The following is a 288358-nucleotide window of genomic DNA, read 5'->3' on the forward strand; positions in this document are numbered from 1 at the left end:
GGAACCGTGTAAGAGGCCCTCTACTGTGAGGTCACTGTAGCAAGTAACCCTGGAGACCACAGCCTTCATGTCCTTGCGGGGCCACTAATCAGCTGCAGAGCCCTGATTAGGCCACTCCACACCCCTGAGCCTCAGTGTTTTCCTCCTGTGATGATAAAACCATATTGGACTAGATGAAGGCTTGCAGCTGTTTAGGGCTGGAACATACAGGGACAAGTGTACTGGGATCAAGGACATGTGTGAGCTTTGGAGGACAATGGCTGGTGTCATTGTGAGCATGTTATTCTGCTGTCCACAGGATATGTAGTACCACTACAGTTATACAATTAGGGTAGAAAAAATGGAAAAAATAAGACCAGCACTTGGGAGGCTAAGGCAGGACAATTTAGAGTTCAAGATCAGTCTAGAATCTATATATAGTTGTTCACACACGCACATGCACACACACACATGCACAAACTCAAACAAACTCTCTCTCTCTCTCAACACACACACACACACACATGCACAAACTCAAACAAACTCTCTCTCTCTCTCAACACACACACACACACACACACACACACACACACACACACACACACACACACATATGCATGTATGTACCAAACACCAGAAAATGATGACAGTATGGGAAGAAAGTGGATAAATTATCTTCTTATGCTAAAAGTTTACAGAGCATGGTGTACGATGATTATAATCTCAACACTCAAGAAACCGAGGCAGTAAGTTCAAGGCCAGCCGGGTTTACATAGCAAGACTCTTTCTTGAAAACAAAAACAAAAACAAAATAAAAACAAAAAATCCAAAACAATAACAACAAAAAACCCATAAAAAAGGTAAAAATATATAAGAAAGAAAGAGAAAAATCAGAAAATCTTAGCTGAATTCCTTCTCGTGGCGATTACCCTGGACAGTATGAATAACCACTCATTTCATCTTACAAATGTTTTCCTATTAGAAAGGAAACCCACGACTGCATTTTTTATTCAAAGCAAAGGCAGGCTCTGGACTCCACAGGCTTCTGAATGCTGTGCAACCTTAAAAGCTGAGAGAGGAGGACCTGCTGCTTTCCCAGGGAGCTCTGGAGGGAGAGAGTCTGTCATTATTTCCAGCACTTTCCAAGGGCCGGTTCTATGTAAACACAAGGTAGTAGTCCACTTGCTGCCCATAATTAGAAAGAAAACATATTATGAAACCTTAAAATAATAGGACTCTGAATCCTGGGTAATCAGTGCCACAGACATTCGCCAGAGTGCAGGGGACGTGTGTGAATAGCCACCTGCTTCCCTTTTCCTTGACAAAAAGCCTAAATTGTAAATCTATGCACTGGTCGGTCCCTGGCAGTGGAGTAGCAGTGAGGACACCATTCTCCGTTAGAACACCCCCGTTTCTAAAACCCTCCATGGAAAGTTTCACTGAGTGCAAGATCTAACAAAGGAAACGCGGTGGAGTAGAGTCTCAGAAGACTTGGATTTTCTCCATGGGTCTTCCTGGAAGCTTTACTTGTCAAGCCATCTGGTGGAGCTGCATATCACCTTGTCTGCGGGTCCTGGGGTTGGTGAGCTTTTTTCCATAGCTCTCTGAGGACTACAGATGGCTTCAGAGACTTCAGTTGTGTGGCACTCAATTACCTGTGAGAGCTCTTTTGCCCAGGTAAGCAAGTGTCAAGGAAACATTGTCTTGCTTTTATTTTACATAAACATTTCCTGCCTCCATGGATGCGAAGGAGAATTATGGGAGGTGGGGGAAAGAACAGAAGCAGTGTGCTGGAGAGAGAAGACCCACATAGCAGGATGCTTTTTGGTCCCCAAAGATGATAGAATGGAGCCACACCATCTTCACCACCCTTCCTGGAAATTTCCAGCCTGGAACTTAGTGGGCACACTGGTTAATAACTGTGATCACACCAGTGATAATAACACGCACACTGAAGATGAAATGACCTTCAAGCGTTTAACACCAGCAAGCATTCTAAGCACTCTGCTTCATTTAATCCACATGATAACTTAAGAGAAAAATTATATTTATTATTTCCAGGTTGTAAATATGAAGACTTAGGCTTAAAGTTCAAATACAAAGGATGTAGCCCTTGGCGAGATGTTCGTGTTCCTGTAAATAACCCCTCACCTACCCTCTTTTAAGCAACTCAGTGAAACTCCTTGGGTTACACATGGATACACGGAAGACATGGAAGTTTAATGACTGCTTGGTAAGGAGGAGGGACGAGTGGAAGTAAGAGAGGCACGAGAAAGCATAAGAGATGGGTTAAATATAATCAATATATACATGGACAATCTCATAGTGGATTCTGTTATTTATAATTAATAAATACTGTGCTGGATTGAATATGTTTGGTCCAGGGAATGGCACTAGGAGGTGTGGCCTTATTAGAGTAGGTGTGGTCTTGTTGGAGGAAGTGTGTCTCTGTGGGGATGGGCCATGAGACCTCCTCCTAACCAAGTGGGAGCCAGTTCTTCTAGCAGCCTTCAGATGAAGATGTAGAACCCTCAGCTCCTCCAGCACCATGCCTGCCTGGATGCCGCCATGCTCCCACCTCGATGATGATGGACTGAACCTCTAAGCCTACTGTAAACCAGACTCCAATTAAATGTTGTCCTTTATAAGGGTTGCCTTGGTCACATGTCTGTTCACAGAAGTGAAATTCTAAAGCAAATGCAAACAAATATTTTAAGATGACCAAACATCACATTTACCACATGGCACTGCTAGGATTTGAACTTGAGTCGGTTAGAATGGAGTTCAAGCTTTTAGTCACTACCCTGTGCTACCTTGATGATCCCCTCGAGGTGACTTTGAAAGATGATTTCTTCTATTGTTGGTGCCTTTGGTTTGAAGAAAGAACTCTCTCTGTACGATCTAGGGTGCTGGTTCTGAAATACCACGAACGCCTCCCTTTTGTCAGTTTATAGTGCCCCCTCACTGGCCACCTCCAACCCCCCCTTCTTCTGGAAATAAATTCTCTTTGCCTAGCAACATGATGTAACCAAGGTCCAGGTGCCGTGGTTGGCTCAGACGTCAGCAAGTGATTCAACTGAGCCAATCACAGCTCTCCAGCTTTGCAGCTGAAGGTGGCAGGGAAGACTACATGAGCAATACATCACTTTTTAAATGTGATTTATATATTTTATTTATTTTTTTCAATTTTTAGGTGCATGCATTGGCTTCAGTTATTTCAGGCTGGGTTTCAAGAAGAATCCGGGCTGATGCAAATGCATCTCTCAATTCTCTGTTTCTGTCCCATTGTAGTCCCCAGTGATGAGCTAGGGGGGGGCACTTGATTGTCTACCTATGAAGACCGGGAAGGTCATTTCAGAGCAAATGAAAGAGTGAGATGGAGGTGGGAAGGGTGCCCACAAGGCAACACCCTCATTCAATGTTTGGGAGCGGTTGAGAAAAGCTATAGTCTTCTTACTCCAAATATTTGTTTAAATATGGTAAGAGATTTTCCCAGGCAGGAAGACACTGCCCTGCCCAAATGGAGGAAAGGCCAGAGGATTAAGGAGTCTTACTTTAGACTTTACAAAATGTTATCCACATGGGTATTTCTGTCTGCATATATTTTCCATATTGGTATGCATATTTTTTGAGAGAAAGCTTTTTTTGTTGTTGTTGTTGTGAACACCCCACCACTACCCTAGGGACCTATAATAAAAACATCAGCTTGTTTTTCTAAGTGGGGGCTTGTGTTCAACACAAAAATTGAGCTACAAGTAAAGTGTGCTCTGATCTTGAAGGATAAAATAAACATCGAGCAAATGCAAAGCTATGTTTCGTCGGAGCCAAATAGAACATGATGTTCAGAAGTTTCCAATGCGTTCCAAAATTAGGAGAAATCTTAGCCAAATGCATACTCCAGTCTCATTAGGAGTCTTATCGTTTGAACTCCCTTCTGTCTATTTCCCTGCCTTAACTGGTTCCAGTAGCTCCCAGGAGGCCACAGGGCCTTTCTCCATGTGCTTTGGAGCTGCCCCAGGACCAATTAGTTTTCTTCTGCTATTGGCAAACTGTGTCCTAGTTAGGATGGAAATAGAGCATCAAGAGCTCAGTCTGTGATCTCAGACTTGAAGGCCCACTTCCAGCCACATTTCTTCTAGGAAGCCCAGCTGTTGCCACTGCGTTTGTGCCGCAGGAAGTCGGCACAGCCCGGCTTCACGGTTACCCTCCAGAAGCATTTGGATAGGTAGGTACCAGATCCAGTGCATTTTGGTTAATCTTCGAAGGTGGCAGGAAAGGCTCTCTGGATTCAGCCTTCCATAAAATGCTGTTTCTGATTTAGAAGCCGTCTTTGACAGGTACTTTGGTTCAAGTTTGCATACGGGCTTCTACCAGGAAGCTGTTAAAGGCACCGCATAGATGGTGGTCAGCCATTCAGTGTCGAGCAAGGATAGGCGGGTACTTGCTGAGTTACCTTGTCTGTCAAGGGTACCAAGCTCAAAATAATGTGGATTCGAATTTCCTTCCCTCCATTCCTCCTCCCTCATTCCCCCCTCCTTCCCTAGTTCCTCCCTCTTCCCTTCTTCTTCCCTCCCTCCTTCCCTCTTTCCTTTGACCTTTCCTCCACTCCTCCCTTTTAGTTTCCCTTTCTTTTCTCTGTGCCTCTCTCAGCATAAGCCTATCTGTCTCTACTCCTAAATGAGAATGTAGACGCTAAAGCTAGCCAGTGCCATCTTTAAGGACTGCACATATTCTGACTTCGCCATTTATCTCAATCCAGGTCTTCCCTTTGGCATGCTTCCCCACTCTCCAAATGCAGTTCATTCCATTTCTCAAGCCCACCTCAAATCTCGGGCCCTCTGTGAAGCATCGCCCAGCGTCGCCCTGTCAAGGATTTCTGCCCACTTTGGCTGCTCGTCTCTCTAATCTTGAACTCTGCCATCCCAGAGTGAATGCTACATGAATATTAATTCTTTCACTCCTTTCATCTATAATCCATGATCCCACCAAAGCATCTTGCAGCCAGGAAACATACTTAGATTCTTTCTCTTATTTCTCTCTCTCCTGGGATCTGAGTGACAGATACTTGACATTGACTCAACGTTTACTATAATTTAATAAACGATGTACAAAATTTATATACTAATAATTAGAGAATCTTATTGAGGTAACTTGAATAAGACTGGAATAGATCCTAAGTATTCTTATCGCCCATAAAAAGTAACAATGGATATGTTAATTAGCTTGACTACAGCAGTGGTTTCAACCGTGTGTATGCATCAAAACATCTCATTGCACCACCTGAGTATATATTGCTTATTTCTTTTTCTTTGTTTTGTGTGTGTGTGTATGTGTGTGTGTGTGTGTGTGTGTGTATGTGTGTGTGTGTGTGTATGTGTGTGTGTGTGTGTGTGTGTGTGTGTGTGTGTGTATGTGTGTTTATAGACACTTATGCCTGTGGAGACCAAATGTGAAGGTCATTGAGTGTCTTCCTCTATGTTCCTTACAAACTTGGTCTCTTATTGAACCTGGCACTCACCGATTGGCTAGACTGTCTGCCAGTGATCCTGCCATGTCCACCTCCCAGTGCTTGGATGAGAGCCACATGTTGCCACTCCTGGCTTTTTATAAGGGTGCTCAAGGTTCAAACTTAGGTTCTTATGCTTACACAGCACTATTTACTCACCAAGCCATCTCTTCAGCTGCTAATGTATACAATTTTTGTTTGTTGTTTATAACTCAGTATATCTGGAAGAAAGACCTGAGTAGATGAAAGGGGAGCTCAGGCTCACAGATTTGACAACCATGTATTAGGATAGCAAAGTGGGAAAGATTTCATAAGCACATGTAATTACTGAACACTATTGTAGCCAATATCTAATGTCAATTCAACTAGACTGAGATGTGTCCAGGAAATTTGTGAAGGGCGCTCCTGGATGTGTCTGGGAGAGGCATTCTAGAGAAGGCGAACCAAGGGGTCAGCACCTGTCTTGAATGTGGTGGCGCCATGCTGTGAGCGCATCAGAAGTAGTAGTAGTAGGATGTCTGTCAGAGCAGGCATCCCCCTGTCTTGCCCTTCCACAGTTTGGATCTGCCTCACCACAGGCCTAACAACATCCAGCCAACCAGGAATTGGAAACCAAAAAGAAAACCTTTTTGCCTTGAGTTGATTATCTCAAACTAACACAAACATAAACATGAAAAGTTAGGCCATTAAAAAGGAAAATCACAGGGCTGGAAAAATGGCTCAGTAGTGAGGGTCACCAACTATTCTTCCTAGAGGATCCGGGTTCAAATCCTGCCACCAACATGGCAGCTTACAACTGTCTACGACACTCTCACACAGTCATATGTGCAGGCAAAACATCTGAGACACATAAGATAAAAATATTGTTTTAATAAGAATCCCTATCAAAAGGAAACATCAAAGTTTGAAGAAGTAGAGTTGTGGATTATGCAAAGTCGTTGAAAATCATACATCACTAAAAGGGTGTGCAGCAATTTTACAAAGATGTCCTAGAAACTAATAAGAAAAAGATCATGCATGAGAAGAAAATGTGAAAGGACTTGTAGAGGTAGTTTCCAAAGAACTCTGGCTGTCCAGTAAACACAGGAAATGTTGCCCTTGCCTTTTTCCTCATCGGGAAAATGCAAATTCCCTTGAGTGTATAACATCCAGCAAACAGAGCGCCTAAGAGGCAAACCACAGTCAGGACCAAGTGGGCACTGCAGAAGACAGAGCATGTGGAGGTCTTGGGTGTTAGAGGTGCAGTGGTGTTCTTGCACTTGAGCAGTGCAGCATATAACAGGCTGTGTGAACTAGTATCTGGTGCTGGGTTTATGCAAATGTGGATGTTTACCCAAAGGCGCAGAGGAGAAGCATCCATACAAAACTATACCCAGTCACTGTGAAGTGAAAATGATCTGGATGCCCAGCCATGATCCGTTCACTGCAACTAAGTGAGCAAAATGTTTCATGCAACAGCCTGGAGAAATGGTAAAGATTTATCAAGTGAAGGAAGCTGGACCCACAGGCTGTGTATTCGTGGGTTCTTTAAAAATCAAACAAAAGCAAAATGAATCTGTGGTAGCCTGTGAGAACCATGGAGGCTAGAGGGTCACCAGGGGAGGGGTTCAGAGATGCGGAAACTGTCCTTAACCTGCGTGGCAGTCACAGAAGTTTGCTGTTTTTGTGACAGCGCATTGAATTTTACACAGCATAGTCAATACGGCTTTTAGGTAAATCTAAAGCTTTGTGCTTAAGAAATGGAGGTGCCATCCCAGGGAGATGAAAGAGTCTCTGGTGATCATTAGCTCAGGAGTCTGATTGAAACTAGGGAAGTCTGGTGAGCATGCGACTCATAAATTAGATTCGAAACCTCATCTTGACCTTGGGAACATAAAGCCCTGGTATTGCCTTTTCAGCAAACTGACTCAGAAAACCGCTTTGTAGAGGCCACTTCGCTTCGAACAAAGAGCCCATCTTTGTCAGCAACGTTCTCTTTGCTATCTCCAAACCGTAGCTCATCTCCCGCCTTAGGTACTTCTGGTCGGAAGTGTCTGGGTGATGGTCTTACCAGAACTTGCATTTTAATCATGTTCTCGGTCTATTCCACAGTTACCACCTTCTAATTACCACATGGCAAAGCAGCCTGGGATGCTAATTGAGTACACAAGAGGGGCTTGAAGCTAATTAATTAATTAATTAATTAATCATATTGGATTAATTACAAGACTCAGGAAAATACGAGTAGCTGGATAGGTCTTTGATTATCCCTTCTGTGAGTGGAGAAGACCACCCTATTAACCCAAACCCATCATAATGCCACAGTTTCCACAAATGTGTCTTAATGCCCCCATTCCCATCAAAATCAAAACCCTAATACCACCATTCCCACGAGATCCAGGTGCTGCTGAGGCAGCCTTTCTTTGGCCTGTGAGATCCCTGGCTTTGACTTGCCTGGGATTTGATTTGTTCTTAGATAATCAAATTGGCTTAGGACAGTCCAGCAAGAACATCCTAGAACACTAAATATGAGCCGGAAAGCATACCCTCTTGTTTTTGTGTAAATTCTTCCTAAGAAGGTGAGGCAGTACGGAACTTGGAATCTGAGGGTCTGAAATAGAGTGTTTAAGAGCTAATTATTCCTGGGGCTTGGATGGTATTGGAGGCAGGCGGGCATTCCACACCTGCCTGCTTATCCCAGAATTATTAAGAAGATTCATTCATGCCTGTGTTCATCCAGCTTTCAGCATGAAAATGTCTCTAGAAAGTACTTTAGGCATGGGTCGCTCTATTGACTCGGGATGAACAAAAGCCTCACAGTCGGTTGTGAGGAAGATGCTCACGTGTCTGCTGTATTCTTCAGTCTTTTTCTCACTAGACTTCCATGGAGCCTTTTCGGACAATTTTCTTTATTTAGGTGCTTGTTCGTTTTTGAGACAGGACCGTAATCTAGGCTGGCCTCAAATTCACCGAGTGCCCAAGGCTGACCTTGAAGTTGGAACTCTTCCTACCTCTACCTCTGGAATGCTGGCATTCCAGGCATGAATTATGATACCTGGTTTATCCAGTGCGGGGAATCAAATCCAGGGCTTCGTGCATGGTAGGCAAGCATTTTTACTGAGTTACATGTGCAGTCACTGGACATTTCTCATCATCTCCTTCTCCAGATCATGTACATTTTAAAAGGGTTTCATTTTAAATTATGTGTATGTGCCTGTCTGTGCCATGGGTGTGCTCATGTGAATGTGTGGAGGCTGGAAACTATGGTCCCCTTGGAGCTGGAGTTACAGGCGATCATGAGCTACCCCAGTGTGTGTGGTGGGAACTAGGCTCTGGTCATTGGAAGGAAAGAGCTGCAAGTGGTCTTGACTGTTGACCCTTCTCCCCTGCCTGTCATTCATGAAATTTTAATAATACAGATATGCTTTGTTTATATACCGATTGCACATCTGTATTTTGTAATAAAAAGAACAGAACCCCTGTTTGCCAAGAACCATTTTTGGCTCACTTGGGGGAGCGAGCTATCCTCCACTGAGAATGAACACACGTCAAGACAGAAAACAGCACTGAGGACCGGAGAGAAAGAGTTTCAGAGGGGCCAGGTTGTCTCACTGTGGGCCCAGGAAAGCTTGTGTGAGAGGGAAGGGAAGGAAGGACTCAGGAGAAAAGCTGTGGTCACTCAGGGCGAATCAGAGCTGTGAGAGCCACAGAAAGAAGCACAGAGACGCAAGCCTGCACTGGGGGAGGGAGGTGCACAAGGAGGGGCAACCGGGGACGCTCATCCAGGGCTCTGGGTGCTAAGCCCAAGAGAATAGATTTAACCTTAAAGACACGGAGGAAACCTCAAAGTCTGAAGGAGGCTGACTCACTCACATGATAAATCTTTGAGTTCCTGCGAACCATCTGAGCTCCAGAGGTCATGACTGGACTGAGCATGAGAGAAGATGAGTTTGGAAAAGGACTGGGGAAATGGTGCCAGTGCTAGCCCCTGGCATGCTGGAGGTAATTGATCATGGAGTTTCTCACTGAGGTTTGGGCAGTGGTAACATTTAGCGACTTGCCAGTGCAGAACCTTCCCAGAGGACCCAGAACCCAATCTGCTTAAGGGTCTCAGAAGCCTGAGTTTTGCTACTTTTAAGTCCATGTTTTTCTTTGAGGTTAAACTGAATGGATCAGGGGTGATCAGCGAGCTGCAAGGACTGAGCTGTGCCCTCACTCTAAGTGGACCGACTACAAATGATGGGGAAAAATAGCACACATATTCTCAGTCCAAGCTTCAAACACTTTTGCCTCAGGTCCAGCAAAATGGGAACGTGCAGATATCCAGGACCGTGCTTGTTTCTTTTACCCAGCCCTTCCCCCTCCAGGAAGTGCCCTTTTTGTCACCAAGACCCTCCCTGGAAGACCACATTCCCCTCTTTCACTTCATCCCTTAATGATGAGCTGGCACCAAGAATTCATTGCTTGATGGTGGCCTTAGACATACGAGACATACGAAAGCCGCAGCATACGTTACAGGGATAAAAGTAGACACGTGAATGGTTTTTCTAGGTCATGCCTGGTGGGGTCAGTGGTCTTTTTGCAATGGGAGAGGCTGCCTGCCTGTCCTGAATGGAAGAAGGATTCAGGAAATAGAGCTCACAGGGTGACTGTTGCTGGTGATTTCTCTTCTCCATGCTGGGGCTGGCAGTGGCTACTCAAAGGCATCTGTCCCCTGCTTGGGCCTCTGTGACATATGCCAACACCTTCCGTTTGCTTAGGTAAGAGCACACTCGCTGTCTTTGATGTAAAGGTGAAAGCTTTTGTTTTTCTTGCCCAATTTGAACTGAATCCTTCTGCAGGAGCTCCCTACCCCAGCGCCCATTACAGTATTTCCCTTTCAAAGCATCTAGGGCCTCTCAGCAGCAGCCTCATTGGCAGCAGGCAACAAGAACCAAGGAGACTCAACTCTAACATAGTCTTTGAACTCCCTTCTCCATGGATGCCCTAGCTTCAGCCAGCTTACCCAGCTGTTTGCTTTGCCTAACCCAAGTTGGAGTGCCACCAGTTGGGTCCCAGACTGTTGACCTTGGCTCTGATATGGGATTTTAAAACACAGCTCTTTTGAAATTTCCTTTCATGGATTTGCAGTGATACCCGGTCACAGAATTCTGGCTCAGTGCCTGCCTCGGGTGTGGGAGTTGGATTCAGACAGGGCCATGGAACCTTCCACATCTCTCTTATCTGTTAGGAGAAGGTGGGAGTAACTGAGCTGAAAATGGAAGATCATTAACAAGCTTGCAAAGGCACCGCCAGACATTCCCATGAAGCCCCAGCTTCTGACCTGGCTCTAATGCCACACTATGCAGGGGTTACTTAACTACTAAAAGGTTAAAGGTGCTGACTCATGAATTCAGTGTTTGGCAGGAGACCTCCAGTGCTGCACCACAGCTCCGACTGATGTGGTGTCTAAAAATTAACTGAAGGAAGAGCTTGGGGGTTGTTCCAGAAGAACACCAAAGAATGTAAACCTGGTGGTAGAGACCAGTCCTCTCGGCACTCAGGGCTTAAGAGCACAAACAGTGTGCACTGTGTAGCTTTCAGAGAAGTGTGAACCCGCTAGTGAAGTGTGAACCTGCTAGTGAAGTGTGAGGGATTTGTTGGTGGTGGTTTTTTCTTTTGTTTCCGTTTTGTTTTTGTCTACTTGGGTAAGGTAAGAAAGAGTTGCTGCAGTGTGCCTTCATGACCTGGAGGGGTTTCCCACACTTCAGGTGACGGTGAGATGAAGTTCATGAGCACAAGATCCAGCACCACACCTTTGCACACACATCCCAGTCCTAAGATTTGCACACCCACATCAGTCCTAACATCTCCTGATTAGAGTTATTAGTCTTTCAGGATTTTATATTGTATGGTCACGACCTGGCCAACTCTTTAATGTTTGGTATATGATCAGTTGGCCATTCATTCTCTCACTGAATATTTTCTGATCATATTGGAAGTGCCATACACCATGGCATGAGGCATAGCAGTAACAACACCAACGCTCTTCGCCCAGTCAGAGCCATGCTGTCCAGAGCTCTGGTACATACCATTCCGAAGGATAATATTCAGAAGCTTAGTGAAAGTATAGGGTTTTAGAAAACAGAGTAGAGTGACCAGGCCTGGTTGCGGGAGAAATGTTCCTTGAGACAGTGACTTTGGCATTCATGAAAGAATATTTGGCTGTGCTCTTAGGTAGGGTAACTACCCACTCACGTCAGCTGTGATCCAGCCACTTGCAAGCAGCCTCCAAATTTGGAGGTGCCCATCACGCCAGGGTTCCCGTTAGGGCAGAACTGGATTTAATGAGCTGGGGAAGACACACAGGAGGGGAAGGAGACATTGTGAGCAAAATCAAAACCTCTCTAAATTGAGCAATCTTTGATTTGGTTTTGATTTTGCTCACAATGTCTCCTATGACTTCTGTGAGTTTCTAGAATCCACACCTTTAACTCTGTACTGAGAATGTTACATACACTATTTTCAGAAACATTTCTCTTCTGCCACCCTCTTTGCTTTGCCTAGTTTAAATATCTTATCTAAGAAGACTTCCCTCAATCCCTCAGTGTAGGCCAGCTTAGTTTTCCCTGCCATTAGTGAGTATCTAAGTGGGTGTCTTAGGATTTTACTGTTGTGAACAGACACCGTGACCAAGACAGTTTTTATGAGGACAACATTTAATTGGGGGTGGGTTATAGGTTCAGAGGTTTAGTCGATTATCAAGGCAAGAGTATGGCAGCCTCCAGGCAGGCATGGTGTAGGAGGAGCTAAGAGTTTTACATCTTGCTCCCAAGGTAAACAGGAGAAGACTGGCTCCCACCAGGCTAGGAGGGGAGTCTCAATGTTCACCCCCACTGTGACACACTTACTCCAACAAGGCTACACCTACTCTAACAAGACCACACCTCCTAATAGTGCCACTCCCTGAGTTAGGCATATTCAAACCACCACATTCCACTCCCTGGCCCCCATAGGCTTGTTCAAACACATGAGTCTATGGGAGCCATACCTAGCCATAGCAAAATAACAATTTATAAATAACATTTAATCCAACTTCAAAAATCCCATAGTCTATAACAGCCTCGACAATGTTAAAAATCAAAGTTCAAAGTCTCTTCTGAGATTCATGCAGTCTCTTAACTATAATCCTATATAAAGTTAAAAATACTGGACCAAAGTGAACCAGCTGGACAAACTCCAAACTCCTTGTCTCCATGTCTGATGTCAAAGCACTCTTCACATCTCCAACTCCTTTCACCCTTGTTGACTGCTGTTGGCACTCAGCAGCACTAAACTTCATTCTTTTGGGCTGTTTCCACTCCGTTAGCAGCTTTCATTGGCAAGGTGTTCCATGGCTCTGACGTCTCTAACATCTTGAGGTATCTAGAGCAACTTTACCTTCACAGCTTTTTGTTCCAATGTCTGGGATCCACACACAATCTTCTGGGCTCCTCCAAAGGACATGGGTCCCATCTTCAGCTCTGCCCTCTGTAGTACTCTAGGCTCTGGTTGAATTCACTCCACTGCTGCTGCTGCTGTTCTTGGTGGTCATCCCATGGTACTCACATCTCCAATACCCTGGGGTCTTCTGCTGCGACTGGGCTTCACCAATAGCCTCTCACAGGCTCCTTTCATGGTGCCAAGTCTCAGCTTCTTTGTATGATCCCTTAAGTCCTGGGCTATCAACTGCAGCTGAGGGTGCACCTTCACCAGTTGCATTTCTTGCCCTCTCACAGTGCCAAAGCCTCAGCTGCTCTCCATGACCTCTTAATGTGACTTCTACATTACCAAGTCCGGCTGCAGCATGAGGTACAACCTTGGCTATCTCTGGAACACAGCTTCTTTGTGCTCTCAGAAAACACTTTCCAGGAGATTTCATTTCAGTGATGCTGGTCTTTTCTTAATCACCGCTAATTTCTTAGCTCCAGTTAACCAGCATCAATTGTCCCAGTAGTCCCTTCTTGCTTTGACTCTAAAGCCAGAGCCACATGGCTGAAGCTGCCGAGTACTGCTGCTTGCTGGAACTGGAGCATGACCCCTTTGCTCTATTATATTATCACCAGCTTTCTGTTTTCCAACTCCTTTAGTGCCTAAACTTGACTGTCCTGAACCTTGCTCTGTAGATTAACTTTGAACTAACCACCATGCCTGGACCTACACTTAGCTGGGTGAGATCTTGCCCCAAGGTCACCACCCCTTTGTAAGCTTGCTATGCTTGTTCAAAAATGCTCTTCATGAGACTTAACCAGAGAACTAAGTCTATACTGGATTTTCTGAGACTTCCTTCTCTTCACCTTAGCCTCAGGCAGATTCTTCAGACAAGGGCAAAAAGTAGCCACGCTCTTCACAAAAATATCACAAGATCTCTAGGCCACATACTAACATTCTTCTCCTTTGAAACCCCTCAGGCCAGGTCTGCATAGTTCAAATCACTCTCAGCAACAAACTTTCCCATAGTCCTACTAGGATAACTCATTAAGCCCCACTTAAAGGATTCCACTGCTTTCAAAATCCAAAGCCCCCAAATCTACATTCTTTCAAACAAAAGCATGGTTAGGCCTATCACAGAAATACCCCAGTCTCTGGTACCAGCTTCTGTCTTAGGGTTTTACTGCTGTGAAGAGACACCATGACCAAGGCAGTTCTTATAAGGACAACATTTAATTGGGGCTGGCTTGTAGGTCCAGAGGTTCAGTTCATTATCACCTAGGCAGGAGCATGGCAGTGCCCAGGCAGGCATGGTGCAGGGGGAGCGGAGAGTTCTACATCCTCATCTGAAGGCATTTAGAATAATATTGGCTTCCAGGCAGCTAAGATGAGGGTCTCAAATACCACACCCGCAGTGACACATCTACTCAAACCAGTTCATACCTCCTAGTAGTGCTACTCTCTGGGGCAAGCATGTATTAAACCATCACAGGAGATAAAGACGAAGACGGTAGAACTACCATGACCACCAGAAGTCAGCAGAGCAAGCATAGCTCCTTCCCAAAAGCCAGAAGGAGTGTGGTCCTGTTAAAATCATGGTTTTGGAATTCTGTTCCTCAAAATTGTTAGAGGACAAATTTCTGCTCTTATCTGTCACCATGCTTTTGGTAATCTGTCATACTTAGTACTCTTCTTTAAACTCTATGACACCTCTCTCATAGCCTCTTTAAGGTCCTCGTGATTGCACTATGAACTTCAGCAAGTACCAGAAGTTGGAGGTATACATGCTTCTTACAGTTTTGTCCCTACACTGGCTCCATGTCCAGTGTACCATGTACACTGGTACAGACTAAACAATAGTTACTTGGTGATAGAATGAAGTACTTTTGCTGAAATGGGGTTGGGGGCAACTTTCGTGGAAGAGCTGGACTTGAGCAGGCCTGATAAAGTAGGCAGGGTTGGCTAACATTAAGGGGAAGTAACTGTTCCCAGCTGCAGGAGAACACCCAGTGAAGACTGCTAATGAAAATAGGGATGATCTGTGAGGTCAGCATGACTTCAGAAGGCTCTAGAATAGAGCTGTGGTGTAGGCTTGTCGTGTTATCTCCAGCAGGCCAGATCTCCCCACTTGGCTGCACTCAGCAACTGTGGGCTCTGCTTCCTCATGAATCCACTTCCTGAGCATGGATGGCCTCTGGAGAAGCCACTAGAGAACGTAAACAAAATCCTGCTGACGTTAGGAGCTATTAAAACTTCTTGAATTAGAACATGAGTAAGATCCATTACATATTTCCCAGCCCCGCTGAAAAAGAAAAAACAGGTTCTTGCTTCAAAAATAATTAGAGATTTTAAAGATGCAGTATAAGAGCACTGACCCAAATGAGGGAACCTTTGAAGCAGGGGTCCTGTGTAACTACATGGATCTCACACTGGAAGCTGCCATTGACCATGGAGAAAGGTTTAGTGAGAATGACTATGAAGTTGTGTAAAAAGTGTTGGGCAGTCGTGGACACATTAGAGAGACAAGGTGGGAGCTAACCTCAATCATCCTTGGGGGCAGAGCTGAGGTAAAATGGAGAGTGGGGGACAGTCATGGGAACATAGCATAAGATAGAGCAAGCCTAACAGATAACAGTCTCAGATTCAGGGATGTTTCTGGGGCTTTCCAGAGTTCCCAGCACAGGGGAAGCATCAGAGCCCTGGAGGAATCCCACAGAGTTGGTCTGGTCTGTCATTAATTGCTGCTGAGAGTTGCCGCAGGCAGAAATGTGTAGAATTCAAGAGATGGAGTGGTAAACAAGAGATTTTGCTCAACACAGGAAGCGTATCTGGATATCAGGTCATTGCCCAACAATCGCATAACCTCAGTGAGGGAGATGGATGGGAAGACAATGGGAGACAACGTCCCAGGCCTGTGGCTCCCCATGGAGACAAGAGTGACTAGGAGGATTGACAGGGACCACCTCAAACTCCAGTCTGTCCAAAGGTGTCAGCCATGGCTAGCTGCAGTCATCATGGCCATGTGAGGACACAGAGGTACCCATAATATCAGATTTGTACATATAAACCAAAAGTTCAGCATTGTGAAATCTCTCAATTTCAAAACGATGAGCACTAGGTAGAAAGGTTTAAGAATTCTACTCACTTCAAACTTCCATCTAACACACAGAGGGCAACACAGAAGCCAGATTCAAAGCCTGTCCCTGCTTCTAGTAGCTGTTGTCCTCAGGTTGAACCATATAAGGCTCAGACTTCCAATACTGGTGTGGATGTAGCAGACTCAGTAATGTTATTTAGATAACAAACTGTGGCCACTGCCTGCCATAGAGAAGCTAAATACTACTGGTTATTTCTATCCTAAGAGATCCAACAGCAGCCGGGCTCTTTGTGTATTTCTCTTTTGTTTGTACTCACAATCATTTTGGGAAGTAGGCACTTACCAAGCCATTTCCCAAAGGTTGGGTGGATAGGAGGGTTCAGCCTTGTAGAGCCACTTGCTTCAAATGAGTCTCCAAGAACGTGCAGCAATTCAAAATCTCAGTTCTGCCTTTCAAGGTGTTGCTTTTTATATAATTTCTGTTCTCTGTTATGGGCTTGAGTGTTTTCTTTTGGCGGTTTCTAGACAGATGTTCTAGCAAAAGATGTTTTTCAGAGAAAAATAACAATGAAACAAATTTCAAAAAGGAAAAAAAAAAGATTCCTCTAATGTCATCAAGCTCGCATGCACAGGTCACATGTATGTGTATGTGCACATCTACGTCTGCTCAAGACAAATGGAGAAAAGGTACCAGCACCTTCTCTGCATCCTGTGGACTGTTAAAGAATGCTGTTTACCCATGTTCCTCTGTTTCTGTCAACTTCACATGACAGTTATCACATTCCTACTCTGCATCCAAGTGGAGAAGTAAAAACATCACAGTAAGGCACACAGGCACAGGCCCTAAGGCAAGGGATTGATAGGAAAGACCCAACACATTCCCTGAGTAGACCGCCTCGCCTGGGTCCATGCAACAATGGTGACAGGTGTCAGAGCCAAGCATGGGGCTCCAGGGCCTCTGGGCCCCGAGAAGCAAGTAGAGGCTTGCTCAGTGGCTGAGTTTCATGAATCCATCTTCTTTGTTCTTCCAAACCGACCATTCCTCTCTTCTGCTTGAGGGTGTCAGACAAGGCTGTTTGCTTAAGCTCTTCCAACAATCAGACTTTTCTTTGAGAAAAACAGTGACAAGGAAGGCTGGAGAGATGGCTTAGTGGGCAATGTACTTGACATGCAAACGTGAGGACTTGAGTTCACGTGCATTCTCCATGAACTCAACTAGCAGCCTGGAGTGGTAGCATATGTATAATTCTAGCATTCCTAATAGAGAGATGGGAGGCAGAAACAGGAGAATCCACAAAGTTAGCTAGTCTAGAATGGGACAACCTGTCTCTGACGATGTGAGGACGGATACCAAGGTTTTCTGTGATCTTCATATTCTCACCATGACACACACACACACACACACACACACACACACACACACACACACAGAGAGAGAGAGAGAGAGAGAGAGAGAGAGAGAGAGAGAGAGAGAGAGATTTAATAAAAAGGAAATGTAAACACTTGAATCACAGTTTGTCCTGGAACAAATTCTGCAGCACTCCAATAGTGAGTGGAACTGGGGGCGAGGAGGATGTGAGGGACCCAGCTGGGCAGGCCAGAAGGATGGGATTCATGGTCGGCAGCTCTGTTAGACTCTTTTGACACTGGCCAAGCCAGTGAGGCTGAGAGCGCGATGTTCTCAGGCCCAGCCTTGACAATGGTGTGCTTTATTTCTCTTCCAAAGCTGGAAATGGCTTCTCAGTTGTGAACCTGAGAGATGGGAGGGCGATCTCGTCCCCCAGTGTTCAGCAGAACAGACTCAAACGGAAATGGCACCTGGCAAGGACATTCGCCTAAACAATCCACATTCTATTTGAGAGGAGTGCTTGTCTCCCCAGGAGTACGCCTTCAGGCTCAGATGTCCCTCCTTCCCAATCACCATAATGAAACCGAAGCGATCCTCTATCCAAGAGCCATAGGACCAGAGGAATTTCTTGGAAACTAAAGCTCCACCCAAGCCAGCTGATATTTTTAGGCCCTAGGCTCTTCCTTATGATTTTCTGGATCCTCTCAGCTCGGTAGCTGTAATGATTGCAAGTGACTGCAAAACTCCCTTGCACAAAAATAAATGATTCAGACAACCAGGGTTCCCTGGGTCAGCTTCCGGGAGTGGCAAGAAGCTTTAGCAGGCTCAGCTCAAGTGCTACAGGAAACGGGAGTCAACAAAAGGAGAGACGCCTGCCACGGTCAACGTGGGGTCTCGAGCAAGACACAGGGGCACAGAGCCAGACTCATGAGCTTAAAGATAGGCACAGCCTCCAAGGTGTGAATCATGCAAGTCCATTCCCAAGCCAATGGGTTGAACTCAAATTACATCTGCCAATATAAATTGTACTACAAGGCTGAGCAGGTTTCTCTGCTGGCAAAAACACCACTCTTTTGCCTCTCAGAAAGTGAGGGATTTATTTATCTTATAGTATAGTATATCATGTTGTTTCTACAGACAAATGTGTCAATCCCCGTGGTTGTCAGCAAGTCCAAGCGGCTCCCTGGCACCATTCTGCTGGAGAGACTGGCCTCACCTCTCTCTTTTATTATGATCCACTTTCTTAAGAGTTCCTGTGGAGATGAGAAGATGACCATGGGTGGGAGGAGAGACAGGAAGTAGTCTTTGATGAAGATGGTGCAAGGCAGGGGGCCCTCCAAGGCATTCTGGGAATGGTTCATGTTTAGGAAGGAACTTCTTAATTGTCATTAGTTATAGGGTCTTGGCGATTGTCTTTGGTGAGTTTCTTAGTCAGTGGGGAGTTCTTGAAGTTTAGTTTCTTCGTCTGGGACGTTGGTATTTTACAACAATAGTAAATGACATTCCCTCAGAGGATTGCTGTTGCAGATACGGACTTAGGACACAGGGTTCTCAGTCAAGTTACAGGCACTTAGTAAATTGGAATCTGGATCAGTTGGAGACAGCGGCATGTACAAGAGCATTGGAGGCAAACTGTGTATATGTAAAGAGGATTGTAGAGTTGGTTGCAGTTGGTTGTATATGGGGAAATTTGGGGGCTACACATATGGCAATCCAGGTCAGCTCTGGGAAATTTCCTTGTGGATGAAACATCTTCTCAGGGGATGCCCTTGGCACAGCTGGGTTCCGAGGGGCTTCCTGATGGGTTGATTTGCGTCAGGGATTCCTTGCAGGGCCCATGGTTCTGCTTCTGTTCCTGTTGGTAAGCGTGTGCTCAGTTCCACTTGTCTAGGAGTCCAAGATGTAGCAAGGACAGATACAGGATGCTCAGTTACCTTCCCCGTCTCAAATGAGCAATGAATCACTTGGTTGTGTGTATCAACCCGCTGGTATATGAAATTACGTTTAAATTGGTGCCCTGAATTGTATGTCACAAGCCTCCTCCTGCCCTGCCAGTGTCTATGAGGATTAAAGGGAGAACTCAGCAGGATGATTCCCACTGCCATCTTGGGAAAGAGGAGTTAGCTATTGTTATGGTTTGTATGTGCTTGGCCCAGGGAGGGGCACTACTAGAAGGTGTGGCCTTGTTGGAGTAGGTGTGTCACTGTGGGTGTGGGCTATAAAACCCTCATCCTAGCTGCCTGGAAGTCAATATTCTGCTAGCAGCCTTCAGATGAAGATGTAGAGCTCTCAGCTCTGCCTGTACCATGCCTTTCTTGATGCTGCCATGTTCCCACTTTGATGATTATGGACTGAACTTCTGAACCTGTAAGCCAGTCCCAATTAAATGTTGTCCTTGTAAGAGTTGTCTTGGTCATGGTGTCTGTTCACAGCAGTAAAATAAGACAGCTAAAACACTAAAATAAGACAGCTGTGTTCTGCACAGCTGGATCAACTCAGACAAACCAGCGAAAACCACACAAGGATCCCGTTTACTTTCAGGTCTACTCCTTAATCGCCTCTTGGTATCAAGGACATCAGGATTGTTACCCTGGACTGAGCCTCAAGGGAAGGAAAAGAGAAACCTGAAGATGTAAAAATAACGGTGACACTGCGACAGTTTGGGTGGAGATGACACTGGAAAAAACTTAAGTAACTTATTTCTTAATCATATGTAGTAGAAAAAAATCAGTACTGGCTAAAATAATGGAAACCAACCTAAATATATAAGTTGGCATTAGGCACAGAGCCAATAAAAATAACTTAAAAAGAATTAGTTTCTAAACTTAAGAAATGGCTGGTAGTATAAGAAAGTGTAAGGGATATGGGTTATTCTTTACCCCTTAGAATAGGAAGGAAAGAAAATAGGGCTGGCAAGATGGCTCAGAGGGCGAAGGAGCTTGTTGCCAAGCCTGACAAATTGAGTTGGGTCCTGGAACACAAACATATGCTAAGAAAATAAACACTTTAAAAGATGGATACTTTATGGATGCTTAGAAAAAGGAATGCTTACAAACCAAACAAAACTTATAAAGATATATAATATATCAATTATGTGTTTTTTGATAGGTTATTTTGATAACCAAGGCTAGAAGCTATTAAAGTAATATATATTATATCTGACATCAGTGGCTGTGTTAGTCAACATCCAGGCCGGCTTCTCTGACCTTTAGCTTTTGGCATTTGAATGCTGTGCTGTCCCCTCCCATCTGATGTCAGAGCTTGTCTGAATGGCCATTGTAGTCTTACAGTAATGAAATATGTCACTTCTGAGTTTTAGGTCATAAATGACACTGTGGTGGTTGGAGGGATGCTTCACAGTAACAAGTGCTTACTGTTCTCCCAGAGGACCCAGCTTCGGTTCCTAGCCTCCATGTTAGGTGTCTTACAGCTTCCTGTAACTCCAGCTTTAGAGATCCAGTGCTCTCTCTTGTCTCTGTGGGCACTGCAGTTACACACATAGACTCACAAAACACACACACACACACACACACACACACACACACACACACACACACACACACACACAGAGTTTTAAGATAAATTAAAAAGAAGATACCACAGCTTCTATTTTGGGCCCATGGTGTCTCTGTCTCTGTTTACAAAACACACGTCTGAAAAATGATTGATATCTGAAGTCTCAAAACTGAACTGTATAGAACTCAAATGTTGTGTCAAAAAACAGGAGGACATTGCCCCCAGAAAACACACAAAGAACAGCAAACACATATGAAGGTGTCCGCATTAGCAGCCACTGGAGAAATGAAATTCAGAGCCACGCTGAGACATCATCACACACCTCTCCATGTAGCAAAATAAACAAAGTCTCATGGCAATATCCACGGGTGAATATCCACGGGCAAACAAAACTACACCTGGGACACAGAACTGTGTTCAGTAATAAGCAGATGAAGCCAAAGATTCAGGAGGCAACCTGCATCTGTCGCCAGGACTACACAGAGTAGGGGGGAAAATCAGAGCGAAATGAAACATCAAACCCCAAATTACATACCCCACAATTTCATTTCTACAACATTGTTTTGAAATGACAAATGTACGGGAATTGAGGCTGGATTAGTGGTTTCCATGGTCACGGATTTTGAGGAGAGACATAATAAGAGAGTGTAGCCATGGATGAAGAGCAACACCAGGAATCGCATCAGTAGCTTGGCTGTGACGTGCTGTGACACAGTTTCAAAGGATGCAGTCATCAGAGGAAACTGAGTAAAGGGTCTGTATTATTTCTTACAACTGCATGTAAATACAACAATGGCTCCTTAAAGTTTAATCAAGGTAGCCTAAATACAGCTTTAAAATGGGTCATTATAATTTTTACATTTACTTGTGTGTTTTCTGTGGGGATGGACTGTGCTGGGAAGGGTGGAGGTGTGCTCCCGTAATACTGTGTACTTGTGGCTATTGGAGGACAACTTGCAGGAGTTGTTTCTGCCCTTCCACAATGGTGATCCTGGGGATGGAAATCAGAGCAGATCTTCACACTTGGTGGCCAATGTCTTTACCTGTTTGGTCCATCTAAATTAAAAGGTGGACCTGATAGCATATATGTGCAATCTTGGCACTTGGGTGGTTGAAGGCAGGAGGATTGCTAGTTCTAGATTAGCCTGGGCTACATGCATAATAAACCCCTAACCTTGGGAAAAATCTATTTAATATATATTACAAAGGATAAGCTATGGTATAATCATGGAGAAAAGAACAGACAACTCAGTTGACAAATGAATAAAAACTACTTATAAGTCAGACTTATAAGAAATGCAAATATCAATGTAGTAATGCAAATAGGAGTATGACTGTGACTCAGTTTTACCCTTGGTTTATCATCTTACAAACTACAGACATTCAAAACATGTCTGCTCATCAGTTGGATAAATCTATCTTTCTCAAGGCGTCTTTTATGAGAAGTGGTTGAGTTGGAGGGGCAATGAAGAAAACTCACGTTTATTAGGCACCTTCCATATACCAGACATGAACTACATACTTTACATGACAGTAAATAAACAAATGGAAGGCTCCTCCCATGCCTCTTTCTTCCCCTTCCTTTTTTACATTCCCCAGGAATTGAACCTTACACAAGTAAGGGTTCCACCAATGGCAGATCCTCAGGCTTCATTTTGACTTTCTGAGACAGGGTCTTACTGGCCATTCAGAACAGGTTGGAACTCATGCTGAAGCCAGGGCAGGTCTCCAGCTTGTGGTTGTCCCTGCTTCTACCTCTAAAGAAGCTGGGATTTACACGTTTGTCCCAATAGGGTTGGCTCACAGTGTTTCTTACATTATGGGTTATTTTATTTCTTAAGAGCAAAGTAACAATCATAGGCAAAGCACACTAGGCTGAAGTAACTTAACAGGGCTGACCTGGAACACAAAAGTTGTTCTATGAAATCATCCAGAATCCTGTAAACGAAGAGACAGCATCTTAGAGTGGATCACCAGCACAGAAAGTTCTCAGTTGTGCAACCTCTGCAGAGGGGTGTCTAGCATTATTGTCTTATCCATGAGATCATTTTTCTTCTTTTAAAAGATGAAGTATGGAGAATGCAGGAGGGCTAGGAATAGACTCTGAGTGTGATATCTTCCCCAGCTCAAGTCTTTGATATACGAGCTGCTCTAGAGCCAGACCACCTGGGCCAAGGTGTGTCCACCCTGAAGTGTGGGTCAAATTCAATGCCTGTTTTCAGTGCTTCTGTGCTAATACATGTCTATATATATGATGGTCAGTTTAATTTTTTTTTAAGTACAGGGGAAGGGGGGTTACTAATTCCTCATTTGACTCCATTCTCACCAGAAGAACCTGATAGTCTGATATTTTCTGGATGCCCTTATGTGGTTAAGATACAGTGCTTTCTTTTTCCCTCAGACTAGAATCATCTTCAGAGAATTTTTTGTCCTTTTTGGCCTCTGTCAGTTGCTTAGTACAGCACTGGTACACAAGTAAATAGAGGAAACACACGTGGAGTAACTCCATACAGATAAAAGTAGTGATGTTTAAGTCTTGGCTCTTGCATTCCTGGGAGACCAGAGAAACTATACTTCATATTTTCCCTCTGCAAAATGGGAATAGAAACAACGCCTCCCACTGCATGGGGCTCTGGTGCAGAGGAAGTTGGTAGGCGAGGTGAGCTGAGACCAGGCAGTATTTGACTTGTCTCATTTACTCCCCGTGACTTGGCTTCCTGGTGAAGGGTTAGTGTGACCTCACCTCTCCATCAACACCATTTAGGAGACTGATAAAAAGAAAATTGCTAGGAAGGTTTCTGGAAAGTTCTATTTATAGAGACATACCTAAATGGACAAAGACAGTAACTATGAATAGCATCTTTTGCATGAGAAGGTGAAACCTGTGCTGGTGCCACTGTGGCCTTTACTCCTCTGGAGGGACTTCATACTCCTGTTTGTTCTGTAACAATGCAAGTCATGCCCCATGTGAAGTATTTGATACAAACTGAATCTGAGAGCTTCCTGCTCAGCTGGGCCATGAATCTACTGTCGTCTCCCATCACTGGGTGTTAGTTACTCCAGTTGAGTAGGCATAAAATACATGCTATGTAAATTAATAGCAGTAGGTACAACAGTCTGGGAGTTGCACAAGACCTCAGTTTGGGAGAGCTAATATTGTGCAATCATTTCCCATAAATCTTTCTCTCTCACTCCAAGTTTACGTCTGTCAATGAATCAGCATGCTCTCCATGCTAAGCCAGGTCTGGCAGGGCAGAGGCAGCCACATGGCTAGTCTCTGTCTCTGAATTTGGCACCATGACACCATCTGGCTGGATCCTGAATCCTATGAGGAGGCTGCCTGAGATGCATCTCCAGTCATTCCTTATGGCCCTGCTTTCTTCCCACTTTCTTGCCACCAGGAGAGTTTTGGTGATTGGTAGGCATTCTTCTTTGTTCCATTATGCCTCTTCCTCACTGCCTCAACCCCCTCGATTTTATAAGCTCTGCTCAGTGAGTTCCAAGGGCTAAAGCTGGCAAGAAAACAGCCTACATCTCAACTTGTGGAAAATAGCAGCCTTTCCTTCCAGACCCGTGTTTGGCAGTTGTTCTGTGGTTAGGCTAACATGTAATACTTCTGTGGTTTGCTATACTACATGGGTTTCTACACACATGACAGAGGTCCTAGCATTCGCAGCCAGATCCTTATGGGTGTGGTACACTCATCATTCACATGTATCTTCTATGTCCCAGAGTTTCCAAACATCCTAGAAAGACCCAGCTCAGGGAGGTGGCAGGAGGTGGCCCACTTTGTTCTCCCATATTTGCTTCTCACTTGTTTTGAAGAATTGGGGTTCTTACACTGGTATTTTCTCCATGCCCCAATTGGGCTCCTGTCCTCCTGCCCCTAAGAAGGCTCTTCCAAGAAGATATATAGGTTGAGTGTGGGCGTGTGTATCCACTGTGATGACTCCCTTGCTCAAAAAGCAGTCTTAGGGGCCACACTGGGAGTCTACTCAGTCAGCCTTGGAAGACAAAGATGATGAAAGTCATAGACAAAGAACATTCTAGACTGAGCTCTGAGAGCTTGTCATGTTCTCTTGATTGGATTCCTTCATTTGCTGCTTCTCTCTAGAGACATTACCTCTCAGACTCTTAAGTGTTAGAGACCGAGCTTCCAGTTATTTTTGACAAGTTCCGATAATCAAGTGGCTCCCTGGACATGATTTGCATCAAACACTTTGTGCCTGGCATGGCCTGTATTGTCACGGAACAAGCAGGAATGCAAAGTCCCTTGGGGGATGGTGGGAGAGGGCTGCAGTGGTGACTACGAAGGTCTTGCCTGCATATGCAGAAGAGGCAACTTATAATTACTGTGTTTGCCCATTTAAATGTGTCATCATAAATAGAGCTTTCCAGAAAAACCTTGCAAAAAATATATTTTTTAATCAGTCTCCTAAAAGGCATTGACTGACAGAAAGTTGAGTTTGTATTAACCTTTTACCAGAAGTCAAGGCAATGGCTGACAGATCAGACAAGTGAGGTGTTAATGAGGTTGGGAGACAGAGATAAATGCTATTATGTGGACTCTTTCACCAAACACCTGTCTCCTCCCCCACTCACAGTGAGCGGCTTTGGCAAAGAGACTGGATAATTCAGGTAAGACGTGTTTGTATTCTGGTTGCTAAGGAGATGGTGAACCTGTTTGCTTAGCTCAAAGCATAGGCGTGTTAGGTAAGCGCACTGCCCTTTAGATCTGGGACCATTACCGAATCTCTGCATTCCTGTTCTAAAGGCACGCTGAGTCTATTTGTGGCATGTTCCATTCTCTCAGATTTCCCTCATCTCTGTCGGTTTTTACACCTGCAAAAAATGCTGGCACAAAAAAACTGAAATCCAAGGGAGACTTTCCTGTGTTCGCTAGTCACTGAATATCAGACAGCGCCAAGCAAGGAGAGAATTCACAGCTCACTCTGCTCCTAGTACTGAACTGTGAGATGGGCAGAGACTTCCTCATCCAGGGGATCAGCTGGTCCAAAGGACTAGTGACCAAAGCAGAGGAAAGCGGCTGCAGAAGGGTTAAGTGAAAGGAGATTGGGAGCCCAGGAAGAATGTGCTTGCCCTGACAGTAAAGAAAACCCTTAGCATAGATGTTGGTTTCCTAAGAGGCCTGTTGGATGGTGGCTACTTATGTCCAAGAGTAACAAATACAAGAGCTGGGCCTGGGGGGGGGAGAGTAAGCAAGAAGTGATTAAAAACACATCACTAAGGTTTTATTTAAAACCACTCGCTGGACAGAAGATGCATCTGGCAGGATGGAAGGAAGCTGTGGGACTCTCTGCTCTGTTTTTCCTGGGAGTATTCTTTATGTAGCCTGTTTGCTCCTGTCAACTAATAAGTCATTATAGAGTCACAATTACGTGACTGGGGGTCCAAACTCCAGTCCTGATATCTGCATGGCAAGCCCTTTACCAATTCTACGTGAACGTTCTCTTCAGCTTTAGACACAAGTGAGGCAGACAGCGCAGGACCAGGTTCTGTTTCCTCAGCTTTGTCCCTTACCCATGGGGCTTCAGTCCTCTTCCAATCATCTGGGCCACACTCCTGTATTTGAAAATTCCTAGGCTACATTCCCCTCAAGTTCTGTGGCCAGTTCGATTGTTCAGCTGTGGGACACAGTACCGATGTCAGCCCTCTGTTCTCTTAGGGGCTCACAGAGGTGGTTAGATGAGGAGACGTTAGTAAATCAGGTTGTAAGCAACACAGAACGGTTTCTCTTTAGATTACATATCAACCCCCAAAATGAATAGGGAGGAGTCCACAAAAACCACACCAGGATCTGTTGTCATATTGTCCTTGGTTTTAGACTACCATCTCCTGGAGAAGACTCACTATCTTATTGTGTGCACACGTGTGTGTGTGTGTGTGTGTGTGTGTGTGTGTGTGTTCCTCTGACTGTGTGCATGTATGTATGCATCCAGCGGTCGATGCTGTTTTCCTAATGTTATTTTCACCTCATGAGTTGAGACAGGATCTCTCACTGAACTTTAAGCTCACTGAGTGTCTAGAGTGACTGGCCAGTAAACTCCAGGTCTCTTCCTGTCTCCATTCTCCAGGACTGGGAATGCAAGCATGTGCCATCACACCCAATGACTTACATGGGTGCTGTGGGTCCAAGCTCAGGTCCTCACATTTACCTGGCAAACATTTCCTCAATGGAACCACCTCCCTCGCCTCTTTGTCCGCCATCTTTAATCCTGTTGCCCCTTATGCTTCAGCAGGTGAGGAGAAAATGCTCAAGAAAATGATATTTGGCAGATGAATGGACAAGAAGGAGAGATAGATGTAGAACATTCTGATTGCATAAATCGGGAGGTGCTGCCTACAAATGCAGTTGAAGGGGCAGGCATGTCAGTTCTCCTGAGAGAGATAAATTAGGCTAGAAAAGGAGAAAGCCCAGGGGTGAGGCTATCAAAAATTTAGATAGCCCTAGGTGTATCTCAAGGGGGTACTACACACACAGTAAGGCCACACATCAGTGGTCCCTATCCCTGATTCCAGCTCTGTCTTCTGTAGATCACATGTAGCCTGAACCAGAAAATGAAAGCATATTTCAAAAAAAAAAAACATAAGGGGAAGAGAAATCGGGGTTCCTGAGGACCTGATGTTTCAGACATGGGTGATGAGTAAAGGAAGAGAGCAGAGCAAGTGCCTACCAGAGGCCTGGGAGGGTCACATGGGGTGAGAGGGGCAGAGACAAGAGGGTTCCTGTCACATACACCGAGGAAGGAAAGACTCAAGAATGAGTTTGGTCAGTTCAATCAAATATAACAAAAGCCTCCCACCATAATGGGAGAAGAGTGACAACTATGCATCCTCCTCAGAGGTGCCCAAGGTGACAGTGGTGGCTGCTGGGCAAGGCCTGGAAACCTCATGTCTGCCAAAGTTCAGACCATGTATTTTCTTCTCATTGCCTCTCCATGTGCCACCTGGAAGTTAGCACATCCATGAGATAGCAGATCCTAGAGAGTGGGAGGGCACAAACGCTTCCAAGCTCAAACCACCATATATTCTAATCCGAACACTTTGTGCTCCATCTGGTGGGTCCCAGATTCACTCAGGAGAACCCCACTGTTGCAAGGTTGTCCACCTCAGAATCAGCCTCAGGGAGAAACTTGGCAAAGCATAAAGAAGGCAAAAACCGTCTCTTCAAAGATGACCTTAAATGATTCTGGGTTCAAATACTTACAGTATTTGGATATCTACTGGATATTGTTGTATTATATCCAGGCAAATAGGCTTGGATTTTAGGGTAAAAACCTGTGAGACCAGGCCATTTACAAAAGCACAGGTATGTATCAGGAACACATGAAAGCTCTACATAATTCATCTATTCCATTGCCTGAAATGTTACAGCATACAGTCTTAGACATGCCGAGTGCTAGGCCAGCCTTTGATTTCTTCCACTGCTCACACCTTTGTATACAGGCACTCTCTCTCTATGCTTTGTAACCAAGCCATGAAGAGAGATGTTCCACTTGAAAGATCAACGGTCTGGAGGAGGAGACAGACACAGAAGGCATTTCTTGTTCTCTTTTTGTGCCTCTTATGTACTTCCTAACTTGCAAATTTTCCAAAATCAAAAATTGAGATGATGACTGGAACCTGAAGAACTACCCCAGCCAACAATGTAATCTGGCACACTAACATCCTTGCACCCTTTGAGTGGATCAGCAGACACTGTGGGGCTTTGCACAAAATGTACTTACACATGCAAGATGGTCGCAATATAATTTTGGTGGGAGCAGTAGAAGCAAAAGCCAGTGCTTGGAGGAGGAGGAAGAGGAGGAGGAGGAGGAAGAGGAGGAAGAGGAGGAAGAGGAGGAAAAGGAGGAAGAGGAGGAGGAGGAAGAGGAGGAAGAGGAGGAAGAGGAGGAAGAGGAGGAGGGAGATGAGAAAGGCAGGTTGAAAGAAAAGACAAATTGCAGCTAACACAGCGCAGAGTCAGGAAGAGCTTCAGTTTATGCGTTGATGAGAGAATTGCTTGTCTTTGTTTGTCCGCTTGTTTTAATCAGGACCTGGGCCGGATTCTTCATCTCTTGCTATATAAAACCTTCTGGTTGACCATCACATGCCAGTTTGGCACCAGCTAACCGCAGAGCAGAACATTTCACCTATTACACTTAAACAACAAAATCCTACTGTAAAATCCCCTTCATGGTCACCATCTTCAGATACTCTTTTTGGACTCGCAAGTTAAGGGAAGCTATCATCCTGGGCTTAAACAGCATCTCATGTGTCCCTTTCTCCATAGACACCACGTTCTGTTTGTTGGGTAAATATGTCAACCTCCATCCCCAACCCCCATTTTCCCCTGTCCCCTGCTCCAAGAGAGCGGTGGCTATTGGTGAGTTCATTCCCTGCACCCAGAGCATGTCAAACAATTTCATCCCTGTCTCAGAGAGTAGTAGGTCTTTAGTACACAGCAAGTAAAGGAATGCAGGCATGAGTCAAGGAACAGATGATAAAAAACAAAAAACAAAACAAAGCAAACAACAACAACAACAAAAATCCCAAATTCTTCCTAGCCACTGAGGTTATGGGATAATCACAGAACAGCAAATACCACTTCACGCCGCACTCTTCCCTCGCCCTTCCTTTTTGCTTCTTTTCTGGCCACATGCGTCTCTACTCATTCCTCCTCCCTCTCCCTTGGGTATTATGCTAACATCATCAACAGCAGCCTCACACACACTGTATGTCCTCACAGCACAGGCAGCGGTCTCTGTGGGCTGCACTGCAACAGCCCATGCTCCCTGCAGCATGTCGATTGGCAGGGTCTCAACTTGGAAAGCAAAGCCCTGCCTTGTTGTGTCTTCAAATTCAGACCAATTTTTCATCTGCATTGAAGATAACAAGACCTATAAGTGAAGCCAGTCAAAGGGAGCCGGAATGCTTCAGGCCGGCTCCACCAGAGGCTGTTTAGGAAAGAGCCTCTGTAATTGCTCTACTGGAGAGCCACATTTGCACAACCCAATTGTGTGGTGTCCGACTGAGCAAGTTAGCAAAATAAAGACAGATGGCAGATTAACTCCAATCCGCCCACCAGATGACAGCAGCCAATATGGAGGACTCAGGAAAAGTTTCCTGCAGTGTCTTTGCTAGACGCCACCTAGTGACTGTCCCAAGCACTGCATTCTGCTTGCAGCATCCACTCAGGACCCGGGTAAGGAGACTATCAAGGATCGCCTGTTCTTGTTTGGAGAGAGAGAGAGGGGGGGGGGGAGGGGGAGGGGAGGGGAGGGGGAGGGGGAGGGAGAGGGAGAGGGAGGGGGAGGGGGAGGGAGAGGGAGGAGAGGGAGAGAGAGGAGAGGGAGAGGGAGGAGAGAGGGAGGGAGGAGAGAAGAGAGGGAGGGAGAGAGGGAGAGAGAAGAGAAGAAAGACAGAGAGAGACAGACAGAGAGAGAGAAAGAGAGAGAGAGAGAGAGAGAGAGAGAGAGAGAGAGAGAGAGAGAGAGACAGAGACACAGAGACACAGAGACAGACAGACAGAGACCAGGTTGGAGAAGTGGAAATTTACTTAGAAATGAGAATTAAACCCTGTCTCTGTGTTGTAGACTTAGAAGAAAAGGATTGTGGTGTGTGTGTGTGTGTGTGTGTGTGTGTGTGTGTGTGTGTGTGTGTGTGTAATGCTAGAATTTAATCTAGGCCCTTACACATTTTAAAAGTAAGGGAGTATGGAAGAAAGAAAGTTAATCTTAAGAGACACCTTTCTCTTGGGAATACATGACTGAGACGACTTCAGACAGCTTACACAACCTAACCCTAGGACGGCAAATATTGTCCTCTCAAAGTCACCTCTGAAAGACTGTCAGAGAGTCTCTGCACAGTGAGGGATTGTGAAATAGGCTCCAAGACTCAGAACTGGGATCCTGTGGTCACTGAAAGTCGATGGCTATTGTGTCAGAAGGAGAGAGAGGTGGTGTTTGGGTTGTTATTGAACATCATACATTAGGTTGTGAAATCTGTTAATTCTAAGTTTAATATCAAATACGTAGTGAAAGGGGTTTCTGTACCCCTAACAGATCTAAGCTGAAATGTATATAAAATATATAGAAGAAATGGTGTTTTTCTACCCAAAGGAGAGGGTCAGAGTTAACTGTTGGTTTGCTGTGATCTGCTGAGCTATGGCGTCCTTGTGTTTGTATTCCCGTGGGAGACACTGTATGACTGGACATTCACAATGCTGTCATAGTCATTCAGGGGTTGGAATTCTGGAATATGTTGGAAGAACTTGGTGATAAGCCCATGACTAGCCCTAACTACAGAATGGTTAAAGTATTGTTATTTTCCTTTTCCTCATTTGGAAATAGTATTTTGAGTTCTCTATAATATGTCAGAAGCTAATCCTGTTCACTGAATGAGACAGAGCTCCAATCTCCCTGGGCTCATAGTCTCCTGGGGGGACGACACATGGTGCTAAACAATACACAGAGAATCACATGCATCGGGCAAGAAGGGCCATTAGAAGACATTGGCAAAGGAAGGGTAGGGGAAGAAGGACCTGGCACAGTGGAGCTCGGAGCTGTGTGGGACTGGAGAGGGCTTTACAGAGACAGGTGCCACATGGTGGCTCTGAGTAGAGAGCGGACTTAACATGCTTGAGAATAAGCAGAAGCACGACTTGGAAGTTCATCCATCACTGTGTGTGCCCGACAGATTTAAGAAGCCTAGACAATCCTAAGGAAACTACAGTTGGTGATGTCTCCTGGAGGCCAGGCTCTGGCCTCGGATCAGTGGTTAGTGACAGCAGTTAGTGACTAATTTTGGTCACAAGCTGATTGGGTTTAGATGGACCTGGGATATTAGTCAAGTACACCTCTGAGTGTGTCTATGGGGTGTTTACAAGAAGGATTAAGTAAGGGGGAAGACCCTCCCTGAATAGTGACCGTATCCAGACCTGGGACCTTAAAGAACCAGTTGAGGGAGGGCATTCTCTTTCTGTGCTTCCTGACCATCATGCAGTGAACTATGCTGCCAGACCCAAGCTCTTTACCCAAGTAATGAACTGACACTTCTGAAACCATGAGCCCAGACCACTCTAGATTCTTGATATGTAGAAGATCTCCAGTTAGAACAGTGCTTCAGGCATTAAGAAACAGAAGGCTTGGGTCATTAACAAAAGGAGTCACTCAGAGCAGACTGAAGAGTATAGAATGGACCCTCTAATTGGTTCAGAGAGAGGGACTGGGGACTTGGGACTTGGGAATGTGCAGAGAGATGGAGCTGGCATTGGGATCTATGAACAGTCTGGGCTTAAATTCCCTCAGGTCTAAAGGACTGAGGTGTCAGGGTTAGGTCTTTGGCCCTAAGACAGCAGAGGTGAGCTGGGGAGGGAGGCAGGGTCAGGTGTGCAGAAGCTTTTTATCCCCTGGGGCCACAGGTATACCAGTCTCTGGTCATCTCTTCCTTTCTGACGTAATAACCTGCACCACCCACTTCCTAACCAAGAAAACACCAAGCCTATGTCACAGACATGAAAGACAGGAACTCCATGGTTAGGGCAGAACCTGGATGGGAGCTTTGGACCCTCACAGCCACCTTGGCTCCACTGCCTGTGCCTTCATATTCAGTGCCTGGGTTAGAGGGCACTGAACACTATCCTTTGCACAATGGCTATTGAGGGGGATTCCTTCTCTTGGACACACTTCCTCTCACCAGGTTCTTGGTTTCTTCTGGAGTCTTCCCAATTGTCCCTACTGACCTTTTTGTACCATTTGTACCAACCATGGCTACCACCTTAAGCATCCTGGTGGTATTACAGCCAAAAGTGCCCCATCCTCTCTGCCTATTACTTGTTTTGGAAGTCTCCCATTGGACCGTAACTCATCTTTAAGCAGATCACACCTTCTTAGCTTCTGGAAAGTAGGGGAGTAGATATTACCTGACTTCCCTTAATGAAGGAGGCTGTACTCTTCAAAATCACCACCCAGCGTGTTGTATAGTACCACCCTCCAAGCCAAACACCTCACACCTTGATAAGAACAGTTTGTGTCTGCTTGTAGAAGATCATCACAGTTAGTTTTATTGATTGTTGAGGATCCTGTTGTTGTAAAAATATAAAAAAATAAAAAAAAGTACTGTTGTCTTTTATTCTGCTAGGTCTGGCACTGCAGTGCCCCAAGATATCTCCTAGATATCTTGGTGGAAACACATCCTAACTCTGGGTGGCCCAGACCAGTCGCCCCACACTCCATTACACTTAAATCGACACATTGAAGAACACACAACACAATAACCTTAGATTCAATTAGTAAGATATAATTGCCCACCCAAACATACAAAGCCCAGTACCATCCATCCCTTAGGAACATTAATAACAACCTGTAAATACACAGAGCGGAATCTTAACATCAGCCTCCATTGTCCTGCCACGGCTTCTCCCTCTCCCTCTCCTGTCTCTTCCTCCTTTCCATTCCAGTCTCTCCCCCTCCTTCAAACTTCTCTCCCGCCCATCCTTCCTTCTCCTCCAATGACAGGCCCCCTTCTATCCTGTATTTTACAAATTCAATGGGGAGAAGGTTCTGGTGAAGTCATCTGAGTCCTGAGTAGCTGTCCTTGGGGCAGTGGAATTAGCATCAAAATACAAATAATTCCAGGGCAAACCACAACAGGATCCCTCATAGAAGGAGGGGTGTGGACCATCACCTGAGTATCCAGTTACTCCTCCCAATCAGTTATATATGTGACTCCCTAATTGTACTGTCCTAGGGAACTCTAGAGGGCCCACAGCAGTGGTTCTCAACCTGTGGGTCCTGACCCCATATGTGGGGTGTGTGGGGTGGAGGAGGGTGTTAAATGACTCTTTCACAGGAGTCATATATCAGATATTCACAATACTATTCATAACTGCTTCAAAAAAAACCAGTTATGAAGCAGTAACAAAATAATTTTATGTTAGGGTGAGGACTGTATTGAAGAGTCCCAGCATTAGAAAGGTTGATAGCCACTGGCATAGAGTCTATAGGCTGGGGGACTAGCGAAACTTTGGTGTAATTGGACTCCGGCTCGTCAGTGGTTCTTAGAGAGACAGGGCTTGACATTGCCTCGTCCTCCCCAAGGAGAACATTCTAGTGACATCCGTGAGCATCAGAAACTTGAGCATCAAGTCAATTACGTTCACCACGCAGTGGATTTCTGTTAGCAGGGTCTGCATGATAGATTATCTTGGAATTTTGTGAAGGCAATTAAGAATAAATAATGCGAAAGAACTGAGACCACACCCCAGACATACACTGTGTATTTTCCTCAAAGTCTATTTTGCCTTCTCCCCATGGTGAATAACACCTGCTTATATCTACAGCATGGGACCGCTATGGTGAATCGTAGACAAGAGCAGGCTTGAGTGTCAGGGAAGACTTCACTCCGGGAGTCTAACTCTGCCACTCAGAGCATCTCACAGGGCTTTATCATCCTTGTCCACAGGCCACAGGTTGTCAGAGGCAAGTGGCAGCTGTTATAATATTGACCTGCGTCACGCACAGCATCTGGTGCAGGGCCCACAAGGAGAGACACTTGGTCCTAGTATCCAGCACTGTGCTGGCACTTGCCCTCTCTTTTGATGTGTGGCGCCATAACCTGAAGTGTTCCCAATGTCCATCCCATCTAGTCACATTCATGTGTCACCATTCTGATTTTGTGACATTCACCAGCCCTTAACTGTGCCTCCCTAAGGGAGAAAAGGGCTTAGTGGTTTTACTCTTGCACGCAATCCTGACCTACCAGACAGGACGTGCTCACGGGTGGAAGAGTGCCACAACTGTCATGGGTTAGCGAATAGTTTTCTGGTTGAATTGAGGCCTGCTGTACAGGAATGAATTTCTTGCTTGTTTGTCCTTCCCAGTCCCATGGCTGAGGAGGTCACAGGCCCCAGGGTAGAACTTGCTATTGTTATTTTGCTAAATGTTCATGCTGTCAAATCACCTTCTATATCTTTACGTTTTTAGCCATAAAAACTTATCCGTAAAACTTCTCGGTCAGAGAAGTTTGTTTTTGTAGTGGAGTAGGCAACAGACAGTCTCATGATAGGTTGGAGTGTTGAGAATCAGAGATTGAATGCTCAGCCATAAACATGTATATTAACCCTTTCTGCTGTTGCCAAGGCTCAGGAAACACCACAGAAGGGGAGGAGAGATGGTAAGAGCTGGAGGCTGGGGAGGAGTGCTTTGAAAATGCTGTCTTCCGGACAAGACATGCCTGTTGCTCTCTCATAGTCACCATAGCTGTGCTCACCAGCACAAGACCCACAGAAGTCAAGCCAGCACAGACCTGACCTCTGGCTGAGATGGACAGAAGACGTGTAGGACCTACCCCTTACTGAGGAGCAGTTGATACAGTTGTGGGAGGAGGAAGAATCACCCCTTTCTGAGGATGTAAGGGAGGCACAGGTAAGATTCCCACGCACCAGTGGGTGGCCCCCACTCCAAGCATGTATGAGCAGCACTGGTGAGAATTAGTAGGTTATTAAAGAAGAAAGAGAAGACAAAGCCAGTAGGGGGATGACCTGTGGAAGGGGGGATAGAGATGGTCATATTTTGCTGTAGACATGTATGGGATTCTCAAGAAAATTTAAAAGCAATGTCGAACCCTTAAGTGCAGGCTGCAAGCGCTTTTGTGAACACAGTCTGAGTTGCTTTAGCTTCCATTTACTGCTCTCTGAGACCTCATAAATATGGGGGGTGGGGGGAGAGGAAGAGGTGCTTGCAGTTCCCCGCCGGGGCTCACTGGGACTCCTGTGTCACAAAGCAGAGTCAGCTGATGTTCCTTCTCCCAACATTCGAGCCTCCCTGCCGGTCATCGGGAGACACATTTTCAGTGTGGAGATTGTCTGCTCACAGATAAACTGATGGAAGGCCCTGACTTAGCATTGGTTATTGATGCTAGCTGCAAATGCTGGGGTTAGACATGATCAGGATGCCCTGCTTCACGTCTGCTACTCAACCATTCCTTTCCCATTTATAGCCATGGCGGTGGTGAATACAGGACTGTGTGCGATGGGCAGTACTTCCATTTCTGTGAACATACGTCGTATGTTCACTGAAATGTTCAAAGATGCTTTTCGTAACCTTTCAAGGCGAGGATCTGTAAGACTGTACTAATCAGGCTGGAAGATGGAGTAGTTAGTAAAATATTTGCTTTGCAAGCATGAGAAACGGAGTTCTGACCCTCAGTGTCCATGTAAGAAGCCAGGCATGGCTATATGTGCCTTAGAATGCAGGCACTGGAAGGCAGGATCCTTTGGTGGGGCCCTCACTGCCCAGTCACGGGGTCCTATTTGTAAGCTTTAAATTTGGTGAGAGACCCTGCCTCAAAAAATAAGATAGAGACCTACAGTAACCCAATGTTAACCTCTGTCCTCTACACCTATACAGGTACACATGCACGCACACACACATGCACACACACAGATATAGAGACATATGCGCACACACACACACATACATGCACATACACACACAAACACACACACACATACACACCAGCACACGAGATATACCACAAATAAAAACAAAATAGAGAAAGATGTGTCTTAACCCAAAGAAACAAAGGAAACCACCAAACAACATGCTTTCTACTGTTCCTAAGCACAATAATGTTACAGCCTTAGGGTCTCTTAGCATGTTGATTTCCTTCTTCTTACATAGGCGCAGTCAAGAAGGTTACCGAGATGATGCAGAGGTAACCATGGTGAAGAAGACACAGAAACACCCGTCATGGTAGAGGCAGTTTTCTTGGTGGGTGACTGCAATAGGAAAGGGCCTGTGTGGAGAAGGGGGGTGGGGGAGGTGTGCTTATGGTATCTGGATTGTGCCCCTCTTTCCTATTTTGAATCCTAACCCAAAATATCTCAGAATGTGATCGCATTTGGTGACAAAGCTTTACAGGGGTAACTGGGCTAAAAGTAAGGTGGTTTCTAATCTAGGAAGACTGGCGTCCTTACAGGATTCCATTAGGGTGCAGACCCACAGCAGGAAGGCAGGCAGGAGTCAGGGAGAAGGGAGGTCTGTGAAAGACAACAGGCTTTCTTCTAGCTATTCTTGGTTGCAGATGTCAGTCTCCAGTACAGTGGGAGAGCGTGAGGTTCACAGCCACCCTCCTTGTGCTTTGCTACTGAAGCACACGCCTATCGGTAGAGAGTCGTGAGCGAGCATTTCAGGAACAAAATCTCTACATCGCAGAGAAAATTGTTACCTATCTCCAAGACATTGTGTACATTTACGTCGGCACTTTATATAATTGTTAAGCGCTCTATGGTGCCTGTGTCACTCAGAATCACACTTTGGAACCTTTCTCTCAGAAGGAAGAGGCATAATATGGGGGGAACTCAAGTTTGTCTTCCCAGGCATTCCTGACAGCAGGTAAACACAAAAACCAAAAACAAATCAGGAAGCCCCATGAATTTGCCTGGAGAGGGAGTCAGAAAAACCCGATTTTCCTTAAAACGTACGGAGACAGGATTATCTGAAGTGAAATTCATGCTTTTTGCTTGCACAGTCGGTTGCATCTGTGCAAGTGTGCTCAGTCATGCAGACACCATGCAATCAGGGGACAGACATTCCTTACTTCCCACATTTCTTTGCAGTTAATTCCCCTCTTCCACCCAACCCTTGGCAAGCACCGATCCGGTGCTTAATCCCCATGGTCAGAACACAAATGGATTCAGACAACCTTTCATGTCTGGTGGCTTTCATGGTTTTGAGGTCTGTGTTTTGATTCTAAGGCCTCTGAATGTTTATATTCAGTGCTGACATATATGCTATACACACCGAATGCTGACCAGTATATCCACGCTTGCTTTATTACTAGGATATGCTTAAAGCTTATGTGTGAATTTATCCAGTTGAATTACTTGAACGTAACCTGATAATTGGATAAAATTAATAATAATAAAGATGGATTGTTTTTCCAAACTCAAATATGTTGCTACTTGTTACGAAGGTACTGGTTGGAAGACACATCAAAAAACAAAAAAAAGTTATTTGTAGGGTTGGGGACATGGCTCAGCTGTTAAAAGCTTAGGTGACTCCTGCAGAGGACCCTAGTCTGGTTCCTAGCATGCAAGTCATACCATCACAACTGCTGGTAATTGCATCTCCAGGAGCCTGGCGCTCACTTCTGGACTCTTTGGGTACCTGCATATATGTTGGCAGCCATGCCAAATAATTAAAAAAAAAGTCAAAAAGAGACATTTACTATTGTCTGAGTCAGGGTTTCTAGTGCTGTGAGGAAACACCATGACCACAGCAATTTTTTTTTAAGATTTTTATTTATTTTACGTATGTGAGTACACTGCAGAGTGAGTCCACTGTAGCTGTCTTCAGACACACCAGAAGAGGGCATCAGATCCCATTACAGATGGTTGTGAGCCAGCATGTGGTTGCTGGGAATTGAACTCAGGACCTCTGGAAGAGCAGTCAGAGCTCTTAACCACTGAGCCATCTCTCCAGCCCGACCACAGCAGTTCTTATAAAGGGAAACATTTAACTGGGGTCATCATGACAGGAAGCATGGTGGCACGCAGACAGACATGGTGCTGGAGAAGGAGCTGAGAGCTCTACGTCTTGATCCGAAGACTGGAGGAAAAGAACTGTGAGCTCCTGAGGCTGAGCTTGAGCATCTGAGACCTCAAAGCCCGCCTCCACAGTGACGCACTTCCTCCTGTGAAGCCACACCCACTCCAACCAGACCACGCCCCCTTGTGGCCTCCTTGTATGGGCCAAGCATTCAAACACATGTGTCTATGGGGGCTGTATCTATTCAAAACGCCACAACTGTGAAATATGGAACAGGAACCGATGAGTAGAAACTTTGTCACCCCAACAGAGATTGAGGATTGCTTTCTTGGCGACTAAGACATAGCAACATTACATGCAAAGTCAGTAGAAAACATTTGTTTGTGCGTGGGTGTGCATGCACAGGAGTGTGTGTGTGAGTGAAACCAGAGGATAGCCTTGGGTTTTGTTTCTCAGGATCTGTCTACCTTGTATTTTTAAGCAGGTCCCTCAACTGGTCTTGGGGCTTGCCAGTTAGGCTGGGCTGATGATCAGTGTGCCCTAGAGATCCACATTTCTCTGCCTCCCCAGTGTTGAGATTGCAGACATGAGCTGCTAAACTGATTGGGTTTGGTTTTTATTACACCGAGTACTGAGCTCAGGACCGCATGCTTGTGCTGAAAGAGCGTTACCAAGCTCTCACCCAAGCCCCCAGAAAGCATTTTTAATGACAAGTGTATCCAAATAGGTCCTGTGTTGTGCTCACTTGAGATGGATCATTGACATGTGCTGACCTCTAAGGTTTAGCACATTAAGGAGCAGAGCGCTGTGAGTAATGGATGCACTAGTGACTGGCCACCGACACCGGGCTCCTATCCCAACCAATCATTTTCAAGTGGAGTTATTTCTAGTTGGTCCTTTCCCTGGGCCGTGACTCATTTTAGAATAGGTTCTACATGGAATAGGTTTGCTGCTCTTCTGCTAACCAGAAAAAAAATGTTCTGCATTTTCCACTAAGGCCAGAGTATGAGGAGATGATTGGATGAGGAAGAGACCTCCCTGGCCCCTCCCTCCTTACTTCTGGGTCCTTTAATGTTTTGCTTAACTGTGACCTCTTCTGGGCTCCTATCCTGACGCATCCCTTATCACTTCGCCTGAGACTGATCCAGTCATTCCTGTCTTGGTCTTTGGCCCCTCCTCTAACATTGCTCATATAATTATCACTTTGTGACATTGTTTTTTTTTAAAATATGTATATGACCTTTGCTACATTTTCTTCTACATGAAGGTAAACATGTCTTATCTCTGTATCCCTACATCCTGGTATAAAGCAAACCATCAAGAAAGATGTAAATGTAGCTAAATGTAGTTGACTCCTGCAAGTTACAATGTGCCACATGTCACAGAGCTACCCAATCAGAAGAGCCAAGACCTGGCCTGTGCAGGCAAAGCTGGCCCGTTTTCACTGGTGTACCAGGCCTCATGTTCCTATCAGCCTGCCAAGCTTGCAACCCAGATTCCCTCTGAGCCTATTTGCTTGGCCTGACTGTAAACACCGCTCCCGCTCTGACCCAGATCCGCTGCCTCTTCTTGTTTCAGCTTTAGCAGGGTCTCCAGGTTGGCCTCATCTATGAAACATGATGTGTGCCCAAGGTAACCCTGGTGAAGAGCCAGGTGGGGCATGCCGGCACTGCCAAGTCCCAAGGTGACATCCAATTCTCGCTATTCTGCTGGGCTACTGGGAGGAGCAAGAAGAACAGGCACTCAGATGAGTGCCGGGTTGAGTATCAAAAGCATGGCTCCCAGCAAGCCTTGCAAGGAAGCAGGTGCAGATGTGGTGCAGAAGGAAGCCCAGGAAGGAGCACATAGTCTAGTTATGATGGCTGGCTGCCCCTATAGCTGTGTCCACCCATTTTGGTGGCATGGACAAGACTGGAAGCTGTGTTCAAGGAAATGAAAAAATAGGAAAGGTACTGTCTTAGGTAGGGTCTTATTGCTGTGAACAGACACCATGACCAATGTAAGTTTTATAAAGGACAACATTTAATTGGGGCTGGCTTACAGGTTCAGAGGTTCAGTCCATTATCATCAAGGTGGGAACATGGCAGCATCCAGGCAGGCATGGTGCAGGAGGAGCTGAGTTCTACATCTTCATCCGAAGGAAGCCAGGAACAGACTGAGCATCCTCAGGCAGCTAGGAGGAGGGTCTCCAAGCCCACCCCATAGTGACACACTTCCTCCAACAAGGCCACACCTTCTAATGGTGCCACTCCCTGGACCAAGCATATGCAAACCATCACAGGTACATATAGGTAGGTTCTAAAAAGTTAAGAAGATTTTGTGTGTGTGTGTGTGTGTGTGTGTGTGTGTGTGTGTGTGTGTGTTGTGTCACCAATGAGGATCCTATTGCCTCCTGCGAATGGATTGAATAGTTGACCCCAAATGATCTGGCCATGCCTTAATCCCTGGCACCTGTGCGTGTAAACTTACTTGTAACCAGTGTCTTTGATGGAGTAATAAAATCAAAGACATCTAAAGTATCTAGAATTTGCAATGAATTTTAAACCCAGGGACAGGTGTTCTTGTAAGAAAAAGGCAAGAAGGGATTTTGGACAGCCATGCAGAGACAAGAGGCCATGGGAAGAGAACACTGGAGTGAGGTTGACACTGCCAAAAGTCACAGAGTGCCTGCGGCCACCATGTTTGTGGTACTTTGTCATGGTAATTCCAGAAAAGTAAAGTAACCACCCCACAATAAATTTTCAGAGAAGTGGGCATGTAATGGACTATTTGGGCTCCTACCAAAGGTCATCAGAACCTTAGGGAATGCCAGTAATGTTACCAGGGTTGGTAGAATCAGTAGAGCCCTGGAAACCCTAATAAGGAAGACTTGCTAATGCAAGAGACGGAAAATTGGAAAATCAGAGAAAGGGCATTTGATATTTGATATAGCCACATTAGAAAGTGAAATAAATAAATAAATAGGGCCAGTGACCTCAAGTCTATCCTCATGGTCTTCACACAGGTTCAGGCTTAAATGGAGGGCCAGAGGTATGCATAATCAAACAATCTTGGTCAAGGTGTAGTCCTGCACTGTCTTGGCTTTTGTCTCTCTTAAGAAGCGATCTGATATGTAGTCAGCACTGTGTAACAGTTTTCTGGGAGACAGTCCTCCCCTCCATCCCTGGACCTCACACACTCACACTGAGCCCAACCTATCGGGCTCTAGGGCCTTTGCATTTTCCAGCATGAGGCTCCAGGAAAATTTCAGTTCCTTAGGGTCCATTGTTGCAGTATTCTGATAGCTGAAGTGGGGGTGGGCACAAGCGTCTCTCTTCAGATCTCTCCATTCTTGCCAGTGCCATTACAATGAAGATATAAGGGAAGAGCTCCAGCGTCATGTAGAAACAGCTCTTGTTCTTCCAAAATTGTCAACAGAAACAAGTATTTCAGAGGAAGATGTCTGTTATTCAAGTTACTTCACCCCAAGGACGTATCTTCCACTTCTGGAGAAGAAAGCATATGAAAAATGACAAGAATAGTCAAATTGACGGAGCATCTCGCATGCAATGAAATGTGCACATGTGGACCTGTTTCTCCATAGGAGGCCCAGGGTGATTCAGGGAACCTACATGTAGTGCTTACTGTAGACCAGGCTCTGTTCATTAAACTTTGTAGCAGCCCAGGGATCATAGCACCGAGGCTGACTTAAAGTCACCTAGTCAGGAAAATATCCGCCTTCAACGTCGCCATGGTTTTAGACTAAAGAATGTGAGTTTGAGTGATGCTCAAATCCCACGCTCACTCCATAAGCTAGACTCAAACATCGGGCAGCATTGCATTATGAACAGCAGGGATCCTGTGACAACCGTAGCCAGTCCTAGCTCTTCTGTTTCTTGCTGCCATGATGCCCCACCAGCAGACTTGATTCCTCTACATTGGATGCCCCTTTGACAACAGTCAACAGTGAGGTTTAGCCTCTTCCTTACCAATCTCATGTCTGGATATTGCCAGGCAGCCCCGGCCACCCTCCCCCTCGCCCTCTTCCCCAGGGTGTCCCACCTGTGTTTGCTTGGTTATAGAACTGGTTTTATTATATCAATAAATATTTGCCAAGCACTTACAGTATGCTTTACAGTGTGCCGCGTCAGACCACACATGGTGTCTAGTTGAAAATGATAGGTGTACTTACGAAGTAATAGCATGATAATAGCCCTCTTTTTAAAGATTTTTTTTGGTGTGCTTTGTATATGGTATAGATTATGAAACGTCAAGTTAAAGATTGATTCCAAATGTAACAATGCTGAAAAGGTAATGGATTCTCAGAGAGGTAAGTTAGGTCTTGGGAACGTCGACCTCATAAATGGGTGAATGTCTGTTTTGAGGAGCTGTTTTGAAAGTAGATTAGGTTTCTCCAGAGTAGTTTCACAGGACTCGAGCAAGTTGGCATAAAGCAAGATAGCCTCTGGGTTTTCTACCTCTTGCGTGCACTTGCTTCCCCTCTGCTGTGTCAGTGGCGCATGAGGTCCACAGCAGAAGCAGACATAGATGTTTGGCTCCTATATTTTATGGTCCAGAACTGTGATCCAATAGACACACTACTTGCCACTGGTGTTCTCTGGGTAGGGCTTTCTCAATAGTACAATGGCAAAATGCAGAGGCTTTGAAAACACGTAAAGTTTGGGTTTGAACATAGGTTGTATTGCTAAGAGCAACCTGTGGTCTTGAGATAGTTACTGAGCTTTCCTATGCCTCAGTTTGCCCACTTATAAGACAGACATGAAAACCTCTCTCCTGCATAGGATGTCACTGGAAATTAGAAAATGTGTGCAAAGAATTTGACACATGTAGTAAGAAGACGAGAGAAGATGCTGGGGAAGACATTGAACTCCCCTTTGGGTCTCAGACATTCATGTTCATGGTGTCAGAGAAGTTCATAATAAAGATGGCTTGCTAGGAAGAGGAACACAAAGTCTAAATGAGCTTAGACATTTGCTGCCACAACACGAGGCTCATCTTCCAAGAGACTGTTCTCTACAGTAACCGCCAATAAGCCCACGGTATGCACCTCTCAGCATGGCCACGACTCAAGCTGTAATGATCACAAGGAAGATGCTGGGTTATACCTCAGACCACCCCTGAGTGGACGTTGATAGGAATCTTCAACGAGCAACCATTAATTATGTCACATTTACTGTTTGTTTTCAAATATGCTATTTCTCTATATTGGTGGCAGTTCTCTATGGTTCTTAGCAAGCCATAAGTCTGGGTCAAAAAGTGAATTGTTTTTAAATACCACAACTGCAAACTGAATGACTACTTTGTGAATTATAGAAACTATCATTAATGTTTTATCTCAAATTACAAATATATAAATATATCTCATCTATAATCATATCTATTATATAATTGTAGTTAGAATATAGGATTATTGAGTCAAATAAATATTCTGTCAAGTAGTTATAGAATTTCTATATATATTTTTATCATTTTTTAATGACTGAAATAAAAATCTGTTTAGCATTGAATGGACTTGGCATGTATCTTAATGATACAGCATTTTCTTAATATGAACAAATCCTTGGGCTCAGTCTGGCATTAACAAGAAGTCTGATGCACAAACATTTACTTTCATTTTTGGTAATTCCAAGACACTTGGCATTTAAGAGGTTCTCCATGCATTACAAATGTGCAGAAATGACAGTTACCAGAGAGTGACATATGAAGATGTTTTTAATCTGCATGTATCTGTGATTATATGGTATGATGAACGTGAATATATCCATATTTTCATTCATTAATCTTATTGAATATAAATGAGAGAACTGTTAGAAAATATCACTGAGTAGAGCTGCTCATGGGCATGTCATGGAACTCATTGATTAGATCTGGATTGGACAGTAAAATAATAAAATTCAGATAAAATTATATATATTAAGCAGAGATATGATGGATATTGAAAACGGCATCTACTCTGATGAATGAAATTATTAAACTGACTTATTATATTCATAGAGGGATGCATTTCTCAGCTCCCACCAGAGAAGGTTCTATGTACAGTAGATAGACGGTGATTAATACAGAGGACCACGACTAGCCAAGGTCCAGAGAATAAAAACCTATGGAATGGAACAACTACACTGCAGTTCCTCCTCTCAAGGCTCAGGGATCACTGTTACTGTGGAAGAGAGGTACAAAGACTCTAAGGACCAGAGGAGGCAGAGGGATACAAGGAAACAGCGTCTGGTGGACACTGCAAGACAGCTGCACATAGGAACGCACAGAGGTAATGACACCATGCACAAACGCCGTACAAGGTCAAGCCGGCCCAAATCTCAGCAAGGACAGACTATGGACATGGACATGAACTAGCCAAGGAGCTGTTGGTAGCTGGCAGCTGTTAGAAGAGGGAGGGAGAACTGATTTTCTTAATGAGTGTTGCCACTGGTAGGTGGACTGCTCCTGTGGATGGCCACCCACATCCACCAATATATGATGATCACAAATTGGACTGGATTGGGTGGGGGGGCACACAAAAACCAGTCACAGTGTTGAGTGATTAGGGAGAAGGTGGATCTGGGAGGAGTTTGGGGAGAGGGTAAATATGATCAAAATATAAAATACAAAATACAAAATACGATACAATAAAAAAGAAAGAAAACTGTATATTATTGTGTGGCTGACACATTGTTCATGGCACAGACCATTTACAAAGCAGAGATTATATGGGACAAGGTCTTTGTACAAATTTTGGCCTGTGGGAACTATGCTCGGCCCCTGAGCTCTAGGCTGCTGGGTCTTAGGGCAGTGGCACCCTCTCCTCATTCTTCCTTTCTTCTTCCCTGGCTTCTCATTGCTCCTTGCCTCGGCTGATCCCACTATACACAGCTTTCATCAGATTTCACTGCTTTTGATCTTGCTTGCTTCGAGGTGCTAGATATCCAAGTTAAGGCCTTGCACACGCCGGGCAAGTGCTCTACCACAGAGCTACCACAGAACGACAATGGCGCCATGGGATCTGGAAGGAGGAGATTTCTTGAGGAGTCTTCATCATTTCCTTCTCAGGAATCATTGTTGGCTTTCCAGTTTCAAGAAAGCCTTCCTTGGTGAACATACTTCTCTACTTCAGTGCTCAGACTTCTCTACTCTCACCAGAAACCCTCTAGAAACTTCTGCCCATCTGTCTCTCCATGTTTCCCTGGTCAAGAGCAGAGGGCAAGGCATGCACATTGCATTTATGGATGGAAATGTTGAAGCAACTCCAAGTAGGGGTTTCCTGGCCATCAACACAAAATTATATCTTTCCTTCTTTCCTTCTGCTGGAAGGAAGACTACAATGGACTGGGGGAGAGAGTTGTGTTCAATCATGCTACTGGTTTACTTGAACACTCATTTGCTTTTGGTGAGGTGGGTATTATTCCTGTAGCCCATCCAGGCTGGCCTTGAGCTTGAAATTCTCTTGTCTCAGCCTGTGAATGATGAAGATTTTGTTTCCTTGTGGTCTTAGAGACTCAACTCAGGACCTCACATGGTTAGCAAGCTCTCCACTGAGTTACATTTCCAGGCTGTGAGTTGTCATAGATTCTCTCTCTCTCTCTGTCTCTCTCTCTGTCTCTCTCTCTGCCTCTGTCTCTCTCTCTGTCTCTCTCTCTCTTTCTCTCTCTCTCTCTCTCTCTCTCTCTCTCTCTCTGTGTGTGTGTGTGTGTGTGTGTGTGTGTGTAAGCCACAGGGATAGAGCTGAACCATCTGTGTTGCCCTGTGTTGGCATTTTAACCTCTTTTTTTTCCAGTATAAAAAACGATGGTGATGCAGACTATAAAGAAGACATGGAATATTATTGAAAGTCTCCCTCCTCCCTCAAAAGTTGCTTTGTTGAAAACACCACTTTTATTTATTAGAGGAAATACATAGTTTGAGATTTAGGAAATTACACCAAAGGGTTTTCCATCCTTTCATCAATGGGCGGCAGGGCTCAGTGTGTTAAATCTGGTGTAAGGGATTGTGGAGTTGACTTCATCCCTGCCCTGCCTCCCCAGACAAGCAGGAGACAAGGACCATTGGAAATGGCCTCGCTCTCCGGCTTTTCCCATTGGCTGGTTCATCGTTCACCTCATCTCCTTAGCAGAATGACTGTGCCGTGGGACCTGACAGTTGCAACATCTAATACGCCTCACAAGCTCTTTCTTCCTTCTGGGGAGTTCCACTCTTTCTTCCTTAGTTTGGTGTCCGATCTTACCACAACTTTAATTACTAGTCTTCTACGGTGAACCAGGGACATGGTTTCTCACTCCATGACTCCATCCATTCAGTGATGAATGAACAATCCGGCTCTTCAGAGCCAACTCCCCAAACAAGCATCAAACCTCAAAGCATGAGCAAAATGTGGCGTGTCTCCCCTGTTTTGCTCTACATGCAATATTGTTCCTTTACCTGAAGCCTGAGAAAACTCTCCGATGCCTTCTTCTGACTCACAAGGCATTTACTTACTCACCTACAGACAGATGATACTTGTGGAAGAGGCATCAATCAGGGTTGCTTGGCAACAAAATATGTTTTATTAGGAACAAGTTTGTGCGGGAATAGTACCCTTCTTTGTTCCCTTAAGGATCTGGGGCTTTGGGTTGATTGACTTACTAGCTTAGTTACAACACAAGATTTTCTTTTTATACTTGTTGGAAGATTGGGAGGGAAAGAGAAGGAATGGAAAGAAAGGGAAGGAACGGGAGAAGAGGGAAGAGAAGGACTCAAGACTTGTTGACAAGTATAGATAAGTCAGTTATATACATCCAGGGGATCCCATTTCTTCTGTCACAAATCCTCTAATTAGGAAACCCGAGGCTTAGCTTGGCCCTGCAAAAGTTTCATTATGCTCTCAATCAGGACATAGGAAATGCCCAGAGAGAGAGGAGAGGAGAAGGCCCAGTCATGTAAAGTGCTTGCTACATAAGCATGAGGAATGAGGTTCATTCCTAGTACCCACATAAAAAACTAGGCATAGCAGCACACACTTATAATTACAGCACTGGGGAGGCAGAGGCCGCTGGATCCTTGGGCCTATTGGTCAGCCAACTTCAGTGAACACCATCACTCAAACACTGAGATGGAAAAGCAACTTAGAAAGACACCTGATGTTGACCTCTGTTTTCTACATACAGCACATGAACTTCCACATGTGAACACATATACACACATAATAAAGGATGTAGACTTGATCTGTTAGCTAAGGACTTGGCATCTCACACAGGCTAAGCAACTCAGGAAGATGTGTATTTGAATTACTACCTCGTGACTAAAGGCATTAAAGATTCCACAGTCATTTAGTTAAAGCCTCTAGACTAGTATTTATGCTCATAAAATTATGAAGACCAATAGCAAAGCTACCTGTGTAAGGGGGAAAGAGATTTTGACATTTATTAAATGGTTGTTATGTGGTAGTCACCATTTCAAAGCATTTTGCACGCAAAAATAACTTTGATTGCTTTAACTATCCATAAAGATGAGAAGCCAAGACGGATTCAGAAATAATGCTATCTAAAAATAGCAGGGAGTGCATTTGAATCTTGGCATCTAACACACACAATCTGCTATACTATCTAGGTTCTCAGTCCCACATGACCATGACCATGACCATGACCATGAAGGAATGATGGCCCCCAAGAATACCCTTTTGCAAAGGGAGAAAGCTTAGCTAACATTTGTAATGAAACATTTCTGCGTTTTAAGTTAGTGCCCATAGACAAAGGGTTTTGTTGTTGTTGTTGCTATTATTGTTGTTGTTTAAAGAATTCAATAATTGCATGTGGGAAGAATGCAGTGGAGGATGGATTTCTTTTAAACCAAAGTGCTTAAGTCATTGTTTAACATGTGACTTGGTTCACAGGGGATAAACCTGCACATTGGAAGTGAAAATGTAAATAGGACATCAGTTCCGCTTTGGGAAATGCCACTTAAGGAAACTTTTTGATATTGCCTTCTAGACTTTACCGATTTTGTCAAAAGCCTAAGAATAATGTGTAATGGCGTCTAGACTGGCAAACTCAGGCCAGAGTACCACAATCCTAAAGATTCTCAGCCAGCTATGCTGTAGTACGTGGTCTCCTTGGAGCTGTGGTGTTCAACCTCTCAGTTCTTAGTGAACCAAGTAGTGTTTTGACCCAGAGAAGCATCTTCCTTTGGATAAACTCATGTGGTCTATTTTTATGAAATGTGGAACATTGTGATGTAATCTTTCTTCTTTTGCTTCAACAATAGTGGCTTTAACTACTTTTAGTGTGTGTGTGTGTGTGTGTGTATGTGTGTGTGTGTGTCTGTGTGTTCAAGAGCATGGTGTGATACAAATGTGGTAGTCTGAGCACAAGTTGTGGGAGTCAGTTTAGCCCCATTGGTTCTAGAGATCAAACGCAGGCCGTCTGGTTGGGTGGTATGTCTTTACATGCCTTTGATAGACAGGTTATTTTTCCTCATTGATCACCTGGTTTTGTCATGGATCTTTTTATTTAAGAGAATTGATTAATTTCATTCATCCATTCTAGTTATCTTCCCAATCTTATTGATTTGATGCTATTTTGGTTCCAATTCATGTGCTCTATGACTTGTTATTTGTCCTTAGGAAAGGGGCATGAACCCACCAGGGTGATCAACTTGCCTGCCTGCCTAGGAAATTTCTAGTTATGGCATCTACAGTCCTGTTTCCCTGTAATCCTGTAGGGCCTGGTTGAAGCAGGATGGTTGTCACAAAAGGTTTAGTATAGGCAGGATTAATCCTTATCACAAAATGAAAAACTCTTCCTCATATGAATAGGTTATATGGAGAATAATGGAATAGGAGAGACCTTTGGCTTCATATGGGTGGGTAGATATGAAGGCAAGGAAGGGGTGGGTTTCCACATAAAATGATTTGGATGTTTTTACTAAGTGAGAAAAATCTACTGAAAAGAGGCGAATGGCTGGGAGAAGACCTATCACTCCGAAAAAATAAAAATTCCCAGTTCCCCTTTGAGCATGTTCCTCTAACAAACAACAACAGCTTCTACTAGGTACATCTATACTTTGCATGACTGAAATCTGTCATTTTGGGGAAGAATAAAAATTAATACAGACAATACAAGGATAATTACATATTTGTTTCTTAAGACTTAAGAGAAAATTCCAAAATTATAATTCACTAAGTTGTGACACCATGATCACATGGGACTCTTTGTTCCTTATCTGCATTTCCTTAACAACCACACTTTCCTCTACTGTCTGCCATTATTCAGTTTTCCACAACCACATCCTGAATAGCGCACCTCGCTTAGATAACAGTGAGGGAATGTGGCTATAACTGAGGGGGGGTTTGTATTAGTCAGGATTCTCCTGACAAAGAGAACCCTATCTATCAGCTATATATCTATCATCAATCAATCTATCGATCTATCATCAATCTATCTATCAAGCAATCATCTATCTATCATCTATTTGTAATCCATCTCTCCAATTATTTGTCCATTTATCACTTCTCTGCCTGCCAATCAATTAGTTAATCAGCTGATTGGAATAGTTAAGGCATGGTGGGTGAAACTAAGCAGATGCCCTTGGACAAAGTACCTGGCCCTTCCTGCCATCCTCAAAGAGAATGGTTGAGACTACAGGACCCTGAAGGTTCCTCATGAATTCTAGAATTCCAGACCTTTCTAGGGTTTAGATAGGAAGAGAAATATTTACAGAAACCAGTGTTGGAAGTCTTTGGCAAACAAAGCTATAGAACTGGTCAGAGGTCACCACACAATTTAGGCTTATGATTCTGATGGACCAAACACTAAAGCACTGATAGTCAGAAACTATCCTCAAAGGTTTCATCAAAGAAGTCCCACTTCTCACACTAGAAGCTTTTATAATTACAAGACATAGTCATATAGAAAGAGTTCAGAGACGGGGAAGAGCATCTTAGTGTTAGTTGGATCCTCATACAGTACAGATGTGGAAGCATAGTTTTGAGAGTTCCTGTTTGAGAAGGTCAGTTCTGAGTTTGTAAGAAGGTAAGGTCACAGAGCTGAGTGTCTAGGGCTGACCAATAAGGGTTATATAATCTTTCAGGAGTCTATTAACTGGTGTAAGTTTGATGGGTTTTTTCCTTATTTTTTATTTATTTTTTATTTACTTTTTATTGGATATTTTATGTATTTACATTTCAGATGTTATCCCCTTTCCCCCCCTCCCATCCTCCCGCCCATCTCCCCCTGGTTCTATGAAGATGCTACCACTCCCACCCACCCATTCCCACCTCAACACCCTGGCATTCCCCTACACTGGCACACTGAGCCTTCACAGGACCAAGGTCCTCTCCTCCCATTGATGCCAGACAATGTCATCCTCTGCTACATATACAGATGGAGCCATGGGTCACTCCATGTGTACTCTTTGGTTGGTGATTTAGTCCCCAGGAATTCTGGTGGGTCCAGTTGGATGATGTTGTTGTTCTTCCTATGGGGTTGCAAACCCCTTCAGCTCCTTCAATCCTTTCTCTAACTCATCCATTGGGGTTCCTGAACTGCAAGCATCCTCATCTGTATCTGTAAGGCTCTGGCAGAGCCTCTCAGGAGACTTCCATATCAGGCTCCTGTCAGCATGCACTTCTTGGCATCCACAATAGTGTCTGGGTTTGGTGTCTGTATATGCGATGGATCCCCAGGTGGGGCAATCTCTGGATGGCCACACAACTTCTCAGTGGGGTCCTATTACAGAGCAGCCATGTCAGACATGGGTGGCCTGGGTTGGAAGGGCTAGCAACCCATCCTGGGCTCACCAGGTTGGAATGTAGCCTGCAGAGTTGCTGCTGTGGTTTGCCTGCTCTAGAGAGGCATCCCTTAGCACCATTAGGGAGCCATCACTATAGTCACTATAGATTAGGGGTAGCTGTTCAGTTCGTATGATAATTCTCCTAGGGCTGAATCCTAATCACATTTATCCCCCTAAGAATCCTAATGCCAAGCTTTGGTAGTCTGGGTGGCTGAGATGGGAATAGTCACAGAATCTATGAAAATTACCACACACTGTTAGATGGAGCTGGGTACTATTGTAGTATTTTTTATTGCTATTTAGTTTTTCTCACATGCATATTATTATTCCAAAAACAAACCTGTTAGATAATATATTCTTACATGTTTGGTTTTATCAAAAACTTTATTACAGACATGGATGTGATTTCATTATTTCTTGCTAAGCCAGGTTAGGAGAAGACCATCTTTTGAAGAGCAGTCTAGACCAATTTCCTTGATCTGTTTAGTTTTGTAATGGAGGCACCCAACTCTGAACTCATTTTAACATGCTACCTTGGGCATTCTCTGGTTACTAGGGAGTATATAGAATCTCCCAGTGCTTCTGGAAGTCAAAGTGAAGCCCCGTCATTCTGATCCTAGCAACTCAGAATGGATGGTCACTAGTCCTTGGATCATTCTCACTTGACATATCATTTCAAAACTTGAGATTGCTGATGCCAGGAACAAATCCTTCATACCACGCTGCCATATTCCTGATTTTCCTGCTGAATCTCCTGGGGGCTTTGTGGGCTCTACTTCTAAGTATCGGAGCAAGACAAAGATCAAAAGCACATCCATGATTTTCTCTTCAAGCCTTCAAGCAGAACTCATCACTGGAGGTGCTGTTGACATAAGACAGAGAGAAGGTTTGGGGATGATAAGTTATTACTGACAGTGTACCCCATGTACTCCTCCCTCCCGGCTGTGACAGAAACATCACCGGCACCTGGGTAGGAAGAACCAGCATCTAGTAATCTCTCGTAGGTGCTCCCTCTGTGGGATGGTGTGAAGATCTAGCACAGGGCATTGCCTCTTTAGTGGGGGGACTTCGCTCACTTTTGCCTCTGGTGTGTTAGCTGTTGCCAAGAGCCTGAAGGTGCTCAGGGGGCCTCATTATATTTGGGAGGCTCTGGATTCCCCCTGCCCTTGGAGCCTGCTCATAGATTGGCCCTGAATGAAGAGCAAGGGCCCTCCAAGGGTCATGTCAGCACCCACCAGATGACTACTACACATGGGAGGAGTCAGGGTGTGGGGTCCTGTTCTGACTCCGTCATCCTGGGCCCCAGCCCCAGCGGTTTCGTAACAGGAGAAAGCTAAGCTGTGAGCGCGTTGCTAGGCTGTGGATATTTATTTTTATAAATGAACCCAGGCTTAATTTAGAAAGCCGGTTTTGCTTTTGCTTTCTTCTTCCCAGCATTGGCTGGCCGTCTGGCACTGTCAAAGAATCTCATTTCTGACCCAACAAGTGCTCGTGGGTGGATGAGGACAGCAAAGAGGTTGGCAGAAGGCCGAGGCCAGCCAGGCTGCATCACAGGGAGACAGAGACACGTGGCCGTGCCACTAGTGTCCTATTCTCCTTCTGTGTGAGCTTCATTTGTGACACCTACGTAGCCCTTGCTTGGAATAGCAGGGTAAAAAGCAGCCCTGAAGCTCGCGTCTCCTTCGACGAGCTACACACCAGCACTCAGCAGAACAGAAGGCCTGGGAAAGAGGGTCCAGTCAGGCGCCAGAACAGGTGACACCAGCCACCTCCAGTCTTTGGAGGCAACCATTTTAACAGAGCTTATTGACAGTGGCTACTTAGATGTATTTAGATGCAAGTATTTTGATTTGGGCCAAACATTTAGCAGATAAATGTCTTTTTTTTTTTAAAAAAAGTAAATGAATAGAATGGACATTTTACACTCCATTTGTGACTCTTATGAAGCTTGATCTCCACTAGTTGTCAGCCCCTATGCTCAGGAGTCAAGGGTATATATAGTTCAGGGACAGGGGGGGAAATGAGCAGTAGAACCCCCAAATCAGAGAATATCAAGAACTGGTAATGGTTAAAACGATGTAAGCACAAGGGATAACGTGCCTGTCAGATCAGAGCGTGTCCGGCCCACAGGAAAGCAGGAGCCTATAAAGTAAAAGAAACAGAGCCAGTCAGGGGGAAGAGATGGGAAAAAAAATGGTGAGAAGTTGGTTACACCAGAGGCAGTGAGTATATGTTTTGTCTTCACCTGTTCTGAGTTTGCTGCATCAAAACACCTCGTCATAAACGCTTTATAAAGTTAACCAAGAAAGTAGACCATCCAGGAGTCAGAACTTGTTTCGGCTCTTCTAGTGTGTCTGACTCAGCCATGTCTACACACTTCACTTTAGGGCTTATTGGAGCCTCAGTTTCCCCACTTAAAAAACCAGCCTTCCTGTTTTTTAGCCTTTTGTTCTCCTTCCAAGTGACGTGACAGGGGATGAGCCATCGGCTTGTAAAGCGCCCCAGGCCTCCTGGAGAAAGACGCTTGCGTGAATGACGGACATTAGAGTAGATGAGTCCTCTGTGACTCAGGGATGGCAACTTTGAGGCAGCGTAGCCAAGCCTGTCTTGTGATTCATACAGTGTTACCGTTGGCTGGAGCGGTGGTAACTCTGACTTTGCTCTAACAACTGTGGAGCCTATATCTTTACGCAAGTTCTGTGGATCAAAGAGCTCGAGGGGATTAGGTTTGAAGAGCGGAGGAAACCTGGTGTTTCAAACTGATCTGGAGTTTTACCCTGCAAGGAACAGTGGTGGCCTGGTTGGGGACAAGTATTGATGTCCTTGGCCAGGAAAAAGACTCTAATTATTCTGCCGTTTGTCAAACTTGATGCCAGAGTACCCTGGAGGCAGGTGGAGTTAAGAGAATATTCTTTTTAGCCCATTTCTGGACGTCTACACTAGGCTGTTCAAAGGAAAAGCCCTTGCCTTGCAAAGTGAAGCCCCGCTGACCTGAGTGAATCCTTCAAGGTTCAAGCAAGGTGGCAGAAAGCTGGGGCCTCCAGAAGCCACTCTGGTTCCCACTGGGCGGGGACTATCTCCTCAGTCCTGGAATGCTGCCAAAGACCCAGCCCCACTTGGGACGTCGACTGGTCCCTATTTTTAAGAATGAAGGTTCCACATCCCCAGTACATTTAGTCTGTGTTCTTGGCCCTGTTCCCTTTCTTTGTTGTTACCATGTCTTCGCCTTTGAAGTTCTTCTGGATTCTTTCCTCGGGCATCCTGTTTGGATCCCCCTCCCCCGTGTTGACTTGTAAGAGCCAAGAACAGCCTTGTTTCCGCAGGAGGCTAGCATTTGGCTCAGAGGAGAGAGAGTGAGTGAGCAGGAAGTGGCTTCTCTCCCTCTTTAGATTTTCGTGGGGATTTACTCTGAGAGCAGTTTGGCATCTCCCTCAAGCCCCTCCCCTACCAACAATGGTTTATGTCCACTTTGCCCTTATTTATCTAACTATGTGATGAGAAGGGATCTTCTTTCTGTTTTCTGTGCAGACAGCGCTCGGCATCCCCCAAGGGTCTCGCCTGGGCCTACAGAGCACACCACAATGGCTGTTGTTACCACTGTGATGAACTTGAGTATCATCTCCTGTGTCTGATTATTCTAGAAACCTCGAGTCCTCTCCAGATCAGGCAGTTTTCGAAGCCTTGGGCACTTTCTTCATCCTTCAGTCCTCCCTAGTCACAAGAGCGCACGCCTGGTTTAGCTGGAGAAGGATGGCTAACCTTGCTTGCATCTCTGAAGACACCAGTGACACACACTAACCACATGGCTGGTACCCTTCTCATTCCCCACTAATGTTTTAGGGAAGGTGTGTTGCTCTTGTCACTACTGTGTGTGGCAAGTCCAGAAACACTAGGAAGTAGGAAAGCCTGCTCTGTGAGCAAATGAAATTGTGTGTCCTTCAGAGTGATCTGGTCCCCCACACTCATTCTATTGTTAACAAAGGCCTAGTGTCCTTTAGAATAGAGGATGTTCGGAGGACAGAGTGATAGGGTAACCCAACTTCTTCCAAATATCAACAAGAGCCAGGGAGGGAGAGAAAGCAAAGCTTTGAAAAGTGACCAGAAAGATGACCCGTCTTAGGTCCTGAAGCTAATGCCTGAGACCATGGGAGAGCAGGACAAGGCTCTGTAAGGAACATCCCTTAGGGGTGCATGTGCTTCTGGGTATACAGTCTTGGAGAGAAAGTAAATTTCTGGAAGGTTTGTTAACTTTCTTAGTGTCATCTAAGCAAACTGCTTCAACTTGACACCAGAGACTTCTGAATTCCTGAATTCTGCGGTTAGGTACCCTGAGGCTCTTTCTACTTGTTCCTGTGGCAAAGCAAAGTTGCCTTGCCCAGTCTGGCTAAAATCACCTGCGGACTCAAGGTTTAAGGCTGTAGTTGGGGAGTACAAATGAGAGAAGTGTCTGGATTGTGCACCTGTGCCAGTGTTCTCTCTCTCTCTCTCTCTCTCTCTCTCTCTCTCTCTCTCTCTCTCTCTCACACACACACACACACACACACACACACACACACACACACACACACACAGGAGTGAGGAGAAGCTGTCACAGCCATGATGGCTGGGACAGATGGATCGTCGGAGCATACCCCTCTGTACCTCATGAGCAGCTTCATGGGCACTTCTGCATCCAGTCAGGCAGCGTTCTGGCCTGTACAGGTGTTTGCCGAGCCCCTTTAAGGCAGGACGCACCCGGGTTAATGATGTGCCACTGAGGGATAGCACAGGTGAAATGTATTCCTCCTTCCTGGTGATTAATCCTTAAAGATGTGTTTGATGGGATCTTCTCGGGGTTTCTTGTGGGAGTGAGCTGCAGTTGCTTTCACTGACAAACGGTTTCTTAGCTTTGCTGTCTTCTGTCTTGCTTTCTTTCCTCTTCCCTTGCCATGCTTCTTGAGATCATTCCCTAACCAACACCCCCCTCCCCCCCCCCACACACATCCAGTCACATTTTAGAATCGAAACTAAGAGAATGGCCTGGTTCCTGCTCTCCCGAGCACTTCACAGTGCCATGTAGCCCTTTAGCCAGATCCTTGAGCTCTCGCTTGGCACTGGGTGTGTCCGATGTTCTAACTGGCTTCTTGAGGCAGCAGCGGGAGATTCCTCCGGAGCCCGGGAAGGTGGAGGCAGAGCTCCGTGGGGTGGGACCAGGCTCCCGTGTTCCCTAGCTCCCAGCAGCCTGCCGATTGGACTTGTAACAGGCACACACGAGAATGCGAACTTGTGTTTCTAGCATTTTGAAAACTGCCTCCCACAAACCAAAAGGCACCCTCCCCCTCCCCTTTCCTCCGTGTCTTGCTCTTGACATTTTAAACACAGCGAGTATTCAGCTGATTTCGCACTTCCGACACCCCCCTCTTGTGCTGGCTCCCTGTCCCTCTAGATCTGAGAATCCCAGTCATCTGTTCCACTCCAAGACCACTGGAACTTCCTTTCTGACCAGGCCGCACTTGCTGCCCTGACTTGGAGCACTTCTGCCTTTTTTTCCCCATGCTGAGGTCCTCAGCAGCCACCACTGCTGGGCAGGGCTCGGGGTGGGGAGCTGGGCTGGGGTTTTTCCCTAGGCAAACAAAACAAACCCCTCAAAACAGTGCTGTCTTTTTTTTTCCATTCCGCTCTGAGATAGTGCGCAAGAAGCCCGGTCACCATTCTCAGTCCTGTGGGATCTGGCCAAAGCTGAATGTCTTGTTCGCTTTTCTGCTTAAAGTATAAAAAGCAACAATAATCTCTCTCTGCTGGTCCTGTCTTGATTATGGCCCACAACTGAAGTGCTGGTGCGGCTCCTTGACTTCAGAGAGTCTGTGTGGAAGGCAGCAGTCCACACTCAGAGAAACACAGAGGATGAGCCAGTCTGCCCACACCGGAGGCTGAGTTCCAGCCAGCCAGGGAGCAGAGGGGAAGCAAAGCTTTCTAGAGCCAGAGTGGCAGATGCTAAGCGGTGCCTGGAACTGTTTGCAGGGAGAGAAAAAGTCAACAGGAGGGAGAGGAAGGGAGGAAGAAACAAAGAGGGGTGGGGGATGGAGTGGGAGAGAAGAAAAAGACGTGCATAGAGGGTAATTACACAGAGGAGTGGCCATTGCCACCTATAAATCTTTGAGAGACACCCAAGCCACTTGTCACTCAATCCAGTTTGAATTGGAGGCAGCTTTAGTGGACGGATTTGCTGGCTGAAACCCTACGTGCAAACTGGGGAATGTGTGGGTGATGCCTCCACTCCTTAAGGCTCCTGACTAAGGGAGAGGGAAGTGATCTTTTATCTTCGAAGCACTTGCCTGGTTTCTAGTCTTTGTTCTCTGCTGTGTGCTAGCTTGAGGCAAAACCTTCTGTTTCTTTGAGCAGAGCCAGTACAAGAGAATGTTGCAGGATGGTCAAAGTCCTACTGGAAGCCCTTAAGCCTCACGGTTCTTGCCTAAGGAGTGGGGGGTTCGCTTTTATGATGCATTTAAATTGTTTATGTCACTTTTAAGTAATACACTGGAGAGAGCCTGGGGTGGGGGTGAGGGTGGGAGATAAACAGAATGTAAACAATCGAGGTTAGAACTCTGTAAGAATTTTGGGAGAATGCCAACCAGAGCTGTATGGGGAGATCAGACACCCTAGACCCAGGCCAGCATTTGCCTCGTGATGCAGCAGGCCAGAAGGGGTTCAGGTCCTCTTTTTAGTATGAACCATTCCACAGTGAGATGCTCTCACGGTCAAGGAGTTTGGAAAAGTTTGAACCAGAGGAGATAAAAGATAACCCGGTCCCTGGATCCTGTAGTTCCCAGAGGATGTGCTTGTGGCGTCTGTATGTTTCCCTCACAAAAGTCTGAACACAGAAAACAGTCACTTGGCATCTAATAAATTATCAGCTCGACCACCCATCCTTTCATAAGGGACTCCAGCCTGCGGAGGTGGGAACAGACCTGCTTTGGGTCCGGAAAGGCTGGTGAGATTTAGGAAGTTCGCTGTGTGTATTTCAGGCTTGAGGTAGGAAGGACACATGTAAAAAGGTTCTATCTGACTAAAAAACACACAGAGGGTAATGAGGGAAGGGCTGTGACTAGAGAAAGGCAGGACTGTGACTAGGGAGAGGCAGGTCTGTGACTAAAGAGGGGCGGGGCTAGTACTGTGAGGTTCTGAGTATCCTTTAAAACACTTAGAATTTTATATCAAAGGGCTTGGGTGAAGAGAAGTGAAGAGTGGCCAGGGGATCTTCTGTGAGACTGGAGAAGATTCCAGAGGGTTTTGTTTGTTTAAGTTCTTGACTTCTCTCTCATTGGTGAGTTTCAGGTTCTACTAAGAAATTTACTTCTTTGACCTTCTTATTCTAAGCCTCCTTGTCTGGTCACATAGCCTCTGTGTCATTAAATGGGTTGAGGGTCAACTGGTTAAATCCAGTTGGAAGTTTTGCATTACAGGCTGGAGACAACCTGAAACTTCCTTTTTTGTGCTCTTAACATCCCCGCTATGTTTTCCATTTTTGAGTTGCTAGATTCTCATGTGAAGCTGGAGTGGTTTGACGAGGACCGGAACCACCTCCTTGTTTCTCCATCAAAGGTGTTAAAGCCCCAGGGACTGAGGATTGGCCTACTCATGAACTCATCTGCTAGATTCCTACTGTTTTCCAAGTCTCATAACAGTTACAACTTGTGCTCAAGAAAGTCTAGACTCTGAGAGTCAGCAAACATCCTACTCTTAGCAATTGCTTGGGGAGCAGCCTGCCTACATGTTACAGTAAGAATGAATCTCTCTCCAGCCACCTGCAAGGCCTGGTGCACATCAGTCATCTGCACTCCCAGCAACCTACAGAGGGACAAACAAGAAAAGGACTTGTCTCTGGAATGCTTTCCAGCTAAGAAATCTCTAGCCACCCTGAGGAAGCAGCCTGTCCCTTGGAGGTGGTAAATGCATTTGCTAAAATCAAGCAAGCCTGCATTTCTCTAAGAACGTTTCTCATTTCTCCAAGATGACATATTCTAGATTTAAAAAAAAAATATAGAAAGATCAATTGTGCACCATCGGCAGATGAGCTCATTTGAGTGCCAAACTGTGTAGCCTACTGTGTCCTTGGGTGGGAACATGAGGCAGCAGTCCTCACACTGACTACTAGAGAGTCCTGGGGACCAAGACATGGCCTTTATGCTGCTTAGTTTTCTTCAACCTGACATAATGTAACTAGAGTCATCTGGTGAGAGGGAATCTCAACTGAGGAGTTATCTCCATCAGATTGGCCTGTGGACATGTCTGTGGCTGGTGTTCTCTCCCTCTCCCCCTCCCCTCCCTCTCCCCTGCCCCTCCCCCTCCATCCCTCCCTTCCTTCCTTCCTTCCTTCCTTCCTAATCGAGAGTCTCCCTATGTAATCCTCACTGGTCTCGAACTCACTTTATAAAATAGGCTGGCCTTGAACTCACAGAGATAGGCCTGTTTCTGTCTCTCTCCTGGGTGCTGGGATTAAAAGTTTGCACCACCATGTCCGGCTTATTTTCTTAGCTGCTAATTCATGTAGAAGGGTCCAGCCTACTTTGGGTGGTGTCATCTCTAGGCACATGGATCCAGGATGCATACAAAGAGCAGCTGAGCAGCCAAGCCAGTAAAGATTGTCCATCATGGCCTCTGCTTTAGTTCCCATGCCCAGGTTCCTGCCTTGCGTCCCTGCCCTGATCTCCCTGGATGATGGACTACGGAGAATAAGCCCTTTCCTCTTCATGTTCTTAGTTATGCTGTTTTATCACAACAGCAGGGAAAGTAGGACAACCTCTGACTTAAAGTGACCTTGTACATTCTGCAGCAGGTTGATGAAAGCCAGATTAGTTCCCATAGAAACTAGAATTTGGGATTAGAGTCCTTCAGGCCCACACACAGATTAAAAAAAATCCAAACAAACAAACAAACAAACAAAAAACAAAGCACTTTAAATGAATATATATTTCCTGATTGCAAACTTCTGGATGCATTTGTTGAGGAGATGAACTTTTGTTTTAGTTGGTGCTGTAAGTACCAGCTTCATCTACCTGCTTGCATTCTAGATAGGTCTAAGAACACTGAGGACAATGCACGAAGAAAATTTCACAGTGGGTCCCTTTCTCTCAGGGTCTCCCAGATACACAGAACTAAGAAGTGACAGACATAGCTATGGCTCTGTCTATATATATATGTATATACATATATATATATACATTATATATATGTATGTATATATGTGTGTGTAAATGTATATATAGATATTTATACATATAAATATATATATGAACCAAGAGATAGACATGTCTATCTATTCTATATATTGATATCTTTACATATGTGTGCATATCTATATCTATTTATCTATCTTAAGAAAGAAGGGAGGTTTATTTCGAGAACTAGCTTGACTGACTGTGGGGGTGGCTAGCAAGTCTGAAATGAGGCAGGCGGGCTGTAAAGTCTGGAGCTGGAGCCACATGATGGGGTGGATGCTTTGCTTCCCCGTGGGAACGTCAGTGCTGCTCCTAAAGCTTTGTTTCTCTGATTGAGTGAGGTCCACCCGGGTAATGGAGGATAATCTCACCTCAAGTGATAAAAGGTGTCTCCAAGGTGAAACCTGGATGGCTGGCAGAAGCAGCAGCCACAATAGCTTATCTGGGCTGACACCCAAAGCTGATAGCCATAGTTCTGACAGGGTCTGTCCATGAGCCCTGTGGGGGCACAGTCTGGGCTGGGAATCCTAAGATGCGAGCTTGACAGGGACTTTAGCTGAGTCCATCTTTCCCCAGCAAAGAGGGGCCTGAGGGCTGGGTCTGTGGCCTCAGCTCTGCGGCATATTCTGTATGTGATTGATAGGGATAGAGAGTCTAGATTCTTTATTGATCAGGGACTAATGATCAGACTGTACCCTTGTCATGGCATAGATGCTCAAAAACACCAGGAGACTTCATTGAACAAATGCATGGGACTCTGGCCAAATATATAGTGTCCTGATTGTGTCTTAGGACTGTAGCTATAGAAACAAGATGTCCTCGGTACAAAATATTGTGATCTATGAGTTCTTTTTCACCATCCAAAGGAAGAAGGAAGCAATAACATATCACCTCTCTCTCAGAGTGTCCTAAGGAGTCGATGAACAAATGCACTTGCGCAGACAACATTGAGCAGAGAACTTGGCATAGGTTGTGCATTTAATAGCTAGAAATTGTTCTAATAAACATTCCGCACTCTCGAACTCAGGATATGCTGTAGTTGCCATGCCCAAGAAACTTATTTTGCACTTCATTTAGTATATGTATGTATGTGTGCATGTGTGTGTGCACTCGTGCCGAGTGCAGACTTCTTGCTCCCCAACTTTCACAGAGATTCTCCACCACTCGGAAGGTACGGTTTTTGCCTCAGGAGATAGCTCATAGCTACAAACCCCCCCACACGGGGAGACAAAGGACCAGCTTCCCTCCCTTAATTTGAAATACTAATACAGTTCATGGTGGTGGTCTGCAGCTGTCTCCAACTGGGCTCCCTTCTGGCCTCTACACTGACTGCTCTTTTTCCTGGGAGCGATCATCCTCCATAATCATTTGAGAGAGAGTCTTTATCTCAGTTAGACACCATTGCTTGGAGAGAGCTCTTCTTCCTTGCCTGAGGAATAACGAGTCCTTTTGTTCAGTGTGTTTCTGCTGCTCTGTCACTGAGCATATCTGCCACATGCCATCTCTGGCTCCAGCGAGAAAATAGCTTCAGATCTGTAGCTGTTACTGTACACCTGGTTCATCCAAAACAAACCTCTTCCATCTTGTCTAACCCCTCCCGTCTCTGTCCATTCAGCCTGGCTGGCCTATTCTTTAAACTAAATAACCATACTTTTAACAACCAAGGCTTGAATTGCAGGGACGCATTCTCTCACTCATTCATCCCGCAGTTAGAGATCTCGGAACCTCTAGCCTCTGCTGGATCCACAGGATATGGTTACGCACAGACAAGGTGCAGCACCTACTCTCCAGAAACAGTCTAGGGGGCCAAAGGAGCAAGAAAATGGGTGATTGAAGTGGGATTTGTGTTCTGCGCTGCAATATGATGCTATGGGAACATGGAAGAGAAGCCCTCGAATCATAATAGAGGTCAAAATGACTTGTTCTTCATTGTGACTGACCTAAAGCAGGAATATACAGAATAGACATCCCCCTCAGCACACTATCAAATAGAGCTGTTGATTCAAGTAACCAAGGGTTACAATGCACAAAGATGTGTAGGCTTGAGCACAAAGAATGGTTGCTTAGTGATGGGCAAAAGAGAGAGAGAGGGAGGCAAAGGACGATGCTGGGCTGTAGCTTTTCTCCCACTCGTGTGCTCGCTTCCTGGGGCCTAAAGAAGAAACAGCTGAATTCAGTGGTGTTTGGCTTGAGACTAGCCAGCTCAGCGGTGATCAAAACTGAGTTCTCCCCCTAGCTGCCTCACACAAATGCATGGCTCAAAAACATGACCAGGATGGATTGGGCTCCCCGCATAGTTGTTGCTTATTCCTGTGGGGCCGTGCATCCATCTACTCCTGCAAGACATGCAGAGGTTATATCGAAGCGTGAGTTTAGGGATGCTAATTGTCCTCTGATGCTATTAGTGTAGTTCGTGCTAATGGGAAAGTAATTACCACCCTGTGCCTCTCTGAGCATGTTCATTGCCCTCTTGTGGTTATGGAGCTACTTGGCTATGGATCATAATGACTTAAGATAGGAGGGCTGTTATTACTCTGGCTACGCAATGGGGGAGGGGGTCAGAAAGGAGAAGGTGTTTGAGGGAGGATAGGGACTGAGGAGCACTTGATTTATTTTTCTGTGGTAGAGGTAGCTTCTCAGGTATCAGACTGGGACATCCTAAAGCATTAGTGGCTTGGTGACTCAAGGTGGCTCTTAGGTATCGGTGCGTTCTGTTGGCGATTGTGCAGTGCGTACTGAGCACTAAAGACAGGTGTATGTTCTGTGACACCACCCCCTTCCTTGAATTTGAATCCCTGGGGTCAGTCCAGATTTCTCCATCCCATATATTCTCCAGGGCTCTGCCTCCATCGCTCTCAAAGCCCAGCAACCGCATCTCCAGGCGTCTCTCTTGTGTTGCCTCCTCTCTGGCACTGACCGTGTTCTGTGCATGCATCTCGTCTCTCACTATGGACTACTGATCTGAATCACAACTTGGCTAGCTTCCACTACCCTATTCTCGGAGCATTCTGAGCCACTGATCGTGAGGGTTCCCGGGACAAACTTCTTCACGCAGGTATCACTGGACAAATATATAAAGTTCCTAAGACACACTCAGCCACACAGTTAGAAAGGCTCCAGCCATACATCTCTCTACTTTGTTCTCCTTGCTGTCTTCCGTGTGTATTGGCTGAAGAACCACGAAGCATTGCATGGTCTCTGACTTTGAGACCCTCAGAAACCTTTGACCGATGGCTTTTGTCAAAGCTTTCTGCAGCCTTAACACACATACAATCGCACTAAAACACCTTGACTTGTTAGGTCACCTCTTTCTAATTCTGTCTGGCTTTTCTTCCTGCAGTCACCCACCCTTTGGTAAATTGTTATTTGTCTTTCCAACATCAAACCTTTCACCAACTAAGACTGTATGTGTCCTTTGTCATCCTCCCAACAGCCCTCTCTGTGCCTTCTCTGTGCCTCTGTACCGTCCTCCTAAGGCCCTTCCCATAGCCGCCCGCAGCACCATCTTTTTCAGTCTTACCCTGTGATGTAGAGAGGCATGGTTTCTTCCAGTCTCTACCTCTAGCCCAGTTGAGGACATGTGAGAGATGGTTTTTTATTCAGTGGCTTCCTGCTGTTTCTGTCTCAGCATGCTCTTTCATGCAATAAATGGTTCCTACAGGCCGGCTGCAGATATCTCTCTGTACCGGAACCTGTCTTTCCTCTGGGCACTCATCCTAGCTGTTGACTGAGCACTTGGGTCTGTCCTCCAGTTCCAGTCTCGTTTGGCTAAGGTTTGTCTTTGCTGCCTACCAGCTCCAGGGGCACAGAAAGATGTAGTGGGTTCTAAGGAGGGGAGTAAGGGATGAGATCCCAGGACTGCTCACACAGACCTGCTTTTACTGCCATTTAAACACCGTGATTAGTCAACTCAGCCCCCACTCAGCTCCCTGTGCACGTTCCATAGTTCTCAAGGCTACATGGAAAGGCAGGAAAAAAGTAGAAGGCAGAGGGAGAGATGGGGAACTATCTTTCCCCCCTCAGGCCACTGTGAGAACTCGTTATTACACATAGAAGTTATGTATCAGGGCCACTAGGGATATCGAGGCATGCTACCTTACGTGGCACCCAGGGAGAGTCCCTTACAGCTCCCCCCAGTATCTATTATCCCTCTCCTCCTTTGTGGGAAAGAAACCCCTGACCTTTAAGCTTCAGTTAAATCCCTGGTCTCTTCCAGTAAATCAGCAGCCTCCTCTCCCTTCCTCTTGTTTTGTGACACCTGTTGACTGAGGGACACAAGGTCGGCATTCCCGCACCCTTGTGGTTGTGAGGTAATTGGATATTATCACTTTCTCAGAATGTCTTTACAGTCATGAGGAGCTGAGCCACGCTGCCTCCTGGGAGCTGACTGTGTGGTGAGATAAGATGACCACCACATTCCGTTCCAGGCCCATCATCCAATCACTCTTCCAAAGAGGACAGCTTTGTGGAGTCTCTGAAGGGAGTAACAGTCTAAAGCACTCAGCTCAAACAGAATTCCATGCATAACACCCATAACCCGTGCTTCCAATAATCTGTCTGGGTATGTGGTGTGTCAACAATTTCGGGTCTCACTTCCTGCTTCTGTTTTCATCACCAGCCTCCTTTGGAACTTAAAAAAAGGCATAGGCATCTTGTAGGTGACGGTACAAACCCCATTACCAAAGATCTTTCTCGCACACTGTTTGCTATGTAGAAAGCATATATTGACGTGTGCCTCTCTGTATTAGTAAGGTTGCCTGGTGTGACAACTCCTCTCACACATTTTTATCTGTTTAAATCTTAGGTAGATTACTCAACTTTTCTGTGCCTGAGAAACGGGGGTAACATGCTGGGATGTGCCACACAGGTTTTGTGAAGATTGAATGACTCATTTAGAATAATTTCTATCAAATTATTAACACTATTGTTTATAGGTCACCGTAGAGGGGTATTTTTGCCTTTCTTTATTTTTGCCGTTGCTATGGACTCCATGATCTTTCTTCTATGTAAGAACTCACAGAACCCTTGAATATGTCCTTTGACTCCCTTAAGTATCTATAACTCTGAGAATCTCTAGTTTTGCAGAGTTCCACACCAGAAGACGAAAGACTCTGGGGAATCTGCAGTTGTGGATAGACTCCCCTGAGAGAGGGGTAATGACTGAGTGGGGCCGATGGTCCAATAGCTAGGGTGGGCAGTTCCTGAAGAAGCTCGCGGTTGGTGGGGATTGGTGGGGTAGTGCGGTAGTTGGCTGAGTGGCAGACACATTAGCCAACAGGCAGTGGGGCAGACTGTGATAAAGATACCAGGCCCTGAGCTAGGGAAGGAGAGGAAAGGTTTGCCTGCATTGAACAGGCACAGACAAGTTTCCCGGGAGAAATCAGAAGGTGGGGGACTCGGAAGAATGACCGCGATTTTCAGGGCCAATGAGAATTCTGGCACCTTGTTTTCCCTGGTCGTTGTTGTTGTTTTTTGAGACTTTATTCCTGAGCTGCTCTGAGCCCAGTCTGGGGGATTGCTGCAAAGGCTTATCACCACATTCTTCTTAAAGCACTTGGAGAATTTCCTACCACCACGGGACAATGACCACATTAAACTTGACCTTCAAGACACAGCGGATAGGGGACTCTGGCCTTTCTGATCGCTGGTTCAGCGCTATCTCTGGCCACTGCCACCTTCTAAAATCTTCAGTTAGTGTGGTTAACATTAATATGTGAACTGGATGAGGGCGAATTATTTCTAGAATTATCAGCAATATTCTAGACTATAAGAAGCCCTTCCTATCTAAAGGGCAATTAAAAACAACCCTTTTCTTCCTCGATTAGTAATCTACCTCGGATGGAAAAAGCTAGTGTGAGCACCCTGGAGTCCGAGATACCTTTGAACTACCATATACTGCCTCTGGTCCTTTCATTTATGGAACAGCTCCTGTTGTCTCACATCTTTACCTTTTCCAGGTACTTCTAAGAAACATCCAACATTACATGGCAAAACATTTACAAATCAAAAACATTATCAACATTCCTATGCCGATGTGCCCACGGTGAATTAACTGTAAAATAATATCCCGGGCCATGTAGAACCTCTATTTTATATGCAGTGAGTAACATCTGAGGTTAATCTTATCAGGCATGGTTTTAAAGTACTTCATATGCGCGTGTGATTGTGCGTGTGTGTGTGCTGTGTATGTATGTGTCTCTGTTTATGTGTGTGTATATGTGTGTGGTGTGCTGTGTGCATATGAATGTTTGTGTCTGTGTGTGCTGTATACGTGTGTGTGTATGTATTGTGTGTCTGTGTGTCTGTATGTTTCTCTATATGTGTCTGTGTTATATGCAGTGAGTAATATCTGAGGTTAACCTTATCAGGCATGTTTTTTTTGTGTCAGTATGTGTATATATTTGTGCATATCTCTTTCTGTGCATCTGTGTATTGTGTCTCTGATTTTATATTTGTATGTGTACACTTTTTGCAGCTAACTTTAGATGAAACAATGTTCATTAATGAGTGAATTGTGGATTTACAGATGGCCACCAAGGATATGAAACTAGAACAGAGCAAAATATGCAAGTTGTCAAATCAGTAGGGCAACAAAGAACCTCCCCAATCCACAAATGTCAAGAGCAAGGCTCAGAAAGCTAAGCTATTTGAGTTGAAGACATTGTTACAGAGTGGCAGAAGCAGCTTTTAGTGTTAAGGGTGTTTCTCCTAATAACATAATTCTTGAAGCAAGAAGATTTAATTACCGTGCTTTCGACCGAGAACAAGCCTAGAGAGAAAAGAACTCTTGCACTCGCTCTCCTTCGCCTCCTCCTCCCCCAGGCAGTGATCTCTGAGGCAGGCTGTTCGTATGCACAGGCTAATTTTACCAACAACTCTGGAAAGCTGCACTTGTTAGGAACATAGTCAGAAAGCAGTTGACGTTGTGAGACTTGAGTTCATGTTTGCAGGCATCTAATGGAACAGTGAACTCAGCGCCCGGCTTAGGGAAGCAATCTGTCTCCATGGCAGGGGAGACACTGGGGAAAGACATCCTAGACCATGCCTCTGTAGAGCCAATTCTCCAGTCGCACTAGTCAGTTCAAAGGTGATCAGCATTCAGCTGTGGATGAGCTCTGGGGGCCAGGATACCCGAGAAAGGTGCACAGGCAAACACCCTTACATTCCGGAGCCTGACCCCGCTCCCGTCTTCTGACTTGCATCTCTCTGTGTAAGCAGTGAAGCTAGACTTCCCAGGTTCCTTCTTCTGGGATCTGCAACTTGTTGTGTAATGGTCTTTAGTCTGTGTGTCTAACCCCATTTCACTAACTGGGGATAACACCTGACACAACCCTTGTAGGATGATGTAAAAATGAAATGAACTCCTTTAGGTGAATACCCTTGGGCCGGCGTTCTGACGTGTTATATGTCCTCTTGTTACTATTATTGTTACCTATTGTTTCTTGGTCATAGAAGGAGGGTGTATATTTTAATTTTTTCAATTGTGTTCTTATAGGAGAGGGAAGAATATCCAAATTATCTGAGGTACTCAATAAAATATGATTTCCTCTCCATCTTCTGTCACCAGCTTTCTGGAAATCAAGGTACTATAGGTCCAGGGTGATATACATACATACACACATACACACATACATACATACATATATACATACACACATACACATCATACATACATACACACATACACATATACATACATGTGTGCACACATACACATCATACATGCATACACACACACACACACACACACACACACACACACACACATTTTTATCCTGACTCTTGACCTTACTGTTCATAGGAACCCTAACTTTTAGAGATTTTTCTGCAGTCTAAAGGGTATTTTTGTGCTGGGAAGATTACCAGGGTAGTGGATGGTTGGGTTGGGCAGAGCACATGTTTATTTTACTTTTTTATTGCTGTGATAAGATACTATGACCAAAGCAGCTTCTAAAAGGAAGAGTTTGTTTTGGACTTACAGTTTCAGAGGTTGAGAGACCACGAGGGTGCAGAGGAGGCAGTGGGCAGCAAGAAGCTTGAACAGTGTCAGAGAGCTTATGGAGAGCTATGTCTCAAACCAGGCAGAGAGGGTTAACTAGAAATGGGCAGGTCTTTTGGAACCTCAGAGTCCCTCCAGTCCCCCCTTGTAGTGGCACACTTTATCCATCAGGGTCATCCCTCTTAGCCCTCCCCAAACCCAAACAGCAACCAACTGGACACTATGTATTCAATTCCTGAGCCTATGGGGAACATCTCATTCAAGCAACCACAATATGATGTAAACTTCATCTCCTGTCGAGAGAGAGAGAGAGAGAGAGAGAAAGAGAGAGAGAGAGAGAGAGAGAGAGAAAGAGAGAGAGAGAGAGAGAGAGAGAGAGAGAGAGAGAGAGAGATTGAAACCAACCCAGTGTACAGTCCCGACATCCTTCCACTTTATACTCTAGATCTGCAGATGAGCCCCTTAAAGCCACCGATGATATTATAAAGACTGTATGTATTTGGGGCCACTAAGACCTTGCAACTTCAATTTTAATTGCACAGTGTTGCATGTATTTATGGGCAGCTGCCTTTCAATAATAATCTGTGAGGCTGTGTTTCCAGGTCGGTGCACAGAAGTGCAACTCATTTTTATAGCTGTGTTCTTAAAAAACACTTTTTGTTACTGGGTATGCAAATGTCTTCCTGAGAGCTTTTGTTAATTCTGAGGCACTGTATAACAATGGAGACCTTTTACACAGGTCGCTTAGCCTGGTTTTCTTAGGATACAGTCCTCCTAGTATAATGGTTTGGTTGTAAGCTGGACTTCTTGGTAATTTCAAGGTGCATTTCTGAAGCCCTTGAAAGAGTTCATCACTGCCTGTTCCCCAATTTCCCCCGGCATAACATGTGTACTCTTAGAAGGAGGAAAGCTGACCTAGACCATCTTTCCAAGTGAATGCAACTCTGAGCACAAGATGATAATTTGTGGTTGGTGAAGTAGTTTCGATTTTACAAGTGAACTGAACCTTCCTTGTTAGACAATGTGTGACCGCCTCTTTCCTGACACCACTGTGCTCTTAATGTTGAATTAAGTATTCAACACTGGACATCATCAGCATCGACCCACCTTCTACACCTGCTTCTTCTCAATGATTCCTGCTCTAGGATTGTAAAGAAGTCCTTGGACCTGCAAGGGTGGGTCAAGGTAAGTGTGGATGTGGGGACTCATGAAATCAGAAGAAAAGTCCACAAGAGAGAGGTCGGTCGGTCAGGGAGCAGGACAGAGCCTCTTCCCACATTTCTCTGCTCTTTGCTCACAGTCATTAGCAGCATAATGTAACAGCCTACTCCCCCTCCCACCCTCCTATAATCTCCTGCAATTCCATCTATGCCTGTGTTTTCATACTGTGTTGTCTCACTTCATTGGCTGTGTTATAACTCCCAATAAGTGGCACACAATGGATGTCCCATCCCCCAAAAGCTGGCCCCAAGTAAATGGCTTTAGGGGGCTTAACAACAAATCTGAGGCATTCCAAATGGATTCTGCAAGGATTCTAAATTCCCAGAACCCAGCGTGACTGTTCATCGCTAGATCTATCTCTTGGATGCAGGAGGCAGATATCCAGCGATGTGATGATGCAGACCATTGGCTTTTGTGACCTAATGGTTCCCATGAAGAGAGGAATGCATGTCTTTAGAACAGGAGGTGCAGACCAACCAGCAGCAGTGGAATTATAGGCTTCGTCTTCTGCAGGCATCACTTACCAGTTTATTACCATGGAGACAAAACCCTGTCTGTCCTCTGCATTTTCAAGTGGTTTATTAACCTTTGACTGTGCACATCTTCTCCACAACTAAAAGCCACTTAAAGGAAGAAAGCAAGAAAGCAAGCAAGCAAGCCATCAGGCTTTTCTTACTGATTGAGACCAAGATTATTTACAGCAGGAAGTGGTAAAATATGGTTTCTTGTGGTAAAATATGGTCTGAGGGGTGTTTCCCAACAAGTGATTTCACTGCTTTGTGCCTCAGTTTCATCTTCTGTGAAATGAGTTGTTTGTACAGCATTTTTAAAAATAGCTCAAAAAAAAAAAAACCCCAAGAGATAACCAAATGGGAGAGGCTGTTATGGGCAGAAAGGGAAAGCTGAATAAATACAGCTGGTCTTAACAATAATTAAGAACTGTTTGATAACATTAATCTAAATGGAGAGAAGCTCAAAGCATTTCCACTAAAACCAAGAACAAGACAAGGTCGCCTACTGTCTCCACACATATAGTACTAGAAGTCTTAGAACAATAAGACAATTGAAGGTCAAAGGGATGCAGAGAGGAAGGGACCAAATTCTCTTTATCTGAAGAATATATAACAGCGTATATAAGTAAATCTAAAAATTCCACCAGGAAACTCCTACAGCTGATAAACACTTTCATCAAAGTAGCAGTATACAAAACGAATACAGAAAATCAGTAGCTTTCCATATACAAATAGCAGACTGAGAAAGAAATCAGGGCAACAATACCTTTTACAGTTGCCTCAAAAAATAATTTAGGAGAACTAACCAATCATAGGGAAAACATGTATGATAAATGTTTTAAGACACAAAAGAAAGAAATTGAATAAGATGGAGAAATCTTCCATGCTCATGGATTGATAGTATTAATATAGCAAGAATGACCATCCTACCAAAAGCAATCTACAGATTCAATGCAACCACTATCAAAATTTCCACACAATTATTCACAGAATTTGAAAGATGATTTTCACTTTCATATGAAAACACAAAAAAATAGTGAAAACAATCCCGAATGATTAAAAAAAATTTGCTAGGAGCATCACCAGCCCCAATCACAACTTGTCCTGCAATATTTTCAAAAATGAAGTCATGAAATTTGCAGGTAAATGGATGGAAAATATCATCCTGAGGTAACCCAGACCCAGGATGACAAATGTGCTTACGTGTGATATCAGGTGTTAAGTCTTTAATAAGTAAGCTGTAAGCTATATAACAACCAAAGTTAGCTATAGAGTAAGGGACTTGGAGGAAAGGTAGAGCTCTCTAGCAAGGAGAAATTGAATAGCTGTGGCTGGATGAAGGAGGGGATTATATCAAATAGCTAGGAGAAGAAGGGGGGGAGGAGCCACTTCAGGGACATCTAAAATTAAGGGACATTTGAGGGGCTGTATGGAAATCTAATACAGTATATACTTCCTATGACATATACATATATGAACGTGATCTAAATGAAACTACCTAATATCAGGGTGGCAGAGCCTCAACTGATTTTCTGTTGTCACCAAATGGAGCTTCCATTGCCAGGATTGGGACACATCTAGTTGACATGTTGGCCGGAGGGGCCCTATGAGAACTCTCAAACAACCCAGGCTATTGGCTGTTCTCTACAAACTGATGGTAAGGTCCCATTGCTGAAGACGACACTTACACGACTCATTGAGAATGGAGGAGTTAAGTTGTTGGTGTCTGCCCAGAGCTGTCACAGTACTGGAAGGCACTCTGTATGCTACTAAAGGAGAAAGGCAAACATCAACCCAGGTACCCGCCTACAAGACGCCCAGGTGCAATCGGGGCAGAAAATTTGTGGTAGTAACCAAGCAGCATCAGTTTGGATTTAAGGCTCACTCCCAGACATTGACTGGAGGGCCAAGAACCTGAGACTATACACACTAGGGACCTCAGTGAAAACCAAATACTAGTGTTCGGCTAAAGGAAGACAGGCATATAATGACTCTTAATGACATTCTGATATACTCATAGATCATTGCCTTGCCCAGACATCATCAGAACAGCAGATGGGACAAAAACAGAGACTCATGCCTAGACAATGTACTGTGAGAGACCTGGGGACATTCAGTTCTAAATGGGATGACTCCATCTAATTCCCCCACCCTCCCCCCAATCTTGCCTCCAGCCAAGCCCTACCCAACTCCCACCCAGGGCTCTCAGGACTCTGTGGCAGAAAAGATTGTAAAAGCCAGAAGGGATGGAGGAGACCAGGGAAACACAGCAGCACCGATGCACATATGAACTCACAGAGACTGCAGCACATAGAGGGCCTGTGTGGGTCTGCATCAGATGCGGTCCCAGCTCTGAGAGAAGAGGACATGTCACCATCCATAAGCTGGATACTATCTCCAGTTGATCACCACTCACAAACAAAAAATTAGTTCTCTCCAATGGAGTTTCACTGGGAAGACAGTATTCTTTAGCCTGGGCCCATCCTCAGCAGTAGATGGCCAACACGAAACAAACTTTACACATCCATGGAAGTCCTTTGTCTCATAAGATTTTGTCTCTGTTCATTTTGGTCTATTCTGACTTATCATTTCTGTTTATTTTTATTTCGTTCTTTGGGTGCCTGCTTTCTGTGGGGAGACAGGAGGAGTGTGGATTAGATGGGAGGAGATGTTGGTAGGATCTAGATGGGATTGGGGAAGGGGAAACCTTAATCAGAATATATCGGATGAAAAAAATAGATTTTTCAGTAAAAGAAAAATAGAAGAAAAACCTGTTGTGTGGTGAAACATAGGTACTGAAACCTTCCTCCTGTGGTTCAGGGATCCTTGAGGAAGAAGGGACAGGAGGAGTTTCAGAGCCAGAGGTGGTGAATGACTCCAAGGAAACACTGTCTTCTGGACATAGCAGGGCAGCTGAGCCTATGCACTCACAGTGGTTGAGACAATGTGCATAAGGCCTCTGCAAGCCAAAGCAGAATCAAATTCCAGCATGGGGAGAGATGGGCCACACCATCCCACTGCTAGCAGAGGAGAGGTAGCTTCGGGAGAAGGAAAGTTGGTTTTCTATAAGGCTATGTAGCCAGCCCCTAGTAAGTTGATCACACTTCAGGCCACGCATCCAAGAATACTTGGGCACTACAAATTGGCCTGAATTCAGTGGTGTGAGAGATTGGCCTTTGATCCAAGCAAGTGCTATCTTGAGGAGTTCCCTTGGATCATCCCATCTGGGCTGGTTGAAGGTTTAAACCTGCACAGTGGGGTGGAGTAGGTCATGAGATTTTTAACCTGAGGGGAGGAGATAGAGTACACGGAGGCTAGAGAGCACTAGAGAAGGGCCTTCATCTATGTGTCTAAAGGGAAGCCCTCAGACCTGATGCTAAGGCTTTCCAGGAGCAGTCAGTTGAGGGAGGAGGACCCACAGCCTTGCAAGCCCTCACTAATGCTCTGTAAGGAGGCCCAGTTAGCTCCTTGGTTCCGCAGAGGAAGCTCTGGTGGAATCGTGTGTCAGTTTTGTTTAGGACTTTAGGAGAAGGGATAGATGCTGTTATGTTTCCTCCTGAGAAGAGATTTTTAGCAACATGGGGTATAAGATGGTGAATATGATCAAACCATACATAAAATTCTCCAAGAACTACTACAAATATTTAAAATGAACTGCTGGGTTGGCTGTCATTTTAGGTTAACATATCTTGATATAAAACAGTACTGTGAGTACCATGTGATATTTCTTTTGCTGGCTATGGGGTTAGACAGATCTGAGATTACGTGCTTTCCCCACCTACTAGGCCACCCTGTGTATTCCTGGTACATTGCAATGGTACAATACACGAAAGCTAGCAGTACTTATTCTAGACCTAAACTATGGGCTTCTCAGCATTAACCAGTGGATTTGTCCTTAACAAACTGCCACAACCTTGACACCTGAGAACAACAGAAATGTCCCACATTTCCAGAGACCAAATTCCTTACAAATGTCACGCATTTCCGGAGACCACACTCCCTACAGAGGCTGGGGAAGAATCATCTCCCACCTAGCTTCTGGAATCTTCTGGAAGCTGCCAGGATTCCTTGGTGATTTTTGTCTTGTGTCTGCAGTCCTTCCACGGTCTGCCTCTGCCCTCACAGTGATGTCTTCTCTGGGGGGGTGTCATGTTCTTGCACCATTCTTTCAAGGTGTTTAGAGCCCACCCAGGTAACTCCAAACTCCATTTATCTCAAGATCCTTAATGTAGCCAAATCCTCAGACATTATTCTACTGTATAAACCAACAGTCATGGGTTCTAGAGCTTTTCAACGGATTTCTTCGAGGGCAATTCAGTCTAGCATGACCTCTTAAGAGGTGACAGACTATCCTGGCTTTTCAGGAATACTTCTTTCTTTCCTAGTTAGAAAAGAGAAAGCAAAGGCAAATTACTATGGTTTTATTTACTAGAATGTCAAGAGCCATGTTGATGAGGACACTTATGGATTGAGATTGTCTACATAATTACATACCAAAAAAACCTCATATGAATCCAACTGTGAAGGGTGAAATGAATACAATATAAGGGGCTTCTTGGTAAGAGGAACATAAAATAACCGGTTCAAATCATGTAGTGTGTTAGTCTTTTTTATTGCAGTACCAAAATACCTGATGCCGGGTCATTTGTAAAGAAGAAGGGTTTATTTGGCTCACGGTTTTGGAGCTTGGCAGCAGCCTCTGCTTGACTATGGTGAGGTGCCCATGGGAAATGGCATCCTGAAGGTGGGAACACATGGCAACTAGGGGACAGACAGCAGGGAGGGGCTGGCCCAACTTTTATAACAACTGCTCTCTCCAGAACTAACTGGAGTCTCAGGAGAAATTAATCCCTTTTGGTGACAATGTTCCTAGGAATCTAATCTCCACCCTTATGATTCACCTCTTAAAGGTTCCATTGTTCTCCAATATCACCACCCTGAGGCCCAGGCTCCCAGTATATGAGCTGACAAGGGACAAGGGACAAGCTGTATCCAATAATAGCAGATAGGAAAGTGAAGATCTCCTTAGAAAAGACAACACAGTAAGTCATCTGTCCAAGATGGCCATAAACAGTAATGCAGATGAAAATCCCACGGAGCCCCCTGTCCACGGACTAAGTAGTTAGGAACAGCAACGCCTCAAGTGCTTTTAACAGGATGGACCGTGCTATCCTGGATCAGGGTCAGTCAAGTTACCCTCTAACTAATAAAGATTTAGTCCATGTTAACCAACACAACATAATTTATTTCTCTTTTGAAAAAGATGTCATATAGAAGCACACCCACGTATCTGAGTCTCCATTCTAATTCAGGATCAAGAAAATAAAGTCCTGTGTTACCTTTGAAGTTCTCAGCCTTCAACTTGAGACAGGTTTTTCCTCAGATCCTAGGTCCTGCCCAGACAGAGAAGGCAGTGTGACTAAGAGCCTGGTGACATCTGGCTGAGACGCAGCATATCCCTTGTCTGTGACCTAATTCTCTTGAATCTCTCGTGTACTCTTGTGTGGCTAGTGAGAAAGTGTGTTTACGGACTGAATAGTGGAGTTGGAAGGATGGCGTAGTAGTCAAGAGAACTTCCCGTTCTTGTAGGGGGCCAGGGTTCAGTTCCCAGCACCCACATCTGGTGGCTCACAAGTCCCCGTAACTCTAGTTCCAGGGGATCTGAGAGCTTCCTGTTGCCTCCTCTCACACCTGCACTGTAGGCACATAGACATACACAAAAATCAAACTCTGGGAGTCCAATCCCTGCGTTCCCAATGCTGCCTGAGTAGTTTGGAAGGACTAAAGGGATTCGTTCTAGAAAGTGCTATTCTGAATGAGAAAGTATAAAACCTGTCTGTATTCTCTACCGTTTTCCTGTGTCTCTGCCCTCCTCACCTACAGCTGCTCTCATCTCGGAAGCTTATAGAGATAACAAACTAAAAGTTAATCATTAACTGAGATTCACGAAAGACTCAGTATGAATAACCAAATATGGAAGAATCTTGGGTGCTGTGACAGGAAACAGGAAGCTCAGTGCGGGGGCTGCGGGGTCCGTCCTTAAGCTCCGAGGCGCTTGCCCAGTGACTCAGAGACCACACCTGCCCACTCCACCTACTCACACGGCCACCACTGGGTGTGCTGCCCGGCTCTGCCAGACCCATGCCGGCCTGCATATACTTTCCCTTAGCTGGAAGCTACAGGCCAAAGAGGACATCCTGTCTTAATGGCTAGGAGGTGCAGACAGGGAGGGACAAACCCATCCAGCTTGGGGGCTGGAGAGATGGCTCAGCGCTTCAGAGCATTTCTTACTGTGGCAGAGGACCTGGGTTCAGTTGCCAGCACCTATTCCAGCTCCAGGCATCACTTTCTTCTGGACTCTGAGTATGTACGTGTTCATATGTGTGCACTCACATATACAGAATAAGAAGTAAAAGTAATGTCTTAAATGACCCGGCATCAGCTAACTCACTCTGCTGATTCAGACTCCGTCCTGTCTCCTGTAAGTGAAGAATCCCTTTATTAAAAAATGAGTTAGTGGGGACAAGGTGGCTCTGCAGGAAAAGGAGCTTGACACCACGCCTGACAACGTGAGTTCAATCCCTGGGGCTCACATGGTAAAAACAGACTCCTTTTGTCTGGCCTCCACATGTGGCTATGGAGCGCACGTGCACACACACACACACACACACACACACACACAAACACACACCACACACACACACCACCACACGCACACGTGCGCACACAGAGGAGACTACATACACAGGATACTACACACACTCATACACAACACTACACACAGATTCATGTACACACACAACATGCACACACACAACACACACACAACACACACACACACACACACACACCACACATACCACACGCACACACATACAAATAGAGGAGACTACATACACAGGACACTACACACACTCATACACAACAATACACACAGATTCATATACACACACAATAAAGTATAAAGTGTAGAAACAATTCAAGTATAATTAAAATAAAAAAATTTTATTGCATGTCCTTTACTTTATACAAAAATACCAAGAAAAAGATGACAGGCATAATTCTAATAACATGTCAAAAATAACCGCAGTGTAAGGTGATCATGCTGCAATGGAAGATAGGAAGACAAAACGCTAGGTTCTCGGAATGACGGCGTGCTTGCCCATAGCTAGTCTAGGAGCCATGTTTGAGGCATCCAAAAGGAAAGAGCATTCTGGGGTCCTCTGAGTTGAGATGGGGGAAGGGTGGCGTATATACGCTTTTACTAACTTTCAGTAGAAAATTTCAAGTTTTCCACTACGGATATATATTCCCAGTAGACCACAGAAGTATTAACAGTGTCCTTGACTGCCACCAGCAGAAAGAAGAATATGCAAACACTGTATTCTTGCAGGATTAAGCACACATGCTCCTACCATAACGTGAATCTGTGTAGTGCTCTCAGTCTTTATGTTAAACCTATGTGTTTTATCTGGCACATTTGAACACAATATTCTGAGAAGGAATCCACAGGGTTCAGCAGACAGCTCAGAAGGCTAAGGGCTCCTAGAGTGGAAGCAGCCTGTCTTTGGTGATACCCAGAAAGCCTTATTGCTGAGCCGGTATGTGACATTTAGAGGCAAAAACATGCTCTCTGATTAACTCAACAGTTTCTTGAACATAACAACCACAGATGAGCCCACTGGATGGAGCCCCGGAAACTGAACATGAAGGCCCCATCGTCTCCAAAGTGACTTTTCTCTGCATGCCAGCATGAGTCAGAGAGGATGCTTAAAGTACTCCAGAGACAGGGGACTGGAAGCACAGAAGGTATTAATAGAATCCCTCCCACCCCAGGGCTCCAGTTCCTCCCACAGCCTTCCTGGTCACATGCTGGGCATCCCAAGAGGCTGAACCTGACTGTGAGGAAGGCTATTGGAGACACTCAGCTGAGTCAGGGGCCCCACATGTTCTGTAGCCGTGACAGGGTCACAGTCCTGAATCCGGCATGAGGGAGTGGAAGGGATCTGACTGAATTATTTCTGGAAAAAAAGAGAGCTCTGCTACTTGCCACCTGTCCCACAGTTTGAAGTCCCCGCCCCAGCAGAGTTTACGCTAATCCCAGGAGTATTGTCTTTTTGTTTCACAAGAAAACTTAGCAAGCTTTGCAAATGGCACAGGGACAAATCAACCGGCTGTTTTAGGAGTCACATGGACCCGTATTCTTCTCTCACACCCCATTTCTCACTGATGAGTGAGTTACTTTCAGTCACAGACTGCACGTAGTTTCCCGCAGCGGTATGTCACCAGATTACATGGCGTCTTCACATTCTCAGAGCAGGAGAAAGAATGTCAGTTTTGCTTCTCACGGGCCATGAAAATTTATTAGCCCTTGAATTCCACATTCATATTTGGTATGACTTGTGGTAAGAGTATGTTAAGAACGATCAAGCAACTCGACAGCTATTCACGTAACCCAAATGGAAATGACCCAAATGTCTACCAACAGAAGACAGAATAGGGTGATTTGTAGTTCTACATTCTACAAGGGTCTCCTGAACAGAAATGAGTCTGAACTATTGCTACCTGCAAGAACTCGGACCAATCTCACGAGTAGAAGACTGATAAGAACCAGAGAGGAGAGAGTATCCACTCAAAGGTTCCATTTATGCAAAGTTCAGCCGAAGGCAAAGCAGGCCTCACAATTAGAAGGCAGAACTGGGACTACTTGGGAACAGTGGCTGGAACAAGACAGGAGGAAATTTGGAGTCCAAACAATAATTCTAGTTCTTGACTTGGTTAGATATGTGTGTGTGTGTGTGTGTGTGTGTGTGTGTGTGTGTGTGTCTGCTATATTTCAAACAAAAGTCGATGATTAAACCTTAGGCTGTGGACATGGTAGGTAGTTCAGTCAGCCACCTGCTTACTTTTGAAGCAAGGGGACCTGAGTTTGACTCCCAGAGCAGACATTTTATAAAAAGTTGAGTGCAATGATTTGCATTTGCAATGCCTGCATTGGGGTGGGGATGGGGGTGGCAGTTGGGTTACAGAGCAAGGAGGAACCCCTCAGGTTCTCCGGCCAGCAAGCCCAGCTGAGGTGCGTGACAGGCCAGTGAGAGACCCTGTGTCAAAAGATGAAAGAAAAGGAAAAAGGAAAGGAAATGGATGATGTCTGAGGAATTAAATGCAAGGTTGTCAGCTGACCCAGACAAACAGATGGACAGATGGACGGACAGACGCATGCACACATGCACACACGCACAAACACCATGAGCACAAGACAGAAATGCATGTGGCCTTTGTGTTTGGTTTTTAATACAGCCTTCTCCAGAGTGCACGTGTTCCTTGGAGACTGGTAATATCTGAACTTGTGTCATGACATCAGAAGTTCTTAATTGGGATTTTTCCCCTAATAAGGGTCACCAGGAAATAACCTGTCCTGTCTTCTTTCTGTGACTGGATTATAGCGCTGCTTGACTGACGTTTTTTGTTCATTTAAATGACAGCTATCCTCAAACCAACTAGAACCCGTTCTAATGAGTTGATTAAATGGCCTTAACCAGAGAGCTATGCTGAGGCCTGCCCTACAGAGAGCTTCTCCCCAGCATGCAGGCTGACCAAGGTGGCTCTGCTTTGACAAGGGCACCAGCTAATCCTGTACCACAGCGCTAAACTTGTTCCCCCCATTGGTCTGCAATGTGTGCTTAGCATGAGGTCAAGTCAGTGGACCCTCCTTTTAATTGGTCAGACCCTAGAGAACCCTCTCCCCCTAACTGGTAGCTCCAAGTGGGAGCCATTTTCTAAGCAGGGCTAAGCCAAGCTGTGCAGTCACTTCCAGGGCCCTCCTTCTGTTCCTGGAATCCTCTGCTGGGTCTGTTAAAGGGCTTGCTGTCCTCCGCCTTCTCTCTCCCCATCTTTGCATAGGAAGCTTCTGGGATCATTTTTGCTCGTGCTTCTGCCTCCCTGCCCACCCACTGTACTGCACAGCACTGCAGATAGCTCTTTGTTGGTGGTGTAAAAGGCAGGAAGCTTGTTAAAGAGTCTCTGAAGCTCAGCTCCTATTGCAAGGCCCCGTGTCCAGAAGAACAATAAAGGGACCTCCCATTTTCCAAAGCTCGCTTGGTCTTTCCCGTTTTTGGCTCTCTCTGGTGTAGGGTCCTCATTCTACTTATTCGAGTGGAACACTAGAGAAACAGCAGGTTCTGGGTTTAGATAGAGCCTATGCCTGAATCTGGCAGGCTGCCTTCTAAGCCCTTTTGGCAAGTTATTTCCCTCTGGTTTCAGCAAACTCTTAACCGTAAAATGGGACCGATACCATCTTCCTTGCAAGGGACAAGGGAGGGTTATATAAACAGAACGTATGTTGCTCGGAGAACAGTGTTTGTAGATGGTACTTCAAGTGCATTTACTCATTCAGTAAATACCCCATTAGCTTGGAATAGATACCAGGAACCAGGATGGCTGCAGTGACGCACAAAAGGAGTCCTGTTGTTAGTGCAGACTCCTGTGGGAGAGGCTCTCATGACCACTAAGTGCAAAAATGCTGTGATTGTTATTTAAAGAGAAAAACGTGCAGGATTCTGCACACTCCCACCATCCGCCTATTTCGGCAACCATTTCCCTCTATATGTGTGTGTAAGTCTTACCAGCATCTATACATACCAACCACAGTGCGTTGCTGTTCAACTTTATGCTCTTATAATTCCCTATGCGAAGAGAAGTCTTATATAAAATTATAACTGTATCTGAGCACGGAGACAGTTTCTTCTGAAACACAGGGTTTGAGATGGCCCTTCTAACTTTCTGCTCTGCAGTTGTCTGCGGTGTTTGGGGTCTCTAGCGCTCGGGATCATGTAAGGTGCACTAACGCAGTCAGACTTTGTGAACTCACAACTGCGGAGGTGCAGACAAAATGCCAAAATGGAGGATGCCAGGGTTGGCATGAGAGGTAGAGAGACTGCAAAGTGCAGTGAATCTTCAAGTGGTTAAAACCTAACGATCCTCCCCTCCCACTTGCAAAGTCAGTACAGGCCCAAGTGGGTTTAGGGGTGAGGGCTTAGAACTCTAGAGGAAGAACAGATTCCTGGCTGTGCTCTAAGTTATCCCAAGAAGATGAAGGGGAAAAGCTGCCATGCCCGTTTTACAGTGTCGCTACAATCAGAAGCCCTCAGTGTTGAAAGGGAACGAAAAGTCTAAGCAACTTCCCCCTACTCAATGTGGAAAAGGCTTTTAAAGAATTAGCTAATTAAATCTAACCCTCTAATGACTGAGTCATCATTAGAGGTTCTGCCAACACAATTGGGAGCATTAGTAAGTTAACTTTTTAAACGCATGTTAATTTCAATTAACGTAGAAAAGGGTTTTGATGTATTCTTTGCTTATTTGTGACTTTATAAAAAATAAAGAAAGCAAACTGAGCAGTGAGTTCAAAGCATTGGTTCCCTAATCTCCTTCAATGGAAGGCGTTCTTTTCCATTTCCCCCTGCAAACATCCTTGGTGCAGAAACCTGGAGTGCATTCTTAAGATGGAGAACAAGCAGGGATTCTCACCTCCATGCGCCGCTGACAATCACAAGCTCTGAAGTGTCAGGTGCACAGAGAAGGAGCTAAGGTGCTCAGCTGTCAGCTTTGGTCCACGTATGGCCAAGGACCCAGAGTAAACAGTTAATGAACACACGTAAGAGGACTCTGAACATCAAATAGCTGGAAAGCATACAAAAGCAAGATACTGCCCTTGATGGCAAGGTCAGGTTAAAATGTCTGGCATTTAACTCGGACAAGAGCACAGAGAAGCTGGGTACACCTGTAATCTTAGCACTCCAGTGACAGAGGCAGGAGGCTCTGGAATGGAAGAACAGTTAGGCTGTGATAGCCAAACACTGTCCAAACACAAACCCACATGGTCATTCATTTAAAATGGGGATCTCTAGTTTCATTCATTATTTCTTTTTAAAGCTAAAGTAATGATTTGGGGGCTGGGCTATGGCTCAGTGGGAAAAACCTGCCTGTCTGCTAGCCTGAGTCTGACCCCAGGAACCCTCAGGAAGGAGGAAACTGACTGTTTTTGTCCTCCTGACTACATGCATGTGGTGTGGTGTGTACCCACCCTAATAAACATCTCTCTCTCTCTCTCTCTCTCTCTCTCTCTCTCTCTCTCTTTCTCTCTCTCTCTCTCTCTCTCTCTCTCACACACACACACACACACATGGACACATACATGCACTTGTGCACACACATGCACATACATACAGAGAGAAACAACAAAAAATAAAGTGAATTTTAAGTGAAATGACTCGGTTCCACTGCTTTTACTGCTCATCCCAACTTTTAAGCTACAGTTAGAATCCCAGGGAGTCAATAACCCTTGGTTTTCCAGGTAACTTGGTGTTGCCAACCTGGGGGGGCTGCTTTTAAAGCAAGATGAGTAATACAGAAGGCCAGCATTTAAAGACTGAAAAGTCATACGTGTTGATGCGGGAAATTTGCTGAATTTACATGTCATTTCTGCTATATTAGCATGCACTAAATGCAGTGTACTCTGGGGCAGAATGGGACTAGTAATAATTACCTCTCAGAAATGTTATTGACCTTAAATAAAAGCTAACAGTTAAGGGCGAGACACAGGAGACATGTGTCATACAGGACAAAGTGCCAGGTCTCTATGAGTTCAGCCAGGCCCATCAATGGACCATCCCAGCTGAGACTGCAGACTGTTGACATACCCTTAAAGAAGAAGGTTGTGAGACCCTCACCTGAGTATCCAGCCATGCCTCCCACGCAGCTGTACACAACTCTGCCCTAATTACACGTGGTCTTGAGGGAGAGGCTGAGGTATGAATCTAGGCCGGAATGCCTACGGAGGAAGCCGCCATCTGTGCCGCCGTGGAGTGGTCCCCATCCATGCACAGACCCTACAACGCAGCTGCTCTAGGCCACCCTTTGCTCTTTAAATTAGCCCAGTAAACTCACTGGTCCCCCAGAGGGACTTCTGGTGAAATTTTACTTTGGTTTGTAGCCTGGCTCTCAGGAGGAAGGGTAGACTGTTTATAACTCCCCAAGGAAAGAATTTTAGCAGCACTTGGCCTAGCTGGCAGGATATGACAAGATTGAGGATGAGTTTGAGACAAACAGCTATGCTCCTAACGGCGGAACATTTTGACATGGCTTTCCATCCCCATGTGACGTGTTCTTGTTTATGCCTTCTGGCGACAGTGGCAGAGGTGTGGGTAGTGAGATGCATAACTAAGATGGGGCACAATCCCAGAACAGCATGGTGGTTTTCAGAGGCGAGGCGGATGAAATGGTGCACCTCCTTAATGACTCTGGTCCTCTCTGAATACAAAGCAGCCCCGAGAGCAGCTGAAGAGCTAAGGCAGATATTACAGTCTCTCAGACAAGAGTATTGATCGACAATCATCTGCAGAGGTTGCCTGGCCGTTGCTAGGGTAACAAGAAGTACTTCTGAGGCTGAAACGGCCTCGGAGAGTGAGATGGTGTGGAAGGATGGAATGGTAAAGGAAAATGATGCATGGCTCGCACCCTTCATGTTAGTCTGTGTTGGCGGGGAAAAATGAGTAAACGGGAGAACGAGGTGGGGGCGTTGGCCTGCTGCTCCTCACAGTCTGCAGACTGAAGGATAACAACGCAAATTGGGTCTGTAATAACAAGCGTTGCGGGAACCCCATAGCCTGGAACTCACAGGAGGAGTTAAGGAGCAGAAACAGTAGAAATGATGTGACACAAGACACTCAGGTATGACCTCTGATAAGGGGGAAAAAATCCGTGCTCCACAACCAGACGGCGGATGCCCTGACGACGGTCTGGTGTAAGAGACTGTGGTGTCAGATCATATTCAGTACCAGAGTGCTGGAGCCGGGGAAAGGTTTCAGACAGGCGATGGAAGATCCTCTGATGGCTTCTGAGGCTGTGGGATGCAGGGCTGTGTGGGATCTGTCTGAGGGCTCCAGAAGCAGAGAAACCGAGCAGTATAACCACACGTCCATCCTTGAGACACAGACTCACAAACCGCGAGGTATCACAGGGAACTGGTTCCTGACAGACAGCTCATAGGAGCCGTTGGCGGTATTCGCCCTTTATCAGTGAAGGGTTGGTGGATATTAGGGGCCGGAGGACTACGGAGGAAGCACAGGCTTTACTGAGGAACTAGGATGGCAAAGGCCACATGTGATGCCCAGTTCACTGGGCTGGACATGACTGTGTTCACCAGAGACTTAATGAGAACTGGATACAGCAGGGATCTTGGGACTGGCACGGTGCTTTAATGGCTTTGCTGAACTCCTTGTTGGGGCAGGATCTTAACAAAGGTTAAAAGTCTTTGGAGGTGTATGTGACACAGACTAGCATGTAAAGTGTGTCCGTGGAATGGGAGAGCAGTCTAGAGGAGATGAGAGAAAGGTGAAGCAGCAGAGGTCTATCTCCAAAGCAAATTGACAAGATCTGCGTTGAACCCACATTTTAAAAAGATGACATAAAGGTAAATCCCCTGCTAAGGAGCGACTTGGGAGGCTTTAAAGCCAGAGTTTACAGAAGGCTCACACAATAAAACAGTAACAGCGCAGAAGACTGAGTCTGTACTGGAGGGTGAACAATTACCTCCTAAGCGAAGTCCTTTTCTCTCCTGAAAGAGGTTATGCTTGGGCGTGGAGTTGGTTTGCTAAGCCAGAGCCTGTCCAGAGACCAGCTGCCCCTGTAGCCAATGTGCTAACCTAGAGCCTCTCCAGCGCAGGGATAAGGCCCAAGCAGCAGGTGAGAGCAGAGCCTCAATCCTCCTTTGGCCTGAGCAGCAGGAGCCAGCCCCACCAAGCTCATCAGGGGCCGGGAATCACAGGGAGGATCCCTGGGAGAGCTGTAGGACCTGGAAGTGGAATAGCCCTGAGAAAATGACTGAGGTTTGTGGAGTGTCACTTTAAGGCAGTGCCTCCTGCTGTCCCCAACACTGATTAAACAGAGAGTAACAGATGAAGTCTTCCCATACTGCGTTAAACCTCGCTCACGTTGGACCCTGGTATTTTCTTAGCTGTAGCTGTCTGTAGGCCCGATACTTGGAGTGATGACAGTTGGCTGTCAGAGAGCCTGGCTGAGGTTATCGGGATGACCCTGCTGTTAGTGTATGGGAGGGTGGTTCAGGACTTTGTGCTATTGTTCTGCCCATTTGCAAACTTTCTTATCTAGGCAGCCTAATGCTAACCTTTGAGTGTTTTGTGGATTTGGAAGCACATAAGAGAGACACGTGAATGAGTCTGAAGAACAAGCCTGGGAAATTAGCTCACAGAGGGTCCAAAGGCCAAGTGTCAGGAGCTTTACGGGTTGGTTGGACAAGGCACAGTGATTTCCCAAGGTGACTGGGAAAATCTGCAACAGCCTGACCTGTAAGTGTACAAGAGTAGCCTCTTAGAGTGGAAATGGATTCCCAGAAGCCATAACATTAAGAAGCCCAACACTAGGGGTAGGGTACCGCCCTAGAAGTTGTTAGCCACAGGGGCCTTAGGGGTCCCTATTGTCACTGCATGCAACACATAACTAAATGGGAAGAGCTTACTGCTGAACACGATGCACGTTGGATACGATGAGTTCAAGACCAAGTCCCTCTGCACCACTCTCAGAGCAGATGGGTCTGTGAGAGAGACAATATGACATTTCCCCCCTCTCTGGGGTCGGTTGTTGGAAATAGGTTTCATAGGCGCATTCATTGGAGATTTGCTGATATCTGACAAGCTGTCTTTGCAAATGCTTCTCCTTTTTATTCCTTAGGAACATCTGGATGGGGCCCGAGAATACCCTTAAGCCAGGAGCCCACAGAACAGTTTTAGCTGCACCTGGAGGAGGACTGCTGGCTTCTGGCATCTTCCCTTTGGGGCTTGTAGTTGCTTATCCTGAAGCAAAGCATGACCCTTTGAAGCATCCAGAAGGATGCAAACCACACCAGCCACCAGCATCGAGAGAGAGAGAGAGAGAGAGAGAGAGAGAGAGAGAGAGAATGAATTGGCTTTCCACTTGTCTCTGCTCACGTGCAACCCTGCCAGCCAGCAGCTACCTACCACACTTGTCTCTTTGAAATAAACTGAGAAAGAGATGGAGAGGGAAAAAAACCCACCAACAACATTTTATAAGGTAAGGCAACCATATAACAGGTAGGACAAGTATGAGGAATGCTTGAAACAAATATATATATATATATATGTGACAGTGTCACCTTCCTCTGACACAGCTAATGCCCTTGTGACAAAGGATGTCTACTTTGGGTGGGCAGGTAGTCACCTGTATTTTCCTGGGTCTACTGGAAGTCTACAGATCTCTTTTGAAGTCATTATTTAGGGAATACTTTTTTTTACAAGGTGCTCATTTTTCAATTTAGTCTCCCAGATTACCATTTTAAAAGTCTTTTATGTTATTAGATTTTTTTTTTGTTTAGTAGGCAACAACTGTATGCAAAATGCTGTCTATGGAGAAGCCTGCTTTTTACACTGAGTTAGGAAATGGAAACTTTCATTGTACCTTCAGTTTACTGGGGTTCACACTTAAAGAAATACCCGGGAGTTCAGGAACATGGTGCAGTGTTGACTCGGGCTGACACTAGGTGTTTCCTCACTCTCCTAGAGGATGACCCACATCCTCAAATTGTAAGGGGTGCAGAGGAAGCGAAGGTGGAGGGTGTGGCTGTACTTGGTCTCCTATGCTCGAGCACATGAACAGGGAATGGGAAAGTTTACCACTCGTAAAGAATCCTTCACCACTGAACTGTGTACCTTCTGGGCCCCCTACTCTGACACTTGGGGAATGTCTAGAGCAGCAGGGACCTCAGTTATGCCATGTACCTCTCTGTACTTCTCTGGTCAGAGGGGAAAGCACAGAGCTCCAGTGTGATTCTCTCCTGAAAGGGACCAAGTGTCTTCTGATAAATAACACTCAAGCATTTTTTTTTAATGAAGGCATTAAACTGACCTTCTTTTGAAATGAGCTCTACAGGGTAAACAAGGAGAGATCTTGTTTTCTCTTCATCCTGGAAAAATAACTTTTTTCCCCCTTTTCCAGCTCAGTACAGTTGACTGAATTGGAAAGGAATCTTATTTTCTCTGGAAAGATTTATTTGCCTAACAGTTGTGTTTTTGTATGTGTGTGTGTGTTGGCAAGAGCCGATAGATTTTCCAGAACAAGGGTCGTCTTGTTCACAGTTTGGAGGTGTCTAAGAACTGACGAGGGGATTTAATGTTGGGCAAGCCTGTTGCAGACTTAACATTCTGTATGGATTCTGAAACATTTCGGTCCCTGGACTTAGGGACCGAAAGGTGTGTTTTCTGGGACCTTGGCTGTTCAGTGTGACCGGACACATCAGCAGGCAGCAGACAAACACGATTTCTTCATTCTGTCCTTGTGACCCTCATGACCTATTGGGAAGCATCTGTATTTCTGTGCCCTAACATAGAAATCCAACCTTTTTCAAAGCTAAGTGTAGGCTTTTCCTCTTGGCCTACTCTGGGGTCATGGGTTCCAGGATTTAGAGAGCAATGTGTTAAATCCTTTCTGGCTGAGCTAGAAAAAAACCCCATAAAGGAATCACTATATTTCCCAATCTCCTGCCTCTTTCTCTATTCATTGAGCTTCTCAATGGATTTGAGAGAGTTTGAATAAATATTTCCCCCTTTGACATAAAATAGTTTTTATGAGTTCCCATTCCCCACCACCCTGTGTTCCAGACATTCTTGTAATAAAAACTATAAAACCCTATGCTCTGGGATATTTTCACAAACATTTCTTTGAACATAAGGAACCTGTGTCTTGTCCATCCAACCTCTCTATTTTAACACAAGGAACCAAACACATCTCTGAGCAGAGATTCTCTTCCTTCATTCTCCAGCTTCCAAGCCATTGCCTGCTAGGCCAACCCAAGGACATCTGGGCTGGCTTGTGTACAAGTGACTTGTCACTCAGCTGGCCCTGGCTCTGCCAGGTGTGTCTAGCCAACGTAAAGAGAAGGTGTTTTTCCTTTTAGCTCTGCTGTTGAAATGTTCACCACATTTCCCCCCTGCCTATTGTCTGTTTTTAAGGAAGTACAGACCAACAGAAAACAGAGGAGTCTGGGAATTCTCCTTTGTACATATTGGCTGCCAGCCTCTTTGTGTATTTAATTTAGTTTCAAAAAACCCCTACATAATTAAAGGAGGGGAAATGTAATTTTTCTTTGGCAGCCTGGTTTCTGCAAGGGAAACTGGCCGATAGCGTCTCCTCTAAACTGGTGCTGGGAGACTTGACAGGCCCCGATGTGTGCACCCTCTGGCCTGGCAGCACTGAGGCGCTAACCAACTGCACTGGGACAACTTCCTAGTTTGTGTGTTTTTTCCTAAGGCATGCTGAGCTTTTCCAAATCCATTCCTAGTGCACACCAAAGCAAGCCTGTGTAGTTCTTGGAATTGCAAACCACACTGATTTCTTTTGTGTTATGCATTCCGAGAGCTGAATTTGAGCTAAATGGATTCACACTTCCTTTAAATTTAGCAAGCACAGGCAGGTTCAGGAGAATCCAGGAATCTCCGTGAAAGAACCCCAGTACAGAGTTTGGGCTTTTCTTGTGTGTGTGTGTGTGTGTGTGTGTGTGTGTGTGTGTGTGTGTGTGTGTGTGTGTGTGTATGTTCCTATGTGTGTGTATGTGTGAGTATGTGAGTATATATGTGTGTGAGTATATGTGTGTATATGAGCAAATGTGTGTTACCCAGGGACCTCATACCTACTGAACACATAATCCTGAATTTCTTTCCCAGTACTTTCTCCCTAAATTCTTCAAACACCTCTGCCATCTTCATTGTTGGACAGTTGGTAATTGGGAATGGTGATCACAAACAAAAGGGAGAAAAGAGAAACAAAGTGGTGCTTGCACACCAGCAAAGACAACAGACAAGCAAAGAACAGCAAAGAACAACACAAGCAGAGTTGCTAGACCTAGACTTGGGCCCAGTTCTCAATGTTCATCACGTCTATGTTACCCCTGATGGGCTCCCAGCCCACTTGAGCTTCACCTTTTTCCTGGTCCTGATGTCTTCCGGGTGGTGCTAGTTATTCTGTGTCCTTTCTGTCCTCCACCAGCATCCTTTCCTACCTCACCCATCGCCAAGGTGCCAAGGTCACCGCTTCTACACGGTTCCTGTGTTTTCACCTCTCACCAATGGCCCTAAAAGTTGGTGGAAATTTAAAAAGCAGATTGTTTCCTGAGAAGCAAGCAAGCAAGCTCTGGAATGGAGTGTCGGCGAAGGATTAATGAATGCTGTCTTCTGGGTTTCTGAATGAAAGACCAGATGTTAAGAGGAAAAATTAATATGAAGAGAACTTCTTACCAAATTGTCGAGGCTGGCTACTCTTGGAGAGTTGGTGCTCACTCTGTTTCTGAATAATGTTAATGTAACACAATGGTTTAGAGATGGACCATAGAAGCAGCTAGCCTCATAGAGTATCAGAGAAGGCAGATACAACTTCTCTAGCCTGACATGAGCAGAGCAGGAAGGCCCCTGGGAAATGAAGGAAAGAAAACAAGGGCAGGCCTGAAGTGTTGTTCTTCACCAGAAAATCAGTGTTCTCTTTTGGATTGAGGATCTAAGTGGCTGGGCACCGAAGTGTTAATTAAACTCTGTGGCATAAAACCCAATCGAGGGTGAACATAATTGTATGACATCACCTTAATTTGTTGATGTTGGTGTGATAAGTCTCCAGTAAAGGGCACAAAATGCACATAAGATAAAACACATCACACAGGAGACTATGTGTGTCTGCAAATTAAGAGTAGATTTTTTTCTTTTATTTCTTTTTTTATTGGATATTTTCTTTCTCTACATTTCAAATGTTGTCCCCCTTCCTGGTTTCCTGTCTGGAAACCTCCTATCCCATCCCCTCTCTGCCTCCATGAGGGTGCTCCCCCACCAACCCACCCACTCCTTCCCACCTCCCCTCTCTGGCATTCTCCTACACTGGGGCATCCAGTCTTTACAGGACCTAGGGTCTTTCTTTCCACTGATACATGACAAGGCCATCCTCTACCACATACGTGGCAGAAGCCATGGGTCATTCCATGTGTACTATTTGTTGGTGGTTTAGTCCCTGGGAGCTTTGCAATGTCTGGTTGGTTGATATTGTTGTTCTTCCTATGGGGTTGCAAACCCCTTTAGCTCCTTCAGTCCTTCCCTAACTCTTCCATTGGGGACATCATGCTCAGTCCAGTGGTTGGCTGCAAGCATCTGCCTCTGTATTTGTCAGGCTCTGACACAGCCTCTCAGGAGACAGCTCTATCAGGCTCCTGTCAGCCTGTACCTCTTGGCATCTCCAAAAATGACTGGTTTGGTGACTGCACATGGGATGGATCCCCATGTATAGCAGTCTCTGGATGGCCTTTCCTTCAGTCTCTGCTCCACACTTTGTCTCTGTATTTCCTCCTATTAGTATTTTGCTCCCCCCTTCTAAGAAGTACTGAAGCATCCACACTTTGGTCTTCCTTCTTGAGCTTCATGTGGTCTGTAATTGTATCTTGGGTATTCGAAACTTTTTGGCTAATATCCACTTATCAGTGAGTGCATATCATGTGTGTTCCTTTGTGTTTGAGTTACCAAGTCCAAGTGGATCAAGGGCCTCCACATAAAACCAGATACACTGAAACTAATAGAGGATAAAGTGGGGAAGAACCGTGAACACATGGGCCCTGGGGAAAATTTCCTGATAAGAACACCAATGGCTTATGCTCCAAGATCAACAATAGACAAATGGGACCTCATAAAATTGCAAAGCTTGTGTAAGACAAAGGATACTGTCAATAGGACAAAATGGCAACCAACAGATTGGGAAAAGATCTTTACCAATCCTACAACCGATAGGGGGCTAATATTCAATATATACAAAGAACTCAGGAAGTTAGACTCCAGAGAACCAAATAATCTTATTTAATAATGGAGTACAGAGTTAAACAAAAAATTCTCAACTGAGGAATCTGGAATGGCCAAGAAGCACCTAAAGAAATGTTCAACATCCTTAGTCATCAGGCAAATGCAAATCAAAAGGCCCTCACACCAGGCAGAATGGCTAAGATCAAAAACTCAGGTGACAGCAGACACTGGCGAGGATGTGGAAAAATAGGAACACTCCTCCATTGTTGGTGGGATTGCCAGTTGGTACAACCATTCTGGAAATCAGTCTGGTGGCTCCTCAGAAAATTGGACATTGCACTTCCTGAGGACTCAGCTATACCTCTCCTGGGCATACACCCAAAAGATGCTCCAACATATAACAAAGACACATGTTCCACTATGTTCATAGCAGCCTTATATATAATAGCCAGAAGATAGAAAGAGCCCAAATGTCCTTCAACAGAGGAATGGGTACAGAAAATGTGGTACATTTACACAATGGAGTACTACTTAGCTATTAAAACCAATGTCTTTGTGAAATTCTTAGGCAAATGGATGGAAATAGAGGAGAAGGTTTTCAGAGTTCACGTGCACATTATAAGAAGTCTACACTAAACCATGGAGCATGACCCAACATTCCATTTTTTTATATTATTTTAGTCATTATTTTAGTAGAAAGAAGTAGAGCATAGAAAATAGTTCAGAAGGCGTAACTGCCTTCTCCACGAGGAGTCCATGAGGCAAAGGGAGCCTGGGCACATTCACGAGTACAGCGCAATTCATTTTAGACTCAAGCGTTTTGTAATTCTCTGATAACCTTGGCTAAGAAAATTAGCAAGAGGATACTTGGAAATCCTTTTACCTGATTTGCTTTAAACTCGTGTTATTGGCCGAGTAAAGAGATCAAAGCTAAAAATGCTGGAGATGTCTGTCCTACGCTCTGACTGCATGGAGAGTCTTCCTACACAAAAGTCTGTGTGTCATAGATATGCAGAATCAACCACTTCATATACTTGAACATTATTTACATGGGAGCGGTATTTCACTAAGCCTTACTTCTTTCTGCCTCAGTTTCCCCTTGTGTAAAATGTAGGTCCTGGAGGAGATGGGTTTGGCATGCAGAAAGCACTAAGTGTGGTGAGTTAGAGTCTGACCGGTTAATACGCTACTTCAGTACAGGACATGGAGGAGAGTACTCTATGCTAATGAATCTGTACAACACCATCCTATAATTCACTTTTTTTTCTTTTCTTTTTTTTTTTTTTTGGAGCTGGGGACCGAACCCAGGGCCTTGCGCTTGCTAGGCAAGCGCTCTACCACTGAGCTAAATCCCCAACCCCCCTATAATTCACTTTAATTGGTTAGTTTACTTATCTTGTCAACAATTAGTTTTCATAATATTGGAAACATTATTAAATCTACTTTCTCAACTGATGACCAAGGAAAACCATTGATCTGCACAACTGACCGGAAGCCAACGCCTTTGAGGGTTGCTGCCCTAGTAAGTTTGTGTAACTACCTTGTCAGGACTGGTGAGAGTGCTCACAGGAAGTAGTAAAATATCTTAGGCCACATTCACATTCAAACAGGAATGGAAAACCAAACCAGAAGCCCTCCTGTAAAGTGCATTAGCTCACAGTCCCACACCCCATTTTAAACAGGAAAGTGCGACAAGAAGCGAAGTGGCTGCAGTTAGTCTCTGAGCAGAAAATCCCTGGGGTGAGTGAGGGCCTCAGCCAGCATGTCAGCAGAAGTCAGCACTTTGCAATTTCTGTGCTGTTTCTGTCAGAGTTTTTCTACGACAATTCCAGAAACTATTTAGCCAACATATCAAGTATTAAATATATCACATTTACTTAAGTGAGAAGTGATTTTCTCCTTAAAGCTGTTTCCAAAGCCAGTGTTCCTCCTCTACCCCCTCCCCTCATGTGAGGCAGTTTGGCAAGCCTAGCCTGCTGGAACTTGGCTTCTCCATCTCGTTATTGATCACAGTTCTCGGGGTGGGCTGGGAGGTGGAGGTAATTCCTGTGTTGAATGCCTCCACTCTAGAAGCTTGGCCTTCAAACCACATTATTATTATTATTATTATTATTATTATTATTGTTATTGTTATTGTTATTAATTTTTTTTGAAATGAGGAAAGAGGGTTTCAGACAGGTCAGTAAATGTACGTACGTTTTCTCCAGTCTGCTCACTGGGACACCAACCTTCAAACCTAGGACTGTTTGACTCCAAAGTCTGTTTGTCCCTGAGCTGATTGAAGACAGACCAGATTAAATCAGATTCAAGGCCGGGGTAATTTGCTACAAGACTCCAATTATTCATTTACACTTGTGTCAAAACGGGGTTGAAGTACAGGCCCATCCGAACAATGGTCAGACAGATGAATTAAAACAGAAGCAAGGCACAGGGCAGAGGAGACCCTGTAAGATTGGCCATTTCTCACGGATTCACTAAATGCTTTCATGCGATCCAAAGACATTTGCAGCCCTTAATCTTTTAAAGCACTGACCCTCCTGATGTTCACGTACGCAATAAAGAGCTTGCTTTGTTCTCACATATGATAGCCTCCCCTGGGTGTGCTCTGGGCTGTGCCAAGTCGGCACATCTGTAATCTCTTACGATGTCCTGCCAGGGCGCACGTAGACCGTGGGAGGTCACTGGAGCCGTAACCTCAAGTCCTCCTCACCCATTTGTATGAAACAGTCCACTATTTGTTGCTGTCACCATTACCTACAGTCTGGTACTGTCCACCAACATCTACACAAAGCCATCTGTATGACACCAGGAGGAGAGTTGAAAATCCAGACAAAACAAGCAGAGGGGGCAGATTCCCATGCACAACAACAAAACAATCGTATGTTTGCTTTGCTATGCTGTCCTGCATTCTGTGATGCTCCTTTCTGAACCCCACGTTGCTCAGTAGAGCAGGCTCACCTTGCGCTATCCACACCGCACCTCCTCCTCTGCCCCCTACTGTTTCGTTTGCTCACCTTGCTCTGTCCTTAGTCATGGCTGTCTTTCCAGAGAATTACCTGTTCATAGGTCTCCCTGACTCTATCCTCTTTATAATCTTTACATTTGCTTCCTACTGGTTGCCTCTCCCCCAGATATAGTTTATGGCAACACAATCTTAGCCGGCTACTCAGACCCAGTGCAAGCTCCTTATCCACACCTTTAGTAGACTTTGCCACCTGATCCTGGAGTGTTCCATCACTTTTCTCTGTTTTATGCTCCAGACAAGATATAATGACAGGTACTCGCAACATCCTCTGCATACCCACTCTCATCCTTTGAAAATACATTTCATTCTTTCATAATTTTTTACATTCATACAATGTATTTTGATCATAATTATCCACCACACCTCTGGGGTTCTGCCCCCTCCAACCCAGCTCAACTTTGTCCCCTCCCATAGTCCGTTGATTATGGTTCATGCTGTCTACACTCATGGGTAGTGGAACCATCCACTGAAACATGGTTGCCCTAACAGGGGTCACAGCCTGACAGGAAACAGTCTCCCTCACCATGAAGCTATCAACCGTCAGTAGTTCTTCAGTTAGTGGTAAGGTTTTTCCAAACCCTTCACCCTCCAGGCTGGAATATTGACTGGCTTGATTTCATGCAGATCTAGTTTAAGTAGCCATAGACACTATATATTTATGAGTGCAGTGGTCTTTTCCTAATCAAAAGTGACTGGTTTGGGCCAATCTTCTCCAACCTCTGGCTCTTATAATCCTACTTCTGTGAGGATCCCTGAGCTTTAGGTTGTGTGTAATACAGATGTCCCACCATGGTTACAAACACCACAGGCACTTAATTCTATGTGCTTTGACCACTGGTAAGTTTCTGCATTAGCCATTGTTCACTCCACAAAGAAATGTCTCTGATAGGTCTGAGAGGTCTTCTAATCTATAATACAGAGACACCAATTTAAAGGATAGCTTGATACTGTGTCCATTTAACAAAGTAATAGTAGCTTAACCATCGAGACTTATGAGTTCCCCAACTGTGGGTTCTAAGCTATATTTATGGTACCAGACATGCATTTCTTCTTGGGGAGCAGGCCTCAAATCCATCCCGAAAATGGTTGGTTATCGCCATACCATCTGTGCCGTTATTGCACCCATGGGTACACCTTGCTATATGAGTCCTGATTGTAGCTCAGAGCATTCGCAGCTGGATAGACTATTGATGACTTCTCCCTCAGCACTCAACATAGCACCTCTGGTTCTATGAAAACTACCAGCAGGGAGGAAGATTCCTGGTCCATAGCATCATATCACAGAGTTTCCCACTTTCACGTTCCTAGGCATCTTTCTACAAAGATGCCTCTTGATTCTTTCATCTGGAGCTTTCATTGTGCTTGGTTGCTTTTGTTTTTACTTTTACTGTAGTTTCTTTTATTCTTGTTTTCTGGTTTCTCACTACATCCCCCCCTCTCCTCTTCATATAAATCTTTTCAAGAACGGTTCCCGTTGAATGTATGCTCCTTCCAGGCCATTGTGAAGTCAGAAAATCTTAAGTGAAAACATTGTAAGCTGAAAGCTATCATTTCCTTGGCAACTGGAATTATGAAACATCTGTAATGATTGCTATTATAGACTGATCATCTTGATTGTGATGCTATTGATGATGATGATGTGATGATGGTGGCAGTGGTGGAGAAGGCGGAAAGGGGGTAGAAAAGATAACTTGAAATATTTTTTTAGTTTTCCTCATCATTATAGTTAGACAGCACTTACTATTATACAAATTTCCTTTGTATTCATCTGAAACATGATCTCTTGCAACTCAGCTCCATAAGCAACTATTAAATGACTGTTATCATAAATTATATGACAAGACACAGATTATATTGGCTGATCCGGGTATGGCTCATGTGCTTCCCTACTGTATCCCCAGGAGTCATCTTTGTCTCACATTCTCATGGCATAAAGGCTTCCCTGAGTCCATTCACCCTTAGCTGCTTTTCTGGGTTTCTTCCAGAGCATCCCTACTTGGGTTAATTCCTGAAGAACATCTTCCCCTGGACTAAGTTCATCCCTGGGCTCTAACACATGTGCAGGTAGGGTGCATGGGGGCACTGCAAGAGTCACTGGATTCATGATGACTATGTAGCAGCCCTCTTGGGAGGTAGAGGCTGAAAAGCTTGTTCTTCCATCCACTCAAGGAATTGTAATTGAGCCTTGGGATTAAATCTGCGAATATTTGACTACCCGATCTCCCATTAATCTTCTCTGGAAAGATTTAGGTGCTTTGGAAACACTTTGGTAAGGGGACTGGTAGAGAATCTTGGTTAAAATACAAGACATAGGCTTCAAAGGACATGCTTAGAGGGTTTGCTTATTTCTTTAAGATTGGGTGGATAATATGACAGCTCATTAATAGAGAGGTGGAGGGAGAAGTTGTAATTGGCGCACCATCTGAAATACATCAGTAATTTAGAATACTTCTGTATACTGGTAGAGACATTATTCTATGCTCGGCATCATAAGCTAGTTGTGTGAATAAGACATAGTCATGAGCAGTTATAGTGTTCTTGATTCATTACCGTCTTTGCACATGGAACACCCAAATCCACCCATATCTTTCCCCCTAGTCTTTCTTCCCAACTCTCTTTTTTTTTCTCTCTCCTGGACCTTGCAATAGCCTCTTCATTGATTTTATTGACTCTTGTTGCTCCATTACCCCAAATCAAAGCACATGGTACAGTGAGGGGGCATTTACAAAAAAACAGCTCTGATCATGTTTTGGGCCCCAAAGTTTTATTTCCTTAGAGCTTCAGCCCTCCCCTTCTCCTTGAACCCTCTGAGCCTCCAAAGAGTTGATCACACATGCTCACGTTTTACCTATTTCTAATACATCTCTGTAGTGACACTTGGGACACTTTAAACCCCACTCCTCACCCCGCTGCAATCTTAAACTGCATTGTTCTCGGTGGTGAGTGTGCTTTTCAGCCCCTGGCATCAGTCTAAAGTCTTGTTTTAGGAAGGAGTATTGAATAGAGTCCAGTTTCCATGACACAGGAATCTTGAAGGTTTCTGTAGTCTAGGCTGCTCTGGGTCTCCAACTTGCCTTGCCTATTTTGACAAGATTGTCTGGAATAGGCAGACCTATTCTTTCTTTGGTAAACCTTAGGTTTTCCCACCTCAATGGTGGGGGCCCCCCTGCGTAGCACATCCTTTTTCCTGATTTGATGAATTCTACTTACTGTTTAGGGAAAGACAAATGTCCTCTCTCCATGGACTCTGCCCACACTTTGACTATAGCTGTTTGATTTTTTTTTCTCTCTGACAATATTAAATACATATTTTATTCCATTTGATATCCATGACAGCCTTTTGGGACAGGGACTTGGCTAAAGACATGCTAAGATACTTTTGTACAGTGGAGACAATCTTATTATCACAACAGTCTTGTTGAAAACACAATCTCATTCAAGGTACAAAAGCCTTGATCACAGAGAACAGATAGATATCTCTGCGGTTGAGAGCAGTTGCTGCTCTTGCAGAGGGTGGGTTCTTAGCATCTATACGGTAGCTCATAATCATCTGCAGCCCAGTTCTGAGGGATCCAACACCCTCTTCAGGCACCAGGCATACACATGGCACACACATGTACAGGCAACACACACACACACACACACACACACACACACACACACACACACACAGAGAGAGAGAGAGAGAGAGAGAGAGAGAGAGAGAGAATAAGGAAATAAGGATAAACCAATCTTAGATCTGGATCCCAAACAGTGTTAGAAAGTAAAAGAAAGACAAGAATTTTGTTAGAAGGTCATCAGACCAAAGTCTTTCCTTCTTACCTTCCTCTGAAGAAGAATAAAGCCTTGAGGGTTTTAGCCCAGGATCCCCACAAGGATTTTTTACAAATATAAAAAGTTTCCCCTCACCCCTCAAAAGGGCTAGACCAATCATGGAGCTACCCAAGTCTCAGAGACTAGTTGGTCTCCGGCTATTATCCATGTGTACCCTCCGGATGCTTTACGTGGGTCCAGTTTATGGAAACCTCGAGGGGCAATGAGCTTAGCAGAGCCAATGCAGATGTGCACAAGCAAGGTGTGCACGGCCACAGACAGGAAATGGCTCCGTTTAGAATTAACAGACATCTGAGGAAACAGTAAGAAAAGCAGGAACTGCAGAATTACTGCCAGACCATCTCCAACATCTGTGCGCTGATGAGCAGAGTCACTCGAACTTTCTGGGTCTATTTCTATGAGTTATCAAGGCTTTTTTTAAAAGTTGGGTTCATTTGATGGCAGGCAAAAGCAACCTCCCCTGTGCAAGGAGTGGGGAAGTGGGTGAGCAGGGAGGGGAGGGGATGAAGGTGGGGCTAGGAGTAGGGGTGGGAGTGGGGGTGGGGCTAGGAGTTGGGGTGGGGATGAGAGTGGGATAGAAGTGGGATGCTTAGCAATTGAGGTGGAGGTGGGGATAGGAGGAATGGCTGGAGCTCCTGGGAGAGGATTCTGTCACTGTCAAGTGTCTGGAGAATGTCTGAAGCCACTGGACTACGTGACTTCCACACTCTGTTTCAGAGCTCATGCACTTCCAATGTAGGACAAGCTGTTTCTCATCACTTTCTGAAAAGCAAGAAAATTAGTACATTGGAAGCTGTTCCTATTTTTAAAATAGACCGCCCCCCCCCCCCCCCGCATGGTAACTTGATCATTTGGTTTTCTGAGGAAGTGTAGAGGTCTGGGAGGGATGGGCGAGTAAAAGCTTGATGTGGGAGCAAGATTTATGCAGTCAAAAGTGAATGCCACAGAGCCAAAGGACACGACGGAACTTGACGGTCTTTGAGGAAAATTCAGTACTTAGATTTCTTTTGAAAATTTATTTTACTTCCCAGCTAATATGACTGCAGGCTATTCCTAGAAAAATACAATTATTCTTAGAAAAATACAGCAAATAATTGCTTGTGGTACCCGTGATACAACTGTCTAGGCTAGACTTAATTTTTTTATGAATGAAATAATTCCTACTAGTTGTATAGTATTGGTTTTTTTTGTTTTGTTTTGTTTTTGTTGTTTTTTTTGTTTTTGTTTTGTTTTGTTTTTTTTTTGTTTTTTTGTTTTTTTGAGACAGGCTATCACTGTGTAGCCCAGGCTGGCCTGCAACTCACTGTTAGCCTTAAACTGAGAATCCTTCTGCTTCCGTCTCCAGGGTGCTGACTCTGCTTTCAACTCTGCCTTTCTCTCTGCGTCGCAACACCGTTTCCCACCAACACCTTGCTCCTCAGATTGTTCCAAACAGATGACTGTGTCAAAACGCCTCCTGAAGTCTGTTTTGAAGAAACCTGATCATCAATGGAAGGTTTATAGGAGAGAGAGAGAGAGAGAGAGAGAGAGAGAGAGAGAGAGAGAGAGAGAGAGAGAGAGAGAGAGAACTGCAGGCTTCAGACTCAGTTCTGCAGCACAGCTCAGATTCTAACCTGGAGGTTAAGTTTAGAACGCTCTGAATTCATGTTTTCTTTCCCTGATTTTTGTGGAACTGTTTTCCAGTAGTTTGGTGTGCTATGTGAGATCTTTTTCATTAGCCTGGACCACCGCCCTCATTGCTGTACAAGTCAGAGGCCAATCCTTGCGACAAAACCGTCCCTGATGAATGAAGAAACCTTGTGTGCCCAGCCCCACTCTTTCGTCATTTGCACATGTGATTTATTTATTCAGCTGCATGCACACATGGCTTGCTGCTTTGGTCCATGGGGTTGGAAAGAGGGCCTTGTTATGTAAGGTGGCTATAAAAGGAGTCTGTCTCTACATGGTCTCCTCCTGGGCCACAGGAAGAAGTCCAGGGTGTGCTCTGGAGCACACACACTTTCATTAATACCTGGTATACCGTCTCCCTTTATAGCTCTGCATTCCCTTTCCTCACTCTGATCAAGTAACACTTCCTCCTTCACAGAAAGCCCTGGGCTTCTAGAGTCTTCTATTAGTCTCCAGCTGGGGCATGATAAGATACGTTTAACTGCGACCTTTTTCAAAGCCTTCGTGCACCTCTGACCCATCTAACAGTGCACTCTGCTTCCTTTTCGCACCAATGGGAGTCTTCTCTTATGTTTTACTTTGTAATACAGTGATGTGCAGAGAGGAGTTAGTGCTGCTATTGGAAGTGGAACATCCCTAAGACGAACAGAACAAAAAAAAAAAGCAGGAGACCTCCTGAAACTTGAAGTGTTTTAAAATCTGATAGGAAAAAGAAAAAGTGGGAAGGAATTGACCATAAGCTTCAGGGTCTGCACGAGTCTCAGAAGCAACACCTGTAGACTCTTGTTCTTTTCCCTGAGGACTGGGATTGCCTCATGTGTTTCTCTCTGCTGATGCACAGGAACAAACCTTTTCTTCTGTGTATTGGGAAGTTTCATGGTTTTGTCTTGTGCACAGACTCATTTGGGAACTTGTATAAAATTGACTTTAAGCTGTGTGACTTAAAGTCACTGTATTATAAATCAATTTATAATTGTTTAGACTTGGACCCTATCCCTGCATAATTTCACTGTGTATAGGCAAATAGTTCAATCCAGAAAGATTCAGTTCTAAGCACTCAACGGGAATTACTATATATTCTCAAAGGACAATGGTCATAACCTTACATAAACAGAGAACAGTTTTTGGGCATCAGCAGAGAGAGGACATCCAGAGTGACTTCCAGTCCTCGGGGAGAAAGAACAGGATTCTATTCTCATGCAGACCCTAAAGGTTACCCTCAATTCCTCTCATTGTGCCTTGATATTTATTTCCAGAACACAAGAATGACTGTCCATAGAATCTTCTTATAAAATACTCTCTGGAGAACTGAGCCTAGAGTAGCAAAAATATTCCTTTGCCTTGGTAGAGAACCCATGAAAATACTGTTTTTGATTCAGTTACAGGAATTCTATTCAGCAACAATACTGTGTCAGTGTTTTCTCTGCCTTTTGTCCACATAATAGTCACTGTCCTGGGGGACCAGATTTTATTCCATTATCATTACTATGGCTTTATGCTTCTGTCCTGTCAGCAGATTGTTGGGAGCCTTGCTCCTCGTTCCTTTTGATTTTTAATAGATTTATCTTTGAAAATTTAGTTAAATTAACATCAGCATCTAACTCAGTTACCGCAGGTATCCAGCTTCTACACAAAAGACGATGAATTGTAGCGACTGCTGCCTCCTCGTGCGTCTCTGACCATCTTCAAATCCCCTCCCTCTCTAGGTTGATTCTTTGCTGTAACGTCACCAAGACTTTGTTCTGTTCTGCTACTTGCCTAGAAATCTGGGCATTTGGGGATCCAACAATGTGCTTGTGGCAACAAATTCTCTCATAGGTGTTTAGACCTTTTTGGAATGTTCCTAAGTTAGCCTTCTCTTGTCAGGCTCAGATTCTACCTTTGGTGAACACCTCTGCCCGAAGTGTGCTGGTCACACATTCCCTGGCGTTTTATTTACCCTGAAGAAGAATCTAGATGGAGCTGGTATTGTTGGGCTCATTTGGAAGGATAAAAACAAAACATGCAAAACAAAACAAATCAAAACAACTAGAAGGGCTTCTAACGATGAACCAGGGTCACAAGAATAACAAGGGCTGAGATTAAATTAGGCCCAGTTCTCTTGCTTTCAAGGCTCATGGGTTAAAGCACATAACTGCCTGACTATGACCACAAGCCCCCATCTTAGACTGGAAATTTTGCATTTTTTCTTCTCCAAAAGATGTGGAAGACACGTCATCATGACTCAAGGTGCCATGTAGTTGATTTCTAAGACAAAAGGAAATCTGTCCAATGAGATTGTAAACATGATTTTAATGGAAGAGAAGAGACAAATGCCATGTGACCAACAGTCCAGATGACCTTGTACCTTCTCCCGAGTGCTGTGTTCATCAGGGACATTGCTCTTCAATAAGTCCTCCTGGTTTCCAGAGAGGCTTCTGAGTACATTGAGTCTAGAGCCCTGTGGAAGACTCTAGAAGGTCACTGCATGAAAGAATAATTTGAACCTTTAAAATGGAAAAGACAAAATGCATACATTTTGATTTGACACAATCCTCACATCAGCACTCAGTGTGTGCATGCGTGTGTGTGTGTGTGTGTGTGTGTGTTTGTGTGTGTGTGTGTGTGTGTGTGTGCTGGGTTGGGGAATGTGTGTAATGGAAATTGAAAGATATAGAAAATTATATTCCAATTGATCAGTGTTATTATAATTATAAGAGCAATTATAATTTTAAGAAACAAACAAAAAAACCCACAAAAGAAACAAACAAACAAAACCAGGCACAGTTAGAAGCATAACAAATACAACAGCTCAGAATTAAAAACGGTGCTGGGAAGTAGCATAGAGAGCAGTTAAGCACACTGGCTTGGCAGGAAGCTGTGACGCTGAAAGTTAGTTACTTGAGTTGAGCCCGAATTTAGCTCAGTTCTATTAGCTTATTGCTGTGAAACATTTGATAGTTTGAACACTTAAAAACAAGCCACTCTGGTGTGTTTAGTTTTTCACCCATAATCTGTAAAGTGGGCACAGTAGTACTAAGTTATTTCAAAGAGTGCACAAGGAGTGCCTGAAGCATCATAAAAGCACAGTATTTTCCAAGGGTAGGAAAGGGTGCCTGTATCATTTTAAACCCCTTAAAACAGAATGATCCATTTCTCGGGTAAGTTGGGAAAGACTTTATCACAATGGAATTGTTGCCATGTTTAGAGATAGAATGCCTTTATCGCTGTCCCTGGCCAGGAGGCTGGCTGGTGTGGAAGCAGGCAGGCACGGACGGCATCCTGGATCCACTCGCCAAGAGCACACGCAGCTGTGCAATTGATATCCACCCCAGCCACAGAGCTGTTCCGGAACAGTACGGTTCTGAGTCGGGGAGAGGGGGAGCGACAGAGCCAGGGCCCTTTATGGAAGCTGAACACTGCACCAACTGTAAGAAGAGAACTTCGTGATTGCTCCCAGCCACGATTATGATGACTTAGTAATCTCTTCAGAAATAATTGGTGGAACTGAGAGATGGAGTCCCACCCTGCTGTACTGAGGCATTAGCTGTGGCCTCACCTCTCCGGAGGGCACGGTAAAACCTACTGCGCATGTTCCGCATGAGGCCGCAGTAAAGCCTACTGCGCATGTCCCGTATGTGCTTTCTGAGATTGGAATTCCTTTGTGTCCTAAACCTTTAAGTTTCCATATCTACAAAATGGGTGGTAACGTATGAACCCTGCAGGGTTGCTGTGGCTGGTGCGTGCTGAAGGTGCTCCAGAATGATCAACTATTATGTTCCTCTGAATTATTCACCTCAGTAGACTAGTTCTAGTTGTTTTTTTTTTTTTAAGGAATTACCAGCAACATGTGCCTTTCATATTGACAAAATATTTAACAATACACTTCATACCTTACGGGGACTTGATCCATTATGGTGGACTTCCCTACAGAGAGCTGTGTGGCTCTCTATTACCAAATGAAGTGTCTCGAGATCTGCTTCTCCATGCCTAATAGTCTTCTCCTTGGCTGGAAATGTTGCTTTTACCTTGGCTTTGATATGCAGTTCTGGGTTCGCTTTAAATGTATTCGCCACCTTAGCACAAAGAATACTGATTCGTGGGCTATACGTGAGCTCCCTCCGTAATAGATCTTAAAGCCTGCTGAGTCTCCGAGAGCAACATTGAAGGAGAGCGGTAGGTTCAGAGACTCCCAGCTTTGTGGGACTCAGGAGTCTGGAGCTGGAGGGTAGAGGAAGGGAGGACTTTCCGAAGGGAGAGACACGAAAGCTGAAAACTAAAGGCTTCTGAGAGGCAGCTATGTCAGCTACAGTATGCTGGAGTATGGTACCTTAGGCGTGTGAGACAATACTATACCCAGAAGCCTGAGGGGCATCCCACTTACCCGTGTGGAGCAGCAAGGAGTTGGAGGGATGGAAGCTGCTAGGTCAAACATAGGCTTGGAGGCCATATTAAAGGGTTAGGGGCAATTACTAAACGGTTTTAAGTCTGGCAGTGAAGTGACCTGACGTGACGCTAGATCATTCCAACTACTCTGGATGGGTCTTGGTAGTAGGTGGTGGCTCCCAGGCATTCAACTGTTGTCCTCTAATGAGTCTGACCCTTTTTGGAGGTGAGAGGATTTGAGAGATGTACAGATGCCTGCCTTGGAGTCTCTGACATCATGATACATAGAAGGGCTACCTTCCAGTGGCTCCTCCTGCTGTCAGCATTCGAAGCACAGTTGGAGTAGAGAGCTGGGGAGCTGTCTATTGCTCTAATTATCACTGTTGCCTGGGATACTGAAGGGCTCTTCAGTCTCCTTTCACCTTAATTAAACTCATTGCACAGCCCAGCCTGGTCCCTGTTATCAAGACATAAGCAAACTAAGACAGCTATAAAGAGTAATTTGCTCAACTTTATGACTCTCTCATTGGCACCGAGGGCATTGTCTCCATGGCCTAAGCCACCAGACACAATTGCTCTGGACTGCCTGTCAGCTGACCTGCTGGGACCCGCTCTGACTCATCTGTTTACTATAGAGCAAAGGTAACTTGGGATTCTAGAGCTGACAGCTGCCTCCCGGGAGACCCATAGTACGGGAAATGAAGACACTGGGCTTCAACTGGAAGTGTTTCCATTGGCACAACCCCAGGATGCATGAATTGTGCCCGTAAGAGGTCATGCCCCAAGGACATGAGGGAGTACAGACACTCAGGGAAGGGATTGGAGTTCTCAGTAATGGCTGCTGCCAGGCACTCTACACGAGTCCACTGAGCAGCTCCAGGCAGCTCCCATCACTTGCATGTGCTGTGGTCCTCAGGTTGGGTGTTTCTACCCAGCAGCGTCCTTTCTCAGAGGAAGATTAAAATCATATTATATCAACAGGAGTAACTGTGGCACCATTCATTAGTGGTGTTTTAGATTTTGAAAGCAGAGTGTCTTCTAGACTGTATAGATTATCTCCAGACATGTGACAAATGCAGATTTTAGAGTAAGCCTAGTTACCTGGGGAGCTTTAAAATGCTGGTGTCTAGACTCACCAAGACTCTGAGTTAATTGATTCCTGGGTGGGGCCCGGGAATGAGTCTTTTAAGACTCCTTGGATAACTTGGGTGTGCAGCTTAGGCGGATAACTGTAGCTTTCGTTCCCTGCGACAGACTACAAGGTCCTTTTGATCGAGTGAGGAAAAATGGGGCTGTAGAGAACAAAGAACCCACATTCGAGCAGAAGAAAGAACCTCAGCCTTCAGCCTGCTCAGCCACCAGTCCCAGCTCCAAGCTGCTTCACATGCTACATAGTGTGTTCTCCAGTGAAGGCTAAACGGGAAGATCTCACGGAACGGGAACCCAGGGTAGCATTCCACGGGGACCTGGGGGCTGTGAGCAGGAAGTTTCATCACCACCCCAAACAGTGTTGTAGTGTGGAGGTGACCAGCACATGAGAGTTCCCAAAAGGTACTGTAACCATGTTGATGGTTACAGTAGCTCCTGACTCGGCCTAACCCCTGGTCAGACATTTGACTAGAAGCTCTGAGGGCATGGGGGAAGGCAGCTCCATGCACACTTGTTACCCTCTGCACTACTGCTGCAGGGAGATGGGTTTCTATCTTCAGTATTTCTCATCCTGTGCTGTGTCTGCTCAAACCTATCGCAGGTTTCCCAGGCCATCTCTAAACTATATTTCTGAAAGAACCCACAGTCACACAAGTAAGTACATCATGGAATTTGAAGGTCCTGAGTCCTAGTTCACCAACCTCGTACATCCTTAGATACAACTGTCCGAAATAAGTGCTACTGAATGGGATTCCTTCCTCCCTGCTGTGAGCCACCAGCTCGTAGACCGATGCATGGGCACAGATCCAGGAGGCGACTGCCTCTAAAGTTTCCCCCTTCAAAGAGTAAGATGTATTTCCCAAGGTGTTTCTGGTATCATTGCTGCAGTTAGCTTTGAAGAGATTCATCTTTGAGGCCTGAGGGAGTGCGGGAATGTTCTAGAAACTGGAATGGGAGGTGCCTGATCCTCTCAGTGCTCCAGATGGTAACTCTACTATTTTAAACTCCTCAATAAGACCTAGATTGGCCATATTCATTCATTTATATACGCAACCCTTATTAAATGTTTATAGCATTGTGGGGGCTGGAGAGGGGGCTCGGTGCTAAAAAGCACTGGCTGTTCTCGGAGAAGACCTGGGTTTGACTCCCAAAACCCACGTGATACTTCATAGCCATCTGTAACTCCAGTTTCTGGGGCTCTAGCATCCTCGTCTGACCTCAGTGGGCACCAGGCATGAACACTGTGTACACACATGCATGCAAAACACTAATATCCATCACATTAAATAACCTTGAAAGTTTGCAGTACCTAGAAGCTCACAAGCTATTGGAGGGAAATGGCCTAAAGGGTAAGCATACTGAAGGAGAAAGATGTGTGTCAGACAGGGACCCAGGAAGGGACCTGAGGCCACCGGGAACTTGTGGGTAGCTGTCCTGGAGGTAATTTGAGATTTACCAAATGCCTCATAGGAGCTGCAGAAGTGGAGAAGTGGAGATAGTATAGGAGTTTTTTTTTTTTTTTTATAGCAATTAGACAGCTTCAGCCAAGGAGCAGCGGGCAGTCTGTCTGTCCCTTGTGTCCATAAAGGGGTGTTCCCTGACAAAAGGTCACCCTGGCTGAACTCCAGTACCTCTTCAGAGACTTGGACTTCCTTCTGGACATTCAGGACAAAGGGCTCAATCTGCGTGAACTGAGTTCCTAACTCGGATATTTTCGCCCCAGCAGAAACATCCAATTCTCGAGGCCTGCCAAGTTTTCCCAAGAAGGCATGAGCCAGAAGGAGGCAGCTGCAGGGTGGGAGGCAAGTGGTGTCAGAACCAAAAAATAAGAGGAGTCAGATGAGGCCAACAGAGCACAAAGTGCCACATAAAGGTGTCCTTTCCCCCTGGGTAAGCATTCCATGTAGTGTTAACTATCGTGACAGGGCAAACAAACAGGAAGTGGAGCAGCGGCTGCGTTTCCACCCTACACCACCATGTAGCATCTCGGGCTGCTGATTGCAGACCTCTCTCTCTCTCTCTCTCTCTCTCTCTCTCTCTCTCTCTCTCTGTGTGTGTGTGTGTGTGTGTGTGTGTGTGTGTGTGTGTGGTGTGTTGGCCCTGAAATCTTTGCCAGTAATGATTAGGTGAGGTACTGTAAGCAGAAGAATTCCATAGGCTTACTCCAGAAGAGACTTGAGCAAAAGCTGTAGGTCTTCTGGCCCTCCTTGAAGACGGGCATTTCACTGAAAAGACCCTAATGTCCAAACTTGTCACCCACCTAGACCAGACCCTCCATCACCCTTCTCAGAAATGTCTGTGAGGAACCTCAGCGCTGGCCTCAGGATCCACAGGGCGAGCCAACATAAACCCACCACTTGGAAGTGTTCAATCTTCTTCCCTCTGCACTTCAGCCACTTGCCCACAAAACCAGTTCTCTATGGTGACACCAGTTGGGGAACCGTGGTGACAGTCTCTCTCCTTTCAGAGTTTCTGTGAAGTATAGAAATCCAGGGAATAGATGAATAGGTAAATAAATAAATAATCAGCGTGGCCCAACTGTGCAAGCTTCCTAATTTGGGGGCTCTCCCCCATCTTTCCACATGTTCCTGGAACTGAGAAAATCCAGCTTCTAGTCACCTAACAAGCAACATTTCTTCTCTCCTTAATTCCATCGCCACTCAGTCAAGTTTTGTGAAGCTTTTGAGATAGGCTTTGCCAAGGGTTCAAGGAACACTGTCTTCCTACCATGAGGACTGGTTGGTAGGGCTGTAAGTTGGTTCACTAGACACTCACTGAGATCACAAAGGGAAGCCATCTCTGCCTAGGACATGGAAAGTGCCTACTTCGTCCCACTAGAGCTCCGCTCCGTTGGACAGCAGGAGTCATCAAAAGGTCCAGGGTCTTGTCAGGAGTTCTCCCTTCATTCTGGTGGATCTGTGGGGTGGAAGCGGAGTCTCAGGATATTAGCTCTCTACCTGCTCATGTTTCCATCACGCCATGAATCCTGTGGCTGATGAAGTCAGAACCTTCATTAGCCATTCTCTTTCCCCACAGCTGTACCCCTAATTGTGGCCACGCTGGGGACCAATGACCTTTTAATGTAATGTCATCTAAACCACCAAAGGTCCTCTCCTCCATCTCAAACATCCCAGCACATCCCTCCCAAAGCCCTTCAGTCAGAAATCTCTCTTTAGCTTACACTACCTGTGGCTAGAAAGACTAGAGTTGAGTTCAGCAAAGGTGACAGGTACAGGGCTCCCAGTCCTATTTCTGTCCCCTCCTTCCTTAACATAAAACTCAATGCCATGCCCTCACCTATGCGGTCCCCTAACCCATTTTGGAAAAACATTCTTTCTGCGGATGCTGTACACGATGAGTCACGCCCGCTATCACAACTATGCTGTGTTTGCCGAGTGAAACAGCTCTGGCTTGGGTGTTACTTTACATTCTTTGTGAAGATCCCTCTTTGATGGTGTGGGGTGGAGCAAGTGTTCTAGTTAAGTGCCTTGCAGTGGTTCTCAAAAAAAAAAAATCCTTGAGAATCAATCTAACTTTATTATCTGCTGTCATTTGTAAGTGGGTTTTTAAAACACTCATCGGGTTTAAGAAAAAGCATTTAAACACCTATAGTCTGCCATGTAAAAGTACTAGAAAAGAACTCAAAGGAAGAGGGGACAGAAACATACATCTGAATACAAGTCCTGCCATTTGGGGGCTATCCTGCTCACACGGGGCAACTATGACAAGGCTGGACTTACTCCTTACCCTCCAGCCTCTTTCCCTGTGGCCTGCACTGCTCACATAGCTTAGCCATCAGGTGATGCGCCGACTCAAAGTTCTCTATTAGCTCCTCACTTGTGATAAGGCTCATTCCATACTCCACCACCAGATAGTCTGTGCGCCTTGCTATCAGCCGCCTCCTCTGTTTCCAGACAGAATTACGTAGTGTCTCATTGTCCAGTCTTGATAGCCCTGAGAAGGCTTTACTTTGTGCTCAGAGTTATGGCTCCCTCTGCACCCACTCTCTCAAGACCCGTTCTCTTGCCCCTCCCTTGATATCTGTCCAAATGCAGCCCACTTTCTTGTTCTACTGTGGCTGGAAGCTTAGATATGCACCTGTCTGTTCATGTTGCTAAGCAACTGTTTAGTGTTCTATATCCAGAAGTGATAGAGATGAGTGAAACAACCCCTGGAGGGGCAGCACCCATCACCCCATTTTCTTTTACTTTTTTGCTAGTGAGTTTTCCATCCCTTCGGCTGACCTGCTCCGGAAACAGTTTTGCTCCTTTGTTTTACACGCCCGAGAAGGACTTGCTACCCCCGAGAATTTCCTCTGCAACAATCCATGCCCATTTAAAAATAGTGTAATATCTTACACTGTGTGTGTGTCTATCCTCCAAACACCCTTTGCTGAGTAGGCAAGGACGGAGGGTCCATTGAGATTGAATATAAATCTATTGTGGCTCTCGTGGACAGATTTGGGCAAATTTACGTGTATCTACAAAGCCACTCTAGACGTGTTTGGGTCCTTACTTGCAAATGACTGAACTCAGTGAGGGTTAATGGCTTTCTCAGAGATGCCAGTCTGATGCCAGATATGGTGCCAAAGAGGAAAAAAATGTTTCAGGATAGTACTCGTTAGGACGGGCTTCACAGATGTGGTGGCTCCAGGCCAGACCTTGGCTGGATGGGCAGGAGGGACGCACACCCTGTGAGCAGCATCCCAAAGACTTCAGATGTGATGTGACAATGCGAGCATTTACACACCCTGAGACAGAGCCGTGGCCTCATTTCCCTTTCCGATGCAGGGCTAGAGTTAATTACCTAGACGTGAGCCCACAAACACTGCAATGCGCCAACTGGTCAAAGTTCAGAGGTAAGTGAACTGTGGAAACCGGCTAAGACCAGAATTAATGCTTTCTGTTTGAGCTGTGGGCCAAAAGAGACTCTTAAAACAAAGTAGCCGAAACCGTGTGAACACACATTCTAGATGGTTCCCCACAGGGGGACAAAATGATGGGGACAGTGCGGGGGATGGGGAGGTTCATCCACAGTAACAAACGTGGTCCCATGGCAACCCCTGTACTTTCTGCTCAAATTTGCTATGCAGCTACAAAGGTTCTGTAATGTAAACTGTAAATGAAATAAATGGAAAATATTTAATGAATGAGCTCGGGGGCCAAGGCAAAGCAGTCCCTGTGAGCAAGGGGAGAGAAAGTCTTTTCCCTTGCTTGGTGGGTTGGAGCCTAGACAGCCCTGCCTGGTTAATGTGTCCCACTGCCATTGACTTTCTAGATCACTCCTTAATGAAATACTATGACATTACAAGCTTCAAAGAACCAGAAATGCAATATAAAGAGATGGGGGTAGGGACAGAAGGGACTAGAGGAGAATTTTTATTGCATCATTTTTTTTCATTTAAAAAGAGCCAGGTGCACGTGAACTGTGTAAAGTCTAGATGGCCGGGGGCAGCTTTGCAAAGCACTGGGTATGTGGCATCCTGAGGGGGGTGGTATTTGGCTCTGTCCACTTTTCTTCTCTAAAACGGGATGACTAATGCTTATCGCATATGGTTATGACAAGGATGAGATTGTATAAAGATATAATATGCTTAGACCCAGAGCCCATGTTCATCCATTAGGATTCCTTAGCAGGTGTGTAATATGGGTTAAGTACAGAGGTCTTACTGGTGAGCAAAACAGATCTCCGCAGCGTGTTTGAGCTTTGAGCTTGTAATCTAAGGAAGACAGACACCAACCAAAGAGATACAAACATTTTAACAACTGGAGATTTCTTTAAGGAGTGCTGTGAAAAAAATAGCAGGAGCGTTAAATAAGTAATAATAGTACCTAGTCAATGGAACATTTCTCCGTAACTGTGATCCGGTGACTTATATGACACTCTTCCACAAGCACACTTAGGAAAAGCAGAAAATGCATTTTAAGCAAACCCATTTGAAGTAACATAAAAGCTACTGGACCACAAGGGCATCAGTAGACAAAATTCTAGAGAGGAGGTCAATAAAGAGGGTAAAAATGTACCTCTATTTTTCTCTTGAAGCAGTTGTGTTTGAAGCCCGTCATGGAAGGAGAAAGTTTCAAAGCCTCAGGGGACCTAGTTGACGAGAGGAAGGGACACTGAGAAATAATCCTTTGCTCAGAATGCTAAGAGGATAATACTACGCGATGGCAGATAGGGTGTGGCTCAGCACTCCTAAAAGCTTAAAAGGTCTCAGGCTTAGTTGGATTAAGGGGTTTGCCTAGCTTAGCTGCCAGACGTTGCCTTTTATATGAATTACGACATTATTCAGAACCTATCTCATATCTAACATTTCACAGAACAGGACCCCATGTTTGATGAGAAAAAGTGCTGATGTATCAAGAGGTGGATAGTCTGTCAAATGGCCGAGAATCATTTTAAGACAATAGAAACAGACCCACAACAGATACAGACAGCATGTGCATGGTGGTTAGAATAAGAATGACCCCCACAGACTCATATATTTGAACGTTTGGTCATTAAGCCCTGGCACTAGTTGAAAGGAACTAGGAGGTGTGGCCTTTTTGGAGGAAGCGCGTCATTGGGGGTGGGCTCTGGGGTTTCAAAAGCCCAATCCAGTTCTAGTCTCTATCTCTTCCGCTGCCTGCAGGTCCAGATATGGAACCCTTGGCTTATTCTTCAGTACCGTGTCTGCCTGCATGCTACCACACTCCCCACCATGAGAACAATGGATTAAGCTGATGACCTGCAACTCAGCCCCAATTAAATGCTTTCCTTCATAAGAGATGTTGTGGTCATGGTATCTCTTCATAGCAATAGAACGTTGGCTAAAATAATGTGCATATTGGAGTTACCAGGCACTAGTTTCAAGTACTTGTCAAAAATATCAATATTGATAGCAAGATAGAGGATTTCAGTGGAAAGATTGAGATCCACAAAAATAATAAGAAAGAATTCCAGAACTAATGCACAGAACAGATGAAAGTTAAAGGTTGAGGATGAGAATCAAGAATTGGAGACTAACATAGGCAGTTATAGCAAGAGCCTGTACCCACGGAAACATAACACAAAGAAAGGCATTATTAAGGGTGACTAGGGTACAAGTACATTCCTCTGTAGAGACTCATAGAGCCCACATCAGAGTTATTTTATGAACATCACAGATGATGATATGAAATTCTAAGGTAAAGATATCCCTGCCAATCTGGGACTGTAATATTTCCAATTTGTATATGAACTAAAACACAGATACAGACTACCTGAAACAAATATGCATTTACATTGTTTTAAGGTAGTAGTTCTCATCCTTCCTAACGCTGCGACCCCTTACTATGGTTCCTCATGTTGTGGTGACCCCTCAACCATAAAATTATTTTTGTTGCTATTTCATAACTGTAATTTTGCTACTGTTATGAATCCTAATGTAAATATCTGATAAGCAGATGATCTTTGGGGGACCCTGTGGAAAAGTCCATCCACTTCCAAAGGGGCCATGACCTACAGGTTAAGAACTTCTGTTTTATGACAAACACAACCAAACTACCAATGAGAACAAGTGTTTTCAGCTGCTCAGAAACCTTTCCTTGTGTGCTCTTTGGATCATATTGCATTTCCCTTCCTACAGGCAACCTTCACCCTTTTCTGGTGCTTTGACTGTAATCTCTTTCTTGTATTTATAGTTTTGTTACTCAAAATACTATAGGTTTTCTAGCTCAAGAAACAAGACCCCTGGGGTTGGTGATTTAGCTCAGTGGTAAAGCGCTTGCCTAGCAAGCGCAAGGCCCTGGGTTCGGTCCCCAGTTCGGAAAAAAAAAAAAAAAAAAAAAGAAAGAAACAGGACCCCAAGGCTACTTTGACAAGGAAGTAGATTTTGGTACTGGCCAGTAGACCTCTAACAGATTAGTATCTGTTAGACTCTGGGGCACTGCAGATGTCACAAGGTTGAGGCTTTTATTCATTTTTTTCTATCTTTGTCTCCTGTGTATGGCCACATACACTCTGATGGGTGTTTTAATACACCTAGACAGTAATGACTTCAATAAATAGGGAAAGGAAGGGCCTAGGAGAGAGAGGATCAGTCCTCAAGTTCACATAGGCCTGCACACTATACAGTCATGTGGGCCAGTCGCTTCCTGTTTTACTTTCTCTTAGCCTCCAGGACTCCTTCCTTCCCCTACCACACACATCTTTCTAGCTTCCATAGTCTAGCCTATTGAAAAATGGTGAAATATATGAACATATGATATGCTATGAGTGAGCTCCCAAATGAACCCTTCCTACTTTCTCTGGTGTTTGATCACAGCAATAGATAATAATGCCATAGCTGCTGTGGTTAATCTTGATTGTCCATTTGGTGGGATCTAGAATCACCATGGAAACAAATCTTGGGCGTGTATCAGGATTACCAAAATGAGAAGGTCTGCTGTAGATGTGGGTGGCACTGTTCCATGTCCTGGGGTCCCTGGTTGATATAAAGGGGCAAGCAAGCTGAGAACAAGCATCCGTGTTTCCTGACTGTGGATACAGTGTGAACAGCCTCCCGTTCTTCTGCTGCCTTGCCTCCAACAGGGTGATGGACCGTACACTCAAAACCAGGAACTGGAAAGAAATGCTTCTAAAAGTTACTTTTTGTAGATACTTTGTCACAGCAATAAGACAGGTGACTAACACGGTAGGCCAGAAGTGTTGACTGGTGTTTAGAGAGGAAGGGTAATGTGGTGGTGGCAGAAAGGATAAAGGTCACAGTAAGATGTATTCCAAGTATGAAGCTATGCAGTAGACTTCTACATGTGACTGAACGCAAGAGTCACCAAGGCTTCCCCTCCAGTTCCTTCTCTGTTCATCTGGCTCTGAAGCAGGAAACAGACCACACTTGGGAGGAAAATAAATGCTTCATTTGCAGGCATGCGGAGCTACCATTTTTCTGTGACAGACTAAGTAGGACATCTTCTCTTCCTGGCCTTTGGTTTGTTTCTTCTGCCTCTTTTACCCTCCGTGCTCTAGCATCTCAAAATCGAAACTGTAAGCGCTGACTGGACATTCATCATGTCATCACATCAAAATATTGATGCTTGCCCAAACCGAGTCCTCCCAGGGTGCAATGCAAACAGGAGAGAAGATGGAAAAATGTGTTGACATTCCCGGGAGTGTTTGCAGGAAGCTGGACACTGATCCCAGCCAGAGTCCAAATGTGTCAAGAACTTTCCTGGCGCAGGTTTTCAGAGGCCATCTGAGGTGGCAGGATTACTTTTCTGGACCACGCTGCAAACGGATGGGCAGCCAAGTCCAGGAAAATTGCCTCCGAGTACACAGCTTGTTTCAGAGACACGCTAACGAAGGACGCTTCCTTCACTGAAAATTGAAGCTGCCGGGGATATGAATTGGGTGTCTCACGGAAAGAGAGACCAATCCAGTCTTTAAGAGAAAAAGATTTCTGTTACGGCTTCAGGACCTGTGATGCCATTTGCCAGCCCCAAGGTGGTTGACACTCTGTTGGCAGGGGACTTAAAACACAGTGACAGTGACAGCCTGTGAAATGGCAACTTACACCCAGGGGGGAGATCATGCTCATAACTATTTCCCCTGTTTCTAGGGTTACCTACCATAGTCTTGAGGCCTCCACCTCTGGATACACTGTCTCTCCTTTCTGTCTGCTTCTCTCAAGAGTTAACTTTAGAAACTTGACTACAGGTGTTGAGGTCTGATTAGAAATTTGGCTACAGGATAAGATTTGGATGGGGAGTGTAAGGTTATTTGTGTTAAATTCATATCCTTTGAGTTAAATGATTTTACACACAGTAACTTGTGTTTACAAAAGCTCAACCTAGGACTGTGTCTCAAATGGTTAGTGTCAGGGTCTACAGATTTATCCCCTGGAGAATGGAAGAAAAGAGGAGCTGGAATAGAATCCTGATGGGGTTGTTTGATGTGTTTGCTTGTTTTCATGTGTATGTTTTTACTCTGCCACAGATTGTCACGATACTTTCTCTATTCACCACCTCCCTCACCATCCTGTCCCCTCCCCCTCACCATCATCTTCTCCACTGTCTTCTCTTCTTCCCTTTAAGTAGACCCACTGTGCTTTTGCTCACATATCCCCTCTCTTTCCCCCTCCTACCATTTCTTTAATTGCTCCCCCTTCTCTTTTATGGTCTATGATGTTCTGGTTCAGCCTTTGTCTGAGTATGGCTTATTTCACTTGATGTCATGATCACCGGTTCCACCCATTTCCCTGCAGATGTCAGGATTTCACTTTTCTTTCTGGCTGTGCACAGTTCCACTGTTTATGTACATCACATTTTCTTTGCCCATTCATTTGTTTATGGACCCAGTTAATGTTAGTTCAGTTTTCTGGTCAAGGATCTGTTCACGTCACTAGTGTATTAGTTTTGGTGAGTGGAGGTGTCTAGGAATCTAGGATCTTTTTAATGTTCCTAAAGCTTTCCTTAAAGGTGCTCCAAATGTCATCAGAATCTGTTGTAACATCCCCTTTTCATCTCCCATTTTATTAAATTGGCTAGAGGTTTTTCAGTCATGTTGATTTCTTCTAAAGGAAAAAACCTTTTGTGAGACTGATGCTATACACTGCCCGTTTGGTCTCTATTTCGGTCATTTCTGCCCTTATCCTCTAAGATTAACTTTATGTCCATGGGTGTTTTACTTGCATCTGTGTTTCTAGACCACATGTGTGCCTGGTAACCATGGAGGCCAGAAGAGGGTGTTAGATCTCCTAGAACTATCGTTACGGTTGCTTGTGAGCTGTCACGTGGATATTGAGAACCGAACCTGAGTTGTCTGGAAGAGCAGCCAGGGCTCTTAATTGCTGAGCCGTCTCTGTCTCTTTCTTCCTTTCGCTGCTTTGGGTTTGACTCTTCTTTGTTTTTCTAAAACTTTAAGTTCGTTTTGTCTGTCTGTCTGTCTGTCTGTCTGTCTTTCTGTCTGTCTGTCTGTCTGTCTGTCTGTCTTCCCTCCACCCCATGTGTGTTTGTGTTCGTGTTCATGTGTGTGTGTGTGTGTGTGTGTGTGTGTGTGTGTGTGTGTGTGCACTCAGGACTGTAAACTTCTCTCTTACCAATCAATACCTTAACATCATCCCTCAGACTCTTGTAAATTGTGCTTCTGTTTCCATTCGGTTCTAGGAACTTTGGAGTTTCCTCCATGATTTCGCCGCCGGCCCCCTTGTTATTCTTACTGTGCTGCCCTCGAGTCTCTGTGTAGTTTCTGTCACTTGCCTTGTTGTTGATTCTGAGTTTTCTTCCAGTAGGATCTCATAAGATACAGTAAATCATTTTACTTCTTTTGAATTTGTTAAGACTTGCTTTTTGGCCTGGAATGTGGTCTACTTTAAAGGTTCCATGGGTTGGTTCGTCTTCCTGCACCGTGTGCAGTATTCATTAGGTGTCTTCCTCAGCGCTGGAATTGGTGGTCATGAAATGTTGGGCTTCGTGATGCTCTCAACTTGTTCTTGTTTCTCCATCAATTCTACAAGACAGCTTGACGCACATTGCAGCTTTGGTTAGCGGTTACTGACTTTCAGGGGTGTGTGCTGCTTCACGCTTCCCTGCCTTCCCAGGGTGCTCACACTTCCCTGCCTTCCCAGGGTGCTCACGCTTCCCTGCCTTCCCAGGGTGCTCACGCTTCCCTGCCTTCCCAGGGTGCTCACGCTTCCCTGCCTTCCCAGGGTGCTCACGCTTCCCTGCCTTCCCAGGGTGCTCACGCTTCCCTGCCTTCCCAGGGTGCTCACGCTTCCCTGCCTTCCCAGGGTGCTCACGCTTCCCTGCCTTCCCAGGGTGCTGAGATCTGGCTTATGCTGATGTGCTGCCTTGTTCAGTTGGGTTGGTGTCCTTGCCTGACAGCTTTGTGCTTTTAACATCCTGACTGACATATCCCAGAAAGGTTCTTCTCACTCACACCTGTCCTGGGTCCTAAATGCCTCTTGTGACTGGATACCCATTTCTCTCTCTAGATTGGAAGTGTTCTGCTTTGGTGTCTTAAGTCTATATTCCAGTTCCCCCATTTTATCTCACAGACCCTCAGGTTTGATCTCCTGATTTTAACTGAGTCCTTATAAACCATGGGCATGCTCACTTCTGCAGTATTTTATCCTAACCTTCCTTCCATGAGATCCTTTCTTCTGCTTGGTCTAGTCTGTTGGTGGCGTTTATTTGGTTCCTTGAGTGTCTCAATTTCAAATTTCCTATTTTGCTTTTCTTTAAGACTCTCAATTTCCTTGCTGAATTTTTCTTTCATATAATTGATTTTTTATATCCACATTGCTTTTCTTTCTCCCATCAATTTTGCTGACCTTTTTATGTTGCTGACTTATGTGTCCAAGTCTTTACCTGAATTCATTCTCTTGCTTGTGTCATCACTGTGGCTGGTGATCATTTTAATTTTAAAATCTTCATCCAGATTTTAACCTACTTTAATATAAGAGAATTCAGTAGTTGGGGAGTCTTTTGGAGGAGTCAAATTGCTTTGTTTAAAAAAAACACTTTGCTTGTGTTTCTGGGATGCAGTTTGTGAATGTGCTGGGTGTTCTCTTCAGGATTCCACAGGTGTGCGTGCATGAACACACACACACACACACACACACACACACACACACACATACACACACACACGAGAGAGAGAGAGAGAGAGAGAGAGAGAGAGAGAGAGAGAGAGGTGGAGGGGAGGGAGAGAGAGACAGAGAGAAAAGAGAGAGAAGACAGAGACAGAGACACATACACATAAATTAAATATTTTTTTAAAGTACCAAAACTCAGAGTATAAAAGAAAAGAATAAGAAAGAAAGAAAGAAAGAGAGAAAGAAGAGAAAGAAAGAAGAGGAGAAACAAAGGGACAACAAGAAAATGGAGAAATATAAGTAAAAGATTACACAATAACTGAAAACTTCATCTCCAAAATGGAAGACTTAAAAAATAGAATAAAGTGAAAATACTACTAAAAGTGTAGTGTAAAGAAAAGGCACCAGGTATAAAATGGTGAGTGAGAGCAAGGGGCAGCAGGAGCAAAATGTGGTGACTGGGAGTGAGGGCAGGGAGAGGGAGGGCAGCAGGAGTGAGGTGGAGCAGGAGAGAGGGCAGCTGAGGAGGAGCAAGTGCTCAGTTCAGTTTCTTTCTGGATCCTTGAGAGTTCTATATGTATGGTTGGGGTGAGCTTGTGGGCTCCAGGCTTTCCTGTGCTTTCTGCTGGTGTTGAACCTATATGGAGCAAGGGTACCTTATTATGGTTTCCTCCCATGAATATGATCTTGTTAGGAACTTATTATCTGTGCAGTCCTCTGTTTTGTTTAGATTTGTCTGAAGGATGTCACATTAGAAATTTCTAAGATGTCAAAGCTATATATCAGTCTGAACTGAGTGCCTCAGTGACTCATGACTTTTCTCAATACCAGTACCACTCAGTGTAAACACCCACCACATTTTGAAGTGGGGAGTTTCTTAAACTGCTTCATTGTCATAGCTCCATGGATGGCCATTATCTATAAGAAGACCAAACCTGGAGGGAAGTGTTTTGTTAAATACCACACAGCTTGTATTTCAGATTCATTTCTATGGGCTTTCATTGGAGGAGAAGACAATGGGGCGAGGGCGCCTGTATTCTAACAATGGAGGTCCTGTGAAGGAAAATCTCTCTTTCTCTCTCTGGACCCTGGTCCATGCTCATACCTGAGCCTGAAGCACTTGTGCTCAAGAGTTTTGGAGTTTTAGACTTGATTGTTGTTACAGGTTTGGGTTTGTTTTATTTGCTCTGAGCTGATTCCTTCTTCTTTTTCCACATGGCCCCAAATAACCTATTGAGACATGTGGTCCGAGACTTCCTTTTAACAACTTATTATGGTGTTGCTTTTTCTAGACTTTGATAAATGAAATAAAGTGAGCTAGAGTTCATGACTAATAGAACCCTATCTCCATTCCAACCCATTCACTAGCCAACCACTTCTACGTGTTCTCATACTCACATATATGCCAGAGGCCTTAATGTAAAGCTGCAACTGAACCAGGATCCTTGATTTCAATTTCCAGAATCATTTGACCCAATCACCCAGTGCAGTAACCTCCACTTTCCCATCTGTAAAATGAGTTCAAAGTTGAAAAGAGTATTCTTCATGCAAAATGGATGTAAGTAGATGGCTAAAGGCTGTGATACATGACAGTAGATTATCATTTTATAATGGCAAATTTTAGAATCCTATGAGCTGCCCAAGGCATTGCCGATAATTTATTATTAATGACTTCTAAAAACTCCAGCCCTGCAGGAAGCTTCAGCCATCATTACTGTGCTGCATTTTGCTTTTGGTTAATGGACAGCCATATTTCACTGTCATTTTCATGGCTAGCAAGATAGCACAGATGAATAATTTTAACAAAATATAGGACAGGCAATGACACATTCCAGACACCATCACTTTCATTAATTAGATGACCAACTTTGGCATTGTAAGAACCAAGTTTCCCTGAGCACATCTAGTGTCCCTTGTATGTCCTTGACATCAACACTTGCTCTCTATCCAACTCTCAGAAGCAAGGATTGGACTTAGCACTTTCATACTTAAAAAACTAAAACTCAGACTCAATCATGTGCTTTTAGTGTAACTGAGAAGAAAAAAAATTCTCCTGATATGTGCTCAAGTGAAGGCTGGTTTTGATGGGATGCACGTTTAGAACAGCACTTAGGAAGCTGAGACAGTAGGATCTCTGTGAGTTCAAGTCCAGCCAGGGCTACTTGATGAGATTCTGAAAACAAAACAAAGCAAACACAAACAGTAACACAAGCATGAAGGAACTGTAGCGGCTAGGTAGTAAAGAGTGGCTACTGCTCTTGTAGCAGACCTGGGTTTGATTCTAAGGACTCAGATCTGGCAGATCATGACCAAATGTAACTCCAGTTCCTGGGGTCTTAAAGGCCTCTTTTGGTCTCCATGGGAACCTGCATTGACGTGCACATATACCTCCCCAATTCACATGTACGTATAATTAAAAAAAAAAAAACAAAAGTAAATCATTAAAAAGCTCAAGTAATAGGGGGCTTCTGTTCATATGAGGACAACATCCTTAAGGATTAAGATGAGGAAACTGTTTTGATATCATCAAAGAAGGCTTTTCTTCTAGGTTTTCATAAGAAGAGAACATGCCTCAGAGATGTCGTATCACAACAGATGGAAGAACCAGCCTATGATCTAGAAAACTCTAGACTAAGTCCGATTGCACAGGCACATGCCCCTTAACTTGTGATTGCGTTATCACCCACCCACCCCACCTTTTGAGACAGAGTTTCTCTGTGTAACAGAGCTCTGCCTGTCCTGGACTCACTTTGTAAACTAGGCTGGCCTCAAACTTAGAGATTTCCACCTGTCTCAGCCTCCTGAGTACTAGGATTAAAAGCATATGCCACTATGCCTGGCTTAATTCACATTTTAAAATTGGAAACACCCTAAGTTGAAATTCATCTAATACACCTGGCCAAGCCTCATAGCTTGGCGCGGACTCTAAGCTCAGTATCAGCGGTCTGCCCTCCCCATCAAATGCCTGGCTGCCAGCTACAGCTTCTGCCTCCGCCAAGTAGCACAAGAGAATATCCACATTCTATTGATCATTGCTAGCCCAGGTAAAGACTGAAACTTGAAGCCCAGAGTATGGTTTTTGCTGAATGCATACAACTCTTGCACCAGCACAGTGTATCAAACTTAGAAGTCAAATCTTGCTGTAAGGCCCAGGCTGTGTGGACTACAGAGGCAAAATTACTGTAACCCACAGTGTTACCACTAGACGTAGCATTCCGCACCTCTAGCTCATAAGTCTTCCTATTCTACAGAGCAAACATACTTGTGCCCGGAGAACGATCTCATCTAAGATACTAAGCACAGGAATAGGAGCACCACTGGCTTGTCACGTTCAGCTCTCATCATTTCCACGTCTGCTCTGGCACTGGCTGAGGATGACCAAACACTGCATTTCCAAAAGACCGAAGAAGAGCAAACAACAGTTCTTTGCACCCATGGTGCAACAGTTAGATGCAGAAGGTAAAGGGAGGAGGTCTTTAGCACGATGCATGGCTCGTTATTTAACAGTTTACACCTAGTGAATCAGATGCTTTGCTTTGAGGTCTTCTGGTCTCCCTGAGTTTTCCTTTGTGCCGGCCCAGCTCTCATAACAAATAGTTTTCCATCCAATTATAGAAGGCAGTGCCTGTTGCCCGACCAGCAGGCTCCTTGCTTGTGTGGTAACGATCAGCGGGAACACGGACTTCAAGGCTTTTATTTTCTCATCTGCTTTCCTTTTCCAAAGCTGCCCCTTGTTTAGTTTTAGGTTATTCGATGCCAGGAACCAGCTCTCGATGTATCATATTTTCCATCCATTCATCAATTTTGACCCAGGGAAGTATCCTGTGTGCAGACACAGACAGCGAAGGTCTCTTGCCCTCTCTCACAAGAGAAGCCAGTGTTTAGACTTGGAATCCATTCTGGACTAACAAAAGAACAAGAAAGAATGTGTTCTCCAGGCACTGTGAAGTTGCCTGGCTATAGACACAACTTAATCGGCCTCAATAGATGGGCATTGTGGTGTCTGCTATGTGTAGTGTGGTTTAGAAAGTATTTCTTAAAAAGTCTTTCTCAGGAGGGAAGTCCCTAGAGATACCCAAGAGAAAAGATTCTGAGGTATGCCAAGTCTGCAGAGTGTTCTGTTCTGGAACTCTCTGTTGCACATCCACAGTGCACTATGGGACGGCTCTGCTCTGATGACCCTGGCTTCTGAAAGCAAAGCCTGGGAAACATAGTTGTGCAACCCGGGATGTCAAATTCTATTTGATCATAGACTCTTTGTTTTAGTCACCCCATCAAGATCTGAAGCAGCGAGTGTAACGAGTGGTCTACGAGTTACAGTCTGGGACTAGATCAGTCAGTGCCTCTGATCAAAAGAGTAAGTTCCAGCCTGACATTTGCTACCAATCCTTTGGCATAATAGACACTATCGGACTAGGCTGTACCCTACCACTCACCAGTAACCTTCCAGCAATAATAGCAGTAAATTGTAAAAAAGCTAGACAGTTAGTCAGCCTTTATGTCAGGCACTGGGGTGGGGCTTTATATAGCTGTCTAATTGGTACCTTTAAACTTGTGATTATTTTAAATGGATTCAAATAAGGCTGCAATATATTTGTATTTTGAAAATGGAAAGTCTATACAAAAAATTATTTTAACTTAAGCTTATGATTATCAAATTGGAGAGCTGCTGTTCTTCCAGAGGACCCAAGCTCAGTATCCAACCACTGTGACTCTAACTCCAGGGTCTCCTCTCCTCTCCTCTCCTCTCCTCTCCTCTCCTCTCCTCTCCTCTCCTCTCCTCTCCTCTCCTCTCCTCTCCTCTCCCCTCCCCTCCCTGCCTTTCCTCTCCCACCCCCTCTCTTCATCTATCTCTAAAACAGAACATAAAAGTATGTTTTATTATATTTCTATCCAATTACAGATGCACCTGCTACATGTCTTTCCATGCTATGACATTTTATAATATACTTTAGATATCATTAGGATTTTGTTGGTAGATACTCAGCCTATTTTTAAATGTGCCAGAAGCTTTTGTTTCTTAGCAATAAGGTTTATAGATAACTTCTAATGGCACGCTAATGGAAACAATCAGAATCTTGGAGACAACTTTTAGCTGGCACATTAAGAGTCCTCAGAAACCAAAGTCAAGGTGAAAGCAGAGATCTTGAAGAGCCAAGAGGTCACAGGGCGGTTTCTTTGTGGGAGTTGATATTGAATTCTGGCTGTTTTGAGCTAATATTTGGTGTAGTACAGGCTTCAGGAATTAAGTCTCAAGTTTCATGCAAACTATTTGAAGCCCACGGATGATACACAGTATGAAGCAGGCACCAACAGGCTAGGCCTTCGATGTACCAGTAACAAAACCATCATTCAGGAGAGACAAGAATGAAATTTGTCTGGCTCAGCTTAGGGGCTGGATCTGAGGTGAGGACAATCAGTTCTGAGAATCCAAGCCCACAAGCCTGCTTCTGCTATCTACTTTAATAAGACAGCTGTAGCAATCAATACAGAGGGAGAAGGAAGGTCCTGCTTGGGACATGAAGAGCGAAAATGTACTCGAAAAGGCTTCTTGGGCCACCAGAAAGTTGAATTCTAGGATAAGTAGACATTCCCCGAGCAGGGTTATAGAGGGGACCATAGAAATTCCAGTCCCAAAAGGTATCCTGGGGATAGCTTCAGACATGAAGTAAGGCTTGGCCTCATTATGCTTTGTCTAGGCCTCTATAAAGAATACCACACAGCATGCTTTTCGTCCTGAGACACTGCCTATAAAAATCCCTCATGGCCTCATCACCTTACAGCATCACAGCAGCCGGCCTCTAAACACCAGCACACTATGGGTTAGGTTTCAGCATGAAGCTTCAGAGGGGTGCAAGCATTCAGTCTACAGCATGGAGCATGACCCAAGACAGCTCTAGAGCAAGGCACACGTTTTGAGGTAGAACACCATGAGAGAGGATCCTGAAGAGGCAGAAGGCCCAGGCTAAGGATCTTGGATGCCATAGAAAGTATTTTTAAAACATAATTATGTAGTAGAAAGATCTTTGTAATAGTTTCTGATTTCTTCATTGCCATTTAAATGAAAATCCCAGTAAGTTAGAAATTGAGGCTCAGATAAAATTTAAGCCCTGCATCCTCTGCTTCTGCTCGGAACAGTCCCCAAGATTCTTTCAGGCTCACCTGTGTTGGACGCATAGTTATCGATACGTTTGTTGAGTTGTAGACTCGGTGTCAAGTGAAACTATAGAACCTGACATAGTTTTCATGAACTTGAGGTTGTGTAAGGTAACTTGAAATCATTTTGCGTAGGAGGTTATGTTTCCTGAGAATCGGTTGACAGATAATGGCTGCAATGTATCTCTTGACACACACTCACTTTCCAATCTGAATTTTTGTCTTGGCTATAGAATTCACTATTTAATTCAGTAAAGACTGGTCTTCATAACCAAACCCAGAAGATGGAATAATGCTGTGTTTCAAATAGAAATGTTTTCAATTAAGCCAACTCCCCGTGGCTCACTAAAGTCTATCTCAATCAAACTTGATGACAGAACTTTGAAGCCGTACTAAATCACTGTAAATAAATAATTAATTTGTGATGCCAGCAACATGAAATATAATTACCATAGTATAACTTTCACTATAATATTCTATCCCATCTGGAGTCAAGGTTATTAAAGTGGGCATTATTTAGAAGAGGCAGAAGCTGCTTCCTTACCTTCATTTGTTCTGTTCCCGTTCTGAAGCAACAGTCCATCTCCTCTACAGAATTAGTAGAAAATTCAATTAGCAAAGTAAGATGTTACAGTTTTTCAGTGCTGTATTATAGGCTCTGGGAGACGATATACACCAGGGGCATCTAAGGAGATATGGACCAGGGACCCGTCCATAAAACTTGCTCATTATCCTCTCAAGCATCCTGTTTGCCCAGATCCTTTTTCACTGGAGAGCTTTTCTATTTTTAAGTAGTAAATCGTGACTAAGGGTAGATTTCCACATGTAAAATTGAAACATCGTCTTGCTGTGTTAGTTTATCTTCTGCTTCTGGAACAAACCGTCACAACCAAGGCAACTTACAGAGAAAGAAATTATTTGCCTTAAGGTTCTAGAGCGATAAGAGCCCATCTCAGTGGGAAAGAGTGCAGTGGGCAGCAGTGAGAGCTCACATCTTGAACTGCAAACCAGGAGTAGAGAGCAGAGAGAAATTGCCCCCTGCCTCCTCCCCACTGCCATGACATACGTCTTTCAGCAAGGCCATAACTCCTAACTCTAACCAGTGTCAACGACTGGGACCAAGTATTCAGATACCTAGGGCTAGAGGGAACATCTCACCCAAACTGCTACACTCACTTTGTAAGCTTTCTTCCCCTTTAAAATAATGAAATCTACTTGTTACACTTCTTATGGTCTGTGGGTTGTATCCAAGGTATTCTGTGCTTTATACTTTTTGGTTAACATCCACTTATTAGTGAGTACATACTATGCTTGTCCTTTTGGGTCTGTATTACCTCACTCAGGATGATTATTTTCTAGTTCCATCCATTTGCCTGCAAAATTCATGATGTCCTCGTTTTTAATAGCTGAATAGTATTTAATTGTGTAAATGTACCACATTTTCTGTATCCATTCCTCTGTTGAAGGGCATCTGGGTTCTTTCCAGCTTCTGGCTATTATAAATAAGGCTGCTATGAACATAGTGGAGCACGTGTCTTTGTTGTATGTTGGAGCATCTTGTGGGTATATGCCCAGGAGAGGTAGAGCTGGGTCCTCAGGTAGATCTACTTCCAGTTTTCTGAGGAACCTCCAGACTGATTTCCAGAGTGGTTGTACCAGTTTGCAATCCCACCAGCAATGAAGTGAGGATGCTTCAGTTGCACTTAGAAGGGAGAAGGAAATAATCATGGGAGGCAGGCCGGGGGAGGACCTGGGTGAGAAAGGAGAAGGGGAAGAGAAAAGGGGAACAGGATCAGGTATAGCAGGGGATGGGGGTGTAAGCGAGAAGCCCAGAGGGTCAGGAGAATGAATGGAAATATGCAGCCCTGGGGGGTGGAAAGTGAGGGGACCCTCTAGAAAGTACCGGAGACCCAGGAGATGAGAGACTCAGGACAATGGGGGTGACCTTAGCCAAAATGCCCAACACTGGGGAAAGGGAAGTCAAAGAGTCTACCTCCAGTAGATAGACAGGGCCTCAAGTGGAGGGTCAGGGTTACTAACCCATAGTCAAAATTTCTGACCCAGAATTTTTCCTGTCTAAAAGAACTGGAGGGACCAAAAATGGAGAAGAGATTGAAGGAAAGATTGTTCAATGACCGGCCCAACTTAGGATCCATCTCATGGGTTGGTGAGACCCCAGGGCCTGACACAATTACTGGTGGTATGATGTGCTTACAGACAGGAGCCTGGCATGACTCAAAATGTGGTGGGTGTTTACACCGAGTGGCACTGGTATTGAGCAAAGTCATGAGTCACTGAGGCACCAGACTGATGTATAACTTTGACATCTTAGCCTTGGATGTCCTGCAACTCCTTATGTAGACCAGGCTGGTCTCAAACTCACAGAGATCCACTTGGAATAAAGGCGTGTGCCATCACACCTGGTCTGGACTTGGGTTTTTAAATACAAATTTATAGCGACATTTCTAGATTGTTTTAGTTGAAACTACACTTGACATAAAATAACCCCAAGTCTCCTGAGTTATACTCAGCTGTCTTATGTTGCTATCATCCTAAGATAGATACCTATGTTATGTTGCCATAGTAAAGAAATGACTAGGCACTCAGAATCTCCAGTGGTCGGTGTGGTCGTAGAATGTTCAGTGACAAGAATTCACTGTCTCTTCCCTTATCTATAACATAGGGTATTCACTCAAATATTTTGATGGTTCACATATGTAAATTTATACTATGTCCTATGGATTTATATAATGTGCATGTATAGTGTCCAAATACAATAACCTTTGAAAGATGCAAGGTAGGTAAATAAATAGTAAGTTTATAATGAATATTATGTACATGGAGAAGATCTACATGCTTGTTCTCAGTATAATCGTCATTACTGAATACACTCTTATGGTCAGCCTTTGCTGTTCAACAAAAACACCTGAGAGTTAGTAATTAAGACAACTCTCACGTGCTACTTCAGGACTCTGAGTAAGAAACAGGCTGTGGGGTTCCTGTTGCTCCACGTCCTCACCAGCGTTTGACATCGTCAGTTGTGTCTCAGCTACCCTTGTTTGTATACCCTGGCTTCTGATGGTTGCTTGGGTTTATTTCAGCATAGTCTCAAAGCTGATGGAGTAACACCTGGTGCTGCGTCCTCATCCGAAGCAAGAGGACAACCGAGCCCCACACCTCCAGTTCAGGAGGGAATGGAAGAGGCATGGATAGTTAGAGAGATTTATGGAGCCACAGTTGAAACCATCTACGCCACTTCGGTTTTGTTGAATATGGCAGCAGTCCCAAGCGTTACTTTGTTTCTTTGTAGCATTTTTAAAAAATCTTGCCTTTGCCCTTCATGACTCAATTCCAAGTTCTAGTTCTTACTAAGTGGGAGCAACTCATCAGTGTCACTGTCTTAAGTGACCATTGAGCTCATAGTCTGGTTGAATGTTGTTCACTGAATTTACATTTTTTTTAAGTCATGGTTAGAATTACATGGAGATTTTAATTTCGTTGAAGTTTGGCTGCTAAATTTCCACCTTCTCTGATATCAGTCAACTTTTCTCACAAATAATTTGGAAAAAGATTTGCACTTTCTAAATTTAAAAATAGATATAAAAATTCACTCTGAAATACTTTTTAGTATATTTAAAAGTTGTTCCTAGTTTTCATAATTATGGTGGTAAGAGAGTTTGAGCAGGTTGCTTGTGTTATTTTCAGCATATCAATAACAAAATACACAAACAAAAAACATTTCAAACATCTTTTAAAAACGCTATAGCACATGTTTATTTCAAAAGTAATTGATTGCACCCAACATTTAAGAAAATATTTGCCTGAATTTTCAGTATTATCTGGCTTCCTATCAGTCTTTTTGGGTTGGTAAAAATGGGAAGCAATTTTGTGCCATTTGGTATTTTTATAAAATAAAATAATCAGTATTAAAATAGCTGTTTTAAATACCTTGACTTAAGATAATCAGGGAATTTCTGCACACAGCAAGAGAGTTAGGTGCTTGAAAAGCACAGGCATAATTAGCTGGAAAAAGCTAGAAAGTGTTGGGCATGGTCTGAGGCCGAAAGGTGGTTCCTACTTATATCTGCCCTTTGCAGAACCTGTGGTCTGTGGGTTACACAGCCTCTGACTCCAGGACCAAGTGCCCATTGGGGTTTTCATTCCTAGTCTATTATTAGATAAAGAAGCCAAAGTCTGCTGTACTCACTTTCTGGAGAACCAGCTTTGGAGACCTTTGTACCACAGAGCCATTGGCTTTAAGGTGAGTGTAGAATGGATCCTTGAAGGGGGACCTTTGGCTCCTAGGATACAGTGGTTTCCTCAGCCTCAGGGAATTTGGGACTGCCACCATATTTGGTTTGATATATACTTCACCTGTACAACAATGCTCGAGGAGTATTATAATAATCTCAGGTTTACTTATTTTTTTAGAGAATCTATTTTATTACACGTATGTGTCTAGGTCTGGGTATGTGCACCTAAGTGCAGTTGCCCACAGAAGCCAGAAGGGGGCGTCAGATACTCTGGCGGTGTCATTATAGACCTTTGTGAGCAGGTTGATGTGGATGCCGGAAATCAAAGTTCTTTGCAAGAGCTATGCATGCCCTTAACCACTGAACCATCTTTCCAGTCCCCCACCCCCGCCACAGATTTACTTTTCACCTATTCTGAGGTTATTATTTTATAATCCGTGGTAATTACGATACTTTGGCCACAGGATCTAGCTTTCAAAATAAGTTTATATGAGGATCATTTTGAATGTCGCAAAAGTAGAAAATTATTATCTTTAAGTTCCTCTGTGCTGCCATGGAGCCCTATGTAGACGTCTCCCAGATCCTAGGCAGGCTGAGGCACAGGACAGGGCAATCAAGAATCAAAATCTATCTTCCAAGTACTTGTTCTGATAACGATGCAAATAGTTCTTCCTTTCCTGAGTGCATTCATCTTCCTTCCTATGGAAATGAGAATCACGAGACGTGGAGAGGTGTCGTGCCAGCTCTTCATGCAAGGGCTCGGCTGATGGGACAGCCTGCCGACCACAGCCCGGCCCTGTGTGTTGTAATATGAGGCGGTTGCATCTCTGGCCTCAACCACACAGCCCAAGGCTCCTTCCAGCTGTATTACCAAATGCCCCACCCACTGGGACCCACTGCCTGGAGAGGAGAGGCTCAAGGGCAGGCTTGGATGTGTTGCTCCCTCTTTCTCTCCATTTGAGGGTGGTCTGGGCTTTTAGGGATTTTCCATGTGAATTTTTCTCTGTCCCTTCCAATACTCGAGTTCTCTCCTCCTGCTGTCTTTTTCATTGCTCCCCACCCCCTCAGCATCTTTACTTCCCATATAACCCTGGACAGAAATTATTAAATTTTGTCTTAGTCATTATCATTCACCAATGTGTTCAAAGTCTAAAATGTTACTTTGCGCCATAGGAAGTATTCAAAAGGTAATTTTCATTGGCTTAGTAGGTAAAGGCTGAATTCTCATCCTGTTGAAGGATCTCTCTCCCTTATAGACTTTGACTTAGCCTCTCTTACAATACTCCAGGCATGGGACTATTGATGATTAGGGCCAGATAAATCTTCCGTGCAAAGAACATGCAGTATGTTTTCTTCTTCGAAGTGCATTTTTGTCTCTGTGCACACACAAAAGCATTTCCCCTCCCTGCTCCAGTATGCAGGCAGATCCTTAAGATTCAAACCTTCCTGGAGGCTGCACGGGAGAGTTGGAAGTGCCATTCACTCCCTGGTCAGCATGCCTGAAAAGTCATTGTCTTCATCATCTGTGAATCAGACCTTGACTAGGTTACAGAGGTCAATTACAACACAAAACCAAGGTTTTGTGAGTTGTTTAGTCTTTCCTAATAATTTCCACTAAAGAATTCTGGTTTTCTTTTCAGATATTAAAGTAAGCATAATGTAAAATAAAGTAAATGCAAAATACAGTAAAATGTATTAGTTTTGCTTAGGAAATATTTAATAGTTCTGTCAGGGGCTAAGCCTTACCCAATGATTACTTATGTAGAAATAATTTACTGATTAAAAATATAAGAACTCAAATAAATTGTCAAAGTATTTGTATAAAGAGATATTTTCAATCATATCTTACTCCCTTTGAATTACTGGTTTCATTCTCTACTTAGGGCAAGGAAATAATTTAATATTCTTTGTACTTCTAGACCTAGACTTCCATACAGAACAGTAATAGACACTAGTTGACTTATAGCAGTATTATTATGGGGAGTTCTGCCCACTCTTTCCTATTTAACTCCCAAGTAAACAACGCAGAGACATCAGAACTTAATAACAAGCTGCAACCCTGAACTGGGCAGGTTCTGAGACGATTCTAATTCAGTTAGATTATTACTAGCCAGATAAATGCCCCATTACCTGCCAAGTGAGTCTTGCTCTGTTCATGGTCCATCCTGCCTCGTGGCGACCTTCTTCCTCTAACTCCTCTGTCCTGCCCTGTCCTGTCCCCCACCTGAGATCCCCTTGGGTCTTGGAGCGCAGAACTCAGCATCTGAATACATAACACACAAGGCCAACCCCAATACTGACTGGAAAAAAATGTATCACTAAAATTCATTTATGTAATGAAGTCCTCAAAGAACATTTTGCTTGACAAGTTTGTTGCTGTTTTTATTACTGTATTCATCTGAAAGTAATAAAAATGCTTACTTTTTAAAATATCGCCTAAGCTTGAAACTATATGCCTATGTACTTGAGGAATTAAAACACTAAACTAATTACACTTCTGGTGTTCAGCTCTGATCATACAGCGATAATTACTCACTGTAAGTTACAGTAACAAAATGTTCTGGGCAATCTACGGGGACCAACAGTAGAAGGTACTCAAGAAGCCTCTGCAACGACTGCCAAAATGTTTAGCAGATCGGTAAGATTATATTTCAAAGCTTTTCCTATCATGGAATTTTCTAGAATACATTATAAATAGACATTATAAATGCGACCAGGTAAAAGCGTATAGGTGGACAGTTACTAGAAAGAAAGACAACTTGATGTGGCCTGCAGCTGTGTGTGGATGCTACAACCTTGAGACTTTCTTCTTCTGACCTTCTTCTCCCTCTGTTTGTTTGTTTGTATCACAGTATATTTTCCAAACTACCACCACTTCTTGCTTGGACCACGGCAGCAGCTCTCTGTCCGTGTCTCCACTTACACCATCATTTTGACTTCCACTACCTTAGTAGTAACCACCGTGATCTCAGACATGCTAGTTTCGTTGTAAATTGACTTCAACTGGCGAATAATGATAAAACCCTTAACTCTTTAATTGGTTGGCAATGTCCGCCATAGTGTATTTTATCTGATGTCTAACATAGGTTCTTTGTTTATTAGATACATTAAAAAAAAGCATTTCCCACTTCTTCTGAAGTTCATTACCTTCCTGAAAGTACAAACCTTACTTATATTCTTCAACCATTAACTATGAGTTACATTCATGCTCATTTCAACAAATTTTACCAATCGGTCACCTGTGCATTTTACCTTCATTTCATATAAATACATTGCAAATAAAACTCCATGAAAATGCGGATAAAAACACCCGTGAAAGCACAGGAATCTGGATGATTGCTTGGCAAAATGAATTCGCAGAGAGCAGCCCTTTCCTCACTCATGAGGGTTGTGCTATGGTAGCAAGGCCCTTATTGGTGTGAAAGATGACCTCAATTGCCTAGGTGAAGAGAACTACATTAATGTTTATGGAGTTCCTAATTGGGCAGTAGATCATTAGTACTTGTTGTCCAGAAGTGTTAATAGGTGTGTGACAAAAATAAGAAATATTGCCAAAGAGCAGTTTGAAATAAATGTAAACTTTGTCTTAATTTCAGCTCTGTAATTTTTTTTGTGGGCGAAAAAGTCAAGGTGCTGGATTAGTACTGTCTATTGTGAAATAATTCAAGCCATGCTGGTAATCTTAAGTTTCTAAAAGACACACATAAAAGTTTGAAGTATAGAAATAATAGGGTAAAAATAAAATTTAGTAACCTAGTTTATTTAAACCCTATCTAAAACACCACGAGTTTGAAATCTATTCAGTGGGAAATTCATTAATGACACCGTTTGCACTTCTTGGTACCATCTCTAAATCTAGTATACATTTTCTATTTAGAGCACATCTCAGTCCAAAGTAGTCCTGCTTCAAGCTCCCTCTGCAAGCCACACAAGTAGGCGTGGTACCGAACATCACAGGCCTTGGTAACACGAGGAGGAAGTGAGCAAATGCGAGTCCAAGTTTGCTTCCCCTGGCTCCTTGGGTGACTTGTAAATGCTTTGGAAGGGTTCAGTTGCCTTTAGATTTCACAACGCTAGAGCTGAGACGTCTGGCTTAGAGTTGTCGGGGATAGTTTGCCAAGACTCGCTAACCAAGTCAATCAGGGGGCCAGCTTAGTTGTGCATGGATGAAGATTGGCGGGACGCATCTTTGACATCTAATTGACAGTCCACCACACAGCTTTCCTATTGCTTCATTGCTCTGCTGATGCTTAATTTGGATGGTCGTAAAATCCATTAAAAAGTAGCCAGAGGGGTTGGGGATTTAGCTCAGTGGTAGAGCGCTTGCCTAGCAAGCGCAAGGTCCTGGGTTCGGTCCCCAGCTCCGAAAAAAAGAAAAGAAAAAAAAAGTAGCCAGAGAGAGAAAGAACTGTTCATAATGAACCCAGAACCAAAGGCACAATATAGACCTGTCTTTGGCTGGCCAGTCAGGACATAAGACTACCCTGCTTTTAGTATTTTTACCTCTCAGCGTAATTTGGGTTGCTGCCAGGAGTCTACGATTCACGAGGTATGTAACTCGGTGAAGAGTTCCTATAAGGCCATTTGGACAAAGCCCACAATTCCTCCTGCAGATTCTAGACTCATTTCAAAGGGCTGCATCAGAAAAGGCTCTTTCTCCCATATTTAAGAACGCTGTTTTTGAGGCAATTCCTAAGCTTCCTGCTTTGCGATTTTCCACTCCGGGCATTGTTAATATTAAGGGTTTAATGATTTGTGGCTGGTGTCAGCAAAATGGACCTGCTCCATGGCAGGGTCTCTCAAGGAACTTGGAGGACCAGTAAACAAAGCCATGTAGGGGGATGACCGACAGATGTCTTATCCCCACCCCTTTTCTATTTTTTACCCTCTTTCCTTCTTCTGTAAAAAGAGCACAGCAAGGACTAGTGACAGCGTGGGAAATGTTTCATTGGGAAGTAACAGGAGGCCAGGAGTCACCCTCGACTCTGTGTGAGGAAGAACGGAGGTCTGGAAAATTGGAGGATTGTCAACACATTTGTTTTATATAGCTCTTTAATCTTTAGCATTGAAGGCCTCCCTTCCCTGCCCTGGGCCCCTCCCCCAGGCCCCGCCCCTGCCCCGCAGTCCCCGCCCTCAACCGCGCCCAGTGGAATATCCAAGGGATTTACTTTTGCTGATTTCCAGATGAGAAAGGTAAATCATGTGGAAGAAACCGAAAGCAGAGGAGACCTGACCTTGCTACCCTGAGGGTGCCTGGGAAACTCAGCTAGGAGACTCCATAAAGGCTTCAGAATTTTATAAGACTGGAAGGCACTGGGTCACCACGTGTCATGTAGAAACTACCATCAGAAGTTAGCTTGTTTTTCTACTATCATAATCATTTTTAATTGATTTTTATTGGTTATTTTATTTACATTTCAAATGTTATCCTCCCTCTCATTCCCCCCCAGCAAAAGCCTCCACGAGGGTGCTTCCCCACCCACCTACCCACTCCCACCTCACTGCCCTATCATTCCCCTAGGCTGGGGCATCAGGGCCTCACCCACTGATGCCAAACAAGGCCAAACTCTGCTACATATACAGCTGGAGCCATAGCACACCCACACACACACATGTATTCTTTGGGTAGTGGTTTAATCCCTGGGAGCTCTGGTGGGGTCTGGTTGGTTGATATTGTTCTTCCTCCCATGGGGTTGCAAACCCCTTTCAGCTCCTTCAGTCCTTTTCCCAACTCCTTCGTTGGGGTTCCTGTGATCAGTCTGATGATGTTTGGCTTCAAGCATCCACATCTGCACTGGTAAGGCTCTGGCAGAGCCTCTCAGGAGACATCTACATCATGTTCCTGTCAGCAAGCACTTCCCAGCATCAGTGTCTAGGTTTGGTGACTGCACATGGGATGGACTCCCAGGTGGGGTAGTCCCTGGACGGCCCCTCCCTCAGTCTCTGCTCCACTCCTCCCTGCATTTCTTTTAGACAGGAGCAATTCTGGGTTAAAATTTTGTGAAGGGTTGGTGGCCCCATCCCTCAACCAGGAATCTGGGAGCCTCTGCTTCTCTGGCATATGGGACTTTCTGGTGGTTAACCCTATTTCCCATCCCCCATTGCTACACAACTCTGTTCAATTTCCTGACCCTCTGTACATCCTGCCTGTCTCTTCCCACACCTAATCCTGCCTCCCTTTCCCTCTCCCCCGCCTCTATTCTTCCCAAATCCCTCCCACCCTCAACCTCCCTTGATTATTTTATTCCCCCTCCAAGTAGGATTGAGGCACCCACACTTTGGTCTTCACTTTTCTTGCCTCCATGTGGTCTGTGAGTTGTATCATGGGTATTTGAGTTTTTTCCTAATATCCACTTCTCAGTGAGTACATACCATGTATGTTCCTTTGTGATTGGGTTACCTCACTCAGGATGATATTTTCTAGTTCCCTCCATTTGCCTGTGAATTTCCTGAAGTCATTGTTTTTAATGGCTGAGTAGTACTTCATTGTGCAAATGTACCACCTCTTCTGTGTCTATTCCTCTGTTCAGGGACATCTGGGTTCTTTCCAGCTTCTGGCTATTATAAATACGGCTGCTATGAACATAGTGGAGCACGTGTCCTTGTTATATGTTGGAGTATCTTTTGGGTATATACCTAGAAGTGGGATAGCTGGGTCCTCAGGTAGTACTGTGCCCAATTTTCTGAGGATCCACCAGACATTTCCAGAGTGGTTGTACCGATTTGCAATCCCAACAATGGAGGAGTGTTCTTTCTCCACATCCTTGCCAGCATCTGTTGCCACTTGAGTTTCTGATGTTAGTGATTCTGTCTGGTGTGAGGTGGAATCTCAGGATGGTTTGGTTTGCATTTCCCTGATGACTAAGGATATTGAGCATTTCTTTAGGTGCTTCTCAGCCATTTGATATTCCTCAGTTGAAAATTCTTTGTTTAGTCTGTACCCCACTTTTTAATAGGATTATTTGGTTCTCTGGAGTCTAACTTCTTGAGTTCTTTGTATATTTTGGATATAAGCCATCTATCAGATGTAGGATTGGTAAAGACCTTTCCACAATCTGTTGGTTGCTGTTTTGTCCTATTGATAGTGTCCTTTGCCTTACAGAAGCTTTGCAGTTTTATGAGATCCCATTTGTCTATTGTTGATCTGAAAGCATAAGCCATTGGTGTTCTATTCAGGAAATTTTCCCTTGTGCCCATGTGTTTGAGGCTCTTCTCACTTTCTCTTCTTTTAGTTTGAGTGTATCTGGTTTTATGTGGAGGTCCTTGATCCACTTGGAATTGAGCTTTGTACAAGGAGATAAGAAAGAATCTATTTGCATTTTTCTACATGCTTACTGCCAGTTGAACCACCACCATTTGTTGACAATGCTGTCTTTTTTCCACTGGATGGTTTTAGTTTCTTTGTCAAAGATCAAGTGAGCATATGTGTGTGTGCAAATAGTGGTATCTTGAATTCCTCCTTCCCAATTTTTATCCCTTTGATCTCCTTTTGTTGTCTAATTGCTCTGGCTAGAACTTTGAGTACTACATTGAATAGGTAGGGAGAGAGTGAGTAGCCTTGTCTAGTCTCTGATTTTAATAGGATTGCTTCAAGTTTCTCTCCATTTAGTGTGATGTTGGCTACTGGTTTGCTGTATATTGCTTTTATTATATTTAAGTATGAATCTTGAATTCCTGATCCCTCCAATACTTTTATCATGAATGGGTGTTATATTTTGTCAAAGGCTTTTTCAGCATCTAGTGAAATGATCATATGGGTTTTTTTCTTTGAGTTTGTTTTTATAGTGGATTATGTTCATGGATTTCCATATATTGAACCATTCCTGTATTCCTTGGATGAAGCCTGCTTGATCATGGTGAATGATCATTTTGATGTGTTCTTGGATTCGGTTTATGAGAATCTTATTGAGTATTTTGGCATCGATATTCATAAGGGAAATTGGTCTGAAGTTCTCTTTCGTTGTTGGGTCTTTGTATGGTTTAGGTATAAGCGCAATTGTGGCTTCATAGAACTAATTGGGTAGTGTTCCTTCTTTTCTATTTCGTAGAATAGTTTGGAGAGTATTGGTATTAGGTCTTCTATGAAGGTCTGAGAATTCAGCACTAAACCCATCTGATCCTGGGCTTTTTTTTGTTAGGGAGACTTCTAATGACTGCTTCTATTTCCTTGGGGGTTATGGATCTGTTTAGATGGTTTATCTGGTCTTGATTTAACTTTGGTATCTGATATCTGTCTAGAAAACCATCCATTTCATCCAAGTTTTCCAGTTTTGTTGAGTATAGACTTTTGTAGTAGGATCTGATTATTTTTTGTTTCCTCGGTTTCTCTTGTTATGTTTTCCTTTTTGTTTCTGATTTTGTTAATTTGGATACTGTCTCTGTGCCCTCTGGTTAGTCTGGCTAAGGGTTTATCTATCTTGATGATTTTGTCAAAGAACCAGCTCCTAGTTTTGTTGATTCTTTGTTTAGTTCTCTTTGTTTTTACTTGGTTGATTTGTTTATTTCCTGCCATCTACTCCTCATGGGTGTATTTGCTTCTTTTTATTCTAAAGTTTTCAGATGAGCTGTTAAGTTGTTAGTGTAATTAGTCTCCAGTTTCTTTATGGAGGCACTCAGGACTATGAGTTTTCCTCTTAGCACTGCTTTCATTGTGTCCCATAAGTTTGCATATGTTGTCCCTTCATTTTCATTGAATTCTAACAAGTCTTTTTTTTCTTTCTTTATTTTTTTCTCTGACCAGTTTATCATTGAATAGATAGTTGTTCAGCTTCCATATGTATGAGGGCTTTCTGTTGTTTTTGTTTGTATTGAAGACCAGCCTTAGTCGGTGGTGATCTGATAGAATACATGGGATTAAACCAATGTTTTTGTGTCTGTTGAGGTTTGTTTTGTGTCAGAGTATATAGTCAATATTGGAGAAGGTACCATGAGGTGCTGAGAAGAAAGTATATTCTTCTGTTTTAGGATGAAATGTTCTGTAGATACCTGTTAAATTCATTTGGTTCATAACTTCTTTTACTTTCTCTGTGTTTCTGTTTAGTTTCTGTTTCTATGATCTGTCCATTGCTAAGAGTGGGGTGTTGAAATCTCCTACTATTACTGTGTGAGGTTCAATGTGTGCTTTGAGCTTCAGTAACAAATGTGGGTGTCCTTGCATTTGGGGCATAGATGTTCAGAACTGAGAGCTCATCTTGGTCAGTTTTTCCTTCGATAAGTATGTAGTGTCCTTCCCCATCTGTTTTGGTAACTTTTGGTTGATGGATATTAGAATGGCTACTCCAGCATGTTTCTTGGGACTATTTGCTTGGAAAAAAATTTCCCAGCCTTTTACTCTGAGGTAGTATCTGTCTGTCACTGAGATATGTTTCCTGTATGCAGGAAATGCTGGATCCTATTTATGTATCCAGTCTGTTAATCTATGTCTTTTTATCAGTCCATTGATGTTGAGAGATATTAGGGACCAATGATTGTTGGTTCCTGTTATTTTTGTGGTTAGAGGTGGAATTATGTTTGTGTGTTTCTCTTCTTTTGGGTTTGTTGTGAAAAGATTAATCTCTTGCTTTTTCTTTGGTGTAGTTTCCTACTTGTAGGGGTGCATTAGTGGAATGATATTGTTTAAATTTGGATTTGTCTTGGAATATCTTGGTTTCTCCGTCTATGGTAATTGAGCGTTTTGCTGGGTATAGAAGCCAGGGCTGGCATTTGTGTTCTATTAGTGTTAATATGACATCTGCCTGGGATCTTCTGGCCTTTAGAGTCTCTGTCGAGAAGTCTGGTGTAATTCTGATAGGTCTGCCTTTATATGTTACTTGACATTTTTTCCTTACTGCTTTCAATATTCTTTCTTTGTTCTGTGCTTTTGGTGCTTTAATTATTATGTGATAAGAGGAATTTATTTTCTCATCCCATCTGTTTAGTGTTCTGTATGTTTAGGAGCATCACTTTCTTTAGGTTAGGGAAGTTTTCTTCTATAATTTTGTTGAAAATGTTTGCTGACCCTTTGAGTTGTGAATCTTCATTCTCGTCTATATCTATTTTTCTCAGGTTTGGTCTTTTCATTATGTCCTGGATTTCTTAGATGTTTTTAGATAGGAGCCTTTTGCTTTTTGTATTTTTCTTGACTGTTGTGTCAATGCTTTCAATGTATCTTCTACCGTTGAGATTCTCTCTTCTATCTCTTGTATTCTGTTGGTGATGCTTGCATCTGTGACTCCTGTTCTCTTTCCTAGGTTTTCTACCTCCAGTGCTGTCTCCCTTTGTGTTTTCTTTAATGTTTCTCTTTCCATTTTTAGATCCTGGATGGTTTTGTTCAATTCCTTCACCTGTTTGGTTGTGCTCTCCTGTATTTCAAGGGATTTATGTATTTCCTCTTTAAGGGCTTCTACCTGTTTACTTGTGTTCTCCTGTATTTCTTTAAGGGAGTTTTTTATGTCCTTCTTAAAGTCCTCTATCATCTTCATGAAATGATAGTTTAGATTTGAATCTTGCTTTATAGATGTGTTGGGTGTATCCAGGACTTGCTGTGGTGGGACAGCTGGGTTCCGATGTTGCCGAGTCAAATTGGTTTCTGTTGCTTAGGTTCAGATGCTTGCTTCTTGCCTTCTGGTTGTCTCTGGTGTTCTCTGGCCTCCTTGTCTCTGGCTGGAGCCTGTCCTTCCTAGATCCTATGATCCTGGACATATCAGAATATCAAGCTGCAACTGGAGTGTGGGCTGTCTCTGTATAATCCAGAGCTGTGTCTCTGCTCCCGGCAGAGGTGAAAACTGAAAGATGCATGTATCAGTCTCTGGTGGGAGGGGAATTTGACTCCAGGAATTGCAGGGGTCCCAGTATGCCGGGTATTGGGGGCAGCATTTGAGGTCTCACCTGTGCTCCTGGATGTGTCAAAATACCTGAGGAGCCAAGCTGCAACTGGGGTGTGGATACAGATCCAGAGCCTAGGCTCTGCTTCCGGCAGAGGTGGAAAAGTGATATATTACTGTTTATATAGTATAATATTAGCATCTATTATATAGTATAATATGAGTATCTATATACTAGATATGCTACTATTTAACCCCATCCATTCACTAGAGCCTTCTGTGCTAATGTAGATGTATTTAAAGTCTACATGTAATAGCCTAGTAAGGGCACCAGTGGAAGGGGAAGCCCTTGGTCCTGACAAGACTGAACCCCCAGTGAACGGGATTCTTGGGGGCAGGGCAGGAATGAGGGGAGGATGGGGAGGGGAACACCCATATAGAAGGGGAGGGGGAGGAGTTAGGGGGATGTAGGTTTGGAAACTGGGAAAGGGAATAACTTTTGAAATGTAAATAAGAAATACCCTATTTAATAAAGATGGAAAAAATAAAGTCCACATGTATTTTATACTCCGTATTATTTTCACGTTATGACTTTATTATAGTCAATTTGTTTACATACATGCTTATCCAGAACCGTTTGCTTCTGGTGTTGGCATTTTGTCTAAGTCCTGTCTCACAATTACCTGGCAACAGCCAAGTGTGCCTAACTCACTATAAAAGGGGCTGCTTGCCCCCTCCTCTCTCTTGCTTTCTTGTTCCTGCTCTGTCCCCCACTCCCCATTCCCCTTCCCCCCTCTCTCCATGTGCTCATGGCAGGTCTCTACTCCTCTACACACACATACTCTCTCTCTCTCTCTCTCTCTCTCTCTCTCTCTCTCCCCTCTCCTCCCCTCCCCCTCTCCCTCTCTGTCTTTCTTTGTCTCTACTACCCTCTCAACTCCTGATTTTATTCAAAACAACATTTTTGCTTCTTGAATAATTAAGTATTATTGTGTAGTTTTGCAGGTGGTTAACTTTTTTGTTTCTGTGAAAACATCTTCATTGTTCCTTGATATTTCAAGAATGTTTTGAACCAATATAGAATTCTATGTTGGCATTGATTTTACCCCAGCACTTTAAAGATGCTACCATGTTATTTTTATAATTAATTGGTTCTTTGACGATTTCACACATGTACATATTTGTATACAGACGACTCTCATTCCACCACTCTCTTAACTCTCTTTGAGCCATTTCTGTTTATCTTCCCCTTCTCTACAAACATCTTTCTCACATTCCTCTCTGTCTGTGTAGTGATCTGCTGAGTTTAAGTAGGACAATCTCTGGGACTCTGGGACCCATTGTAGCCTGGTGGGCTTGGCATTGGGCACAGAACTAAAGACAGTAAGTTCCTCCTCCTGTAATTTATCAGTAATCAATAGATCAGCAGGAAGAGAGAGTGCCAGGAGCCCTTCCTCCATTGTGAGTCTAGTCTTGCCAGTCTAGTGCAAGCAACAGAAGCCGCCGTGACTTGGTGATTACATTGGTTGTATTGTGCTTAGGGAATAGCATTTTGTAATGCCTCTCCCATCTTTCAGTCTTCAGTGCCTCAGAACCCCTCTTCCACCATGTTCTCTGAGCCCTGGTGGTAAAATGTCTGGTCTGGAGCCTTGTCCCTAGCAGTCTCTTCTTCTCACCCTTTTGGGTAACTGCAAGTCTCCACATTCACCCATTCATTGAAAAGAGGCTTTTCTGAGTAGAGCTGTTGCTATGGAAGCTATAAACAGACACACTTAGAAGGCAGACTGATGCTCTAGCACTTTAGTTAAACAACAGCTTTTCCCCTTGGGCCTCTAACGTCTCCACACATAGATTGTTGAGTAGGCCGAGAAGACTCATGTCACTGTCATCCTAGAGCGGGGGTCATGCTAATCTTCTAGTTATAACTTCAAAGTACAGGACTGTGCTCCTGGAGGAGAATGCATACGCAGGCTTTGTCTGGTTATCTGGTTGGTTGATTGGCTTTGGTTTCTGTTTCTGTTTTGTTTTGTTTTTACTCTCGTTATTTATGTTGAGGAGCAATGGATTTGTGATGTTACTTTGAAAGTAATAGAGGTTTGTTTCTTCTAGTTACTTTTCAGTTAGTGTTTTTACCTTTGAGCGCTATACTGCTTTCTTGTATTTGTATCAACTCTTCACTGAGTTCTTAAAGTTTCTCCAACATATGAGTTGACCTGGTTCATTGGATTTTGGAACTCCTCAGTCCTTACATCTTCTATGTCCCCTTTTCTTTCCTCACCTCCGTATGTCTGCATACCCAGCCCCGGCCATTGCTTGCACTTCAGCCCCATCCTTTATACTTTTCCATCCTCTGTGCCTAAGTGCCTTCTCTCACTCTGCTTCCGTTCCCATCCACCAATCCTCTCTGCTGCTGTTTGATCTTTTGTTGAACTCATCTGTTAGTAGTCTAATCTATTCTATTATTCAATTCTAAGAGTGACACACACTAGAGAGTCGACTCAGTGATTCAGAGCTCCACACACTGCTTTTGCAAAGGAACAGAGTGTGGATGGCAGCGGTCCCATCAGGTAGCTCAGCAGTGTCTGTAATTCCAACTCCAGAAGCATCTGACCTCTCCAGCCTCTGAGGGCACCTGGACTCGTGTGCAGACAGACAGACAGACAGACAGACACATGCACAGCCTTTTGTTGGTTTTACTACAAATTATATTACATTCTAGTGCAATTCTTCAGCTTGCCATCACTTGCGTCATGAAGGTTCTTTGGGATAACCCCAATATAAATTTACTTACCTATGTTATTTCTTGATTTTCAATTACTTGTTCTTGTCTTTGCATATGCATAGTAGTTTCCAATAGAAAGAGGGCCAGTGTCTACGTACATTATAGTGGTCCTGATGATATATCTTCTGCATAGGAATCTGTTTTTCTTTTGGTCGGTGATTAGAGTAAGAGCCTGCAGCTCTCATTCCCTGGGGAACTGGGATAAGTCAAGCTCATTTCTGTATGAAGACTTGCCTGTGTTCAGTTTGCTTCTACCTAATCTGTAGTTCTTTGAGGATATTGACTTGGTGAGTAAAAATGTTCACTGTTTTCTCTCTTATCTGACTTGGACTTTGAAGAAGTCCATCCGAGCATCTCGATGGCATCAAAGGCTGACTAACTTCTGTGTATCCGTCTTGTCTCTTGTCTCCTTTCCCATCCTGCGCAGTTCATCTGGCCAGTGTCTCAGGGAGGTGAGAACCACATAATGTCAATTTCCCTCCCTGCATTTTCTTGCTTCAAGATACTTTCCCATCATTCTCTCTTTATTGTCCCTTCAGCCTTTACATGGCTGAATTTTAATATTCATCTAGATTTCAGTGATTTTATAGGATAAGGAGCTAACGATGAAAAGCCACTCTGTTTTATGGAAAAGTAGGCGAACTACTTTACATTGATTTTTAATTCTAAATACAACTTTCATAAAAAGTTATTTAAGAATCAAATCATCATGGTACTAATACCAAGTTAGGCAACAGTCTGAAGTTATTATACCTGTGACTGAACAATCACGTTTTAAATAAATGATGACAGTGTGTCCATATGAGAAATCAAGTAGCAGGAACAAACCAAGGGATCTTATCATCAGCAAGGTGTTAGCTGAAACCAACGGGAACATCTGGGACAGAAAGTGCTAGAATATCAGTGTGGGCAGGCATAGTAGAAACAGCCATTGTGAGATCATTTATTTTTAGAAAAAGACTATGTCATTCTAAAAGTGTGACCAGTTACTGGTAGCACAATGGCCTCTTGGTTCAGAGAAATGGGATGCTGATGAAGAGTCCAGTGATGTCAATCATTCTGTACATGTTGACGTTCAGAGTCTAAAGTGAGAGAACTGAGGAACTCTTTTAGATATTAAAAAAAATCCAAGCAATATCAGCTGTTGTGAACAACATGTGACATGTATTACTTAACTTTTCACATCTCTGGGATAAAATACCCAAAGAAGCCCATTGAGGAAGAAAGGATATATATATATATATATATATATATACATACATATATATATATATGTACATGTATATATATACACACACACATATACACATATATATGTATACACACACATATATATGTTAATGTATATATACACATACATACATCTATACACATATACATGCATGTATAGATGTACACACATATACATATATACAGATATATACACACATGTATATATTTTATATATATATATTTATTTATTTATAGTTTGGATCATGGTTTGAGTGCACTCATCCTCTCCTTGTGAGGAAAGCACGGTGGAAGATGCTCCCTTCTGTAGCAGATGTGTGAGATGATTTACTTACATCTCCGTGGATCAGGAAACAGAGAGGCCTGCACTGGAAGCAGGTTAGAGCTGTAATCCTCAAAGCCCCATGGCCCACTACCTACACCTAGGCCAGACTTCCCAAAGGGTCCACAGCTCCCAGGTGGTAGCACCAGCTGGGAACCAAGTGCTTTGAACTCATGAGTCTGCAGGGGACATTTTACATGCAAATCAGAACAGGAACACCAGAGGAAGTGTCTATCTGTGCCCAAAATGTAAGGGCAATTGTATGGAATACGTGGATGAGGTTTTCCTCATCCTAAATGTGACCTCTGGGATATTCATTGGGTTTTCAGTTTACAGAAAACCACTAACATACTGCCACAACAAACCCATTGGCGAGAAATGTAGTAGTTCACAGAGCAAGTGTAGGGAAGAAATCCAGAGGAAGATCAGGAGAGGAAGAGTGCGTCATGGGAGTGGAGCTCTGGCACTTGTAAATGGCGGGTTCCTAGTGATGTGGGTAAAGCCTTGCTTCACTTATAGAGTGATGCAGTGCTGTCCCCCAGATGAGGAATTACCTCGCAAAATGCCGGACGTGGGTGCAGAATGAACAGATAGCTGCTATTTTAGGATTAGGATTAGTTCAACAATCACAACATGTTAGAGTTTCTGTCAGCCAGACGCAAGGTCATTGCTTCCTCAAAACCGTCAGGATAGTAAGGCATTTCTAGTTATTTCATATTGTATAATAATCTAGACAGGAGATGGTTTGCCTCATTCTTTCCAAACAAACTTTCGATTTTTATATTAGAAGATTCACATGAAACCACGAAGGGTGAGGGCATGATTTCATTAAAAGAATTCATCATAATCACAGCGGAGTGACTAGCAATTTCTTGTTGGGGAATGAAACAATTAAAAGGTGTACAGCTGAGGGGAAAAAAAAATCAAATTAACACAGGGAAGTCACCATCGTGACTTCCATTCACCGTCTGAACAGTGAGGCATCCATGTAGACTTAATATTTAGTCATCGGTGATTAGCAAAAGCACATAAATTCCGGTGTGGCCCAGTGACATTGGTGCCGATCAATACACTGTTTCTTAGGCCACACCTTTAATGATTGTGTGGAGGAACACTCACTGCCCATGGAGAGGTATCTGCTTCTCACTTTCTGCTCTCAGCTTACTCCTCACTGTGTGTCTCCCAGTCTACTCTGCTCCCTCACCTTCTGTCATAAAGCCTGGGAAAGCACTCCATTCTCACCATCCATATCTCACTGTGGGGAAATCTGTATCCCTCACCTCTCCACTCCTTCTCCTCTATGCTTACTCCAAACAGAATATGTGAACATCTCTCTTTCTCTTAAGTTGTCCTCGTGAAGGGCATCAGATCTAGTTCTGGCCTTTAAGTCCTTAGCATACTGAGCAGGATTTGATGAAGGCGACAGTCGCCACTCACTGGAGCATCTCTTCTGACTGACTACAGAGACTCGGGTTGCCTAATTGCCTCACAGGCCAGCACTCTGCAGTCTCTTTCCATGGGTCATCTCTCCTCATCATTTCTGACTGTAAGAACACAACATTCCTCATACCTATACTCACCACTTGATAACCTTACCCAAAGGCTTTACTTGACATCTGCCTATTTCATTGTGTCTAATATGACAGACTGAGTAATGAATCCCAAAGAGGCCCGAGTCTAAATCCTTAGCATCTGTAAGCAAATGTTACTATGGATACAGGAAAAAAAACTTTTGTTGGCTTATGTTTATTATCCTAAGATGTCTAAGATCTTCAAATGGACAGTAAACCAAAGCAAGATGGTGTTGCTGTGAAGAAGGCAAAGGGTTATTTGTGTTGCAGGGACAGAGGCAATATGATGGCTGAGGTGGCTCAGAGGCAGAGGTGGATCCGTGGGCTAAAGGTGTAAGACTTGAAGTGCTAAGAGCAAAAAAAAAAAAAAAAAAAAAAAAAAAAAAAAAAAAAAAGAGCAAGGAACTAAAACCCCAAATCTCCAAATGGAGTATGACTTCAATCACTGGCCCCATCTGGACATTGACCTCCAAATCATAAGAAAACTTTATGTCATTTAAACTAACAGGCATGTGGTTATTTGTTGCATAGCAAACTGGTGTGTATTTTTTTCTTCTCATTTTCACATTTCTGGGATTAGGATTAGTTCAACAATCACAACATGTTAGAGTTTCTGTCAGCCAGACGCAAGGTGCAACCTGGCTGTTTATTACCTATGACTCCTTAAAACTGGGGCTCGATCTAGTGCGGTAATGGCACAGCAGTGTCCTGACACTTCACAAACACTGCATTTAAAGACTGAGAAAGGAGCGAGAGTTCTAGTTGTTTTTTTCAAAAACCTGCCATTGGTGTTGTGTGCTGAGATTCTGAATTACGATCCTGCAGAATGGGTGTCAACAACTTGAAACAAATCCTGGAGAAGATAGGGAAGCAGAGTGGACCACCGTTGTTGATGGTTGCTGACTGGAACAACATAAACCAAGTGACTTTCTTTAAGGACAGATGACTTCAACTGCCCCCTTCTGGATAGATAGCCATCTCTGATCACCATGCCTAAAGTAGCCCTCTTCATCCTCCTCAGCCACTGCGCTGTGAGCGTCATCTTTGAAGTCTCTACTGACTGGAATTATTTCCTTCTTTATCAGTGTGTTTTTATCCATTCCCAGCCCGAAGAACAATCTGGGGTGGGATGCAGGCTCTTTTTTCATTTACTATCAAGTTTGACATGCTGCAAACCAGGAATAGCAGATGCTAAAAGTCAATCAGGGTCCGAGAATACTGAATGCAGGACGCTTCTAAGCTTGGTGGTTAACTCTAGACCTGTAACTTATTCTTAATTAACAGACTACGTCTCTTCCAACAGTGTCAGGATTCCAGAGAAGAAAACAGAAAGGACAGCAAATTTCCACCTTCCCCCCTGGTCTCCTCCTACATCCCTGTGTCATTAGCATTTTGTATTAATGGGGTGGATTCCTTACCCTGGATGAACTGCTGTCAGTACGTTTATTACCCAGAGTTCACAATTTACACTGGCTTTCATTATCTGTGTTTTATGGATGAACAGTACGCGTCCACCATTGCAGAGCCACATGGAATTCTTTTAAGGCTTTAAATCCTGTCTCCACTTATTCGAAGCCTGCCCCACAGCACTGTTTTAATTTCATCTAAAGAGACGGTTGGCTCTCCCTCAAGACAAGGAAACAAAGCCCAGGCTCCAGGTCTCTAGTGCTCCCACCGCATGGGCTGCATGTCCAGTGTTCTGGAAGAGCAGCCGTGCACTGAAGGGGAGGGAGAGCAAGTGGGGTAGAAGCTATTTCACCTAACTTTCCATCTTGTATTGCTTTCAGAAAGACTGCTTGGGGCCTCATCACCTCAGCTGCGGTCTCTGGTGCCAATGTCTGAAAGCTGTGTGAATACGCGACTCACTGGGAAACAGATTCACAATAGGTTCATTTCCTCTCCTAAGGATTCACCCCACTCCACCTTTTCTCCTCTTGTCTTCATTTTCAGTTTTGGCACTACTGAGTTGGTTATTTTTGGTTTTTTGTTTTTGTTTTTTTTGTTTGTTTGTTTCATTTTGTCTGTTTTTATGCAATCACACTTTAAGAAACAACCAACGAGAAATTGATTTTTTTTCAAATTAGTTCTGGGGGCGGGGGCGGGGCTAAGCTTGAGAGCATCTAAATGGCAGAGGCTCTGGAGTTGGATAGGGTATGGGGCTGGGGAATATTAGCGTTGCTGAAGGGCCAGTGTCTTTCTCTAAGTGGTTTGCCTCTGTACTTCCTGTGAAGGTATGGAGGCATGGCCACTGGAAGCAAAGTTCTGTGGCCGTAAGCTTAGCCTCCGGAGATCACTGTCCTTCTCTTGGTAGGATCCTTAGGTCATTTGCATCTGCCATTAGCATTGGAGAATCTGAAGAAACCCACTGGTTAAGAAAAAAATCAAGGCTGTTACCAAATATGGGGGTCCTCTTGCAGCTGAGAAAGACCATGGTCTCCAGACAGGATGCTGTCGGAGCTTCATGAATAAACCAGTTCATAAGTTCCTCCTCCTCCAGACGCTTGCCAGCTCCAAACACATGTTACTCTATCTCTTTGTCTGCCTTCATCCCCTGAGGTGCCTCTGTGGTCCAAAGCTGGTTCCTCCTTACTAATTCTTGCCGCCTTTATTAATGCACAACTTTCCCGTAACACTCTTCAAGATTCTGCGAGTGACAGGTGACAAGCTATCAGGGCTCTGTGGACCATAAAGGGAGGTCTGGGGCTGAAAGAATAGCTCAGTAGCCATGACTCCGGCTGGACTGTGGGAGTTGGATTTGCTGTTGGTTTACTCCAGAATGTTTGGATGAACACTGAAGCCAGCCCTGAAACCAGGAATTCCACAAGAACTAGGCTCTCCTGGGAAATAATTAGTCCTATAGAAGCTGTTCCTGGAAAGTTCTAACCTCTCCTGCCCCGGGGCACCACACATGTTCCACACGTGTTCTGCATGTAGCTCTTCCCCTCCCTTTCCATCGAGCACATTGCATGGATTTTAAATGTTCCTTCTTTAGAAAACCTTCAGTCACCACCAAGACTGTCAGCTCTCCCTCCTGCCTCTTCTTTCCTGAGTTCCTTAATTTCTCCTCATTCTCCTAGCATCTTAGTTCTTTGCCCAGTGTCTGTCTTGCCTGAACAGTTGTAGATGTCGTAAGGTTAAGGCTCTCGTGTACTCCACACTGGGTTCAGTTACTACAGGTAGTAAGAACTCAAAAGCATTTACGTTAGTTAGGGAGCACACATAAATGCTGACAGGCGTAAGTGCTGATGCTGTACTGTGCTTCAATGTCTTGCTGGCACATCCACCTTAATATGTCGCAAATGTTTGATGATGTCCTCACCAGAAAGTCTACTTTCCATTCTCTTGATTTCATATATATATCCACCTCCATCCTCCATTCAGCTCCATTCAGCTGTCCAACCAGAATCTAGTAATTAGTCTTAATTCCTTCCCTTTACAGAACCCCATATTGAATCTATTAACAAATTCTGTCTGGGCTCCAATACACCTTCCATTTGCTTTTTGTTTTCTTTTACTGAAAATTAATATTCCATACAATGTATTCTGATTACAGTTCCCTTCCTTCTGACTCTCTCTGGTCTCTCCCCACCTACCCTCTCATCTGAATCCAAAACATTTTTGGTTTCTCCTTTGAAAACAGACAGGAATCATGACTGATCTCCTCAAAGAATCAAGTCTTTGCTTCATTGATTCCTTGTATTGTTTTTGTTTCTATTTTACAAGTTTCAGCCCTTAGTTTGATTATGTCTTGCTGTTTACTCCTTTTGGGAATATTTCTTATTTTGTTCTAGAGTTTCCAGGTGTGCTGCTGGGGTACTAATATGGGAGCTTTCTTTCTTTCTTTTTTTCTTTCTTTCTTTCCTTCTTTCTTTCTTTCTTTCTTTCTTTCTTTCTTTCTTTCTTTCTTTCTTTCTTCCCTTCTTTCTTTCTTTTTCCTCCTTTCCTTCCTTCCTTCCTTCCTTCCTTCTTTTTAATGTAAGAAGTTTGTGCTATGAACTGGCATCTTAGAACCACCTTTACTGTGTCCCATATTTGGGTGTGTTGTAGAAGATGTTGTATTTTTATTTTCATTCAGTTCTAAAATGTTTTTCATTTCTTTCTTAATTTCCGCCCTGACTTATTTTCCATTCTGTGGTAAGTTGTTCAGTTTCTGAGTTTGTAAGATTTGTGTTGTTACTGATATCCAGCTTTTATCCATATGATGAGATTTCAATTTTGTTTCTTATTCCTGTTCAGATTTGCTTTGTGACCAAGTATGTGGTCAATTTTGAAGAAGGTTCTATGAGGTGCTGAAAATAAGGTACTTTTTTTTATTTGGGTGAAATGTCCTGTAAATATTTGTTAAGTCAACTTGGTTTATGATATCAGTTAGCTCTAGCATTTTAGTTTTTGTCTGGACGACCTGTCTATTGGTGAGAATGGGGTACTGAAGCCTCCCACTACTATCGATGTGTTGGGTTAATATGTGACTTAAGCTTTAGTAGTGTTTCTTTTATGAGCTTGGCTGCCTTTGTGTTTGGTGCATAGATGTTAAGAATTGCAATATCTTCTTGGTAGTTTTTTTTTCTTTGATGAGCATATAGTGTCTTTCCCTATCTGTTCTGATTAGTTTTAGTTTGGATGGGTATAGAAGCTTCTTTCCGAGGTTCATTTGCTTAGAATATTTTTTCCCATCCTTTCACCCTGAAGTTATGTTTATCCTTGATGTTGAGGTGTGTTTCTTGGATGTAGCAGCAGGATGGATTCTCTTTTCATTCTGATGGATCTATTCTGCCGTTCTGTGTCATTTTATTGGGAAACTGAATCCACTGACCTTGAGAGTCACCAATGAGCAGTTGTACTGGATTGTTTTATGTCAACTTGACACAAGCTAAAGCCATCTGAAAGGCTGTAGGCAAGCCTATAGAGTATTTTCTTAATTAGTGTAATGTGGGAGGGCCCATACCACTGTGGGTGGTGGCATCCTTGGTTTGGACATCCTGGATTTTATAAGAAAGCAGATTGAACAAACCATGAAGAGCAAGCCAGCATCCCTCCATGGCCTCTGCATCAGCTCCTGACTCTAGGTTTCTGTCCTGTTTGAGTGCCTGTCCTGATGTCCCTTGAAGTGGAAGTGGAAGCCAAATAAACTCTTTGCTCCTCAAGTTGCTTTTGGTCATGGCATTTTATCATAGGAACAGTAATTCTAAGTAAGATAAATTGCTATCAGGATCATAGAGTACTGGCATGGCAGACCTGGCCAGGTTGTTTTCAGTAGGATTGTGGAAGGACTTTCAACCTTTGCGCTAGAAAAGCTAATGAGTGTTCAAAGAGTGGTGAACTGCTGGGTGGAAGCTTGGACAATAATGTTGTAATCAAAGCAGACTGTGGAGGTCTGGATTCTCAGAGGGAAGTCTGAGAGACACTTAAAGACTCTATCAGGGCTGTTTGCTATTTTGAGTTGAGAATCCGTGGTTCTTGTTAGCTGGGTCAGTAGGATAGGCTGTGGTTAACAAGAGACCAGAACCACAGGAGTGAAACCTTTCCTTTCCTGGGACAATTGATGCTGGTCAGCTGGAGCTAAAAACAAAAACAAACAAACAAACAAACAAAAAAACAGAGAGAGAGAGAGAGAGAGAGAGAGAGAGAGAGAACAAACAACTCCTTGTAGTAATTAAGAAGAGAACAGCATCACTGAAGTGAAATCTTCAGGAAAGTGATTCCTCAGTGGAACCACAAAAGCTGTGTTCCAGAGGTGGCCAAGGTGGTACCTCATACTTGGCATCTGAACTTGGTCGTTTTAAGAGTCACCTAGGTGGTGCTGGCTTTGAAGGCATGAAGGGGTCATGAAAAGCAGCTGAGGCCTGCATCCCTGAAGAGAGGATAGGAGAGGCTATTGGTGAAAGTGCAGCCCAGTTGCACAAGAGACCCCACAACCACCAAGAACAGCAGAAGCAATGGGGTGGGGTCTGCCAGAGTTTGGAAGACAAGCTGTGTGTGCTGCGGAGGGTGGAACCAGAGAAGTGACCAAGCCCCTTGCCCAGAAGATCATGAGTGAATCTCAGATATTGGACATGAGTGATTGACACTGTTGATGTTTGGTTTTGCTTTGATCTGAGTATGACTGTGCCCTGGTATCCCCTCCTGAAGAAAGTATTTAGCTTTTTTTTTTTTTTAATGTACAAGTGATCATAGTTGAGAGACTAAATTTTTAAAGAGTTTTAAAAGAGACTTTATATTTTTAAAGAGGTTGGATTTTAAAGTGCTTAGCCTCTTTGGGTTGAAGTGTCCTTCTTGCGCCTTATATAGGGCTGGATTTATAGAAACATACTGCTTGGATCTGGTTTTATCATGGATTTATTCATATCTTCTTTAGGGCACTCTAACATATTCATAAAGGCTATTTTGTAGCTTGTCTTGTGCTTCAGATAAATTGTATTTCTCAGGTCCTACTATAGTAGGTTTGCTGGGCTCCAGAAGAGACATGGTGTCCTGACTGTTATCGATTGTATTTTTATGCTGGTGTCTAGGCATCTGGGTTTGGGATCACTGTAATTCTAGGTGGTGATGTCTGGTCTTATCTTTGTCATCTTTCCATTCACTGATCTCTGCTTCTTAGCTGTGTGTTGCCTTGTAAGAAATGTTTCTGAGGTCCTGCCTGGTGTGGCCCCTGGGGATTCTAAGTACAATGTGAACATAGCTATTAGAAGCTGACACTAGGTGATGGGGATGGGCTAGAATGGGAAGGTGGGGACGCACAGGAGGGAGGAAACAGTGGTGTTCTATGAGGATGTATGTGGTCCCGTATGAACGGGAGCAGAGATGGCAGAGCAGCCTCATCAGGTGTCTGCTCCAGGGCTGGGGATGAGACTGAGGGGGTGGATTTGGAAGACAGGAAGGAGAGAGAAGATCAGTTACCTGCTTCCCTGTCTAGCATGGGTGGAGCGGTTCCAGGGAATGCCTGCAGGATTCGGTGGCTGAGATAAAGGGACAAGGTGGTGAGGAAGGCCACAGGAGATCTGCATGTACTGCCATAGAGGGGGCAGACAGGAAGGAGAGGTCATAGCTGGTGGCCGGTACCGAGCTGGGGATGAGACTAGGAGTGGGATTGGATTTGGAAGAGAGGAGAGAGAATGATGAATGCGTACCTCATTCCCTGGCCAGTAGCTCCTTTTACTTTTAAATTTAAAATTTGATGACTACACACACACACACACACACACACACACACACACACACACACACACACACACTGTGTGTGTGTTGTGAACACATTCACTCTACTTTCTTACCTCCTAACTCCCCCATTCCCTGTAGTATGGCCGTGTGTGTGTGTGTGTGTGTGTGTGTGTGTGTGTGTGTGTGTGTGTGTGCAGGTCTTGTGCAGGTAACCATGATTACCTCATCCATGTCATATCCAAAAGACAAGGTTTCACAGGACCCCTCCTTTACCTCCAGATTTTAAAGTCTGTCAGCTCTATTTTCTGTGGTATTCTGTAGACCTTTGAGAAAATGAGTTTGGTGTCCAGTTTAGGGCTCAGCACCCAGCAGTAGTTCACACCCATCATTTTGAGGTGTTGAGTCTCTGTCTAACTGTCACTCCCTGGAAAAAGAAGCCCCCTGGTCAGGGCAGATGTGGCCAGGGTGGATGTGGCCAGCGCAGATGACAGTGCTGGGCTTTGTTCTAGCAGTCCATCACTTGGGTGGCTACAGCTAATTTACTAAATGTTCCGTTTCCTTTCTTAGTTCTCTCTAATTTGTTTTACACAAGCAGCCTGAAGGTCTTCACAAGATGGATAATGCTAGTCACAAAAAACAAAACAAAAACAAAAACAAAAACAAACAATGCTTTTTTTTTTTTTTTGCTCTGGAGTGTCTTTTCTGTCGTCACAGCCTGTAAAACTCAGTGAGAGCCAGGCTTCTCAGGGCTCTCCTTCCGTCTCTTGCCTCTCTCCAGTCAGCTCTGGCTGTGGCACTCCAGCCTGTGACAGGTCATTGAAAGTTCCATGGTTTTTCTTTCTCAAGCCTAGTCCCTTTGCTGGTAAGACTCGTCAGCTAGCTCCTTAAAAGGGCTGCTTCCTTCTTCCTCTTTCCATGTAATTTACTGGTTGGTTGACTGAGTAACTGCAGGGTTGTAGGTTAAGCCAAGGGCCTCATGTGCTAGGGAAGTGGTCTTTCATGGAGCTATAAGTCTAAGCCACAATCTCAATCTGAAAACACTTCCTAAAAGGAGCTACCTGCTCACCACGAGCTTGGCAATTACAATTGATCACAGGACCATTTCCTTCTGCATTTGTTAATTTATTCTTCCGTGTGTGTATGTGTATGTGTGTGTGTGCATGGGCATGCCTGTGTGCAGAGAGAGGAGGGGGGGGAGAGAGAGAGAGAGAGAGAGAGAGAGAGAGAGAGAGAGAGAGGGAGAGAGAGAGAGAGGAGAGAGAGAGAGAGAGAGAGAGAGAGAGAGAGAGAGAGAGAGAGAGAGTATTAGGTGTGAGAGTGTAGTATATGGACTTACATGGGTATGGGTACAGGTGAGTAACTACTCTCACGGAGAACATGCAGAGGCCAGAGGAGGGCATCATGTTTTCTACTTTATCAGCTTCACCTTATTTCTCTTGAACCTGGAGCTAGGCTTGTGACCAACAAGTCCCTGCAAATCCTCTTGTCTCCAATCACCACCATGCTGGGGTTAGAGGTGTGTGCGGCCAAATTAGCTTTTTAAGCAGGCTCTCATGCTCGTGTAGCAAGCGTTCTTATCTACTGAAACACCTTTCCAGCTATCATGGTATGTCTTATCCACATAAATGTGTACAGTGAGCCTCTTTAAGTATTAACACATAACAAATGTTTAATAAAGGTTCTTCAGAGAGGCAAGCCCACGACTGAACAAAGTTCAAGGGGCACTGGAGTGCAGATGAAGGATGCGCAGTCTCTACCACACGTGCCTCCGAGTAACTTAAACACTAGTTCCCTCTGCTGTGGTCAGCACAGCTTGGTGTCAACACTGCCCCCCAACAAGCTGTCTGGCGAGCATGGAGGCCAAGTTCACCTCAGCCTCAGCCAAAGCAGATGCAGTCTTGGTTGTCTAAACAAGCGACAGCTCCATCATGGCAGAGGAGGAAACTTTGGGCGTCATGTGAGAGACATCTGGGCCTTGTTCAGACTCATCTGGGGAAAATTTGAAGGTTCTACAAATTCTATAAGCTGAGGATAGAGCCTGCCGGGCTTTAAAAAAAGAAAGAAGTCATCACGTGAAGAATTCTGGCCAGGGACACATGGGCTTTGTCTAGACATTTCAAGCCTTTTCTCTGCATTGGTGATTTGTCTCCATTTGTTCTTTACCTCCAAGACATTGAGAGCGGCAGTGGCAATCAGTCAACAGTGGCAGATGACTCCGGGGGGGCCAACAAGGCCTCAGCTCCACTGGTGGCAGTGGATGCGATTTTATGAAGTTGCTTTGGAAGTACATTAAAAAGCGGATACAAAGAGACCTTGAGCTCGTTCCAGCTGCTACAGAAACTCTTCAGGTATTTATGTCAATGACTGCATCAACAGCCTTTAATATGTCGCAGGTGGCCGCCTTCTATTCTTGTAAAGCAGTCTCACAAGGCAATCCAATTTAAGGATACATTTGAGCCAAATTCTAATCCTCTGTAGCTCTATGGGGGACAGGAATTCATTAGTGAGGAAGCACAGAGTTCTCTGAGAGAAGTAATTGTCTACTAGTTAAGGAGTCAACCTAAACCTCTCTGAGTCCTATATCCTGGTTCTGCTCCGTTTGTTCCCAGTTTGTTTCTTTCCATGTAAACTGGTTTCCTTCAGCTCTGGGTGATGAGAACAGGCACACAGGAAGTCTCATATACATGAGTCTTGCCTGACACATAGCTTCAGTCGGCTCCCGTGGCTTCAATCACTGAGGCAGCTCAAGCTGGCTTCCAGGTGAGTTGTTTCCCAGGCCTAAGCAGCAGTGAGATGTTTCCGGCACATTCCTTCCATCTCTGCATATTCTCTCACGAGCCTGGAGCCTAGTGTTTGCCTTCAGCTCAGCCTGACACACAGCCCACTGTGACGTATACCCACCGTGTATGTGGGTTCATCTTCTCCTGTGCTGTCCAAAGTCAGGTCTCTCCTTTGTCCCTAACATCCTAGTTTGTTCTATAACCGTGCTGTCTTGGCTCTTCTCAAGCATGTATGCCCTGTCTGTTTTTCCTTTTTAAATTGGTAACCCTCACTCCATCCACCATCTCGCACAGGAACCCTGTACCCAGGAGTCAGGAACCTGGATCCAGAGAGGCTTTGTTCTTCTTCGTGGCCATTGGCATTTTCTCCTAAAGTGAATGATAGCCTGCCTTTCTGCCCAGCGTGTGCTGCCTGGACACAGGAGTCAGTCATAGCCTAGAATCTTAGCTTTGAGCTTTAATCTAAGAGGTGAAAGCTAACTACCTGCCTTTTAAATGCTTCAAAGTTCTGCCCGCCTGCGTTGGCTTCTGAGTTTACATCATCTTCAGACTTTACTACTCTCTCTCTCTCTCTCTCTCTCTCTCTCTCTCTCTCTCTCTCTCCCTCTCCCTCCCCTGCCGTGTGTGTGTGTGTGTGTGTGTGTGTGTGTGCATGCACGAGTATGTATAGTATATGCATATGCGTTCTCTTGATCCCTCTTATGTGTGTGAAACTGGGGAGCAGAGGAAGATGCTGAGTTTTCTACGGTAGAACTCTCTGCCCTGTTCCCTTCAGACAGTCTCTCATGAGTCGGGAGCTCATTGCTTTTCAGTGAGGCAGCTCATTGCTTTTCAGTGAGGCTGGAAGGCAGCAGGCACTGGTGATCCTCTTGTCTCTTCTCTCTTCTGTCACCAGTGCCGTGTGTGACAGGTACACACAGTTACACTTGATTCTTTTTACTTTGATGCCAAGGATCTATCTCAGGTCCTCAGACTTGTTCAGGAAACGTTCTTTCCCACCGAACCATCTCCCTGGCCATTCTCTGCCTTTTCCTGGCTCCCCCTTTCTCTGACCTATGACTTTGAGCTCACTATCACAACCCTTCTGGCGCTCTCTCCCCATCTTTGTGCCTCCTTCCCACACCTCAGGAAGTGTTCTGTTTGCTGAATGGTTCTCTTTAGCTCCTATAGCTGGAATTCTGCCATTGCTATCTTTTCTGGCCTCATTCCTCTTCACTGGCTCCGTGTCAGCTCTTTTCGGACTTTCTGGATGTCCTTTCAGGCACCTGGTGCAGTTAGGTGACTTTGCAACCTCTGGAAGCCTACAGATTGTATTAGCTACTTTTCTATTGCTGTGATAAAACAGCCCGGCCAAGTCACTGTCCAGAAGAAGGTCTCCTCAGAGAGATGAGTCCATCATGATGTGATGAAAAGCGTCAGGCATGGTGGCAGGAAGCTGAGGGCTCCATCTTCAGTAGGAACCAGGGAGCAGATCAAGAAAGAAGTAGGAATAGGACTGTACACTCTCAAAGCCACAGCTCCAATGGGCCATATACCCTCCAAACCTTCTCAACAGTACCCCAATGGGGACCAAGGGTTTAAATGCTTGATTTATAGGGGGAACATTTCCTGTTCTAACCACCACACAGATCTCAATCTATTGAGTTGATCTAGACTCAAATTCAGAATTATTATCAGAATTCCATGAGAATTAGCAAAGGCTAAGAAAAATAGTTGTGTTCTGGGCCACACTAATGGAGATGAGTTCTCATTGGCTGAATGATCCCAAATGTAAACTTTTTTATATGGGTTTAAAAACTAGTTTCAAGTTATCAGAGCCACTTCCCATCTTACTGAATGAAATAGGAATCTCTTCAGCAATATTCCCAACTAGGGCAACCTGAATGGTCTTTGGAACTCCATTTACAAATAACTTAGTACATCTCGGTGTCTCACTGTTCCTTTAATGGTTAGATTGTTCAAGCCTGAGGCTCTCTTCTGAAGGGAAAGTTGTCCTACTGACTGGTTTTTCTTCACTGCTATTCATCCGAATTGCACTTAAGAATGTACTTCTGTCTCATGTTAACAAGAGGTAAGTCTAGAGGTCAATGAGATAGTACTTTGAAATTGAATATCATGACCCAATTCCTCATTCAGTAGAAGTCACACATATTTAAAACTTCCCTCAGAAAGGACAGGAGGTAGAATTAGATATTTATAAGAACTCTGAATTCTCAAATGTTCTGTGTTCTGGGAGAAACTTTAGAAAGAGTGAAGGTGGTCCTGTTTCTTAAAAGGTTGAAGATGTTCTGCACATTGGCAGAGCTAAGCAGTCTTAGGCCAGGAACCAGGGTTTCAGGGCTGTCCAGTTGAGCAGGCAGACTAAAGCTGAATTGCAGAAGTAGAATCAAGTGAGGTGCAGGGGATCTGCCCACCAGCTAAGGGGCTTTGGGAGCTGTGACACGAATGATCAGAGGCCCGCAAGGAGCAGGTACAGTAGAGAAGGTGAGGTGTAGACCGAAGACGGGAAGCATCAGCTGACATGAAGAAAATGTCACTTAGGAACACTTCCCCAGTGTGTCTATGGCAGGTAGTGTTTGGTTGGAAGGCCAAGGTTCACTTGAGATGGTATCAGTTTTGTTCTTGATGACCGGTGTCTGCTAGGATAAGCCAAACAGGACTAAAGTACCCTCACTTGCGCCATTTTTATGCATCAAAAAGGCACTAGACTTTGGTTTGAAAGATGTGAGCTCCAGTTTCACTACTTAGTTGGTGATGTGTTTGGAAGAACTAGTCGCCTTCTCAGAGAGTGACTCTTCTTCTAAGTCATAAAAGAACACAATTAATAAAGGCATAGGATGACTTTAGGTGTCTTTGAACACAGGGTAAGCATGCTATAGAGAAGTTAGACCTTCCTCAAACAAGCCTTAGGAAAAAAACAAAAAGGAAAAGGAAAACAGTGATTTGTGCCTCAGAAGGTGTCAGCTGCTCAAGAAAGGCAAAGCTGGGAGAGGCTGTGTTTTCCTATGCAGGTCTGTTCAGGGTTTTTGTGCCATGTTTTGTCAGCTGCTAATAGTGGAAGCTCCTGCCAAATATGAATTAATAATAACTCTAGCTCTAAGTCTTTCCTGGCTGTCCTTTTGTCGTAAGCTAGAGTCGAATGACATGTGTTTTTCTAAAGCTTACCTTTGTGGTTCCCAGTTCAATCTATCAAACTGATCTCTAGGTCTCCGTAGGCTTCCCCTGACCTGCCATATGTTACTGCAGAAGAGAGATCATTTTATTTGAGATTTATTTGCAGAACATTTACATTTATAAAAAGAACTTCCAAAGGCGTTCATTGGGTTCTCATAGGCAGGGACCCCACTTCTGAGCCTACATAGCGCGTTAGTATGGCTCAGTGAGGGAACCAAGATACATTATTCGTAGTAAAGTTCCTATTTAATTTTGATTTCTTAACTTTCACCTTAAATCCCTATCCTGTTCCAAAGTCACATCCAGGATCACATGCTGTCATTCTCTGCAGATATGTCCTTGTAGGCTCCTCTCAGTTGTGACAGATTCTGACTATTATGGTATGTCCCCACAAATTCACGTTTGAGTGCTCATTCCCCAGCTGCTGATACTGCTTGGAGATGCCGTAGAATCTATAGGTTGCAGAGCCTCACTGGAAGACAGCTTGTGGGGCTTAGCCCAGCCTCACTTGTGGTCCCTCCTATGCATGGCTTCCTCTTGGGATACAAGCATTCATAGCAAGCTCTCACTGCTACCAACTGACTGCCACCAGCCTCTTTGCTTTCCTGGCCTCAGTAGACCACATGTACCCTCTAAACCTGTGAGCTTACATAAATTTCTTCTCTCCTAGGTTGCTATCTCTGGTCAGGGATTTTTGACACAAATGCCCTGAATTTCCTCACCTTGGATAACCTGGACCAACCAGAGGGATTTTGTAGGATGCATCTTCCCTGGGATCTATCTGATGTTTTTCTTGTGATTGTCTGGGGATGTGGATTTTGGAGGCGAGAACAATGGTAAGGAGCCTTTCTCATTGTGCGCTCCCAAGGTTCGTGCTATCAACATGGCTTATCACTATTGGTGATGGTGATCTCTTGTCTCAGGCAGTGCTTTCACAGAGGCGGAGTTCTCCATGGTAAAGGTGTTCTGGGCTCCCACACTGTGCTTCTGAAGGGAGCCATTTGTGTGCAGACAGCAGTGCCACCTGTAAGGGAAGGGGGCACAGTTATGCTCAGTGCAACCAGAAGGTAGAGAGCCCACCAATGTTTAGAACCTCTTCTATATGGTCATTTTGTCCCTTCCTTTTATCCTTCCTTCCTTCCTTCCCGTTGTGGATTGCCTAGGTGCTGTTTGCATTTTGATGCTAATTCTGCTTCCCCAAGAAGGGCTTCTGGAAGAGGAGGAGGAGGAAGAGGAGGAGGAGGAGGAGAAGGAGGAAGAAGAGGAGGAGGAGGAAGAGGAGAAGGAGGAAGAAGAGGAGGAGGAGGAGGAGGAGGAGGAGGAGGAGGAGGAGGAGGAGGAGGAGGAGGAGGAGGAGGAGGAGGGACAATGGAGCTGAAGCCCATGGTTTGGAGAAATGGCAAGTTGTAAGGAGTCTCCTAGCTGGGGATTAGAGTAGTGCAGTGGTAGATCTGCACAATCTAGGTACGCAGATTGTATTCATACTGATTGTGTTTTCTTTGCATGGGCTTATTTGGGTTGGAATTTTTACCACAACACCTTTCTTCCTTCCTTTCATTCTTCCTTCCTTTCATTTTTCCTTCCTTCCTTTCTTCATTAAGGACCCATTTACAGCTATTTTATATCTTCAATTGCCATCCAATTCTACTCTAAATTTTTGTTCAAATTCTTCCTTCCTCGGGCATCGATGCTCTTTCAGCTAGCTTCCCTGCCCCTTTGTAACACCTCCCTGTGACACTCCATTTTGATTGGCATCTTGGTTGGATTAAGAAACACTAAGCCATTTTACTAAGGCTCCCCTTTGAATGTGTCTCTGACACAATTTAGGATTAACTGCAGAGGAAGATTCTCACTGAATTTGGGCAACACCATCCTATAAACTGGGACCCTGTCGTGAACAAAAGAAAGAAAGGAGAAAGCACACTGAACAGTAGCAGTTTCTTTTCTCAGCTTCTTGATCTGCTGAAATGTGAGAAGCAGCTTCCCATGGTGGCCATAGACAGGGGGTAGGTCAATTACTCTGCCTTCCCCATCACAATGGTACCACGAGCCCAATGCACCTCATCCTTTAAGCTGTTCCCAGCATGTTCTGGCCCAGTGATGAGGAAAGTAGCTAGCACACTCTCACTGTGGAGTTTTGCCTTTTACATGGTGGACATTTCCTTACATGTTTGTAATATAAGCTATTGCAGAGGCTGTAGGAAGAGGCTCAGCGGGAAGACCACCTCCTGTTTAAATACAAGAATCGGAGTTCAGATCCCCAGAATCCCCCGTTAAAGATGCTGTCTGTGTGGCTAGCTAGGTGGCTCAGTAAGTCAAGGCATTTGCTACCAAGCCAGATGACTGACCTCAGACCAGTTCCTGGAGCCTCCATAGTAGAGGAAAAGAACCAGCTGCAGCAAGTTGTTCTGACTACCACAACCACACCCTGGTCTGCATGTACCCCCCCACACACACACGTGTGTGATAAGTACATGCAAAACTAAAAGACCATAAATGGCCATGTGCACCTGTAACACCATAGTAGAGTGAGGGGCAGGGATCGAGACAGGAAGAGCTCAGGGTGTCACTGGCTAGTGAGCCTAGCCAAAAAGAGGAAGCTCCAAGTTCAGTGAGAGATCCTGCCTCAAAATAATAATGAAAGTAATTAGTATCAGTCCCTTGCCTCTATATATGCACACAGGTCCATGCAAACCTATTAGTGTGTGTGTGTGTGTGTGTGTGTGTGTGTGTGTGTGTGTGTGTGTGTGTGTGTGCAGATATGGGCACATGCATAGACATGTACACACGAGTACATGTATGTGCATGTACACATACACACCACACACACACACCATACATACACACTGCAATACCATACACACAAAGATATTTAAGATCATTTGAATAATTCCTGCCCCAGTCCTAGAAGTAGCCATTTCTCTGGGAGCCCATGTTCCTTCTGTGGAAGGATAGAAACAGATCCACAATCTGAAGAGCATCAGGTTTGCTTGGCACTAGGTTGTCAGTGTTTCCAGACTCTCTTTAGCTGTCAGAACAAGAAAATATGTGTGAGTAGGCTCACCCATGTACTTAACACATGTCTGTTAATTCTTTGACACATACCCATTTATATTAAGCTAAGTAGGAGAGAACTCTTATGTTTCCAATCCTAATTTATTATGCTGTCAATTATTTTAGACTCCTCCCCTTACCTAGATTTTTGTTTCAACAGTGATAAACCTGCTTTTTGCCATCTGTCATCAACGTAATTCATTGCTCACATCTAATGTGCATGTACAGTGACCTCAGAGACAGTTACCGTCTTGGATACAGGCATACCCAGTTGAGTGCTTTAAGAACATCTCTTACCCTTTCCTTATGAGCTCTGTCCACTTCCTACGTCACTGTGCATGGCAACCCTGTGTTTTACCTGTCTTCATCTCAGTTTATAGTCCTCTGTTGTATCTTCTCCTGCACAAACTTTTCTTGTTTTCAAATTTACATTAAAGCAAACTTTATTCTTCACTGACAGACTAGCTCTCTCTATCCACTATTTCGGGTGACTTTACGTCACTAACCTAACACACCCAATGCTTTACACACTCAGCCATCCCTTGCCACACACTACAGATGCAAACCTAACAACTACTGATCCTTTCCTGTCAGTACGGTTTCGTCTTTTCCAGGCGATGCCGTAATTAGAATCGTACAGCACGGAGCTCTTTCAGCCTGCCTTATCCTCAGTTTTGTTTCTACATTAAGTATGCAGTTATGAGTTCTCTACTTTTCTTTTGCCCTGAATAGCACGTTCCTCACTGCAGCTGTGATGATGCCCAGCTGTGTGGATGTGCCCCTGCTGATCCATTCACTCGCCGAAGGACATCGTGACTATCTGTTTGAGGCTGTCATGGAAAAGGCTACTCCAAACATTAACAAAATTTCAGCAGAGCATTGTTCTATGGACTGGAGAAGCCCACTTTACCTGTTTGCAGTCAGCCCTGCTCCCCTGCCTAGCCCTGGCCAATTTTGACATTTTTATAAATTTTATATACATACACTCCGCACAGTCCTGTGTGTGTTTATTCTTTTACTTAGTCCTTTATGGTGTCCATCCATATTGTTTCATACATAGTTCCTTTTCATTGCTGCGTGGCTTTTAAAAGAACTCGGCACCAGTCATACATTTCCCAGTCAGCAGGCAATCGGATCGTTGCTTTCTTGAACTATTGCATTAGTTTCTTGTCTTGTTGCTGTGACAAAATAACTGACAGGAACAACTTAACGGAGGGAGGGTTTAATGTCTCATGTTCAAGGGTACAGGCCATCATGGTGGGGAAGACAGGACAGCAGTAGCTTAGAGAAGCTGGTCACTTTGCAGCCAGGGAATAGAGAGCAACAGATGTTAGTACCACTTTCCTTATTTTTTTCTTCCAGAGTGGGTCTTCCCACATCAGTTAACCTGTCTATGCAGCCCTCATAGACACACACAGAGGCAAACTTCATCCCTATAACCCCTCACAGATATGCTGAGATGTTCATCTCCTATGTGATTTTCTAGACCCTTTGAAGTTGATAGCCAACACAAGCCAACATAACTATTGTGACCAATGTCAGTTTCTGTGTGGACATATTCGCTCATTCTTCTGTAGGTACCTACAGGCCTGGAACTGCCGGCTCAGGATAAACTTGCTCATAGTTAGTCATAACTATAACTATAACTAACTAGTCACTCATAACTGACAGTATGTTGCCACGTAAAGGTACAGTTATAAGTGGGATTCTTATTACTGATGAAGAATATCTTTTGCATTGTTGGGAAGATCAAATAGGAAATAGAAGAAGGGTACTGAGAAGAGAATCAGTTGTTTGCTGTTTGTGTGTGTGTGTGTGTGTGTGTGTGTGTGTGTGTGCGAGCGCATGTACGCGTGTGCTCGCACGCATGTATGCGCACGCAACAGGGGCTTATTAATGACAGTGGTAGTCCAACTAGGTCCTTTGAAATAATTCAAGGATTCTTACCTGTTCAGGCCAAGAAGCAACATCTCTTTGGGAATGGATTAGCACAAGTCACCCATCATTTTTCAACAATTTCCAGGAAGGCAGTTCAAACTGATGATAAAATCTAGAAAGAACTAGAGTTAGATGGGGGAAAAAGTTCTTGTGAGGTGGCTAAGGAATATCCATGGGAAAGAGGAAGAGGAATTGTCCAAATGTAGATTGGTCTACCTATCTATGCATCTGCCTATATTCATGCTTCCTTCTATGTCTGTGTTCATGTGAATGGAGCTTTCTTGCTCTGGGCCAAATGACAATTCTTTTATTAGACTAAAACGCCTCATTCAGCAATGATCCCATCAAAGAAACTAGACTTTGTTGCATCGGTAAAGAGTTTAAGAGCTATGCTGGCCTGGGCAGGAGAGAGAAACACACAAAAGGAAAAAGGAAAAACTGAACTTTAAACATCACAATCTTGAGGCACTGGGTAAAGTTTGTAAATGTCACAAGTGACATGGTGTTATTTCATTCTGATGCTTTCCCGGAGCTGCCATCCTCCTTCGAGTCTTCAGAGGGATTTAATTTTGATCTTTTAGAAATGTTCTTTTCTTCTGAAATGAAAAATTTGTCATGGAAACAGAATCAAATGTAAAATTGTGTGGGCATTAACAGTTCCCCAGACTAGTTAGAATTCTCAAGCTCCATCCTTGCGTTCTGTGCTGGTGTCAAGGAGACCAGGGGGCAGGGGCAAGAATGAGGCAACATTTAGGAACGTTCCCTCTCGAAGGGGGCTGTACAAATTTCAACACCCAATCAGTATTTCAGCAGGTGTGTACCTCATGGAGAAAGACTAAGACACAGACATAGATCTTGCATAATGCATGATATCTACATACATGTACAGTCATCTATGTACATGCATATCCACTCTTCTACACATGTATTGTATATCTATACTCCCACATACAATTTTTTTATTGGCGAAATCTTGGAAGTGAGATTTGAGTAAGCTAAGTGGAGGCTTATTCTCCCCTTCTACTTTGGTTTGGATGTTGTCTGTTTCCATCGAGATTCCAATTTGCCAGTGGACGTTACAAGATTGATGGTGGTGGTGGAATAAAAGGTAACTAGGTGGTGAAGCAAGTATCAGAAGCTGGCAAAATGCACGTGCACTGGGAATGACAAAGCATCCATTCATAACAGTCTGTGATACAGTGAGCAGAATCAGGTAGAAAACAGCACAGGACTGCCCACTGAGAATGTTCTAGATTTATTTTATGAGTCAAAAATACGCATCTTTACTTCATGATGTACACAGCCTCTCATCATAACAACAGAAAAGGGACTGGTACTGATGACATCATCTTTATTATGGACCCTCAACCTTTTATTTCTCTTTATTGTCCCCTTTCCCTTCCACTGGCCACAGCCTTCTCATGACTGGTTGAGCTGCTAGCTGTCCTGAATGGTTCAACTGGACTGGGAGTACAAAGACAGAGATGACATTTCTCCAAAGCTGTTGCCCCTCTCTTCCCCACTTTAAGTCCTTGTTCATAGTCATGCAAAATGCATTGGCTTTTACTCTGATTTTCCAAACCCCACTGGAAAATATGATTATAAATGCCTTTCCCTTTCTTGAGATTATCTACAGAGCTATCTGAGAAAGTCAGAAGTTAAACTGACCTCCTTTGGGGAGTGAAGATCTCTGAATTCCCTGTAGGGTAACAAAATATATCAAACAGGAGATGGTTGGGACCAGCTTCTTAATTTTACAGATGAGAAGATTGAACCCTAGAGCAGCTGGGAGGTTCTCGGTCTCACAGCTGGCCTGTGCCCAACCGGAGCATAAATTTGTCGTTTCTTTGGTCTCGAAGGCTGACATTCTTTCTCCTCAGCTATACTTACTCTTTGAAGAGGGGATGAAAGGGGGATGAAGAGGGGATACTTTCACGTCTGTTGCTGCATTTCTTTGGGAATCACACAATCATAGGCGTTAGATGATGCACACACATATCCCCATTTGTTATTTATTTTCTCACATTTTAGACAGCAGAGAACCGAAGAACTGAGTCCTGACACCCAGAACTGCAACAGCACTGGTCAGACTGTGCTTCTTACAGGGCAAGCGCTCAGTACAGGCATCTGGCGGATGAATGGGAGTCACAGGAAAGGAGCATCAGAATTTGGGTCTCCCTCAGTTGGCAGGGCAGCTCACATCGAGCACAAGGGCATAGTGTCTGCCCATCCCCCAAGTCCCCCCACTAAATAATACAAGCACTCAAACCAAAACAAAGCAAAAACACGTTCAATAGTGATGGCGATTAATGCCATGCTGATCAGTCAGAGAAACAGATCAGTTCAGCATCTTACAGAGGTCCCTGCATGCTGCCGCTTTTGTTTGTTTTGTTGTTGTTTTGTTTTGATTTATTTTGTTTTGTTTTTGGTTTTGTCTAGCCTCTTTAAAACTTCTCTGAATTTCTTCTGTGGCTCTTCATTCCTGCCCAGGGAAGCTGCTTTATCCGCAGGAATCTTGTTCTCCCCATATGCTTTTGAAAGTTCTTCCCAGGATGTCATTCAGTGCATAGGACTGAATGCAAGGGACGGATGCATCATTCCTTCCACAGTCAACTCCACCCTTACTTTCTGGGGATGCTGCGTGAGGACAGTCTTGGCCAGGAATCAAACAAAGCCATACCAGAGCCTGGCTTTGGCTTCTTCTCTGGAAATGCAGAATGAACACACAGGATTTTAGCAGAGCCCGTTACAGCCAGTAATTGAAAATGATGAAGTGTTTTCAAGATCAGCATCTCAGATCACTCATTTATGATTGACCTAGAAATAAATCATTTATTTTAGGTTTAGGCCTTAAAAATAAAAAGCAAAATCAAAGCTCGATGCTTTGTTTTCATGGTTCTCTTTACGTCAGGAAAGGAGATGAGGGACAGCACTGTGGGCTTTAGTGGGGACGGCAATCCAACACTATTTTCCTTTCTTTGTTGGTAACATTTTCCTAGCTGTATCCACTTCCATTTTATGACTCAATTTACTGTGTTTAAAATTACACCACATTCTTCCTGCAGTGCGTAGGTCAACTATATGTACCATGTATACAGTGGGAAATTCTTCCTCACAGATCTGGAGAATGCTATGGACTTTGTATTTGTGTCCTTGTTGCCATGGTGACTAGAAAAGGGCAAAACCAGGGCCTCAGAAAGTGGAGTGGCTAGGCAAACAGGATATCATGACTCGGTGTGCACCTCAAGTGCCTCAAGAGGTGGATTAAAACGTCTTACAACCGCTGTCATAAAATTCACTTTCCATTTCTCCTCTGTGGGTTATTGCCTGATATACATATTCTCAAAACAATCACTTCACTCAGCTTGGTCCTTCCCCTGCGAGGTACAGCTTGGTGGCCATTTCTCTCTGATGCTAGTCTCTGCAAATCCAGGAGGAAGGCGGTACAGCCACATGTGAAGAAGACACACCGATGAGAATAGCTATAAACCAGGCTATTTCCTTGAAGCCTTTCACTTCAAATCCATTTCCATGAGAATAATAAAGCATTCTCTCTGCTTGTTTAAGAGGTTGCTAAATAAACGTGGGCAACGCGTAACAACACTGAGGTGTTAAACATTTACCAGCTGTGAGCATACAGCCTGTTCTTTATGTTGGGCAATGGTTCCCTGCTCCCCAACTCAATATTTCTTCATATATATACTTTAGCTACCCTTTGCGTTGAACTTAAAGGGCTTGTCCTCAAAAGTAACTTTGGATATGGGTAGAGAATGTCACCCTTGCCAGGCCCAGGACTGTCACAGCAAAGGCGAGAAGAGAACATTTCCTACCCTCATCTTTTCTATTTCTAGTTTCATTCAAACGTGGGCTGCGGGAGAGCCTTCATGCAGCGCTTCCCTGTCCCCTCTGCCCATTGCATAGGACTAACAGTATGTCCAGGTCTTCTAATCCGTGGTTGAACTTTTAACTTCCAGCCTAGTATGTACGTTTTCCACAATCTTGTTGTTTTTCTCAGTGTATTTTCATGTAGACAATATAATGGACATTAAGTCATAGGACTACATTTAAGTGTTTATTTCCTGCTCTTAATATAATTTCATACTAGATACACTAGTGAATCAAAAATATTTTAGCTGCTATCCTGGCCCCTCTTCTGCCATCTGGTGGACAAATGAGGAAGCGGTGGGGATTAAATAAAAGGACGTAGCTTTTTTCTTTATGAAACCCGTAAGTGCTTCTATTAGGAAGTGTTTAGGGGGCGTTATTCATCGAATGGTGCCCACAAAGGCTCACAATCAAACGCCATTCTCTGTGGAATAAACAAATCCAGTCGGTTGCTAGGAAGACTATTATATGTTATGGATTTGGAAGCCTCGTGGCTGGGTTAACAGAACAGTCAGTAAAATGCTCGCCTTGCAAAGAGGCCCCAACTTTAATATCCAGAACCCACTAAAAAGTAAGCTGGCTTAGAAGCCTAGCAGTGTGGAGGAAGAGAGACAAGTGGCTCCCTGGGGCTCAATGACCAGCCAGACTAGCATACTTGGTGTGTTCCAGGCCAGAGAGACACCCTATATATCAACAACAAACCAATAAAAAAAAAAACCCTTATATTCAGTAAAGGGGGATGGTGCCTGGGTAACAACTCTCCAGATTGTCCTCTGGTTCCCACATATAACCCTGCACACACTCTGTCTTTGTGCACCTTAACACGAACACACATAAACATAGAAAAGAGAAAAAGCTTCCAATGTTAGAGCTACAAAGAGGGCTACCTTCACTCATTTTAGTAGGGGTCTAATGACATTACACCCCTGACTACAGATGCTTTCCTAAGCATTACGGGAGGGAGAGAGGGAGGAAGGAGGAAAGGAGGGAAAGAGGGAGGGGAGGAGAGAGAGAGAGAGAGAGAGAGAGAGAGAGAGAGAGAGAGAACAAGAACAAGGGAAGAGAATATTTTATGTTACAAAGAAAAAAATTGAGCACATTAGTATTCCTTAAACCTTCACAAAGTCAGTCTCTCTCTCATATTAGACTTAGGACCTTGGACATGCAAGGTGAGCAGTCTACACCTGTGAAAGATGTTTTTATGAGAAAATTATCCCTGCGTACATCTACATTTTTAATCAAATTTATTATTGCATGATTTGTAATATCCAAATTGTTGCCAGTTTGGGGAAAGTGGTAGCCCTTCTCAAGTGAGCTCGAATAAGCTTGATGAATTTCCCCATGGGTAACCAAACCTGAATTCCTATCTTCCACCCAAACTCATAAAACAGAGACAGCCAGAGTCATCCAGGCAACATCATGCTTGCTAACTATCCCATCTATTCTGCGAGCATTCTGTATGCAGAGTGAGTTTGGCTGAAAACACTACAGGACAAAGGACAGGCTGTGTTAAGAATAACTTGGAGCTCTTGGTTTGGTCCACTGCCACATGCCCTTTGATTTTACAAGGACATTGAAATCTGATGAAGGTACATTGTCAAATTCCAGAATCATTACTCATGGATAGTAAAAAAAATGGTGATATAGCTGGTACACTCCAATGGGGCCCTTGAAATTCTAGCCCTGCTTCCTGACTCCTCCACTTAGCATCCTCTTGGCCATAGCTAGAGTACACATCCAGTCAGAAATAACCTAGGCTTAAAGAGGGGGTGGGAACTCCATGTTTAACATTGCTGATTATAATAATCAATGGGATATTTTGACTACCTTGATATGGGATGCTTTTCTAAACAACATGAAAATTTCTGTTGGCCAAAAATAGACTTTAAAATTATAGCCTCTAGACTTTGTAGTGGTTTCTCTACACCATTTCCCTCACCCCCCCCATGCCCTCCCCCAGATTCTCAGCCACTATGGCAATGTGAAAAGTAAATGTATTTTCACAGTTGACTCCAAAAAACCTCTGTGTTGTTGTTGTTGGTGGTGGTGGTTGTTGTTTTCTTGTTGTTGTTTTTGTTTTGTTTTGCTTTTTTCTTTGTTGTTGTTGTTGTTGTTGAGTGCCGGCAATTGACCTCATGCAATATTTTGCCCATAAGTGGTACGCTGTGATCCTCCAGGATCAAAGTTACCTGGAGCCAGTAGGCATTTCTGAATATTGGATCAACTCCTTTCTTTTATTGAAGTTGATAATATGGTAACTAAAATATTCTGAAATAACAGTGTAACACTTGAAAGATGAAGAATTACAAAGGAGCTGAATCCAAACCCATTTGTTGTGGCACACACTGAGAGATGGGAACCCGAACAATAGCTTTTGTAAAGGAAACAAAGTTTCCTGTCCCTGTTGCCAGTTTTAATAAATAAAACATCAGAGCCATTCCTTAGAAATCTGTTCAACAACTGTTTGACTGGGTAAGATGTAAGTGCTAGCCACAAGACGGGACTGTGGGTCACTGCTGGTGACACAGGGTGTTTGACCTTTAGTTCCAAGGCTCGCAGATTATGTTGATGACAGACACAGGGGTAAGGCTAGAAAGCATAATCACAAGCAAAAAATAATGTGCACATTTATTGAGCCAAATTTACCAGCGCTAAACTAAGAATGAATACACACACACACACACACACACACACACACACACACCCTGGGCAAGCAGTGATTTCATTTGAAAGATGTAGTAGTTTGTGGTAATCGATATAGGGGTTATAATGTGTTATAGTTAAAAAACACCTCTGAAATGTTGGGGTACATTATGCAGACTTATGAATGTGGAATAATTAATCTTGATTGCAAACATAAAGGGTTTTAGAATGAGGGATGAGACAAACCTCTGAGTGTGCTTATGAGGGCATTTCCGGAGAGGTTTAACTGATTTAGAAAGACTCAACTGACATGGAGAAGCACCATTTCACTAGCACTGGGCCGACTAGTTATAAAGGAGAAAGCCAGTTGGGTACCAGTCTGCATCATTCTAAGCTTCTTAGCTGCAGATACAATGTAACCAGCCACCTAAATCCACCACCCCTTGACCCTGAGTATCCTCAGACCATAATCTAAAATAAAACTTCTCTAAGGTTCTTCTGTAAGATACTTTGTCACAGCAATGTGAAGAGTAAACCTTCCCATGAATCCAGAACTAATTAGTGACCAACCTTACATCGTGTGATGGCTTTACTAATTGAAGTATTGCTTCCTTTGTTGAACACTTTACATTATTCAAGCCACAGACATAGTAGCACATTCCTAAGTAACCAGTGAGAACAGGAGGGGCACTTTCACCAGCAAATGTTTATTGAAGGCTTACTTCGCTTCAGACATTGATTTGGGGGATAAATGATGGGCAAACAGAACTCTTGTCACATGCAGTTATCAGATCAAGAAGAGAACAAAAGACATACAAATCGTTGATCATTTTTCACACTAAATATAAAAGAACAAAAACCCACATTCATGAGTCACATTGCAAAAGACTTTATTATCATCTTTAGATTGGGAAGTGGGGAGATGAAAAGAATATACAAATGTCTTATTTAGATACAGGAAAAGATTTTAGAAAGGGAAGACAAACTATGTTCTGAAAGGGTCTGATAACTAGAAGTAAGGCTAGTGTGGTGGTCTCGGGGAGGTTCAACATGCCACAGGACAGCTGATACAAATAAAATTGAGACTACTCTAGGAAAAAGATTTTTACCAATCAACTAAGCAAAGCAGAAAGAGCTTGGTCAAGGGCTATGTGATGGTTAATTGTCAACTTGACCCAATGTATCATCCATCACCCGAGAATCTCAAGGAGGGATTGTCCAGATCAGGGTGGCCTGTGGGCTGTCTGTGAGGGAATTATCTTGATTAAAATTTCAATGATGTAGGAAGATCCAGATTGTGGGCAGTACCATTCCCTAGAAAGGACTTCATTGGGCTATATAAGACTAGAGAAAGCTGAGTACTACTAGGCTTTCACACACTCATTTCCCTCTGCCCTTGACTAAGGATGTGATATGACTAGCTGTTTTAGGCTCCTGCCTCTTTGACTTCCACACACAAATGGGCTGTAACCCAGAATTACAAGTTAACATCAACTTCTTCCCCTCTAAATTGTTGTTTTTTTTTAAATCAGGGCATTTTTAATCCCAGCAGCAGAAATAAAGCTAGGACACAGCTGATAGGTCTGACCTCTGTGGCCCCAGATGGGTTAGTATCTGTTGGCTCTTCTTGCTCAACCAATGGAGCTGGAGTGAACCTTCAGGAACATTCGAACTCTGAATACATGTCATATTTCCATTGTAAACAGCACACCGTACCATCAGGCACTTAATGCATGTTCAATGGAGGAATGAGAGTGTCGGATACGTCAGAGAAGATGCAGAGCACGGTAATCCTTAAAACGCTCTCTGGATGTTGCATGGATTCCATGAAGTGAATTATAGGAAATGTTAATTGCTGCTTGGAAATTCCAACTGGATATTCCATCACTGGCTAACAGCCAATAATTCTTAAATAATATGTAGGACATGGCGGTACACACTTGTGATCGCAACCTTCAAGGGCTGAGTCATACAGTTTGGGAGTTAGAGTTGGGAGCCAGTCTGAGTGGCTAGTCCATTCTACATGCATGAATTCCAGATCGGCCTTGTCTATGGAGTAAGACTCTGTCCCAAATCTCCCCCACCAAACATTTTCTTTTAGTGTGTTCGGGTGGATGAGTGGGTGTGGGCCCTCATCTGATGTGCACCGTGTGCAAACAATGTCTGGAGAAGCCAGAAGATGCTGGTGGCTTCTCTAGAAGTGGAACTACATGTAGCAGTGGGTACTGAGAACTGAACCCTCTGTAAGAGTAGCCAGTACCTTAACCATTGAGCCATCTCTCCAGCTCCCCCCAGAATATTTTTGAAACACTCTCCAAAAATATTCAACATCTTATCAAGTGGAATCATTGCCGTGTTAAATCAGGTACCTGGACATCAGTGAACTTTCCCACCCACACCATCACATCTTTCTTTCCAATTCCTGAGTAGTTTCGTGAACATTTCTAAAACCACTTTCTACATCCTCTACTGACTCAGGCTCACATCAACTTCTGGTTTCTGAGTCAGGAAGCAGGCACAAGTCAAAAGCTAACTCATACTTGTCAAACAAAAGGAGTGCTGGTACATGGCTTCGAACAGCTAGGTCTGTGCTTCCCAAGGCAATGGCTCATCAACATTAATAAGTTTCATCTGCCTAACTTTCATTTTCCTCTATGTATTGGCTTAGTAAGCAGAGACCCCTCTCTACTTAGGAAGGAAGGTAGCCTTTGAAAACTAAAAACTATACCTTTCATTTTGGGGGAGGGGGAGAAGAATCTGGATTTATCTGACTGTATCTGAATTTCATTTGAGAAACACGGTGCTGCTTGCAGACATGCTCATCTGGACCAATCACATGTGAGCCAGGAGTAGAGGACTATATGGTGTGGGTTGAGGTCATATGTTTACTCTTGTATGAATGGATGGACCAGGCACTATAAGACTTATTATTTTTGAAGGAACACACACACATACACACAAACATACACACAAATACACAGAGAGATAAACACATACAGACCCACACACATACACACATACTCACAAAGAGACACACACAGACCCACACATATACACACAAAGACAGACACACCCACATATACACACATATACACACAGGGACATACACACAGACACACACATATACACACCTACACACTCATACACACATAGACACAGACACACATGTATGTACATGCACACACACATGTACATGCATACACTGGACATAAACTGGTAGGCATTCTCTATGATCAGATTCCTTCAGTGACTCTAGTGGCCCTGTATCTCCTCTTGTCTCAGTTCATGTTCTTAACAGTAAAGATAATTTTCTTAAATATCAATCACCATTTCCCCACTTAAGATCCTTAGGTATCTCTCATTGGCCCACAAAACAAAATGGTATCCTTTAAGAAAGATGTATCCAGACCCTGCCTGTACATGTCTACCTGATCTCCTCTGAAAGCCCAGTGGTTCCTAGAGGAGAGGGATCAAACCTTATTCAACCTCACTCTCTGTGTTTCTAGTGATGACCTAAAGATAGGGAGTTCTTATTAAACTATCACAAGAGAGGCTAAAACGAAGAAATGCGTAAGAAAAACCGATATTCCTCAGGGTCTGTCCCACATAGCGAATACATTTTGAAAGGTACATTCTAAGTGAATGTTCTAGTCCTTCCTTCCCCAGTTTGCTCCCTAAATCAAGTTGTCATTCAAGGTGAGAATTCCAGGCTCCATCACAGTTCCAAGGGTCAAGCAAGGAACACAGGAAGAGGGGGCCAAAAGGTCCCCCATGCCAGGGAGAGCTGGGTGGGAGGTGTGTGGGAAGCTCTGGGCATAGCGATGTGCTGTGGCTGTCAGACTCTGGCTTCTTTCCAACTGGGCAGTCATGTGGAGCAAGGCAAGTGGATAGGGAACTGGGAAAGGTGACCTGATTCTCTGCCTCGGGCACCTACAGTCTGGGTCTAAGTATGTTTTAATTAGACCCGGACACGGGAGCCCTCAGTCAGACACAACTGAAGTCCCCAGTGGACTGTTGAGACCGCTGTTAAGATTTGTCTGAGCCTCGGGTTATCTCAAGAGCCTGACATCACACTGATCATTAAGCAAAGAGCCAAGGAGCAGCTGGACGTTACCATGGCAACCTGCTGGGGCTGCTGTTGGAGCTTGGTAACAGGAGCATTTTATCACGGGTCATTAAGGGCGAAAAGGCTTCATTTACATTACTTCCTGTAAAAATCCTATTATTTCAGGTGTTACACTCGGTCCCCCCTACATGAAAAAAAAAAAAAAAGGAAAGAAAGGAAAAGAAAAGAAAAGAAAACCAGAGAAGTGCATTCTGTGAGGAAGCAGCCCTGTAACAGGCTTTAGGTAAATGGAGCCACACAGTGTTCTGTAGACGAGAGAAGTATTTCGCCACAGGGGGATGGGCTAAGAAAGTGCTCAGCGTTCTCTGAAGGCAGAGAATTCTTGCTTTATAAAGTGAAGCTGGTTTTTTTCTCCCCACTGTTCGTCCCCCTTGGCTGAGTCATGCCTTTTGACTGATACTGATAAGACCTCTCAGACTCTTTAATCTGCTGAACAAGTGTGACGGGTCAGGCCTTCCTGCTAGCCTCCTCCACGGCTGTCTCAGGTATCTTTACCCAGAGCAGCCAAATGCAAAACATGATAGGTTCTGTGAACATTTAGGCACTAAAGCTCTGAGAGGCTGTGAGCGCTTCTCTTGTAAAGTCATCCTTGGGGATGAATCAACCCCAGCTAGTGTCTCACTGATAACATGGACTTCTGGCCAGCATCCCATCCCACACAGAATGGATAAATAAATGTTAACTGCTAAGGTTATTTAAGAAAGGGACCAAGAAGGCCATCCAGTTACTCCTGGCTCCATTCACTGCCCATAATAGAGGGTATACAATACATTCCGCAAGAACAGTACCACAAAGGCCGGATAATTTGCCCAAACCTCCAAACCCATGTGACCTAACAGGAGTTATTTTCATCCTTTATGGACATTCATAAGCCAATCATGATTGACACGTTTCCTAGGTGTTCTGTTTCCCGGGGTGACAGCTAAGAACTAGAGATAATGAAGCCATAGCCTAATCCTTAAACTTCTGGCGTTAATTTAGTATTGTTAGGAAAATGGGAAATGCTTGCATGTGCAGAAAACCCATTGCCTGACACAATGGAACAATGGCCATATCACTGAATCCGTCCACAGTGTCATAGCATTGGTACCTATTTATTTGGATGGATGACCCAAAGCAGAGCACTGGTTTGACCCAGTGGTGATTGTCAGTTCTGTGCTTAGAACGAAAACACTACAGAATTGCAGGTTTGGACTCTTGGTCAAGCAAATGAAAATCCATCTTGGCCTGCTTGCCACCAGAATTGCTGGAATTCAATGTAGATTTTTTTGGGTCAGATCCTAGTCTTTCAATATACCATTATGGCATCTCGAGTACAAAGTATGACCTTATTTTAAGGTTGGGCCAGAGGCAAACCCTCTTAGGAGACAGGTGAATTAAGGCACTCTTGACAATGTTCTTGGTTTCATGTTGTGTCAGAGGGACAGAAAGCTAAGTACAGTTTAGACCTTGTTAGCTACGATTAGGATCATGCAACCTTTGTAGTCACAGGGATACATGACAGGTCATGACAGGTAAGTTTACAAATTGTGTGTCTGGTCTCACAAAGGAGATGATGGTGGATTTGACTCAGAAAATAAGGCTCTGTCTGAATTGCAAACGACTGAATATGTAGAAACACACACAACAGAAGCGAGTGTGCTTTTAACTGGTGGGTTTGTGACTCGGTTGCCTCTAGCTAGAAGAAGTGTAGCTCTGGTCTATGTATCAAATGCCCCCTTTAAAGTGTATTTTTCTAGCTGGGAAGTCCTCTAGTTTAGGAGGCAAAACTTCGAGATGTCTAATTGAATGTATGTATTTCTAATTAGTTGAGGAGGCAAAGCTCTAAGGACTGGGGCTTTGGGGCAGTTCCCAACAGCAGGATTAAAAGCTAGAACTTAATCACAAATGATGATCCTAAATTTTTCCCTCCAGCTTTCTTGTGTGGATATTTAACTCTCAGAAGGTTTCACACATAAAGAGCTGTTTCTTCTGGTTAGAAACAGCTGAGTACAAATGATGGTTAGAGATGAAATTAATCCTTTGTAACCTACATTCTACAGTTTGTTGTCTAGAGTATGCTGAGATCGTTGGTATTTCAGCAGAAAGTCTGAGATCAAATGTGCATGTTAAGTATATTATAAGCAGAACACACACCAATCAGCCAAAAAAATGATTCTATATTGGACATGGTTCAGATAATAGGGAAGAAAGAAAAAACAAACAAAAAACAGCAGGAGAAACAAGTGGATGAAATGGAAGTAAGACTAAACATGCCTGCCCTTGTAAAAAAAAAACTAAACATGCCTGACCATTGTAAAAAAATTAAACATGCCTGCCCTTGTAAATGGTGAAATTATTACAGGGGCATGCAGTACCAAGAGTAACTATGAATTAATTTTACAGTGGCTTTTGCAAAATGAACCAATTTAATATTCTTCTCTATTATATTCTAAAAGAACTAGAGATGTGGACAGTCTTGAAGAAAATTGTTCTCTTTTACCTTACTTCTCTTTGTTGACTATGAGGAAAGTCATTCAGCTTCCCCAGTTCTGCCTGACTCGTCCACAAGTGTGAAGAATGAAGCTCTCTTTTAGTGCTGAGACTACAAAAAATAATATCTGAAAATGCAAAGTTCAGTTATTTGAATATTTTTTGGAACAGACTCTTGTTGTTGCTTCTCTCTTTCAAAGAAAGGGGAGGCTGAGCGGGCAAAGGGCTTGCCATGAGAGTGTCCAGTCCCCGAGTCTGAGTCCACAGAGCCCAAGTGAAAAGCTTGGTGCAGCATCCTCTGTGATCCCATCGTTCTTGTAGGGAGCTGGAGGCAGAGATGGAGAATTCGTGGAATCTCATGGGCCAGCAAGCCTGACACATGTAGCCAGGAGCATCAGAGAGCCCTTCTCAAAGGAGGTGGAAAGTGAGGACCAAAGCTTGAGAGTGTCCACCCATCTCCACATGCATGCTGTGTTACTTGTGTAAGCCTACTCTCTCTCTCTCTCTCTCTCTCTCTCTCTCTCTCTCTCTCTCTCTCTCCTTTCTCTCTCTCTCTCTCTCTCTCTCTCTCTCTCTCTCTCTCTCTCTCACACACACACACGTACATCTTATACACATACAATCAATACACAGTGCACAGAATAAATAATAGTAGTAAAAGAAGCTGCATCCACTTGTAAGAGTAAACTTAGATGACCACACAGAAGTCTTGTTTGACATGTCTTTCCACACTGCCTTACCTTGGAACTTCTGCTACTGTATCTCTGGTTAATATATGTGACCAAATAGTGTGCCCAGAGACATTATGCTTCCTGAGTGGAAAGACCTTTTATTATTAGCCTAGATTAATGGTGAGAAGCGTCAGAAGAATCCTCTCTATGAGAAATCTTCACGGGATAATTAAGAATTGCTGTAGTCAGGCCTGCCGAGATGTTAAGCACAACCTTCTCCAGAGAAGATAGACAGAAAGATCTGTAGTTAAAATCCCATAGCCATCAAGGTAGGGGAGCAACGTGCATTGTTCTCAGACAGCCTGAGTCTTGGGGATTTGAAAAGTCCCCAGACTTAATCTAAGGATTTTCTCCTGCATCTTTGGCCGGGTACTATGAAGCCAACACACTGTCTGCAGAGCCCAAAGGATGTTCTACTGGATGTCAGTGTACTGGACGTGGTATTAATACGGCAAGACCACTATTCTCTTTCCCTCTCCTTTCCCGTCTTTTCATCTCTCTCTCCCTCCCCCTCCTCCTCGTCATTTTCCTTCATTTCTTTTCTTGCAGCACTGTACCTCAGATGCAAAGCCTAACATATTCCAGGCAAGAGTTCCATAACTCAATCTTGGAAAGCAGCCTTAAGCTGGTCATACTCATTGGTTAAAGGCACAGCAGCAGCATGCGTCTGAGGGTTACTGCTCTATTTTTTTCCTTAGCGTTCATCTCCAATGAACTCTTTTCCCTTCTCTAGTGTGAATATAAAGTTTGCCTTATCGCTCTGAGCCTACCATGTGGACATGTTATGATGAATCAATTTGGTCCTTATGTGTGCTCAAGAAAAGCCTGTGAGACAAAGCTTACGTTAGATCATCACTGGATTGTGTGGAGAGTAATGAAGTGGCAGGACAGACACATAAATGATGGCTTATGCGCCTAGCAGGGTACTATGCTCTGGTTGATATGAGTGAAATTATCATATAGTAGCACAGAAGTGTGTGAAACAAATTAGGATCTAGAGTATAGTGCCATTTTGGCAAAACTTTCAAATCACAAACATACGACAATGCTGAATATCTCTCAAGATGCATTTTCAGCTCTCGTTTTTAGCATGTGCAAGATGTATGTGGTTGATTAAAAATGGAAGGAAGAGAAAGGGGGAGGGGGTAAAGGGAAACATAGAGCTGTCTGTAGTGCTGGAGGTTTATTAATAGTTGCATTGGAGAGGACTTGTTTTGCATGTCTAGTGCCCTGAGCTTAAACCTCAATCAACCAATCAATATAAGTAAACCTAAAATGTTTTTTTCTGTGAGTATTATGTATTGATTATGTCTGACATAATACCGAGTTTATTCATTATCTTTCTTCAAACATAACCACGTGGAAGGTAGATGATGCTATTTTCTTGAGGCCCAGAAAGGTGACATGTGTCACCTAAGAGCTCAGTGCTGGAAAGCAACAGAGCTATCTTATAAATGCAGAAACACTGGACCAAGTTATGAAATCTCCCACCTCTGGGGAAGGCGCTGATCTCTGGGTGTCTCACTGGGAGTGTCTCATAGCCCATTTTCTCCACCACCCTTCTATCCAGCTCTCAGCTGGTAAACACCTTTGCTTCCTGGGTGTCTAGAATTCTGGGAAGATTAACAGTATTGTATATGTTCTGATTCCCAGAAATGTGTGCATCTGGCTTGAACATTAGTATTTTATTAATTTGGTTGGCATGGGTCAATCTCTGAGCAAACAATAAACATAGGTAAATTGTCAAATTTTTACAATTTTGGAGATGAAATGGTGACACGGTAGTTGTACATGCGGTGGCTCCTTCTCTAGAATAACCCTGAAAATCAGGTAGGCTACACGACCTGTTCCTAACAGATCACCGAGATTCCAAGAGGATGTGTTGCATTTCTTTATAGAAAGTACAGTATGATCTTCAAAGTAAGAAACATACTAATTAGAAATAATAATCAATTAAAATTCCTTCCTGGAAATTCTATGAGACGTGCCAATTTAATAGAGAACAAATTAGCACTCGTAAAATGTTTTGGATATAAATAAAGATAATGACTTTTGAAAAAAGAAAGGGTTTATGGAGCCAGTTCACACTCCTGCCAGTGCGATGTCTTTATAGTTGCTTGATGGAAACAGTTTTTTAAAGAAAAGGAATTGTTTTATTTTTTATGTATGTGTTTGCAGGCATAACTATGTTGGGGGCATAGCACATGAGTAGAGGCCAGAAGAGGACATTGGATCACTTGAAGCTGGAGTTCCAGGAGGCTGTGAGTTTCCCTATGGGTACTGGAAACAAAACTCAAGTCCTCCATAACAGTCAGTGCTCTCAACTGCTCAGACATCTCTTCATCCCCCCACTTATGAGAGTTCTACAAGGAATGGCACAGAGATAGACCCAAACAAGGAGAAAGCTGAGTGGAGTCACTCCATTGGAATCATTGGATAAGAAATCTAATGGATACTTTTATTTTCCTATTAGATATGTTCAGTTTGCTCCCTAGACAGGAGAAAGAAGTATGGCGTTCAGTCAGGAGCTGTGATCAGAGTATTATCTACTGATAATATTATATGAATCTTTGAAAGCTAGAAGAGGGGCTTCCAGTGGGATGGGAGATGAGATACAGTTTGTCAGAAATAGGAAATAATTTCAATTGTAAGGGAAGGGGAGGGCACTTTTAATATTTTCTTTCTCTTGGAAATTGACTAGTGCCTATTATAAAACAAATCTCTATTTCCACTGAAATGAAGCTAATTGAAACATTCTGCGTGGATCCCTCCCTGTATAACTTCTTTATGCTTGGGGGATATAAACACCTCTAAAAAGTCATTAAAGTCATGGATTAGTCCACTTCAAACTGTGGTGTTTTGAACAGAAGTCAGGGAGCTTATCCAACCAAAGACCAATGACTAGTAAGAGATCAAATCGGTAGGGCACATCCAGATTCCATCTACTTTGTCCCTGATTTGTCTAACAAAAATTTTTGAACTTTTCCTCTTTTGAACTTCCATATTAGGTAACCGCTAATCATCCTACCTTAGTCAAGTTTCAATTTTGATGTAACTAGGTTTTTATTTAGTGAATAAGAGCTGCCAATGAGTTCTGCATATTGCAGACAAAAATAGTAATGACCTTCCAGGAACCAAAGGACAAGCCAAAGGACACAAACATAAATGGTCACGGGGAAGAAGTAGTGTTGCCTCACGCTGTGGGATAGAGGCACAGAGTGGCAGAGGGAAGCTGAGGTCATTGACATTCTTCATACTCAGAGAAGGGTAAATCTAAGGAGCACGCCAGTACTATAGATGACACTCAACTATAATATTCTTGTCCAACCCCATGACAGGTACATCAGTAAGCTTTAATGCAATCATATTTTGGCAGCAAATAGGGCTCTTATTTCCCAGGTGTACCAAATCAAATTGAGAACATTTATTAAATTCTTTGTGTCTTGGGATGATCTAATGAGGAATGTTTATCCATTACAAAAAGCATTACAGAAAGCATTGTGATTTCAAAGCTCTTCACCTGAAGGTTTCTCAGCATATCACCCAGCTGAAGGTACAATGGAGACCTGAGATCATCTGTGGCTTCATTTACTTAGCTCTGTCTCATATAAATTACAGATATTATTACTCTTCTAGTGGGGAACTTTTAAGTAGCACGTGCAGATGGCATTATTGAAAATGCTAAGCTGAAAGCTAGTGAGAAGTAGGAGCGTATTGTGAGGAGGCCTGAGATAGGAAATCAACCTGGGTCTAACCTGTGGCTCTACCTCTTAAAACTGTACCATTGACAGAGTCTCTGGGCATCACCTTCATCCCAGGATAAAAAGAATGAAATATTTATCTCTTAGATATTGTCTGAGTTCTCTTGTGAGCTACCACAGAGAGTGTGTTTTCAGCTTTACAAATATACAAGGTACTTAGATTCAATTTTTATATTTTGTGTAGTATTATGTAGATAAGTTAAAAGCTCAAATATTACTATGAAGTCTCCAATGACAGCTAAAACACTTAATCATTTCCTTACCCATTTCTCTTCCTCATAGGCAACCATTTTCTTTGTTGTTGTTGTTGTTGGTGGTCTATTTTGTCTTTTATCTTCCTATTCATAATATGCCTGTATAATATGATTTTTGCCTGACACTTTAATTACTTTTTTGTTTTAATTTCTGTGGCTAAACACCCAACTCAGGAAAAGTAAAGCTTTGCTGACTTGTTACCTGCAGAGTGTTTCGTCTACAGTGCTTGGCCGTGTGTTTGAGATTAGTATCCCAGACACTGAAGGGAGTGGCAGAGACCATTCTTCACTTCTGACCAGGCAAGGAGCAAAGTGGGGGAAATACAGGAAGGAACCAGAGTAAGATGCCCCCAGTGATACCTTCCTCCAAATAGGCACTATCGCCTTTCACCACTTGTCAATAATGCCATACAGTTATGGATTTATCAAGGGGTTTGTTGGTCTTTTCATGGAGTCAGAGGTCTCATGACCCATTTGTCTCTTAAGATATACTAGGGGTATACTTGCCGATCCAGAGCTGTTTTTTAAAGACTTTTTTAGATTTGTTAATTTTTGTGCACGAATGTTTTCCCTATATATATGTATGTACACCACATGTGTGCCTGGTGTCAATGGAGGTCAGAAGAGGGTACCAGATTCTCTGAAACTGGAGATACGGATGATTATGAGCCACCAATGAGGTTCTGGGGAGACAAACATGTTTTCTGGAATATGAATATATATATTATATATTATATATATAATACCATGAGATTTCTGGATGTTATGAGTTTTTTTTTTTTTGGTCTTCTTAAACACTGCTATGCATTAGAAGGGCCCTTCATTTGAATTCTTATTTCTTTCATCCTGAGAAACCTTTCTTGTATTATTCCTATGGTTGTTTCTTGCTTTCTATTCCATTTTCTAAAACCATGTCAACAGTTCTTCTGTTTTCATTCTGATTCCCATACTGGCCACTTAGGAGAACCTTGTTCTTACAAAGTTAGGTGACAGACAGCCAGGCCCTGAGTGTTCTACATGGCTACAAGGACCCAGTCACCAGAAGAAGAGTCCTTAATCTACCCTCTGTTTTCTTCCACTCTCCTTTTTTTTGTCTCTTTTAATCCAGCATCATCTTCATCTGTTTGTGTCAAATGACTGTCTGTCCACTCTCTAAGTCTTCTCACTCTTTCCGTTGGAGGCTCACTTGTCATGTTAGATGCAGCCAGAGAACTAGGACCCTGCAGAGAGATCGGGCTGGTTTGTTAGTGAGAGGATCCTGGCTCCAGTTCAGCTCTACTACCTCTGAATTCATTGCTCTTCCCATTACACAGGAGCTGTGATGCTCTGGACACCAGGGCCACAAACTCTGAGCATTTTATCTAAACATCATGCAATATAAATTCTACTGAGAAGGCAGACTTGATTTTTACATGACATTTAAAAATTACCTATTTTCTTTATTTATGAGTATGTGTATATCTCTGTGTGAGTTTGTTCCCATGGAGGACAGAAGTGGGTGTTGGGTCCCCTGAAGCTGAAGTCATGGACACTTGTGGGATGGCTGCCACGGTTGCTGCTCTACGGAAGCAATGACATAGAGAGACTAAATTCTTTACTCATGGAAATGCTGAAGTCTGTCTCATCCTTAGGTCTGTATGGTGACTAATCTTCTGTGGTGTTTCTTCAGACAATGCACAAACTCAAATGGCCCAGAAACTTGTAAGATTTTAAAACAGTCTTCATACTTTTGGTTACCACCTAATTTAGCAACACTTCACCTCCTTTTAAATCTAGAGATTTTCAAGAGGGCAAAGCTCTGCCAGAACTCCCTCTGTACCTTGAGTCTTCACACCTATAGAAGAGGAGAGGAAAAGAGGGGAGGGAGAGGGGGGAAGGAGAAGGGGAGGGGGAGGGGAGGGAGAAGGGAGAAGGGGAGGGGGAAGGGAGGAGAGGGAAAGAGGGGGGAGGGGGAGAGAGAGAGAGAGACAGAGAGAGAGAGAGAGAGAGAGAGAGAGAGAGAGAGAGAGAGAAAGAGAGAGAGTCAGGCTTCCCAGACTTTTCCAGATGTTCCTAGTCTAGCCTTCGTTTTGGGCTACAAAGGACTCATGAAGTGCTCTCCGGAAGGCTATCCTAACGACTGGATCCAGCAAGCATCTCAGGGGTCACAGAAACAGAAGTACTGGCATCACTCCTCCTAGGCTGTTTCCCAGCTATCGTGACTGCTATTTTGAGCTGAAAAATCTGGTTTGGCCAAGGAAGGGATACTTGCTTTTTCTCCAATTCAGCTCAGCCATTATATATATCCCAGTTTTTTTAAAAAAAAATCTTGATTCTGAGTTGAGAAATGTATTGTCTGACTTGCCAGAATTTCTGTTGGCATTTTTGTACAAGGGTGGGTGTCTCCGTTACAGTTTAGTTGCATTTTCAAAATCTTTCTTTTAAGTTATCTCAATTCTTTGATTCATTTCAGTTTGAAAAAATCAGTTTTATGACAGATTACAAGAGCCACGTTTTGGTCAGCACAATTTATAATTTATGATTATTTTTGTGAAGGCAGTTTTTAGAAAGCTGTTTCTATCATCTCTCAAGCTGAGGTTTTATTCTCTGACTGCCATACCAATTTTCTGCTTTATTTTCAACATCTTTGGGTTATTTTTTTCTATTGCTCTAACATATAATGAACCATACATCAGATTTTATAAGCTGTGTTCTGCCCTTCCAAGCAAGTTAAGTCAATTACCTGTTTCACAGCATGCGGGAACCTTAGAAAATGCTCCTTTGTCATTCTCACAGCAAGGCACACATTTCATATCTGTGACTTTCAGGGTTGGAGGCAGTTTGGAATCAAGACAAACCGGAGGTTGCTGCTTTCAGTCCTGCTACCAGGGCTAAACAGTGTGTTTTGGAAGAAAGAAAACGAACACGATGATCTTCTTGCCTTCAACTCTAATCTTCTCAAATACTCACAGTGTGGCCCTATTTGGGAAACATGGTCTTTGTAGATGTAGTTAGGGGGGCATACCTGGCTAGTAGATACCTACCTCAGATGACTGGTCTCCTACAAGAAGAAAGTCCAGGATGTGGAGAGGAAGGTGTATGGGAAGAGGAAGAGACTATAGCAATAGAGACCCAAAGAAAGCCAGAGCCACAAAACCAGGAAGAAAGGGGAAATTTGCATCTAGAATCTTCAGGAGGAGCAAATGACTTTAGACTTCTTGTTCACAGAGCTTTGAGAGGACAGATTTATACTGTTTTAAGTCACTCGTTTGGGGGCAGCTTGTTATAGCAGTCCTGGGGAGCTAATACATGCTTGAGTGTGACTAAAGGAAAGTGATCCCACTCAAGACTGCCCAAACACTCAGGACTTCTGATCAAAGGAGTTTTCACTGCTGAACTGTGGGTAGTGGTAAGCAAGCAGTGGGTTGAAGGAGCCAGCACAGCCACCAGAGATGGAGCAACTTGCTTCATGTGAACTACTATTGCTTTGAAGAATTGCAAGCTTGTTGTACTTGACATAAGCTTTGCAGTGTACAGTGGAGCTTCACATTAAAGAATAATATTCAGATGAAAGCCAAAAGGGAAATGTCCCAGCACACCATTAATATTCTCAACTATTCCAGAGCGAGGAAACACAAGACTCCTATACCTAGCCAATAATTTTGAAAATTCTTCAACCACGGTAATAGAAATATTTGTGAGTAAAGAGAGACATTTGGTATGAATTATAGAAAAATGTCCAATTGGGAAACTTAAGCTCAAAAGATGAGCCAAGACTCTACTCTGCCTTAAGGAACACCATATTATTCTGGGAAATACATGTGCCTAAGCTTTAGTCTTATTCTGGCTCAATTACCTTCTGGCCTTTGACTGTTATGTTTTCATAAATGCTATGGTCTCATTTTAAAATACAGATGAAAATATCCATCTTATAAAGTAACTTTAAGTATCAGTTTAGAAGGTTGCAGAGAAGGCCCAGGCATTATGAGCACGTGCTTCTCTTTTTGAATACCCGAGGTCTATCTAGTTCTAGCACCCACCCACATCAGGAAGCTCACAACTTCCTGTAACTTTAGCTCTGAGGGACCAGGCATTTCTTCTTCTCTTCTCATGGGCATGCACATACTAACACAGAGATACACACATACACATAAATTTTAAAAATTAAATCTTTTTTAATAGAGCAACCTAGATACATTAATTATACAAAGTACTTAGTGTGTACTAAGTGTTAGGAAGTACTCATAGCATGTCGGTTCTATCTTTTTCTCCCATTCTTCCCAGCGAGTTAAATAGAAATGGCTTCCTGCCCCTTTGCCTCATTTATAGCCCTAAAAGTATGATTTTTCTAAAAGCCTGGAAGACTGTCTTGGCCCATTGTTATGATTTGAATTTTGATTATGAAATGTCCATCCTGGATTCACAGGCCCTAGCTAGTGATGCTGTTTGGGGGAATGAGGGAAACTCAGGATATAGGGCCTGCCTGGAGGAAATACGTCACTGTAGATAGGCAGCCTCTGCCATGCGCTTTCACCACCACAGTCATCTACCTCACCAATGAGAACAGAATCAGTGAGCTAAGAACTATAGACAGAAACTTCTGGAACCTTGAGATAAAATAGATCTTTTTGCTCTTAAGTTGTTTATATTTTTAAATGGCCAATTTTGATATCTATAAGTGATTTTGCAAACACAAATGATTCACTAAGACAAGGGACCCCACATTCTGCTACTGTGACTAATCACATTACCACGTGACAAGCACAAATATGGCCACTGAGGCTGTTTTCAGCTCTATTTCTAAAGAGTTCTAATGTTGGCCAGTGAGAAATTATAAATGTCTTCTCTTACACATAGTTTAGCTGGCCCAAGACATAATCAGAACGATGACACAGTAGCTATTAAAATTGTTTCTCTAGTTCTGAAAAGGCAAAAAATTATTTCCAAGTTAATATCTCTTCACATAGAATTTTCCAGACTAAACCCCTCAAGGCTATCAGAAACTAATGACTTGTGGACAGGACTCAAACTGAGATCTAAAGGTGACAGTGTCTTCTCATCAAGGTGTCCCCTGTGCCACCAATGTACAGTGAAGGCTCTTTTTCCTCTCCTTCCCCTCCATTCTTAAAACTGATAAAAATGGAGCCAAGACTTGTTTCAGAATTTCTTTATTTGTTTTTCCCTAGCAAAATATTATTTGGTTCTCCAGGGAGAAATAATCCTTTTCTGATCCTTCAAGAACTCCACCATGTTAAAAGCCCCCAACAGATTTGGTCTAGAAAGAGCATGTAACTCTATGCTCAACAATCCACCACCAGGACAAAGGGAAGCAGACCTTGCTTCCTCTGACAGAGAGCAAGCCCAGGATGTCCAGGTCACACTGGGTACCCAAGTCTGAAAGGAAGCGTTTAAATCATCCACATTGCAGATCAAACAACCTCCGCATAGAAAAAACCAGAGACTCCATAAAAAGGATGGTAAAAACTAATGAATTCAGTGAAGTTGTAGGATACAAAATAAACCCGTGCATAATGAGAACATTTTATATAATAGTGAATTAATAATATAGAAATTAAGAAAACAATTTCATTATCAACAGCTACCAAAAAGCACAAAATATTTTAAAAAATTATTTTAAATTATCCAGGTGTATGTGTGTGTGTGTGTGTGTGTGTGTGCGCGCGCGCGCGCGCGTGTGTGTGTGTGCGCACGCACACGCAAGCTCGTGCACACGTGTATGTGTGTTACATATGTGTGTTGGGAAGTATGAATGTGAGTGCAGGTGACCTTGGAGACCAGAGGCGTCAGATCCCAGAGAGCTATGCTGTGGGCGGCCTGACATGGGCATTAGCAACGATACTCTAGTCCTCTGGAAGAGTGAAACTATGAAACACAGAGCCATCTCTCCAGACCCAAATCCAAAATATTTCAAGACAAAGTTAACTAGGAAACTGGAAGTTTTATATAGTGACAAAAGTATAAAACACATTGAAAGACATTATAGATGACACAGACACATTCTTTCCCTCCCTCCCCTTACCCACTCTCATTCCCTCTCTTTCTCCTGTGTATGCATTAGAAGAATCACTGTTGTTAAAATGACTATACTACTGAAGTGATCTACAGATTCAACACAATGATTATCAAAATATTAATGGTTTTCCTGTCAGAACTAGGAAAATCAATCCTAAAACCCACATGGATTCACAAACAAACCCCAAACCGAGAGTAGCTAAAATGGCGGTCTTTTTCTGTCGCTGTAATAAACACTCTGATAAAAGCAGCCTATGGGAGGAAGGGCTTCTGTGGCTCACACTCCTAGTTACGGTGCGCTGTTGTGGGAAATCAAGGTGGCAGGAACTTGAAGCATCAACTCATATCCATGTCAAAACAGAGAGAGCGGATGCCTTCTGGTTCTCAGCTCCATTTCTCCTTTGCAGCCAGTCCAGAGCCCTGTCCATGAACAAACGCTGCCAATATTCAAAGTAGGTCTTCCACCCCGTTTATGAAACCACCTCACGAGCCTGCCTTCAGGGCAGCTTACCCTAGGGAGTTCAGCATTGAAACTCCCTTCTCAAGTGATGGTAGATTGTGTCAGGTTGACAATTAAAACTACCCACTACAGTGCCCTAATCAAGAACCAAGTGGATCCAACACCATAAGCCTGGAGACAATGCAGAAGCTGACTTTTCAACAAATCCCAAGTATATTGTAACTAAAACAGTATGCTTCTTCTGTATTGCTAAAATATGTAACTAAAACAGTATGCGTCTGGAATAAAAACTGGCATACACTCAAATGGGCACAAGAAAGAACCCGTAAAACAGCACACATTCATACAGACATGAATATGAGTATGTGACATATATACATCATGATTTTTGACAAAGGAATCAAGATGACCCAGTAAGGAACAGAGAGCCTCTACAAATGCTTTTAGTCGTAGTATTCACCCCAAGTCATGTGAGGGCTCTAGTTTTAGATATTTTGAAGTCTCTCCATCCTCTACAAAATCATGATGGTTGTAAGAGTCACAATACCCATCAGTAGTGTGTCAAGTGTATCAGTGTTCTTTCTCTATGCCCTTACCAACATTGACTTTTTGGTTGCTGTGTAGTTTATTTAATTTTGTGATATTATTTATTTTAAATGAACTAAAAAAATCAAACAAGAGGGGTGTGTGTGTGTGTGTGTGTGTGTGTGTGTGTGTGTGTGTGTGTGTGATTTTTTTTGTTTCTCAGTGGTAGGGATCAAACTGAAAGACTCTAGAATAGACAGACCTGGTGGGCCAGGCAGGCAGGCAGATAGGCAGAAAAAAATCTTAGAGAAATCATAAAAGAAAAAAAATCAGGGACTTTTGCTTTTCTGAACTAGCTAAGTTGGGTTGTCAGTTGTCTGTCACTTCTGGTCTGATGCTCCCGGGGGAGGCAAAGAATTACGTAGAAGGGTGCAAATTGGGAGAAAAGACGAAGCAAAGGAGGAGGAGGAGGAGGAGGAGGAGGAGGAAGAGGAGGAAGAGGAAGAGGAAGAGGAGGAGGAGGAAAGAAGAAGAAAGAAGGGAGAAGGGAGAAAGGAGAAGGAAAAGAGAAGAGAAAATGCAAAAGGAAAGAGGAAAAATGAGCACCCTATGGCATTGGGAGTGTTCCAGGCACATTCCTTTGGCCTATAGCCCAAGCTTGTGTCCTACCTGTTTAATTTATCTTGCCTCTCTTGGTCAGCCTTCCCATGTTGTGTCTGTCCTGTGCCCTGGCACTGCCTATGCCCTGCAGTGTCCTGAGGACCTCCAAAGTCATGGGTTTCTAGTTCCCTGTGAATGATAGGTTTGGCCACATACCTTAAGCTACATTTCATACATGTATATGAAAACTACTGTCTTGGCTTTTATCTCTGTGTCTCTTTGTCTTATTTCTCGTTGAGTTCAAACTCATGAAGGGATGCAGGGGGTGTTTATAAATAGCCTCCCTCATACCTAGAAAGAATAAGAATGATTTTTGGAAACATATAAATCTGGGTTTAAGTCCTGGTTTCTTTGATTATGAGCTATACATCTCTGATTCTCTTTCTCAGATTCTCTGAGCTCTGGTTTTCTCAACTTCAAAGTGAGAATAATAATAACCACTTAACACAATTTCCCTGAGTTAAAAGTGATAAAATATATAAATCTTCTTGCACCCACTAAGCACTTAAAAACTTTTTCTTCTCTTGTCTCTCACAACCCAAATGTATGAATTATTTTATTGTAAGCCCTTGTTAAAACATTTTAGGTTTTAAAAAAATATCTCATAAGTATTGCAAATGAAAAAAAAACTATATCTATATAAATAAGAAGTCTCATAGGGTTGGTGCCTTCTAGATGTCTGGTCTCCATAGCCAAATTCTTCACACACGGATTTGTCTCAGAGGAACAATGATTGCACTTGATGGGACTTTCCAGAAGCATACAGTCTTTTTAGTAGTATTATTTTACTTATAGGGATGAGGAATCTTAAAATGAGCCACCAAAGAGAAGCGTGAATGTGTAGCATAAGTTAAATTTTGAGGCATTCAGCATTATTGTTCTGGGTTCTGTTCAGTACAGGATATTAAGGAAGTGAAAAAAAGGATAACGTATCTTGAGGCTTCAGGCAACTCTGCATGCATCTTGTGGAGTTCATTATCCATTTGTTCTGATGAGAAAACTGAAAGCCCAGTCTTCAGAGGCCACATAATGCTGTCTGACTGAGGTCCATGAGTAATGCCTTTTCAAGAGAAAGAAGGCAAAATCAAACGGCTGGCAAAGGAGAACATAACAGTACTTACTGTTGTGCAGAGTGGCACATTTTAGAACTCAAAATGACAAATAAGTGTTTGACCTTGCAGTTGCTTTATAGGAAACCCAGCAAACAAGCACTCTGACTTTGGGCTCTGTGTTTAAATGGTTTTCCAGAGCAAGACAGAAGGCCCTCCTGACAGGGGACCATAAACATAGAGGTCACAAAGGTACTGTCTTGGATTATGACAAGGTGTCAAGCTGAGCTTCTTGAAGCCAGAGATGCCATAAGATGGATCCATGAAGGTTTCCATTGATATCCAGCTCAAATCTCACACAGCAATGTCCACAACAGTAGGGGACCATGATGATTCCAGCTGACATCTCTTCTCTACCACAGAAAAGCAGCGATGCATTCCCTTAGTAGAATGGGCTTACTCAACGTTTAGTTTCTTGTGTTCTCTTCAAAAAAACTTGAGTTTTCTTCTTGCATTGGCCTCAATTTAAAGAAAGGGGAAATAAAGGCATTCCCATGAATCTTTGGGCTTCCCACTCCCTGAGCCAATAAAGAAGAGTTGGCTAGTAGGAAGGTCACACTAGCAGGTGACTTCTGTGCTTTTGGTTTGCTCACAACCATCCACTCAGAAGTCTATGTTTGTGTCCTAAACTCAACTCTGTCCTTTAGAAAGAGATACAAACATAAGGCCTGTCCCTCTCTGTGTTAGCTAAGAGCTCAGAAAAGGTAGCATAGAACAGAAACAGGGAACAGACATGAAGTCCAGAATTTCACTGTAGTTATACTAGTTATACTCTTAGCTTTGAAAGTCGCTTAACTGAGTATCAACCTATGCTCTGATTTGATTGCCTTCCAAAGATCTGTGTATTAAAGACTTGGTTTTGAGCCTGATACACTCTTGCAAGGCAACAACCTGGGGCAGTGACGACGGATCATTGGCATATGTATGTGTTTGGGTGTGTGTAGGGGGTGTCGTCAAAGAGGATTATGATAGTCCAAGTTGTTCTCACCCTCTGGCTCCCCTGAGGTGAATGGTTGCTTTTTCTATGGGTTTTCTACTGGCCTGTGTTGTCTTGCCAAGACCCAAAGCAATGAGGACAGTTCCTCATGAACTGAAATCTTTGAAACTATGAGTCAATATAAACCTTACTCTTTTTTAATTCTATTTAGCTCAAGTATCTGTTATAGTAACAAAAAGATGAGTAGTTAACCTCCATATGATGCCACAAGGGGTTATTGATACACCACATAATTTTTAGATCACCACCAGAATTAGGGATTTGAAATAAAGATGCCATTTCTATTTTTCATTTTTTTTAAGAGAGTAATAAGCTCCGGGAATTCTCACTCTAGTGTGTGATGTGTGATTTACCTTATTCAGCCAAAGGAAGTTCAACATTCATCACGGAAAATAACATGATGCTATAGGAAAGTTATCTTACACATAGCTAACAAATGCCTTTAAGATGGCTGATTGAACCAACCAGCTCTAGCAAGTCAATATACACCATTTTAATACTACTTAATGTTATCTGCATTGGCTTGCCAGAACCAGATACAAATTCATATAAGACGTAAATTAACATAATATTGAAAAATACTATTTTTTCTTGTAAAGCTAAGTCTATCCAAGATTTCAATAGTGCAAAAGCATTTCAATAGAACTTCTAATATATTAATCATACGATGGAAAACATACATGCTTTCGGCCTCAGCAGAAGTCAGCTATGCTGTCAAGTGCATTGGAGTCTCTTGCTTAGATTTAACGAGAAAACAATTTGATCTCTAGCACTTTGTGCTGAGACCAAAAGAAGAGAGACCTTTGACTGTGATCAAGAAAATGTCTCAAGGAGGACTCACATTGGGATTTTTGGCAAATCTGATGATATATATTCATGTTATATTTTTATATAAAAAATCAAAGTGATTGGAAAACAATCAAGTCATAACATCTTGATCACTTGTTAATATACCCACAATTCCCTAGAACAGGGGCAACAGCTAGAGTTTAATAATTTCTTGCTTGCTGTCAATCATTTACATTAATCAGTGAGGTATTGTCTAGATACTTCTTTTGACTCTCTCCATGTCTGACATACGTGCTGCCCTTCACTGAGAAAAATCTTAGGAAGCGCTGAGAAGTTTGTAGGAACAAGGTATTTACCATTGTGGGATAAAATAAATACAGATACAAACAATCCAATGTCTTGGAAATTTAATTATTCGAAATCTTACAGAGTGGTCTAAGTCTCCTGGCTTGCTTTGTTTGGTAGTCAGAGTGTCTGTGAGGAAGAGATTTGGAGGTTATTTGATGAACTGAAAGGGCACTAGCTTAGGAGGTTCCTGGGAGCTTCCTGTCAGAGGGATTGCCAGCCTACACTCACACTTCCTGCCCTTGCTCCGTTCTGGGACGTATACTGCCTGACTAACATCTGCTCAAAGCGGAGGAGCTGGTAAGTTTCATCAGCATCGCTTTGCATGATTCCACCCTTCCCTTAAAACTTAAGGATGAGGCAACTTCCTTCTCAAGCCAAACTATTCAGTAAGCCATAATATCTTTTTTCTCATTCCTCATTCCTTGCACTCGGAACTCTGTGATGCAGAACGTGGGGAAATTTTAATGACAGGGACAGCCTGGCTATAAAAATACTAACTCGTATGTCTTAAATAAGGCTGCTTAGTTAATACATTGTGTCCACCCCACACCCCAGTTCCTAATACTTTGTAGTAATTAAAAACAAGTATCGTATTGTTAGCCATTGTACCTCAAACTTTATCACGTCCAGTGCATCAAAGTCATTTGAAGAATTCATTAGAATACACTTCTTGGGGGCTGGGGATTTAGCTCAGTGGTAGAGCGCTTACCTAGGAAGCGCAAGGCCCTGGGTTCGGTCCCCAGCTCCGAAAAAAAGAACCAAAAAAAAAAAAAAAAAGAATACACTTCTTGGCTCAGTCCCTAGAGTATGTGACTCAGTTGGGTTGTGTTCCAAGAAATTGCATCTCTAACAAGTTTCTAGATGCTGCTGCTGCTGCCCTGGGGACCCCACCCTGGGAATCCCAGCTGATGTTAAGGTCCAGATATCTGTAAGGTGGGGCCACAGTTACTAACACAGTCTGGTTTGCCTGGGACTTTCCCAGTTCTAGGAAAGAAAAAAAAAATCCCATATTTTAAGAACTCTCCTACTATGGGCAAAATCTGAATATTTGATCACTCTATGTGAGACTAAAATACTTCTACTCTAAGCAGAAATTTGACCACCCTAATATTTCTGAAAAATATTTTCAAGCTGTATTATGACTTTATGTTTAGATTATCAATGGGATTTTAAGCCAGTAGGCTTTTAATCGTGAATGAACTTGTGGTGTCCTGTGTTAGCAGGGCTAAGTATTGTCTGATATCCTGAAACCCTGTGTGGCAGGCGCTGTTGACACTTTGTATATCCCCTACCTCAACCATTTTATTAAGAATTATAGTTAGTACTTCCAGGAAAGGTAAATCCACAAAGCTTATGGGTGACACAGTAAATACTCTTCCATTAGCACCTGAGCCCACATCATTCTTACACCAAATCTGTATTCTTACCAGAAGCTCCAAGTGGGTGTTTGCTACCCTGGGGGCCTGAGTAAATATAGTCAAGGCTTGTTTATAAAGGATGACTATTTAAAGTCACTAATTGCAAAATCGTAATGAGTAATCAACATGTAAACACTACTTTAAGTTATTAGGGTAAGTTTTAAGAACCAGGAAAAGACTTAGTTATGTTCTTAAAAATAAAGCGAAATCAAAAGCAATTCCACATTTATAATAGATCGTTCCATGTGAATAAGAATTTGATATGGAATAAAGCTTGGAGGAATTCATTGGGCGATAATGTGATCTCTTTACGATATTTCAATGATTATCAATCATTACTCACTGCAAGAAGAGTCTGCCTTCCTTCTCCTCCTGCAGCTATTCTGATGTATCATCTGTTCTTTCTAATTACAGGCAAATCCTGGGTCCTGATCTTTTAGACGGCTCAACTGCTTCCTGGGAGTAATGTTGCCCCTATTGCTCCTTCCTACTGGTGAGCTGCTAAAGGTAAAAGCTTCTTCCTACTGAAGCCTTGTGTCACCTGTTGAGTGAGCATGGGGGACGGTGTGCATCCCTTTCTGAAGGATGCCTATTTACTCATCCCTTGGGAAGCTTCATACTGTATTTCCCTGGCTTGTGATTTTTCCTATAAAGACCAGACCACAGAGAGAAGAAAAGAGCCTTAGCCAAAACGTGTCTCTTTCCTCTTAGGCCTCTGACCATTGATACGTTCTTCCTACTCGGGTAAATTACCCTTCCAAATCACCAGACTTATCAAGTGGCTTCCTCCCCACTCATGTAAACAGTGGTTCATGGCAAGCTTAGAACTGTGCCTTGGTACATTTTCTTAATGTCACTTTATGACTCGAAGGACACTGTTCTTATATTTTCGTGGCTTTAAATATATTTGGAAGCAGCAGAAACAGTTGGGGAGGCTTGCTCCAGTCTTTCCTGCAGGTTGTTTTAAGTTCTTACTATCCCCACATTCAGGTAAAGGTCACAGTCTTTAAAATCTCAACAGTCACCTTTAGCCTTCTGATTTCTCTTTGGCACAATTACCGAAATGGTTTAGTTTTGTTTATTTTTGTTTGCCTGTTTCTTTTTTTAAAAAAAACCATGCATTTATTTATTCATTTTACCAATTGCCACCACCTACCCACCCTGCCCCAGTCCTTCTTCTCTTCCCAGTTTTACCCTTACAAATCCCACCTTCTGTTATCCTTCTCTGTTACCCTTCTCCTCAGAGAATGGGAAGCCTCACTTGGGTATCACCCCACTCTGGGACATGAAGTCACAGCAGGACTAAGCACATCCTCTCCCACTGAAGCCCAACCAGGCACTCCATTTAGGGGAAGAGGGTCTAAAGGCAGGCAACAGAGTCAGCTACAGCCTCTGCTCTAATTGTTATGAACCCACATGAAGACCAGTGCACATCTGCTACACATGGGTAGGGGGCCTAGGTTCAGCCCCTGCAGGCGCTCTGGTTGCTGGTTCAGTCTCTGTGAGCCCGCCATGGGTTCAGGTTAGTTGACTCTAGATCTTGTGGTATCCTTGACCTCTCCAGCTCACTCAATTCTACCCCCTATTCTTCCTCAAGATTCCCTGAGATATGCCTGATGTTTAGCTATGGGTCTCTACATCAGTTTCCATCTGCTGCTGGATGAACTTCTCACAAGACATGCTAGGCATACTATGCTAGGTCTACAAGCATAGAAGGTATCATTAATAATGTCAGCAGTAGTCCAAAGAGGGACCCACCAGAAACACACAGGGCACAGGAACCACGGAGCAAGCTGAAACAGGATCCTTCCAGTCTCTGTCTGCGCCCTGGAGCTAAGGCTGTCCTACAGCCCTCCATACCCAAATCCTGCCCAGAGAGAGCTGGTCTCCCAGGAGTGCTCTCACTCCTAAGACCACAGGTGAGACCCCACTTTCACTCAAAAAACATCCAAAAGAGGGGCCCACAGGAGTGTACAGGGCAAAGGAACCACAGAGCAGCCTGGGATAGGATCCTTCCAGTCTCCGTCTGCGTCCTGCAGCTAAGGCCGTCTCACAGCCTTCTGTACTCAAATCCCAACTGGAGAGAGCTGGTCTCCCAGGAGTGTTATCACTCCTAAGATCACAGGCTTACAGACACACAGGAGGGACAAGCTCCTGTCAGAGACAGCAAGACCAACCAACTAACACCAGAGATAACCAGATGGCAAGAGGCAATCCCAAGAACCTAAACAACAGAAACCAAGAATACTTGGCATCATCAGAGCCGAATTCCCCTACCACAGCAAGTACTGGATACTCCAATACACTGGAAAAGCAAGATTTGGATTTAAAATCACAACTCTTGATGATGATAGAGGACTTTAAGAGGGACATACACAATTCCCTTTAAGAAATGCAGGAGAACACAGGTAAACAAGTAGAAACCCTTAAAGAGGAAACACAAAAAAACCATTAAAGAATTACAGGAGGACACAACCAAAGAGGTGAAGGAATTGAACAAAACCATTCAGGATCTAAAATAGAAATAGAAACAATAAATAAATCACAAAGACAACCCTAGAGATAGAAAACCGAAAGAGAATAGGAGTCATAGACGCAGCATCACCAACAGAATACAAGAGGTAGAAGAGAGAATCTCAGGGGCAGAAGATACCATAAAAACATCAACCCAACTGTCAAAGATAATGTAAAATGCAAAAAGCTCCTAGCCCAAAACATCCCACAAATCCAGGACACAATGAGAAGACCAAACCTAAGGATAATAGGTATAGAAGAGAGTGAAGATTCCCAACTTAAAGGGCCAGTAAATATCTTCAACAAAATTATAGAAGAAAACTTTCCTAACCTAAAGAAAGAGATGCCCATGAACACACAAGAAGCCTACAGAACTCCAAATAGATTGGACCAGAAAATAAATTCCTCCCATTACATAATAGTCAAACACTAAATTCACAAAGTGAAAGAATAGTAAAAGCAGTAAAGGGAAAAAAGTCAAGTAACATATAAAGGCAGACATATCAGAATTACACTAGACTTCTCACCAGAGACTATGAAAGTTGAAGATCCTGGGATTAGAATGGAGTAGCCATCCTAATATTGAATAAAAATTATTTTCAATCAAAAGTTATCAAAAAAGATAAGGAAGGACACTTCATACTCATCACAGGAAAAATCTACCAAGATGAACTCTCAATCCTGAACATCTATGCTCCAAATGCAAGGCACTCACATTCATAAAAGAAACTTTACGGGGGCTGGGGATTTAGCTCAGTGGTAGAGCGCTTACCTAGGAAGCGCAAGGCCCTGGGTTCGGTCCCCAGCTCCGAAAAAAAAGAACCAAAAAAAAAAAAAAAAAGAAACTTTACTAAAGCTCAAAGCATGCATTGTGCCAATAATAGTGGAAGATTTCAACACCCCACTCTCATCAATGGACAGGTCATGGAAACAGAAACTAAACAGAGACACAATGAAACTAACAGAAGTTATGAACCAAATGGATTTAACAGATATCTACAGAACATTTCATTCTAAAACAAAAGAATATACCTTCTTCTCAGCATCTCATGGAACCTTCTCCAAAATTGACCAGATATTTGTTCACAAAACAGGCTTCAACAGATACAAGAATATTGAAATAATCACATGCATCTTATCAGATCACCATGAACTAAGGCTAATCTTCAATAACTACAACAACAACAAAAAACAAAAAGCCCACATACACATGAAATAACTTGGTCGAGAAAGAAATAAAGAAAGAAATTAAAGCCCTTTTAGAATTTAATGAAAATGAAGGCACAACGTAGCCAAAACTTATGGGATACAATGAAAGCAGTGCTAAGAGGAAAACTCATAGCTATGAGTACCTCCAAAAAGAAACTGGAGAGAGTATAAACTAACAGCTTGACAGAACAACTGAAAGATCTAGAACAAAAGTAAGCAACTACACCCAAGAGGAGTAGACGGCAGGAAATAATCAAACTCAGAGCTGAAATCAACCAAGGAGAAACACAAAGAACCATGCATAGAATGAAGAAAATCAAGAGCTGCTTCTTTGAGAAAAATCAACAAGATAGATAAATCCTTAGCCAGACTAACCAGAGGGCACAGAGACAGTGTGTAAATTAACAAAATCAGAAATGAGAAGGAGACTTAACAATAGAAACCAGGGAAATTAAAAAAATTATCAAATCCTACTATGAAAGCCTATACTCAACAAACTGGAAAATCTAAATGAAATGGACAATTTTCTAGACAGATACCAGGAACCAAAGTTAAATCTGGATCAGATAAATCATCTAAACAGGCCAATAAACCCTAAGGAAATAGAAGCAGACTTCCCAACCAAAAAATGCCCAGGGCCAGATGGGTTTAGTGCAGATTTCTATCAGACCATCAAAGAAGACCTACTACCAATATTCTTCAAACTATCCCCCAAAATAGAAACAGAAGGTACACTACTCAATTTGTTCTTTGAAGCCACAATTATGCTTATGACTAAACCATACAAAGACACTAAAAAAAAAAGAGAACTTCAGACCAATTTCCCTTATGAATATCGATGCAAAAATATTCAATATAATTCCTAAAAACCAAATCCAGGAACACATCAAAGGATCCTTCACCATGCTCAAGGATGCTTCATTCCAGGAAGGAGGGATAGTTCAATATACAGAAATGATTCAGTGTGATCCACTATATAAACAAACTCAAAGAAAAAAACCACATGATCATTTCATTAGATGCTGAGAAAGCATTTGACAAAATTTAACACTTCTTCATGTTAAAAGTCTTGGGAAGATCAGGAATTCAAAGCCCATACCTAAACATAAGAAAAGCAATTTAGCAAACCAGTAGCCAACATCAAACTAAATGGAGAGAAACTTGAACCAATCCCTGTAAAATCAGGGACTAGACAAGGCTGTCCACTCTCTACCTACCTATTCAATGCAGTACTTGAAGTTCTAACAATAGCAATTACACAACAAAAAGAGGTCATGGGGATACAAATTGGAAAAGAAGTCAAAATATCACTATTTGCAGATGATATGAGAGTATACTTAAGTGACCACAAAAATTCAACCAGAGAACTCCTAAACCTGATAAACAACTTCAGCAAAGTGGCTGGATATAAAACTAACTCAAACAAATCTGTAGCCTTCCTGTACTCAAAGGATAAATAGGCTGAGAAAGGAATTAGGGAAATGACTCCCTTCACAATAATCACAAATAATATAAAATACCTCAGTGTGACTCTAACCAAGCAAGTGAAAGATCTGTATGATAAGAACTTCAAGTCTCTGAAGAAAGAAATTGAAGAAGATCTCAGAAGATGGAAAGATCTCCCATGCTCATGAATAGCAGGATTAATATAGTAAAAATGGCCATCTTGACAAAAGCATTCTACAGATTCAATGCAATCCCCATCAAAATTCCAACTCAATTCTTCATAGACTTAGAAAGAGCAACTTGCAAATTCATTTGGAATAACAAAAAGTCCAGGATAGCGAAATCTATTCTCAACAATAAAAGAAATTACGGGGGAATCACCATCCCTGACCTCAAGCTGTATTAGTGAGCAATCATGATAAAAACAAACAAACAAACAAAAACCTGCATGGAGCAGAGACAAGCAGGTAGATCAATGGAATAGAACTGAAGACCCAGAAATGAACCAGATCACCTATGGTCACTTGATCTTTGACAAAGGAGCTAAAACCATCCAGTGGGACACAGGCAACATTTTCAACAAACGGTGCTGGTTCAGTTGGAGGTCAGCATATAGAAGGATTCAAATCGTCCCATTCTTATCGCCCTGTACAAAGCTTAAGTCCAAGTGGTTCAAGGATCTCCACATAAAGCCAGATACACTGATACTAATAGAAGAGAAAGTGTGGAAGCACCTAGAACACAAAGGCACAGGGGGAAATTTCCTGAACAGAACTCCAATAGCTTATGCTCTAAGATCAAGAATTGACAAATGGGACCTCATAAAACTACAAAGCTTCTGTAAGGCAAAGGACACTGTCATTAGGACAAAATGGTAAAAAGATCTTTACCAATCCTACATCTGATAGAGGGCTAATATCTAATATATGCAAAGAACTCAAGAAGTTAGACTCCACAGAACAAAATAATCCTATTAAAAATGGGGTACAGAGCTAAACAAAGAATTTTCAACTGAGGAATAGCTCATGGTGGAGAAGCACCTAAAGAAATGTTCTTAGTCCAAGAATTCTTAGTTCTAAGTCTAAGAATACCCTTAGTCATTGGGGAAATGCAAGTCAAAACAACCCTGAAATTTCATCTCACACAAGTCAGAATGGCTAAGATAAAAATCTCAGGTGACAACAGATGCTGGTGAGAATGTGGCGAAAGGAAGCCTCCTCAATTGTTGATGGGATTGAATGCTGTTACAACCACTCTGGAAATGAGTCTGGAGGTTCCTCAGAAAATTGAAAATGGTGCTACTTGAGGACCCAGCTGTACCTCTCCTGGGCATATACCCACAAGATGCCCCAACATATAAAAAAGACACGTGCTCCACTATGTTCATCGCAGCCTTATTTATAATAGCCAGAAGCTGGAAAGAACCCAGATGTCCTTCAACAGAGGAATGGATACAGAAAATGTTGTACATTTACACATTGGAGTACTACTTAGCTTTTAAAAATAATGACTTCATAAAATTCTTAGGCAACTGGATGGAACTAGAAGATATCATCCTGAGTGAAGTAACCCAATCACAAAAGAACACACATGGTATGGATTCACTGATAAGTGGATATTAGCCCAAAAGCTCGGAATACCCAAGATACAATTTATAGACAGTATGAAGCTCAAGAAAAAGGAAGACCAAAAATGTGGATGTATCAGTCCTTCTTAGAAGGGGGAACAAAATACTCATGTGAGAAAATACAGGGACAAAGAGTAGAGCAGAGACTGAAGGAAAGGCCATCCAGAGACCGCCCCACCTCGGGATCCATCCCATATGCAGCCACCAAACCCAGTCACTATTGCTGATGTCAAGAAGTGCTTGCTGATAGGAGCCTGATATAGCTGTCTCCTGAGAGTCTCTACCAGAGTCTTTCTAATGCAGATGAGGATGCTTGCAGCTAACCATCAGATTGAGCACAGGGACCCCAATGGAGGAGTTAGAGAAAGGACTGAGGGAGCTGATGCCATAGGAAGAACAACAACATCAACCAACCAGACTCCCCAGAGCTCCCAGGGACTAAACCACCAACCAAAGAGTACACACAGGGGGACCCATGGCTCCAGCTGTATATGTAGCAGAGGATGGCATTGTCTGGCATCAATAGGAGGAGAAGCCCTTGATCCTGTGAAGGCTTGTTTCCCCAGTGTAGGTGAATGCCTGGGTGTTGAGGTGGGAGTGGGTGGTTGGGAAGGACAGCATCCTCTGAGAAGCAGGGGGAAGGAGAGTGGGAGAAGGGGAAACGGGGAAAGGGGACAACATTTCAAATGTAAGCAGTTGGCTCTCTTACATGGGATGTGTCTTAAGTTGGTCAGTCACTAGTTGGTCATTCACTCAATCTCTGCTCCATCTTTTTCACTGTGCATCTTGTAGGCAGGACAAATGTAAAGGTTTTGTGAGAGGATTGATGTCCCCCTCCCTCCACTGGAAGTCCCACTTGGGTATAGGAGGTGGCCACTTCAGTCTCCATATTGCCCACAGGTAGAATCTCAGCTATAGTTACCCCCAAAGATTTTCCAGAATCTCCTCCATCCCAGGACTCCAGCTACTTCTCACTCCCAGCCTTCTCCCACAACCCCTCTCCCCACACCTGATCCCCATCCCTGTTTCCTCCTCGCTTCCTCTTTCAAGCAGTTCCCTCCCTCCATCACCTCCAATGGATTTGGAGCAAGGGGAACACTCTTCCATTGCTGGTGGGAGTGCAAACTGTCACAACTACTTTGGGAATCAATTTGGTGGTTTCTCAGAAAGTTGGAAATATTTCTACCTCAAGACCCAGCTAAACCACTCCTGGGAATATTCCCAAAAGATGCTTTGCCATCCCACAAAGATACTTGCTCATACGTGCTTGTGGCAACTTTACTTGTACTAGCCAGAAACTGGAAACAATTCGATGCCTTTCAATTGAAGAATGGATCAAGAAAATGTGATACATACTCACAATGGAGTACTACTCAGCTATGAAAAACAACGAGACCATGAAATTTGCAGGCTAATAGATAGAATTAGAAAATATCACCCTGAATAAGGTAACCCAGACCCAGAAAGAGACACGTGGTATATGGACTTACTTATGAGGGGAGTTAGTCATGAAGTAACCACACTACAATCCAAAACCCAAAGAAACTAAGTATAAGAAGGGCCCAAGGGAGGATGCTCAAATCTCACTTAGTTTTGTTTCCAACCATTAAGAAGTTTACAAAGACAACATGTCTTGATGGGTCCTAGCACCCATACCTTCTCCCATCAGCAATGGAGCTCTCCTTCATACACCACGATTGCTCACCTGAAGTGAACCAGACACATCTGTATATATAGAAGATCCCAAAAGAGGGCAGGGGAAGATAACTCAGTCTGTAAATTGCTTTTATGCAAACATGGGGATCTGAATTGGAAGCAGAGAATCCGGACTAAAAACAAACAACGAAACAAAGCAGAAAAAAAAAAGCAATCAAATACAAAATAGACACAAAGGCACACTTGTAATTCTAACACTGGATAGGTAGACAGGAAGGTCCTTGGGCCTTGCTGGCTAGGTGTGGTCACCAGTTTAGCAAGCCCTGTGGCAATGAAAACCTTTGTCTCAAAACAAAACAAAACAAAACCCAGGTTGATGTCTTCTAAGAAACAGTGTAGATTGTCTTCCGGCTTCCAGGAGCATACGCGTGTGTTGGGGGGGGGGGGCGGTAGAGGAGGGACAGAGGGAGGGAAGGAGGGAGGGAGGGAGAGAGGGAGAATGAGAGAAAAGAAGAAATTCCAAGAAAAACAAAGTACCCTTTGTCCAGGAGCAATGTCCCCAGGGTATTACAAATGATTCGTGCCATCCCAGTAGCCTGTGACCTGCTGAGTTCTAAGAGACTCAACGGTGACTTTAGTAGGCAGTACCTTAGACTGATACATGGTTTGTGTCTCTGGACTGGATTCCCAAAACTTCAAGATCTGAACTAGTAACTGAATGACTTTCGTTTCACCTCAAATGTTGTACAACAGAAAGGTAAAACCATGTAGTGGTCATAACATTCATGAGGGAGGTTCATGTTGCTGAAAGTTCTAAGAATGAAAAGGGGATTTAGCCAGACAGTTGCCGGCAGGGAAGGCCGATGCATCAAGGAGTTAAACAGAGAATTCTCATGGTTCCAGGCTCACAAATAACAATCACCTTCTCTTCGGTCAACACTTAGAAGTAGTTCAAGTTTTAGACTTGAACTAAAAACAACAGGCAAAACGAATTTGTTTACTTTTTCTTTTTTAATAATCAAATAAGAATTACTAAGAGAAAACAGATGGAGCATAAATGTCCAGCATCATTAAAAAGAGTCCTACTTAATATGAGTGTTAGAAACAAAGTAAGCCTTTCCTAGCCACATTCTGCATTTCAAATTAAGACATCTGTAGAAGCTAGAGAAAAGAGCAGATTTGTGCAAGTATGTGTTTATGCGAGCCTGTGCACATTTAGTACTCCAAAGTAAAATGCCTTTTGCTTTTTGCCCCAAGAGCCATTCTGACAGGCTATGCTGTTTTAAACTCTGGGCTGAACTAGATAGACGTAGCTGGTGGTTGTTTCCTCTTTAGGGCGTAGACCAGCCAAACCCCTGCCAGGCCTCTGGGTCTCCCAAGGTCACTTCCTAACCACACAGCAGGCACTGTGGAGGGACACAGGCTACTTAGACATCTTTGTTCTCCAGAGCATCAAGGACACAGAGCTCCACTTGAGGTTCTATTTGGCAAGTTTCAAGGAATATGATATTTTAGCCAATAACCCATCCCAATGTCATTCAAATAAGATTCTAAGAAATGAATCCTCGAACTGGACTGTCAAGGTGTCTGAGATCTTCCCTGGCCCCTTTCCTGAACCATGGCTCTTCCCCGTAGACAGAAATTAGTGCTGGGAGTTGTTTATGTTGCTCTGGCGAGCACCACGGAAGGACAGTAGGTGGATAAACATACTAGTTTGCCTTGTGCAATCGCTTGTGTAATAAGTGTACCCTTATTACATTTTCCAGGTTGAGCAGCTGAAGGTTACTCAGAAGTCCAAGGAAGGAGAATTTGAACCTAAACCCAGATTAGAGAGCTAGCCTAATTGATGTTTTGATCTTCCAATATCATTCATAAAGTTTAGGGTTGTTTGATTTGGCCTCGATTGAAATCTGTCTTCGACAATCTGGGCTCCAATGCTCTGCTAAGCAAGTAAGAGTGACGTGATTGGCATAACACAATTTAAACTACCAAGAAGGCTAAGGTATAGCTATTTTCTCTTGTTCTGTAGATCCTGAAGAGGTGGTCAAGGATATATAATTTCACTTAACAGTGGAGACAATTTATTCTTTCTTTCATGTACACACCGTGAGTGGCTCGCCTTTCTTTCATGACAGCAAGAGCATGAATCTGTATAGTGAGGTTCCCACTGACTGACTAAAGTCCTTTGCAGCCTCTCGCTTTGTGATTTGTTTTCTTAGTTATATAGTTTTAAATCAACCTTTGTTCTATTCAATCAGTACTGCTGTAATTATATTATGGGCGTAGGTAATTCAATGAAGACAAAACAGCCAATCTAAAGGGACTAGGAATGACTTGATTATGGCATTTTCTGTCCTTGAATCACCAGAACTTAATTAAATGGCATTTCCTCTGTATTAGATAAACTTTTCTTCTCCCAGTCTAGTTGATATCTATCTATCTATCTATCTATCTATCTATCTATCTATCTATCTATCTCTTGAGATCCAAAAAAAGCAAGGCAGAATTATTCCTGATCCTTAATCGCAAAGACACTCCATATTCAAGGCCCAAGGTCAGAATCAGGTTGGATGAACCAGAAACTTGGAGGTTACTAAGACCCCAAGCAACTCGACAGGGACAGACAGCCATAATGTCAAGTGCCTCACTGGTCTCCAACTGTTGGGATTAGAGCAGATATCAGTGAAGCATTAAATATCTATGATTATTATCCACATTTTGGAAAGTAAAAGAAGATATGTTACAAAATTATGCCAAGAAAACAATGTAAACCCATTCCATGGCATCATGGGTCTGAAGCCACCCAGTCAGGAGCCAGAGAGCCACAAAGTTTTCATGTCAGAAACATGGAGTCAAGAGAATCATTTACCAACAACAGTATTCCACAGGTCACAGACAACAAAGGTGCAGGGCTGCGAAAGAACTTTCTGGAAGGCCCACAGCAACTTACTGGCAGAATTAGGAACTGGACCAGAGTTTCCTGTTCCCAGACTAGTGGTTTTCTAATGTGCCACGTGTTTGTGGAGGATTTCTTTCTCTTCACGGCATGATTACAGCCTCGTGGAGCCTCAGGTTGCCCCAGGCCACATCATCCGGGAATGTAAACTGAAGTCCAAACAGCAATAACAGCCGACTGTTTCCCGGCGATTCTCTACCTGTGATTTTAGAAACTGCCGTTTTTACTTGAGATTCCCATAGGAGAGTTCCTAGGCATCTCCCTGGGTTAGCTAGCCCGGGGTTAGCAAGTGTTTTCCTTGCCTACCATCCCAGGACAGCAGCATAAACATCAATAGAGATCCAGAATGGCTGTGGCACTCCCATCTCATGCCAGTACCTTGACCACAATGTTTAGTCTTTCTAGTCATAAAACCCCTCTAGGGCGACATATGTGTGAAGTGATTTTGAGTTAGTTTATTAAACTGTGACCATTCAATGAACTAATGGCCCTTGGTTTGGGGAGTAGTAATGCTCCATATTGCCAACAGAAATGCTAAATTATCCAGTCCTGAGCCATCCCTCCTTGGGAAATATAGGATTAGCTCCTGTGACCCTGAGGTCAAAATTTTGCCAGTTATTAATATGGCGTGTTGCTAGGTAGACTATCTTAATATATTCCTGATTCACTAATACAAACTCGTGGCTAAGAGCTCCGTACATGCTGAAGGAAGCTTTTCTCTGGCAGGGTTCTCTGTAAGGCAGCTCATAGCCTTCTTACACTAGGCAGGCATGCAGCAGTGTAACTCAAGGTAAACATAGTGAAACCACCTATAAAAGGGAGACAATGGAAGCCTATGTCTAAACAGACTGCCCCCAAAGGACCCTTGTTCCTGAGATCTGAAACAAGACAGCAGTATATGTCATGGTCTGCCCTATCTGGGTCCTCCCATGTGTACTATGGGACTCAACTTTTCCTGTGGTCTGTTTTTAGCCATTAAGGACAACCACTGTGCCACAGAGCACTGATCTGGAGTAATTAAAAATAAACTTTTAAGAAGTAGACCAAGTTTGAGCCTGGAAATGTGAGGGTGGACAGTTCCAAGGGCATCCAGCTTCTTTGATTACTTGTCTCATTAACAGAAGGCTTTGGGGCAGCTAGGTGGTGCGTGCCTTTCCTCTCAGCATTTGGCAGGCAGAGATGGGTAGACCTTTATGAGTTCTATACAGTGAGTTCCAGCTCTGCCAGGACCACACAATGAGACCCTGTCTTGGCAGGGGGAGGGGGATTGAGGGGTGGGAGTGGGAGCAGTGGGAGGTGGGACTCTGAGGGAAACGCCTAGGAGATTTTATTAGAGTTTGAGAGAGAAACAACAGAGCTAGCAAGTTCTAAATCTCAGCAGCTGCTGGAAAGAAGAAGGGAAAAAGTCATGGCTTCTAAAGAAGAATCCAAGGAAGCAGATGACTCTGCTATGGCTTTCAGCAAGCAGTTACATGTAGAGGTAGAGGGGAGTTTCAGAGAAAGGGTAGAAGGAAGACCCAGAATTCATATGCTTTCAGACAGTAACACCCCCCATCCAAAAACAAACAAACAAACAAACAGGAAGATAGAAAGAAGGAAAAAGAAAAATTATACTTAATTATTTTTTGTCAGAACTTAGTAACCAGTCTAATTTAGAGTGCTACATGGTGGAAAAGGAAGGGGTGGCCTCAGAGGAAGGGTAGCCATGTCTAGAGTAAAGTGGAGAAGCCATTTACTAAGCAGAAGCATCCCCAAGGATAAGAGGGTACTAGAAAACCAAGAGCAGAGGCCAAGTCCCAACATCACTTGGCCACACGTGTGGGAGCCTTTATAAGATATTTTTTTTACAGCACCATCTCCTGGTCTTTTGTTTATCAGGAACTTCCCTATCACACTGTGTAAGCTCAGTTCATCAGATGAGGCCCATGTGAGGAAGGGCTTTTAGCCTGAAAACTAGACTCTTTCATATGCTTTTTAATGCTGTAGTCTCCGGTTTCTACTCTCCTGTCATAAAGAGTTTGCAATGGTCTCTGTCTTTGTCCTTGTCTCTCCCCTACACACACACACACACACACACACACACACACACACACACACACACACACACACAAACTTAATCTTTGCATGAGTATCTGTGGCTCTAATACAGAGGCCTCTCGCTGCGACTGGTTCCACTTCCCCACACTTTGCCACCACGAGTCATCTCATTACGTATGGCAGGGCACAGCACAACACAATGAATTAATGACCCATCATCAAAAGAATTCCACACACACTCGACTGCTTCAGTGTTGCTCTCCCAAATGATTTACAATTATTGACTTTCATTTTCTGTTGTTTCTCGGGTTCCTCCATGAACTCCCGTGGCTGGCATGTTTTTCTTTTCTTGGACTGTGTTTTAGAAATGAATTTAATCCTCCTTTCAACTGACCTTGGGGTGACCTCTTCCCTCTCCTCTCTGACTTCTTGCTTTCTGGCTTGTCTCAGGTTCCAGCTGTTCCCTCCTCCCGCAAGCGTCCTTCCTGCAGATCCTTCTATAATTGGGCTTGTTGTTGGTTTCTAAGCTTCCACATAGCCTCCTCCCTTTGCCCTTTCCTCCCCCACCCCAACCCCCCAAGCCCTGGGACTGTGGTGTTTTCTCTGGGTCAGGCCGAGCCTGTGGCCTCTCCACAGCCAGGACCTATCTTCCTCCTGCTGTCTTCTTCCTGTGCCTTTGCTTTAACTCAGTTTCCCACTTCCGCTCTTCCCCTTATCTCCATCTTGCACCTGTCACCCTTGACTCTTACAACTTACAGACTTGGATTTTGGGAAAAAAATCCCCTTAAAACAAAGTGTACCAAACACTGTGTCTCTTCTTTTGGAGCAGCGTGTCTGTCGTTGGATGAATGCGAATTCACTGCAGGTCACATCCTGCTCTCTAAGTTGCAGCTCTATGTAGCCCCTCAGGGTTGCCCAAACATTGTCTTCTTATAGCACCCTGGTAAACACATGGGGCCCTTACTTCCAGGTCTGGACTTTTAAAGATGATGTGAAGACCGGGGTTTGTTCTCTGATGTAGGCAAGACAGTCTATGCTATTCTTTGCTTTGCTTCCTCTAAGATCTTTCCCCACCACTGCCCTTTCTCCCCTCTGTAACTGCCTTCAGAGTCTCCTGGAAGCAGCAGGCTGGCCATCTTCCTTAGGTCTGACTTTCCTACTTTCCTTGCCTTCTCAGGACTGACCAGCATTGCTTCTTCTTTCCTTTGGCAAAGCCATCGTTTTCTCTTCACTAATGGCTGTTTTAGGCAGTGCAGGTTGGTTCATAAGACAAATACATTTGGCCTCATAAAGGGCATACACTATTGAAACACGGAGGCAGACGTCAGCCAGCATACGGAATACTGTAGCAGGCAAGGCAATAGCAGCAGTTGTTAACTAACTGGATACAAATTAATAAATCGCCTAGTGTTGATATGGGTGCTATCAATAAAGGTACGAGATAAAAATGGAAAAGAGTAGGAAAGGGAGGGTCATGGAGGTGTGAAGTAGAGAGGCGCCTTGGTCTTGGAAGGAAGCTCAGGTAGACTTCAGCGAGAAAGTAACAAAGCGGAAGCTTGAAGGGGGTCAGAGAGGAGGCCATAGCACACGACATTACTAGGGTGCACTAGATAAAGGGACAGCTGCTTCTAAGATACAAAGGGTAGCCTGTCTGTTCACAGCATAGGAGACCAGCACCTTGGAGTGTTGGGTGGAGGGTCAGAGGGATCAGAAAGCTTTGGCCCCAGGTTATCTATGGCCTCATAAATGCCTGTTTCCCACACTGTCCTGTGGTTTCTGTCAGTGAGCTGTATGTCCTCACTTCCTTCCTTTGTTTCCTCTCCAGCAGGCTTAGTCCTTCCAGTCTCTTCTGAGTTCTTTTCAGGCACTGCTTTCTTATCCTGCTCTGCCTCCTCACCCCCACACACCATAGATCACACCAATCCCCTTGGGGTCTGCTTTACAACCAAAGCTCTCATATGAGAGCTGATGAGGGCAGATGCGGTAAGAGTATCTCCAGCCCTATCTATCATATGAACAGACAGGCTCACCTTTGTGGATCAATCAGTGGGCAAACATCAAAGGAGACCACAGGTCTTCATAACATCGGATTTTAGGTAAAGGATTATGATAGTCCCGAGGTTCTAATATAGAGAGGAGAAAAGTAGGAAGGAAGGAGAAAAGAGGAGATTCGAATGGAAAGAAGACTTGAGGGCTTCCTTCTCTGAGGCTGCTGGATCACACGAAGATCCTCATGAGGATTTTTACTGCTCGTGGGCTTGTCTAGCTTTTTGGGTATCGACAAGGAGAAGTAGTGATGTTGCCATTAATGTGGCTGAAGCATGCTTACAGTACTTGGGCTCATCGAAAAGGCCTGCATATATGTGTGTAGCATGTATATTGCTTTTGGATCTACAGGTTGATAATTCTTCACAAAATTTGGTTAGGGGCTCTGATGCTGAATTCTGGTGCCACCAACCTGCAGTGTCTGCCCTGTGCTGGCTCCAAGTGTTCCTCCCACATCTTCATCTGAGGTCTAAGATGTTGTAGAGAAGGTGTGAACTCCCAGCTCAGGGAATTACCTCAAAGCCCCACAATCTAACACCCTGATTTTCATATATGAGCTACTCAGCTCCTTTTTAACTGGCTTCCCAGTTTGACACCTTTCTGTGTGGTCCACACAGGATTGGTGACTGACTCGTGAGCAGACTTGCTATCCCTACATCTGATGGATATAATTTCAGGTTTCATTTCTACTTTTGTGAGTAGGAAGGGACCCACCACACCAACAGGATAAAGAACATGTTGTCTGAGTGTAATGGATCTGCAATTGGCTATATGGTAGCAGGGATGCCCAAGAAGAAAAGCTTGCTTGGTTTGCATCTGCAAGGTTATAGGAAGTGTTGTGTTGATGGCTTAGTTCCCAGCTTTGGGATACTGGGGAGCAGTGAAGCCTTTAAGAAGTAGACCTTGTGGGAGACCTGGGTCACTTGAGGTGAATGAACAAAGAGGAGATTGGAGGAGCTGGCCCTTCCTGTACTGTTTCGTACTGGTCATGAAGTTCATGTCCTCTCCCACTGCGTGCTGCACACACAGTGTGTTCCCTTGTCATCACCCCAAAGCAATGATTCTACCTAACCACATACACTGAAACCTTGAAATCTATGAGCCAAAATAAAGCTTTGTCTGGGCAAGTTGACTGGTCTCCAATATTTTTTTACAAAACAGCAGGGCAAGAGAAAACATCTCCCAACAGTTCATCCTGATCCAAGGGGTAAACTTTTAGTTGGGACCATCCCTTGGGACTGCATCTAGGCATCCTCTACTGCCTTGACACATGGGCAGTACTGATTGAGATAAGGAAACCCACATCAACCCATTGATTAGAAAACACTGACCTGTAAATTAAATAGAAAACAACAACCAACACTGATTTACATGAGCAACATAGTTATTCTACATTGTAGACCTTATCTAAAAAGTTATCCAATCTATTAAGCTCACTTTCAAAAACTCATTACGTACATTGGACACACATATTGTCACGTGTGTGCTGGGCCTTGGAGATGGAAGAGTGAGTGTGTTAAACTCCTACATACCAGACTCTATGCAATGAAGTCCTCTTTTTACACAATAGAAAAACATTAAGCGAAGCTCTTACTCACACTATTATGCCAGACAAACATCAGAAACCAAGTCTGGCTCCAAAGCTCTCTTTTCAGTGAACAGTATCAGCTGTTATTTGGACTTGCCCTGGTGCCCAGGCCCCCTAGCCAGGCTTCCAGTCATTTGCTGATCATTAATAGAGCAGGTGAGACACGACTGATTAACAAGGTTGTGTCAGAGTCTACGGATTACTGGCAGTGTTGGTGCCCTTCTCTGACTAACAGCCAAAGTGCAGTCGCTGAGGACTGTGACCAGGCACGGCTCCCACCCACAGCTCTCCCATCTTGGCTCTTCTGGAGACAGCATAATTGTATAAAAGAGCTTTCTTGTCTGGTGCCCCTGTGTGACTGTAATTTGGGAAAAGGTAGCGTTTTGAAAACCAAGACACTTTTTAAAGGAGCTTTTGTTCAAGTATAAAGCTAGGCTTCCCTCAGTGATGTGCTTAGTTTTTTGGATCTTAACTTGCTTTCTGAGGCCCAGGTTTTGGTCATGTTCCTGAACACCTGTTTCTGTGGTTTATACCACTCCATCCCCCAGGGCTATATGGCAAGATCTTGGAACTTGGGGACCAAGGAATGACCAGAAAGGAGCCAGGTTCAGAAACCCCCTTAGGATGCTGGGCTTGGGTTAGCTCTGACAGCCCCTGTGCCTGAGGTTAGGTTTAATATGCCAGGCTTTCTGTACTTTATGCATCCACTGTGGTTGTATTATGTTTACGTGGTGCGTTGAGACATTTTCTTGTTAGCACTCAGTGTTTGTAGATCCCAGCACAACACACCTGCTGACTGCCAGGCAATGGTACTTGCCCCAGGCTGACCACTCAGGGCCGTAACCACAGGCTGAGAAAACTAACCTAAGTCTGAAGCAACTCAGTTTATCTTTGTACATTTTCACAACCAGTGGAAAATACGGAGGCCAGCTCTGCATTGCTCAGGAAATTCAAACTAGAGACAAAAATAACTAAATCTGCTTCTCAGCAATGTATCGGGTGATTGCTTCACATTTTCCATGTTCTTCTGTGTTTCAACCAAAGGCTGAGGCTTATGCTCTTCTCAGTTCACCATTGCTGTATAAAATGGAGTTACCAGGAAAAACCGGGGTGACAACAGGGATCACTGTCCGAACATGCTCATGTTGGTACAAATGATTCCATTTCTGACATTGTCAAAATTTGTCTTAAAATACTATTCACAAATGTTTAGATGATTAAACAGTCACTTTTTAAATAGATCAAACATCTAGTACGAAGACAGTAGGATGTCATGTTTGAGCCATGTCACAGAAAACTATACATTCATTTTAAAATTGGGGCTTTGAGGCACAGTTAACCACACAGTCACTACTCCATAGCACCAAAAGGAAAGAGAGGACAATGAAGAAGGGACAAGGACTGGAGCATGGGTACCTTTGGAAAATGGAAGAGAATTTGAGAACGGCAGGATTTTTGATGTTGGTGTCATGTACACCTGTGGGAAAACTGCTAATTAAGGTTGAAGTCCAATGGATAGCCTCTGAGCTCGGTGCAAAATGGTAGACTCCCTTTTCTGACATTGTCTGGGGTATTCTAAACAACTACACTTGCCTCCACCTGAGAAATGTCACATACCCTTAATTATTTTTTAGTATCAGGTTTCTTTCTCCTGACAAAACTTGTTCAGCCCAGCACCTGAGATTCCTGAAATGCTAATGAAGTATGTTAGGTATCCTAAGCCTCCAGCCAATGACATTTGCCCACCCGTGTGTCCCTGCTCTCAGTTCCCCAAAACTTAATAAGCCTTCAATCACCCTAAGTAAAGTTGATCTGCCTACTGACTGACAAGCAGTCCTGGTGTGGCCATTCACTGGACGAACTCATATGGCTTGTGAACCCCCACTCCTCTGCTCCCACAACCCTCATGGAAAGAGTGTCATATTTCTCAGTGGTGTAGCCTCTAGTACATTGCCCTTGCTCAAGTAAATAACTCCCTGCCCACAGTTACACAGGCACCTTACTTTTGTTTGGTGGGACATACAAGGAAAATCAACCAAAAGATGTTTAAAAACCACATTTAAAAATAGGAGAGAAACTTATTGGGGAAGAGTTGGGCAAGAGTGGGGAGATAAGAGAGAATTATGGGGGAGGGTGGAAATATTATCAAGATACAGTGCGCATGTGCATGTAAGTCATTGTTATATGAAAAGACTCTCAGAGACACACAGTCAGTTATGCACAGTTAAAATGTAATGATCAAAAGAGAGTATGTCTGTTATTTCTGTCCTGTCTTGAAATTTGGGATTCTTGAAAGTTCGTTGTCAGGTTTTAAAATTTGAAATCCATTGTAATTATTTCATGACAAAACTCCTCTCTCATCTTTAAATTGAAATTTGTACTCTTGCAATGTTGGTCTTTGAGTGTCACGAGGTGCTTGAATGTCGGGCTTGAGAAACATGGGTCCCCTTTTTCCCTTACTCCCCTGTTAACCTCCATCTCTCCCCGACAGGGCTTAACATGGAGGCTACGTGCACCCTGAATAAATATCTGTTTACTTGGACAAGATTATCATCCCCAACTCCTTACACTGCCATGGCGTGATTTTGAAGAAGCCAGAGGGTGAGAATTAAAGACACTGGGGCATCCTAGAAAACCAGTTGCAGTTCATAGAGACAGTGTACACCTTATTCATCTCTGCCCACAGTGTGTTAATAATACAGTGTTTTATTTAAGGGTTATGGTCTCCATCACTCTAAACAACTGGAAAACGAAGGACAAGAGGAAGAAAACGAAGGACAAGAGGAAGAAAACGAAGGACAAGAGGAAGAAAACGAAGGACAAGAGGAAGAATTCCTATGGTAGTTGCCCCAGAGCATGGGGCCCAGCAAAATCAGTCCTATTAAGCATGAGCCTTTGAAACAGTGGGCTCTCCAGTTCCTTCATCTGTAGAGACTAACGAGCCTTGAGGATCTGATTCAGGGGCTTTGAACCTCATCCTTAACTCCTTACGTCATCCTGCAGGTCTGGTTTCAGATGACCAATTCTGCACCAACATAGGTTAATCTAGCCTCGAGGTGACCCTGAAGAGGATGCAGCCATGTGTGGCCTTTCCCATTTCAAACTCTCTCTTGCTCAATTCATGGAGACTGTTTTCTGAGGCACTCAGGTATGCCTTCTTTAGCTGATTCAGTTTTCCATTTCCAAAGCACTGTTAACAAATTGGCAACCTTTGAGTTCTATGACCAGAACCATGTGATCACACATCACCCTTGACCTCCACTCTCATTCAGTGTCTTTATTTCCTCAACAGCTGATTTTATTGACTCTTGATTTCTCTAATAGAGACAGAACCTTTCTTTCATCCCTTGCAGGGGTTCATCTGGCATCTTCATAGTGCTCTTGACTTTGAGGGCCCCGCTACCCTCCATAGACATCACAAGTCAGGAAATTGTTCACAGGTCTCTGGCACATCTGCTTGCACCCATTGTCTGATTCTGTTGATTAACTCAAATATAAAATATTAAAAAATGCATAAAATTTTAATGTATGTCTATAGGTAACTATATGTCCTTGCTTTGCTTGCAAGGGAGAAGGAGGAAGGGAGGAAAGGAGCAAGAACGAGACAGAAAAACAGAGACAGAGCAACAGAGAGGCAGAGAAGTCAAGGGGAAGGTTTATATGACCCGACTTAGGAGGTCAATGAAGGTAAACTAAACATCATCAGGATGAATCAATGAAAGGGGATGGAAAGGGACTAACTGAAAGAAGCAAAATAATCAAAGCAAAATGAAATAAGAAAACAAAGTTAGAAATTAGCTTCTAAAAGAAATCAGGAAATAAATCTAATGTTTTGAAGCAAATGACAGATACTTGGAACAATAGTTAAAATAAAGACAATTTAAAAGTTTGAGTTATGGTGGCAAAAGAAATATTAAGCTTTTTGAGAAGAAAGGTCATTTGAGCTGAGGATGGCACTTCTGAACCTCAGAGGCAATGGCTGAAACCCAGGGAGGAAGAAAACCTGTTTATCAGAACAGCAGTGGTGGTAAGCAAATCCCTTTCGTGGTTTCTTATAAGAGAAGGAGGGAGGGACGGAGGGAGTGAGGGAGAAAGATAAAGAACTGCTAGTTCTTCCTATGTGCTACATTTTTGAGATTGATATTTAAGAGAATAATTAAAATGGAAATGCATCAGGACAAAATTGTATAAAGTTCAAAGAAACCATTTAAACTCATGTGAGATTTATCCCAGTGCAAATTCAGGTGTGAAGATTTAGAACAATACATTTCAGAAGTAGTAATATTTTGTTCTTTTATAAATAAACTTTATATGACTCTAAGTGCCAACAACTCATAATTAGGAATCTTCCAGAACTGTTAATTGACAACTAATTAATAATAGCTTCAACTTGGACTTATTCCCAGTCCCCCTGAAAGGCTGCTTGTGGGTATTTTCTGAAAGAGAACTTTAACAGGGCTGGCTGGTTCTACCTTGTCATGGGTTCTGACACTCTGCCACCATTGTACAAGGAAGCAAAATATTTTCTCTATTGATATTGGCATGATTTATGCTCAGAGAATAGAATGTCTTGGGGGATTGGCAACCCCCCAAAAAGAGTTTAAAAATCAAACTTTGGGGGTGTCATGTCGTACCTATTTAGTGTGCCTCCTTGTGATCAGAATGATTTCCTTACTTAAAGTCTAGTGCAAACGCCAATCTTTGAAAAATGGACAGCACGCTGGGGAAAATGTAGGTCATGGGATTTTACCCCTCCTTGGTCATAGACATCTTGAAATCTTGAGGGTACGCCAAGGCCAGTGACAATATCCGTGCATTCTTTATCCCCCTCCACACCCCAACCAGGATTGCAGAATTACAGGGAGGATGTCAAATGCTAATCAGTCATGCTGGGTATCACTTCTTCCTGTCAATTCACAAGGCTCCCACAGATGTAATCCTAGAGCAGAGGAACAGCAAAGAGATTTAACCCAAATGGCACTTTCTCTTCCGTTCTATCCTAGATCATACTGGACAGCAAGAAGGCTTTCCAAAATCCGCTGTACAGCATCACATGGCTGGGAAGTTAAACTTTTCCGGTTGTTACAAAGCACAGCCCTGTTCTCCCAGACCACTGCTTTGTTCTTAGATCTGTGTAGGACTCCCAACATTGGCATACTTCCCTAGCAGAAGAGACACAAATTACATGATTTCTAAAACTTTGCCTCGGAGTGCGATCCAAACCTACATAAAGGATACTGTTTCCTGGGAAGGCAGTGAATAGCTCTACTGTATTCTCTGGAGGACACTTAGGTATTCCTATTGTGCTTAGCCAGACACACCCCCAAATAACTCAAGCAAAGAGGTACACCATAAAGACTTCACATGAGAATTACATTGGAGAAATTGTTTGGCAAGGATAGAAGTATTTCCAGTTATGGAACAATTCGCACACACCGAGGAGGGGGGAAGTTGGCAGCATTTGGCTGAGAAGTCTTCAACAAATTCAGCCCATACTCCTTTGGCTGTGGTGATAGGTAGTGAGGCTATGACCCAGACTGTAGACCAGCTGACCAGGGGTCATAGTCACCGGGTCTATGAAGGTATGCTGATGTAGTCCCCAGAAGAATTGACATATCTTAAGAATAATTTCATCCAGAGTCCTTGAATTTGAAGGAGATATCTGATGATGATGATGATGATGATGATGATGATGCTGATGATGATGATGATGATGGTGGTGGTGGTGGTGATAAAAAAAACTACTTTTATGGTCTTACAACATTGATGTTATTTTAATTCAATGTCCTAGTAAATTTCCATTTATAGGGGCAGGATTTAAGATTGAATCACTGGAATTTTTAAATTAAGTTCAATTAGCATACAAAGTAATGGGTTTCATTATGGAGTTTTCCTGCATATTTTATTCTTTTTTCTTTCCTCCCTGCCTTCCCCATCCTCCTGCACCCCCTTGCTAACTGCCTTTCTTTCTACCCAACAGTCTCCCTTCTGTTTTCAAGTCACAAGTATTCCATTACTTTCCCCACTCCATCCCTGTCCCCTTTAAGATCTGCATTTATGGTCTCCTTTCTAGTTCAGTGCCCCCCACCCCAGACGGGGTGGGGAGAGAGAGAGAGAAAGAGAGATACAAACACACACACTCTCTCACATGCACTCACATCCTTACATATTTAAATCTAGATTCCACTTATGAGAGAAATTATGCTGTATGTTCTATTTGCTTAACAAAAGAAAACCCTGGCATTTTAAAACATGGCTACAGAATTGTTTGAGATTCTTAAGGCATGGCAGGTCTGTGTTCTCTCCTAGGTCTAGACTTTATGGCTCCTTGACTAATCAAATCAGAGAAATACCATGGTGAGCATCTTTAAGATATTAGACTTTGGTTTCCCCTGTTGGGATGCAGAGCCCATGCTATAAGGAAGCACATGGAAAGGATACCAATCCCTGAGATCACACCTCCTCAATTCCCCACTTACTTTGCCAATTTGCCAGGCAAGTAAAGATGCTATCATTAGCGCGGATCCAGAAGCTCAAATTATTGCCATGGATGCTTGGGTTGAGTGGATGAGCTGATCTTGGTGAACCTGACGAAATTGCAGATTAATAAGTAAAATAATTTGTTAAGTTTTAGTTGTCTAATTGTAGAGTGGTTGTTATGCATTATATAGCCAGTGCAGTTTGCCATGAGACATCTTCAGGCACCCAATGATTAAACATGATTATTCCTCAATTCAGTACCAGCTTTGAAATCTAAGGAGATGGGCTGAGTTTAAAAGAGGCAGCAAATGCACATTGGAGTTTGGCATTTTGCAGAAGATTGAAACAAATATCCCTATAATCTTAAATCTTAATATGATTATTAATAAAAACTGAAACTGGCTATATTAGGCTGGTTTTTCTGTGTCAACTTGACACAAGCTGGAGTTATCACAGAGAAAGGATCCTCCCTTGAGGAAATGCCTCCTTGAGATCCAGCTGTAAGACATTTTCTCAATTAGTGATCAATGGGGAGGACCCAGCCCATTGTAGGTGGTGCCGTCCTTGGGCTGGTGGTCTTGGATTCTATAAGAAAGCAAGCTAAGCAAGCCAGGGGATACAAGCCAGTAAGTAACATCCCTCCATGGCCTCTGCATCAGCTCCTGCTTCCTGACCTGCTTGAGTTCCAGTCCTGACTTCCTTTGGTGAGGAACAGCAGTGTAGAAGTGTAAGCTGAATAAACCCTTTCCTCCCCAGCTTGCTTCTTGGTCATGATGTTTGTGCAGGAATAGACACCCTGACTGAGACACTGGTGGCCAACTCCAATGGTAATGTTCTCACTAACAAAGACTTGTGGATGTTACCTTTGATGTCTGCCTTCAAATGCATCTCTCTCACTGTGGGCTGGTTTTGAGGTATAATGTCTCTAAAACATTAGACTACACGAGAGAATTATGACAATATAATCAATCAGATGTTCAGCCTGGGTGGAATGCACAAACACAAAGCCATCTGGGCGAGTAAGTGACACCCTGCGGTGCTTTTCAAAGCTAGATTCACTGATTTGCCTGGTCCGCAAACAAGTGATGGCTTCAGCATCACACCAAGCATCTGTGAGTGGCCAAATTAACATTAAACAAGAAACCCAGTGGATGCCAACAAATGCTACTGAGCATCTTGGCGTATTTGGTGCAGCTGTAACAGGATACCTGTGGCTGGGTAATTTATAAAGGACTGAACTGTGTTCTAAAGGCTGGTACACCCTAGAGGTTGCAATACCAGCAAGTTAAACTGAGGAGATCTGCAGTCATCACAGAAGGGGAACACTGCCCTTCACTGCAGAAGGACAAGGTATACAAAGGCAGCATGAAACCTCTTTAATAAAGTGGGCTCAAATACCTTCTATTTTAATCCACAAAGCATTTCTACCTGTACACTCAGGGAAACAAGGTTCATGAACCATAAACCATTGCCACTGTCTGTCTCCCTGGGCAGAAGCTGCCTATAAATGATCATGCACTTTGGGGGCTAAGCTGAGGGGGCTAAGCTCCCTGATAAAAACAATATACCAGGACGTTGTTGACTGCTGTGATGGCCTTTTTATTTTGAGACTGCTTGCTTGGACTTCATCCCTTCTGACTGACTATAGAACTCAGGTTCTCCTCACGGGAGGTGCTCCTGCATGGGCATTTTTGCTGATGCCCAGGCATCCTGGGGCAGCACCTTCCTCTGTGTCTTTCCCAGGTATGGCAACAGGTTTAGAGTTAGGGAGGAGAGTTGTTGGGAAAGTGTGGTCATTCTGGGTAACTTCCGTGAGTAAAAACATCTCTCACCAGCAACTGTGAGAGTATGGCAAAGCTGGAGCTTCTGGGGCAACCATGATTGGAATGCCTGACTGACCCTGAGTGACTCTAGCACAAAGTAAAGTAGAGCAGAGACACACAGAGAGTCCTGGGGGATTGTGGGAGAGGGCAGGCCACAACAGTTAAGGTCGAAAATGCCTCTCATACCAAAGTTCATTTGAATGGTGTTCTTATCATTTGTGAAAAAGATTCCTCAAGCAGTTAATCTACCAGATTATCCTCTGTTGGCCTGAGACAGGATATATGGGAGAGTTTTGTGTGAAACAGGAGCCTACGTTGGGGACTTCCCTTTAATTCAAGCACCTCAGAGGCAGAGGCAGGTACACCTCTGTGAGTTCAAGACAAGCCAGGTCTACAGATCCAGTTCCGGGTATCTAAAGCTTCAAAATGAGACTCTATCTTAATAGAAGAATGGAGGGAGGAAGGCATGGATGGAGGGAGGGAAGGAAGAAGGAAGGAAGGAAGGAAGGAAGGAAGGAAGGAAGGAAGGAAGGAAGGAAGGATAAAATAGGCCATAGCGAAGCTCTGGTATTGAGCTCTTCTGTGAATCTGTGTCAGCTCAGGATAGAGGAAGATGGCAGGTTGACAAAAACCCTCCCTTGCATCTCATTAAGGTAACCAGGCAGTATTTTAAAAACTATTATATTTTTGCTTTTCTCAGCATAGGAACTCCTTTCCTCTTGAAGGGAGGTGGCCTGCAAGGGAGACAGGGACTGTCAGAGGAATTAGAGGGAAGCTTGTGAGTTCCCTCTTCCAGTCAGTTAGGAATTTGTTAGTAAAGTAAGTTCATGAAGCTACAGTTGTCAAAAAAAAAAAAAAAAAAAGGACGTGCTCTGCTACATTAGCTTTGCCCTTTTAACCAGAAGCTAGCCAGGAGGAGGGGATTACGGTTTATATGGTAAAATGCCTGGTGAGGGGGATAGAAGTCAAAGGCCATCCACGTGATATCCTGGTCGTGAGGGGAGGGTAAGCCGAGTGGGAGGGAGATGATGGAAAGTCAGAACCTGAGGTCCCTTGGAATTAGTGCAGAACTGAGTGGCTCCCTGGACAGGCTGAGGATGTTGTTGGGAACAGTGCTCCTTGGCAACGGAGGCCTGGCATAGTTAGAGGAGTGAGGAGCAGGGCCAGGCAGGAAAAGGGATTCCATGCCATCTCTTCGAGTCCGTGAGTTGAGGCGTATAGGTCCTGAAAAGATGGATCAGCACACAGAATCCTTGAGGAAGGACTGAGGCAGGGACATGGGCAGATGTGAAAACCCAGAGCAACTTAAATGCCAGGGACACCCAAGAGCACAGGAACTGGAGTAGAGGCCCTGGGGCCAGGACAAATAGAGGAAGAAAAATCGTGAGGTCATCAGCTTCTGGAACCAACAGAAAGCGAGCCCAGCCACCTCCAGCAGGCAACAGCTTGAGCTCAGTGAAGGTCTGGAATGAAGCTAAAGGTCTCATCTCCATATGTCCATTACTGAAGTGTAAGAGTTTCAAGAGCAATTTAAAATTCCAAGTGCTTATCCCAAGGCGGTGATTTAATTTAAACAAAACTAAGTATGAAGCCACATTGGGCTGAAATTAGTCTGCAGGGAGCTCCCACCCACTAATTGATACTGTCTGAGGAATTTATGTCCCCTCATCTAGTGTCTATACTAAATCCCTGCATAGGTTTTGTTGCTTCCCTTATTCTCCATGTCATGGAGTGATTCTGTATTTTTCTTTAGACCCTTGTTGTCCAGGCCTTAATAGTCACAATTATGGTTCAATCCTGGAAAAGGATTGAATGTGTAGATCACTGAAATTTATATATAGTGGGACCCACAGTCCCACTGAATGAAAAATCTGTAAGAAGAATCTGAGAATCTACTTTGAATGACCCGTGATCCAGCTGGCCATCATCACTGTATCTCCCAGCTGAGTATCAGCAAGCTGAGTCTAATCACATGAGACTTCTATGTTATGCTTTGGCACTGGCAGTGTCTGCAGTTGCCATAGCAACATGTTCTTATGTTTTTTCAACTGCAGTTCTACCCATTTGTTTCTCTTCTTTCCTGAGTGCTTAGGGTCTAGGTGCCATCTTCCTGATCTTGATCACACAAGACCAAACCAAAACCTACCAATTTGGGTAAAGTTGCTAAGCAAGCCCTCTGTTCTATGTCAAGCAGACAAATCAATACGACTCCACTGGATGAATAAGTTCAAACTTGGGCATGGCTATTGGAATTGGGTGGGAAGGCTAGAGGTCCTGAGAAGGAAAAGCTAATTGCCCGATTTCTGCCACCTTTCTCTACCCAGCTGTGAATAGAGACATATATATCCATGTGTTTTGGCTATTAATCTCAATCTTGGAGAGGAAGCCTCAGTCACCCAAAAATATATCAATCACAGAGCAAAAACCTATGTCCAATCTAAATCCTGAAGTAAATATCAGCACAGTAGGTGGAACAATGGTAGTTTCTAGTAAAGACAGACTGTAGCAGCCCAAAGGGCATGGTTCAGAGAAAGTCACAGACTGAACCATCTGAGTCACACTGGTTTCAGGGTAATCAAGGCAAGCCCAGGAGGATGGTGAAGCACTGACCTATACATAGCGGGGCCTCTACACACGGACTGTGGAGATGGAAGACAGAAGATGCTCCCCCTGTCCTCCCATGGCAGCAGCTTCTAGACTACATGAGGAATAACCTGTGTTCAATCTAGTCCTGCAAGATACCAGGAACGAACCATTTCCCTGCCACCCAACAACCAGTGTTCTGGAAATGAAATGTGTGAACTCAATTATTGGATCATGTGTGTGGGTTATTTAAAAACAACTTTTTGCATTTTATTTTTTATCACTTTTCAAGAAAGAGTTGAGGCAACTCTGAGGTAGAAAGTTCTAGGTGGGGGTTTGCTTTCAGGCCAGACAAGATGGTGGGAGCTAAAGCTTGGAACCAAGAGGGATGGTTACACTCGGGGCCTGAGGAAAAGGGATTGGAGTGGGCTTGAGGCTACAAGCAAATATGCTATCAGGGGGCAATTCTACTGGGCCTGGGGGAAAGTGAAATGGACAGGGACACGAATGGATGTGAAAAGTGGAACCCCACCAGAGTAAACAAAGAAAGGATCCTTCTGTGTCTCAATAAGGTTTAGTTTTGGTGCAGACCAGTTGGGAACATTACCTGCCAAGATAGAAAAAATATAGGATGATGGTTGTAAAAACACTCGCTCAGATTCAGTATGCTCAGAGATAACACATAAAGGTCACAAAAGACTAAAAGCCAAATGTCAGAGCTGGGACTTAAGCTTCAACCCCAGGAAGGAACAGAACAAGGTTCCATGACTTTGTTCCAGACTTTAAATTCCTCCATGAGTAATCAGCAAAGATGATGAGGTAATTGTGCCCCACAGAGCCAACCCGTGACCCACTTTTGAACCCAGTAAGAAGGCACTCACCCAGAGAAGCCCGTTTCTTCCAGAACAAACTTTCCTCTGATGCTCTGTCTTGCTCCAGTGGCTTCATTCTTCCTCAGCCCCATCTCTGCCAAGCCTAGACTTGTGACATTCAAATAAATCCAAAGGTCTGCGGGTATCGCTCCATCAGCAAGATGGAAACAGTGTGAGAGCTTAGTTCTTCACATAGTGAGGCAGGCAGGCTGCCTCTCCATCACACCAATGCATTCTTTTATCCTATATTCTGGAGTTCTAGTATAGTGATTGTTTTGTTTATGATTATCAGCGAATGCTGTGAGAGACAGGACAATGGACCAGGATAGATGATGGTAGTATCAATATTGTCTCTTCCCTCCAAAGAAGGACAGGGAAGGAGGCCAAGGGATTGGGACATCATGCACAAAGAAGATAATCACTGTCACACAGAGTCAGGTGGATGACTATGGGAATGTATGCAGCCTTCCTAAGTCTGAGAGCACTGAGCAGTGAAGAGACTTGCCCAGTCAATCTAGGCTACTGTGGACAGCATAGACAGGATTCTATCCCAAAGAAAGGGATGCAAACAAGCTGAGCACACCTAAGCCATACTGGAGGGCTTTTAGAGAAACACAGAAGTGGTTTTTTATAAGGAACTTGTAAGGGTAGTGGACCCCCTAAGACCTAACCTAGTTGAGTGTTCAGTTCCTCCAAAGCCTGATAACATAGATTGCTAAGGCCTGCCTGTGACAAGACCCCAGTATCTATCTCACCTTGTTCTCCCAATGCTGTTTAGACTCAGTGGTAAAATCTCAGCAGACAACAAAATACTCCTCCTTTTAGTGGCTCCAGTGGGGCCTCTGGATTTGTTTGGAGTCCAGGCATGACTGAGGGGAGGCTGAGAATGTAGCCACTGGTGTGTGACACATCATCAGAGGAGAGTCTCTGTTCGGGAAGAAAGGGGCATCTCTGGGTGAGAGATTGCCCTCATGCTCATTCAGAACAGAGCCAGTGGTTGAATCTGTGCAACACAATTACATCACCAGCTTTGCTACACAGCAAAGAATTTTAAGCCTGGAGCAAACTCATGGAAGTGCACATAAATAAGGAAGGTAGAAAAGAACATTCAGGGTACTGGACATCAGCTTGTTTCAGGATGAGAAGGGCTTTAAGGGAAGAAGATAGCTATACAGGCTTTCTGTGGTAATTCTGAGAAAGCAATTGAGTATAGGAAGAGCTTGGGGATGGGGTGGGGGCTAATCAAACAGGATTCCTGATGGTCCCACAGCATCTGTGTCAGTGTAAAACTTTCACTGTGTTTAATGAAACAGGTCAGAGGGACATTTAAAATATCTAACAAATAAAATGGCAGCGTCTGACTAGTCATGATGGATACGAGAAGGAGTCCAACCCTAGAGACCATTAGAGAATGGCTTCAATAGTCTGGGCAGGGGACACTAAGCATCCAGTGTAGGAAATTCTGGCCTAGGTGGGTAAGGTTATGAGGTTCTAAAGTGGAGAGGCCTGACTTTGTTTTCTGCAGCTTCTATAACAAATTACCCAAAACCTGGTGGCTTGAAACAACACAGATGTATTCTCTCATATCCTAGAGGTTACAGATTCTAAACAATGGCATTGGCAGAGCCTTTCCCTACATTCCTACCTCCTTGTGACCTCGGATGGCTTTAGGTATTTAGAGGCATTACACTATCTCCACGAGGCTCTCTTCACTAGGTGGGTAATTTCTCTCATGAGTATGATGTCATCAATACGAAAGGACCTTTTCCTAAAGACCGTCACATTCACAAAAACAGATATTTGGATATTTCCTTTTCTGATAGGACAAAATTCAACCCATATGGGTGTCATTACCAGTTATGTGACCTTGGACTATTATGCTACCTCTGACTGTTTTTCTTTTGCCATACAGAGAAGAAAAGTCAGCTATAATAGGAAAATGATATAGAATTAGTATCTTCTAATTGTATAAATCATATAAATAATGACAGGCACCTGGCTCAGTCCTTGTCACAGAAATATTATCTGTTATTATTTGCATGACATAATTTCTGGAAGAAACACAACACCAAGGGAAGGTCAAGGTTAACACTCCTGGTACAGGACACACCCTCTGCCCTCCTGTAGTACGTTGAGTAGTGTGAGGCTAATGCCTGTAGCTCATTGCTGTGCTAGATCCTGAACTCTGCTAGTTTGTGCATCCAGAACTCATCATGCTTCAGCACCTTAAGCAAGTTAGTTGATGTTTTTATGACAAAACATCTTTCTATAGTCAACACATATAACTGTAAACGAAACAATTTTGATAAATATTTTGACTACAGTATGTACCTATAACAGGTTATATAAAGTGAGGATATTGGAATGGAAGAAACCAGTTTAATTAGAAAAGAAAGAAGATAATATATATTTAATATGTGAACATGATAAAAGGTAGGCTTTATGGCTGATATCGACTTATCAGTGAGTGTGTGCCAAGTTTGTCCTTCTGGGTCTGAGTTACCTCACTCTGGATGATCCATTCGCCTGCAAATTTCATGATGTCATTGTTTTGAATTGCTGGGTAGTATCCCATTTTATAAATGAATAACATTTTTAAAGAAAAACGGTAAAGTCCATTCTTCAGTTGAGAGACATCTGGGTTGTTTCTAGTTTCAGGCTATTATGAATAAAGCTGCTATGGACATGGTTGAGCAAGTGTCCCTGTGGTATGGTAGAGCATAATTTGGGTATGTGTGCGGGGGTGGTATAGCTGGGTCTTGAGGTGAAACTTCCCAATTTTCTGAGAAACTTCCAAATTGATTTCCAAAGTGGTTGTACAACATTCCACTCCCACCAGCACCAGGAGGCCTCCTCTTCTCTGAGGAGAAAGGGATCAGGGATAGAGGAAGATGAGGTGAGAGAGAGGGCCTGGGAGAAGAGGAGGGAGGGGAAGCTTCAATTGGGATATAAAGTAAATAAATTAATTAATGAAAAGAGATAGGCTTTATTGCTTAATTTTCCCTTCCTCCTTTCTCTCCAACCACTTCCTCCCTCCCTTCTTCCCTTTTTTCCCTCCCTTCTTTTTGAGACAGTTGCCTACATCCTAGAGCGGTCTTAAACTATGTAGGCGAGAAGGATGGTGACGTTCTGACCATACTACCTCCACTTCCTGAGCAGTGTGATTATGAATGTGCCAGTATGCTGATTTACGGGCAACCTTTGAGACAAATCACTTCGTGTTTGCCCCACCACCACCACCCCCGGCCCTGTCCCCTCCTGTAGTGGTCAAGAACACAAACAAATGTCCAGCGGAGCTCTCACCACCCTGTGAAGGTTAATCTTGGTTTTCAACTTGACATACACAGGAAAAGGGATTCTCAAGTGAGGACTTTCCTCCATCAGACTACCCTATGGGTAAGTCTGAGAGGTCATCTTCTGCAAATTGATGCAGGAGCCACCTGCGTGCAGTGTTCTACTCAGGTAGGGAAGAGAGTTGGTCGTGAGCCCTGGACCAAGCCACTGAGGAGCATCCCTGCATGCTCTCTCCTTTAGTTCATGTCCTGACATCATGTAATGATGGACTGTATTAACTGGAAGCCAAATAAACTCTTCCCTCTCTGAGTTGCTTAGCAACAGAAGCCAAATTAGGGCATCACCTAGGCCCCTTTGTTCACTGGTCTTGTTCAGTGCAGTTACCATTGTCAGAACCTGGATTTTTGGTCACTTGTTTGTTTGGTTTATTGGTTGTTTGGTTTTGTCTGGTTTTTATTGAGGTTGGGAGTTTCAGAGGAAGGTGGGCCCTGTTCACTATTTGCTTACGTTAAATCAAAATGGTAAGAGAAAAACTAGGTTGAGAAACCTTCTGGCCTCAAGGTAGCCCAGTGAGCAGATAGTGTCAGAATATGGGTCCTAGGCAGTGCTGTGGGACCAGCTTCAGTCAGGACCTACTTCCTAACTGGCCCATTCCCGTACAGCCCATCAGTACATCAAACCATTGAAGAAGTTGAAACCTTTCTGATCCAGTCACAACTCAGAAGCCTGTTATCTGGCAGTGAAGTCGTTAACACATGAGTCTTTTTAAGAGTCAAACTGTAGCACAGCCCAATGTCCAGCACCTCAGAGATGAAAGGGGCAGAGATAGATAGGAACCAAGTGAAACATAGAACAACAGAAAGAACCCTTGGGTTAAGCCTTTCCCTACTATGGTGAGGTCTGACACGCTCTACTTGATTGAAAGAGTTTTCTTTTTAAGGGTGAAATGGCTAAGTGTTGGAGGAGAAGCACACTAGAGAGGCATTCTGGTGTTGTCATTTATGTCACTTGTCCCTCTCGAAAGCTCTTGTCAGAGGACAGAGTTGTTGACCAATGAAAAGTAAAGAAAGGCTTGATGGAGGGAGGATGGAGTGAGATAATTAGATACATCCTTATACATTTTATTCCCAAAATATAGAGCATGAATAATTAAGCGATGGAATGCGAGTAAATACAGACATTACAGGTTCCTTTGAAAATTAGATTCCTACTGTTTGAAGTCATGTTAATAATCTTGTGGTTTATTCTATAATGTATTCTCCAATTGCTCTCAAAGGCCCCAAGGCACAAATACAATCCAATCATTCAGCAAGGTTCTCTAAACAATAGAGCATAGTAATAAAATAGAAACTGGCCGAATCTAGCTGTAAGCCACACTGAGGTAATTCTTTGCCCTTCTATGGCATTTGCCTTGAAGAGACTGGCCTCTGGGTGAGGATTAATTAAATCCCACAACTGCAAGGAGGGGTGAAATTCCAGATGAATACAATTAAACCCTGTTATAAGCACCTCTTTATTCACAGTTGGGTTATACCTGGGTCAGGTTATGCTTCTGTGTGCATGAGAATGTAGACCCTGCCTTTCCCTCTATAACCCTGAATGCTTATAACACAAGGGTCTCCTCTGCCCATGCAGGCTGACTATTTGACTCTCTCCTATGATGCCTCTTGGTTCTCTGATAGCAGGCAAGATCTATGGAATATCACATGTAAAGTGTTACAGAATTTGACAAAATGATACTGTAGTTAATTTCCCAAACCCAACTTGGTTTCATGCCTCCCGTCTGTCTTTGATCAAAGAATTGAACAAAATGTTCTCTGTGCTGTGGGAACAACAAAGCACAAAAAGAGTAAAATCCTTTAGTACAGAATTTTACTGCATTGTATTTTTGAAGACTTTGTTTATAGATAAAATTCCTCTTTAAGTGTGTCTTGAGGTCTGCTTGACATATGTCCTTAAGGAGCTGGACTGAGAGTCAAAGCAGGAAGTGGTCAAATATCTGTCACATGATTTTATCAGGGCTTTGAGCCACAATGATTCTCTTTTGCATTTGAACAAGCACTTTCAATGGAATACAGATTGGGAAGGGGGCCTAAGGCCTTCTGTTCCTCCAGCAATAATGTCTCCCGTCTTCTCAGCCAACTTAAATCTGAGTTGGGGTACAACTTACCCAGCAGCTTCCATTAATGTCATACACTGTGTGCAGAAGTTGTGCTTCTCAACTTTATGGTGACATCTAAAACCTTCCCTACCCTCTCTAACCACCTGGAATGGGCACAATGTATAGCTTAAATAAAAAGCATAGTTATGTGCAAACAACAATCAAATTGAATGTATCAATTGTTCTAATGTGGCTTCAAACAAGCTCGGACTGAACCAGCTGAACATAAAAAGATTTAGATAGTTTTTCTCCACGTGAATCTAGTGTGTGTGTGTGTGTGTGTGTGTGTGTGTGTGTGTGTGTGTGTGTGTGTACGCACATGTGCACATGTCCATAGGAATGGAGTGTGGAGGTCAGAGGACAATGTGCAAGTGGTGGTTCTCCCCTTCCACCATGTGGGTTCTGGGGCTCAAACTCAAGTCATCAGGCTTGGTGGCAAGTGCCTTTCCTTGCCGAGCTATCTGACCACCACACACAGAGATTTAGAGAGGAGCAAGCCGCAAAGGTTTCCTGGATGCCAGAAACATTGGGAGATGTTTTCAATGTGGAAATGTGAATCATTATATGATTATATATAATCTACACACATATCTAAATTAATATGTGTGTGTGATGTATGTATATCTGTACTGGTTACACAAGGGGCAGGAAAAGCTCCTCAGAATGACATAAGCCCACAAAGAGGACCCGTGAGCATGCAACTGTTTGCTCGAGTGAAGAAGGCATAATAAGTCTGAAGTTTGAGCTTTACCCGAAGGTTCTCCAGAAAGCTGAAGAGCAAATTCATCCTTGTAAGAACGGATTCCATTGCCTTCAGAGTTATATATTACAGACTCTTAGTCAGCCCCTTTGATTTGATTGATAACAATAGATAGTATTTCTACATCACCAATTTCTAAAGACCAATGTATCGATAGTTGCTATATTTCTTACAGGAGGAAGGAGCATAAAGCCCCAGTGGCATCCCAGGAAGCCTCCTTTCCCAGGATCTGGTCCACTGAGCATCCTTCTCTCATGACAAGCTGCCTGTGTCATTTGAGGCTTTGCCAGAGAGCTTCATCTCAGATATCCCAAGCCATAACAATGCTGGTTTGAATTTACTAACAGTAAATTCATGTGTGTTCTCCTGGGTTATTTTCACCCAGACAAAAAGCAAAGCAACACCAATAAATTAATTAAATTTTTCATTAATCCCAGTTTTACCCTTTGCAGGAAATTGTTAGTTTTACTGCAGTGTGTTGACTTGTGGGTAGTTGAGGATGCCGTCTAAGATACTATGCAATTCCTCTATGCTCTGGGAGGTCATTGATTCCAGCACATGAGAACAGGACGATCAAAAACTAAGTGGCAAAGAGGGGGATTGAGAAGTCAGCTTCAAGTCCCTTTTGGTTATCTCTTGTCACCTCCTTGCTTCAGACACAGCTTGATCCAGAAATCAATTAAACTGAGCACCAAGAGCTGAGTTTTCTCTAGGATTATCTCCTCTTCTAATTGTATCCATACATGCAAACACACACACACACACACACACACACACACACACAAAACACACTCATACACACAACACACACATACATACACACACATACACACACATATACACACGTATACATACACATACATACATACAGCCACACATATATACATACGCCATATACACACATACAATTTAGATATGTGTATATATTATATATGATCATATAATGATATGAACAGCTACAAACAGTTGATAAATTGCTAAAGAAGGAATATTGGTTATTTATCAGAGTATTAATAAAACCAGAGGACCTAGAAAATGCACCCACATTTTGCATTTTCCTTATTTCAAATTATTATTTTCTTTACTTTACATCTTGATTGCATCTTCCCCCCTCCTAACCCCCATCCTCCAGTCCTTCCTTTCTCCTCAGAAAAGGGGAGTCCACCCATGGTTGTCAACCCACCTTGGCATATCAAGTTACAGTAGGACAAGGCCGATCTATTGTGGCTAGGCAAGGCAGCTCAGTTAAGAAAGGGATTCAAAGGCAGGCAACAGAGTCAAATACAACGCCTGCTCCTGCTATTAGGAGTTCCACATAAAGACCAAGTTGCCCAACTGTTACTTACATGCTGAGGGCCTAGGTACATCCCATGCATGTCCCTTGATTGGCAGTTCGGTCTCTGTGAACCTCTATGGACCCAGGTTAGTTGATTTTATAGGTCTTCTTGTGGTCTCCTTGACCTCTCTGGCTCCTTCAATCCTTCTTCCCCCTCTTTCACAGGATTCCCCAAGCCTCCTAATGTTGGGCTGTGGGTCTCTGTATCCGTTTCCATCAGCTGATAGGTGAAGCCTTGCAGATGACAGTCATACTAGTCTGATATCTGCAGGCATAGCAAAATATCATTAATAATGTCAGCAAGTGGGCTTTGTCTTTTCCTCGTGGGATGCGTCTCAAGCTGGCCCAGCCATTGGTTGGTCCTTCCCTCAAATTCCAATCCATCTTTATCCCTGCACATCTTGTAGGCAGGGCAAATTGTGGGTCTCAGGCTTTGTGGCTGGGTTGGTGTCCCACTCTCTCCATTGGAAGTCTTTCTGGTTACAGGAGGTGGCCAACCCAGGCTCCATATCCCCCGTTGCTAGGAGTCATAGCTAGGGTCAGCCTCATGGATTTCTGGGAGTTTCCATTGTTCAAGGTTTCTAGCTTGTGCCAGAGATGCCTCCTCCACTGATTCCAGTAATTTTTTAAAAGGGAGAGTATACAACTCTTTCCATTTTCTAAGACAGTAAGTCAGAACTAAGCCAACAAATGGTTCCCTTTAAAAGACAGTGCTAAATGAAAAAACAAACAAACAAACAAAAAACCAAACAAACAAAACCCCACATAGGTCTTCTCTGAAAGTTCCTTTCAAAGGCACACTGCTTTATCTAAGCTCCAGACCAACACAATTTGAACGCTTATTTCTGCATGGTATGTGGTGCCACCCAAAGTAAAACAACTTACATCAGTAAATGTAGAACTTACCTGCTGTGCGGTAGAGGGAGGAAGGGAGGAAGGGAGGGAGAGAGGGAGGGAGGGAGAGAGAGAGGGAGAGAGAGAGAGAGAGAGAGAGAGAGAGAGAGAGAAAGGGAGAGAGGGAGGGATGGAGGGAGGGAGGGAGAGAGAGAGAGAGAGAGAGAGAGAGAGAGAGAGAGAGAGAGAGAGCGCCAATCTCCTTCTTTTGGGCAATGTTAGTACATCTCTGGAGATACAGAAATGAATAAACCCAACAAATCACACTAATGTGCTTTATGTGTGAGATGATTTTAGAACAAAGAAAAATCGGACCACACAAGTTCGTTGTTGCTTCTTGCTTATTTTTTCATTGGCACAGAAAGTCATTACGATGACACCACAAAAAACTGCATCGACTGTTCATCAGTTAATGTGCCGTCAAGTTCTCCCCATGCGAGCCACAGCTGTCCACTCCTTGAAGTTCTCTGTTGCTTGGTTCCCCACCAGCAGCCTTTCCACTGGGTGATGCTGAGCTTTCTGCCTAGCAAGCTCCTGAGTGGCAGGCTTCTCACAAGCAGGCCTGATAGATATTCACAACCCATTCCAACCCACCAGTCTGACAGGCAGCACAGAGGAAGGCATCAGTATCTGTAGCAGTGCTTCTCTAGACCTAAGCCCACCAGCCAGACCAATATCAAGGAAAAGAGCACATGTTGCTTCATTAACACAGTTTAGCAGGATAACATGTTCTCTCTCTCTCTCACTTTCTCTCTCTCTCTCTCACTTTCTCTCTCTCTCACTTTCTCTCTCTCTCTCTCTCTCTCTCTGTCTTTATCTTTTTCTCTACCTATCTGCCAAACACCCACACCCACAAACACCATGCATAGGCATGTGTACATGAAACGGACTTAAAAACAATTTATTTTATATATCTTTGCCAACTTTTAACACATTATTTATTGTCTACTCTCTCTCTCTCTCTTTCTCTCTCTCCCTCTCTGTCTCTCTCTTTCTGCCTCTCTCTCTGTCTCTGTCTCTCTCTCTCCCTCTCTGCCTCTCTCTTTCTGTCTCTCTCTCTCTGTCTCTCTGTCTCTCTGTCTCTCTCTCTCTCTCTCTGTGTGTGTGTGTGTGTTTTGGGGGTGCCCATGTGAAAAAAAATTAAGAAATCTGTTCTTTCCTTCTACCATGTGGCTCCAGGGGTCAGAGATGGGGTGGAGTGACCACATTTAGGTCATCACAATTGATGGCAACTGCATTTACCATCTCGCTGGCCCATGTTTTTCTTATTTAAAAAGTCTTCAGAAAACAGAGAGACTTGTGTCATCCTTACATGGCACAGTGCCCTGATAGCCTGCATACCTTCCTCCTTTGGTCGCCAGCACAGAAATGAAATCTACCCTTTGGACTCAGGCTCTGTAAGATGAGTGCATTCCATTGCCGTAGAAAGTGGGAGAAATATTTGAAGAAGTAACTTTTCCCCCCTCTAGGTTTAAGGTCAGTGGGTAGGAGAAAGCACTACAAACGAGAGCTAACTGGTAAACCCCAATCTCTGCCTGTACCAGCTCCTGGTTTCATAGTTTTATTTCTATAACAATCTCCTAGATCATGAAGTTTGGAAGAACAGAATTAAGGTGGAATTAAAATGCAATAATGTGCAGAAAGCAAATTCGGTGAAGTCGTTTTGGTGGATAATTTTAAACTAGTTTTACTCCAGTTCCAGTTCATAGAAAACAAACTGATCCTGTTGCTTGTTGGGTGGCAGACATTATCACTTACTGAAGAGACTGTTGGGGGTGGGGGATATGATTTGCATTGCCCAGATGTTAACCACTGGAAGCAAAGTCCACAATGTGACCCCTCCATGCCCTGTCACTTTAGGAGCAAAGATCCCTCGGGGAAGTGAATGTAGTCACTAGCAGAATGCAGTTGTCACATCCAGGGGGTCCTTTGAGGGTTAGAATCAGTCCAGTGTTTGTTAAATTCACGGATTACTGGTGCCTTTCACTAACATCTATCCAAATGGACTCAAACCCAAACTTCACAACTGCCAGTTATAATCTGGAGGCAAATGCTGGGGGAACTTGTGTCACCAGGCAGGCATATGGAGAGGTCCTATGGGAGTGAGCTGAAGTTTACAGAAGCACTTGGCCAGGAGAGAAATTGCCAGGGGAACGGATTGTCACTCACAGAGCTTCAGCGGCGGCACCTGGCTGGAAAGGTAGCTCAATTGAGGCCAGCATCGTTTGGGAGGAAAGGCAGGACTAAGCAATCCAGGGTACCCCAGTGTTTGTAGGACATCCTGCTCTCTGAATCATGTGCCCTTCAGGCAGCCAATGCAATTTATGGAGAGCAAAGGATGCTTCTATAGGAGGCAGAGATAAGGGAATCCTGGGAAGTTGTTGGGATAGCAAACTAGAGTGCGCATGAGAAAAAGTAAGAGAGACTCTGCATCACTGAGGTAGGAGGTGAGAACTGATTACTGAGCCATGTCTTCTGCCTGCACATGTGTGTCTTGCTAACCCTCACACAAGTATTTTTTGTAAAAGCTCAGAGAAAGAAAGCAGATCCTCCAGGGGCGCTTTTAGAAAGGATACAGCCCAGTGGACATCTTAGTTATATTTTATCCCTGTAAGGACTCTGTCTGATTTCTGACCCAACAAAAGAGTAAATGACTCACACCTTTAATCCCAGTGCTTGGGAGGCAGGGGCAGGTAGATTTCTGTGAGTTCAAGGCCAGCCTGATTTACATAGTGAGATCTAGGACAATCAGGGCCATATAGTGAGACACTCTCTAGGTAAAATAAAACAAGATATTACTTTACTTTAAAAATTTTAAAAACCCTTTGAGAATCTTATATGTGCATAAAGTGTATTTGTATTGTATTCACCTCCTCCTGACTCAACATTTCCCATCACCTCCTAACACATTCCCAACTTCATCCCCCCCTTTTTTATGCAAATATTTATTGAAGCATTTAAACATAGTTACATTGAAACTCCTGTCTAGGTAATAGACCATCACCATTGATGAAACAATAAAGGGTCATTAGTGGAACACAATATTATTCTTTTTTTTTTTTTAACTTGAATATTTCTTATTTACATTTCGAATGTTATTCCCTTTCCTGGTTTCCGGGCAAACATCCCCCTAATCCCTCCCCCTCCCCTTCTTTATGGGTGTTCCCTCCCCATCCTGCCCCCATTGCCGCCCTCCCCCCAACAATCACGTTCACTGCATCCCCCCCTTTTTTTAATAACCTAATTTGTGCTTCCAGTATCTGGATGGAGGTGGGACCATTGACAAGCAGAGTCATACTTTGTAGTCTTAAGCCACTAAAATTTTAGCAATTTTTTGTAACAGGAATAGAAAGCCAGGCCAGAGTTCTCCTCAGAATGTGTGTTGCATGCACATGGGAGCAGACACTGCATTGGAAAACAGCAAATAGAAATACAGTTACCAGATTTCCCCTCTTACTGAAAATAGCTTTTCTCCTACGATATATTCTCATTACACTTCCCCTACCTCTGCTCCTCTCAGTTCCTTCCCACCTCCTGTCCCTTCCAGATCTACCCCTTTTCTGTCTCCCATTAGAAAACAGAGAAGCATCTAAGGGATAATATTAAAATAAAATAAAATAAAATAAAATATAGTAAGATAAAGCAAAGACAAACTAGAATAGGACAAAACAATCGAACAGAAGGAAAAGAGCCCAAGAAAAGACACAGGAAACATAGATGCAGAGAGCCACCCATTCATACTCTGATGAAGAGTATGTCTTATAGAAAAGTTTCTATAGGACAAAAGTCACCATCAATGGGACAAATTGGCAACTTACAGATTGGGAAAATAAGTCTTCCCTAACTCTATATCTGATAGATGGCTACTATTCAAAACATATAAAGAACTCAAGAAGTTAACCTCCAGAAAAACCAAATAACCCAATTAAAAAGTGGGGTACAGAGCTAAACAGAGAATTCACAACAGAAGAATCTCAAATGGCTGAGAAACACTTCAAGAAATGTTCAAAGTCCTTAGTCATCAGGTGAATGCAAATCAAAACAACCCTGAGATTCCACCTCACACCAAGCAGAATGGCTAAGATCAAAAACTCAGGTGACAGCAGATGCTAGCGAGGATGTGGAGAAAGAGGAACACTCCTCCATTGCTGGTAAGCAGTATAGGGTATGGGTCCCATCCCGTAGAGTGGGCCAATCAAGATATTGGTTGGTTACTCCCACGAGCTTCCTGCCACCTTTGCCTTGGGCTTCAGCTATACTTCAGCAGTACTCTGGGCCTGCTGCTGTAGGATTGTTGGGCTCTAGTGGGAACATATGTCCTGACCAGTGGTGATTGTGTTTTTATACCAGCATGTAAGCATCTGGATTTGGGGTGATTGTAAATCTAGGTTCTGATATCTGGTCTTGTCTTTATTGGGTGGGTGTTTTCTTTTTGGTTTCTGTAACTGGACTTTTGTCTACTTTGTGAGTTCTTCTTCCACCCTTCTCCACCCCCTTTCCACCCTTTCAGCCCTCTAACAGTAGATGGTAGAGTAAAAAAGGATAGAAAGGAAAGGGGCAAAATTATCACTAGTTCTCTTCCTGCTGACTAGAAGAGTCAAATTTCTTTAGTCAAGCTTGATCTTGACTATCAGGGTATCTGATTCTTCTTGTTCCTTTTTTTGCATACAACTATTTAAGAAACCCCAAACAAGAGCAACCAACCAACAGCCTACAACAACAATCCAACAGTAACGACAGCGCTTCTCAGGGCCCTAGCATTTTTACACCTTCTGAAAAGTCTTCAGAATCCCAAACACCACACAATTACAGAAACTATCTGCTGCTGGCAAAAATCATGTCTCTGTTGGAATATAAGGCAAAGCTTAGTCAGCTCCTGTGGACAATCTGAAACAGCCCCATATCCCACACCTGGTATCAAAATGAAAACATATTCTTATGCAATATCTGTGTATTTCAAAGAAACCAAAATTCTCACTATAGGTTTCCGTTGCCCTCTCTGTTTCTCAGGGGGGCGTGGTGGCTGTGTGTTGCCTGGTGGGTAATGCTCCTGGGATCTTACCTTCAGCAACCATGCACAGAAGTGATAGGTGTTTTACATCCTTGCCTGTGTTTGGTGCTGGCACTTTCTTTCTTAATTTTGACCATTCTACTGCCTCTGGAATGACATTGGTGTGATTTAAACTTGAATTTAATTTAATTTGAAAGGTGGTGCTGAGCACCATCTAAACTTCATTGCCGCTACCTTCTTGATTTTGTCAGTATTTGAGGGAAGAAAATTTGGTTTCCTGGCAGCTATTTTTAGATTGACTCAGAGTCCTGGGATTGGATTTGTAAGAATAAGGTTGTCAGACTATTTCCTGTCTGGCTGCCATCCTCTCACTCATGTCTCCTCAGCTAAAATTGAATCTGGAAGCGGGGAGGTGAAGTAAGTTCTTTAGGGCTTCAGGGAGTCCATTGCTCTTTGCTAGCTCTACGGAAAAAGTATGACTTGAATGCTGTGTGACAGTTTCTTTTTGCTACCCTAGGAATAAAGGGCTTTTATGTACCTTCTGAATTGTAGCCACAAGGGAAACTATTTTCCTTTCCTTCTTCCTACCCTTTGAATTAATTGAAACAATACAAATTATTAGGGGAAAAGTGATATGTTGACGTCCAACTTTTCTTAAAAGTCAGTTGGTCAGTTATTTTGAATTCCCTGGGGCTGCTTTATATATGGAAAATATTACCTAATCCTCTATTATCTTCTGTGCAGGGTTTTGGGAGCTGGACAAGACTGCTCCTTTATTCTGGGGACACTCTGACTTCAATTCAGTCCCTTCCATGCCTGTTACCCAGCCCAAGTCACATTGCCTAAGTTCCTGGTCTTCTGGATGCCTGCCATCAGATTCTCCATGAGATGTGAGAATCCTACAGCAGGGTTCGGGGGTTGGGACACCAACCATACAATACACCTTTAAAGGTACAGTGCAATGCATGTATAGATGCTTATAGACATACATGACTAGTAGGAACTCAGTTCTGAAGCATTCCACTACTTCAAAACTAATCTCATACCCTTGGGCCAGCGTCTTTTACTCCTTATTCTTCTAGCTGGAAGCAGTCACATAACTACTTTCTCTCTATGACTTGACTTATTCTGGACATTGCCTACGCATGACATATACCGTGTGTTCTGTTGTGACTAGCTTCTTTCACTTGACCTGATGATTTCAAGGTTCATACTCTATTTGGATGTCTTAGTACTTCATTCTTTGAATGAATGAATCATACCTTACATAACGATATACAACACTTCATTATCCTTCTGTCCCTGGACTGTCTCCTGACTCCACTTGGCTGCTGGTCCTTAGTATCACTGTCCAGAAGATGCTAACAGTCACACAGGACATAACAACAGGTCAAGTTTCTTATAAACTAAAGCAGATCACTGTCAAAGGTGAGAGCTGGTGATGGCCAATGGGACCACTGGGGAGGAAAACGTTCTTACTGGGAGAGTAGACAATGGCCAGAAAGACCACTGAGCCCACCTACATTATTTAGCAGGCCTTATACTACTTCTTTTTTTTTTATTAACTTGAGTATTTCTTATATATATTTCAAGTGTTATTCCCTTTCCCAGTTTCCGGGCAAACATCCCCCTCCCCCCTCCCCTTCCTTATGGGTGTTCCCCTCCCAACCCTCCCCCCATTGCCGCCCTCCCCCCATAGTCTAGTTCAGTGGAGGTTCAGTCTTAGCAGGACCCAGGGCTTCCCCTTCCACTGGTGCTCTTACTAGGATATTCATTGCTACCTATGGGGTCAGAGTCCAGGGTCAGTCCATGTATAGTCTTTAGGTAGTGGCTTAGTCCCTGGAAGCTCTGGTTGCTTGACATTGTTGTACTTTTGGGGTCTCGAGCCCCTTCAAGCTCTTCCAGTTCTTTCTCTGATTCCTTCAACGGGGAACCTATTCTCAGTTCAGTGGTTTGCTGCTGGCATTCGCCTCTGTATTTGCTGTATTCTGGCTGTGTCTCTCAGGAGCGATCTACATCCGGCTCCTGTCAGTCTGCACTTCTTTGCTTCATCCATCTTGTCTAATTGGGTGCCTGTATATGTATGGGCCACATGTGGGGCAGGCTCTGAATGGGTGTTCCTTCAGTCTCTGTTTCAATCTTTGCCTCTCCCTTCCCTGCCAAGGGTATTCTTTTACCTCATTTAAAGAAGGAGTGAAGCATTCACATTTTGATCATCCGTCTTGAGTTTCGTTTGTTCTAAGGATCTAGGGTAATTCAAGCATTTGGGCTAATAGCCACTTATCAATGAGTGCATACCATGTATGTCTTTCTGTGATTGGGTTAGCTCACTCAGGATGATATTTTCCAGTTCCAACCATTTGCCTACGAATTTCATAAAGTCATTGTTTTTGATAGCTGAGTAATATTCCATTGTGTAGATGTACCACATTTTCTGTGTCCATTCCTCTGTTGAAGGGCATCTGGGTTCTTTCCAGTTTCTGGCTATTATAAATAAGGCTGCGATGAACATAGTGGAGCACGTGTCTCTTTTATATGTTGAGGCATCTTTTGGGTATATGCCCAAGAAATGTATAGCTAGATCCTCAGGCAGTTCAATGTCCAATTTTCTGAGGAACCTCCAGACTGATTTCCAGAATGGTTTTACCAGTCTGAAATCCCACCAACAATGGAGGAGTGTTCCTCTTTCTCCACATCCTCGCCAGCATCTGCTGTCACCTGAGTTTTTGATCTTAGCCATTCTCACTGGTGTGAGGTGAAATCTCAGGGTTGTTTTGATTTGCATTTCCCTTGTGACTAAAGATGTTGAACATTTCTTTAGGTGTTTCTCAGCCATTCAGCATTCCTCAGCTGTGAATTCTTTGTTTAGCTCTGAACCCCATTTTTTAATAGGGTTATTTGTTTCCCTGCGGTCTAACTTCTTGAGTTCTTTGTATATTTTGGATATAAGGCCTCTATCTGTTGTAGGATTGGTAAAGATCTTTTCCCAATCTGTTGGTTGCCGTTTTGTCCTAACCACAGTGTCCTTTGCCTTACAGAAGCTTTGCAGTTTTATGAGATCCCATTTGTCGATTCTTGATCTTAGAGCATAAGCCATTGGTGTTTTGTTCAGGAAATTTTTTCCAGTGCCAATGTGTTCCAGATGCTTCCCTAGTTTTTCTTCTATTAGTTTGAGTGTGTCTGGTTTGATGTGGAGGTCCTTGATCCACTTGGACTTAAGCTTTGTACAGGGTGATAAGGATGGATCGATCTGCATTCTTCTACATGTTGCCCTCCAGTTGAACCAGCACCATTTGCTGAAAATGCTATCTTTTTTCCATTGGATGGTTTTGGCTCCTTTGTCAAAAATCAAGTGACCATAGGTGTGTGGGTTCATTTCTGGGTCTTCAATTCTATTCCATTGGTCTATCTGTCTGTCTCTGTACCAATACCATGCAGTTTTTATCACTATTGCTCTGTAATACTGCTTGAGTTCAGGGATAGTGATTCCCCCTGAAGTCCTTTTATTGTTGAGGATAGCTTTAGCTATCCTGGGTTTTTTGTTATTCCAGATGAATTTGCAAATTGTTCTGTCTAACTCTTTGAAGAAATGGATTGGTATTTTGATGGGGATTGCATTGAATCTGTAGATTGCTTTTGGTAAAATGGCCATTTTTACTATATTAATCCTGCCAATCCATGAGCATGGGAGATCTTTCCATCTTCTGAGGTCTTCTTCAATTTCTTTCCTCAGTGTCTTGAAGTTCTTATTGTACAGATCTTTTACTTGCTTGGTTAAAGTCACACCGAGGTACTTTATATTATTTGGGTCTATTATGAAGGGTGTCGTTTCCCTAATTTCTTTCTCGGCTTGTTTCTCTTTTGTGTAGAGGAAGGCAACTGATTTATTTGAGTTAATTTTATACCCAGCCACTTTGCTGAAGTTGTTTATCAGCTTTAGTAGTTCTCTGGTGGAACTTTTGGGATCACTTAAATATACTATCATGTCATCTGCAAATAGTGATATTTTGACCTCTTCTTTTCCGATCTGTATCCCCTTGATCTCCTTTTGTTGTCTGATTGCTCTGGCTAGAACTTCAAGAACTATATTGAATAAGTAGGGAGAGAGTGGGCAGCCTTGTCTAGTCCCTGATTTTAGTGGGATTGCTTCAAGTTTCTCTCCATTTAGTTCAATGTTAGCAACTGGTTTGCTGTATATGGCTTTTACTATGTTTAGGTATGGGCCTTGAATTCCTATTCTTTCCAGGACTTTTATCATGAAGGGGTGTTGAATTTTGTCAAATGCTTTCTCAGCATCTAATGAAATAATCATGTGGTTCTGTTCTTTCAGTTTGTTTATATAATGGATCACGTTGATGGTTTTCCGTATATTAAACCATCCCTGCATGCCTGGGATGAAGCCTACTTGATCATGGTGGATGATTGTTTTGATGTGCTCTTGATTTCGGTTTGCCAGAATTTTATTGAGTATTTTTGCGTCGATATTCATAAGGGAAATTGGTCTGAAGTTCTCTTTCTTTGTTGTGTCTTTGTGTGGTTTAGGTATAAGAGTAATTGTGGCTTCGTAGAAGGAATTCGGTAGTGCTCCATCTGTTTCAATTTTGTAGAATAGTTTGGATAATATTGGTATGAGGTCTTCTATGAAAGTTTGATAGAATTCTGCACTAAACCCGTCTGGACCTGGGCTCTTTTTGGTTGGGAGACCTTTAATGACTGCTTCTATTTCCTTAGGAGTTATGGGGTTCTTTAACTGGTTTATCTGTTCCTGATTTAACTTCGATACCTGGTATCTGTCTAGGAAATTGTCCATTTCCTGAAGATTTTCAAGTTTTGTTGAATATAGGTTTTTATAGTAAGATCTGATGATTTTTTGAATTTCCTCCGAATCTGTAGTTATGTCTCCCTTTTCATTTCTGATTTTGTTAATTTGGACACACTCTCTGGGTCCTCTCGTTAGTCTGGCTAAGGGTTTATCTATCTTGTTGATTTTCTCAAAGAACCAACTTTTGGTTCTGTTGATTCTTTCTATGGTCCTTTTTGTTTCTACTTGGTTCATTTCAGCTCTGAGTTTGATTATTTCCTGCCTTCTACTCCTCCTGGGTGTATTTGCTTCTTTTTGTTCTAGAGCTTTTAGGTGTGCTGTCAAGCTGCTGACATATGCTCTTTCCTGTTTCTTTCTGCAGGCACTCAGCGCTATGAGTTTTCCTCTTAGCACAGCTTTCATTTTGTCCCATAAGTTTGGGTATGTTGTATCTTCATTTTCATTAAATTCTAAAAAGTTTTTAATTTCTTTCTTTATTTCTTTCTTGACCAGGTTATCATTGAGTAGAGCGTTATTCAATTTCCACGTATATGTGGGCATTCTTCCCTTATTGTTATTGAAGACCAGTTTTAGGCCGTGGTGGTCCGATAGCACGCATGGGATTATTTCTATCTTTCTGTACCTGTTGAGGCCCGTTTTTTGACCAATTATATGGTCAATTTTGGAGAAAGTACCATGAGGAGCTGAGAAGAAGGTATATCCTTTTGCTTTAGGATAGAATGTTCTATAAATATCCGTTAAGTCCATTTGGCTCATGACTTCTCTTAGTCTGTCGACATCACTGTTTAATTTCTGTTTCCATGATCTGTCCATTGATGAGAGTGGGGTGTTGAAATCTCCCACTATTATTGTGTGAGGTGTAATGTGTGTTTTGAGCTTTAGTAAGGTTTCTTTTACGTATGTAGGTGCCCTTGTATTTGGGGCATAGATATTTAGGATTGAGAGTTCATCTTGGTGGATTTTTCCTTTGATGAATATGAAGTGTTCTTCCTTATCTTTTTTGATGACTTTTAGTTGGAAATTGATTTTATTTGATATTAGAATGGCTACTCCAGCTTGCTTCTTCTGACCATTTGCTTGGAAAGTTGTTTTCCAGCCTTTCACTCTGAGGTAGTGTCTGTCTTTGTCTCTGAGGTGTGTTTCCTGTAGGCAGCAGAATGCAGGGTCCTCGTTGCGTATCCAGTTTGTTAATCTATGTCTTTTTATTGGGGAGTTGAGGCTATTGATGTTGAGAGATATTAAGGAATAGTGATTATTGCTTCCTGTTATATTCATATTTGGATGTGAGGTTATGTTTGTGTGCTTTTCTTCTCTTTGTTTTGTTGCCAAGACGATTAGTTTCTTGCTTCTTCTAGGGTATAGCTTGCCTCCTTATGTTGGGCTTTACCATTTATTATCCTTTGTAGTGCTGGATTTGTAGAAAGATATTGTGTAAATTTGGTTTTGTCATGGAATATCTTGGTTTCTCCATCAATGTTAATTGAGAGTTTTGCTGGATACAGTAACCTGGGCTGGCATTTGTGTTCTCTTAGGGTCTGTATGACATCAGTCCAGGATCTTCTGGCCTTCATAGTTTCTGGCGAGAAGTCTGGTGTGATTCTGATAGGTCTCCCTTTATATGTTACTTGACCTTTTTCCCTTACTGCTTTTAATATTCTTTCTTTATTTTGTGCGTTTGGTGTTTTGACAATTATGTGACGGGAGGTGTTTCTTTTCTGGTCCAATATATTTGGAGTTCTGTAGGCTTCTTGTATGTCTACGGGTATCTCTTTTTTTAGGTTAGGGAAGTTTTCTTCTATGATTTTGTTGAAGATATTTACTGGTCCTTTGAGCTGGGAGTCTTCACTCTCTTCTCTACCTATTATCCTTAGGTTTGATCTTCTCATTGAGTCCTGGATTTCCTGTATGTTTTGGACCAGTAGCTTTTTCCGCTTTACATTATCTTTGACAGTTGAGTCAATGATTTCTATGGAATCTTCTGCTCCTGAGATTCTCTCTTCCATCTCTTGTATTCTGTTGGTGAAGCTTGTATCTACAGCTCCTTGTCTCTTCTTTTGGTTTTCTATATCCAGGGTTGTTTCCATGTGTTCTTTCTTGATTGCTTCTATTTCCATTTTTAATTCCTTCAACTGTTTGATTGTGTTTTCCTGGAATTCTTTCAGGGATTTTTGTGTCTCCTCTCTATGGGCTTCTACTTGTTTATTTATGTTTTCCTGGAATTCTTTCAGGGATTTTTGTGTCTCCTCTCTATGGGCTTCTACTTGTTTATTTATGTTTTCCTGGAATTCTTTCAGGGATTTTTGTGTCTCCTCTCTATGGGCTTCTACTTGTTTATTTATGTTTTCCTGGAATTCTTTCAGGGATTTTTGCGATTCTTTCAGGCATTTTTGCGATTCCTCTCTGTAGGCTTCTACTTGTTCTCTAAGGGAGTTCTTCACGTCTTTATTGAAGTCCTCCAGCATCATTATCAAAAATGATTTTGAAACTAGATTTTTCTTTTCTGGTGTGTTTGGATATTCCATGTTTGTTTTAATGGGAGAATTGGGCTCAGATGATGCCATGTAGTCTTGGTTTCTGTTGCTTGGGTTCCTGCGCTTGCCTCTCGCCATCAGATTATCTCTAGTGTTACTTTGTTCTGCTATTTCTGACAGTGGCTAGACTGTCCTATAAGCCTGTGTGTCAGGAGTGCTGTAGACCTGTTTTCCTCTCTTTCAGTCATTTATGGGGACAGAGTGTTCTGCTTTCGGGCGTGTAGTTTTTCCTCTCTGCAGGTCTTCAGCTGTTCCTGTGGGCCTGTGTCTTGAGTTCACCAGGCAGCTTTCTTGCAGCAGAAAAGTTGGTCTTACCTGTGGTCCCGAGGCTCAAGTTCGCTCGTGGGGTGCTGCCCACGGGCTCTCTGCAGCTGCAGCAACCAGGAAGACCTGTGCCGCCCCTTCCGGGAGCTCAGTGCACCAGGGTTCCAGATGGTCTTTGGCTTTTTCCTCTGGCATCCGAGATGTGTGCGCAGAGAGCAGTCTCTTCTGTTTTCCCAGGCTTGTCTGCCTCTCTGAAGATTTAGCTCTCCCTCCCACGGGATTTGGGTGCAGAGAACTGTTTATCAGGTCTGTTTCTTTCAGGTTCCGGCGGTGTCTCAGGCAGGGGTCCTGCCGCTCCTGGGCCCTCCCCCACGGGAGCCCAGAGGCCTTATACAGTTTCCTCTTGGGCCAGGGATGTGGGCAGGGGTGAGCAGTGTTGGTGGTCTCTTCCGCTCTGCAGCCTCAGGAGTGCCCACCTGACCAGGCAGTTGGGTCTCTCTCTCACCGGGTCTGGGGGCAGAGAGCTGCTGCGGGCCGGGATCCGCGGGTGTGGGACTTCCGGTAAACACAGAAAGTGCCCGGTCCTAGAGGAATTCTGCTTCCCTGTGTCCCAAGCTCACCAGGCAGCTTTCTTGCAGCAGAAAAGTTGGTCTTACCTGTGGTCCCGGGACTCAAGTTCGCTCGTGGGGTGCTGCCCACGGGCTCTCTGCAGCGGCAGCAACCAGGAAGACCTGTGCCGCCGTTTCCGGGAGCTTCAGTTTGTACTACTTCTTAAGGTCCCTAGAACAGATGGCTTCCCCGAAGGTCTTTTCCTTTCCAAGTGATTGACAGGTTTATCCTTTTGAATGCTAATTATATAACAGAGCAGACTAAAAAGAATTAATCAAAGAATTAAAAAGAGCGTATAAAATAGCCGTGCTCTGCAGGACCAAACAGGCTTTCCTTAATGGGCTCAGCCAAGTCGTACTGCTAGAACCTTCCGCCTTCCATCTGGGGTGCAGCAATCCTCTCTGTGGTGTCGTTAGTTAAGGCGGGCATTTGGGATACTTTCTCCTTTTACCCATCTCAGTTGTTACTTAAACATGGACATGGGTGATGAGAAGGAAGGATAGAGCAAGAAAATGTCCACATGCAAAGAACCCTGACAAGTGTGAATCCTCTACTGACTGCCCCACAGAACCCTTGAGATCCTTCCCTTTTGAAAAGTAGGGAACACCCAATTGATGCTTCAACACACAACAAAGATACATGCTCCACCATGCTCATAGCAGCCTTATTTATAATAGTCAGAAGCTGGTCCTCAGAAAATTGGACATTGAACTGCCTGAGGATCCAGCTATACCTCTCTTGGGCATATACCCAAAAGATGCCCCAACATATAAAAAAGACACGTGCTCCACTATGTTCATCGCAGCCTTATTTATAGTAGCCAGAAGCTGGAAAGAACCCAGATGCCCTTCAACAGAGGAATGGATACAGAAAATGTGGTACATCTACACAATGGAATATTACTCAGCTATCAAAAACAATGACTTTATGAAATTCGTAGGCAAATGGTTGGAACTGGAAAATATCATCCTGAGTGAGCTAACCCAATCACAGAAAGACATACATGGTATGCACTCATTGATAAGTGGCTATTAGCCCAAATGCTTGAATTACCCTAGATGCCTAGAACACATGAAACTCAAGACGATGATCAAAATGTGAATGCTTCACTCCTTCTTCAAAAGGGGAACAAGAATACCCTTGGCAGGGAAGAGAGAGGCAAAGATTAAAACAGAGACTGAAGGAACACCCATTCAGAGCCTGCCCCACATGTGGCCCATACCTATACAGCCACCCAATTAGACAAGATGGATGAAGCAAAGAAGTGCAGACCGACAGGAGCCGGATGTAGATCGCTCCTGAGAGACACAGCCAGAATACAGCAAATACAGAGGCGAATGCCAGCAGCAAACCACTGAACTGAGAATAGGACCCCCATTGAAGGAATCAGAGAAAGAACTGGAAGAGCTTGAAGGGGCTCGAGACCCCATATGTACAACAATGCCAAGCAACCAGAGCTTCCAGGGACTAAGCCACTACCTAAAGACTATACATGGACTGACCCTGGACTCTGACCTCATAGGTAGCAATGAATATCCTAGTAAGAGCACCAGTGGAAGGGGAAGCCCTGGGTCCTGCTAAGACTGAACCCCCAGTGAACTAGACTGTTGGGGGGAGGGCAGCAATGGGGGGAGGGTTGGGAGGGGAACACCCATAAGGAAGGGGAGGAGGGAAGGGGATGTTTGCCCAGAAACCGGGAAAGGGAATAACACTCGAAATGTATATAAGACATACTCAAGTTAATAAAAAAAAATAGTCAGAAGCTGGAAAGAACCCAGATGCCCTTCAACAGAGGAATGGATACAGAAAATGTGGTACATCTACACAATGGAGTACTGCTCAGCGATCAAAAAGAATGACTTCATGAAATTCATAGGCAAATGGATTGAACTAGAAAATATCCTGAATGAGGTAACCCAGTCACAGAAAACACACATGGTATGCACTCATTGATAAATGGATATTAGCCCAAAAGCTTGAATTACCCAAGATACAATCCACAGACCACATGAAGCTCAAGAAGGATGACCAAAGTGTGAATGCCTCACTCCTTCTTAAAAGAGGGAACAAAAATATTCATAGGAGGGGATATGGAGCCAAAGTTTGGAGCAGAGACTGAAGGAACAGACATCCATAGTCTGCCCACATGTGCCCTATATATATATATATATATACAGCCACCAAGACTGGATAAGACTGATGACACTAAGAAGGGCAGGCTGACAGGAACCAGATATAGATGTCTCCTGAGAGACACAGCTAGAGCATATCAAATACGGAGGTGAATGCTTGTAGTCAACCATTAAACTGAGAACGAGACCCCCATTGGAGGAATTAGAGAAGAACTGAAAGAGCTGAAGGAGCTTGCAACCCCATAAGAACAACAATGTCAACCAACCAGAGCTCTACCCAAAGAATACACATGACTGACCCATGGCTCTAACTGCATATGTAGCAGAGGATGGCCTTGTTGGGCACCAATGGATGGAGAAGTCCTTGTCCTGCCAAAGCTAGACCCCCAGTGTAGGGGAATGTCGGGGGATAGCTGGAAAGAGGGTGGATGGGGAGGGGAACACCTTTATAGAAGAAGGGGAGGGGTGGGATAGGGGGCTTATGGACAGGAAGCCAGGAAAAGGAATAACATTTGAAATGTAAATAAAAAATATCCAATAAAAATATATATCTATAAAAAAATAGAACAATACTGTCTCCATTTTCCCAAGACCAGACTTAAAGAAAACTATCTTTAACTCTTGTATCAGTCTCTTCTCCATTTTTCTTTGTTTCATTTTGTTTTTCTGTTGCCGTGGTGGGCAGTGGGATCTCCAGGCAACAGACTCGGTTCTTAGTTTTGCAAACTGCTGGTTGTGAGGAAGCAATCCATCCTCAATGGACCTCAAGCCTGCTGATATCTGACTTAGCTATGTAGCACCTTCAACTATGGGTAGAAATTAAGATTGTTAAATTTTACTCTCTGGCTTTTATAAATAATGCTGTTATCTACCTTTATGTCTGGGCTTGGTGTTGACGTGTTTTAATTTCTCTTGGGCATATGCCTAACAATAAAATTAATGGTTCATATAATAATTATATGATTTATTACAAGGGTCATTATATGTTCTACTACCTGTAGAAGAGACTAACAGTTTCACTGCATCGTTATGAGTACATGTGACTATCTGAATTTTTATTCTGGCCCTCTTAAAGGGCTAGAATTCTAAAACTTCCCTGGGGTTTTCTTTTGCATGGTGACTAGTGACATCAGACATCTTGTTCACATGTAGCCCATGGTGCAGCTTTAATAATGATTATTTTTCTGTATTGGAAACCCAGCACGGGGCCTTGTGCATGTAAGGTAAGCATTCTCCCACCAAGCTACATCCTCGGCTCCAATTATGCCTCTCCTTTTCGAAGGAATATCTATTTGAAGTCCTTTCCCATTTACCCATTTTTATTGTGGTAAAATACATATAACGTACTCACATGATATGTGCCATCTTAGCCGTCTTTAAGTATACAGTGTGATGGTATTAAATACGTTTATAATATAAGCAATCACCAGTATTCGCCTCCATAACTCTTTTGTCTGGTTGTGCTCCAACTTCAGTCCACTCTTCTGCTGCTCCATGATCTCTAACGCTCCAAGTCCTTCAGGTAAGTGGAATTATGCAGCACCCATCTTCTTGTGATTTGTTTGTTTCTCTTATCATAGTGACCACCCATGTCTAACATGGTGCAGAGTTTTCTTCCTTTCTAAGGCAAAACAATATTCCATCATATGCATATAGCACATTTTTATCCATTTTGTGGTTGTTTCTCTGTTTTAGCTATTGAGAAATAATATCACCGTAAATGTGTGTGTGTGTGTGTGTGTGTGTGTGTGTTCAAGATTCCACTTTTCAGTTCTTTGCAAAATAAATGAAAAAGTAGAATCACTGATTCATACATGAATTCTATTTCCAACTTTTAAAGTAAGTGTTATAGTTTTGTCTACAACCAATATACGTGAACTTTCCCACCAGCTGTGCACAGGGCTCTAATTTCTACCTCCCCTTTCCCACTTTGGATTTATGTGTATGTGTTTGACCTAGTAACTCGCTGTAATTCTGATTTGTTTTTCCCTAATGATGATAATGCTGGCCACCCAGTCAGTACATGTCCATTTGTGTGCACTCTTTGAAGAAATCTCTACTCAAGTCCTCTGCACACTTTAAAACTATTTTGCTGTTGCGTTTAACAAGGTCCCCATATATTTTGCATGTTAATCTCTTCTCAGACATGATTTGCAAATGTGTCTTCCTACTCTGTGGGTCAACTTTCTACTCTGTTGATGGCTTCTTTTAGTGCACAAATTTAAAGTTTTTTGAGGTTTAATTGTATAATCCTCCCCCTTTTGTTATCCATGCCTTTAATGTCATACTTTGAAACGCATTGTCAAGAGCAGTGTTGTGAAGGTTTGAGCCTATATTTTTTTTCTAAGACTTTCATTGGGTAGAACAAAGCCTTTGACCCACTTCGAGTGAATTCATGATTATAAAATCCAATTATATTTTCCCTTCTTCATTGTGTGTATGTATGTATGTGTCAAGTTTTCCTAGGATAATTTTTTGAAATGTAATTTTTCCCTTCCATTAGATTATTTTAGACTCCTCAAAATTTCTTGATCAGGGTTTCTTTGCGAGGCCTCTGTACTATTCATTATTCTCTGTCATCTAGCCAGCACCATACTGTTTTGATTACCCCAGCTTTGTGGGAAATTCTGAAGTTAGAAAGTACAAGCCTTCCGGCTTTGTTCTTTTTCAAGTGTGTTTTGTCTACTCAGTGTCCTTGGAATTCCACATATGGCACAGCTTCTGACCACAGTCCACTCCATTTAAAACCATGGGCAACAAAACGTAGGTCAAAGACATTGTGGAAGACTGAGCATGTGTTCGTGTACAAATCTCTGGTCATATTAGGTAGATAATGTGCACCCTGACCACAGGTCAGGAATAATTAAAAGCAGACATTTCTTCATATGAGATAGAATTACCCTGTTCTAGGAGGAAATAGAAAGCAGAAAGTCTGCCAATAACTTCCTGTGCTCTGAGCTGTCTTCCTTGAAGTATTGTCAGATGACAGGCATGTGGAAGTTGAATACATTCAACGTTATCCTTGGCATTTCTTTTCAACACAACAGCAGTAAGGCTCATCAAGTTTCTTCAAACTTAGTTCAGAGGTAACCACTGTGGGAATCCATGGCTATAGAATTACCTCACAGCCTCTCATCAGCATCATTCTCAGGCCAAAAGTATCAGCCTACTTCCTAAGTGCCAACTCTTATCATCGGAACCTGGGATGCTCCCAAACCAACCCCAAGCTCGGTACATCTGACAAAGTCAAGCAGGGTGAACACGCAACAGACTCTTGTCTAAAATAGCAGTGAGCTCTCTATTGGAAGGACAACAGTGGAGACCTTCAAGAAAACAAAATTTAAAACGTGTACTTAGGACTTAAATGACATGCTTTTGATGGTACCAAAATTCATTCCTGAAACCAAACCATTATTTTGTATGCAAACAATCATGAACCCCGGGTGGACACAGATTGTCTTATTTATCATGTATCCTCAGCGCTTTGCCTACTTTCAAACATATAGTGGAATTCAAAAATAGATAGTCATTGGATAGGTGAAAGGTCGTCTGCTCAGTCTGCCTTCTGTTGTGGCAACAGAATGCCTGAGGCTGGATAATTTGTAAGAAAAGAGGTTTATTTGGAGTCAGAGTTCTGGAGACTGGACACCCAAGAACATGGCACCAGCATCTATTTGGCCTTGTGCTGCTTTAAGTCCTGGTGAAAAGAGGAAGGGCTGGTGGGCGTGTGCTATGAAGGCAAAATACAAGGTCACCGGAGAAGGCCATAATACATTCACAAAGGCTTTGCTTCTGTTCACTGAGCCTCCCTTTGTCACACTGCACAAGCCTCAGCAGGACTCGTGGTAAGGACAAATCACATGCAAACCAATAGCATAGGTTTCCCTGAGTAATGCTGGATGTGGACACTGAAAGATCCGAGGAGCTTAAAATCACTGTTTCTGACCTACAAAAGTAATGGATAATCTTATACAAAGCCACACGGCAGTGGGGCTAGTGTGTTAAGACTTTGGGTCCTTGCAAAAATGAGGAGAAATGGGATGCATCCGTAGAAGGCATCTTGCTCCTAGTTCTTTGCTGAGAGTAAAACCTGTCCTTCTTTGGGAACACCCTGTGTGTTGAGTTCACTTGGAGGACAGTCACAGCCCAGCCCATGTCCTACCAGGAAAGCAGCAGGCAAAGCCGAGCTGGGCCAGCACAGCTCTCAGGAATTGTAAGTCCTAATGGGCAGCTCTGTAAGTGGTTCACTGATCGCTGAAGCCCGGGAACACTGCCCAGTTAACCTTGGTATACATTTCCGACATGTACCCAATTCATCTTCCTTAGTGACGTTATAAACTTGGTCTTGTTGCCTGATTTAGAGGCACGTCCGGTGGCCACTGACGCGACAAAGAAGCTTCTAGGCTTCCTGCTCTAAATGTCAAACGTCTTGTTAATGATACCATGTTCTTCCTATTATTGTTAGTTGTATTATTATAGTTTTAGTTAGCATTGGAAACAATGGGTTTCCTTGTGACATTTTCTTATATGTGTATATTATTGCACTGATTAATTTCATTCTATACTACTCTCCCGATCCCTCCTCTCTCTCACCTCTCATCCCTTCCTATGTCCAACTAGTATCCCTTTAGTTTTCATATAGAACACATAGAACACACACACACACTTTGTCCCTCTGAATTGGCTTACTTTGCTTAACATGATAACCATCCATTTCGTCTCTGCCTGCAGACGACATTTCACTCTTCTCTCTAGTGAGATGGAATTTCATTGTGTATTTATACCACATTTTCATAACCTGCTCATGTGCAATTGATCAGCCAAGCTGTTTCCATACAATGGTGATGTGAACAGCCCAGCAGTAAGCGTGTCTCTGTAAGATAATATAGATTCTTCCAGACACAGCTCTGAGAATGACACAGTGGGTTATAAGGCCGCTTTCTTCTTAGTTTTCTGAGGAACCTCAATACAATTTTTCATGGTAGTTGTACCCACTTCCATTCCTAAGAGCAAGAATAGTGTCTCCCTCTACATCTGAACAGAATTTATCTTCTTAATGCAGCCGGTCTAAACGGGCACATTCTCCTGATTGCTAAGGTTGTTGAGCAATTTTTCAGATACTTACTAACCATTTATATTTTTGCCTTGAGAACTCTCTGATCCGTTCAGTTGCCCATTTACTGATTGGAGGGTTTGGGAGACTGTTTTGGTGTTGAGATTTTGAGTTCTATCTGTATTCTATTTTAGTGGTTTCCCTTCTTTAGAAGCCTCTGCTGGTCACCCAGTCTTGCAGTCTGTAGGTTGGTAAGGTTTTTCTTTTCTCTGATTAGTTCCTACTTATGGACACCCTGGAGTGACTAACATTCTAGCTTGGGGCAGGGAGATTCTCCAAAATGAGTTGAAAATGGTCCAAGTAAAAACTACACTGAGACCTGAACATGTAGAAGTCTCTTTGAGTGTTTAAAACCCAGCATGCGTTAAACCCCACGTCAGAGTGACCAAGTGGGGGATGCCAAGTGTTCCAGAGCCTTCTCAGACTCTGCTACTGTGAGCCTCAAGGCATGTAAGTGGCCCTGGAGGTTGACCTTCCTGTGACCCTCAGACTCAGGCTTACCACACTCCAGACTTCCTCTCTGCCGAGGTCTGCCTCTGAGGGTAGGGACCCATATCTCTGCATACCATGGCCTAAGCCTTCTTGCTTACTGTGAGCTTTGGTGCCAGTTTTCAGATCTGCGTTCTCTATCATAGTCTACCATGGCTGTCTCTCACCCTGCAGATGATTGAACCCAAGCTCCCTGACTTACAAATGCTCCTGATTTTCAGGACCTCTGGATTTGGGTTGTTGTTGAGACGGTAAATATTACAAGGCAGAGTGACTAGTACCCAGGCTGTCTGTGAGCCATTCCAGCGCGGCACCCGGCCACAGTGCTTTGCTCTCACTCACAGTTCTTTGGCCAGTTGTTATCACCCCAGGCATACACATCCCAACTCCATGGCAGGCTTGGTTTGTCCTGCCACCACACCTTCTCTTGAACTCAAGTTGCCACATGAAAGAACACACCACACAATAACCTCTGATCCAATTGATAAGACATAATTTGCCCATCTAGACAGCACAAAATCCTGTATACATCCATCCCTTAAAAATGTTCATAATAACCTGTATCTATGCACAGAGAAGAATCTTAACATCTGCCACCATGTTCTCCCAGCTCCTCCTCTTGTTCCTGCTCTTTCTCCTCTTTCTCAAACTTTTCTCCCACCCATCCTTCCTTCTCGTCCAATGATAGGCCTCGTGCTATCATGTACCTGCCTTCCTACATAAAGACATCAACCCTTAGTTGTTCTATATCGAACTGAATTCGGGGCTTCCCACAATCCAGGCAAGCATGTTACCACTGAGCTGTATCCACACCCATCCTTGTGCCTTTTTACCAGTGGTCCTCGACCTTCCTCCTGATGCAACCCTTTAATACAGTCCCTCATGTTGCGGTGACCCCCAACCATACAATTATTTCATTGCTACGTCATAACTGTAATTTTGCTGCTGTTGTGAATTGCAATGTAAAAATCTGAATGTCTAATATGGGGCTCTGAAGGGGTCAATATCCACAGGCAGAGAACAGCCATTTTTTATATTGAGGAGGAACCCTACAAACTTTCTCAGGCTAACCTTGAACTTACTCTGTTAGTCTAGCAGACCTCTAATTGGAAATCCCCCTGCCTCATTCTTCTGATTATTAGGATTATAAATTTTTACCACTCCACCCAGTGGGTTTAAATGGTTTCCTAGTTTCTCTCTCAAGATGGTACCCAGCTATAGTTCTCCAAGTCATAGGGAGTGACAGCACGGACTTCACCTCACTGAAAACCCATTCTGCAGGGCATCATTTATCTCACCAGAACCTGCAACAAACAGCATTTGAGGCTTACATGAGGCTTGCCCTGTGGGTATGTTTCCTTTGATTTTGCCTGGCTTACCTTTTTCTACATCTTTTTTCAAAACCAGATGGCCTTCTTCTTTTGCAGCTTGTACAGGTAGTCTTTGCAGATACACAGTTATGGACAGAATCACTGGACAGTCCCAAAGATTAGAGCTATGTAAAAACTCGTCACAGGGTCTCAGATGGTGGGAATCCCACGTAGCAGAAATAACTGCTAGTCACCACTCTGTGCAGACTTTCTTTTCCCACCTAGGCTTCTAGTCTTGTAAGCTGCCCCTAACCTACCAGGGGAATTACAGGTAGCATGGGTTTTGCCTGTTTGCTTTTTGTGCATCTAAATATCCTGATAACCTGCACCCTAGAGAGGACCTTGTAACCAGGCAACACAAGTCATGCTCCAATTGCGAAGTCCTCTATCCACTTTGACTGTGGCAAGCTTTTTCAAAACAAGAATGCTAAAAACAGAGCTGTGGCAATCTCATCCGGCTCTGTCCTCTACAAGAACCTAACAGACCCATTCCTTCTTATGAATGTTTAGAAATTACAATACAAATACTTTTTTTTTAAAAAGTCTAAAACAACGTATTTCACCTAAGAAGAAGATTTGAAACAAAACAGCAAACCCCTGTTTTAAACAGAAAAGAGGGAGATGGAAGGGAGCTATCTCCTGTCTGGTGACAGTTTATTTTAGGCCTGATGCTTTCCCCATTTATAATTTAGTGCCACTTGTGCTTTCAGAAACACTGCCAAGTCAGATGGGTCTCTTAGGCAGGGACTTAATCTACACTGTTAAACACAGCTGTTCTGGTGCCTGAAGTCCTTAAGAGTCCAGCAGGACCTGAGCTAGTAAAATAAACTCAGAGAGGGCCGTCTGGATTTGTGTTTCTACACACAAACCCAGCACGAACGAGCATGGAGCCAGCAGTCCTCCTGGGCCAAGGTCAGAGGCAGTCCAGGGACACAGACTTGGGAAGAGCTCTCTGTGCACATCTGCCGTGAGCAAACATTTCAGAGTTGAACACGCTGGCCTTTAATCCTCAGGGGTTTTCTTTTTTCTTTTTTTAATGAGGGAAAGGGATCCTGATTAGTACTGCTTGTGTCAGCACTTTTTGTAATAAATACTGCATTTATGAGAAATTTGATCATCGGGTTCTGCATGATTAAATGGCACTTAAGCACAGGGTCTCTTCCCCCCGGCTACCGCTTCCACCCACACTTCTGTTACCTAAAACACAGAGCCTAATTATCCAGGTAAAAGGAGGGGCTTCCTCTCTAGTGCCAACTGTTTCTATTCGGGTCCTGTCATGGCAGTGGTGTGCAGGCCAGTACTGCACAGATGGATTTGACTGGAACGAGTTTCTTGGGCCAGCTTGAACCACCTTCCGCTGTGGGCTACATTGGTTTGTGTGTGACTTAGCAGACATGCTGTCGTCTGGCTTTTCAACCCTACAGACAGTTCCTCTAGAGCAGCCAGAATTCTCAGTTCTCACATCCTAGACCAGAGTCTCTTCATCTTGCTGGGTTTCACCTTCTTTGGATGCATGTTCTAAGTATGTTGTCAAAATCACAGGAATCACACCAACCAAGGACAGTGAGAATCTGGTTGTGTGGGGATAGGGTTATGCAATAGAAGAACATGATTTTTTTGTTGTTGTTGGCATTATGTACTAAAATTTAGAATGTATATATTCAGTGAGCTCATCACATAAATATTCAAAGAAAGGCAAAGATATTCAGGACAATTAGAAACAAGCAAAATGCCTACCACCGGAGGATTCATTTTCACAAAGGAGGCATTCATACAGGAGATTCAGCGTGTCTGCAGAAGCAGGCCTCGTGCACTTGTGTCTGCTTACTTGAGAGAAGTTCTATCACACAGGTTTGACCAAAGGAATGACATAGCGGTAAAACTGAGAAACATCCTCGTATTTGTAAGTCAAAGAAGTCACAGACAACAATGTGGTCCAATCTAGTAGCATCACATAAACAGCCCAACAACGGAAAGTTAACAAAACTTCAGAGAACACCAGAGAAGGGATATGGGGTTCCTAACCCCCCGCAGCCCACCTCAGCACGTCCTGTGCTCTCTCTCTCGTCAACATCATGATAGGTCGTCTCCCTTCAACAGCCTTCTCTGCCGTCAACCAAAAGCTTCATTATCGCTTGCAGAAGAGACAACCCGCTCTGCTTCCCTCCTCTTCCTCCTTCCATGAGCTTGTTCTTCAGTGAACCATCATCTGGAAGATAAAGCACACGGAGGACATGGTAAATAAACAAGAGTTCTCTGCTGCGCTGGAAAAGGAGCAATGGTCGTCTATGCGTAGACTCCACCATGACACTGTCTTACCTTGTAACAAGTGCAAAGTTACTAATCAGTATCTATCCTAGAGACACACAGAGGTCCCCGCGAGGACATGGACAACATCCTAACAACACTCAGCTGGGTTAGAAGTTCCCTTTACTCTTCCCTTCTGTTGCTTTCTAGCTTCTGCATTATTCATGGACGTGTTTTGTTTGCACTAGAAATAAAAAAAAATGCATCAAAGGGAACAAAGAAAAGTCACAGTGATGTCACAGGAGACAATATGTGTGGTAAAAACCACAAAATTTCAGCATTGGTGTGTGTGTGTGTGTGTGTGTGTGTGTGTGTGTGTGTGTGAATACAATTAAACTTGCTCTTCCTGTTTTCAACATCAACCAGCCCCACTAGTTTTTGGAGTGATTTTAATTCCTCCTACATGCCAAGTTCTTAAGCTGATCATTTCATACGTTAATTTATTTGACAGCCCATCAACACTGTTTAATTGGTGAGTGCACTGGGGTGTAACTGGGACTTCACTGATCAATTACAAGGGATGTGAAATAGTGTGAACTGAAGTGTAATCCTTACTCATTCCCCCTGGGAACAGGGCCTCAGCACCCACACATTCGTGTCCATTTCCATCGCTGTACTCCTGCGGTTCTCAACTTGTGGGTCGAGACCCATTTGTGGGTTGAATGACCTTTCACAGGGCTCACCTAAGATCATTGGAAAACACAGGTTTTCACCTTAAAATTCGTAACAACAGCAAAATTAGTTATGAAGTAGCAACAAAAATAATTTTATGTTTGGGGGTCAACCTGAGGGACTGATTTAAAGGGTCAGAGCTTTAGGAAGGTTGGGAACCCCTGTTCTACACCCACACATCCCTGTACTGCCTCCCCAAAATATAGCTGCTTCTTATTTTCCTTCTATAATTCCCGAGCCACACAAATTTCCCTCAAAGAGGAGGAGCCTGCTGGAGCAGTCTAACTTCTGACTCATGAGCTTCTCTTAGCTTGGGGAATTCTGCAGAGAGGTTTGCAACACATCCCTGCCAATGTCCCTCACAGAACTTCAGGAGCCAGTGCCAGGCAGCTGGCACTCCTTGTTCCCTAGAAAGGAGCTTGTTAATCAGACTCTCCAACCACAAATGCCAAACGGCACCCTTGCTCATGACTGTAAGTTCTATCCTGGGAGTTCCAGAAAGCAGGATTTGTCACCTGGCAACTATACTTAGACATCAGCCTCTCTTTGGGATGGAATTAAATAGCCAAGTCCATTCTAGTTGTGGGCTTAAAGTAGATTTCTTTGTGAGGAGAAAAGAAATAGCTACTCCTTAAAACCCCGAATGGCCTTGAACTCTTGGAGAAGTGATTGGTTGGAAGTAGGTTTTGTTGAGAAGCTACAGAAAAGCCACCAGAGAGAAATGCTTGAACAAGAGGGGGCAGTTCTCCATGGCAGGACAGGACTCCACAGTTCAGTGAGATTATATGAAGATCAGCAGCACTCCTGCAACCACAGCAGAGCGCCTCTCTCTCTTTTTAGTCTAGTGAAACTTGCCTTTATTCTCTAGTGAAGAGGCCCCATGTGCCATTATGGGTAGATGAGCCTGTTGAGCAAGAGGTTCATGTTTGACAGGATCCTTGATTTCTCAGGTTCTAGTCTAACTCGGGAGGTATTACATTATGGCCTCATAAGGAAAAAGACCAACTTGCCGGGAACCCCAGGTTCTTCCATCCTTGAAAGCCCAGCTCTGTAGTCATCATTTCCCCTGTGAAGCCTTCCTGGCTTTCCTCTCAGATGACCCTGTGGGTGTAATGTCACTGGTGCCTCTCTGCCATGTCCCCATCACAGCGATGGCCCTGCATTGACACTGTGGTTCCTGGTTTACTATCCAACACTACTCTCAGATTTAACTTACACGGCAGCACAGGACCAAGAGTTTTTGCTAACCATTATTTTTTCTCATGCTTCATGTAGTGTCTGATCATCATTAGTGCTCAGTAATTTCACTTCCTGTTGAGAAGATGACTGACTGAGGTGTTTATCTTTAGAGTATTCTCAATAAAGTTACCAAAGCAGAACAAAATGTCCAGTTACCATGAAGGCAGAGAAAGATGGGGCCAGGAGATTCCTCCAGTTTGATTTAGAAAGAGAAAACTGGCCTTACCAGAAGTGCGGAGATGGTAGCTTCTTGCTGCTCTGGTGTCTGTGGTGTAAAATGGTGTCAGGTGTCAGGGTGGAATATAGAGGATGGTTAGGTTATACTCTGAGGCTGGGTGCTTAACTTTAGTACTGTGCTTGGCAGCAGACCTGGTCTCAACATTGTAGCGTCCAACCAATATAGAAATGGTGCTTAGCCTTGTTGCCTGCCTGTTCTGTCACTGGGGGAACATAACGGCATTTTTAGTTATCTTGTCCTGTATCATTTACTTCAAATTCAGTGGCTGGAATGACATTCAGTCACAAAGCCAGTTCCACCTGAACCCAGTAGGGAGATTGCGCCCTGAAAGTCACCAGAAGGAAAAATTGATTTCCTTATGATTCAGAGGACCCTGTTTAGTTGCCAGGAAGACAATCAAAACCACCCTCAAACAACAACTTCTAGGGTATATCCTGCCACCAACTCAACAACAAGAAGCACAGTCCCTGGTGCTTCCAGCAATGCCAGGCTCTACGGGAGCTGCCTTTTCTCTTGACACAGTTGCTTGCTTATGACTCAGAAGCCGACTTAGTTTCTACCTTGGAAGCTTAATGGACTCCAGCCATATGAGGGAGATGACATCAGGGCTGAAAGGACAGAACAAGTGTCTGAACAGCTTGTTTCATAGCCTTAGAAGGTCTTGGGTACTACTGCCAAGATGCTTGCTTTGCAGGTTATTTTCAACTGAAGCTAGTCCCAGTGACAAGTCCTTTTATATGAACAGAGGCCAAATATCCAACCCACAAACCCCACTCTACCTCACCAGGGCAACCTCAAGTTATCGGGCCATCCTTCAGCTTACAAGGCATAAAGTCAAAAGCACTCCTTACACTACTAACTCATTCCCCAGCATGCATCCTCAACTGTTAACCCCACCAATTTTTCTTAATTTCCCTTACAAAGTAGTTCATACGCGAACATTCAAGCTATGTAAATTGTACGAGGGAAAAGCAGTATTTGGCTCTAGGGAATATCCATCTCGTTCCCACCAGAAATAAAGTGTTCATGATTGACATGTGGCCTTTCAAAATGTTTTCTATATATAAACGGTTGTATCTTGGAGTGGTATTATGACTTTGCAAACAACAAGTGTATCCTTCTTTAATTGCTTGGAAACAGACATGGACACACACACACACACACACACACACACACACATTATTCCAGTAAACTTGGGAATTTCTTAAGAGCATGCCTTACTCTTTGGTAAATCCCCAGAGCATAATATAGTTGCATAATAGGAGCTCACTGCATGCTATTTGCACAACTAAAGGGATCTCAGGAGAGAGGGGGATGCTATGGATAGTGATAGATGCTTTCTTAGTTTTAAAAGAAGCTTGAAAAATATGTGAATTTTTTTGGTGCCTTTTGATACAAGAGACATCCATTGAACATATGCTAAACATTGTGGTCCCTGTGGTCAAATATCAAGGCAATAAATAACAATAATAAGTAGAGAAAGTGCTACTGAAGCATCAGAAAAGACGTGACATGAAGTCAAAGGGAGTGTGGGGGACACTTCTACAGAAATGCTTGCATTAGACAATGGGTGAGGGAATAAAAGGCATTTAATTTATAGCATATACCAATTTCCATGGCCAATTTCAAGTTACTGATATATATATATATATATATATATATATATATATATATATATTCTCTTTGCAGCCAATGGAAACTTTCCCCATCTTGCTGTTGAATTTGAGCAAACCAGCCAACCTTTGGAAACCCTCTTTGTCTTCCAATCGCACTGACTTCCCAACCAGGTGACCTTTGAGAGGTTTAAGCATGTGAAGGTTGGAACAGCGGAGAATGATTTCTAGACCTAAGTACACAGAGAACTGTCCTATCCCTCTAAGCGTGCCTCACATCCATATGGTTTGACCTCGGGGTCTCATTCCCTTCCCATCATCCTCTTTGCCTCTTCTGTTATGTAAGGTGCTACACTATGTCCAATCCAGTTGTGCTGAATGTGTCAGAAGGTAGGAAACAAGAACACAAACGGAGGCTGTGTATTGTTAAGGAAGACTCCACTCTCCCCAGCTTTACCTTCCCTAAAGCATCTGTGTGTTGATGTTGCATTTACAGCAGCAACAAGGTGCCTACAGTCAGGAGATGAGACGCAGCACATTGTAACCTCATATTAGTTACATGCTAAGATTGTGTTTTTCTTTAGAGCCAGGAAACAAAGTACAGCAGCTGCGCCATGGAAGGAATCATGTCCAGATGCTGCTTTTCCTGCAAGTAAAACAAAAACAAAAACAAAACACTGTACTTATTTCTAGAAGTGGGACTTCATGACAATCAGTCAAGCTCAGATCAGAGAATCATTTTCAGTATAACTGTCTGACTTTGGATTCTAGTGTTTGCCAGAAATAATGGGCTAACCCGCCTGCCAAAAATCATGGATACCACTTTGAGGCTGTAAAATACATTTTTCTAAGGCAAATTTCAAACTCCAGTATTCTCATTTATCAGACCCAGACCTGTAAAACATTGTTACATCTCAATTTTACACTTAAAATAAACACGAAACCTAGTTTGTTGGGAGAGAGTCCTTGGGAATTCAATAGTGCCTTTGATGGAGAGGGGGAAAAAAGGAAGGGTGGGGGATTGTGGCGATAAAATTTAACTCAGCCCAGACAAAATAAAACAGCATTTTCATTCTTTAAACATATCAGTGTGCCTTCATTTTGTTCTTTCTGTGGGACGTTTCCAAACAGGGCCAGCTGTACAGATATAGCAGCAGGAGTGTCTCATAGTGTACCCTGTGTACAAGGGCTATGTGTGCCAGTGATTTAAAGCTTATCTGTAAATGATGAGTTTTACTTACATTGGAGCATGTATATCTGGGTGTCAGAGGAGGGCATCTGACTCCCTGGAGTTAGAGTTACTGGTAGTTGTGCCCTGACAAATCTGAGTCCTCTGCAAGAGCAACACATGTCATGAATCACGGACATCCCTACAGCTTCTGCATGAGGGAATTAACGTTCTACTGCTGTCAACTTGAAACACTTTGTGTAATTTTTTTAATAAGTTGGGGTGAGGATACATGCGCACATACATGTTACTGTATATGGAGGGGTGTGCTTGTGTCTCTGTGTGTGTGTATGTGTGTGTATGTGTGTCTATGTGTGTGTGCGTGCACACATTTGTGTCTATGTATCTGTGTGTGTTTGTATGATCTGATAGTTGGAGTCTCAGTCCCTACTGTCCCACCTCACCCTTCTGCCCCCTTCTATGGATTACTACCGCCTTCTCTTCCTTACCAACTCAGAATTTGGGAAAGGTTGCTGTGAGGTTAATATGTCGTGTATCATTTGAGGTCTGGACATGGTGATTCCCACCCTGGGCTAAAAGTACCACATTGCACTAGGCAGATAAACTGCATGCTACAGCTCATGTGATGGCTGTGTGTGTAGGAATATACCAACCTCAGAAGTTTTCAGAAAGCTTTCCGTTTGTTCTTTCAGTTGGTTCCCATTATTGGGCAAGCATAGTGGTAAGTCACTTAAGATACCACCTGAGGAAGTCAAATAGCAGACCCAGGAAAGAAAGAGGGAAAAACGTCAACATAGCGGTATAATCAAGGAGTAAAAAAAGAAAAGAAAAAAGTACAGTTTGATCTCAAAGAGAAATGGGGTTCCCTCTAGGGACCAGAGAGGGCAGAGAATTACTCTCGATGGTGCATAACAAGTGGTCGTTTTTCGCAGGTGAGGTGGGTTGCAGCTTGGGGAGAGAGGTTATTGCAGGAAAGAGGAAAGAGGAAAGAGGTGGCAGGAAAGTCAGAAATGCATGCTTGGAGGATTTCCCAGGACCATATGGTGTTTGTCTTCAGAATGAAAAAAGACAAAATAAGTGTGGGAGGAGGGAGGAAGGGAGCGGGGGAGAAAGGAAAGGAGGAAGGAGCTAACAAAGGATCCAAAAGGAACAATGATCTGTACTGGTGAGAGCCAGGGTGGTGCTCCAGCCCTGAGAAAGCAATTTTCATAAGGTGGAATTATAAGATGCTAAGGACCTTCCAGAACGCCTGTGGTCTTTAAGACAAATCCCAGAGGTTTTTCTTTAGCAGAGTGGGCATTGTTTCTTCTCTCCTCTCCTGCCCCTCCATATGTTCTAGCATCTCACTAGCCTTCGATGGTACCCTCAATTGTTCATATTCTTGGAAAAGGAAAGTCAATAATGAAACTATAGGTTTTCTACATCCCACTTCTTGGCCTTTTCAAGCCTGTCATTTCTGACCCGTGCCAAGTTCTATGCAGAAGTTCATCATGCTCAGATCTGTGAGACCAAGCTACTCTTTGATAGCCACTTGCACAGAGAGATCCCACTCTGGTGGCTTTAAACTGAATACCATTGTGACGAAATGCGTTAGTTCTCAAGTCCACTAAGTTTACAACTCTGCCGGTCTCCACACTGAGCGGTCAAAGAGGCATCAGAACTGTACTCCTTCCTGGAGGTCCTAATCTTTGTCTCTTCCTATTCCTAAAGGCCACCCTCCTTCCCCAGCCTCTCTCCTGCACTCCTGAAGCAGACCTGATAGACTGAGTCCCTCTTACATCGCCAAAGCTCTGGTTCTCTGTGGCTTTAATAATAACTCTGCTTATTTAAAACAAATTTTGATTTTTGAAGTCAGTCTTTTCAAAACATTGTAATTTCAGCTTCTTACTTGACAATCTTTAAGTCCCTGATTTTTCACAGCCAATGAGTCTAATATTATAGTATGTGTATAAATAAATAGCACAGAATCTACTTTACTTAGGAAAGACAGATCTATAAACACAGAATAATTTTCTGAGGTATACATCTCCATCATTTCTAAATGTTGACCTAAGGTTGTCATTATATACACAAAATTAATTGCATAATTGATCACTTAATTACATTAACATTCCTAAGTTTTATTAACCCTCATCTCAGAGAATTAAACCCAGTAACTGAGATTCTGTTTTTCTAAGTTAACACATGCGATAGTGGTTCATTCTGCTGTTTTTCATATATAGAAGCCCCCTCAAGCCTTGCTCATATTCACCCGCACTATCTCCCCAAGCCATCCTCTCCCAAGTAGCTCACCTCTTCTGCCTTTCCAGTGAAGGACATTTACATAACACATTTTACTTAACAAAGCCATTTTATTAACTCTTCGAAGTCACACAGTTTGACTGGCATTGCTCTTGCACAGGATGGATGTGTGAGCCACCCCGAACCTCTCCTCCTCATGAGACAGGAGCCAGCAAAGGTCTTCCATCACTGCATGGCCCTCCTGAGAGTGGTGTGCAAAGGTGTGTGTGTGTGTGTGTGTGTGTGTGTGTGTGTGTGTGTGTGTATGTGAAGGTGGAAAGGGGCAGATCTTGTGTACACTTCTTTCGCTTTGTTGACTCAGTCTTGTCATGATTCGTGCTCTGCAGTTCTCCTAAATCTACTTCGGAGAGAGGTTTCTGTGGGATTCGTGGGCAACTCTGCTCACAACAAACTCTTGTCTTCATTTGTCAGTCCCTGGAAAGAGCCCTGACACCCATCCATGACATAGGGAAAGATGTTTCAGAAAAAGGAGGTGAAAATCAGTGAAGATTGGAACAAGTTTGATTGGCAACTTGCTTGGGTTGAGAAGCACCTAGGAGTCCAGTAAAGCACATGCCTTCTTGTGAGTATTAGGATGTTAGAGACAATGTCAGCTGTGTGGGAAAGATTTTCCCTGAATATGGTGGCACCATCCCATGGGCTGGATGCCCAGAAAGCATAGCAGTCAAAAGGGAGAAAGCCCAGGGGTACACAGGCACCCATATACACTCTATCCCCTCCTCACTCTTCCCTTGCTCTCTTCCCTCCCTCTTTTCCTCCCTCCCCGTCTGTCCTGCTTCCTGGTTTCTATGCATGTTCTGCAAGACTCTCCCTGCTGTGATGGACTGGCACCATGAGTCCTGATTAATCTCCCCTCCCTTAGGTTGTTTTGTTTACATATATTGTCACAGGGAACAATGATCAACCAACACACAAAGTAACTAAATGGATTTCCCCCTAAACTCATGAGCACATGAATGCCCTACTGTGTTGAGTACCAGGAAACTCATAAAGGAAGCATGTGTTCTTGAATTTTAAGCGTGGAAACTCGAACTGTGCAGCTGGTGCCCGGTTTCCCAGACACCTCGGCTGAGTCACGATCAGTACAGTATACAGGAGAGATGTCTGTTGCAGTTCCCACTCAGGGCTTATTTTTGTGTGACTTCCAATAGCCTTCAACTCTAAGCTTCTCTGCTCATGTTGTGATGTTTCCAGTCATGATATATCTGTTCTATTGCTACGAGAATTCAGTGTTCTCACTCCGTTGTAACTAATCTGTGGTTGTCACCAAAGGCAAGAGGTACCACAGCATTCGCAGATGGTACTAAAGGAAGAAAAAATTGTTTTGGATTGTCTAGAGTCTAGCACATTCTCCAAAACAAATTGCAAAGAATGTAGTTCAGAGCTAGAGGGGTGTGAAACTGTTCTTTGTAAGGAGAGACATCAATGTCAGAGAGGAGATAGAGATTCAGGAAAAGTCAGGCAAAGGACAAAAGGATAATCACCGAGGACAAAGAGCCAGGCAATCAAGATCACGGACATGAGAGAAGAAACATATATATTCATGATAGTTACTAAGAATTTGGGGTGGGGTGCATCTCACTTGATAGTGTTTGCCAGTGTGCTCTAATCCCTGGGTTCAGTTCCCAGCATCACACAAACTGAGTGTGGTAGTATATGACTATGACCTAATCTTTCAAGGAGAACAAGTAGTCATTCTTGATTAGTTAGTGAGTTCGAGGCCCTCTTGGACTACATATGACCTGTTTCTGCAGAAGAAAGCGCCTTTCTCTATGTTTCCTTGATTCTCTAGTCAAAGCTCTTTAGTGAGCACCATATCATTTAACGGTCTTAGCAAACAGAGCTCATCTCACTGGGGGAGGACAAGGTGCAAGTGCATAGAATGAAGTGGGTTGTATTAGAGACTTTCTTCCCATGCCAATAGCACAAGAGTATTTAGGCACCAGATCCATTCAAGTATTGGCTGAAAACACACTAATGTGTTCCCTGCCTACATATCTCTCCAATCCCATTCTTTTTAAAATTAATTTATTTATGCATATGAGTATACTGTTACTTTCTTTAGACACACCAGAAGAGGGCATTGGATCCCATGATAGATGGTTATGAGCCACCATGTAGTTACTGGGAATTGAACTCAGGACCTCTGGAAGAGCAGTCATTGCTCTTAACCACTGAGCCATCTCTACAACCCCTAATTCTATTCTAACACTATCACAATCATTGTAGAAACTCTCTTGGTACATAGTCGCATGACCTATGATGTCATGCTATACCTGGGCACTTCTGCTCCAATGACCTGCTTTTGCGGACATAGGACATCCGTGGGAGGCACTGTAAGAAGTCAGTGACATTCTGTCACAGGAGTGACAGGTCACTCAGATCTTTGCTGTTTCTCCAAGTATATATGCCATGGTCACTTTGCTCCCAAACCACCAATGCCCAATGACTCATGGGAAATGCCCCTACTATGGCTTCCTACTCTGAGCTTGCTACTAATGAGGTTTTCTCTCATCAACAATCTCCCTGCCACACTGTCCTTCTTCTGATACAACTGCAAATATCTCTGTTTCTCAGGTCACCTGAAACTGTCCTTGTAGATTTCTGCTTTCTAAGTCCCTTCTCTGCCTTGCCTCACAATCTATTATCTTGCCTTTGGACAGTTAATCTATATATCTGCTTATATGCATTGTGAGACCTAGTTTTGGGTTGAACTTTGTTCTAGATATTTCTTTGGTATTGGGTGTGGGGGTTAAGGTTAACATTTAAATTGATAAACTGAATCAAGCAGTTTATCCTTTATAGTATTGTTAGGTGTCATCTCACCAGCCAGAGGCCTAACATAACAAAGACTGATGGTCTTTTTCAAACATTCTGTTAAGCAGACTGCTTTCAAACTTAAGGGCAATGCCTTTCTTGGGTTTCCCCTGCAGAATAAATACTAGAATCAATATCTCATTCTGTCTCTGTTAGTTTCTCTCCGACCTTCCCCCTTTCTGTCATTGGTTTTATATCTTTGGAGAACCTTGGAAACTTAGATTGCTTCCTCTCTCAACAGTAAACTGTGAATGTTTACAATAGGTCCCCAGACTTTAATACAACTCATGTCATGAGTGAAGTACAGTTTAGACCATAAAATTCAGCATGGAGACAGCACCACTGTATAAAACAAGAACAAAGGCCTAATCCATCAAAGTCTGGGAAAGTCCCTAATGCACTGACCTTGCTTTCTTGGCTTCTGCTTCTTGTTGACTGTTCTTGCTAGCTGAGGTGTATCAACCCAAGATGTATTTTTGGTATTTAAGAGCTCACTCTGAGAAAGGCTTGGATCTGCACTCAGATCCCGAACATCCAGTGTAGGCACTGGCCTGCTAATATTAGAGACTTTCTATTGGCTTGAACCCATGTCTGAGTAGTTTCTGCTGGTGTACACCTCATGTTAGCCACAGATATACCAGCATGTTCTCCGTGGGTCTGTGTTACCTTGTTTTATCCGAATGGCTCCCTAGGGTAAGACCCTAATGGAAATAAAAGAAAAAAGTAAGAAGGAAAAGAGAAGAGAGAAGGGAGAGGAGAGATGAGAGAGGAGAGGGAAGAAGAGGGGAGGGGAGGGAGGAGAAAATGAAGGAGAGGAGAAGAGAGGAGAGGAGAGGAGAGAAGAGAAGAGAAGAGAAGAGAAGAGAAGAGAAGAGAAGAGAAGAGAAGAGAAGAGAAGAGAAGAGAAGAGATAAATCAGCCATGCACGCTTCCAGTGGAGCCCCTACCAAAACTGAGGTCTTGCAGAATCCTATGGGAAGTCTAGCCATGTCTGTCAATCAGGGAAGTTCCATCGTGGGAAATGGGTATCATAATGACAGCTGATCAGCATGTTATTCTACTGGTAAAATATGAAAACAAGAAGTAGGCGACTGCCTAATTTCTCCATCCTGTGAGTGCCACAGGACTGCCGTGACCACTCAAGTGAGATCACAAGGCACACTCTGGGCTCCTGGCTGTAAACAGTGTCATGGTTAATCATAGAAGTCTGACAGGCTTGAATATTATAGAAGTTCCACTGGGCTTGGAACCTGGCTTCGGCTTGCTGGCTCACTCCTTAGGCAACTCAAGGAAGCTTTCTGAACCTCAGTTCTATATCGTCTGAAAGGGAACAAGGATTCAATGCTGACGTTTAAGTTAGAAGACGCCTGTAAGGCAACCCCTTAGAACAAGCACACAAGCACTGAGAAATTCACATAGTAACTAGAAGCCCCCAAACGTCTTTCTTTTAGTTTTGCTTCCTGACCCTTCATGGGTACAGAATTTAAAAGAACCATTAAGCAGGAAGAGTCAGCTACAGTCAGCTGCTGGGTGACTGTGATTGTGTTAGACTTTGCAGGAAGCCTTGGGGCACCTGCTGCTGTGCTTGCTCTAGGAAGGCAGCACTCCTCAGGAGTACCTGCCATGCCGTATGTCCCTGTGCTCCATCAACGTCCTCTCAAGCAGAACATCTGGGGCCCGAGGACAGGAATGGACATTTGAAACAGTCTCCCTCGATGATTCTTAACTCATGGACTTTGAGAGCACAGAACTTCCTCTCGAAACAAAACAGAACAGAAAATATAAAAGCCTCCAATTCTGCTCCCAAATGTGACACTTCCCATTTAACTCTGCATCTCTCTGAAACGTAAGCGACATATCAGAATCTCTTTTGAAATGGAATTCAGTAGACCAAGGCCAAGAGTTGTCGAATGTCTATTTCAAAGCACCAGAGAGCTATTCTTTGACATTTTGGAGGTCCGCCATCCCCAGGCCTTTAACCTGAATATTCCGTATCCTTGTGCTTATTCTAGGCAGAAATATCTCCTGTCAATCATAGGTTTAAGGTGGGACTTACTGCCCCCCTCTTGCACCAGTGCACCACCACCACCTCCACAGCACCGTACTTTGCCACTACGATAGTCTGGCTCCCTTTTGGATTCTATGTGGATTAATGCACCTGAAAAGTGACAGTGACTAGCCATCCCCCTTTTAAACTTTGTTATCTTTATCGTTTTTAAGAATCGTTTGTTCATCCTGGCAATGGCCTCCACCGCAGTAGAAGCTGGCATTTCTCTACCCTGTCTGTACACAGCAGCTGAAGGGGTTCACCCTCAGCTTATCTTTCCATATCTCTACTGTATATCATTTAAATGATATCATTTAAACTTTTAGGTTATCTTTCAATGACTTATTTAGTGTATTAGTCAGGGTTGTCAGAGGAAAGAACCGATATATGTGCCTTACAGGTTGTGAGCCAGCTATAGCTAGTACCACAGTGGCTGCCTTCCAAAGGATAAGTCCAAGAACCCACAAGCTGTTCAGTCCGTGAGGCCGGATAACCCTGCAGGCCTTCAGTATACACTGGAATACCAAGGAAGTAGGCTGGTATTCTGTGAAGGAATGAGCCAGAGGGTGAAGGCAAGGAGGTAAAGAGGGAAGGAGGAAAAGCCACCTTCTGATTTGTCCTTTACATAGCTGCCACCGGAAGGGGTAGCCCAGATTTAAGGTGGATCTTCCCACCTAAAGATCAAGATTAAAGGTGAGCCTTTCCACCTCAAACGATCTGGATTGAAGGTAAGTCGTCCCACTTCAAAATGATTTAATTAAGAAAAATCCCTAACAGGTGTGCCCAGCCACTTGAATTTTTTTAAATTCCAAATGTAGGCAGGTTTTGGTGTGTGTATGTGTGTGTGCATGTGTATGTCCACGCATCTGCACAGTGTTGGGACCCAGGGATTGAACCCAGATCATCAAGCATGCTTGGGGACAGGTTCTTAAATTAATTAGTTCTTAAATTAATGTTATCTCCAAGATCTTAAGAACATCTTTGTTCTCCCTATCAGACTCCAGGAAAAGCCTGACACATTGTACTTGTTTCCCAGGTGTTTATTCTTCCAATTTGATTTTATAACAAGTCATAGTCTGTTTCGTGGTTTCTCAAAAGTGAGGCTTTTTCTTTGTAAGAACTTGATTTTAAATGTGAGCATTTTAGAAATCTTTGTTTTTATTATGTATGACTTTATGGAACTGGATTTAGAAAAATAGTTTTAATATAAAATTGAAATGATTTTGTCCTTTAGTATGTTAAGATAAATAAACTTGAACTTTTCTCACGTTCTTACTTAAGTTTTATTGCACTGTGGTCAGATGGATACATAGTAGGGATTTTTGAACTCATGAAGGTTTCTTTTGTGTCCCAGGATATGGTCCAGTTTGGAAGTCTTCTGTGGGCTGCTGAGTAAATGTGTATTCTTCGGCGTTTGGATGAGACATTCTATTGCTATCTGTTTGTTGTACAATGTCAGCTAATTCTGATGTTTCTCAGTTTATTTTTGCCCACCACCTGTCTATTGGAGAAAGTAGTGCATTGAAATCACCTATAAATGGATTGTTGTTAATCTTTAATTCCAGTAGTAGAGTTTTTATGGGATTGGGCACCCCTGAGTTTGATACATGTATGTTAGTGTCATAACTGTCAACTGTTCCCTTGGTTAGAATGAAGTGTCTCTTTATCTCTTCTGATTAGTTTTAGTTTAAAGTCTATTTTCCCAGATTCTAGAATAGCAGTGCCTGCTTATTCCCTGATCCCATTTGAGTACTTTTGTCTACCCTTTTGCTCTAAGGCAATGCTTATCTTTAAAACTGAGATATACCCACACCCGCGGATCCCGACCCGCAGCAGCTCTCTGCTCCCAGACCCGGTGAGAGAGAGACCCAACCGCCTGGTCAGGTGGGCACTCCTGAGGCTGCAGAGCAGAAGAGACCACCAACACTGCTCACCCCTGCCCACATCCCTGGCCCAAGAGGAAACTGTATAAGGCCTCTGGACTCCCGTGGGGGAGGGTCCAGGAGCGGCAGGACCCCTGCCTGAGACACCGCCGGAACCTGAAGGAAACAGACCAGATAAACAGTTCTGTGCACCCAAATCCCGTGGGAGGGAGAGCTAAACCTTCAGAGAGGCAGACAAGCCTGGGAAACCAGAAGAGACTGCTGCTCCCTGCACACACATCTCGGACGCCAGAGGAAAAAGCCAAAGACCATCTGGAACCCTGGTGCACTGAAGCTCCCGGAAGGGGCGGCACAGGTCTTCCTGGTTGCTGCCGCTGCAGAGAGCCCCTGGGCAGCACCCCACGAGCGAACCTGAGCCTCGGGACCACAGGTAAGACCAAATTTTCTGCTGCAAGAAAGCTGCCTGGTGAGCTTGGGACACACGGAAGCAGAATTTCTCTAGGACCGGGCACGTTCTGTGTTTACCGGAAGTCCCACACCCGCGGATCCCGGCCCGCAGCAGCTCACTGCTCCCAGACCCGGTGAGAGAGAGACCCAACCGCCTGGTCAGGTGGGCACTCCTGAGGCTGCAGAGCGGAAGAGACCACCAACACTGCTCACCCCTGCCCACATCCCTGGCCCAAGAGGAAACTGTATAAGGCCTCTGGGCTCCCGTGGGGGAGGGCCCAGGAGCGGCAGGACCCCTGCCTGAGACACCGCCGGAACCTGAAAGAAACAGACCGGATAAACAGTTCTGTGCACCCAAATCCCGTGGGAGGGAGAGCTAAACCTTCAGAGAGGCAGACAAGCCTGGGAAACCAGAAGAGACTGCTGCTCCCTGCACACACATCTCGGACGCCAGAGGAAAAAGCCAAAGACCATCTGGAACCCTGGTGCACTGAAGCTCCCGGAAGGGGCGGCACAGGTCTTCCTGGTTGCTGCCGCTGCAGAGAGCCCCTGGGCAGCACCCCACGAGCGAACCTGAGCCTTGGGACCACAGGTAAGACCAAATTTTCTGCTGCAAGAAAGCTGCCTGGTGAACTCAAGACACAGGCCCACAGGAACAGCTGAAGACCTGTAGAGAGGAAAAACTACACGCCCGAAAGCAGAACACACTGTCCCCATAACTGACTGAAAGAGAGGAAAACAGGTCTACAGCACTCCTGACACACAGGCTTATAGGACAGTCTAGCCACTGTCAGAAATAGCAGAACAAAGTAACACTAGAGATAATCTGATGGCGAGAGGCAAGCGCAGGAACCCAAGCAACAGAAACCAAGACTACATGCCATCATCGGAGCCCAATTCTCCCACCAAAACAAACATGGAATATCCAAACACACCAGAAAAGCAAGATCTAGTTTCAAAATCATATTTGATCATGATGCTGGAGGACTTCAAGAAAGACATGAACACACTTAGGGAACCACAGGAAAACATTAATAAACAAGTAGAAGCCTACAGAGAGGAATCGCAAAAACGCCTGAAAGAATTCCAGGAAAACACAATCAAAGAGTTGAAGGAATTAAAAATGGAAATAGAAGCAATCAAGAAAGAACACATGGAAACAACCCTGGATATAGAAAACCAAAAGAAGAGACAAGGAGCTGTAGATACAAGCTTCACCAACAGAATACAAGAGATGGAAGAGAGAATCTCAGGAGCAGAAGATTCCATAGAAATCATTGACTCAACTGTCAAAGATAATGTAAAGCGGAAAAAGCTACTGGTCCAAAACATACAGGAAATCCAGGACTCAATGAGAAGATCAAACCTAAGGATAATAGGTATAGAAGAGAGTGAAGACTCCCAGCTCAAAGGACCAGTAAATATCTTCAACAAAATCATAGAAGAAAACGTCCCTAACCTAAAAAAAGAGATACCCGTAGACATACAAGAAGCCTACAGAACTCCAAATAGATTGGACCAGAAAAGAAACACCTCCCGTCACATAATTGTCAAAACACCAAACGCACAAAATAAAGAAAGAATATTAAAAGCAGTAAGGGAAAAAGGTCAAGTAACATATAAAGGGAGACCTATCAGAATCACACCAGACTTCTCGCCAGAAACTATGAAGGCCAGAAGATCCTGGACTGATGTCATACAGACCCTAAGAGAACACAAATGCCAGCCCAGGTTACTGTATCCAGCAAAACTCTCAATTAACATTGATGGAGAAACCAAGATATTCCATGACAAAACCAAATTTACACAATATCTTTCTACAAATCCAGCACTACAAAGGATAATGAATGGTAAAGCCCAACATAAGGAGGAAGCTATACCCTAGAAGAAGCAAGAAACTAATCGTCTTGGCAACAAAACAAAGAGAAGAAAAGCACACAAACATAACCTCACATCCAAATATGAATATAAAGGGAAACAATAATCACTATTCCTTAATATCTCTCAACATCAATGGCCTCAACTCCCCAATAAAAAGACATAGATTAACAAACTGGATACGCAACGAGGACCCTGCATTCTGCTGCCTACAGGAAACACACCTCAGAGACAAAGACAGACACTACCTCAGAGTGAAAGGCTGGAAAACAACTTTCCAAGCAAATGGTCAGAAGAAGCAAGCTGGAGTAGCCATTCTAATATCAAATAAAATCAATTTCCAACTAAAAGTCATCAAAAAAGATAAGGAAGGACACTTCATATTCATCAAAGGAAAAATCCACCAAGATGAACTCTCAATCCTAAATATCTATGCCCCAAATACAAGGGCACCTACATACGTAAAAGAAACCTTACTAAAGCTCAAAACACACATTGCACCTCACACAATAATAGTGGGAGATTTCAACACCCCACTCTCATCAATGGACAGATCATGGAAACAGAAATTAAACAGTGATGTCGACAGACTAAGAGAAGTCATGAGCCAAATGGACTTAACGGATATTTATAGAACATTCTATCCTAAAGCAAAAGGATATACCTTCTTCTCAGCTCCTCATGGTACTTTCTCCAAAATTGACCATATAATTGGTCAAAAAACGGGCCTCAACAGGTACAGAAAGATAGAAATAATCCCATGCGTGCTATCGGACCACCACGGCCTAAAACTGGTCTTCAATAACAATAAGGGAAGAATGCCCACACATACGTGGAAATTGAACAATGCTCTACTCAATGATAACCTGGTCAAGGAAGAAATAAAGAAAGAAATTAAAAACTTTTTAGAATTTAATGAAAATGAAGATACAACATACTCAAACTTATGGGACACAATGAAAGCTGTGCTAAGAGGAAAACTCATAGCGCTGAGTGCCTGCAGAAAGAAACAGGAAAGAGCATATGTCAGCAGCTTGACAGCACACCTAAAAGCTCTAGAACAAAAAGAAGCAAATACACCCAGGAGGAGTAGAAGGCAGGAAATAATCAAACTCAGAGCTGAAATCAACCAAGTAGAAACAAAAAGGACCATAGAAAGAATCAACAGAACCAAAAGTTGGTTCTTTGAGAAAATCAACAAGATAGATAAACCCTTAGCCAGACTAACGAGAGGACACAGAGAGTGCGTCCAAATTAACAAAATCAGAAATGAAAAGGGAGACATAACTACAGATTCAGAGGAAATTCAAAAAATCATCAGATCTTACTATAAAAACCTATATTCAACAAAATTTGAAAATCTTCAGGAAATGGACAATTTCCTAGACAGATACCAGGTATCGAAGTTAAATCAGGAACAGATAAACCAGTTAAACAACCCCATAACTCCTAAGGAAATAGAAGCAGTCATTAAAGGTCTCCCAACCAAAAAGAGCCCAGGTCCAGACGGGTTTAGTGCAGAATTCTATCAAACCTTCATAGAAGACCTCATACCAATATTATCCAAACTATTCCACAAAATTGAAACAGATGGAGCCCTACCGAATTCCTTCTACGAAGCCACAATTACTCTTATACCTAAACCACACAAAGACACAACAAAGAAAGAGAACTTCAGACCAATTTCCCTTATGAATATCGATGCAAAAATACTCAATAAAATTCTGGCAAACCGAATTCAAGAGCACATCAAAACAATCATCCACCATGATCAAGTAGGCTTCATCCCAGGCATGCAGGGATGGTTTAATATACGGAAAACCATCAACGTGATCCATTATATAAACAAACTGAAAGAACAGAACCACATGATCATTTCATTAGATGCTGAGAAAGCATTTGACAAAATTCAACACCCCTTCATGATAAAAGTCCTGGAAAGAATAGGAATTCCAGGCCCATACCTAAACATAGTAAAAGCCATATACAGCAAACCAGTTGCTAACATTAAACTAAATGGAGAGAAACTTGAAGCAATCCCACTAAAATCAGGGACTAGACAAGGCTGCCCACTCTCTCCCTACTTATTCAATATAGTTCTTGAAGTTCTAGCCAGAGCAATCAGACAACAAAAGGAGATCAAAGGGATACAGATCGGAAAAGAAGAGGTCAAAATATCACTATTTGCAGATGACATGATAGTATATTTAAGTGATCCCAAAAGTTCCACCAGAGAACTACTAAAGCTGATAAACAACTTCAGCAAAGTGGCTGGGTATAAAATTAACTCAAATAAATCAGTTGCCTTCCTCTATACAAAAGAGAAACAAGCCGAGAAAGAAATTACGGAAACGACACCCTTCATAATAGACCCAAATAATATAAAGTACCTCGGTGTGACTTTAACCAAGCAAGTAAAAGATCTGTACAATAAGAACTTCAAGACACTGAGGAAAGAAATTGAAGAAGACCTCAGAAGATGGAAAGATCTCCCATGCTCATGGATTGGCAGGATTAATATAGTAAAAATGGCCATTTTACCAAAAGCAATCTACAGATTCAATGCAATCCCCATCAAAATACCAATCCATTTCTTCAAAGAGTTAGACAGAACAATTTGCAAATTCATCTGGAATAACAAAAAACCCAGGATAGCTAAAGCTATCCTCAACAATAAAAGGACTTCAGGGGGAATCACTATCCCTGAACTCAAGCAGTATTACAGAGCAATAGTGATAAAAACTGCATGGTATTGGTACAGAGACAGACAGATAGACCAATGGAATAGAATTGAAGACCCAGAAATGAACCCACACACCTATGGTCACTTGATTTTTGACAAAGGAGCCAAAACCATCCAATGGAAAAAAGATAGCATTTTCAGCAAATGGTGCTGGTTCAACTGGAGGGCAACATGTAGAAGAATGCAGATCGATCCATGCTTATCACCCTGTACAAAGCTTAAGTCCAAGTGGATCAAGGACCTCCACATCAAACCAGACACACTCAAACTAATAGAAGAAAAACTAGGGAAGCATCTGGAACACATGGGCACTGGAAAAAATTTCCTGAACAAAACACCAATGGCTTATGCTCTAAGATCAAGAATCGACAAATGGGATCTCATAAAACTGCAAAGCTTCTGTAAGGCAAAGGACACTGTGGTTAGGACAAAACGGCAACCAACAGATTGGGAAAAGATCTTTACCAATCCTACAACAGATAGAGGCCTTATATCTAAAATATACAAAGAACTCAAGAAGTTAGACCGCAGGGAAACAAATAACCCTATTAAAAAATGGGGTTCAGAGCTAAACAAAGAATTCACAGCTGAGGAATGCCGAATGGCTGAGAAACACCTAAAGAAATGTTCAACATCTTTAGTCATAAGGGAAATGCAAATCAAAACAACCCTGAGATTTCACCTCACACCAGTGCGATTGGCTAAGATCAAAAACTCAGGTGACAGCAGATGCTGGCGAGGATGTGGAGAAAGAGGAACACTCCTCCATTGTTGGTGGGATTGCAGACTGGTAAAACCATTCTGGAAATCAGTCTGGAGGTTCCTCAGAAAATTGGACATTGAACTGCCTGAGGATCCAGCTATACCTCTCTTGGGCATATACCCAAAAGATGCCTCAACATATAAAAGAGACACGTGCTCCACTATGTTCATCGCAGCCTTATTTATAATAGCCAGAAAATTGAAAGAACCCAGATGCCCTTCAACAGAGGAATGGATACAGAAAATGTGGTACATCTACACAATGGAATATTACTCAGCTATCAAAAACAATGAGTTTATGAAATTCGTAGGCAATGGTTGGAACTGGAAAATATCATCCTGAGTGAGCTAACCCAATCACAGAAAGACATACATGGTATGCACTCATTGATAAGTGGCTATTAGCCCAAATGCTTGAATTACCCTAGATCCCTAGAACAAACGAAACTCAAGACGGATGATCAAAATGTGAATGCTTCACTCCTTCTTTAAATGAGGAAAAAGAATACCCTTGGCAGGGAAGGGAGAGGCAAAGATTAAAACAGAGACTGAAGGAACACCCATTCAGAGCTTGCCCCACATTTGGCCCATACATATACAGCCACCCTATTAGACAAGATGGATGAAGCAAAGAAGTGCAGACTGACAGGAGCCGGATGTAGATCGCTCCTGAGAGACACAGCCAGAATACAGCAAATACAGAGTCGAATGCCAGCAGCAAACCACTGAATTGAGAATAGGTCCCCTATTGAAGGAATCAGAGAAAGAACTGGAAGAGCTTGAAGGGGCTCGAGACCCCAAAAGTACTACAATGCCAAGCAACCAGAGCTTCCAGGGACTAAGCCACTACCTAAAGACTATGCATGGACTGACCCTGGACTCTGACCCCATAGGTAGCAATGAATATCCTAGTAAGAGCACCAGTGGAAGGGGAAGCCCTGGGTCCTGCTAAGACTGAACCCACAGTGAACTAGTCTATGGGGGGAGGGCGGCAATGGGGGGAGGGTTGGGAGGGGAACACCCATAAGGAAGGGGAGGGGGGAGGGGGATGTTTGCCCGGAAACCGGGAAAGGGAATAACACTTGAAATGTATATAAGAAATACTCAAGTTAATAAAAAAAAAAACAAAAAAAACTGAGATATATTTCTTGTAAGCAATAGATAGATGGATTTTGTGTCTTGCTTTAGACAGACTGTGCCTTTTGATTGAAGGATTGAGGCCATTTATATTTAAAATTATTGAAACGTGTGTGTTAGTTGTGGTCCTTGTGTTGTTGATTTTGGGGGTGGTGTTTGTGTTCTCACTGGTAATTTGCCTGTTTTTTTTAAATATAATTATGGGTTCACATTTCTTTCCACAGTCTTTATGGAAATGGTACAAAATTGTCACAAATCAGCTGTTATTCTAATGTATTTCCTTCATGTATTACTGGCGTTTTTCTACCATGCTCTGTCTTCTCTTTAGCCCTAAATATTGCTTTCTCTATTTCCTCTAACTTTGGTTCATTAGTTTAATTTTTTTAGGCTGCTTATGTATCGGAAATTTTTCTCTCTCCTTTAATCCTGGCAGATAATTTTCTGGATATATTATTTTCCATTGGCTGTCCGAGTCTTTTAGGATTTGGAATGCATGGCCCCAGGCTCTTCTGGCTTTCAAAGTTTCCACTGAGAAATCAGCTGTTGTTCTAATACATTTTCCTTTCTATGCCACTTCCATTTTTCTCTTGCAGCTTTCACAATTGCAGCTATATTTACATGTAGCATTGGTCAAACGTAAAGCGGAGGGGTGAAGAGATAACTCGACAGTTAGAGCACGTATTACTCTTCTAGAGGAACAAACTCAAGGTTCGGCATCCACATCAGGTGGCTAACAAGCACCTACAGCTCCATTTCTGAGGAACCTGACACCTCTGGCCTCTGAACTGACCGGCGGCATACACTCACACAAACATACAGAATCATGACTAACACTAAAATAAATATTTTAAAGTAAAATTAAGGGGCCGAGAGATGGCCCCATGGTTAAGAGCACTGACTGCTCTTTTAGAGGTCCTGAGTTCAAATCCCAGCAACCACATGGTAACTCACAACCATCTGTAATGGGATCCAATGTCCTCTTCTGGTGTATCTGAAGATAGCTACAGTGTACTCATATACATAAAATAAATTTTAAAAAAGTAAAATTAAATCTAAAAGTGAACACTCTACCAACAACTTAATCATATTAAACTGTGAAGCAGAATTTAACTGGCACTGCTTTGAAAATAATTATGGCAGTGCAAACTGTCTATAATTATTAGGATATAACTTAAGTAATTTTATAAAGCATTGTGACTAAGATAGTATGGTGCTGACATGGACTACAGAGAATCAATACCAGGGCAAAGGGTCATGGAGAAAAGAGCCACACATGAATGTTCATCTGAATTACATAATTTCAGTTGGAGAGAAAATATTAGAAATTTCAATAAATGTTTCTGGATTGATTCAGTGTATTTTTGGAGAGGAAATGAACCTTGACCCTCATCTCATGTTTTAAACCAAAATGAATGAAATGTAGATTATTAATTCAAAAGTAAAATATAAAATTTCTAGAAGAAAAGTAGTAATATATTTATATGTTTAGTTTATGATCTAAACCGTATAAAAAGTAATAATTATAAAAGGAAAGTGGCATATTAAATTTCCTCAAAATTCAGAATCTCTCAGCCAAAGGATGCATTAAGAAAGTGAAAGGGGACAACAAGATGGCTTAGTATATAAAGGAGCTTGCTGCCGACCTTAGTAACGTGAGTTCAATCCTCAGAACCCACATGGCAGAAGGATAGAACTGACTCACACAAGTTGTCTTGTACCTCCATACTCACACTGTGGTGCTTGTATAGCCCCAAATGGATGGATGGATGGATGGACGGACGGACGGATGGATGGATGGATGGATGCTTGTTAAATATAGAGGGTGAAAAGTTTGTCACAATACTTGACAATGATCTTACACTTAGATTGTATGAAGAGCCACCATATCATGAAAGGCTAGAGATCAGTTTGGATACCCTGCAATTGGATTGACTTACTATCTTACAACCACTCGTTAGATGAACATTACCAGCAGGACACCAATCTCTACCTGGGAGAATGACTACAGCAGAAGACGTGCAATAGGGCGGGCAGTTAACTCTCTGGAGCAGCTGTAACTCTCCTGCGTTGCTTGTAGCAATTTAATCATGTGACCATTTTGGGAAAATGTTTAGCCCGTGCCATTACATGCATTTCTACTCCCAAGAAAATACAAAAGAGAAATGGATACAGATGTTAACCAAAAGATATGTGCCAGATGTGTTTACAGCAGATGTGTTAATTAAAGCCAAAACATTGGAGATATCAACAATTAAGTGGAAACAGACAATGGTCTCTTCATGCAATAAGATACTCGTGAATGAGCCACCATTATCGCAAAGAATGTTCTCTCTCTCTCTCTCTCTCTCTCTCTCTCTCTGTGTGTGTGTGTGTGTGTGCATGTGTGTTTGTGCATGTGCGTGTATGTGTGTGTGCATGTGTGTTTTCATTTATATGAGATTTGCAGGCAGTTTGGTCATCTTTGCAGTACTGTCATAAAAGTCAGAGGCAGGAGATTCGTGGTAGAGTTTTTAGCATCACCATGTTTACTATCATATCATCTGCAAATAAGAATACTTTGACTTCTTCCACAGAACCTGAAAGTGTGCTTGGGGGCATCCTCTCTTCCCCCTTTTATTCTCCTGTCTCCCTCTGAGCACATGAACGGTCTTTCTGACTTCCAAGACCCTAGTATAGCCTGTACACCCTTTAGAACTTAGGCTGGGAATATGCTCAGCCATGACAGTCCTCTGAGGTCACATGAAACCACTGAGTCACAGAAACTGTGCTTAACCTGTTTCCGCTTATTCTTCTCAGACAGACAGACATACTCGGCAGTCACGCTGACCTCTACAAGCCCTCAGAAGAATGCACGTTCTCAGGGAAAGCATATAGAAGTCTGGGTGACAGTCCTCACTCATGTTCTCACTCCTCATCCCACAGGAAAGAACAAACTTACAAACTTTTAATTTTTATCTGGTTGTCTTTTTTTAATAAATTTTTTTTCTGGTGTCCCTTTTCTCACTATTTTTACTATTTTTTTTCTTTTTTTCGGAGCTGGGGACCGAACCCAGGGCCTTTCGCTTGCTAGGCAAGCGCTCTACCACTGAGCTAAATCCCCAACCCCTATTTTTACTATTTTATTATTTCTTTTTTTCTGTAGCAATATCTACTATACTTAATAAGACAAATAATGAGTCAACTGTGATTTTTAAAAAGGTTTACTTTTATGCATATGGATGTTTTGCCTGTATGTATCTCATCGTGTGTGTAGTACCTGTGGAATCCAGAAGAAGGCAGTGGATCCTCTGGAACCAGTGCTACAGCCAGCTGTGAGCTACCATGTGGATGCTGGGTACTGGACCCACGTCATCTATAAGCAGGCAGTGATTTATCCATTGTGCCTCCTTCCCTGTACTTTAATTGATTACTTAATGAAATTGTTAGAGGAGTTTTAGGTTTACAGAAAACTCAACCAGAAAGGACACGGAATTTGTATAGCTATATTCTCTCCCCCTTTCTCTTCTGCGTATGGTCTCCCTCCTTGTTAGCATCTCATGTTTTGTGGCACAATTGCTGGCCTAATACTGATGTACTATTGTTATTATTAATGCCCATAGTTGATATTAAGAATCACTCTGTGTACTACACAGTTCTGTGGGGTTTGGCATACAGGTAACACCATTTGTCTACCATTAGAAGAGTGTGTAAAAAAACTTGGGTTCCTTGCCCTAAAAATGTCTTATACACTACTTCTCTACTTTCTTTCCCTCTCTAGCTCACATCAAACCCTTAGCAACCTTGGATCATTCTCTTCTAGTCTTTTCAGAACATTATGTAGTTAGAATCATCCCACAGTATGTATCCTTATACACTGACTCTTACTTTCAATATGAACTAAGTTTTCCCCAAACCTTTTTATGACATGAGAGCTCATTTCCTGTTGTCAATAAATATTTCATTGTTTGGATATGACACACCTTGAGTACACATTCTCCTATTTAAAAACATCTGGATTACTTGTAATGTAAACATTTATGATTGAAACTAGGTAGACAGAAAAAAGTTATCTCTCATTTAGGTCATTGAATTATCTGCAAAGTCCAATGAAAGATGAAGCAAAAAAGAAAAAGTTGCTCCTCAACTGAAGGCATATTATATCCAAACGTGTTTTGAGTTGAAATATAAGTTGGAAATGCATTTAGCATCAATATCACCACTAAGCCTAGCCCACCTTAAGCATGTTTACAACACTAATATTAGCCTACAGTGGGACAGTGCCGGCTGACCTAGAGCCCATTTTGTGATAGCGTGAATCTCTCGTGTAACCTTATTGGAGACTGTAATAAAAGGGAAACATGGGAGGGCTATCAAGATTTTTCATCATTAGTGCACTTCATTGAAAGTACCTTGAGCATGCAGAATGTTTAAAGCCTTGAGTTCAAATTACTCTGTGGACAATGTAATGCCATAGGAACGGGTCATCTATTTCTGACTGGAAACTGGAACTCACTACTATGGCCCAGCCCCAGCAGAGTGATATACTGCATGCGCCTTGCCTGGGAAAAGATCAGAACTCAAATATGATCTCTACTGAATGTAACAGGCACTCAGAGGTCTCTTTTACTAAAAGTATCTACTCATCATTTGAGCCTGCAGATGCCCAGAGCTTAGCTAAAAGCAAGGTAAAAACTTCGCCTCTCTGCTTTCAGTTTTCAGCGGTCTCCTCTTTCACTGGAAGCTATGGGTCAGACTCCTATTCAATTCTGCACATAGACATGCTAATCACTTAAACAGTGCTCACCCAGGGCTGGAGAGATGGCTCAGCAGGTAAAAATGCTTGCTGCACAGGCTTGCTGAGCTGAGTTAGGATCTCCAGAACCCACATTAAAGCCAGACACAGTAACACAAGCGTCTGTAGTGCCAGCAAGCCTATGGGGGGTGGAGACTGGAGTGTTTCTAGAGCAAGCTGTCTTATGAGTTAGAGAAGAGATCCTGTCTCTCATATGGTGTGAAAAGGCAAGAATTAAATCCCTGAGATAGACTCTAAGTTCCACTTGTGTTCAGTCATATGTGCACCTTTGTCTAAACACATGAACATGTGCACATGCACCCATGCATGCGTGAGCATACACATGCACACACGCATACACACACAGGAGAGTGTTTATCTAAAACAGATCATCTTCCCCTTCAAGACTCAATACAGTAAAACAAGAGTAACTAAGAATTCTCAAGATTTATACAGACACTAAATAACAGATTATCAACTACCCGCTTTTATCACGTATTATTTCAGACCTCTGAGGCAATACTTAGAAGCCTCCATTAATTCTCTCAGGCCTGGGGAGGACGCAGCCACTGCTTCAACTGCCTGGAATGTCTCCCTCTGTCCTCTGCCCTGTTCTTGAGCCAATTCTTCCCAGCTACCCTCGAGTTTCACCAGCAGTGAGCGTTGCAGGTAATGATCTCACCTGGTATCAGCTGAACCTGGAAGAACCATAGAGACTAGTTAACCAACCTACAGAGAGACTAGTTAACCAGCCTATAGAGAGACTAGTTAACCAGACTACAGAGAGACTAGTTAGTAGTTGGCTCAGACTCTTTGACTCTATGTGCTTTGCATTATCCCCCACCTTTTCTTTCTCCTTTTAATCCCATGGTTATCCCCAAGGCTAGAGATTCTCCTTCCCCAGTTCCCTTCTACTATAACCAAACTGAATCACTTGAACAGGTGAGCATTGTTTAAGTGATTAGCATGTCCATGTGCAGAATTGAATAGGAGCCTGACCTATAGCTTGAGTGAAAACGGAGACTGCTGAAAACTGAAAGCAGAGATGTAATGTTTATTATTTCACAACTCCTCTCTCTGATTAGACTCTCCGGGTGATGAGTGGCCAGCCTGGTTTATAAGGCACCCCCAGAAGTAAGATCTTGGATGTAGTACTGATGCAAACAGGAGATAGAAACTGGCAGTGTTAGGATAGGGGACCCTGAAAGCATACAGTATTTTATTTGCTAAAATAAAATCCTTGGACCTATCCTTGTGGAAGGTCAGAGATGCCAGTAATGTTCAACCAAATGTCTCTGTTTCTGCCTTAGCCTAGGCTAAGTAGAAGTACCAAGATGAAGGCCTGGTTTGTTTGGGTTTTTTCCCTTCTACTACATAAGCAGCCTTTCTACATGAGGAGATATGCAAAACAGAATGGAAGTGTGTGGTCACCTGATAATGGGTCTACTGGGCTGACTAGTTAATCTTCCCATGTCATAAATCTACAATTTATAACCAGTTTCCATCACAAATCCTATAAAAAAAGTCCACAGATTATCAGCCCAATGGCACCATTTGGGGGAACCCTCTCATACTGTCACTGTCCTGCGGCGCTCTGCTTTCTGTCTCCCAAACGCCTACCTACAGACCTGCAGGAAACTCCTTTTTAAGCCCGTTCTACCATTGTCAATGGATTTCATCCTTTAAATTTTTGAGGCCATTGACTTCAGTGTGACCATGTGTCTGGCACTCTTTTTTTTAATTTTATTTAATTTATTTATTTTATTTAATCTGTTTTTACACTCCATATTTTATCCCCCTCTCGGTCCACCCTCTTGACTGTTCCACATCCCATATGCCCCTTTCTGTCTCCACAAGGATGTCCCCACCACAGGGTACCTCTCCACTCCCTGGAGCCTCCAGTCTCTTGAGGGTTACATACATCTTCTCTGACTGAACCCAGACCTGGTAGTCCTCTACTGTATATGTGTTGGAGGCCTGATCTCAGCTGGTATATGGTACCTGGCTGGTAGCCCAGGATCCAAGAGCTCTCAGGGGGTTGGGGGGGGTCGAGGTTAATTGAGACTGTTGGTCCTCCTACATGGTCACCTTCCTCCTCAGCTTCTTCCAGCTTTTCCATAATTCAACCACAGGGGTTAGCAGCTTCTGTCCATCGGTTGGGTGTAAATATCTGCATCTGACTCTTTCAGCTGCTTGTTTGGTCTTTCAAAGGGCAGTCATGTAAGCCCCTTTTTGTGAGCATTCTATAGCCTCAGTAATAATGTCAGGCCTTGGGGCCTCCTCTTGAGTTGGATCCCACTTTGGGCCTGTTGCTGGGACTCCTTTTCCTCAGGCTCTTCTCCATTTTTGTCCCTGCAATTCTTTCAGATAGGAACAATTATGGGTTAGAGTTTTTTTTTTTTTTTTAAGTAAACTTGGGTATTTCTTATTTACATTTCGATTGTTATTCCCCTTCCTGGTTTCCAGGCCAACATCCACGTAACCCCTCCCGCTCCCCTTCTCTATGGGTGTTCTCCTCCCCATCCTCCCCCCATTACCACCCTCCCCCCAACAATCATGTTCACTGGGGGTTCAGTCTTGGCAGGAACAAGGGCTTCCCCTTCCACTGGTGCTCTTACTAGGCTATTCATTGCTACCTATGAGGTTAGAGCCCAGGGTCAGTCCATGTATAGTCTTTGGGTAGTGGCTTAGTCCCTGGAAGCTCTGGTTGGTTGGCATTGTTGTTCATATGGGGTCTCAAGCCCCTTCAAGCTCTTTCAGTCCTTTCTAAGATTCTTTCAACGGGGGTCCCGTTCTCAGTTCAGTGGTTTGCTGCTGGCATTCGCCTCTGTATTTGCTGTATTCTGGCTGTGTCTCTCAGGAGAGATCTAAATCCGGTTCCTGTCGGCATGCACTTCTTTGCTTCATCCATCTTATCTAATTGGGTGGCTGTATATGTATGGGCCACATGTAGGGCAGGCTCTGAATGGTGTTCCTTCTGCCTCTGTTGTAAACTTTGCTTCCCTATCCCCTGCCAAGGGTATTCTTGTTCCCCTTTTAAAGAAGGAGTGAAGCATTCACATTTTGGTCATCCTTCTTGAGTTTCATGTGTTCTGTGCATCTAGGGTAATTCAAGCATTTGGGCTAATAGCCACTTATCAGTGAGTGCATACCATGTGTGTTTTTCTGTGATTGGGTTACCTCACACAGGATGATATTTTCCAGTTCCATCCATTTGCCTATGAATTTCATAAAGTCATTGTTTTTGATAGCTGAGTAATATTCCATTGTGTAGATGTACCACATTTTCTGTATCCATTCCTCTGTTGAAGGGCATCTGGGTTCTTTCCAGCTTCTGGCTATTATAAATAAGGCTGCTATTAACATAGTGGAGGATGTGTCTTTGTTATACGTTGGGGCATCTTTAGGGTATATGCCTAAGAGATAGCTGGGTCCTCAGGTAGTTCAATGTCCAATTTTCTGAGGAACCTCCAGACTGATTTCCAGAATGGTTGTACCAGTCTGCAATCCCACCAAAAATGGAGGAGTGTTCCTCTTTCTCCACATCCTCGCCAGTGTCTGCTGTCACCTGAGTTTTTGATCTTAGCCATTCTCACTGATGTGAGGTAGAATCTCAGGGTTGTTTTGATTTGCATTTCCCTTATGACTAAAGATGTTGAACATTTCTTTAGGTGTTTCTAGGCCATTCGGCATTCCTCAGCTGTGAATCCTTTGTTTAGCTCTGAACCCCATTTTTAATAGGGTTATTTGTCTCCCTGCAGTCTAACTTCTTTTTTTTTTTTTTTGATGTTTCACTTTTTTTTTTTTTATTAACTTGAGTATTTCTTATATACATTTCGAGTGTTATTCCCTTTCCCGGTTTCCGGGCAAACATCCCCCTCCCCCCTCCCCTTCCTTATGGGTGTTCCCCTCCCAACCCTCCCCCCATTGCCGCCCTCCCCCCATAGACTAGTTCACTGTGGGTTCAGTCTTAGCAGGACCCAGGGCTTCCCCTTCCACTGGTGCTCTTACTAGGATATTCATTGCTACCTATGGGGTCAGAGTCCAGGGTCAGTCCATGTATAGTCTTTAGGTAGTGGCTTAGTCCCTGGAAGCTCTGGTTGCTTGGCATTGTTGTACTTTTGGGGTCTCGAGCCCCTTCAAGCTCTTCCAGTTCTTTCTCTGATTCCTTCAATAGGGGACCTATTCTCAGTTCAGTGGTTTGCTGCTGGCATTCGCCTCTATATTTGCTGTATTCTGGCTGTGTCTCTCAGGAGCGATCTACATCCGGCTCCTGTCGGTCTGCACTTCTTTGCTTCATCCATCTTGTCTAATTGGGTGGCTGTATATGTATGGGCCACATGTGGGGCAGGCTCTGAATGGGTGTTCCTTCAGTCTCTGTTTTAATCTTTGCCTCTCCCTTCCCTGCCAAGGGTATTCTTTTTCCTCATTTAAAGAAGGAGTGAAGCATTCACATTTTGATCATCCGTCTTGAGTTTCGTTTGTTCTAGGGATCTAGGGTAATTCAAGCATTTGGGCTAATAGCCACTTATCAATGAGTGCATACCATGTATGTCTTTCTGTGATTGGGTTAGCTCACTCAGGATGATATTTTCCAGTTCCAACCATTTGCCTACGAATTTCATAAACTCGTTGTTTTTGATAGCTGAGTAATATTCCATTGTGTAGATGTACCACATTTTCTGTATCCATTCCTCTGTTGAAGGGCATCTGGGTTCTTTCCAGCTTCTGGCTATTATAAATAAGGCTGCTATTAACATAGTGGAGGATGTGTCTTTGTTATACGTTGGGGCATCTTTAGGGTATATGCCTAAGAGATAGCTGGGTCCTCAGGTAGTTCAATGTCCAATTTTCTGAGGAACCTCCAGACTGATTTCCAGAATGGTTGTACCAGTCTGCAATCCCACCAAAAATGGAGGAGTGTTCCTCTTTCTCCACATCCTCGCCAGTGTCTGCTGTCACCTGAGTTTTTGATCTTAGCCATTCTCACTGATGTGAGGTAGAATCTCAGGGTTGTTTTGATTTGCATTTCCCTTATGACTAAAGATGTTGAACATTTCTTTAGGTGTTTCTAGGCCATTCGGCATTCCTCAGCTGTGAATCCTTTGTTTAGCTCTGAACCCCATTTTTAATAGGGTTATTTGTCTCCCTGCAGTCTAACTTCTTGAGTTCTTTGTATATTTTGGATATAAGGCCTCTATCTGTTGTAGGATTGGTAAAAATCTTTTCCCAATCTGTTGGTTGTCGTTTTGTCCTAACAACAGTGTCCTTTGCCTTACAGAAGCTTTGCAGTTTTATGAGATCTCATTTGTTGCTTCTTGATCTTAGAGCATAAGCCATTAATGTTTTGTTCAGGAAATTTTCTCCATTGCTCATGTCTTCGAGATGCTTCCCCACTTTTTCTTCTATTAGTTTGAGTGTATCTGGTTTGATGTGGAGGTCCTTGACCCACTTGGACTTAAACTTTGTACAGGGTGATAAGTATGGATTGATCTGCATTCTTCTACATGCTGACCTCCAGTTGAACCAGCACCATTTGCTGAAAATGCTATCTTTTTTCCGTTGGATGGTTTTGACTCCTTTGTCAAAAATCAAGTGACCATAGGTGTGTGAGTTCATTTCTGGGTCTTCAATTCTATTCCACTGGTCTATCTGTCTGTCTCTGTACCAATACCATGCAGTTTTTATCACTATTGCTCTGTAATACTGCTTGAGTTCAGGGATAGTGATTCCCCCAGAAGTCCTTTATTGTTGAGGATAGTTTTAGCTATCCTGGGTTTTTTTGTTATTCTAGATGAATTTGCAAATTGTTCTGTCTAACTCTCTGAAGAATTGGATTGGCATTTTGATGGGGATTGCATTGAATCTGTAGATCGCTTTTGGTAAAATGGCAAACTCCTTAATTTAACTCCCCCACCCAAAGTGAGATAGACCATCTCCATCCAACTTAAAAACACCCTACCTTTACCATCTCTAACAACACGTACCACATTCTAAGTCAGATCGTGCTAGATAAAGGCTGCACACAGGGCTTCACAGCGGGGGCAGGTAAAAAACCAAACAGACTAAATCTGAGACTTATGTACCTTTTAACATGTGGCAAAGTGACAAAACAAAAGGAGGAGGTTGGTTTCAGGGAGCAGTAAATTATGGAAAGGTAAATATGTCTGGCAAACATAATTGAAGGTGACTATTGCTTTAGTAAAGTCTTTCTGCAGACTTGTCTGGGTGCCAACTCTCTGTCTCCTGTGATAAGGGTTTCTCTCCCTGTGCCGGCACAAGAGCTGTAGAAGAAGGCTTACCTACAGGAAGCAAAGCCCAGGTCCTGCTTGCTTCTTCACCTTTAGCTGTGAGGAACCCTATGTCAAGACTCCATTTGGGGGTACGTTTATTCATTAGATCTTTGTGTGAAAGTTCCCACAAGGCCATGTTTTCGATTCATTTTGCTAAATACCTGGGGGCACAATTTTTCCATCATATGTTGAGACTGTGTTTAACTTTGCCATAGTAAAATCATTTCACATGCTAGAAGCAAAGGGGTGAGGCGCATCTTCAAGATAAGAACATATTGGAGATGGCCTTTATTCTGTTGTTACTTGGCTTTCTGTCATTTGCAAGACTCATGGTTCCTAAGGTTTAACCTTTACCTGTCCCTCATGAAGAACCCCCTGGATTCTTTAACAAGTCTTCATCAAGAAGACCTGGACAAAACAGAACCAAAACACTTTTGCAGTGTTGCAGAGCTCTGTATGCTAGAGCCCTTCTCCTCCTTGGGTTAACAAGCCTTGAACTGAGCACCTCGAGTTTGTGCATGACATCTTCTACTTCCCATGACTTCTCTGCAACTGCTTTGCTGTAACTAACATTCCATCACCTCATTCTCCCATCAAGTAAGCCAGGGATGACAGGGACAGATGAAGGCATGGGAGGGAGGACTTAAAGGGATAATATGTACAGAAGGTGCTAACCAGAGCCTGGCACATAGGAAAAGGTGGACAGAGTTGGGCTCCCAGATTATCTGGCAAAGTGGAGATTGTTGCCATCAATGACCCCTTTATTGACCTCAACTACATGGTCTACATGGTCCAGTATGACTCTACCCACGGCATATTCCATAGCACAGTCAAGGCTGAGAATAAGAAGCTTGTCATCAACGGGAAGCGCATCACCATCTTCTAGGAGCGAGATCCCACTAACATCAAATGGAGTGATGCTGGTGCTGAGTATGTCATGGAGACTCTTCACCACCATGGAGAAATCTGGGCCCCACTTGAAGTGTGGAGGCAAAAGGGTTATCATCCTTGCCCTTTTTTGCCAATGCCTCCATGTTTGTGATGGGTGTGAACCGCAAGAAGAATGGCAGCTCACTCAAGATTATCAGCAATGTTTCCTGCTCTACCAACCACTTAGCCCCCTTGGTGAAAGCCATCTGTAACAACTTGGGCATCATGAAGGACTCATGACCACAATCCATGCCATCACTGCCACTCAGAAGACTGTGGGTAGCCCGTCTGGAAAGCTATGACATGATGGCCATGGGGCCGCCCAGAACATCATCCTTGCATCCACTGGTGCTGCCAACACTGTGGACAAAGTCATCCCAGAGCTGAACGGGAAGCTCACTGGCATGGCCTTCCGTGTTCCTACATGCAATGTATCTGTCATGAATCTGACATGCCACCTGGAGAAACCTACCAAGTATGATGACATCAAGTAGGTGA

General features: G+C 43.5%; 3 long non-coding RNA genes across 5 annotated transcripts; 2 read left to right on the forward strand and 1 right to left on the reverse strand.

Annotated features, from left to right (window-relative positions):
• The first annotated feature begins 4004 nt into the window (after positions 1 to 4004).
• LOC102546462 (uncharacterized) lies at positions 4005 to 213574 on the forward strand. Of its 3 annotated transcripts, none has more exons than XR_010058214.1 (7): positions 4005 to 4204; positions 85862 to 86221; positions 154005 to 154182; positions 158459 to 158624; positions 178816 to 178898; positions 193385 to 193477; positions 212541 to 213574. It is a non-coding gene; the product is annotated as an uncharacterized LOC102546462 (long non-coding RNA). The 3 variants fall into 3 exon arrangements; XR_005494365.2 differs by lacking the exons at positions 4005 to 4204; positions 85862 to 86221 and adding an exon at positions 118060 to 121917 and having other exon boundaries at positions 212541 to 212650; positions 212765 to 213574; XR_005494366.2 differs by lacking the exons at positions 4005 to 4204; positions 85862 to 86221; positions 154005 to 154182 and adding an exon at positions 118060 to 121917.
• On the forward strand, positions 30297 to 82288 carry LOC134482157 (uncharacterized). Its single transcript, XR_010058216.1, has 2 exons — positions 30297 to 35300; positions 36558 to 82288. It is a non-coding gene; the product is annotated as an uncharacterized LOC134482157 (long non-coding RNA).
• On the reverse strand, positions 51548 to 57685 carry LOC108352946 (uncharacterized). The gene is made up of 2 exons (XR_001841389.3): positions 55824 to 57685; positions 51548 to 52044 (listed from the first exon to the last, which is right to left on the reverse strand). It is a non-coding gene; the product is annotated as an uncharacterized LOC108352946 (long non-coding RNA).
• Positions 213575 to 288358: the final 74784 nt, after the last annotated feature.

The sequence above is a fragment of the Rattus norvegicus genome, chromosome 15 (genome assembly GCF_036323735.1).
Source record: "Rattus norvegicus strain BN/NHsdMcwi chromosome 15, GRCr8, whole genome shotgun sequence".
Taxonomy (NCBI): Eukaryota; Metazoa; Chordata; class Mammalia; order Rodentia; family Muridae; genus Rattus; species Rattus norvegicus.